At 44.3% G+C, this 256,976-nt stretch overlaps 6 protein-coding genes, 1 long non-coding RNA gene and 1 other non-coding gene across 25 annotated transcripts; 2 read left to right on the top strand and 6 right to left on the bottom strand.

The window, feature by feature from the left end:
• Positions 1-30,398: 30,398 nt before the first annotated feature.
• LOC117218794 (uncharacterized) lies at positions 30,399-31,609 on the bottom strand. Of its 9 annotated transcripts, none has more exons than XR_013033694.1 (5): positions 31,493-31,609; positions 31,312-31,434; positions 31,112-31,226; positions 30,990-31,038; positions 30,399-30,910 (listed from the first exon to the last, which is right to left on the bottom strand). It is a non-coding gene; the product is annotated as an uncharacterized LOC117218794 (long non-coding RNA). The 9 variants fall into 9 exon arrangements; XR_013033693.1 differs by having other exon boundaries at positions 31,112-31,248; XR_013033695.1 differs by having other exon boundaries at positions 31,308-31,434.
• Positions 31,610-32,954: 1,345 nt separating this feature from the next.
• Positions 32,955-186,177, bottom strand: LOC117218882 (dual specificity calcium/calmodulin-dependent 3',5'-cyclic nucleotide phosphodiesterase 1). Of its 7 annotated transcripts, none has more exons than XM_076522960.1 (13): positions 183,072-186,177; positions 52,907-53,062; positions 52,114-52,324; positions 51,626-51,739; positions 49,873-50,025; positions 47,576-47,629; positions 44,425-44,674; positions 42,842-43,099; positions 42,191-42,360; positions 41,351-41,596; positions 40,969-41,195; positions 40,791-40,886; positions 32,955-40,240 (listed from the first exon to the last, which is right to left on the bottom strand). In XM_076522960.1, exons 1-13 carry the CDS (start codon positions 183,094-183,096, stop codon positions 40,146-40,148), a joined length of 2,055 nt encoding a protein of 684 aa, XP_076379075.1. In that variant the 5' UTR covers positions 183,097-186,177; the 3' UTR covers positions 32,955-40,145. The 7 variants fall into 7 exon arrangements, with proteins under 7 accessions (XP_076379075.1, XP_076379074.1, XP_033323514.1 ...); XM_076522959.1 differs by lacking the exon at positions 183,072-186,177 and adding an exon at positions 172,106-172,187; XM_033467623.2 differs by lacking the exon at positions 183,072-186,177 and adding an exon at positions 138,618-138,888.
• TRNAT-CGU (transfer RNA threonine (anticodon CGU)) lies at positions 51,053-51,124 on the bottom strand. The gene has a single exon. It is a non-coding gene; the product is annotated as a tRNA-Thr (tRNA).
• On the top strand, positions 59,186-65,377 carry LOC117218929 (alpha-glucosidase). The gene is made up of 9 exons (XM_033467676.2): positions 59,186-59,305; positions 59,912-60,064; positions 60,464-60,801; positions 61,844-61,969; positions 62,806-63,216; positions 63,571-63,826; positions 64,255-64,453; positions 64,872-65,012; positions 65,175-65,377. The coding sequence occupies exons 2-9, from the start codon at positions 59,917-59,919 to the stop codon at positions 65,239-65,241; spliced, it is 1,686 nt and encodes a 561-aa protein (XP_033323567.1). The 5' UTR covers positions 59,186-59,305; positions 59,912-59,916; the 3' UTR covers positions 65,242-65,377.
• On the top strand, positions 70,260-86,037 carry LOC117228353 (alpha-glucosidase-like). Its single transcript, XM_076522620.1, has 16 exons — positions 70,260-70,315; positions 70,718-70,876; positions 72,477-72,814; positions 73,075-73,200; positions 76,040-76,450; positions 76,572-76,827; positions 77,055-77,250; positions 78,213-78,353; positions 80,535-80,725; positions 82,265-82,452; positions 82,543-82,791; positions 83,028-83,267; positions 83,651-83,836; positions 84,318-84,522; positions 84,721-85,051; positions 85,455-86,037. The coding sequence occupies exons 2-16, from the start codon at positions 70,723-70,725 to the stop codon at positions 85,588-85,590; spliced, it is 3,348 nt and encodes a 1,115-aa protein (XP_076378735.1). The 5' UTR covers positions 70,260-70,315; positions 70,718-70,722; the 3' UTR covers positions 85,591-86,037.
• A 16,821-nt stretch (positions 186,178-202,998) lies between the features above and the next one.
• On the bottom strand, positions 202,999-206,243 carry Zip88E (Zinc/iron regulated transporter-related protein 88E). Of its 2 annotated transcripts, XM_033467074.2 has the most exons (5): positions 206,003-206,243; positions 205,504-205,929; positions 203,870-204,212; positions 203,533-203,700; positions 202,999-203,324 (listed from the first exon to the last, which is right to left on the bottom strand). In XM_033467074.2, the coding sequence occupies exons 2-5, from the start codon at positions 205,848-205,850 to the stop codon at positions 203,115-203,117; spliced, it is 1,068 nt and encodes a 355-aa protein (XP_033322965.1). In that variant the 5' UTR covers positions 205,851-205,929; positions 206,003-206,243; the 3' UTR covers positions 202,999-203,114. The 2 variants fall into 2 exon arrangements, with proteins under 2 accessions (XP_033322965.1, XP_033322958.1); XM_033467067.2 differs by having other exon boundaries at positions 205,504-206,243.
• A 619-nt stretch (positions 206,244-206,862) lies between these two features.
• Positions 206,863-209,343, bottom strand: LOC117218647 (uncharacterized). Its single transcript, XM_033467197.2, has 5 exons — positions 208,949-209,343; positions 208,763-208,883; positions 208,490-208,641; positions 208,291-208,428; positions 206,863-208,149 (listed from the first exon to the last, which is right to left on the bottom strand). The coding sequence occupies exons 1-5, from the start codon at positions 209,153-209,155 to the stop codon at positions 206,941-206,943; spliced, it is 1,827 nt and encodes a 608-aa protein (XP_033323088.2). The 5' UTR covers positions 209,156-209,343; the 3' UTR covers positions 206,863-206,940.
• Positions 209,344-210,671: 1,328 nt separating this feature from the next.
• Positions 210,672-255,327, bottom strand: LOC117218480 (LON peptidase N-terminal domain and RING finger protein 3). Of its 3 annotated transcripts, XR_004489776.2 has the most exons (10): positions 253,004-255,325; positions 221,039-221,157; positions 220,805-220,927; positions 217,671-217,865; positions 215,753-215,849; positions 215,396-215,595; positions 214,403-214,704; positions 214,108-214,315; positions 213,334-213,798; positions 210,672-211,489 (listed from the first exon to the last, which is right to left on the bottom strand). XR_004489776.2 is itself a non-coding variant. In XM_033466906.2 (9 exons), exons 1-9 carry the CDS (start codon positions 253,572-253,574, stop codon positions 213,436-213,438), a joined length of 2,178 nt encoding a protein of 725 aa, XP_033322797.2. In that variant the 5' UTR covers positions 253,575-255,326; the 3' UTR covers positions 211,869-213,435. The 3 variants fall into 3 exon arrangements, 2 of the variants coding, with proteins under 2 accessions (XP_033322797.2, XP_076379435.1); XM_033466906.2 differs by lacking the exon at positions 210,672-211,489 and having other exon boundaries at positions 211,869-213,798; positions 253,004-255,326; XM_076523320.1 differs by lacking the exons at positions 210,672-211,489; positions 217,671-217,865 and having other exon boundaries at positions 211,869-213,798; positions 253,004-255,327.
• Between the last annotated feature and the right edge of the window lie 1,649 nt (positions 255,328-256,976).

A 256,976-nucleotide genomic window follows, 5' to 3' on the forward strand; every position in this document is an offset into this window, starting at 1 on the left:
CATAACCTTGACATAACCTTGACATAACCTTGACATAACCTTGACATAACCTTGACATAACCTTGACATAACCTTGACATAACCTTGACATAACCTTGACATAACCTTGACATAACCTTGACATAACCTTGACATAACCTTGACATAACCTTGACATAACCTTGACATAACCTTGACATAACCTTGACATAACCTTGACATAACCTTGACATAACCTTGACATAACCTTGACATAACCTTGACATAACCTTGACATAACCTTGACATAACCTTGACATAACCTTGACATAACCTTGACATAACCTTGACATAACCTTGACATAACCTTGACATAACCTTGACATAACCTTGACATAACCTTGACATAACCTTGACATAACCTTGACATAACCTTGACATAACCTTGACATAACCTTGACATAACCTTGACATAACCTTGACATAACCTTGACATAACCTTGACATAACCTTGACATAACCTTGACATAACCTTGACATAACCTTGACATAACCTTGACATAACCTTGACATAACCTTGACATAACCTTGACATAACCTTGACATAACCTTGACATAACCTTGACATAACCTTGACATAACCTTGACATAACCTTGACATAACCTTGACATAACCTTGACATAACCTTGACATAACCTTGACATAACCTTGACATAACCTTGACATAACCTTGACATAACCTTGACATAACCTTGACATAACCTTGACATAACCTTGACATAACCTTGACATAACCTTGACATAACCTTGACATAACCTTGACATAACCTTGACATAACCTTGACATAACCTTGACATAACCTTGACATAACCTTGACATAACCTTGACATAACCTTGACATAACCTTGACATAACCTTGACATAACCTTGACATAACCTTGACATAACCTTGACATAACCTTGACATAACCTTGACATAACCTTGACATAACCTTGACATAACCTTGACATAACCTTGACATAACCTTGACATAACCTTGACATAACCTTGACATAACCTTGACATAACCTTGACATAACCTTGACATAACCTTGACATAACCTTGACATAACCTTGACATAACCTTGACATAACCTTGACATAACCTTGACATAACCTTGACATAACCTTGACATAACCTTGACATAACCTTGACATAACCTTGACATAACCTTGACATAACCTTGACATAACCTTGACATAACCTTGACATAACCTTGACATAACCTTGACATAACCTTGACATAACCTTGACATAACCTTGACATAACCTTGACATAACCTTGACATAACCTTGACATAACCTTGACATAACCTTGACATAACCTTGACATAACCTTGACATAACCTTGACATAACCTTGACATAACCTTGACATAACCTTGACATAACCTTGACATAACCTTGACATAACCTTGACATAACCTTGACATAACCTTGACATAACCTTGACATAACCTTGACATAACCTTGACATAACCTTGACATAACCTTGACATAACCTTGACATAACCTTGACATAACCTTGACATAACCTTGACATAACCTTGACATAACCTTGACATAACCTTGACATAACCTTGACATAACCTTGACATAACCTTGACATAACCTTGACATAACCTTGACATAACCTTGACATAACCTTGACATAACCTTGACATAACCTTGACATAACCTTGACATAACATAACCTTGACATAACCTTGACATAACCTTGACATAACCTTGACATAACCTTGACATAACCTTGACATAACCTTGACATAACCTTGACATAACCTTGACATAACCTTGACATAACCTTGACATAACCTTGACATAACCTTGACATAACCTTGACATAACCTTGACATAACCTTGACATAACCTTGACATAACCTTGACATAACCTTGACATAACCTTGACATAACCTTGACATAACCTTGACATAACCTTGACATAACCTTGACATAACCTTGACATAACCTTGACATAACCTTGACATAACCTTGACATAACCTTGACATAACCTTGACATAACCTTGACATAACCTTGACATAACCTTGACATAACCTTGACATAACCTTGACATAACCTTGACATAACCTTGACATAACCTTGACATAACCTTGACATAACCTTGACATAACCTTGACATAACCTTGACATAACCTTGACATAACCTTGACATAACCTTGACATAACCTTGACATAACCTTGACATAACCTTGACATAACCTTGACATAACCTTGACATAACCTTGACATAACCTTGACATAACCTTGACATAACCTTGACATAACCTTGACATAACCTTGACATAACCTTGACATAACCTTGACATAACCTTGACATAACCTTGACATAACCTTGACATAACCTTGACATAACCTTGACATAACCTTGACATAACCTTGACATAACCTTGACATAACCTTGACATAACCTTGACATAACCTTGACATAACCTTGACATAACCTTGACATAACCTTGACATAACCTTGACATAACCTTGACATAACCTTGACATAACCTTGACATAACCTTGACATAACCTTGACATAACCTTGACATAACCTTGACATAACCTTGACATAACCTTGACATAACCTTGACATAACCTTGACATAACCTTGACATAACCTTGACATAACCTTGACATAACCTTGACATAACCTTGACATAACCTTGACATAACCTTGACATAACCTTGACATAACCTTGACATAACCTTGACATAACCTTGACATAACCTTGACATAACCTTGACATAACCTTGACATAACCTTGACATAACCTTGACATAACCTTGACATAACCTTGACATAACCTTGACATAACCTTGACATAACCTTGACATAACCTTGACATAACCTTGACATAACCTTGACATAACCTTGACATAACCTTGACATAACCTTGACATAACCTTGACATAACCTTGACATAACCTTGACATAACCTTGACATAACCTTGACATAACCTTGACATAACCTTGACATAACCTTGACATAACCTTGACATAACCTTGACATAACCTTGACATAACCTTGACATAACCTTGACATAACCTTGACATAACCTTGACATAACCTTGACATAACCTTGACATAACCTTGACATAACCTTGACATAACCTTGACATAACCTTGACATAACCTTGACATAACCTTGACATAACCTTGACATAACCTTGACATAACCTTGACATTTTTTTTTTTTTTTTTTTTTTTTTTTTTTTTCAGGAGGAGGGGAATGCTTTGCGCACGCCGCCCCTGGATGTTGGTGGGCGGGAGTGTGGGACTCCCTGGCGAAAAAGGTGCAATGCCTGGTATACCCACTAAACCCCTCCTCAGGCTTCAGCCTTTGCGCAGAACACCCACCGCGGCGTCCCCTCTCGGGATTCCTGCACGGTGGGTGTCTGGATCAAGAGTCAAAAACCGTTTAACTAAGGCCACGGTAAGCCTATACTACACCTAGAGTCAAAAAGCAGGGTCAAGAATTAAACCTAGAATAAAAATAATAATAATAATAAGCAATTTAAAATAAAATAAATAAAATATAAACGCCTAGCCTAAAGGCTGAGGCTTGCGTCTCTGTCTGGTGCTTTGCATCCTACGGTGCCGTCGCTTTTCTATCCGGTCAAGCTCTTCTCGTTGCTTGGCAACACCGGTGATGTAGCGAACGAGAGTTGTCCTGGTGGTGTCGTTTTTTAAAAGCGCCATAAAATTGCCGAGGCCGATAGTTGTTCCCATCGAACCCTCGGCGGCGCCCCTCTCGGCAGCAAAACGCCCGCACTCCAAGAACGCATGAACGGGGCCATCAGGCCCACGCCCACATGCCAGGCAGAGATCACTCGACAAAAAGCCCATCCTCGACCGATACTCAGAGAAGCATCCGTGCCCGGTGATAAACTGGGTCAGGTGAAAACTGAGAATTTTAGGGCCCCACTGGACCCACTCGCTGATAACGGGAATCAAGCGGTGGGTCCAGCGTCCATGCTTTGCAGCATCCCATCTGTCTTGCCAACGCTGTAACGTGACAAGCCTTTCCTCAGCCTTAACCCGCCCAGCCTCCGACACGAAGCCCTCCGAGCCCCGGTCGAGGGTGGACAGCCTGCGAAAAATGCGAAGCCTTTCCTCCGCCACCAACACCAGAGGCGGCACGCCCGCCAGAACACAAACGGCGTCGAGGGACACGGTCCTGTACGACCTGGCCACTCGGGCCAGGATCGAACGCTGGACCGCGTTAATGGCCTTATCGTTGCCGCACCTCGACGCCACGTGCGCCCAAGCAGGGGCCGCGTAGAGGACCACCGACTCGACCACCCTATAATAGAGCAGCCGAGCCCAGTAGCCCCCGCCCCGGATATTGGGAAGGATTCGGGCTAGCAGGCCCGCGTACTTGGCTGCCTTCTCGCAGCTTCGCCTGACATGTGCACGAAAACACTGATTTCCCTCGATCAGCAGTCCAAGGTAGCGCACGCATCCGCCGCCTCGAAGGGACGCCGAACCGAGGGCCAGCCGGAGGGGCCCCGGAGCCTTCCTGCTGGTCAGGTGCAGGACCTCGGTCTTCTCCTCCGCCAGCTCTAGATGGTTGTCCCCGAACCACGCGCGGATGCGGGCGAGCGTTTGCTCGGCCAACGCAACCACGCGATCGGCACTGCGCGCGCCGACGAGCAGGGCGACGTCGTCCGCAAATCCTATTAGACTACAGTGCCTGGGAAGAGGCATCTCGAGGAGGCCATCGTATTGGGCGTTCCAGAACCAGGGGCCGAGAACGGAGCCCTGAGGCACCCCGGCATGAACTGGAAAACGCTCAGGTCCTGACGGGGTCGTCGCCTCCACCACGCGCCCGCTGAGATAGCTACTCAGCACGCGCAACAGCGGAGCCGAGACCCCTTTCCCCGCCAAGGCGCCCAAAATACCGTCCCACCTTACGGTGTTAAAGGCATTCCTGACGTCCAAGGCAACCATTACGCAATGCAATCCTGTACGCTTGGCAGCGTCCCATGTGTCGATGAGGCGACACATGGCATCGACCGTGCTTTTGCGCTTGACAAAGCCAAATTGATTGCCTGCGAAGGCCACCACGGACGCCAGGCGCTCCTTGAGACAATACTCAAACGCCTTGGAGAAGTTCGAGAGAAGGCAAAGCGGGCGCCACGACACCACGCCCCCGGGTCCAGGCTTCTTAGGGATCAACACCAGCCGGCCCACCTTCCACGCCTCCGGGAAATATCCCAATTCGAGGCATGTGTTGAAAAGGTGGGCGACGTGGCTGAGCGCCTCTCTCCCAAGAGCCCAGACCACGGAGGACGCTATGCCGTCGACGCCGGCCGCCTTCCTCTTGACCTTTTTGATGGCCGCCTCGACCTCGTCCTCTGTAAAAAACTGCCTAGAAGAGGCAGGGCACTCTGGTATAAACTCCTCAATTCGAGGGAAAGGAGCCCCACTAGGAGGCTCCGTTACAAAAAGCTTGCGGACGACGTCCGCCACCTCGCCGGCACTAAGGGATGCTGGCGGAGAGCGTCCCTTGACCCTGCCGCTGACCCACAGGTACGGCCGGCCCCACACATCAGCCTCCACGCTATCCGTAAACTTTTTCCACGCGGCGGACTTGGCAATCGCTATAGAGCGTGCCAGGTCCTTTTTAAGGACTTTATACGCCGAGATACGAACTTCCAGGGCCCCGGCGTCCCGACCGCGCCTGGCCCTCTGCAGGCTTCGCCTGGCCTTGCAAACCATTTTCCTGGCCGTCGCGATCTCGCTACTCCACCACCACACGGGACGCTTATCGCGCAGCCCGGGGTGGAGGGTGCGAGACGCTCGTCCGGCCAGGTCGACAATCATGTCTATGTACGCGTCCACGTCCTCAACAGTAACAATACTGAGAGGGTTAGCTTCATGCGCATACCTGCAATATAATTCCAAGAATTTCCTGGTGTCGATGCTCCGGCGCGGTGGGCCGAGATGCGGTCCCCGCCCGGCCGCGCACCCACCAAACTTGTGTAGAATGTACCGGTGGTCGGAGGCAGTCTCAATGTCGAGGATCCTGCTCTCCATCAACCTGGCATAGGCGCCGCCGCCACAGAACATAAAATCGATGAGGGAGCGCTGGCTCCCCCTCTCAAAAGTGAAAGACCCGGTACTCTTTACCGGGACGAGGCCCATCTTATTTATGAGCTCGAGGACGGCGTGCCCCCTTGCATCGGAGCAGACCGATCCCCAGGCCGGGGACTTCGCGTTGAAGTCCCCGCCCACCGCAATCTGGCCCAGAGGGATATTTCCAATTAGAGCCTCAAGATCACAGAGAAGGGCACCGAATTCAGAGAGAGGAATATTCGGGGAGAAATAGCAGCCAACGAGGGTGAGGTCACCCACGCCGACCGCCACCGCCCCCCGAACGGCCCCCACGGGCCTAACCCCCGCCCCCGCAGCGCCCCTCCCCGTGACCCAGACGGCCGCCTTTCCGGTTTCATCCCTGTGCCAGTCACCTGGAACGGTCCAGGGCTCCGACACGAGGACAACGTCGACCTCGAGCTCACGCACAGCCTGCTGCAGCAAATCGTGGGCTAGCCGACACCTATGCAGGTTTATCTGGAGAACATTGAGACCCCCCAGCCGGATACTCTGTAAACTGGCCATATTAGCCATTGCGCCGCACTAGTAAAACGTCTCGTGAAAATCGAAAATTGAGAGTAAATATGGGATTTACCGTCGGCGAGATGTTTGCGCTCTGCTAAAATCGAAGCGAAGGTATTCCGGTGACCAAACAGTAAATTCCGTGCAGCAGTGTTAAGCTCAGCGTTGCCGTTACACCCACACACTGCACTTCACTAACAAAATTAATTAAATTAAATTTCAAAACTTATCGGTTAACGACCGATAAGCTAACGTTATAACAAAAGAAAAGAACTGTAAGAAAAGAAAAAGTTTAAGAAGTAGGCCGACAAGAAATGTACCTCGCACAAAAACTCTTGCACAAAAAACCGTGCGTGTCAGTCGCGTATCGAAACAGACGTTACGTGACGTCAGCCTTACTTTCTATATTTTGACGGAGAGGGCCGTCCCTCTCCGCACGTCCCTGCTCCGCAGTGCTTGTTGAGCCGCTCGGCTCCTGTCGTATAATTTCGCCCAGCTCGGCCGCGCCTGCGCCGCCGCCTGCGCGTTCCGTGCTGCGCGGACGCAAGACGACGTCATTCGGACTCGTCAGCCCGTCTCCCCCCGCGCGTCCCTGAGCCGGCGCTCTCTTCAGCCTGAGCTTCGGCTCTTTCCGGCACGGCTCGCGGCGAAGGGCCGAGTCTGCGCACTGGTCTGCGCAGACATCGCTGCGCGTTGGCGACGCGCTACTTGGCACAGGGGGTACCCCCCCGGCCGATGCACCGCGCGGTGCAGGCTGCGGACATCCACCCGCGCGCGTACCACCGCCCCCAGAACTAATGCCTGCTTCATTCCGACGAGCAGACTGCTCAGGTGTTATATTATGATTACGCACCGCGGACGAGCCAATCCCCTTTTCAACCGAAGGGGGAGAGGCTCGCGCTCGCGGCGTTATTTTCGGACGTCGTTCGATAGAAGGAGGCTTCCCCCCCTTGCTCCTGGCCTCTTCAAGGGCCCTGCGGTAGGCAGGACATCTGAGACCCCCGTCCCGGTGCCCGTCCTGGTCGCAGACCACGCACCTCTCGCGCCCCCTACACTCGCCCGCCCGGTGATCATCAGCGCCGCATTTGCGGCAGACCTTTGTACGGTCTGGCCCTTTACAATCAGCGGCCCGATGTCCGTATCCCCGGCACCTGAAGCACTGGAGGATTTCCTCGCGCTCAGTTACCAGACAGCAGCTCCAGCCCACGCGTAGCGGGCTGAGGGCGAGGATACGCGCCGCCACCGACGCGGGAGCCAGAATAGATGCATTCTGCCTCCCAGCAAACGCCGGCCGGAGAGCGCGTATCTTGTAGCTGTCAGATGGAAATTCGGGCAGCCTCCTGTGAATAGCCGCCTTTATGTCGTCGACGGTCGCGTCGCCTTCGACACGGCGGAGGTGCAAGGTGCGGAGAGGGCCCCTTCCCACCCCGACCGTCGCCCTAAGCCCTTGTACCTTTTCGTTAACCAGGGAGCTGAGGGCCCTGGCCTTCGCCCCGTCGCCCCTCACTTGTATGAGCATATGTCCATCCCTACTGGTCCTGACGTCGGAGACGAGAATCCCCGCGCCGTCGATGTCGACCTTATCCTTTACGGCCCGAAGCATCTGAGCGTACGTGAGGTTCTCGCCCCTCACCAGTACCGTGTCGGAGGGCTGCTCGGGGGGGCGACGCATTTGGCCGGCTGGGATCCCCCAGATCTTGATTGCAACCCCGGTTCCCGAAAAAACCGCCTCCAGCATCTTTCGGAAAGGCTCCGAAGGAATGTCGGGGTGGGAGGCAATGGCTATGCACTTGCATGCCATCTTGACTCCCAGTTCCCTTAAGTGCGCGAGTGCCCTGTACGCGTTTTCCGCCGCGAAGGTGCTGGACCCGGTTGCCCTGTCAGCCGCGAAAAATATTCTTTTCTCGCGGATTCTGGGGGGGGCATCGCGGCGCGGAATGGATGTCCTGAGGGTGAGAAATGTGGACTCACCAACCGATGGAGGGTCCGTCCTCAGGTCAGCAACCCCCGGTATCCGGTCTAGAAGGAAGCGGGCAGGGCCCGTTCCCACCTCGAGGTCAGCTGGGGCGAAGCACGCCAGATCGTCGTCCGGACAGCCAACGAGGGGGTTACCCTCGACAATTGTCGTGTTCACGAACGACGATTCCGCCCACCTCCTGTCCACCAGTGCTCGGAGGGATGGCCAGTCCCTGGCCCCGCGCGTCCAGTCCGCAACGTCATGATCGTCCACCTCCTGCGGGTCGCAGGTCTGAGTGCCACAAGACCTGGTCCTCGGCGGGGCGATGCACTCGGTGTCCATCCTCTCCGTCGCAGGCTCGGTCTGCGTGCCCGTATTAACCCCGCGACCTCCAGGCTTCGCGTCCGGAGCTGGGGAGCTCCGTGTTGGAGGGCGGTGGGCTGGAGTTAAGGTTGAAGGGGCACGCTCGTTCCTCCTCATAGCCTTGACCGCGTGTTGCACTTCGTTGAGACTCCTGATGATAGTGTTGAAAAGCTTACGCGTGCCCTCCTCTTGCTCGGCTGAGGCGCCTAGCTTTTTGGCGAGAGCTCGCGTACCGGCAACCGCCTTCTTAACTTGAGTCTCCAAGCAGGGCAGGGGACTCACAAGACCACTGGCCGACGTCGATTCGTCCGACGTGCATTCATGTGCTTCTTCGGGCGACGAAAAAGCGGTCCTCTTCCTCTTGATCTTCCCCCTCCCCGCTGACCCCTTTCCGGAGCCAAGGGTGGGGGAAGAAGGGAAGGTAAAGAGGGAGGAAGGAGGGAGAGGGGAGAAGAAGGGAGGGGAGGGGGGATTGGGCACCGGAGAGGAGGCCGTAACGGCCTCCGTCCGGGGACTCTCGTCTCCGGTCTCGCGAACGGGATCGCGGGATCCCGACGGCGGAGATCGTGCCAGGCTTTTCCTGGGCAGGAAAGGAGAACCCTCCTGCTCGGCGTCGCGGCGTTGGCCTCGTTGGCTTCCAGTAGCCGTCACTTCCAAGTCGGCCTGGTTGCCTACCGACTTGGAGGAATTGCGGGTGCCGGGACACACCCTTATCTCGGCACGGCCGAGAGATGCAGGCGGCACTGTAGGTACCTGCTTATTTTTTGTATCTCTATTCATATTTAAAAAAAATGGAGTTAAACAAAAAGGGACAAAAACAGTGTAAAAGAGTGTAGGTGTGTAATATGGTCAGGAGGATCGCCGGGAGAAGGGGCACCGGCAGCCCGTCCTGGACCCCCCCGATGTCCGAGCGTCCCTACAATCCGGTGGCCTCGTCGGTTCCCCCCCCGCTCCCCGCAGCAGGGTACCCGTCCGGACGCCACTCGGCACTACTACGAGAAGCGGGATTTAGCGTAATCGCCCTACCACTGTGCAGGGCTGCCTCCCAACTGGCTGGGCTGGGTTCGGGCCCCCCTACTAATGGCGGCCCGGCAGTGCCCACCGGTGTTAACCGCTGTACCCTCCAGATAGGGGGCGCACACGGACACGAGGAAGTCCCCTCAGGACCCCCGATCATTCCCACCCCCGACGATCACTGCACCGTACTCCCAGACAGCGACCCCTCGAACTCGGAGACTCATTCATATTCCGGTGTACCTATTGACCAGGTACCCGGACCATTCATAACCCGCCAGGGCATTCCCGTTTATAGGTAGGCCCCCTTCATTCACGAGTGAACCCGTTTATAGAGTTACTCAATTCATCCACTGGCTCCCCGGAAAAAGGGGAAGGCCTCTCTTACACTCTCCCCGAGACAAAGGGTGCCCGGAAGCACGCGTAGAAACGTGTGTGTACATGAAAGTGAGTGGTTGTGCCCGTCGACAGCTACCACTGTTGCTGCGTCATTCGAGAGCCTGAACCCCTTCGGCGAGAACAGCCGGTACCACGTGAAGGTGGGGAAGACTTGGACTGCAGAGGCTATGGCCAGAAGGCCTTAGTTACGCATGACAGTCCCTTATCCGACCGACATAACCTTGACATAACCTTGACATAACCTTGACATAACCTTGACATAACCTTGACATAACCTTGACATAACCTTGACATAACCTTGACATAACCTTGACATAACCTTGACATAACCTTGACATAACCTTGACATAACCTTGACATAACCTTGACATAACCTTGACATAACCTTGACATAACCTTGACATAACCTTGACATAACCTTGACATAACCTTGACATAACCTTGACATAACCTTGACATAACCTTGACATAACCTTGACATAACCTTGACATAACCTTGACATAACCTTGACATAACCTTGACATAACCTTGACATAACCTTGACATAACCTTGACATAACCTTGACATAACCTTGACATAACCTTGACATAACCTTGACATAACCTTGACATAACCTTGACATAACCTTGACATAACCTTGACATAACCTTGACATAACCTTGACATAACCTTGACATAACCTTGACATAACCTTGACATAACCTTGACATAACCTTGACATAACCTTGACATAACCTTGACATAACCTTGACATAACCTTGACATAACCTTGACATAACCTTGACATAACCTTGACATAACCTTGACATAACCTTGACATAACCTTGACATAACCTTGACATAACCTTGACATAACCTTGACATAACCTTGACATAACCTTGACATAACCTTGACATAACCTTGACATAACCTTGACATAACCTTGACATAACCTTGACATAACCTTGACATAACCTTGACATAACCTTGACATAACCTTGACATAACCTTGACATAACCTTGACATAACCTTGACATAACCTTGACATAACCTTGACATAACCTTGACATAACCTTGACATAACCTTGACATAACCTTGACATAACCTTGACATAACCTTGACATAACCTTGACATAACCTTGACATAACCTTGACATAACCTTGACATAACCTTGACATAACCTTGACATAACCTTGACATAACCTTGACATAACCTTGACATAACCTTGACATAACATAACCTTGACATAACCTTGACATAACCTTGACATAACCTTGACATAACCTTGACATAACCTTGACATAACCTTGACATAACCTTGACATAACCTTGACATAACCTTGACATAACCTTGACATAACCTTGACATAACCTTGACATAACCTTGACATAACCTTGACATAACCTTGACATAACCTTGACATAACCTTGACATAACCTTGACATAACCTTGACATAACCTTGACATAACCTTGACATAACCTTGACATAACCTTGACATAACCTTGACATAACCTTGACATAACCTTGACATAACCTTGACATAACCTTGACATAACCTTGACATAACCTTGACATAACCTTGACATAACCTTGACATAACCTTGACATAACCTTGACATAACCTTGACATAACCTTGACATAACCTTGACATAACCTTGACATAACCTTGACATAACCTTGACATAACCTTGACATAACCTTGACATAACCTTGACATAACCTTGACATAACCTTGACATAACCTTGACATAACCTTGACATAACCTTGACATAACCTTGACATAACCTTGACATAACCTTGACATAACCTTGACATAACCTTGACATAACCTTGACATAACCTTGACATAACCTTGACATAACCTTGACATAACCTTGACATAACCTTGACATAACCTTGACATAACCTTGACATAACCTTGACATAACCTTGACATAACCTTGACATAACCTTGACATAACCTTGACATAACCTTGACATAACCTTGACATAACCTTGACATAACCTTGACATAACCTTGACATAACCTTGACATAACCTTGACATAACCTTGACATAACCTTGACATAACCTTGACATAACCTTGACATAACCTTGACATAACCTTGACATAACCTTGACATAACCTTGACATAACCTTGACATAACCTTGACATAACCTTGACATAACCTTGACATAACCTTGACATAACCTTGACATAACCTTGACATAACCTTGACATAACCTTGACATAACCTTGACATAACCTTGACATAACCTTGACATAACCTTGACATAACCTTGACATAACCTTGACATAACCTTGACATAACCTTGACATAACCTTGACATAACCTTGACATAACCTTGACATAACCTTGACATAACCTTGACATAACCTTGACATAACCTTGACATAACCTTGACATAACCTTGACATAACCTTGACATAACCTTGACATAACCTTGACATAACCTTGACATAACCTTGACATAACCTTGACATAACCTTGACATAACCTTGACATAACCTTGACATAACCTTGACATAACCTTGACATAACCTTGACATAACCTTGACATAACCTTGACATAACCTTGACATAACCTTGACATAACCTTGACATAACCTTGACATAACCTTGACATAACCTTGACATAACCTTGACATAACCTTGACATAACCTTGACATAACCTTGACATAACCTTGACATAACCTTGACATAACCTTGACATAACCTTGACATAACCTTGACATAACCTTGACATAACCTTGACATAACCTTGACATAACCTTGACATAACCTTGACATAACCTTGACATAACCTTGACATAACCTTGACATAACCTTGACATAACCTTGACATAACCTTGACATAACCTTGACATAACCTTGACATAACCTTGACATAACCTTGACATAACCTTGACATAACCTTGACATAACCTTGACATAACCTTGACATAACCTTGACATAACCTTGACATAACCTTGACATAACCTTGACATAACCTTGACATAACCTTGACATAACCTTGACATAACCTTGACATAACCTTGACATAACCTTGACATAACCTTGACATAACCTTGACATAACCTTGACATAACCTTGACATAACCTTGACATAACCTTGACATAACCTTGACATAACCTTGACATAACCTTGACATAACCTTGACATAACCTTGACATAACCTTGACATAACCTTGACATAACCTTGACATAACCTTGACATAACCTTGACATAACCTTGACATAACCTTGACATAACCTTGACATAACCTTGACATAACCTTGACATAACCTTGACATAACCTTGACATAACCTTGACATAACCTTGACATAACCTTGACATAACCTTGACATAACCTTGACATAACCTTGACATAACCTTGACATAACCTTGACATAACCTTGACATAACCTTGACATAACCTTGACATAACCTTGACATAACCTTGACATAACCTTGACATAACCTTGACATAACCTTGACATAACCTTGACATAACCTTGACATAACCTTGACATAACCTTGACATAACCTTGACATAACCTTGACATAACCTTGACATAACCTTGACATAACCTTGACATAACCTTGACATAACCTTGACATAACCTTGACATAACCTTGACATAACCTTGACATAACCTTGACATAACCTTGACATAACCTTGACATAACCTTGACATAACCTTGACATAACCTTGACATAACCTTGACATAACCTTGACATAACCTTGACATAACCTTGACATAACCTTGACATAACCTTGACATAACCTTGACATAACCTTGACATAACCTTGACATAACCTTGACATAACCTTGACATAACCTTGACATAACCTTGACATAACCTTGACATAACCTTGACATAACCTTGACATAACCTTGACATAACCTTGACATAACCTTGACATAACCTTGACATAACCTTGACATAACCTTGACATAACCTTGACATAACCTTGACATAACCTTGACATAACCTTGACATAACCTTGACATAACCTTGACATAACCTTGACATAACCTTGACATAACCTTGACATAACCTTGACATAACCTTGACATAACCTTGACATAACCTTGACATAACCTTGACATAACCTTGACATAACCTTGACATAACCTTGACATAACCTTGACATAACCTTGACATAACCTTGACATAACCTTGACATAACCTTGACATAACCTTGACATAACCTTGACATAACCTTGACATAACCTTGACATAACCTTGACATAACCTTGACATAACCTTGACATAACCTTGACATAACCTTGACATAACCTTGACATAACCTTGACATAACCTTGACATAACCTTGACATAACCTTGACATAACCTTGACATAACCTTGACATAACCTTGACATAACCTTGACATAACCTTGACATAACCTTGACATAACCTTGACATAACCTTGACATAACCTTGACATAACCTTGACATAACCTTGACATAACCTTGACATAACCTTGACATAACCTTGACATAACCTTGACATAACCTTGACATAACCTTGACATAACCTTGACATAACCTTGACATAACCTTGACATAACCTTGACATAACCTTGACATAACCTTGACATAACCTTGACATAACCTTGACATAACCTTGACATAACCTTGACATAACCTTGACATAACCTTGACATAACCTTGACATAACCTTGACATAACCTTGACATAACCTTGACATAACCTTGACATAACCTTGACATAACCTTGACATAACCTTGACATAACCTTGACATAACCTTGACATAACCTTGACATAACCTTGACATAACCTTGACATAACCTTGACATAACCTTGACATAACCTTGACATAACCTTGACATAACCTTGACATAACCTTGACATAACCTTGACATAACCTTGACATAACCTTGACATAACCTTGACATAACCTTGACATAACCTTGACATAACCTTGACATAACCTTGACATAACCTTGACATAACCTTGACATAACCTTGACATAACCTTGACATAACCTTGACATAACCTTGACATAACCTTGACATAACCTTGACATAACCTTGACATAACCTTGACATAACCTTGACATAACCTTGACATAACCTTGACATAACCTTGACATAACCTTGACATAACCTTGACATAACCTTGACATAACCTTGACATAACCTTGACATAACCTTGACATAACCTTGACATAACCTTGACATAACCTTGACATAACCTTGACATAACCTTGACATAACCTTGACATAACCTTGACATAACCTTGACATAACCTTGACATAACCTTGACATAACCTTGACATAACCTTGACATAACCTTGACATAACCTTGACATAACCTTGACATAACCTTGACATAACCTTGACATAACCTTGACATAACCTTGACATAACCTTGACATTTTTTTTTTTTTTTTTTTTTTTTTTTTTTTTTTTTTTTTACATGGAGGTAATCCCTTTACGGATATCCCGCCCCCTCGTGGGAGAGGCAGCGGGATTATGCGAGACTCCGTCGAACTGTTCGACCCCAAAAGGGGGGACGACCAGCCCGACGACTACCCGCCAATTCCTCCATGTCCATCTCGCGGGTTTTGCGGGTGAGTCTGGGATCCGCGCCGGCATGCCTACCAGACTCCCCCACCCGTCTTCATACACCCCGGGGTGCTGAAGGCACCCCCAATACCTCGTTATCCGAAGATGCTCGGCGATGGAAGGCAGAGCATCTTTTCCCCTCTAGTTGAGCCGCCCGTTGAGCTAACGAATCCCATTCGCTTCGCTCGACGGCTCACCGGAGACCACCCTACAGGCGGTTGACCAAAGTTCCTGGGGGAACCATGATGTCACATCCGCTGCGGGATGGCCTCCGCTACGCGTTAGCGGGTACCCAACGGGAGTGCGCGGTCCGCACGCACCCTGGGTCTCCGCAGCCCCCTCCTTCTATTTGGGTCGCAGGTTCGCCTGCGACGCCTTTCAGCTTCCTCCTTCTGGAGCATTACGGACTCGCAGAAGGAGGTGAATGCCTTCCACGACCCCGCGCTTGCAACCGACTCGTGTACGATGGTTTCAAGCGCGAGGTCTCCTCCTACGGCCATCCTCAGGCCTCGGCGCTGTGGAGCCCACGCCGGACATTCCTCCAGCGTATGTTGCGCCGTGTCCGAAGGATCACCGCAGTGGTGACACCTAGTGTCCACCTCCTTTCCGATGCGACAAAGGTAACTGCCGAAGCATCCGTGCCCCGTCAGCACCTGCGTCGCTCGGTATGTGGTCCTCCCCCCGAGTCCAGCACGCCGCCATTCTCGGAACGCAGGGAGGATCGCTTTCGCCGCTCTATTAATGTTACTACCCCTCGCGACCTCTGATGTGAGGCGTTGCCGCCAGGCTTCTACGGCGCGTTGCCTGGCGGCCTCCCTTTCAGCCGCCACCTGGAGACTCCTCTGTTCCGGGGCCACCCCAGCCAGCCGAAGGCCGCGATCCCGGATGTAAACATCCGCAAGACACACGGCCTCCAGGTCCAGCGGGAGCAGACCCGAAGTTGCCATCGCTGATGCGTGAGATATGGTGCGGTACCCCCGCACGACCCTAATCGCCAGCCTGCGCTCCAGACGACGCAGTATGGCCAGAGGCCCACCGCGCCGGCCGACAATAATGTCGCGCGCCCATACAGGGGCCCCATAAAGGGATAATCCCCGCACCATTCCCGCAAACAATCGACGGACCCGTCCCTCGGGTGCCCCCAGGTTAGGAAGTATGCGACCGAGCGCAGCGATCGCACCCTCCACCCGGGGAGCCAGGAGCTCGAAGTGCCGGCCGAACGTCCAGGCACCGTCGAGCGCGATCCCGAGGTACCTAAACCCCTCCCCGACAGCGATTCGTCCCACCCCCACGTCCATCCCGCAGAGGGGAGGTGCCCGCGAGCGGCCTTTGCCATGAAACCACATGGCTTCGGTCTTACTCGCCGACACCTCTAGGCCCAATGCCCGGATGGCTTTAACTACTCTAATTGTCCCCAGTTCACCGCGAAGCAGGGCTTCCCTCCATGTCCTGCCGGCGGACACAATCAGCGTATCATCTGCGTAGCAGATGATGTTCGCACCGGCAGGCATTTTCCCCCCCTCGCGCAGTACTCGGTCATACGCGATGTTCCACAGCAGGGGACCTAAAACGGACCCCTGCGGGACACCGCGCACGACTCGCCGGCTCGCCATCCCCGCGGCGACAGGATATTCCACCCACCTGTCGGAGAGGTAGCTCCCTATTATCCGCTGTAAGTACTGCGGCACCCGCTGGTACCGCAACTCTTCTAAAATACACGCCCAGGGAACGGAGTTGAAGGCATTGGCAATGTCAAGTGACACCGCCAGTGCAACACCGCCCCCCTGTGTCGCGGTGTCCGAGAGCGCCCTCAGCCTGCGGACAGCGTCCACAGTAGAGAAGCCCTCCCGGAAGCCGTACTGGGCACTACTAAGTCCGGGAGCCGCCTCGCTCGCCAGGTGAGCCACAAGTCTGCGCGCCAAAATTCTCTCGAATAGCTTCGCCTCTTCGTTTAAGAGGCAAAGCGGTCGCCACGCAGATGGCGAGCCCGCGTCTCTCCCCTTTTTGGGGATTAGTACTAACATTCCTTTCCGCCACGGTGACGGAAAGGTTCCCTCCCTGAGACAGCTGTCAAACAGCTGCCTTATGTCAGAGCCAAGCGCCGACAGGGCCAAGGCCAGCACCCGACCATGGACGCCGTCCAGGCCGGGCGTCCTACTCCCTATCCGACTCGCGGCTTGGCGGAGCTCGTCCTCCGTTACCGCCAGCCCCTCGTTCCACGCAGCGTCTGCCCCCGCTCGATGTTCTTCCGCGAGGCCTGTTACGGCCTCCTCAGGATCTACCTCGGAGGGAAAGAGACCCCCAATTACTCTGTCCAGGAGCTGGGGCTTTAACGCCGCTGTAGCTGGAGGGGCCCGCGCACGAAGCCTGCCCATAACTATTTTGTAGGGCCTCCCCCAGGGATCCGCGTCTAATGTTTCGACGAGCTCTCGCCATGCCTGATCCTTGGCCCTGGCGATCTCCTTTCGGAGCTCCGACAACGCGTCGCGGTACTCGCGATAGCACTCAAGCACGGTTGCCCGAGTGCTCGATGCCCGCCGGCGCGCTCGCGTGTACTTTCTGCGGGCTGCGTGTCCCGCAGCACGCAGCCTGGCTATTTCAGCCGACCACCAGTATACGGGTGCCATCCGGTTGGCGTCGCTACTGCGGGGCATTGCAGTGTCAGAAATTGACCACAACGCCTTCCGCAGCAGTTCGGCCCCCCGTTCAGGATGCACCTGCCCACCCTCTGAAAATCCGCGCCCTCCCCACGATGCTGCTAATGCTGCAGCTTTTAGCAAGTCAGTGTTTAACTGCTTGATACCCCACCGAGGTCGCCGTCGTCGGCCGGCCTGACGCGTCACAGGACCCCGCGCGTCGTTGGGGGCAGCCCCCACGTCCATGATGATGGGGATGTGGTCCGAGGCTAGCTCCAGTTCCTCAGCCACCCTCCATCCTGTGACCCGAGGCACGACGGCAGGCGTCGCAAAGGTCAAATCCACGACGGAGACCCCCTGCCGCCGCACGCACGTCGGCCGGGACCCCCGGTTTAGTAACCGGAGGTCCAGACTCGCCGCCCAAGCCAGCACAGTCTCCCCTCGCGTGTTCGTCCTGCGGGATCCCCACGCCGTTGAGTGTGCATTGAAATCCCCCAGAACGAGGACCCGGCGAGATGTGTATCTTGTTAGACACACATGTAGCCCGTCCAGGAACCCCCGGAACTCACCGAGGACACAGTTTGGGGAGATGTACACACCGACGAGTATGATGTCCCCCCATTCTACCGCGACGTATCCCCTTCCCCTCTCCAGGAGTGCGATGGTCAGGGACCCCGGCTCGCCGCATGATGCGGCGATCACCACGGACCCCATCTCATCGCCCACCCAAAGAGGATTATCGGGGATACGGTATGGCTCCGCCATTACCCCGACGCCCGATCCCATCTCGCGTAAGGCCTGGACAAACAGGTCCTGGGCCCCGCGCGAGTGGTTCAGGTTACCCTGCAGGACCCGCATACCCGTGGTTAAGGCTGAGTTGTGCTACCGCTCGGGACGACTTCCATCGCCGTCCCATTTTCCCCACTATTGCTGCTTTCCATGTGCTCGGCGGGTGCATTCGCGGTTGCCGCCCCCGCAGTGTCCCAGGCTGGCTGCCCCACTATTACAGAGGGAGGTTTCCCCATCTTCCCCCGCATCGTTCGCTGGGCGCATGTCGCTGCCCCCAGACGGTGCCCGTGTGCCCGACCTAGGTCAGTACACAGCGGGCATCTCGGGTTGGCGACACATTGCGCAGCCCTGTGACCCTCTCCCCCACAGCGGAAGCACCTCGTGCTTCTATCTGCGTTGTTCGGGCAGGTGGCCCGAACATGACCCAGCTGCAGACATTTGAAGCACTGCAGTGGCTTCTCTCCCAGCGGGACAATCAACGCGCTGGACCACCCTACCAGTACGCGGCCCACCCCGATGACTTTCTTCATTGCATCAATCGGTCCGCGCGCCCAGCAGGCGCCCATTGCGCCCGGTACCGACTGTCTGATTTCCCCCGTTTTTATTTCTTCGATAGTGCACCCGCCAAGCCCAGCGAGCGCGCCCCTTACCTCGTCTTTGGTGACCGAGTAGTCCAGGCCAGCCACCCGGATGTCCAGCTGCTTGACGGGCCGGATTACACGCGCGCCGGTACCGTCAAGGAGGGCAGACAATTTCTCCGCCAGTTTCTGTGCCTGCGTCTGGCACTCGGGTCCCCTCATCTCCAGAAGTAGGCTGCCGGTCCTGGAGTGCCTGGTCCGCACCCCCGAGATCCCCAGCCCTTCCAGCGAAACATGCTGGCGCGCCCTCTGCATTACCTCGGTGTAGGAGAGTTTCCCCTCCGGGGCCAAGGCAATGGAGACGGCGGCCGTTGGTTGAGCGCGGACCAGGTCCGCGCACTCCCTGTGTGCTTGTTTCTCCCTCCGTGTTGGTGGTGGTGGCCTTGCACCGAGTACGCGTGGGCACTTTCCTCCTTGTTTTCTCCTCTGCGCATTTGTCGTTGCCGGTCCGGTTGCTGCAAGTGTTGCGGCCCGTGCCGCAGCCTTCTTCGCTCCCTTCGATTGGACAACGGTCCATGCGTATGTCCCTGGTTGCTGAGGTTGTGGGCCCGCAGCCGCGCGTTTAGTGGGAACTGTTCCTGTGACCTCTTTGTCCAGGTTCTTTGTTTCCGCGACCTGGCGTCTGGCTCTCTCCACCCTAGCTGCCACTGGTGGACGCAGGGTTGCCGCTGCCACCTCGTTTGCCCGTCCCAGACTGATTTCCATTCTCCGCTCCAGGGCGTCTATTCGACGGACGATCCCAGTCACGGCGTGGAGCACTTCGTTGCTGGTTTCCACAGGGGCAGGTCGGTCCTCCGTGGTCTCTCGGGTCCTCCCTGTTTTTTCGGCAGACATTGCGGCTCTGGTCGCAGCAAGTTCGGCCTCCAGCTCACGATTTCTTTGTCGGAGTCGGCCATTTTCCTCCTCTACATCGCGGTTTTCCCCGGTGTAGGTCCTCTTTGTTAGCACCGCAGAGCCGGCTTTGAATGTGAGGGCTGCATCTCTCAGGGCTTTTGCTAGGGTGCCCTTGAGACCTTTGGACACCGTTGAGACTCGCTCGACTTCCTCAGCTGCCTGTATGATTTCCTCTGCGACCTCCGCTGTTAAGAGGCCGACCATCTCCCTCTCCCGTGCTTGGATCTGGGCCAGGTCTGTTTTCCTCTCTTTAAGCCTGGGCTCTGTATCCTGTTCTTCCGCACCATGACCGTCTCTCTTGTATTTGTCCTTTGGGCTCTTCTTCGCTGAGACGGCCCTCTCGTTTTCCTCCGCCTCCGAGTCCGAGTCCGAGACCGTTGGTTTCCACTTCGGTCTCCAGAATTTGTTCGCTCCCTTCTGAGGTCCGTCACTCCCTCCTTCGGAGCCAGTATCCTCGTCTCTCGGGCGCTTTTGGCCAGCCCCCGACACGTCCATTGCGCTCTCTTCGGCTGTTGCCTCGTTGACACGCTTAGTTGTTTTTATTGTTTTATTTGTTTTTTGTGTTTTGTAGTTCTCCATATTTGTCCCACGATTGGGGTCGGACGATTACTCAAGGTCCACCCAGGCAGAGCCGCCCTTGCCTGGGTAAGGCTAATACACAACGGGTGCCGCCACCTCCCGTCGGTTGAGACGCTCAAGACCAGCGCACCCGCTGGCCACCTCCGTGTGCGCGACCCGGAGGCGTCCCCTCGCCGCGCCTCGAAGCTTAGGACTGGGATTTATTATAGAGGTCTTTCTCCTCGCAGCCCAGCCGGTTAAGGCAAGGCTCCCGTTCTGGTAAAACATGACCACCAGTTTACGGTTTAGGGATCCTGGTTTCCCAGGACCACCCCTCACTCCGTTAGCTACTACCCGCAGGCAGCACCCAGGAGCCACCACGTGGAGGTGTAGTGAGAGGATTTAGGCATGTGACTGTACCTCAGATAGAGATGACAAACCCCTCAGCAACTATGTCTTGCTGCTGAGAAGGCCACACACCCTAGGCTCCCGACATAACCTTGACATAACCTTGACATAACCTTGACATAACCTTGACATAACCTTGACATAACCTTGACATAACCTTGACATAACCTTGACATAACCTTGACATAACCTTGACATAACCTTGACATAACCTTGACATAACCTTGACATAACCTTGACATAACCTTGACATAACCGGAGCGGGGTTCCTTGACATAACCGGGATTTCCTTGACATAACCGCGGGGGGGGGTTCCTTGACATAACCGGGTTCCTTGACATTTTGGGGGGGGGGGGGTAAATCCGCTGGTCAGACACCCCCGTCCAGCCCGAAGGGTGGGACGGGGGTAGTGCGGGGTTTGACCCGCTAAAACCGGCGGCCTAGGGCGCTGGCGATTAGCGGGGGAGCCACGGGAACTCTCAAAGAACACAACCGCGGCTCCCCCTCACCTGGCCGGCCACCAGGATGGAATGGCGGTGGCCGACCGCGTCCCAGGGGCGGGTGAATTATACTCCCCCCATGAATCATCTTGCTTCGGCGTTGCGGGGGACCGCACCCCACACCGCCTCGTCACTCCTCACTCTATGGGGAGGACATCTTCAGTTGGCGGGTGGCGGGCTATTAAACCAGTAATCTGGTACACCCGCCCGCCTATTCTCATCTGCTCGGGGGGGGGGGGGGCTCTAGGCGTGGCCGCACACGCCGCACCCCCCGCTCACGGCGACCCCACTCGGCAGCCTCCTTCTGCAGCATCACCTCTTCGCAGAAGGCGATGGCTGCCGCCCATTTTCTCGGACTCTCCAGCATGGCCCCAACTAAGCTGGAGAGAGCGAGGTCGCGACCAACTTCCCTTCTTAGGACTCGGCGCAGCACTGAAAAGGCGGGGCATACCTCCAGTGTATTAAGTCTTGAGTGATTTAACGTGCGGCACCTGCCCAAAGGCTTATCCACACGGCCCCCATGGGCGCGGAATTGAGATACGCACAATAGGCGCGCTCACACATGTCAAGCCATACAGGAGCTACCAGTTACTACGAGGACGCGGACTCTCGTCAGCAGACAACTGGTGGTGCCGAGCCCTTTCTATGCTCTACCGGTTCAGCAGGTCGGTTCCCGAGCTGAATACCGCAGCTCACCCGTCGAGGCCCCCAACAACCAAAGGGTGGGACAGAACGAGGAAGGAGGGAAGAGGTAAGGAGAGGAAGGGAAGGAGCCTCTGGCCAACTTTAGCCGTTTACCACTGCCCCCTCGATGGACCTACCCACTGCCGGCCCGAGGTATCCTGGGCCAGATGGCCGGGACCTCGTGGGCACACCGACACCCGAGGTACCAGTATTTAGAAGGCCGACTGGTAGGACCTGTCGTAGCAAAGCTACTACCATGTTTGAAGACACCGCATCTCCAGCACTGGTCGGCTAGCGCTTCGGGATCGTGTACTCGCTACTCTACAACGCCTAGCACTTAGGAATCAGCAGAATAGGACCCGGCAAGCCGTATCCTACCCGCCTTTCTGCCTGTGTTCAGCGCCCTGCGCCACCTCCAGTGTATGCTGCGCCGAGTCCTCCTCCGCGCCACAGTGGTGGCACACCGTCGTCGCTTCCCGACCGATGCGACACAGGTAGACACCGAAGCAGCCATGCCCGGTGAATACCTGCGTCGCACGGTAGGAGAGCCTGCCATAACCGCCTCTCCCGCCGCGAGGTGAAGTGCGGCAGGAGAGCCCCAGGGACGTGCTCGCTGGCATGGGAACAAAGCCCCGCATGCCATCTGGCGAGCGCAAGTCCCCGGGCCTGGAGTTCGAAGCACTGGACCGCCTCCTGCTCCGGCGGGTCCCCCCGAGCCCGGCCAGCGATGCATATGCGCCTATAAACATAGGCGCGCATCGCCGCCTGCAGCTCGAAGGGAATTTCTCCCGCCAGAGCAAGCGCCGCCACGGTAGACGTGGTGCGGTAACCTCGTATGAGGCGAAGGGCCATTTGCCTCTGAAGCCGGCGCAACAACAAGGTGATGCGCCGGCTTGCCCTCGCGGACGGCGCCCAGATCGCGGCGCCGTATGACATTGCCTTGCCTTGCCTTCGTAACAAATGACTCTCGTTTCTCCCTCTTTCTCGCTCTCATTCGCTGTCTCACTCCCTCTCGCGTTCTTAACCCTTAAATGCATGAATTAATGAATTTTATTTAAAAAAAAAAAAAAAAAAAAAAAAAAAAATTAATAAGTCATATCTTATAGGGTTTTTATTGAAAAATATTAATGATTCATTTTGGTACTTTGTCGCAGGGGTTACTGCGACGGTTTGTATAAAATAATCCGAGAGTTTTTTGGTTTTTAAATAACGAGAACTTTAATATAACTTGTAACAAAGGCGATGAGATACAATGTGTAGAAGGTAAAGGTAAACGAGTGACGGATGATACAGAAATATGGACACGTTGAGAGTCGGAGGAAAACTTGCTAACTGACTTCTCTCGGTCGAGAGGTCCTCGTATTTATTGGTAGGGAAAGTCCTTGAAATTGGTAAGGGAAAGTCCTCGGGAAGGGCGAAGGCCTTTCCCGAAGATTTTCCGACCGGAGTGGTCCGGGACCTATGGTCCGAAGCTGTGTCCCAACGTTTTTATTGTTTTATTGCGGGGTGTACGCCTTGCGTCGGGAAAACCCGAAAAAGGCATGTGTACACCCCGTTTTTGAAGGACGTGTCTTTTTGTGTCTGGTCCGCCACAGTACACTATGCAAAATAGACATAAAAATTCTTTAGTTAGTATGACATATCTATAACAAAATTATAAACCACGCATACCACACCAAAACAAAACCAACAAACCAATAAAGGAAGCATAGTACTAAATACATGTCGTAATTATTACCATTAGTGCATGTTGTCCCATTTTTGCATCAACACGAAATAAGCCCTCCATACACATGATAGTTACGGAATATAGACAAAAGTACTAGCAAATTAATAAATAAGAGCCTTACCTTTAGAAAATATTGTTTGTTTAACGAATACACCAAAATATTTCTAAATAATCCACTTCCAAAAGTACGTAAATGAACCCGCTATCAAAAATGCGCGCCAATTGGTATAACGTCAGAAAGATACAAATATTGAAGTCAAATGTCATTATTTTAGTTAATTTTTGATAAGTCAATGGACAAAGGAATCACTGCCATTCAGCCAAATGTATCGATATCAAAACTGTTGTCGGGTATCCGCGCAAAAAGTTATTGATTAATTTTTGGGACTCTATGCATTTATGGGTTAATTTCGGACAATGTCAGGCGGCTCGAGGAGTTCTGCGAAACCTAAACGAAACACTGCCCCCCGTATCGTGTTCCACTCTGCGGACATTCTTACCCTCCTCTTTCCGAAAATTACGACGCACATTTATTCCCGGAATATGTAACCTTTCAATATTGTAACATTAACGCTACACATCCGTCGTCGTTTATCCAAATATTATCAGCATCTTGAAAAAAAAAAAAAAAAAAAAAAAAGAAAACCCCCTTCGCCAGGGTTCTCATAAATTAACTTCACATTACTTGAAGAAATAAATTGTACTATACAGGGTGTTCCACAATTACTTTAACAACTGAAAATGAGAGGTAGCTGAGGTCATTTGAAGTAACTTTTTCCTTTGCGAAAATGCAATCCGTGGCTTTGTTTACGAGTTATTAACGAAAAACACTAACCAATGAGAGGTGACGGTGCGAGAGAGAGAGTCCGCGAAAGAGTACGCAGCACGAGGCTTTGACAGATGGTCGGGACGGACTCGAGCCGCGTTCGAAGTATTGAACAAATCACGAAGCGAAAACTTTCAGGATTATTTTTACTACGTAACAGTGATATTTTTCAGAAAGACGCTGTTCACCTTTCCTTTAGAACGTGTGAAGAATATTTGGAAATTTGTCGGACCCGAAATAATAAAGAATTTAACCGTGACGTCCGTTTTAATTTTCTAGTGTGCATGACACCTCGTGTGTAACATGTGAATTTGTTTTTAAGCAAGGTGGACAGTGAAGATTAGCAAAGTACGTAAATTATATTTACGTACTTTGTACGTAAAAATATTTGCGTACTTTGTTAATCTTCACTGTCCACCTTGCTTAAAAACAAATTCACATGTTACACACGAGGTGTCATGCACACTAGAAAATTAAAACGGACGTCACGGTTAAATTCTTTATTATTTCGGGTCCGACAAATTTCCAAATATTCTTCAGACGTTCTAAGGTAGATTTATTTGGACAAATTGTAGCGTCGCATCCCTCTACCTGAGCGCGGCCGCTAGCAATAAAACAAGTACCGTTCCTAATGCTCAAAATTCCCTAAAAATCACGCACCCCTAATAAAGCAATTCTCCTCACATCTGGACACCTCGACCCGCACGGGACTTTCCCAACTTTCTCCTTTCCTACGAAAGCCCATCTATTCTTTTCTTCTCTTCCAGTATAAAAGAGACAAACGCGCAACTCCAAAAGCTCAGTCTGTCCTAAGTTGCTAGTCCTACGACACCACGCTAGTCGCGCCCGCGCTCATCGATAACAATTCAATAAACTGCATTAATAGTAACCTCAAACACGCTCTCCGATTCGCTAACCTTCCCTTCAGTGCTAAAAAATTTTAAGGGGATTATTATTTTCATTACTTCTCGGTAAAAAAAAAAAAAAAAAAAAAAAAAAACGCACCCCACTCCGATCACCACGCGGTCCCAAAAAAAAAAGGACGCGCTCAGGGCGTAAGGGACAACGCGGTGAGAAGGAGATGGACAACGCTGATTGGGAAAACCCATTCGCGGGTCAACCAATCAGGGGTGTCCAGAGCCCTTGCCGGGGGCAAACAGGATAATATAAAAAGAGCAGCAGTGAGACGCTCGTTCTCATACCTCTGATACTCCTCATACCTCTCGTACCTCTGAAACTCCTCATACCTCTCATGCTACGACGTCACGCTACCCGAAAGTGATTCTACGCAACTTATCCAATAAAGTTAGTAATTACATCGCACGCACCAGTTATTTACAAGAACACAACTCATAACTAAAAATATTTGTTTTTCCGCGTATTTGATATTCGCGGTTCCCTACGACTCTTCAAGATGCTAGGGATAATAATAAGCTGAGTTTCTTTTCTTTAACTTGGAATATATTTGAACATTCAACTTCACATCGATACAGAGTTTAATTTTTAGAGAGTAGACTATTCCGTGTTCGGGTTGATGGTAGAATGACTGTTGTGTGTTGTGTGTTCTCGGAGGTAAATTCGGTGTGGGTGTGTTCTAAATTTGAGACAGTCGGATTCGTGGATTGTTCAATTCTTGCGAGGAGTGAGGGAAACAGTCGCCCTGACTGATTGGATTGCAAAATTAGGAAAGTGACCGCCCCAAACTATGGGTCACCCGCAGGTAGTGCTCGTGCCCTCGGGTGACGCCCGCGAAGGAATCCGAGTGTCCCAAGGATAAGCCGTAGCAAACAATGATCCGGAAAATGCCTCTTCTCGGTGGAACATGCATATCGTAAAAAAAAAAAAAAAACGACTAGGAATGACATTTGGTGACCAACTGTGGATCATAAAAGAAATACTTGAATAGAAGACGGAAATGGCTTTCAACGAAATTGCTTACTACGGGTGTTCTGGCATTTCGATTGCTTCGTCCAAAATACGCTATTTCCTAGGGCCTTCGGTCCCTGGGTTATCCACATCTGGCAATTTTCCTCTTCCCAGGGACGAACGTGGATGGTAAATAATGTTTGACTCGAGGACAACATTTTTTCTCGCTTGATTTATAGGGGTTCCGTCATACAACGAAACAATATTTATGTATCGATAGTCGGAAGTCCTTCTGTACTGTCTATCCTCCCTGTTGGGATTATGGAATGAAAATGAATATGATTCTAATTCTTTTCTTAAAAAGACTTTATTTTTTTATTCCTTTATTGAGAGAAGGTATATGGGCGAAAACGATCGAGCAACCAAACTCTACTGAGAGTCCGGTAAGAAAAAAAAGACGCTTCTTTTATATCCTTCTTGGGTTCGTCTTATCCACCAATCAGAGACGTTTATTTGTCGCGTTTCACATTGTATACGTGACGCTGGGATCCCCAAACAGTCAGGGCACGATGTGTATCTAATGGTACCGGTGATGATGTCTCGCGGTATCTATTATATACAGTTTACATCACCGTCGTTGCCCGCTGACGGAACCGACGAAAAAATGTAAACCGATATCTTAGTATCTTAGTATTAAGTAAACTATAGATTAATTTTTGTTCGAGGCTAAAATTTCCTTTTTTTTCAACACTCCCTAATATTATTATTGTCTGTTCGACCTAATATAACAAGTATACCTGTAAATAGGATAACTGTTTAGAATTACGTCCTCTTTACCAACTTTACTTTTTTTTTTTTCTTAACGTCTTTGCTGTATTATATAGTTATTATTATTAATTAATCGCCGTAATTAATGTTTTTGAATTATCCTGCAGTGCACGCTGCATGTGGCGCCTCTGTCGAAGAAAAGATGAAGCTCCGTTCCGATATCCGTACAGCGCCAATCGATGCAGTGACAAAAGGCTCAAACTGTTAGCCAAATTATCGGCGATAGATTTTGGCTACCGGTTTCTGCGTTTTTCCGCTAGATGGGGGGCAAACACCGTCTGTTGTGGCGTACGCTCGTACAAGCGGCACACAGCGGCACCTACAACTTAGTAACTAGCTGTTGCTACGCAAACCACTGGACTCTCTCACAGTCTAATAGCAACCTCCCAAGAGTGTAGACGTACAGTCTAATAGCAACCTCCCGAGAGTACAGACGTACAGTCTAATAGCAACCTCCCGAGAGTAAAGACGTACAAACAGTCTAAAGACGTACGCATAAAGTTAAATAAAACACGTTACAAGTTAGCCAAATTAACTGTTTCCTTTATTACCGAAAAGCCATCGTCCCCAGTTCTCAGAGAATCCAATTTAAGAGAACATAATACCAAGCAAACCGCCACACTGTCGAGTAAATAAAGTTCTCCTTGTACAGATCAACACCTCGAATTCATTTTGCAAACTCGCATACTCGAAACATCCGATACGTTTTACGTTCGTTTCGCATCTGTTAGTGCACAGCACTAATGTCTTTATGACACGGACGTGCCTAGCCGGCTATTTTTTGAGTTTAGGTTTTTGGGACTTCGCTTCTCTCGGCCTCGATGGCCGGGACGAGTCATAAAGAAGGAAAAGTTCCAAAGGGTCAGCCTGACATTGTATTATGACGGTAATGCCTGGAGGAACTTTCCTGCCTTTGCCGGGGCGATGCGGACGTGTGCTTTGGAACGGACTCACTGATTGACTATTGCCCCAAAAATATCGGGCAGGGCCAATCGTCGAATATTGGAGGTGCGTTGGAGGGAGATGGCAGTCTTTATTTTATACCGTCCACATATATAGCGTCATAATTCGTCGCTATTACTGACGACGCTGTGACGTCCCAACAGCATCGATAACGATTATTTCAAACGAATGTAGAGAATTATGAACTTGACACAAGTAACATAAGGCCGGTAAAAGAAATTGCGTAACCATTGATTATGAAAGTGGTACAATTCCAATTTCCATAGACAGGTGGCGGGTTAGTGGCCACCGGTGGCTTCACAATTGTTACTATTTTAGGTTACTTATTTTATTTTCCTCCAACAATGGATAATTTCATATTCACATCGGATAGTGATATAGGTAAGAAGAAATAGTAAATCAATGTTATGACAATTGAGAATATTTATTTTATTTTCAATAAATTTACATAGAAATAAGACCCATGAATATAAACAAAAGAATAACGAACTGTGATATAGAAGAATCAAGGAGTGCATTTTGCGCGCGTTTCTCCCCACCCCACGACCCTCGCGCGTTTCTCTCCGCCCCACGAGCCTCGCGCGGCGCGCCCCCCCTCCCCCTCGCCATTTCGCGCGGCGCGCCCCCCATTCCCCTTGCCTTTCGCGCGGCGCGCCCCCCATTCCCCTCGCCTTTGCGCGGCGCGCCCCCCCATGCCCCTTGCGGCGCCCCCCCAGCGCGCGTTTTTCGCGTGAAACCCCCCCCACAACGCCGCATGCGCGGCGACCCCCCCCCCCCCCTCCCCCTCGCTCGGCAACCCCCCCTCCCCCGCGCCTTGTGACACCCCCCCCCCCCCCCCTCCCTTAAATCTTGTCATTGCGCGGCTTGAGATGACGTTTGGGAGGAGGTATTAATGATAATACTAATTAGCTATTAAACTATATAATAATCAAATGTGTGTGCATCATATCAAATACATCAATTATATCCTCTTACAATTTATACAAACACGTATCTAGAATCGGAGATATAGTCAAACTAGGAATTTTCAATTCAAAGTAACCCATTATAACCTAGCAATACAAATTTATTAAGTCAACCGAAAAGTCCTAGCAATACAAATTTATTAAGTCAACCGAAAAGTAATCAAAATCTTTCCTTGTCTTTCTTCCAAAAAAAATACATTTATTTATTAAACAAATCATACATTTTAATCAACTAAATACTGTACACCATTTTTCAAACACCTTTTACCACCATAGAAGCAGTTCTTGGATTCTTGGATTCTTCGACATATCATATGTCCGACTATTGGGGACGACGTCCAGACAATCTGGACGCCAACACTGGTCACGTCCGTGTCATAACTGCTCGCAAAAACTCCACGTGTTTCTTCCTTCCCGATGGAACAACATCTGCCAACATTCAATTTTATCCAAACCAAACAAACTGGACTTGCACCGCTTTCAAAACAAACGCTCCATATTTATTCTTACAGAAACTAGCTCCACTGTCTTCTTCCCTACCAGTCTCCCCGATACATCTTTTTCTTTTTCTTTTTCTTATTTATGCAAAGTCTTCCCTACTTTCTTCCCATCTTTCAACTTTCAACCATAAATCTTCCTTCGCATCATCCACTTCACAGCATCTAATTGCCGAGAGTCCACTGCGGAATTCAGAAAACTGTAATCATACCATACCTTTCAAATCACATTTATATTCACAAACATTTATCATACGCATACTTATTCTTCTTTAGGAATAGTTCATCAAAACTATCTTCATTTCACCAATCTGTAATAGAAAACAACCTTCACCATTCATCTATTCGATTAAACTCATCTTAATATTAATCATTGCAACATACCTGGCTAATGCATTTCCTAAACTGTCTGCATTTTTATTCATCTAAACTTCTTCTTGGTTCGTCCAACGCGAAAATTCCGTAATCTTTACAAAAAAAGTCTCCGCTATGGCAAGTCCTGTAATTATAGAAGCTAGAACCTGAAATTAGCATTCTAGAAATCAACCAATTTACTGTTTTCTGCTTAACGATACTTTACCCACCGTCCATGGTTTACTTTAAATTCATAGTTTTATTACGTCTCTCATCATAGATTTCGGTACAAAAATTAAACAATAATATTTATGTATCGATAGTCGGAAGTCCTTCTGTACTGTCTGTTCGACCTAATATAACAAGTATACCTGTAAATAGGATAACTGTTTAGAATTACGTCCACTTTACCTGCATTTTTTAACGTCTTTGCTATATTATATCCTTATTATTAATGAATCGCCATAATTAATGTTTTTTGGTTATCCTGCCGTACACGCTGCATATGGCGCCTCTGTCGAAGAAAAGATGAAGCTCCGTTCCGATATCCGTACAGCGCCAATCGATGCAGTGACAAAAGGCTCAAACTGTTAGCCAAATTATCGGCGATAGATTTTGGCTACCGGTTTCTGCGTTTTTCCGCTAGATGGGGGGCAAACACCGTCTGTCGAGTAAATAAAGTTCTCCTTGTACAGATCAACACCTCGAATTCATTTTGCAAACTCGCATACTCGAAACCCCCGATACGTTCAACGTTCAACGTTTCGCATCGATAACGGTTATTTCAAACGAAATTTCAAGGGCATCCTCGGTTCTTAGTTCGCGATGCTGTTCGTGTTCTCGCCAGTTCCCACGATGCTCGGACGGACCTCTCTCAACGCATCGGGACGTCCCAATCGAAATTCCGTAATCTCCTTCGGATAATAATAACTGCGTACCTACGAAACGAATCGTGAAACCGAGCGAACGGTACGGACGCCATTGTTTCCACGGATACCACCGTCTCTCTTTCAATTCCGATTCTTCTGACTCGAACCCGAATGAAACGAAGAGAGCGTGTTGTAGCGGATCCGCAACATAATGTAAAAGAATTTTCGGACGCGAAAATTCCAACCTTCCCATGTGCGTGCTGTACGCAGCCAGGTCTCAAGGAGACCTGGACAAAGTCCAGGTGTTTGAGAGAGAGAGAGAGAGAGAGAGAGGGAGAGCCCTAGTTGTTTCAGAGTCCTCGCAGGCGACGACTTTTTTCGAAATTGTTCGTTTTCGTGTCAAACACGACACACGCAGCAGACGTATCGCCGCGACATTTTCTTTCGTTGGGAATTATTATCGTTGTCGTTTCGTTATTGCTATCTTCTTTCGTTACCGTTGCTTATATGCTGATTGCAGGTTCGCCTAAAAATATTCATTATAGGAAAATCAGGGTTTGAAAAAGTAAACCAAGGGCACACAGGACTGTTCACGATAAAGTGCTGCATCGATGTCGTGTGAAAAAACGAATGACAACATTGCGATACGTAGTTAATTGCTGTTTGAAATTTGATCGTATTACGTATTATGTTAACTAATTATATTTTGGTTCGTGTGTCGTTTGATTTTGTTACACGATACGCACCCGTGCAACAGATCCTTCTGAACAGTTCCGTGTCCTTGGTTTAGTTTTTTTTATGGACCAATATTGTCGTAATTAACGTATTGGGCGAGCATCGAGGCCAACGCGAAAAAATAAACAACAAGCCACATACCCGAATGAAAATAAACAATAACCAACGATAGAACGATAAACGAATATGTATAGGTACACGAGAAATAACTTTGACAACGCGCTTTGTATGCGATAGGTAGGTACAAACAAATAACGAACAACAATAACTAATCGAGTATCTTTTTTATTTCTCGTTAAATTTATGCAGAATACAGTACTAATTATACACGAGGTGTATTTATACTTTGTGTTTATACTTTGTATTAATATATTCTCCCGTTTTGTTTTACGTCTTGGTTTAATTACATCACATCAAACGGACACGGTGCTGAAAGTTGTTGATTATGTACACATCTTTTTGCAATAAATTGTGCTGGCAAGAATAGTATTATGTACCAGGAATTTCGAAGAAACGAATCAAAGATAACCAAACGGAAATGCATCGGTCATTCGGTTTCTCTGTATACACAGTTTTGTGGTACATACTTATTCGGTGATTCATGACGACGATTACGATCAGCTGGACTCGTTATTAAGTAATATTTATGTCCATGTACGCAACGAATGAATGGTGAACGTGTACTTTTTGGGACGCGAGAAGTATTTTTTAGCATCGTGTTTCTTCCTTGCACGCGCGCGCGCGCGCGTGTGTGTGCGTGTGTTCCGCACGTTCCATTCCGAGTTACTTATCTTACGAATTACGATTATTGGTCGAGTATTCTTATCCGAAGCCTTTTTATCGTATTACATTAACTCAATCGAGTCATCGTGTCATCTTCACGACATTATTCCTCTCGAACGATACTTTCGAAGAGGAAATATCGAGGACGTGCTACACGTTTCCCTGATTCAAGTACGATCACGGACTCGATTCGTAGTCGTTCGATCTACAAGGAAAGGCCAGTGTTTGTCCAAAGAGACTTCTAGACGGTTAAAGTGACGGTGTGCGCGACGCGAGCGAAGACGGCCAGGTTACGAGATACAAAGAATTACAAGCCGGACAGTGAGAAAGTTCGATCCGAAGACTACACCGTGTTTTGTGCAAACGCAACTTGTTCGCCCTTCCTTGAAGCACAATGCTCGTCGTACCATTTCTGAAAGTAATCGATGGTGAACAATTTTTAGGGTGTCATTGGTTGCACTCACGAATCAACTCTGCCCGTTCTTTCCGAAAGCTTCTACGTTCTTTCGAGTGTATAATCGAGCGTATAATATCCAAATGAGAAAACAGAAGGTGTACTTGTAAAACGCTTACTTCCAGTTTTGGCAACATAGAAACGGATTATAAATTAAACGAATTACATTACACCGATCGATACCGATCGATCGCTTGCTCTTATCGATAGGCAAGATCCAAAAACGTTCAAGAATAGAATAGAAGTATGACTTGCGAGTTGTTTTCTTCGTATCGGTATTGCAAACGTATACGTATACTTGTTGAAAAATAGGCACGTTACTGGGGGGGGGGGGGGGGGGGATTTAAATGGCTTTAAAATGGCCGCGGAACACAGTTTTCTTATATAATATTTTAACATTTGCTTGGCACAATATCGATTTCAGAACTTGCGATCGCGATCTACCCGTGGTTCTAACGAATTAAATATTATCTATATATTTAGAGTTTCGTTAGCGAATATTACAAAATTGAGGGATGAAAAAAAGTCGAGGTCGGTTTGTAAAGATCCGAACATGTTCGAATAAGGTATATAAGCTGGTTCTTGTTTAGAATATACGTACAAACTGGCTCTTGCTTCCTAAACATTTTAACAGACTATACGAAACGAATCGAAATTGATATTACCCACAATTTCTCTCAGGATTTTACACAAAAGTGAACACAGACAATGAATTCGTTCGTTCGCTGGATCACCGTGATAATATAAATACGGTAGTATAACTGATACAAATGATATTACCAAAAAAAAAGAAAGAAAAAGAAAAGAAAAGAAAAAAAAGGAAATGAAAACAAATACGATATAAAAGAAACGATAAAGGTAATAGTTTTTCTACCGTTCCAATAAAATGACCGTATTATCAAAAGTTAAGGCCACTCTTAAGATCCGTGATTCAATTATATTGAAACGCGTGGAATCGAAATATGTACGTATGTAGATCTGAAACGAAATGGTGCGCGTTTTGTTCATAGTGGCATATGGTAATACGGAATAATCGTACGTCGATTTGCCCGGTGACAACGTTTTATATTCTTCTTTCTCCTACGTAAGAAGATTGCGAGAGAGGAAGATTATTCCATGTTTGGTCCGGTAACACGCGATCGGGCGATCCTGCTGCCCCTGTCGATCGATCCCAGTGACCGAGAAATTTCTTGTCGACCGTTGAACGGTACGTTATAGTATTATACATATATAATCGCAACGCGTCGTCTTCGCTCGCGCATATTCTATCGAAAAATGTTCTTCTAACGCGACCATGGTTTCAATGTAAATTCTATCGCGCGTTTGGCCCCTCGTCCGCTGCAGAAAGTAAAACGAATTCGTGCCGAGCACGCGAACGCGAAAACAACCGTGAAAGGTGTTGCCGCCAACGACGACGCGACGTTTCTTTTGCGTAGGCAATGGTCGCGCAAAATCAATCGAAAAATCACGAAAACGGCCGACTGATTCGAACAATTCGCGGAAACACCGTCGCAACGAATCCGAACCTTGTGCACACAGTCTTATATCGCGGAGCACGATGTCACAAAATACACGAACGTTTTGTAGCAAGCAGGCGATCGATCCCGTCCGCCGAGAGACTCGTACGTTCGTATGTACAATCAATTTACTCGTATAGAAACAAGATCCGTTAGTTCCGCGACGCTAAATAGGTGCGCGCCCTAGGTATCGTAATGCATCGAGAGTTTGAACTTTTCGACAAGCACGGATAGACGGCCCGAATATAGAGGGAGAAGTAACGGATAGAAAATCTAATCTCCATAGCGGAAAACGAATAGAACGTTGCTTCGAAGCACTGTGTTTTGTACGACAAGCTTCGTCGATCGAATTAAATAGGATAGAGCGACGCACCCGCGGCCCGACGACTTCCAACCGGTTGCCAATTGTGACCGAATGAGAATTATGTAAATTCTCGTTGTATCTCGTGTACGAACGGTTGTTTCGGGTTATATTCAGACCGGTCAACTTCGCGAGCTTGCCGTGTCGGAAAAGTCGTCTAGAAATTGTAAAAGGCCAGATTAAATAGAATTTAATAGAGCTTCGCTTTACGGTTACACGTATATATGTCGTTGAAGGCGTTAACGTCGTCGATGGAAACAGACTGTCTTTTTGATTTCTCGTACACGTTGCCACAAATTGATTCGCGAGAACGCGAACCGCCGATTCTCGCGAGATCTCGACCGTGTGCAACCGGTCTGTAGTAGCATCCGTAATATTACTTTACGCTCCGCGCTTTTCCTCCGATCTGTCGTGTTGCGTGAAACCGTTTCGAAGAAAACTGCGGGAACAGATGCGCGAGCGTTCCTTCCGTGTCGTCGACGTTCGCGAGCGTCGACGCGGCAACGTGTGCACGAATTAAATCCGAAAGAGGAAAACGAAATAAATATAGGACGGATATGTTTAACTTGAAAGTTGGATAGACGCGTTAGATCCTATACGTCCTCTACGACGATAAAATATCTTTCTCTTTCTCCCGATGGCGCCCGCGCGTTAAATGCTTCGGCGTCTAATAGTTGTGTCGTGCGCGCACGAATGGAATATTCGTAACGAAGACAGTGGAGATCCTAGATTTTGAAGGTTTCACGGAACGCCGGTCAAAGTCCAGGAAGGATGTTGCACAGGTTCGGTTTCCTCTTGTTTCCTCTCGATCGACGCGACGGATATACCGTGCGAAATAATGCGACCCTTGGATATGTTCGAACCGGTGTAGACAGTGGCGAGTCCCCCCCCCCCCCTCCCCCATTCGAGGCGTTGTCTTCGCGTTACCCCAGGGCATTGATTTCAACGCGACGATCCTCTTTCCCCACCGTATTCGTATATTCATATATCTACGCGAAACGTAGCGTACGCCGAGTAAACATTTGTGTGATATCTCCGTTAAACGTTACATTTACATACATTAAAGCTGCATCTTCGTGTGTATACTAATACACGTTTAAAGTAAGTATGTACAGTGACGTTGGAATCCCGAGGATTTAATCCATCATGGTGGTTGGTTAGGCCCGACTTCTCCCGATCCGACGCGTTCGTTCCTCTCGTAAAACTTGAAACGGTTCCGAAACATAACCGTTCGACTGCGGATTTTTATGCACTTGTACGTATACCGTATGCAAATTTACGACATATTTACAACGTTTCCATTTGATTTTCAACGGAAGGAAATTTTTAATAACGAAATCAATGTTTTCTTTATTTTAGGCATTGAAAAATAATCCCCAAAGATTAGGTGAGTTATTTACTTAAAGATTCGCAGTCTAGAGATTACGGTTTACTCTCGATCTCGTTGTAACTACAAAAAGTGAAATAAGGAAAAAGATTTTTCGGTGATGGAGAGAATTTTGTCATCGGGAACGATAGTTTCGCGCTGTTTTGGCTGAATCGATGTATGCGCGCGATTCGGCTAGTTCGTGTATGGAAATTTCTCCGAATATACATATGTACTTGTAAAAAATTTTAGTACTTTTTCGTAGCAAAACTTACGAATAGAAACCGAACAGAATTAATCGCGGTTACGTTAACGCGGCAACGATCGGACGATTTTAAAGGAACGATCAAATATGAATAGTATGCTTTTATTGTTTTCTCATTGCGTAAAGATATTTGTTTGTCATTGTAAAAATAACGTTTACGATATTCGCTTGGTCTAGTACTTTGATTATTATACAAAGACCAGCAAGTATGTATTCTCAAGTTTTTCTCTGTTTTCGATTTCGTATTGGTAATTTTTTCAAAGAAGAGTAATAAAACGGTATTATACGGAAAAATAAAAGAGAAATTGTATCGAGAGAATTGCTAATTGGAAATATTGCAATACGTTCCACGAGATTACTTTCGTATACGATACCATAATTCGCGTTTACCTTCGCGCTTGTTGTTTGTTACGATTCACGAGTTTTCTTGGATCATCGGAAAAGATTTGCATTCGTGAATCGACGCGAAGCAACAAAATATTGCAATTTTCTGCAGCAGCTTCGAGGGCGAAGCTCGCAATTGGTAGACGAATCGTATCGGAGAAATCGGACCTTGAAAAAGAAGCGATTTTTGGTCTTTCATCTAAGTTCCTAGCTGGTCGAAATTTCGAGGAAGCGAACGGAAGCTTCAGCTTGCGCCGAAATCCGCTTCCATCGGGCGTGCGCGTTAAGAATAGAACTAGGTGTTACGAAGACTTTCAAAATCTTTAGAGTAATGTTTTGAAACACGTGATCGCACGATTCGATTCAAAATCATCATTGTACTCTAATAATTGTTTAACAATCGAGAGTATTTAATAAATATCAGAGTTCTTCTAATAAAATCAGTTCATCGAACTAACAACGTTTGGCGTGTTTGTAATACGTACAATATGTAATAGCCATCGGGACAAGGAAATTCGATGTTACCTCCGTTGCAAGAAATGTGCTCGTAGTCGTGTAAGATCGCGTTATAAAAATTTTTAAACGATCGACGAAAAGACAACAATGAAATGTATTTGATGCTGTTGCTGAAACAAATGTCAGGAGACTTCTAACGGAAGCATGAAACTGTTACGAATCGATAACCGAATTGGCTGGATAAAATACAAATACTCTCTCATTGTACATATGTTACGGCTTTGGAACCAATTTTTGCGTCCGATACGAGTCGAACTTTTCTTCAATTTGTGAAACGTCAATGTTACTTTGAATACACGTTCTTGCAAATCGAAAGCCTTCGCTATTATGGAAAAATGTAAGTTCGCAATTACACACTAATTGTAAGAAAAACAGGTACGGATAAAGACAGCGTTCCAATGGTAGAACACTATGGTAATCTTTGTCAACGATCGCATAGTGTTCTTTCACTCGCTAGCACTTGATCGAGAATGGACAATTGTGCTCTCTAAGTACGTTCATTTTTCTCTTCTCTTCATTATTCTCTTGTCTTCATTATTCTCTTCTCTTCTCTTCTCTTCTCTTCTCTTCTCTTCTCTTCTCTTCTCTTCTCTTCTCTTCTCTTCTCTTCTCTTCTCTTCTCTTCTCTTCTCTTCTCTTCTGTTGTTCTGTCTACAGTAGACTGGTAACTTTAGGCTACGGTTACGTTTAGGAGTCCGGCAAACTATTTTTCTATCTTTTGATAATAGTTATGTACGCAGTAACATGTAGCTATTCGAAATGCTGAAATAAGCTAACAACGAGAAATCAACGTCTCTGCGACCAACATTTTTTCCCCGAACAGCTTTAACCGTTTCAGTATTTTACGTAATAGTAAGCAGTTCCAACCGAGTAATTATACTATTTTATCCATTGCTTTCGCGTGAAAGTGAAAACAGCTCTCGAGACATTTATTGAAAAATTAAAGTCGGAGGTAATTATTTATTCGCATTTAGTGTGCCCTATTTAGTTCTAACACACACACACGCACACATACACACGACAGCATTCTGACTCGTTGATATTTAACTGTCGGAAATGTGGTGGATAGTAATCGCGAGATACACATATTTTCGAAAAGGAGGCTGTAACTAAGGAAGAAGAAAAATGCACGAGGTCAACGAGCTTGTTCTAAAAAAATTGTAAATCTTACGATTTGCATCGAATATCGGTGGACGCGAACGCTATGGCGATTAACAAGCTATTGCCATTAGCACGAGTTCTGGACGAAATGTTTGCGTCGCAGCGAAGGCATTGATTTCGTAGCGGATTAGAAATGAACGCGCCTATTTCGTCAACGAAGCGTAAGAAAAACCGGAAAGCCTATATGTATGTACAAATCCGCAAAAGCATTGCGCGATCGCGGAAAGTGAAGCATCGGAAATTACGATGCTGTCGTGCGCATCGGTTTGCTAATTTTGCTAATCGTCGAGGAACGTTTTCGTCTATGAGAGTTACCGATCGGACACGCGAAGATACATAGTACATACATCGGTTTCGAACGAGTTCGAGCGATGAAAAAGTTGGGCGCAATTACAATAGCGAGATCGATGGAACGATACACGGTGAAACAGGATAGTGGTAAACAAAGAGTATAAATAAGTCGTGGTCGGATTCTTAATCGTACGCTCGATCTTCGACGTTCGCTCGAGCATCGGGAAAGAGATCGCGGTATCCTTTTGAGACACGCGATACGGCTACTTCGTGTTACCGAATTACTTCCTGCGTGATCACGAACCGCTTCGTAGCCTAAAATTACATATGTTCTTGAAAAACTGAACGGCTCGCCGGATTTTTCATTCCTCAGGCGCTGTTTGCTGAGCCGTGTCACCGTCCTCGCGGTTGTCATTCGCTTTCTGTTCTTGTTCTTTCTGTGCTCTCGCTTCGGCATCTGTGGACACATCGATAAAACGCTCATTATTATCGCTTCCTCCGATGGAAAGAGGCTGGATTTCGTATAAACGGAGAATTAGTAAATTGTGTAATAAATGGGAACAGTTCGTATGTAACACCACGGTCGATACATAATTGAATAAAGAGATTTTTTTATATAAAAAAAAAAATGCTTCGTATTTACACACTTGTTAAATAACCGCACGAACTTTCTGACCTACCCGATTCGAAAACAATACTTTCCATACACGCGTATGGAAAACGAAACAAATTGACAACGCAAAGTTGCCTCCTTAGTTACAGTTACGCATTTCTCTTTCTCTCTCTCTCTCTCTCGCTCTCTCTCTCTCTCTCTCTCTCTCTCTCTCTCTCTCTCTCTCTCTACAATAAAATACACTCGCAAGGATAGTACATGTACGGGAATTGTACCGTTTGGTAAATACATGTATCGATAACCGTATTAAAAACGTGTTATTTGATTTCGATTGAAAAACGAATAGAACTTTCCGGTATACTCGATAAAAAGAAAAGTATATATTATATTTTACCCCGGACAGCTTGCTCCTTCCAAATTCTCTTGTTCTCTGCTAGACAAGGAATCCAAGGCTTTCCAACCTTGAATCGTCTGGCTTCTGGGTTCGATCCTGCAAATCGTTTGTCATTTGAACACGATCGCGAATACGAGTCTCATTTTACTACGAGTCCGTGAGCGCGACGCCGGCTTACCGTTATTAGCTTCGTCCACGCTCTCCTTGGCGCTCAACGGTGCGAGAACCGTCTCCAACATGTCGCTGCACACCTGCATACTGGGTTCGACGATAAACTCGATGAATCCTATTTGCGATTCTGCAACCAGAGTATTGTTACGATCGCACAGCGGTGAAAATGGCAATCCTAGCGCCCGTTCCTTGTCGCCTTGACGGAAGAACTCTTCCAAGAGCTGCATAGTCCATCTGCGTATCGGACGAAATTCAAACGAATGAAATTCTTACGAATGAAATGGATATAGAATAGGAGAACATATCCGCGTGTAACGATGCGTCGCGTCATTTACGAGAGAGAATCGGGAATACGATCTTCGTACAACATTATTATTTTAGTGCCTTACCTATGGTGAAGGTCCCATCTTTTGGCTGGATGCGAGATGTCGCAACAATGGAGGACGAGGCTGACCGCTTTGCTTTTGTCGACGCTAGGTTCCGCCAGGCTTAGAATATTCTTCATATTCTTTAATTGTTGGAAATGAAAACTCATGTCGGTTGCAAGAACCATGTCGATGACGAGCGAACGAAATTCTCTGAACTCTTCCCTCGACAAATTCTGTAATATGTTGCATTCGTCTTCTTTCAATATCCTGGAAAATTTCAAGGAAAATTTCAACCTGCAACATTTACAACTCTGAACGTAAGAATTATTTTGAAAAATGATATAGCAAGAGCACAATACCGATCCGTATTGTACACTCGAACTTTTTCGTTGTCCCGATTTATATAGAACAGTTTGAATATCTGTGTTTCATATTCGGTGTCTCCATCTTGGAACGGGCATTCTTTTTTTAGAGATATTTAAAAAATGAAAGAAATCCATTTTTAAACACGACGGGACTTACTCGTGTCGTACTTTATCGAAATTAAATAAATATTTCAAAGTTTAGCGCGTTATCTAGGAACATCGATCCAGCGAACAATAGTATAAATACGTTAACGCTTTCAAGTTGTAATAGGATCGACGATAATCTTGTACCTTTTGGAAAGCGCTCCGCGTAAAAGGTACTTTTACCTTATTAGAGGTACCGAATCGCATCGTGCACCGATGGAAACGTGCTAGGTAATTCGCGATTAACAGCGGACAAATTGAAACGAAAATGCCCGATAATTGTGCAGGCTAGCAGCATCGGTGCACCATCAGCTTTCCATATGCACGACCTTTCCGATCCGTTCGTACGTACCGGAAGCTTGCGGAGATGTGGTGATTTTCCAGTACAGCCCGGTCATTGTAGAGGAGCGCTGTATCGCTGCCGGACATTACGTGGAAATTGTTTGTGGTCCCAGTGTGCTCGTAATCGTGAATAAGCGCCGCCACCAGGGTAGCGAAAATCTCCAAGTCGGTCAGCCAATTCTGCGAACAAGCGAATGCCGGATACATTCTGTGCATTATTCACGCGAAACAAGCAGTTTTCGACGGAGGCAGGCGGTGTAGCAGCGGTGGCCGCGGTGGCGCGACGCGCGTGGTGGGGTGGCCACGCATACGTACGGATGTATGAACATACATAGAAAACACCCGGGATTAACCGAAACTTATTCCTAGCTTCCGATCCCCATAGGGGTGTCGCTCGATTCCACGGGATATTCGAACGGGATACGTTCGGCGCGAGACGAAGAACGCGTAGCTACGATCAGAACTTTAAAGCGAAAAAGTTACGAGTCGCGATGTTTTCTTTTTGGTGCACGAGAATTGCCAAAACTATGTGGACACTTTCTTCATTGTAATTACCTAAAGAGAGTTAGGGTATAATTAATGAACGTTGCCGTATCGGCAACTCCGCCGCTATACCAATAATTAACTGAAATATTTCACCGACCTTTGTTTCCGAACTTACCATGAGACCTGTTTGACACAAGATGTAATGCATCGTCTGGGCGACGTCTGCAGCATGGAGATTATTGTGGTACGGGTTCCGGTGCCTGCAATAACCCTCTTCGACTCTTCCCAAAAAGCATTCCAACACCGCGGGCGGCACTTTGAATTTGTGGATCATACCGTATCGATTGAGTAGATCATAGCCGAGATACTTCACCGGAGCTCCCATCGCGGCTTCGCTCAAGGAAAACACGTCGAAGGACCAGTCGTCCAGAGTCTTAAACAAATACATGTATGTACGTTTGAATAGGGGTTCCAAGCGCCGTTCCAAAAATGTCAAGTCGCGTCGAATTTCGCCGCGATCGAAGCAGAAAGCTATTTCGGATATCGAAACTCCCGGGATTCTCGAGAATTTCGAGAACCTGAAGCACGTTTCGGGGCCATATACACACATATACGTATATAGTAGTATTCGCCAACATTGCGATGTCAGTTGTGACTGGAATTCCAAACTTTTCTTTTACGAAATAACTATTCGTTTCTTTTAGATCTCCCCCCACCCCCACCCCCCACCCCCCCACCGCGCCATTTTTGAGTTCAATAGCGAACAAAGGAACGCTATCTTTTCTGGATCCCTTCGTATATACTGGCATTACACTTAATGAAAAAGCAAATGCTCGAGCCAATGAAACGGCTTTTCCGCGTGTTTCCTCTACTCCGATGCACAGCAACGCGTATGCTGCTAATAATCCCGGTAGGGGTTTCATAGGGATTTTAATGAAAAGAAAAGTATGTAAGATCTCGAAAAAATTGTAGATATCGAAGCTCGAGTTATCTAGAGAAAGATAGGCCGCGTATTTCTCGCATACCTAAGCTTTTGTGTTTAAGTTAGTGTGTAGAATTTTAGTATTTTCGACCACGTTAGAGAACTATGAAATGATTCACGAGTGGCAGAGTTTTAGAAGAGATCCGAGATTACCGAGGTTTAAGGGTTCACACGGTACATACTCGCAAAGTTTCAGAAGGATCTACATATGTATAATGTCTAAGTATACCGATGGGGCAACCGAGGGTACAACTGCGCAAATCTCTCGAGATCCATAACTTCCTCGAATCTCCCGAGACTTCGAAGATCGTGAACCTCTTTCTCGCTAAGAAACCCCCTTCCATCTATTAGATCCGTTAGGATTCTTTGCAGTTTGCAGTCGGTACTATTGCACAATCTTTGGATTATAATTTGCTCTCTTGAAATTTTTCATACATCTACCGGTTGTTCTGGTTGTTTGCCAATTAAATGTTAGAACTACATTTGTATCTTTTTATTTCAAGATTCGTTTCCTCTTTCTTTTCTCTGGTCTTCAACTTCGCAATATACGTACAATAATGTATAAGCGTTGCCTACGGCAAGCAATAAGTAGCGTGTATTCCAAACCTAACTAGAATTGACTTCGTTAGTATGAAAATCGAACGTATGCTATCGAACGATACAACCTGACGTTACAATCCGGTATTAGTTTCGATGAAATCGACTTTTCACTAGCTAGAGAGGGCAAATATGTATGTATGGTACGTATGTATTCCGTTGTGCGGCGAACGATCTACCTTAAGTACTTTAACCACTTCCTGCGGGAACTGCATCATCGCGGTGCTGGTTACCCGCCTGTAAATCCGATCGACGAAAATCCCAGCCCTGATAGCGTGTGCCACCGAACGGAACTTGGGCTTCTCGTCGGCCTTCCGTCTGGTGGTCGCGAGCTGCCTCGTGAAGGTCGAGGCGAGCCATTCCCGCACTTCCGGGGGCACCGCGTCTGGTTGAACTTCGGACAGTTCATCGTCTTCGTCGGCCAGCCGTCTAAGAAAAATGTTGCTCGTTATTGACGCGTTGATCGACGCGGCCGAGTTAGCGCGCGAACAGTCGAATCACGACGAACATTCCTATCTTCGCTACACTTTAAAAGGACAGAGTCGGGTTACTTCCGTTAATCGTTTGTCACCCTTTCTGTTTTTTGAATTTCAAATCGAACACAACAGAAAAACACGCATCATGGATCCCTAGGGGCTACGCGTACACTACCCTTATCTTTGGATGGAAATCGAACGGGTTGCGAGTGAAACAGCGATTTGTCTTTGATTTGCTCGTTGCGAATTTTGCCTATCAATTTCATGGTTATCGCATTCCAAGTTGTTTCGTACGCATCGTATCGGAAACACGCATGTATATGCATATCGGAGTTCTCTATACAAACTGTGCCGGTAAAATGCAATTTATTTTTCTTTGACGTTTCACCGTTCACGGTTATGAGAAAATCAATTTTTTATTCACGATGCTTTCACGTCATAAATATAAATATTCTGTTTGTCGTTTTTCTCAATCGTGTTGGGCTTCTACTTTTTCTTCCCCCGCTCGACTTTGATTTCCAGGGATGTGCAGCGTATGTGTAATCCATTTGTGAAATTGCACATCGGTTTGATGCCGCTTTTCGTTTCGATCTAGTCGCGTACGATAAAATCTGATCGGTTTCGTGGTTATTAAAGAATCGAAGAAGCCTGTGTGCGCGATGTATCGGTCTTGTCGACGACAAATTGTCGCACTTCGGCAAAAGAATTCGCATTCACCGTATACGCCGAAGAAGGTGTACATAATTTGAATTTTATAGAAACGTACAAACGTTCGTTACGAATAATATCGTAGAAAACTGTGTAACGTGAAATGTATAGATGCCTCGAGTGCGAACGTGTTTTAATGATGCGGTAAAGAAAAGAGATTGGTGCCGAAGCGATGTACAGTAAATTCTCACCAATTGTTCCTCAGCTTGTAAACAAAAATGAAGAATTTGGGAAGAGGAGACACGATTATTCGAGCCTCGTGGCTCGTTTATTTATAGTTGTTGACGATCGATCTGTGACCCGCAAATAGTGTGTCAATATCAATTTTTCTTCCAATAATCGGCAAGTTTTCTTCAATGTCAAAACTGATAGACGTAGCAACGGGCATAAGGGGTTTCAACACACACACACATTATATATATATATATATATATTATTGCATTTATATTTGTGGAAGTTTAATGTATCCAAATTTCAAAGTGCAATTAACGTGGAGTTCACAGGATGAGTGCTGAAATTTTACACAAATGGAACGCTGACTACAGAGAAAATTAGTTTGATCTTAACGTGTACTACCAACTTTGCATACTATAATAGTAGTGTTACAAATATTTCTGTACGTTGTTGACGTTACGTTGGTAAATCGATACAAGATATTGGCTAGGTCCTCGCGAGGTACCTCCGGGGTTGAGTCAGAGTGCTACGAAAGAAATCTACGATTGCAGATGCATGCGCGCGCGTGTGTGTGTGTGTGAATTCTACCGCGCCGTACAATAGATATTACACGCTGTCGACCTAGCAAGCGAATGCCTTTGAATTCAGCGTTTCATTTTGTGGAGTGCTGATTGCTATTGCTCGTGAATCTAATTGGTAGAAAATTTCAAAGTCGGAGACGATACGGATGGCAATGAATCATTTTTCTTGTTGCTACGGGCATCGTGAAAGTTCAGGTAGCGTGAACTGGTCTATACGGATGTATACATATATCGTGACATATATACACAAATAACAAAGGATATATCCTAATTACCTCGAGTACACACTTTACATTATTGATACACACTTGCAACGCTTTGGTTATCAAATGAATATACACGATTGGGCGATACGATCGAAATCTATGTTATTCGATAGAATTTTGCACACCTTGTGATATCGTTACAATCGAGTGAAACGTACATGCGTGATCGATTAAAGAGTGTAACAAAAAAATCCGAAACATGGTTAGCAACATCGATACGACGTCTCTCTGTGTACTTACATGCGTTGTCGTATGGTTTTCGTATGTATCTTTATGGAAAGTTTAAAATATATAAATACGGATGATGTTTGTTCAGCGGTGATTAATGTTTTATACGCGAATATAATTACGATGCGTAAATTTGTTTCGGTAAGCAACGCGAGACTGTAAACACTCGAGCTCTAGAAATTTCATTGAATTTATTGACTTTGTTCGAACGCTACCGCATACATCGAGTGCTTCCAATTTTTTCGAGTTAAAGATCGCATCGAGATCGCGTCGTCGTGATCGTCGTATCGGAACACGTTTCAATGTCGACTATAGCATACAAGGATATATTAATATACACGGTATACGCTTGTAGGCAGAAACGAATGGTGATTTTGAAAACTTTCGAAACGATACGATCATGGGAAGAATATACTTTATACGGTTCTATCGGGGTTCGTGCAGTGCGGTATGGTAATTTCCAATTAAAAATCAACGTGTACATCGTTTTCGTGAATATGAGGAAAACAGGTAAACAGAAAAACAGATCTTACGTTTGTTTCGTTAAGGTTGAAACGATCGATTTGCTGTAAGCATTTCAACGACTAGATTTTATCTTTTATCGAATAAATCGGTCGAACTGCCGGAAAACCGTCGAAAAATCCAGTCCTCCTGTCTCCTATCGTTTAGAAAAACAGTCTCGCGTTGCGTTGCGGCTGTGATTTGTCATCCGAGCCGTGAATTTAAAACGCGATCGTTTCGTGGCGGCGCAGCTCGAGCCACAAACGGGAAACCAAAAAGAAACCAAAAGAAAAAAAAAGAAAATGGGAAAATAGGAAACGGTGAAATAGTGCCAGAACGATGGACGTTGAACGTGAATGATATTTGCAATGTAGTTATTCAAACATTGGAACGAACCTACGGCGTACACCCTGTCGGCAAGTAGCAGCTGACTCCGCACGCTCGGTGTCTCTATAATTTCAAACATCAAGAAAAAGGTGTGTCACATTAACGATAGAACACATCGAGGACGGTGCTGTATCTAAAGCAAGAAAGGTCTGCCCGCGTGTCAAATGTTCTCGGGCTACTCGAAGTTGTAAATGTTCTTCTCTATGTATCGTACAACACAAAAATATACAAGAAACCCGTTATGTTTCGTTCTGTTCCGGTTTTGCGGATTCGGTTTTGGTTCGAGTCACCGTATCGCGCGTTAGCGGTCTCTCACGGTTTTGCGATATCACTCGTCGGGACAGAATCGTAACGTTAGCGATGCTTAAGCATTCCATGTAACACCTCGTTCCGAAACAATGCGACTTTTCAGCGTACACCTTATACGCATGCACTTGGTAGATAGAGACACGGACGCAGGAAACACAGACAATAGAAGGAAGTCGACTCTTAAGAAGATGCATTCAGCTCGTAAACAGGCAGTCATCCAAGAAGTGAACAGGTTACACACCTAGAATGATCTAAAAAGAGACTAGAGTAGAGAGGAAGAGAGAGAGAGAGAGAGAGAGAGAGAGAGAGAGAGAGAGAAAGAGAGAGACAGGCCAGGCAGGTCAAGATAGTCGGCATGCTGTGTCTGGATGTGTTCGGCTAACGGTAGACCCTTTTCGATTGTCCTTTGTATTATATGTACGATACGCATGCGCGTTGCGCTTTTTTTCCCCCGGTATATTTCAATTCGGATCGCGGATTATATAATTCTGTATTATTTGTTCGCTTCCTTCTGTAAATTATATGTATATTGTCGTTCGATGCGATTTAACGTTAGAATCTTAAGCTGTTAACGTACGTGGTACACGTCTCAAGTATTACGTTACGCGCATAGAATGACACTGGTAAATATCTGTAGTATTACTCTCGTCTTTGTTTTCCGATTATCATAGTTTGCGATCATGGTGGTTGTTAATGTCACTGTACACGCTCTTGCCTGTAGTCTTGGAGTTACATATTGTTATATTGGTAATGATCGTGCACTATAATCGTGTGCAAATTACTGGGAAAGGCAAAAGTCTCGAAGTTACTCTATACATATATGTATACGTAGAGCTTGCTAACGATCGCGTTATACATACATACAGCGTGTTGTACTACATGACGTATTAATTCCTGTGCATAAGGTCTACGCTACGCATGGTAGAACGCTAAAACTAGGATATTGACAAGAAGAAAACGTATTGCAACGTTACGACGAATTTGAATCTGCAGTTGGCATTTACGTTGGGAGAGCGAAAACGTCGTTTTCGTTGTTTTGCAGTGAAAATCACGTTTATCACGAAAATGATTGGTTCCGTTACAGTTTTCTATATTATTACGATACATTTCGATCCATTTAACAGTTGCCATGTTCGCGCTATTAACGAATTGTTAAAAATATATCTCCGATATTCGTGCAATACCCATCCGTTTAGATCGATCGTTTAATTATTCTGTTAGGCGAACATCGTGCCAAGATAATTAACACTTTGTAACAAGTGGCGCGAAAACAACAAATAATTGATAAACGATAATCTTGAAACAATCAATTTCTAATATTTTATATCTAGATACAGAAGAATGGAAAAGCGTGTGCTTATATTTAGAGCGCGGAAGAGAATCTTAATTTTGTCAAAATATCGACTCGCTTTTTGAATCGACCTCTAAACAAAGTTTGGACTTGTTTTCAAGATAGGTGAATTTCGTTTAGAAAAGGGTCAAGTTGATTCGAAAAGGGGGTAATTTGGTTTTAAAATAGATGGCTACGATCTACAAAAGGGTCGGTTTAATTTGAAAAAGAATCGCTAATACATAATTTGCAAAAGAATGAATTTTTAATGGAAAATCTGCATAAAACTAGCCTTGGTGACAGATTTTCGCTCTCCTCCCCCCGCCCCCTCCCAACATTTTTCACGTCTCGTTATCAATGTGGAATGTGGTTGGTCGAACGAACTGTATGCTTGAAATTGAACCCTGACCGTCGTCGATTCTTTCCGAGCTCTGGGCGAACGTTGACTAGTTCGTCGACCAGAAGAAAGTTCGATTCCCCGATAATAATGATTGAGCAAACGACGCATGATCGTGAGCCTAGCCAGACGATGATCGCGGTAAAGATGTATCGAACAAGGGACGACGTGTACTTGGATCGGAGCAGATGTTGGGTTCGGATAAATCTGATCGTTGGGTGAGAACGAGAACAGTCGCGCGTAAGGTCGGAAATATGAATATTTCGCAACCTTGCCCATACGGGGGTGCGAAGCTTCCGTTTCTGGGTTACCACCGCATGGCCCTGTGGTCCGTCCGAGTCCAAGGCGCTTCCAAGGGATGCAGATGACAGGCCCGCATCCCTACGCGATGACCGAGAGCACTCAACCCCGCCTGAATTCACCCTGTGGTACTGCTTGTTAGTGCACGTGTCAAGTAGAGAACAGAACAGTAGATCATTACAGTTTTCCTTATCATTATCATTAAGCATTATCGTGTCAACATAGAAATTCGATATTTCGGCCGACTGGTCTCTCGGTCTCGAGTCTGCTTCAACCCTGTGTCTCGGGTAAATCAACTTAACTTAAGAAATTAAGAGTCTTAGCACGTTTCGCACTGGAAAATGTCGTTTACACCTAGAGACAGCTTAAATAAATCGCTTTAGATACTCTGTAATCGTGTTCGAGTGGACACGCTTCCGGAATTTTCCTGAAAAGTCTGAATAAATTGTAGCCAAAGGTACGTCACGTGCGTAGAAGTCGCTTAAAATATATATATATGTGTGTAATAGATATGTACGCGATATCTGTTGCTATCGTGGTGGCAGTTGATCGTGGCTCTGAAGAATTGGTACATGTTAGTTATTCAACAAGTTTAAACAATTTTAGAATTATGTTGCTCGTTACGATTATGAAATACCGCGAACGACACCCGCTTCGTAGAAAATGTGAAAGTAATTGCGTTTACGTCGAATCTATCGAAATGTTCTGGGCATACACGGTGGTTTCTCGTTGATTCGCTTCGGTTCGCTCTCGCTTTGTCGATCTTAACGAACAAATTGGGACAGCTTGCGAGAGAATTTTGAACGAAATCTGTGAACGAAGTATATATGTACCGCGATCTGTCGTCTTATCGTTTGAAAAAATATAACTTTGACGAAACACACGATTTACCAGATAAGATAATTTCACTCTGTCGGAAAATTAAATAATTATTTATTTGAAAAAAGATCTTCAGGAACCGCGATGTGCACGCGCCTAGCATTAAGTTGCGTCGAACGACGATTATATTTTTTTATATTTTTTTATATTTATATTAAATAATTGTACAAGGAATTTCAGACGTTCGTAATTCCCCGAGGCACATACCACATTTACAAAATAGAAATGTATTCGAAATAAAAAAGAAAAAGAATGAAGAAAAAAACTCAATTGCCTCCTGTGAGGATTGAACTCACGACCCCTGGTTTACGAGACCAGTGCTCTACCACTGAGCTAAAGAGGCGCTCTTGAGATACGTACGGTTCGAATTGGAGGTCATAATAAATCCAGAGATCAACTTCGTAATGCTTCTTGGAAATTAATTAATTGCGAACGTTTCGTACAACAATTGTATCGTACAAACATTTTCACAAAATATAAAATATAATTCGAATCTTGTGGTATCCGTTCGTGTTTCCAAGAGTCGTGAGCCTTGTACAAAATTACCGTTAGTAACATATTAGTATTACTTAATTAACAAGAAAAATTATAACAATATTTATAATAATTATGTTACTTTCACAGATCGTAACGTGTGTATTATTTGTTGGAAATCTTTGATTTAACCGTGTCTAGAGATAGTGGTCACAAACCATTGAGTGTAATCATTTTTACAATATAATGGATAATCGATATTGCATATCCTAGAGAAGCGGTTATCGGCTCTCTGTGAATGACTATAATATAGAAATGTTATTTAATAAACTAAACATTTATGGTAATTTATATTTCGGGAAAAACTTACTTGGTTTCATCGAGAAAGACAGCTTCGAGCACGCGTGCTGCATAGTGTAAGTTTCGTTGAAGTAATTCTGCTGATATTTCACCGTGTTGAAGCTGCCTCAGTAAGCACCTCAATCTGCGATAGAAACGACTCCAAGTAACTGAATTTCTTTTTTTCTAATAGACTAGAATTTTTCTAATATGAAATTGAATATGAAATGAATTTTCCCTATGATCAATTTTCACTTTCTAGCTTCGGTTTTGATACTTGAATGAATGAATGAATGAATGAAATTTCATACGGAATTTTTACAATCAATCGATTAACTTTCTTTAATTATTCGACGGTTAATGTGTCGACAACAAAGATCTACTTTCGAGACAAACCGACTCGAACGATGCGCGAGATTTGGGAACAAATATAATAAAGAGTAGCAGATAATATTGACTTGTCTAAATTTTCATATTAAAATATCCGCTTGATTTGAAAATAAATCGTCGTGATTGTACCTGAGGGCAGCTTTGTCGCAAGCATCGGGGGTGTCAACGGCAGGAAGCGTGTCTGTCGTTAAATCGACATTATCAAGAATCTCATCGAGATCGACGGACTGGCTGGACGAAAGAGTGTCAGGGCTGAGCGGTGGCGGAGATCCTTCGAAACTTCCGCCGATATTTTTATTCTTGCCAGAACTTCGGCGTACTATCGTTAGCGTGCCTTGTTCTGCAACGCAAACAAGAGAGAACGTTAAACTGGCGCCCTATTTAACACGGAAACAAGAAAATTTCTCATCGCTGCACAATCTTGATAACGCGTGAGATTAATCAACTTTTCAAACTTCATCGACGCGATGTCGGAACGTTTTCTTCGCAGCCATCAAAATATTCTTGCGTGATTATTTTTTACACTAGCGGCACCCCTTTGTGGTACGCGTCTGTTACGTGTTCGTTCTATGTACATACATATGTAAGTTGGTTTTATGCAATGCCATTGTCTACCGAGAGATAAGGAAATGTTACCGCTACCCGAGCTCGGCACAGTCGCTAATAGAAGAAAAAGGGGATGGGTCGTCCAAGTTTGAGCGTAACAGATTTCTAAGATATAAGTGCGCATTGCTATGCATAGTTTTTCCTTCGCGTTTCATAATTTTATAGTACGTAAATTCTATACTCTGCGGCTCGATTAATGCATAAATTAACATTTTTTGAAAAAAAAAAAAAGAAATCGTTATGTACGTGCGACAACTTTTTTTTACAGCCACAGACTTATCCGTTGAATTCCACGGTTAATACATATTATACGTACTTGGTAGTTGGCCATTGCGACCAGGCGAGGAGGGATTGTGCGATCGAGGGGATGCTGTACCAGTGCAGCTCGTAGTGGCGTTAACGTTCGGAGATGCACCGGGCGAGGACACTGCGATATCATCTTTCGTAACTCTGCGATCCGGCGGAGATGCAACTGGAATCGATAAAAAGAAGTAACTTAGTCGTTTAAATCGTTGAAGCAGTCAAGAAAAATATATGTACACATTTGTAATAATCCTTTGACATTCCCATTGTTATCTCGAAGCTACAATTAGCGACCGCAACTGTTCAAGCTAAAATCTCAGGGATCTTACCGATTTCATTTCTTACAATTACAATAGTTTGTTTCAGAGATCGAATACATATATAGAGTATAGAACTTATCGTTATCTTTTATTTCAAACACGAACCGTACAACTTATTTAACACGTCGTGTGTGAATCGTTTCCGCGTATATTTAAATATATTTATATTCTGAAATAACTTCTGAAACAATTGATTTACTATTTTCTTATTATTTACAAATTGGAATTACAGAATTTTTCACTTTATTCGACAATGAAAATGTAGTTTATTTATTAATAAACGTTCGTTATGTAAAGAATATAAATTAAATTCGTAATTGCAAGTTACTATTATAATTCAATTAGATGCCTAGAATACATTCCGAAAGTGAGATGTTTAATAAATAGAGTTACATACACGGGTGAGGAATGGGGAGGGGGGGGGGCAGTGAATTTCAGTTAACGGTGTGATATATTCGAATCGCATAAAATTTGCATGAATTCACGACGGTCACCTACCACACGCGTGCAACGGAAATACAATTAAGTGAGATATCGTTAATTGCAGATTATGGTTCTATTTGAGATGGTCTAAATAAATAGAGCTGTGTGTGTAACCGATCCTTCGACGTTGCAATTTTCATAAGTATACGACGAGTTTCTTTACGTATTTACGTAAAACCTGAAGATCGAGTCACGTAATTAATTACAACGGTAGACACAATATTATTTTTAGTCCGTCGTTTACACTTTTATCCGTTCCATGGGAAACTGTTAGAAATGCGTCTGTGTATCAAACTTTGGACATCGTCCAGATCAATCTTGTACAATTGTATTATATCATGAATGTGGTACACGAATGTATTTGTAATTTCCGTTTGAAGAATTATAAGAATCAATTTGTTTCTCCATAGTTTCCAGTTAATGTAATTACAAGATTCATCATTCTATTCTGCTGAAAGCTAGTTCAATCTTTTTCGTATGCATAATTCTCATTAAATTTCTATCACCCGTCTGCAAATGTCATTGTCGATACTAAAGAACGCGAGGGACGTGCCTTTGAGGTTCCAGCATTCTATGAGAATGAATTCATTATTAAATTTCCACGCAGCTGGGAAAATTGAATTTTTCGAAGTGCGAGCTCGCAGGAATCTCATTAAAGGCGGACTTTGAATGTGTGTAGCGATCCACGGTGAAATAATTATTAGTATTTGTAAACACTGATTTTTCAATGAAGTTCAAGAAACTTCGTTAACTACTCCGAATAATTAAGAAGCAGACCGACAACATTATCTTGTCCCCTTATTAAACCTGGTACAACGTTGTATGCTTAATAAGCATTAATTTTTCTAATAATGTTCTTTTCGAAACGTTTTGTTTTTCATTCTTGCATTAATAGCTACCTAAATCTATTATTTAACGGTATTGTATAAATAAATGCATCTCGAACAAAAAAAGGAACACTTATGTTCGGAGAAAACAAAATTGAAAATCGTTATTGTACAATTATTCTTTTGTCATTCCACTCGATTGCAACGTTTGCATTGTCTAGCAAGTTAGCGCCTCCTATCGTTTAAAAAAAATCCAACCGATTTCATCTAATTTTAGAGAAGTTATTCCGTTTTAAAAGGCGTCCACGTATACATACATACATACATAATACATATTTGGCCAGGACTGTATCGATAAAATAAGACAATGTTAAAAATCTTTATTGCGCACAGCAAGTGGAAGAGATATGCATACGATAATTTGTGCGCATAAACGCGTGCAGTCTATTAATACGACTTCGTATGTAGAACGATAAATCTTTGAGGACAACAGCGGTTCGCGTTCCCTTCGTTTACCGTCGATACTGACATAAACTGGGTACTCGATTTCTGTCGAGCAATTGTAATCCAGTTTACGATTCGCAAATCGTATGCGAAACCATAGATCACCACCGGCTGGCTAAATGCAAGCTACGAGTGTCGTCCATACGATGACAATGGTCAGCTTTTCAGAGACCTTGCTAAGCCGCACAGGTTCCGTGTCGGTGAATGTTCGATCACGGCTACGTCCCAACGCGGTCTACTCGGGAACTCGAGTAATATAAATTGTAATCAGATAGTTGACTCGATGAGAGAGAAAAGTTAAAATACGAAATTTCATTCGAAACCACGAAAGTCCAGAAAGTTGTTCTAAAATTCTGAAGAACCTACAAAGTATTTCGCGACGCTTTTGGAAGCTTCGTAACAGTTTCTCGGCTGTTTGGTCATAAAACGATTCATTATGAAATTTTACAAACCGAACTGTTATTAGACCGCGGAAGTTTACTAGTTTTAGTTTTCGATCAAATATATCAAAATATGCAACTGACTTATGTCAAATATGTATCGATAATATGCCAATACACATACAATGTACGTATACGAGAATATAACATAATAATAATAATAATAATAATAACAACAACAACAACAACAACAACAATATATGTTACTCTTACTCGGATAAACCGAAATAAAGGTCTAAAGGTATGCTAGTTTAGTAAGCGGCGTCCACGATGTTGAATCGTTAGTTCTGCTTATTAATTCAAGCGCCAGCAGGTTTTGCCGTTGTTCATTTATGAAATTCATAAAGAATGCTGCGGGACCTCAGGCTTCGTCTATATTTACCTCGGAGCTTTTGAGCTTTAAGGTATTTAACTTTCATACGGTAAGACTGCACGGAGCCCTTTTTGCACCGATGACTTTGTTAAAAATAGTTGGAGAAGAGCGACCGTGCCCCGTGTAATTTTAAATTGCAAATAAATATCGTCCTCTCGTAGAGGCGGTTTCATCGGTCGATGAACACGAGATTAATCGTTGCTGTTACAATATGTATCTACATCGTGCATTCTACATATAATACACACACACGCGCGCGCGCACGCACAAAATATATACAATATACAGGGTGTTCCACAATTACTTTAACAGCCGAAAATGAGGGGTAGCTGAGGTCATTTGAAGTAACTTTTTCCTTTGCGAAAATGGGTGAGTTTCTTATTGATAATATTCTTCATATTTCTCTAACAAACATATCCCTTACGTTCTTTAATACGATTATTATTTATTAAATTAGCTTTGCGAATCATTCGTCGAACTGTGTTCGGACACGGAATTATTTAAATTAAAATATCATTTACGTACTTTGTTAATCTTCACTGTACACCTTGCCTAAAAATTTCACATGTTACACACGAGGTGTCATGCACACTAGAAAATTAAAACAGCCGTCACGGTTAAATTACTTATTATTTCGGGTCCGAAAAATTGGTAAATATTCTTCAGACGCTCTAAAGTAAAGGTGAACAGCGTTTTTCTTAAAAACATCACTGTTACGTAGTAAAAAATAATCCGGAAAGTTCTCGCTTCGTGATTTGTTCAATACTTCGAACGCGGCTCGAGTCCGTTCCGACCATCTGTCAAAGCCTCGTGCTGCGGACTCTCTCGCGGACTCTCTCTCTCTCTCTCTCTCTCTCTCTCTCTCTCTCTCTCTCTCGCACCGTCACCTCTCATTGGCCAGTGTTTTTCGTTAATAACTCGTAAACAAGGCCGCGGATTGCATTTTCGCAAAGGAAAAAGTTACTTCAAATGACCTCAGCTACCCCTCATTTTCGGCTGTTAAAGTAATTGTGGAACACCCTGTATATATACGTATTGCATAACCTGCAACGCGCAAGCAATTGTTTAAAATCAAACTTATAATATTTATTAAGCTATTAGCAAACTAATTTGTAACCAATTTGTATATTCGTTTTACAATTTCATTTTCATACTTACCATACATCTACTATAGAAATGTATGCTTTAAGCTTGCTGCTTGAAAGAATACGAACGACTAAAGTTCCTTTTTTAATGATTTCGTTTACGCTAGGAGAATCGTTCGTCATCCGTTTGTTAACCTTGACATGACCATAGCGATGGCGTGTAGAGTACGGTTTGCGTAGTCGTGGACGCGTAGAGAAGAACGACGTTTAGTCGAATTAATAAATTATTTGTGAAGCGAAAACGGGAAAGTAATACTAAATGCATCGAAATCCGTTATCACGAACGATTGGCAAGTTATCGGAATGCTATGGTGTTATAGACTCGAATTCCGTCCCATGGAGTGAAAAGATAAAATTTGTTCGTAACACCATTGTATTCTATTTCATCGTGATATTATATTGTATTTCAAAACCATCTACACAAGTATATCAGAATAATGAAGAGGATCTTACGTAGAAAAGGTCTTCCGAGATGAGAACGTTTTGAAATGTAATTTTGCTGCGAGTGACAACTCAAGGAACGATACGACGTGTATTTAAAGTGGATAATCCGCGGGACGTCGATGCAAGATAAACGTAAAGAAAATCTTCTTCCAGTAGCTTTGTTCGAATTAACGTTTCAATCGATTTCAATTTTAGTTTTCAAGAAAGCAGCAAATTACTATTCACCGGACATATATATTTACAAGCTCCTTCATGTGTTAGTTAAAAAACTCATTTTTCATTTTTCTATTTATCTAATTTCGACAACAGTTCACTATTCATAATATTTCGTAACATAGGTTCCGGTAAAACTACAATTATTCAAATCGATAAAAGCTACCGTAGAGAGAATAGAACGTAGAACATCGTAACAAGTTTGTTGTTGTAAGCAGAAGAACGGAAAGTTTTCATCTTTTATCTCCTGTATATGTATAGTTTCCGTTAGGTTTTACAATTATTTTCTGCATATATTAAGTGCAGTTATAAAGACAGAAAATAGGTATTCATTGCAATGGTCGGTGAATAATTATCGGCCGATCAGCTGATCGATAAAAACAGAAAAGTTTAAACTCGATAGAATAGTTCTGTAACATTATTGGTGTTGTTGCGTGACATTTTGAAATTAAAAACAGGTTTTATCTACGGTTTTAAAAAAAGTTATTGCGTTTTAAAAGGTGTCCGAATATCAATGACCAGGTGTAACTGTAGCAGAAGACCGTGTCGGTAAACGTTATTTTATAATATGCGAAGTTTAAAAGACGAATTATATTTTTGTGAAAGTAATTCAAGCCAACATGCGCAAATAAACGAGCGAAGGAACGAATGAAACAGTATTATCAAATGACGATTTCGACACTTGTACATACTTATTTATGCTATTACTACTACTACTACTACTACTACTACTACTACTACTACTACTACTACTACTACTACTACTACTACTACTACTACTACTACTACTACTACTACTACTACTACTACTATCAGTAGTAATATACTTGCTACTATTTATATGTTATAAATGTATGCGGTATGAATATTTGATCTTAAACATTTGGAACTGTCCGATCTTAACTTGAATGTTTAATCGTAAATCGTAACACTGACAATATGAATGCGATATTAGTACAAACAATATATGTACATGTCATTAATATAAGCTTCCATGTGTGTATATGTATTTATTTTCCCGTTTCGCTAGGCACCGAACGCGTTTATAGGTTATCATATTTTAATTCATTAATTCATTTACGAAGTTGTGTTTTATTCGGCGGTTAAATATTAATTATTACGGTGTAAGCAACGAAAAATTCATTATTTTAACCACCGATTGAAAAACATTTGGTGGCATTTAAAAAATAATTATGATTCACGCGTGTTTTGGACTAATAAACTTGCTGCAATGGGTTATTTAATACCAACAAAATGTTTGAATTATTTCAGAATATTATAATAAATTCTACATTTTTCATTGTTAATCTGAAACATTTCACTCGCATGATACGTATGCAAGAAATGATATTGATCGTGCAAATTCGAGACAGCGTTTGCAAAGTTTGTAAAAGAAAACAAGTTCGGAAATTCGTTAGCGAACAATTCTGAAATTTCTTTATGGCCTGTCGGTTATTCCGCATACCAAATTACTGGTTATGTTTGCGGAAGCACATTTATCACCTGTCACAGAATATTGTCGCTTAACCCAAACCCGATTTCGCTTCAGCAACACGATGCGAGTATAAAAAGGGATAGTATCGTTAGCGTTCGCACAGAAGTGGTTGTTACAACGTTGGTGTCGGTTGCAGTTCGAACTACATAATTGGGCTGCGAACGCACGGTAATCGATAGGCACTTTCGAGTTCACCTACGGTCACGATTATTGTGCGCATCGATGCAAGATTGCGAGAGTTTGTTGTTTTCGCGAAGGATATAATCTCACCTCTACTCCTTTCTGTTACGATACAAAAAAAGCAATTGAAAAATTGAAAAATTCATTCGTTTGTTGTTTCATTCGCGACAATGTGCACGACACACACGTAACATAACCGATGTATATCCGCGACTGTATACTTTAATCGAGCCGTATAGTATAAGATCGTTGTCTCAAGCATTGCCAATATAAAGAATCAGCGATCAGAATTTTAACGCGTTAAGTGCCGAAAATCAGCCCTTAAAATTCTGAAACTATAAAGATAAAATGTATCGTAGTACATAGATGGTATTTTAATTTCTTTGTATTCTAAACATCCTAGTAAACGTTTTAAGAAGTATGTAGTAGTTGAACATTAGTGTCGCTCGTACATATGTATGTGACCGATGCGACGCGTCGAAAGTGAAAACATGTGACATGCGCGCGGCATTGTTCCTTCCAACCACGGATACGAGTTCAAAGTTTAAAAGGACTCGTTGACTTTTAGCTGATTCGCTTCTTTCGTGTGTTTAGGAAACATGAAGGCGATATTACTACTTTGTGTAACGACATTGCACGCCGTTGTCGGCAGCAGCGGCCACGAATGGTGGCGGACAATGTCGCTCTATCAGGTCTATCCCAGGAGTTATAAAGACAGCAATGGGGATGGGCTAGGTGATATAAAAGGTAAGCGTACACATTTCTCTGTGATTTTGTTTTTCTTCCTTCGACCACGTGATTTTCTACCGTTTACTGTTCAACAGAATACCACGTGTACATATACCTAAACTCATAATTAGATCGCGAATTTTATGCATTCGTGTGGGAAAACTGATTGTGGCAATAGCATAAAATAGTATAAAGATCGAAGGAACTTTAGAATGTCGATCTATTATCTATTAACTATCTATTAACTTATCATCTATTATCCATTAACTCTATACATTCGGCCGTAATCTGTGTAAAAATTGCCAAACAATTTCTTATTAACCGACGTTGAAAGTGCAAAAAGCCCAAAGTTTATTTATCACGGAAATGACAGAATATTAGATCCCCCTTTTCGACGAACGCTTTCTCCGATTACAGGTATCATAAGCAAGTTGGACCATATGACAGAATCGCACATCGACGCTTTCTGGGTGTCTCCCTTCTACTCAAGCCCTATGGTCGATTTTGGTTACGATATTTCCGACTACCGCAGCATTTTCCCCGCCTTTGGTACAATGAAAGATTTCGAGGATATGGTGAAAGCCGCCCATAGCAAAAATTTGAAGGTGGTCATAGATTTCGTACCGAATCATACTTCGGATCAGCACGAATGGTTTCAGAAAAGTTTGAAGAATATCAAACCCTACAGCGATTACTACGTCTGGCACGAGGGCCGAAAACTTGAAAACGGCACCAGGGCGCCACCGAACAATTGGGTAAATCCCACGATCGTTTACCATGAACAACCTACCATAATCTTCTGATCTCTTGCTGACATTCCAGACAATATTATCTCGGCTTTCCGAGAACTTATATTACGCGATCAAAGATGCTCCTCGTATCCACAGAAATTCGTTGTGGTAGATAGCGGGGATCATTCTTTGTTAACTTCACTCGTTCGTTGTATAACGCGTGCAACGTTAAAGTAGATTTTAGTTGATAAAGATATTTTGCAGGACAGTGCAAAAGACGAGTCGCTATAAAATCACGCGTTCTTATATCTAATCGAAGAGAATAGGAAAAAGTACTGTTTACCAGAAGAAAAACGAAGGAAGTCGTTATTTCGGTCAGGTTTAACTTTATTGGAACGCCGTTCGACCACGTTTCACGCTCATTTCGACGATTTACGTGAAACTTTTTGCATATGTGCATTTCGTTCGTAATTTCCATACGTATTTCGCGAGAAGAATGATCCTGAATTTTATACAGATTCGCCTGAAAAATTCCAACGAATGGATATTAAAACGCATGTTCGGGGTAGAATTTATGTTTCAACGCTGTGTATGGAAATGTAGAAACGAATTTACTCGAACGATATCCCTCGTTACTCTCCTCGCTGTATCGTTGTCCATAAGAGATTATTAACAATCGGTATTGGATCGGTATCGTGTCATTCTGCCTCCGCGGCAACCATACTTTTCCCGCGCTGTCGAATGTACCCCAATGATTGGATTGTACATACATATATGCATGTATAGAGATGCACAGGTAAGTACATAGGCCTTCGTACAAATTAAAAGTGTTTTGCATGAATTACAAGAAACGGAAGCTTTTTTAAACAATATCTTTCTTTCCTTCGTTAACGATTTTATCGAGCTGAAAATAACACGACGATGTTATTCGCAAAATAAACATTGAAAGATGATAAGAACGACAACGAAGTAGAAACAAAAGGATCGTAACGATGGAAATTGGTAGAAAAGTCAATGTGTGATATTACTTACTTACTTACTTAGGAATTGTATTGTTCGCGCGTAGATCAGTATATTCGGTGGATCAGCGTGGACGTGGCGACCGGAACGCAACGCGTATTATTACCATCAGTATACAAAGGAGCAACCGGATGTTAACTACTTCAACGAAGATTTAGTACAGGAGATGAAGGTAGGTGTACGATTGGAATCATGATAATAATAATAATAATAATAATAATAATAATAATAATAATAATAATAATAATAATCATAATAATAATAATAAAAAGAAAAATCACTGGGGCAACTGAGTGACCTCTCGTTTATAATAGGTACACTTGCATCGAGTAACGCGTTGATCCTCGATCGGTGACCATTGTTTTAATATCTCTAGTAGCAACGTGACGTCAAATTGACTCTCTGTCTCTCTGTATCGGTAACGGTGACTCGACGTCGAATAAACTGACTCCGCGTATCGATAACGGTGACTCGATGTCAAAGTGATTCCGTATCAATAGCGATACCGCTTGCGATACGGAGTCAATTTGACATCGAGTCACTATTATCGTAGCGATACGCGGAGTCAATTTGACGCGCGTTATTATTCTAAAGTTAATATTTTAAAACGCGATAACTTCTTTAAAATTGTACGAAATGACTTCAATTTTGTCGAATTGTTAACGTTTTCGAAGTGTTGCCGACTCGTTTACCAAACGATGAGAAAGCAGCTTCGAACGTCGTGAACGAATTAAAAACAGTCGAAATCGCACAGTTTTCTACGACCCTCCACCGACAACTAAGAGAAATCTTGAAATTTTTACATCTTCCAATGTATACGTTACATATGTTATACGTAAATATATGTCGTACAATTTTAAAAAGGTTATTACGTTTCAAGAGATGTCCGAATACTATTGTTACTCCCTGCAAATAACATGCGACACGTGGCTTGGAGATCATTTTGAATCCGGTTTCAGATTATACTTTTGGTCGACGCTATAATCGGTCGGTAATGCAATTTTTCAGGATATTCTCAAATTTTGGTTGGATAAAGGCATAGACGGAATTAGAGTGGACGCCGCTGCTCGTCTTTGCGAGAATCAAACGTTTGCGGACGAACCACTGTCAGGACTCACCAACGACCCAAATAATTTTGCGTATACGGTGAAAATCTACACCAGAGACCACCCTCGAAATTATGAGATAGTGAGAGGATGGAGCAAGGTCCTTGCTCAATACGAGGGCGATAAAGTCATGATGATCGAAGCGTACACAGATTTAAATCACACGATGGAGTTTTACGATGCTGGTGCCAGTTACCCCTTTAACTTTGCAATGGTCATAAATTTGAATTCCAATTCAACGGCGAAGGATTGGAAATTCATAGTTGATCGGTGGATCGACAACATGCCAAAGGGTGCTACACCTAATTGGGTGGTAAGTATTATATGTATGTGCAAAAAAAGACTTGACAGAACATTATTTCAAATTGTTTCTTATTTCACGAGGAACGTAAGAAACTTGGAATGGAATTTATGAAGATAATATAACGAACGATGCTCAGGATCGTTCGTAATTTTATTCATTAATTTGTTCTTTTCTTCGGCTGTTTTGTCTCATCTTTATTATACATTTATGTTACGTATTTTTTTCATAGCGCAAAATCAAATTATTAATACGACGTTGATTCGTGTAGTTGTAGAATGTAATACTAGTTTAACGAGTAGTAAATATTACAGAAGGAGATCGATAAAAATCAATAACTCTCAACAATAAAAACTCTCCGTACAGGCTGGAAATCACGATAATTCGAGGTTGGTGACTCGGTTGGGGCCCGATCGTGCACGAGCGATAACTGCGATGACTTTCATATTACCCGGTGTCACTGTCACGTACAACGGCGACGAGATCGGCATGGAGGATACATGGGTTTCCTATAAAAACACCCAAGACCCGCACGGATGTAACGAGGGTCCGGAAGGATACGAAAAAACGTCCAGGGATCCTGTTAGATCGCCGTTCCAATGGGACGCTACCACTTCCGCCGGTAAGCTCTGGATATCCATAAGGGTTTCTAGGTCGGTTCTGAGAGAGACGAATAGAATATAGAGACGGTCGAATATTTTCATTATCATCCACGTATGAAACGCGTCGCGCGGCGCGCCAGAAACGTTGAAAAGTTGAACATTATTCATCCGTACGCTGCTGCGGGTTCGATGCAAGTTGAAACGGTAAAAAGATTAAAAGAATTCAAGAATTTCGATAAGAATTTCTGTGCATTCGATGCGAAATTGATTTCGATTTTGATTTTGATTTTGTGCAAGGGTGTGCACAGTCTAGCGATAAAATGTGTCTGTCACCACCGATTAATTACTACGCGAAGTTGTCATACGTTTATTAAGTTATTTCTTTTTATACAGTTAAAATGTTCATAACCGCAAACTGAAGGTTTAAATGAAAACAACTTTTGTGCAGGATTTTCTACGAACGCGAAAACTTGGATTCCAGTTAACGACGACTACAAAACCGTGAATCTAGCATCGGAGAAGAAGGATAAAGACTCTTTCTATAATTTCTATAACTCCCTTGCGATTCTGAAGAAAGTGAATCCGGCTGTCCGGAAAGGAAACCTAACCGACAAACTGCTGACCGACAATGTTCTCTACATCGCTAGGTAAACGAAGAAAATTGTTATTAGTTACGATTAGTTATCGTCCATAAGCAATCGCTGTAACATTGAATTTCCTTCGGTCATTCGTGTTCTTTCAGAAACATTTCTGAATCGATGTTCGAACAGCGCATTACATACGTACATATACGTGGAGGAAAATTACAATCGATGCTTCGTTGTAAACCCTCGAAAGAGATGATTCACGAGGTGATTCGAAGTAATTTTTTCCTTAGCGATTACGTTCTTCGTGACTTTGTTAATGAGTTGTTAACGAAAAAGATGGACGTTTTCGGTAAGGAAAAAGTTACTTCTAATAATCTCTCACAGTATCGCGTTCCTTACAATATGGCTTACAATACTTTTTACACGATATTCTATTCTTTTCTTTCTCTTTCTCTCTCACTCTCTTCTGTTTTTATAGAGAGACCGTATCACAGGGAGCTGTATACGCGATATTGAACGTCGCAAACTCGACGGAGGTTGTGGATTTGTCAGAAATCCAGAAACCAAAGTGCAAGTTGAGAGTGTACTACGCATCGGCCGGTTTTGGTCTAAAGAAAGGGTACGTATATGCGCACGCTTCTCTTTTTCATAAACCGACCATGATAATATCATTCTTCTTGTCTAATGTGATAAGGAAACATATTATCGAATTAGACAAGTCGATTTTCAGAATACTTAAAAACCTTTGTAATAATATTTTCGATTCTATTCGCAAATCTAGGGCTCTTCTCTGTAACGAGAGTGTAAAAGTGCCTCCGTACGGTACATTGGTTCTAACCAGACATTAGAACGAAGAATGGAAAGCATTATACCATCGTATTACTGCTACTATTTAATACTTTTAAAAACTATATTTATTGAAACAATGTAATTATATATGTACGCACTGGAACTTAAATAAAAATGCAATGCAAATATTGTTAACGCTTCTATTATATTTCTTTAACATGTAACATACACATCCGCGTCTCTGAACGAAGGGGGGGGGCTGTATTCGATTCTTTACAGAACTTTTAATTCCGATCTGCTCTTTTGGTTTCCAATTATTTGTTGTCGGTTCAATTTCTGATTCTGGAGAACAAAAAATTAATGCATACATATTTTTAACCCACACTCTCCAGTTTCCAAGAAAATATTTGTTTGGAATTTTTACACTTTAAAACTGTTAAAAATAATGTGCGACCAATGCTTCGCTAAGAACCGTCTCTCGCACGAATTTCATAGAAATCAGGCATGTTTTTTTATACTGTAGCGACCAGTCATGCGCACAATAGGAACTTCGGTCCTTCTCCTTCGAAGAAGTTATTTTTGAGATGATAAGTCCCAAACCTTGACAGCGCATGTCCGCAATAGAGTTTTTTTAGAGATACCTCAATAGCTAACAGAGACCGTCATAAATTAGGAGAGTTTCCGAAGGATACTCGAAGCGGACCCAGCGACCCAAGGGCCATGTGGTCCGACGCGGGTGACCCGGAGGAAAAGTTCCACACGTTGTCACGTACAGCTCATTATCACCTCCGATTACCACGCCGTCCCGAAAATACGCAAAGAGCGTAAGGGACAGGCGGTAAAAAGGGCAAAATGAACAACGCTGATTGGAAAGGCCCAACGCGTGGGGTTAACCAATCGGGGTTGTTCAAGAATTTTACCAGGGCAAACGGCGAAGGAAAACAGAAAACTCGGTCACTGCACCGCGACTCGTCAAGAGACAAAGTCCGCGCGAACGAATAAACAAAGTTTTCCAGCGCACACAAGTGTACAAGTCATTTCGAATCATCCTACCCAAAACACGTTTGCAATAAAAAAAAATGATTTTATCGTGTCAAATTCGCATCGTCTCGAGTGAAAACTGTAAACCGGTAGACAAATTCCGCTATATGCATGTAAAAAGAATTCCTAACGTCATTGTGAAATTATACCGCAGTTACTTAATGCATACTTTGGGTAATATGTATATATATATACATATAATAGTGGTCGTGCGCCATCAAGAAAATGAGATTCTAGAACTGTTTGTAGTCAATATAGGGTGCATTAGAAGTTTTATTTAGCCACGTTTGCACTCTGTTACGTGTACCACACTGAACAAGTAATCAACCTAAGTGTTGCTATTTTAAAACGGTCATACTGTCAGGATATACATACATACATACATACGTTCGTGTAGCATCAACTGTATTCCAGATTAAGGTCAATTATTCTCAAAAATCCACTTTTGTTGATGCAACTTGCTCCTACTCGTATTTATTATACAATACTTTACAAAGTAAACGCAGAAATACGATATCCAGTGCAAAATAATGAAACGCGGGGCTGCTATATATATGACCACGATGATTTCAATATCGGTAATGTAATTTGTAATTTCAAAGTAATTTCCACCAACGAGATTCCACAATGAACACAGTTGCAATATTTGCAAAAAATATTTTACTCATTGTCCAGTAAACTAGTTGATCTAACGATTAATTAATAAATGGTTCGATTCGTTTGGTTGAATTTCGAAAAAGTTACTACATTCGTTCTAAAAGGTGTTCGAATAATTTCACGAACCACTCTCCGGCAGGTTGTGAGCCACGATAGATTTGGCTGGTTTCGATGCTACTATAACCGTTGAAGAGGGTTCAAATCTGCTAGAATTACAAGCGATAAGCTTATTTCAGGCGGCAACTATATGTATATGTACATGTATGTATGTGTATGTATGTATGTATATGTATATATGTAGATAGGTAGAGTTCAGCTGTCAACTGCCAAGAGACTTTGTTGAACCTGGACGGTTTGCTCGAACCGGTGCTGTTCAATATGTAGTCCTACAATGTAAACGGGTACATTCAGGCAAGCCCCGCGACATCCGCCGATTCCCGCAGGCAGAGCCGAGGGCGAAGCCTGGTTATGTCGCAGGCTAGTAACGTCGATTACATTAGAATGAAACCGTTGTTCGGAAACGTCGATTCGTTTACGTTTACACCCGAGGAGAGTAATGTGTATGTATGCACATTAGGAGCAAGCCGAAGAAATGCGTCAACACTCGTCGCTGTACTATCCCCGTCACCGGAGTTCGATCTGAAAATTGTGATCGAGGAGAAGATTGTTAAGATTGTTGATCGATGTGCTAGGTTAAGGCGCGGAGTCCAGGGGTTTGGCGTGCCATATGTTCCCGGTCGGACTACGCTATCAGATTCGATGTAGCGACTTGATTCGATTCGCAAATTAAAGAAGAATGTCCGAATTTCTCGATGTTGCGAACGGTAAACTTTTCCCATTTTTTCGATACATCAGGAACATACCCTCGGATTTAGGATACTATGCGCAGTCACGGGGATGCAAGATATTAACAATTTCAATATTATATCGTAAAGTAAAGATTTCAAGCTTTAATTGATAACGAAAGAAGACGAAGAAAAAACGTCATAATTTTGCGATAGCTTTTGTGTTAAGGAGTTACGGTTGTTTAATGGCAACGACAATTTGTCGGTGAAAAATTAGTGTTTCAATTTTTGCTCTCGAGCGTATTTAATAAGAGTTACTTACCACATTTCGTTATACGTATGTATATAGTTTCATAATAAGAAAATAGAATTACGGACGAGTGTTTTGGAAATATTACATACGTATGTGCCAAATACGTATGTGCTGAGAATTCATCGGAAATAGAGAGAGAGAGAGAGCATTTCGACTCGGCTCGGCTCGACTCGACTCTCTGAAATTCTCTTAAAACGTTTTTTGTGTAGCGAATCCCGCCAGTAGGTTTTATCTTCCTGCTCTCCACTTTTCCATATTGCGCGGGATATCGTGTCGCGCTTTCGCGTAGAAATCTTGCGGTAGCATCTCTTCGGTGGTCGATTTTGTAGCGTTATATGTATTTTTATCTTCTTGATCGTCTATGCGGATAGCGGTTACACGTATTGCCACACCAAATCGAAACTATTTATTTTTCTATTATTAGTATACGGAAATACGTGTAAGAAAAACGCGGCGTCGGAGGTCGTTCAAAGTTATTTAAAATTAGGGAGAATAATAGAGCAATATCACACACTAATTAATCTGTGTCCATTGAATCAGAGAGTTCGATAAGTATCACAGAACTTTTCCAGATTACTTTACAATTGGTATACAATTTTATTCTCGAGAATAAAAGGCCCGTAACGTCGGCAGATTGATGAAAGACAGATTTTCTTTGTTGTTAACTTTGTCTTTGCGTGTTCGATGTATTCGAATTCCAACATTTTTAACACATTAGAAACGGAAATATTGTAACGATATTTTTCATACCGACCGACATAAGCAATCGATAACTCCTCACCGAATGCGAGTATACGTATAAATACGTATAGTACAAGCAGAAAAGTACGGGAACAAAATTGAGAGCTTCGTCATAATTGCACCCCTGTGGAATACGAGGAATCGTACGTACAACGGTATCGCGTTGTTAAAGATTTAAGTGGCCCCTCGAGAGTCATGGCGAACGGGGAGTTACACCGGTTGTTGTTTCCTGAACATTTCTCTACATTTAGTTGCTGAAAGTTACAAAGTTGCAAATTTAGCTGATTCGTAGCGATATACGTACATAGCTTACGGTTCGAAAATTGGCGAGAACTGCTTCCAGATGTCGATGTTAAGGCGAAAATGAAGGAACTTCCTTTGATTTCCTCAAAGCGATCGCGCAACAATACACATGGACGGTTCAGAAGCGAATCCGTGTCGAAATCTAATTTTCTTTGACAATTGGTTACGCGGTGCAAATATGTATGTACATACATCTTTGTCGTGAGATCTTTCGGTCGATAAATCGATATGGTCGAGTTCTTTATAAACAAACAATGGACAAAAGCTATCGTTTTAAAAGTTATTCATCGTAAACTTAATAATACTTAAACCTTGATAATATTTAAAAAGTTGTCCAACAATATGTAACAGTAAACTATATTACCGCATATTATTACATAACATTACCAGAAACAGTTTAATCGAGTATTCTACATTTCCTTTTGCTTGAAAGTAACCAATATATCTTGTTGGAGAGAACGAAACGCATCGTTTACATTACGGGATACACGAAATAGAGAATTTCACACGTTTCGAAGAATATGTATTTTCGGAGATGCCCGATTTTGATGTTCGTTAGTTGAACGATTAAGGTGACCACACGATAGATTATGATACGAGATTAACATGGAAGATAGGTAAAAATGAAATCGTCGAAATTTTTCCATGGTGCAACTTGTCAGATACCGAATCCATCCAATTAATCGTTAATCGTAAAACGCTAATCTTAAAGGATCTTGAATGGAATACACGATGATAACGCCTACATATGTACTATCGAATGAAAGCAAAACTTATCATCTTTTAACCGTATTTATCTTACGATTAAGTGGCTAATTCGACCGGTAATAAATTATTGTACTATTATATCACAATGTTCGGTATATTTCAAATAATTTTTTATTTTATTTAGTTTTTATTGGTAAAATAAACATTTTGTTTCTTTTAAATTAGTAGAACGGCATACGTAAATAGATCAGAAAATATTTACAAAGTACAGAAATTTGTTGACGATCTAATCAAATTCTTCAATTCCTCCACATGATCTGCTGGTTTCTTTGTACATACAATATCAAATTACTGGTCATCTCTGCCGGGTGCCGGGTGCCGGGTGCCGGGTGCCGGGTGCCGGGTGCCGGGTGCCGGATGCCGGACGAAACATTCGTCACCTCTGTCGGTATATGTAAGAAACTTTAGACCCTACTCCGCTTGAATTACACAATGCGGGTATAAAAGGGGGCCGATGTCATTAGATTTCGCTGTAGTTGTTGTTATAACGTTGGTGCCGGTGGCTAATTAGGCTGCGTACACACGGTAATAAAGGACACATCGAGTTCATCTACGATCGCTGATGCGCATTGCGCACACGCGTATATACGTCGTTTGAAGTATTCGTTAACTAAGATTTTGAGAACTAAAAGTTCTCGTTAAGAACTATATCTTTCTTCGCGTTTTTCTGCCGATATACGGTTATATTGTTCTTTCTGTTGCTTAAATTTTCTTAGCGTTATGTCAAGGTTCGTGGTGAAATTGTAATTGGTCGCGTTGAATTCGTCTCGACACCAGCTAGGCGCTATGGCGCATTATGGCAGGTTTTAGCATCGTATAACATAGTATCCGTAACATGGTACATCATGTCACATCTATAAATCTAAGATCACGCATTTAATTAGCCGGTCGAATCTGTGTGCAAACGCGTGTGCTTTATGCGTTTAGGAAACATGAAGGCAACGATATTATTTTGTCTGATGTCATTGTACGCGGTTGCTGGTTGCCATCAAGGCGGCCAAGAATGGTGGCGGACAATGTCGCTTTATCAGATTTATCCCAGGAGCTTTAAAGACAGCGACGGGGATGGCGTGGGCGATTTGAAAGGTAAGCGTTCCACGTTTTTCCGGGTCATATTTTTGCCGTCTACGACGTTTGGCCTCCTCTCGGTTGCAAAGAAAAGATCTAAGGAACACCGATAGAGTCGTAACAGCTGTGCGTCCAATCACGGACATACATACGTGCAATTCTCGCACGCTAAGCTATGTTCATTTCGAAACCTAAAAGTTCGATTCGAACCAGAAGATTTTATAACCGAGAAAAAAAATGGAATTAATCGCATTTACCCGTAGCACGCTCGAATTGCTCGCTATTTATTTAACGCTATGACCGTTGAACATGCACACTTTCACGAAACAACGATAGTTCACTGTGATTAAAAACTATTTAATCACTGATTAATTGCTCCATTAATATTTCGTATTCTTTCAAATCTTAATTCGTTTTGCATGGCCAAATGTTAAGGTGAACAGATCAAGAATATACGAGTCAAATATATCGGATGACAATTATGTGTGCATCTAATCACGTATTCTGAATCATCGACTGAATTATTACAACTAATTAGCACCACAGCACTGAAAAATAAAGTGAAATAATTAGGCTTAAATTCTGCAATTACGTGGAAATTACTTAAAATAAAAAAAAGAAGAAAAAACAAAAGAATTTGTCACTGCTTAAGCGGTCGTTACATTCGGATCGTAAAACGTCACAGGCGTAATATGTATTGTTTTCTCGAGCACTGGGGCGCACCATTCAGAATTCGAATCGGCTGTAATGCGTAATTACACCGAAAAAGCTAAATATAACTGTTTGTCAAGTTGTATGTTGTAATCACGTTTCCTCTTATTCTCGTCTCGACACATTTTGATTTGTTTACGTGATTTATTATGTAATTTGGTACGATGACACAAACGATGTAGTCGGTGTGGTGTTGCGGATGCAATTAACAGAAGAGCCAAAGCGTGCGACGTTAACCGAGGAAAAAAGTAAAGCGGGAACGCAGGAAACCCAGCAAATATAAATTGACGTCGTCGCGCGGCCGCTTGAATGCGACAACGTAAACTCTGATCCACGCCATATTGAAATAATGTGCGACCAAAGCGAGGATTATTGAAATATAGCGTTTTAAATAGAGAATCGTTTAAAGAATGAACAGCAATATATCGGTTTAATATTCGATACGCACAATTTCTATTTATCGTTGACACGAATTAACGTATTAAAAAATTTACCAATATCGTAAAATACTTTGATCGTATAACAGTTTAGAACGAAAAACAAAAGGCAAAAGACATGGATAAATTCGGTGGAAAATCATAAGAAAAATGAAGAACACGCTGCTTGTAATGATATCTTATCGGAAGACTGATACGCGCGCGCGAATAGTTCGATATTTTATTTTGGAAATATGTACATATTATGTATCTGCGGTGTTTTTCGATATTTTTCCTTTTGCTTTTGGTTTCTGTGCAACAGTTTCAAACATTGTGTCATTTAGTTGGTACGAATGCGCGTCGATCTCCTTCGAACGTTGAACAAAAATATAGAGGAATTTGGACAGGAATTAACGCTCGGAGAATCGGCTTCGCTTATTTTTTTGTCGAACAATTTTGTGCACATCGATAAATGATTTTGTTGTTCTCAGGTATTATAAGCAAGTTAGACCATCTGGTCGAATCGCACGTCGATGCTTTCTGGGTGTCACCTATTTATCCTAGTCCAATGGTCGATTTCGGCTACGATATTTCCGACTACCGCAACATCGATCCCATTTTTGGAACAATGAAGGATTTTGAGGATTTGCTGGATGCCGCTCACAGCAAATCCTTGAAAGTGATCATGGACTTTGTGCCTAATCATACATCGGATAAACACGAATGGTTCCAAAAAAGTTTGCAGAATATAAAACCGTACAGCGATTTCTACGTCTGGCACGAAGGCCGAAAACTTGAAAATGGCACCATGGCGCCACCAAATAATTGGGTCAGTTTAAACGAACTTCCTGCAAACGAATCGTTCATTCTTTGCACTGGGAGCGATAGTGATTCTGAATATTATTGGTACATGTATCGTTACCAAAGTTTTTCTTTAAATAAGAAGACACAATTTCGTATGCACAAGATGCACCTAACTGGAAGTAAAACTATTTTTTATTTAAAGTGAAATGATTTCGAGTGCAAAAGGTCAAAACGTTACTCGTTTTTTAGTTTTGCGAGAACTTTGAAATTATTCTTTGCACGCAGGTGAGTATGTTCGGTGGATCCGCGTGGAGGTGGCGACCGGAACGACAGTCGTATTATTTGCATCAATTTGCACCGGAACAACCGGATCTCAACTACAATAACGAAGATTTGATGAACGAAATCCAGGTATGTGCAGTCAGAATATATATATATATATATATATATATATATATATATATATATATATATATATAAATAATCGAAAAATTCACGGGTTAAAGCAGACGATTCTATGGTAAGCAATAGATGGGGAAGAGTAGGAAAAACGGTTGAACGCGGTGATCGGCGGTGGGTACTACGACGGTCCTGTTCGATGTTGTATACAGTCTCTCTAAGCTTCGCGACGTATTTCATTTTCGGATTTAATTTTCGGATTTAATTTTCGGATTTAATTTTCGCCGAGCCGTTTGGTCGAAAAACTTTTTCGAAAAGTTGTACCGTTTTAAAAAATGTCCGAATATTTTCGTCACAAACCGTACACACATACGTATCTATATGTATACAAATGTATACTGAAAATTCTGCTTCGTTGCGTGAGTTTATTAGTACTTCCAATCAGGCCGCATCATCGGCATAGAGAATTTTCTCGAGAATCGAATTACCTTCGACCTAGCAATGAAACCCTAATTTAACTCGAGGTTCCGCAAACCGAAAATTAAGTGGTGAAGAGATATCATCGCATCGTATCATTTTGGCAAGTAACGCCACCCCTTGGCATCGGGTTATCATCGAGAACAGCAACAACATCGAATCTGATTTTCGACCGGTGCCGATATCCCCGCAAAATTCGCGATATCTCCAACTATTTTATCACGATACTTGAATCAATGCCAACAGATTCCACTGAATATCGAAACAATGAATGCGCATCGATAGAGCAAATTTTTGTCGAGATAATTGTTATCTGACATGTGAAAGGTGTTCGCCAAGTTTTCTGAGAAGCTGTCCTTAAGAATGCGTTCAATTTCGCAATTTTATACGATAAATTACTCGTTGAACGCGATCCGAGTCACGCTATTACATTTTCTTTTCATCTATTCTCGCTCTTGCGAAGATGCTTGCACGGAGATGCTGGATCAATTTCGTGGGATCGTTACCAGGCTGGAAATAAATCCTGTCTTTACATACATACCGTGCATACGTATGTATGTACACATTAGGCCGCATCGGAGCCCTTTTCGTTCCCCTGGCTACTGAAACGATGCTCGCATAGGTGAAGTGTGGAAATCCAACACGGTTGGCCTGTCGCTTTTTCCTCGGGCAAAAGAAGCCTGCAATTTTTTTCTTTTTTTTTTGTGAAATATCGCTCATCGGCATGCACCGTATATCTGCGTACATAGATGCGCGCCAATTGCCAGTTTTCCCGATAATATTACCGAAGAACGTGTAATTAACGGTGAACGACAAGAGGGAAAATACTTTGCCCATCCATCGTCGATACACGGTATCTCGCAACGGTATTCGGACACCTTTTAACTTTTTAACTCCTTCGCAACTCTGGACGAGATATCCGACGCGACCCGGTATATACATATATACATACATACATACACACATACATACATACATACATACCAGCCGATCAACGTTTTCGACGAGACGTCGAACATTAATTTGAAAAATGTAAACATTGATATTTTTCTCGCTCGTATTTAACTTTGTCGAGTGAAAATTTTCATACTACATCGTTTAGATCGTATTGAATTATTTCCAAATGAAATTATCCCCTTTGCAAAGAAAAGAAATTTGTTTTGCACAAGGATGAATAAAACTTGCAAAAACGTTAATAATAAATAAAATGATGAATTTGGAATGCAAGAAGGTGAACATGATATACGAAAGGATTAAGTTTAAGTTGAAAAAAACGTTTCGAGAAAAGCAAAAAAGCTCATATTTCGTGTGATATTTTAGGACAAAGTTAAACATTTTCTCAAGTATAAAAACAATTTTATACTTGCGGGGGTGTGTTTTTATATCGTCATCGTGATATTCTGTCGATAACACTTAATAATACGTTACTTTGAGCCGAAACGAAAGATAACAATCGATTGTAAAAATAGTAATTGTCTCCGCGAGTTGGTTGCTGTTTCAACGTGACTTCGATACGACCGTGTTTTCTTATCGAGCAGCATTTACGTTACGGTGTGAATCGCTGGTTGTCGGCGTTCAGCAATTTCCGCGACAAGAAAAGTTGTGTGGAAAGTTTTTCGAATTCTAGGCTGCTTGGCAATTCTTCTGGGAAACACAACTTTTTTTTTCACAGAATCATGAATATAACATGCTGTCGAATATTCGTTGTATAATATCATCTTGCAACGGTGGAATAACCAATGCATGTATATGTATAGTGCGTTGCCGGGTGCTAGACTACGAATTAGAAAGTGTCCTTTGAATCGTTTCTAAATGAGAAGACGTATGAAACTCCGAGATGTACGATGGTTCGCTGTTTCATCGTTTCCTCCGCCATTTTTCTATCCAGCAAATTCGTTAAAAAAACTTGGGAAGCATCCATATTTACACCTGTCCGATTAGGAAATTAAATTAAAATTTCAGCCATGAAGTAATTAAAAGATCGTCGAAGAAAAATGATTATACGTACGTGTATCGATGAATTTTAACGATATGTATTCCGCACGTATGTATGTCGTCGCGCACGAAGAATTCGCTGTTCGTTTAACAAAAATATATCTATAGGTGCTTCCGAATCGTACTTTTATACGATAATGTTTTCATACGAGCAACAATTAATATAATTATTTAATTACACAATGAACTACGGGCACACGTATGATCAAAGATCGATACTTTGCTGCGGTTTAACAAATTGTTGAACGCTCCAAGAGCCAAGAAAACAGAAAGCCGCTCTGAACACCAAATCCGTGATTCGAGAGTTTTCGAAGTAACAATAAAATATGATCGAATAACCGAGCTCAGCTTTGAATTTCGGCTGACTATCGTTTTACAGGACGTACTCAGGTTTTGGTTAAACAAGGGCGTAGATGGCTTCAGGGTGGACGCGATACCTTTTCTTTGCGAGGATTCTAGATTTTTGGACGAACCGTTGTCAGGAACTACCGATAATCCAAATAAGAACGGTTACACGATCAAGAAATATACCCAGAACCAACCCCGCACCTACGAGATCGTGAAGGGCTGGAGCAAGGTCCTGAAGGAGTACAAAGGAGACAGAGCTATGATGATGGAGGTGTACGCGGATATACCGAACACGATGAAGTATTTCCCCAGCGGTGCCAGTTTTCCCTTCAACTTTTTAATGATCACGGATCTGAATATAAATTCAACGGTGGCGGATTACAAGGATCTGATCGACAGATGGATGAAAAACATGCCACGCGGCAGCACAGCTAATTGGGTGGTAAGTACTAAAGGGAAAACAAGCTTCTCGATAGCGCAAACATTCATTTTGTTTGAATTCGTTCCTACCGTTATCTTATTACCGACGAATAATTACCGGCTCGTAAAAATTCTTTGCGCAGGCAGGAAATCACGATCAATCGAGATTGGCGACTCGATTTGGGCCTGAACGAGCTCGAGTGGTCACCTTGATGACGCTTTTATTGCCCGGTGTCAGCGTGACGTACAACGGCGATGAAATCGGCATGGTGGACACTTGGATTTCGTGGAAGGACACCAAGGATCCGCAGGGATGCAACGCCGGTGAAGATGAATACGAAACGATGTCCAGGGACCCTGCTAGATCGCCGTTCCAGTGGGACAATACCACTTCCGCCGGTAAGCTCTTAAAGGTATCTTAAAGGCTTTTCTCTGGGTCGCGCTTGCGACACGAATAAGAGAAGGTGTGTGGTGACGCGACCTACCTTCGTAGATTTTCATCGCGATGAAATCCAAATGTACATTTCGGATCGCGCGTTGTTCGAAATGTTGCGGCGGTGTTGCGATTTCTAGGACACGTTGATTCGACTAATTTCTTATTATTTGTAATCTCATCATTTTTCCAGGATTTTCCACGAACTCGACAACTTGGCTTCCAGTCAATGAAAACTACCAGACTGTGAATTTGGAAACGGAGAAAGCAACGATGGACTCTTACTATCATTTCTACAATAGCATCGCGTGGCTGAGGAAAGCGCCGTTCGTCAGAAAAGGAAATCTAATTACAAACCTCTTGACTAAAAATGTTTTACTGATCTCTAGGTAAGAAAGAAAGTTTTTGTCCGATATGCGCCGAGAGCGTGACAAATTGACGCGCGTCGCCAAAATTTACTTGAAAATCATTTATTATTTGATACGTTATCGTAGGGAAAAATTCGTTCGAAACGAAACACGTTGTTTAGAATTTAGCAGAGCCTTCGATGCAATAATTCGTTTCGTGATATAATTCTTCGCGAGCCTTCTCACCGCGACGCGATACGTTTGATTTCTCGAGTTTTGCTTAGTATCTCGGTGCAAAAATATTTCGTCACGCAACAGGTAGTCACCGAGCTAAATGTGATAAAGTCAAGATAGTTTCGTACGAATCTAAGAAATGGATATACGTATGTACACCGACTTAATTTCGTTAACAAATTACAATTATTATATCCACGTATGTATTATGTATATCCGTCTGCGCGTAAAATAATAGACAGATTAATTCGATAATATTATATTTTAGAACGGTATGCAGCTCGAATCTTTAATATTGCTATACAAATCTATTTAACTCGAAATCAGCAAATATCTCGATCTCTAGGTATAAATTACTAACGAATTCGCGATTTAAGCGAATATTAGATTTTAAGTAAAACGCGCGAAATAAGAAACGAACAACGGTTCGAAATACATACGTACTTTTGTGTCGCGTTATAGCTAAAAGTGAAATTAGTCTGAAAACCATAATAAATTGTCAAACGGATAAGTTATTAGTTGTACTATCTAGAGCTAAAAATTAGCTCTGTCAATACTTGCGTTCGTCACTGTATAAACAGTTACTACTGTTGCTACTAAATTCAATTTTTGTTCCTGACATTCTTCCGTCACGAATGTAGAAGAGAGGGTGACGTTGTTGATTCTCGAACAACGATACGTTTCTGTTTGAATCGTAATCGATATACGTACTTTGAACCTTGGAATTATGCAGGCGCTATACTACACGATATAGAGCATTCTTTTTGCAGGGAGACTCCGGAGGACGGGTCTGTTTACGCAATAGTAAACCTCGGTAACTCGCAAGAAACTGTCGACTTATCGGTGCTCGATAACGTATCGTGCCGTTTGAACGTGTATTATGCGACGATTAACTTTGATTTAACGTTAGGGTAAGTATATACGTGTTTCTTTCGGTAGAACGCTCGTTGTATTTCGCTTGTAATTCGGAGATTATTATTCTTGAAATCGTATTTAGATCGATCAAAGTTACGAAACCGTATAATATGTCACAATTATAATATAAACAAAGATGTTTAATAATAACTTTTGTTCTTCTTTCGCAAATCTAGGTCCGCCTTCTGCCGCATCAGGAATGTAAACGTGCCCCCGCATGGAATACTGGTTTTCCTCAAATATTAGCACGAACAACTGTACGAAAGCATCGCACCGTCGCGAAGCTCTTACCACATTTAGAACCAACCTCTGCGTATCGCCAAATTTATTGCAATCTAGTTAATAGCTTTTATTGCGCCATTGGTAAAAAGTGCATGTGGTGTGGAATTTGTTTATGGAACATGAAAACCGAACCGATCTCCTCGAGAACTAAATGCGTATGCAGAGAGACACGCATACTCGGAAGCTTGTATATGAAAATAAAATAAAATAAAATTATTTATATTATTCCTCGAGTTTGTATTTATTAAAATAGAGATTCGAAAATGCGATATCCCGAAAGTTTATGTTGAAAGCTACGATCTTTTTTAGAACAATTGGAACAAAATAATATAAAATTTACGTACGAATACCTAGAAAGTCATTTTTATATGTTTCTCCTCGTAGTGGACAAATGGGACATTTTGTAGACGCGAAATCATATTTTTCTGTAATCGGAAAAATATGTACACTATATTTTCCACGACCGAAGCACGTTTAGATTCTAGTGCAAGTCCGATCGAACACGTGCTACGTATTATTGATGTGTAGCTAACGTGGAATGGTACAATGAATTTGAAAATTACAGTTTCTTAATGTTCTTTTCAGACTTTTCAAGCGACGTGTACATATTAGACAACCGCTTCTTCGAACACGATCGATTTTTACTTCCCTATTATCATCTTACTGTAATTTCAAAACGTTCGAACATTTAAAAAATTATGAAATCAGATGTTCCATGTTACCGATCTTCGTATTATTATTTGCAATACATGTGTATTAAAAAATATGTCATTTTGCTGTTTGACCTGTATACACAGTTTGTCCAAAAGAACGTATCTTCTTGCAAGGATCGAAAGCTTCTCAAATATGTATAATAACGCGATACAGTAATTTTTCCTTCGAAACGATGTCGCTGTAGCTAGTGACAATTTTGGTCGAGTCTCTCCACCAATTAAGTTCACTATTAATTACGAGTATACATTTCGGATCGTATCGACCCGAATATTTTACAGAGAGACGAAAGTAATATAGAGACAAAAGGAATAATCGATTTGTTGGTTTCATGTCGTGTTCGTCTAAATTTGAAAGAGGACCGGGCGCCGCGCCGCGAATCGCTTGAAAATTCATGGTACATACGATTCTGGACCGATGCGCGCGCGCGGCATTCGATTACAACCTTTCACTTCTCTCGAAGGCCTTAAGAGTGTGCCCTATCGATGGGAGCTGTTTCGGCCACGCGATGGCCACGTCGATCCGCTTGTCAATTACAAGTGGTAATCGCTGCAGAATCTCGGACGTTCGCAACGAATTTCCTGTGTCAGCGAAGCAATACAGTTGCCGGCAGCTGCGAATTTCATTCGTTCACGTTCCCAAAGACTTTTTCGTGGAATTTTGTTCACGGACGGACACCGATCGTCGTTAACGTTCCTCCCGGATCGCTACGGATCAGTTTGTAAAAGATACGGATAAACAAACGATGGAATTGGAACGACAATGTCGCCTGGAACGTGTCCAAGTTTGACCCAACTCTTCGTTTAGCTTGACCGCGCCGCCATTATTTCATCAAATTCAAGCGTTTCTTTTGATCGAACTAAAATTGAAAAGTGAAAAACTATATAACGCATCGATTACCTTTCCATTGATCTAATATTCTGCGAATCTTATTGTTATAATACGCGAGTTTGATAAAGTAACATGAAACAGTCGATTGTAGTGCACCGTCAATTGTCAATTGTACCGTGCTCTACCGGTATTGTCGCGTCAGCGATATACGCTTCGAAATTGCGACACTTTTCACAAAGTAGATTTCGCACAATATGGCGCGTCAGCATCGTCGCGAACTTATTCTCCGCTCGAATGATAAGGACACGCGAGTGTCTATTCTTTTTTACTGCGAAACACCGCTTATAAACGAGCCGCGTGATTCCATCTCGCACAATACGAACCATGAAGAGCACCGGTTGCATCGCGATAGTATTTTTTGCGGCGCTAGTCCTAGCGTCCGCCGAAATCAAGAACAAGGGATGGTGGAAACACGCAGTTTTCTATCAAGTATATCCGAAAAGTTTCATGGATTCCAACAGCGATGGCATCGGAGATTTAAAAGGTACGAAATTAAAGTGCACACCGGAGGTCGAGGAACGTTTCGTCGAGCGTGAATCTCCGGTCTCACGGTTTTCGCGGGCGACCTCGGAGGAGGCAACGACGGCAACGACGGCAACTACACGATTTATAGAAGTCTCGAATAAAAAATTGAAACGTTTGCCATAGTAGTTGTTCGGTTCACCGCGCGAAAGATTTCGCTTATTATTATTAATTTATTTTCAATAGTTTTAATAGTTTATCGAAAACTGTGTACATTTCAATCGTATCCTTTATTAATCTGCACGGTATGCGATAGACGAGCGAACAAGTCCAACTTGTGTTGCGTTATTCACAATTTTATATACACGTATAATCGACTGTTTCGTCGGATCGAACGATAAACGTCGAAAAGTAACTTCGTCTTAATTATGCAACGCGATTAAGACTAAGAAACTTATCCCTCGAGATCTGTATTAAATACCACCATGGAAATAGCTTCCGATGCAATTTTATTTATATACGCGTATGTAGAAAACTACATAGTCGATGTTTAGTCTGATATTTAGCAGAGGCGCGACGAAGTTGGTATTACGTGGAAAAAGCGACGAAGCTAATGGTCTAACAACGCGTAATTACTCCACCGCGACATCCTGCTTCTTTTCTTCGATGCGGATGATATAACGTATTATTGTATACAATGTGTCGAAAGAATGTGATCGTTGTTGCTTGTTCCCGATTCTCGGAACAAGTTGACCGTACGTTGTTTGTCACGATTATTTACAGAATATAACTAGACAGCGGAACAGTTGAGAACGATCGAAAGTCTTTGTTGATTCGACGCGTCGTGTATTCTCTATCTCTTTTCGATGATCGATGATTAATTTTACGAATAATCGTTTGCGTCGACAGACGTAGCTGGTTCTTGAAATGGTCGACTCTCGTGTAACGAAAGAACGCGTACACGTTGAATCCGATACTTTTACTTAGATTCGGCTTCTTACAATCGGATGCGTGTGTACGGTCGGTCCTAAAAATATCAGGACACTTTTTTAAATGATAATCTTTAAATAGAAGATGAAATATTAGAGATTAAAAAGAGAAATATAAGAAATAAAAGAGCGTGTAACTTTGATAAAACTGAACGAAGCAATTTGAATTATTTAAAAAAAAAAAATGACATTTGTTCAACTTCTTTATACGAGCCTATAACGAGAATGGAAGAAAAAAGGAAAAATGCGTTTCATAAGTCTCGGTAACTCGCATGCGTGTTGAAATCTGGATCTCATCGAGATCGATTAACGTTGTTACGAGCTACAAACTATCGATTAAAGATAGCGATAATCGCAGTTTTTCCGATAACTTTCGACCGATAACTGCAAGAAATCTTCAGATTTTTACTTAATACTCGATGAAACTTTCAGCAGATCTACGATACAGATTTTTAAGATTTTGCCGCAACCTTGACAATGAATATTACCTAGATGTTTCAAATGTATTATTACTTACTATCTGTGAGTATAATTTGTTTTCACTTATTTAAAAGAAATGAAATTTGTAACAGGTATACAGGAGAAATTACAGCATTTCGTAGACATCGGCATAACGGGAATTTGGCTGTCACCGATTAATAAAAGTCCCGATAAGGATAATGGTTACGACATAAGCGATTTCAGAGACATACAGCCAGCGTTCGGTACTTTGCAAGATTTTGAGAACCTTGTGAAGGAGGCAAAAACGCTCGGCTTAAAGGTAAGAAGTGTACCGAACAAAATCATTCGCGCTATTAGTATACATATGTAACTCGCGAAGCACAGGAATAATATTCTTTCTTGTTTTCAGGTTATTTTGGATCTCGTTCCGAATCATACTTCCGATAAACATCAATGGTTTGTTGAAAGCGAGAAAAATAATGAAACGTATAGGGATTATTATATTTGGATGGATAATATACCTAATAATTGGGTCAGCGTATTCAATGGTTCCGCTTGGAAATACAATGTTCAACGAAAGCAATATTATTATCATCAATTCTATTGGCAACAACCTGACTTAAATTACAATAATACAGCTGTACAAAACGAAATGAAGGTACACAGGCATACCTTTACTTTTTAATTTCATTTAATTTTACTTGCTAGAGAAGTTCTCCGTTCTCGAGATGTCTATTTAAGAAAAGGTCGTATTGTAAAAGTTATACGTATACATAGATGCTTTTTACGGGATTCCAATTTTTTAACACTCCCAAATGAAACGACATACGTATATTTTGTTATAACATTATAAACATATAGATCTGTTATGTATGAAATTTAACCATGTTCTAGGAAATAATGCAGTTTTGGCTGGATAAGGGATTAGATGGATTCCGTATCGATGCTGTACCCCACATATATGAAAGCAATATAACGCAAAACGAAACATTATTTTCTAAAGATCTTAACGAAACTTTGCACGCCTCTTATAATCATACTCTGACCAAGGATCAACCAAAAACTTATGACTTGATACAGAGCTGGCGAGAATTTGTCGACCAATATGCGAATGAGAAAAACCGGGATGAAGTCGTAAGCTGAAAAATATACGTGGCTACTGTCGTCCGTTTGAGACACGCGTATCAGAGCTACGAACGAGACGTCTCGTGTTCGATCGTGTGTCTTTGCTAAACCGAATCAATCTTTACAAAAGAGAATTACGAATTGGAAAATTCTCCCGAAATCTTTTCGAGATGAGAACGCGGTTCAGGGGGTTTCTCTTGTTCGATAGTTTGTCAAAATTGTAATTGTAATCTTGCATTTCTCTCTCGTTTTAATATCTTTCAAACATATATTAGCAAAGAATTACACTCAAAAGTTGAACGTTTCGTAATGCTGGAAGAAACGAATGGTATTTTTAATATATACATATTAAACAATATACGTATTAAGATGATGCTCGTTTGACAATGCAGGTGTTAATGACAGAGGCGTATACCAGTCTGGATAATACGATCAAATATTATAATTTTGGGTCTCAAGTTCCGTTCAATTTCAAGTACATAACTGACGCGAACGTCGGCTCCAGCGCCACCAATTTTAAGAACATTGCGGATAATTGGATAAGTCGAATCCCGCTTGACGGTGTAGCGAATTGGGTGGTAAGTAAATTTGCATCGAACAAATTGTTACATTCGAGAGAGATTCAATTGCTTACTTCACGCAACGAATCTATTATACGTATGTGTAATACTTATCGGAGAAATCGCTCGAGATACGAAATAAGATACAATTAGAAATTAGTTTTCATTTTTCATTCATTTCTTTTATTGAAAGAAATTTCAAATGAAATTGCGTTTGATCACTTTTCTAATATAATAATCGCTAGTTATATACATATAATAGTACGTCTACAGCACGAGGAACGATATGTAAAAATGAGACGTTTCAAACTTGTTCGAACTAACGTGATAGAACCGATATATCGATCCGTTGTAATAGACTTCTAGCGAGAATCAGAGAATCACAGTATATTTATCGAATAGAAAACCGATCGAGATTGTTACGTTTCAAAAATTCACTTTGCGCATCATCATTTTTATCCTGTAAATCGTATCGGCATAAATACGATCGTTTCCTTAGATGGGCAATCATGACAGAAATCGCGTATCGTCTCGTTATCCTGGAAGAGGAGATCAAATGATAATGCTGGAAATGATTTTACCTGGCGTAGCTGTAACGTACTACGGCGAAGAAATAGGCATGGTAGACAATACCGACTTTGAGTTTAGTGATTTTCGTGACGGTTGCCGAACACCGATGCAATGGAACAGCGATGCATACGCAGGTGAGCAGAGGCGATGTTCAAAAATCTTTGATCTCGTCGAACTAACAATATTTTGATTTGCAATCTACGTTTATCAAGCTCGTGCCTGGAGCTCGGAGCACTTTATAATTCATAATATGATCATTCGATTACACGTTGCTTTTTGTCGAATGCATAAGAATAGTTTCAATAATTTTTCATTATGCTTTACGTCGATAGGTTTCACGAAGGGAAATAAGACATGGCTCCCCGTTCACAAAAATTATAAGATTTTAAACGTGGCCGCGGAGAAGAATGACTCTAACTCCGTCTACAATATGTATAAAAATTTAACCACACTACGAAAATCAGCAATTCTCCGATACGGTGCTGTGGATACGCGTGTAGTGCAAGATAACGTACTCGTTGTCAGAAGACGCTATGACAGCGAAGTGCTTGCACTGTTGATAAACTTCAGCAATGATAAGAACTATACCGTCGATTTAGTAGACATAATGGAAAAGAAACCGTCTGTAGTGAAATTAAGCGACACGATCTCAAAGTTGCCAAGGTAAGTAAACAGAATGAAGTTTTATCTTCTTTTTTTTTTCTTTTCGTTCGAGATAGATTTTTACCTTCAAATCCAATATTCAACTATTAAATAGTTTATAATGGAAAGATATTACGGTAGAGAGATGTAGCACGTCGACGCAGCGAATATGCCGATACGACATAATCTCGTGAAACTCGTAAAACGTTTCTATATTTTATAAACGAATCCTGACTTCTAATCCTTCCGCATTCTTAATTTTTGAAATACGACAGATTTCTAAGTCACGTTCTGCCTTGAACTTTTTTTAGACCATTTATTTACGTACTATCAAAATATGCACGTACGTATGCCTAACACTCGAGTCATCGAGGTGTGCGGTTACCGACTATTTTCAACAATGTTTTAACGTCTATTTTTTCAGAACTGACGTGGACTTGAACGCTTTCTCCATACCTGCGAAAGCATCTGTCGTTTTGGTTGGTAATCTGGCAAATACAGCTGGCATCTCTCTCGTGTCTGTACTCTTAGCAGCGATTGTTTCATTGTACCGATCGTAAAGCTTCGACAACTAAAATGTTTTCGTCGCGAATAGTTCTTTCTGATAAACAAAGGTAACTTGTATTGATTATGTGTTCGCATTTAAGCCAGTAGTTAAATAGAAACGATTACGATGAAAAAGAATTCAATAATGTCCGTATACGATACGTCGAGTGTCATTCGATATCGTTGAATTCTTTTGTATCGTTTAGCGCATTTTAATGTTGCGACTATGCGCGTATAGATGACAAATTTGGCGGGTAAAGTAATATCGAAGCGGTAAATATCAATGTGAAAAGTAACGCGATAGAATCGCGGTCTTCTCTCGTTTATACGATTATCGTAGCAGCATCGATTAATTATTTTTAACGATAAGCTTCGAAGGAGATCCGATATGGACAAGGTGAATCTGTAATTATTTGCAACACGACAATATGTACAGAGATAATAAATTATATTATACGTAACATCGCCGCTATCCTCTACTTTTGTTATCACCTTTATCTACGCTCTTCAAGATTGTAAATCACAAGTTACGCGATTCCCTGTTTAACAAGTTGTTTATTACTTACTACTTAGAAAAAGGGAAGTTAGTTTGAAACTAAACAATTGTAATACTTGGATGTTCCATTTAATAGTTATCGGATAATGTACCATTTGGGAGATTTTATCTTAAAAACGTATCTCTCTGTCAAACTAATTTTCTTCCAATAACTTTGCTTATTACCGTAGTTTCGAAATCCTTTTGGTAATCCTTTGGTAAATCCTCCCTATATTTATGTTTAACGACTGAAAGCAAATGTATAAACATTATTACAAACGCGACCATACGGCGATGAGATTTTTACTCTCTCTCTCTCTCTCTCTCTCTCTCTCTCTCTCTGTGTGTGTGTGTGTGTGTGTGTGTGTGTGTGTGTGTTTGGTAATTGGGAAATAATATAATCTTGAAAGACTAAGGCTATTATATCTTGAACGGAGTTCATGAATCTTTCGGTTGAAGAAACTTTTGAATTATCGCCGTAGGAATTGTTCGCACCGAAAACTAGTGCCGACAGTGATTCGAAGGATTTAGGAACGATTGATAAAAGCAAGACAATGCACGTTCAGTTCTGTCGAGTCGCTCGTCCTCTGTGCCATTTTCCAAGCATGAATTATGCATTCTCTTTGAAGCATCGACGCCGCGCCGTTTGAATAGGGGGCGTTTGGTGCGTATCATTGCGATAAATCAGGGATTTATCGCTGGCGATCCTGGATGCATAATTTCATCGTATGCCATGAAAATTCTACAAAGGTTTGTTTCACCGATACTTCAACGCGAACGAAGGTAAACGAAGACAGGATCTTTCGATACGTTAATAGCGGCTATAAAATTGTCGCTTATTCATCACCGATTACTATATCGTAGCTTGTGCTGTCGTGCATCTTTTGCGGGGACGATTCGTTGAGGATCGAGCGAAAGCAAGAGACCGAAGGAGGTAATCTTCTCCGTGGCCGTGGATAAAAGGAAGAAGTCGGTTACGGCAGCGTCTCCGCGGTTCCATCGAATTACTACGCGGCAACCAACTGTATTCCTGCGGTCCTCCGTATTTCTTTGCTCTCGTGTCCGCGAAAGTAGGAGCATTTGATCGAAAACCAATTTCTCTTACCGCGTCAGAGTTTTTCCCTCTTGGATTAATAGAAAAAGACCAACGACCGCGTATCGAGCACTCTCTCGGTGGTGGTCCCCAAATGTCGGAATTTCCTCATCGATCAAAATCATAGAGATTCCGACACGATTCTCCTTCTCCCCCTTCTCCTCCGCCGCCGAGTTCCCCCACTGTACACGCGCTTCGTTCGATATTACGTTGATCCGAATTCATTTGTCCTCCTCGGTACCACCCTCCCCGACGGATTAGACTCGTCGAGCGTGCGTTGCAACTCGATCAGCGAATCTCCGCATAGATCCACATTTGCATCGATTATAAAAGTTTCTATGAAGCAGAACGAATCATTTCTGAAACGACGCCCTAAAAACCTCCAAAATCGTGTACCTGCTTCTGTCGGACAAAGTTCACCCCGCGTCGTTTAAGGAACCCGCTATTTTATTCCTTACACGGATTAATCTGTATAACTTAACGGAACGACGAAAATCGTAAAAATTCGAATTTATGGGGATGTAAAATTTCATGCGGACAAAAACTTTCCGTGCAGACGACGCGTCGTTTGCATTCGCGCTTATGCAGCTCCATAAATCAACAATCACGAAAGGCTCGCGACGTCGTCGTCGCTGTCGCGACGTAATTATTTAAGCCCGCGATACAGAGCTGAAAGTTCAGCGAAATCTGGCCGAGAATCGTGCGTTTCAAGCAAAAACAAAAGCGAAATGGAAACAGTTTAGTCCGGCCATTATGCTTATTGGCACGACTACTCCAGAAAAATGTCTACGCGTTCATTAACACCGTCCCATTTTTCTAGAAAGCTACCAACCAACGAGCAAACGTAACGGGTAACGGATGAGAAAAAGTTTTGCCGGTATAACACGGTTGTTGGATTTTACGGTTTTAAAGAGCTCCCGGTCTAATCTGTAATATACGTATGTATGTAGCATGTAGTATATGATAGTATAGCGAGCTTATTTTTTGTTATGAGCATGAAAATGGAAAATACCATTCGAACGTAGAAATAAACTGAAGTAGCTAGAGCTGTATCTTATGTCCTATACTCTATTGTATCGCTGGATGAGTCGAGAAATGGGATAGCGTGATAGCGTGAATAGGATACTTGAACATGGTGAGAGAATAATTTAATTTGGGATTGGTAAAAGGATCGCGCGACGTATCGATGGTCTATCGATACTTTCTGCTTTGCAGTCACGTTCCGTCGTACAGAAACGCAAATCATGCGTGTTACCGACACAACTAACTGGACCGTGTATGGATTCGATGACGCGGAATTAGGTCGATCAGTGGAGCGATCCGATCGCGTTCAAAGGAAACATCCGAATCAGATTCTGACCAGACGGGTAAAACATAATTAATCATGTTGCGAGAACGATACTTTCTTCGATGATTATCTCACGTGCGAAATATCTAGAGAGGGAAGCTTAGAATTTCCACGTTCGAAAATACTTCCCTCCACGCACACACGCGCGCGCGCGCGCGCGCGTTGCGGGTCCGCTACAGAATTAATAATTTTCTAAAACGACAAATGCATGGATTTCTGCGGATTTTATGCAAAATGAAAATTGTTCAAGCCGATCGTAAGAGACGATAGTCGTATGAAAATGTCTTTTCGCTTTCTACTATTTTAACGAGCTTTAAATAATATAGAAATTATCGTGACTTAACAATTTTCTTTGCAATCATAATCATCATAAATCGATGACTTATTATCTTTTTTTTCATTGTAAAACACGGCAATACCATTTTTGAACATTAAACATTGAGCAGTGAGCATTGAACGTTGAAGGTTACACACGGAACTTTGAGCTTCGAGCTTGCGAGCTTTCGACACTAAAACTTGAGCTTTCCGAGCTTTCCGAGCTTTCGACATCAAACTTTGAGCTTTCGAGCTTTGAGCATTAAAGTCAGCGAAGAATTTTGTCATCGATCGAAAATTCTTTCCGATATTACGTGATTACGTATAAGAAATGCAAGTTACAACGAATATTTATTTAGTTTAAGGGTCGTTCTTGTATCTTATCAAATACATATACATATAGGATTCTGTAGCTTCTCTCAAGGGTCATGCAACGATCCTATATCTGCTAAATCATCCATCTGGCTTAAGAACGAACGAGTAAATAAATTACGCAGGTTTTGTCGTATTTGCAGAATGTTCGATCGAACATCCGACACATGGACGATCGAGGTAAACGTAGCTGTATATTTCACGTCGATGGTATTACGAGTAGTCTTTCGAGGCATCGGAGGGAAAAGAAGAGTCGCGCATCGTTGTACCAAAGGACTCGTTGACGGAAGAAATTCGAGTTGCACGGCTGAACGCGATGGGAACAATGCGGCGCACGTAGAACTCTGTTCCAAGTTTAGTCGTCCGTCGTCGACGCATTCGTTTTGCCGGCCAATACTGGTTCAAAGTTCCCGCGGTTGGCTTAACTACCCGGCAAAATCTCCGCCGCGTTGGATACGGATTTCTGAACGAGCACGAGCGACGACAGCTCCCGAATAATACGTATTTCTGTTCCACGCTCGAGAAAACTGGTGCGCGGCTGATATCGTTTGTCTTTCGCGATGCTAGCGCGGAGTAAAGCGGATGTAACTTGCACGCGACAGCACCGCTTCCACTCTGGATCGATCGAAACACGTTGTCGTCAACCTCTCCGCTAGAATTTCGATCGACCAGTTAAATTCACAGCAATAATCGTGGGTGTGTTATAATGCAAAATGGCGGACGCGATTAGCTTCGTCGAGGCGATCACGAGACACAGGGCTGTCTTCGTACGACGATAGCCGCGTACGGTGAGACGGCCGAAGTCCGCCATTAGCCATTAGCGTGGTCTTTATTATTATTTATATTTGATTATTTTTACCGTACAACGCGTTTAAGCGTCTCCCGCTGTCCACCGGCACGGTATGAAGAAAAGACGCGTTCAAGCGTTAATTTCGATTAATCGACTTTCCCGAACAGTTCTTTACAGAGATATTTAATAACGAACGGATTTTTTTAATCATTCCCTCTCGAATATTACGCTTTTATCGGTTCTCTTTTTCGATCAACTAGATGTAACATGCGCGGTGTATGCAATCCTTTGTACGCAGCATACATTGCTATTAATTTCCAATAGACCGGATAATATAATTACGTTTAATTAAATTATTTCAACGTTTAAGGTCGAGTTATTCGTCGCTCTGCCGTAAATGTTTATTTTTTACGTTCCGTCGAAGAATCCGTACGTCACGAGCTTGAAACTGTTTTGCCGTTAACGAGGAGCACTTTTCGGTCGGCCGAGTACTCGAACAAGACCGATCGCACGTGGAATTCAACGAGCGACCACGGAAAAATCGTTGAAACACGGAACGTTGTTGTACCAGCAGAATATCGATTAATTAGAAAGAATTTCAAGCGTCGTTGCTGTAATTCGATTATCGCAACGGTATAAATTCGGCTGTTCTCTTTTCGCTTCCTCCGCTTATTTCGCTTCCTTCACCGAGAAACTCCATTTTTAGAGATCGCACAGATTTCCTCTCGCGTTCCGAATGGATTAGGTATACGGTCGCGTAGTATACTGTATACAGTTTTCCGATTTCACCGCGCGCGCGCCAGGAGACACACGAACGATTTGCTCGTGCAGCTGTTCGAGAACGCTTTGCATTCGATTTTCCTTGAGAAGCGATGAAACGGGGAAAACGTCTATGAAAATTCTTTCGCCTTTAATATACCGTGTTCCCTTCGTATTTTCCGTGAACGATGGAACGCCGACTGGGTATTAGGGACACAAAACATTCTCGTAAACGGCACAGTTCGAGCATACATATTAGATCCGACTATTTTCGCGCGGACTGGCTTTATTGTTTGGAATCGATCGTTGACGGTGTCAACACTCGTGCTCCATGCGAAAGTATACCATCGTACTACGCAAAAATACGATCTCGTACACTCTGTGCGTGTGTGTGTGTGTGTGTGTGTGTGTGCGTGCGCGCGCGCGTGCGTGCGTGCGTGCGTGCGCGTTGTATTAGCGTTAGTACGTTGTTTTACTCGTCGCGGCATGTATTTTCCGTACGTGAGAGATAGAGGGAGAGATTTATTTTACAACATCACCCGATTACTCGACCGATTAAACAATTTATATCCGATGCCGATCATTTAATTGCGAGCCTCGAGCGGTCATTGGCCATCACCGCGTACGTCGGCGCGTTGATAAGTAATAATTAATTACAGATCCAGATACGAGAGAAGATTAACGTTGTAAATTGAGTCGAAGGTTAACGGAATGCGGTGCGCGAACCCTTGCCGCATCGTTCAATATTGTCCAATTAACGATCGGGAACGGGTGGAAGCGCGGTTGCTATCTCATCGAAATGGGTATTGCTAAATTGGCGACGACGTTGTTTCGCTAATAATAAAAAGCCATCGGGCCGAGACCAGATGCACACGCGGTCGGCGTACCTCTGGCTCCAAACGAATCGAGTTCGATTTAAATCGGGTCGGACGATCGCCGGTCGCGTCTCGTCCGACTAGAGATACATACTTAGGAGTTATTTTCGATCTATGAATACGTAGGTAACAACGAACGGTGCACCATGGCGCGAGACGATTGTTCGTATCGGCCCGGACGCGATTCTTGCCCGTCGTCGACCGTCGATCGATTTATCGGATAAATGTTGGACGCGGATACGGTGATTGCGCGAACGACCATTTTTCCTCGAAACCTGCAACGCTTTGGGACAACGGCGCCGGCGACGTCGTCGACGCAACATCCGAGAACCGACGCGAGAATAAAAATCGGTCGAACCGTTCGTACGTACGAGCACCAGGCACTGTCGAAATTATTGCACTTGGCGCATCGCACGAATTCGCAATGCCCCGGAATGCCGACCGACATCGAGTCGGAGTCGAGTTTGCTACAATTGCGAGCAGATCTTTGCTTCTCCACTTGGATTATTTGACCCGTGTGCGGATTTTCGGTCTTCCCGCGCGTCGCTCGCGCTAGCGGCGATTTCCTACACGCGCCAGAATCGATCCGGGCCCGATGTCCTGGCCCCGCTGCGATACAATTCGATCACGATAATCCGCGATCGTCTTACGATACCGATTCCCTGGATTCGCGACGGCCGAAGATCGCGGACCGAGCCACCGAAATTACGTTAAAAAGAAGAGTGCTCGATAGAACTCACCAGCAGCAGAACCACGATTTCCCTGGATCTCGCGAATCGTCGGCCCCTGGCCGTAAGGGTGTTCCGTCCTTCCGATCTCCTCGAAAGGTGTCCCCTAGACCGTGTTTCACGACGCTTCTCGTTCGATTCTGCCTCGGCTAATTTCGCTTGCCCAAAAGCTTTGCACGCACTCCGCGACCAGTCTTTACCGCGACCTACGCAACAGTGAAAATCGATCTTCGGCGGCTCGATCGTCCGGAAGCGAGGCATCATCCTCCACCCCCGGTACTACCCTCGGCTCGGCACGCCACGCCACGCGTATCCTGCTTAGGGATACGTAGCACCCTCCTATCGATCTCGATCCGATATCGCGTCCCCTCGGAGTCGGAATCATCCCTGAGACGACTTCGACGGTACGAATTTGAACTTTACGTACTACCACCGTACTACTACGCAATGGCAGGGACGGTGGAAAACGGACGAACGCAACGATACAACGATGCTCGAGATGCGGTCTACCCAGCGAATATTAGAGTAGTTTATCGTTCCTGAAAAGTTTCTAAAAATGTTCGTTGCCCGGTCGATAGGTGCGCCCATTTCGTCTCGCGTCTGTCCAATTTGATACGATAACGTAAGAAAGATCGCTTGTCGTAGTGGCTGTACCCCGAGTGTCTCGGATAGAAAATTTTAAAAGGCTTCCCCCGTGTGTGTTGCCAGACGCGAAACATGCGATTAGCATGCGTAGGATTCGAAGCATTTCCGAGCGAACGATTCGATGGACGAAAATTGCAGGATGAAGTTATCGTCGGTACAATTATGATAGAATAGTATGTCCGAGCGAACCGATGAGCAGAATCGTTGGAACGCGCATTTCCCAACAACGCGATGGCTCTGCATCGATACGATTCGATTAAAATAAATCCGAACCGGTCGCGTCGACGCTCGTCGTAATAGAAAATAAAAAGTTAAAGAAATATGAAAAGATTCGAAAAAAAGTAAAAATGTATCGAATAATGCAATGCGGAGGAAATGCAGGAAATACGTATTAAATGAATTAGTAAGCGAACGAGGTGAAATGAAATAGTGAAAATGCGGCTCGAGCAGACGATGTTCAGCGCGCGCGCGCGCGCGCGCGAATAAACGTTGTTATTAAATCTAACCCCCCTAGAATATTATACCGGTAAAATCCGGATCCGGAGGTGAGCGCTCTATACGTACCGTAGACCATATATAGGTCTACCACTCCTCTCGAGTTAAATGTAATTACCGCTTCTCCCTTTCAGTCCTCGTCGAATAATTAACAAATACCGTTGATTCTTTTGCGATGTCGCTTTATTTCTTCGTCCACGCCGCGTTCTCGTTGGTTGCGAATATTCCACTTCTTTTTTTGAATATTTCTAAATAAAAGATTAAATTCATTTACGAGCGATCGATGTTGCGCGGTCGCTTCGTGGTTTGGGAATAAGGAGTGACATATGTCGCGCGTTCGACTGTCCGAGCGGAACGAGTTCGAGCGCCTCTTCAATCAGAAAATTCAATTGAACCGATTGGCTCGAATCGGACCGACCGATTCGAATGGGACCGATCGTTCGATCGTTCAAGGGGACCGCGATCTCTTTTCGACTTGCGTATTTACTAATCCGGTCGAATCGAACTTGGAGCCGATCGAGTTTATCGAAACTTCTACCGCAGTATCCCCCGCAACGATACCAATCGATAGAAAATATAATCTGCGCCGATCGTTGAAGCGCGCCGTAGTTGCGAATCTTGTTTAAAACGAGTGCCGCTGCACGCGGATTTCGATATTTCTATGCTAAAATAAGGAACGGTCTTGTAACGCGCTTCTCGCTAAACGGTTCGTTGTAAGCTAACGCGATGAACCACGTTGGGTATCGTCGGGCCAGAGACAAAAAAAGAAAAGAAAAAAAAAAAACAATCGTGTCCCGTTCTCTCAAATGTCGCAGCCATATGTTACAGATCGGGAAAGTGAAATATGCTTTTGTTCGTTCCAAAGTGAAACCAACCGAACGAATAAGTAACGCTGATACGATACGCGTCTAACCGAAATGAAAATTCGTCGACTTAAATTTATTAGCGTTACCGTATATTCGTAACGAACTATGCGAAACGTTTGCGAATCGATATCAGATTCCTGAAATTGTCGTTGAACAGGTTTTCGGACAGAGAGGCCTATGCCGATATCGCGTTTGTCGCGTTGCCAGGAAATGAAACGATAGGGCGCTCGCGCGCGTCCATGCTCCGGAGTGTCGTTCAATCATGGATACATGGAATTTCCAATTTAATCTCGAACCTAATATCTTCGCGCGACTAATTGATTGGCGCCCTTGGACTCTCGTGGAGCAAACGTTGGAACGTTCGAGACGGAAACGAGAAGACCGAAGCTCGTCGTGCCTTTACGGAATACGTACCTTTAAAAAAGTATTCGTGCACCCCGTTGAAACGAGGTGTTAAATTTTTTTAACATTCGACCAAACGACTTCGATCGTTTCGCATCGTTGAAGGGACCGTCTGTTGCTAGAGAATGGCTAAACGAGTTTTTTGAATAACGGACAAATTCTTTTTCTTTTTTCTTCTCTTTTTTTTTAATATTCATTTCTCAACTCGTTCATCCGAGCTTGGAATAGCAAGTTAAACGATATGCTTAACCAATTTATTTGTCTGTTACTCGTTTATTAATTCGGTGGAAAATCGGATAAAAACAGCGTGTACTCGTTCGAAAGAAAGAGTATCGATTATCAAGCAACGATATACTGTAACGTTACGATACAATATATGTATACGTATAAGCTCGAAGCGTGAAACTGTTTTCAAATAATTTGCACCTTCTTGTTTGATATTATGCGAATGCTAGAATTTGAGAAACGATACGTGCGAGATAATTGATCGAATCACGTGTACTTACGGTAATGGAAACCATATTCTTGCGACAAACATTATCGGAACTCCAGGATTTTCAAAACATTTTCATTCCAAACACTTTTCCATCCTACTACACTTTGCCAAGGGATCGCGTTTAGATAGCTTGTGTGCACAGCTGTTAGGTGGTAGATTCCTTTTGTTTGAAAATTTCACAACGGCTTCCTCTCTAGTCGCATATTTTGAAATACGATAGCGGTTGTGTGGTCGATGACACAAATCTAACCTAAAAGATTAAAACTTAAAAATTATTCGATATTCCCGTTTCTCTCTCGTATATCGATATGTTTTTTTTTTCTCAACTGTCTTTCCAACGTTCGGTTATTCGTTATTTCTGTCATTTTCATTTGAAATGTAAAGGGAATCGATTTTGGTGTACGTATACAGAATTTTCCTGTAACAAAATATCTTCTGCTCTCGGGCCACAACCGAACTCGAACAAAATAATACGTACACCGTGGACCAACGGTCTCTACATTCGTGCCGGAATAGTTTCAGTCGAGTGCATCAACTCCCTAAATTGAATTCGACGATCTGGTCTGGGGTTAAGACAACGGGGTCGCGGGCAGCAAGCAGTACGTACCTCTAATTTAATCCAACGTCCGCAGTCGTTGTTTAGTAAATTGAGCAGTGGCCTTGAAACGTCCACGAGAAAATTAATAGAACGATACGCGAGCAGCACCGCGTGGACAACGGTTTATAGTACGATAAACACGATAGAAAAATAACACCGCTGTCTTCCGTGTAAACTTTTAGCATAATGTGGTAGTCCGTGACAGAAACCTATCAGGTTAGATGTCCCGATTACCGTCCGCTGGTATACACACATATAATATTAGCGAATAGCATCGACGAACGATCAAAATGTATGGCATTCCTTGTTAAGGATGACACGGAATACCGACCACGTCGAAGGTGGTAACAGGAGAAAAAACCTTGTACCGGAATAAATGTTAACGAAATCTTCCTATTACCAAAGAGACGCGTGCGTTAACGGTGTACGCTAAAAACCTAGCTCGGCTCGATACATACGTACCTCGATACGTGGATTTACGTCATGATTTTTCAAACCATTAAGTCTGTGAATTCGTGCGAAAGACTGAAAGGTATTACGAAGCAGATCGAACAAAAACACAAGCGCGCTGTACCAACGGCGATCGTTTAATGCCGAAGCGTACAATCGAAATGGTGCTGACCGAATAAACCAAATAAACGCTTCCAACGAACAACAGGAATTGAAACTTGAATCTCTCTCTTTCGTGTGTAAAAAAAAGCAACCGTATTCTTTTTTATTATCTGGTAGACATATTCGTTCGAAACTGCTGTTGAAAATTACTGTTTAATTCGAATTTTAGTATCGTCCGTGCGTATTGTAAAACGCGAGAAATCGTGATTTTCATTTTTTTCTTTTCGACGAACCTCGATACGCGTGCCAGTAAATCCTGATACTCTTTTATGATTTAGCGGAGGGCTTTGCGATGAATTATAAATTGTTTCCCTTCGTAACTTTTGCAACGCTGTTAGCGCGCGTCAGCTTGTAAACTTTATGCTTCGCGAACCACTCAAAAATACCTATCTACATACATATGTATGCTACAATGTATCTAACCGATATAGAATCGTATATTAAAAATTATATATATATATATATATATATATATATATATATATATATATATATATATATTATAAAAATTAAATAGGATACATGATATCGACCGCGAGTAAACAACCGAGCAAAAGTTACGTCTGGATTCTTCGATCAGCTACGATTTATACGTATGCGTGCACGTGATTTTTGTAGTACATATATGTAACGTGTGGTCGACAAAGTGCTCGTACCTCGAGGACAAAATCAAAAGCACGATTTCGTCGATGTTTCATCTTGCCTCGACATTTATTGCCTCGTAAAAGAGTGGCCACCTGTAGTCGGATACTCTCTAGTTTGCACGAATGGGAAGTTGGTACGATGTTGCGTCGAACGTACACGGTATATTCGGTCTCCGCGGTCGATTCCTAGTCCATCGAATCGTGGGTTCGTCGCGGAAATAGGTTTCGCATCTTCGAAATATGTACTCCGTATATTTCTAGCCGGACGAGAAACCGACTTCGGTCATTTCGATAATGTCCCTTGGAAATTCAATGGTATTCTATCCGCACGGGTATCGCGCGCGCACAGGTGTTCCACTTTGTCGCGGGAAATCCTTTTGTAAGGCTGCGCTAACTGGATTTCTTATACCTAATATCGGACGGCAAAGGAAGAGACGATATGTATTGGCCCGAAGCAAACCGAAATATGTAACCACGGGAACCGAAATATAAACGGACGGGAGAAATAGGACATGTTAGATTTTCTTTGTTTAAGCTCGATTAATGATTTATTTGTTAAAATTCAACGCGTAGAAGGCGAAAGTTCTTAAAATACAACAAAAATTCTTTCGATCATTTGATACCGGATTCATGGAATTTTCTGTAAAGTTGACGCGACGATAAAGACGATGAGAAACGGAAATACAAATTTAAAAGTGACGACAATTTCTTTATAAATAATAAAAACTCGCCGAACTCGCTCGCTTTCGTCGCGCAAGCTGTTTCCCCTTTCTCGTTGCACGATCTGTTCTTCCCTGCGATTTGCCCGATTAAAATGAGTACGAACATTGCGTAAATCGGATTATTTTACGTTAGAACGATCGCGTTTATAAAACTGGTCGGATTTATGTCGCGTAGAATAAATTCTGAAAGAATCGAATCTATCGATTGACAATTATTAGCATTCCTTTTACAACTTTTCCTTCTCCTTTCGTCGACGGAGTACGAACACTGTTGGACGCCTCCGCTAACCACGAAAGCTGAACCCGTTGCTATTCCGAGCAGTTTCTGGGATATCGGTGTTTCGATCGACGATAAAACTTGACATTTGCTCGAGCGTTCTTTAAGGGTCTCTAACGAGAGAACAAGTTGCGCGAACTTGTTTCGTTGAAAATGGTAATCGACGTCTTTCTCGAGAAGAGACTTGGTCGAGCTTTCGGGTTGAATCGATGGAAAATGTTTTCGCAAAGTGGTCGATCTCGTTGATCGCACGCGCGCGATCGACCGCGTAATCTTAAGAATTCGGACGTAAGGCGTTATCCGTAGACGTATTTTGAAATCCGTATTCTTTAAGAAAGTGTAAAAGAAAATATCGAGCTTTTCAAAGATTCGCGCTAGAATATCCCATTAAATAAATAGAGATCGTAGAGATCGAAGAGGAAAACAGGTAGCATCTGTTTCTAAATAATTATCGAAATTTGGTATTCAACGTTCGTAGTTCTTTTCTTTTCTTTTTTTTTAACGATTGTTGCAATTGTTTGTTTTTATTTAGTTTGCGAGTTCTTCGGCGCAAAAGGTTCAAATGGAACTGATATTAGAAGTCCGAAACTTGAAATGTTCCGTCGGCGAAGTCTTCGACGAGCGTGTAAACGCTTTAACGTCCAAGTTTCGTGCATCTAGCTTCGACGATACGATGAAAATCGCACGATGCGCGTCAAGAATACCGTGCCTCTAGAAGTTTAATCGAGGAAGATCTCGGCCGAACCGAAAAATCTGTCTGTACCGGAAGTTTCGATTTTAATTCGCCACCCTTTTCCGTTCCGAAACGGTATTTGCCGAACAAAGACTATTTCGAACGGAACAACGCTTTCGCGTTGGTACGATTTAATTGAAAATAAGAGCGAAGCGCACGCTACCAAGCTGTGTTTCAGATTCGACGATAAGATGTTAACGAATCCTGTAATTAAACCGAGATACGCTTCGCAGCAACGGAAACAGTTACCTGTAACGAACTTGCTTGCTTCTTAAACAACGCGACGTCGCTAATTATTAAAATGTTACGTAACGACGAACGAATTGCGTAGAACCGTTTCGTAGTCGTGTTCAAAGATCTTCTTCCCGTTTAAAAGTCTTACGAAACTCGACGGAAAAAGAATTGAGTTTTTCTTCTGACACAGTGCTACGCTGTTGCACGCGAGACGCGAACACGACGATTTCCTATCGTTAGTTTCTTTCTTTGGTTAACCAGCACAAGCAATCCTCGGGATCGTCGGGCAATGGACCGTGAGTTACGCGAGTCGCGCGGTGTTACGTCGCGCGTCGCGTCGATAGGTCTTAAATAGATTTGCTTCGAACAAAGTTCAATGTAAATGAACTCTAAACGAGTTAAAAGCGTAACAACGAACCTGTGTTGCTCTCCAATGTGCTGGTCGCAAAGAGAATACGCGAGTCTCCCAGAAACTGGGACGTTTCATTTTTAAAAATATTCTACGTGTCCTTTATTATCTGATAGAAAAGCTTTAGGAATTTTAGGACGAAGGTTCTGTGGTAAGTGCCGAGCGGTCGATCATAGTCCTCTTACCAAAAGGCATCGCCTTTCCCGATCCGTGGCCAGTTCCTTCGAGAACATGGTTGGATAACAAATTAATCCTTTTACAAGCTTTGAAATTGATATATTTGTAATTATTTGTAATAAAATTCAATTCACAGGTTTTGCACTACAGATTAAACCTTTCGCAGGTTATAATCACCTTGGCGAAAAAATAAAGAAAAATGTCTCGAAAACAATAGATTTTCCGGAAAAATGTTAAGTTGATTTAACATTGAGGGTGTGTGTGTGTGTGTGTGTGTGTGTGTGTGTGTGTGTGTGTGTGTGTGTGAGAGAGAGAGAGAGAGAGAGAGAGAGAAGTAATGGGATAGGATGTACCACTATATTTCTTGTGTTTGGGATATCTTATAAATTGATCCATTAGCGTAGTTCTGGCAAAATACGACCGCGTATAAATCGCCAGCGCGTCACATTAGACAGCGCACTCGACATGTGTCAAGTTTATAGTATGCTTTCCCGATATAAAAGCTGTCAGATTCTGCGAGTTATGATAAGCCAAGGGGTGTTAGACTCGGCGTGTCGAAGTGGAGGCTGCGCGAGGGAGAATTGTCTTCGAGGTACGCGGCGCAAGAGCCAAAGCCATAAAAGAGTGGGATCCGTGAGGATAAGAGGGCGAGACTCGCGGGGAAGAGGTGTCCGATCGAGTAGAACCGCGTTCGCAATAATGTCTCGCGCCTCGCACACAAATTACCCCACCGCGAAGGTCTGCTCTTGGTAAGCGTGGTCTGGCTTATCGTTGGCGCGTTGCTCTTGGTCATCTACTCGTTCAAATTGTCTCGTACAAACACCGGCTGCACCCCTTTCGAAAATTACAAGCTACTGAAAATTAAAAAGGGGTCCTCGCTTTTCGCTCGTGGAAGCGATACAGTAAAGTTTACGTTTCATCATATAATTACTCTTTTATATACATAGATGTATTATCTCCGAATAGTTCTCTCAGCGATGCATCGAATTTCCGCACTTCGTAGACTTTGCTGAATAGCTTAATAGTAGAAATTGATTTTACAGAGAAAAAGTTAATTTCAGAGTCTACGTGGATACGATAATTTTGACTGCTGTCGGAGAATAGCGTTGCAAGTCCTTCGTGTTTTGGATACCTCTTTCAACAGCCTGTATACGGGGTGCACGGCTCGCAGAAAGTTAGGGGACCGCATCCGCGAACCCGAAAAATGGTGTCAAAGTTCTAATGGTTACAACTCCGACGAAAATGGTCGTATCGATATCGTGGAAACATCGCTTCAAAGTGTGGAATCTCCACTCTCCGCATACTTGTACGCATAAATACATATTCGTGTACAATGTGCATACTTTTCACACATATTAAGACTGAATAACCTCGTTGAGCGATACGTTCGATAAATGCCACGAATAATTTAAAATTCATTCGCATCATTTTCAAATTGTTAAGAAGGTATTTTCAAAAATCTCGCGATCGGTGCACCGTGTTTTGCTCGAGTAATCGGCATATATTTTGCCTGTATAACATTAATTCTATATTAATACGCGACTTCGCGAAGTTGCACGGGGCTGCGGAGAGATAATTGTGGAAGGGGAAGCAAAGGAATCACATCGTAGAATGCTCGATGAAAAAGCAAGAGAAAGGTCGATCCTTCTTTTTTTAAGACATTTTTTGCTTCTACAAACGAGACAAACGAGGCGAAATTTTTGTTTAAAGTTCGTTTTATCTACCGACGATTTATGGCGACGGGTCTTTCGGATAGAACGTTTCGTAGCTGTAGGTTATTTCGATGGATATTTAAGCGATATTAGCAGCGATACGAAATAGCAGAAAAATTGGCCACTGGTATTCGGAAGCTTGATAAAAATTCAAACTATATTTCATCGCGGTACCGGATATCCTTTGAACATAAATATTTTATTCTACTCTCGTTTGGTCGATGCGCGTAAAACTACCTCCGTTCCGTTTTTTGTGCCGCGATCTCGATTTCATTTATATTATCCTCTCAACGTTTGGATTTCCAAATACGGATACTCGGACTTGTTTCTTATCGCTTCCGGTCGTGTTGGGCATCGTTTAAAATAAGCAGATATACGCGTGTCGCGTCGTTCTCGTTTCTTCCTAAGAAATGTAATTTCGTTCGACTCGGCGAGCGTACGTACAATCTCTTGGAGATACGTTTTGCCCGCGAGTTACGTATCCCTTTTTTGATTTTTTTTCTATGAAATATAAACGAAAAGGTGTCGAGTCGCGCAAGGTTCGCTGCAATCGTGGTACGTTGAACGTGTAAAAAAAATATTATACCGCTTCGACCAGAGGACGGTGGTTTTATCATCGCGGAACCATGTGCTCGATTTGCTGAAAAAGAACGAAGAGGAAACTTTGAAAACGGAGAAATTATAGAAAAAGACGTCTACGAGTGTTCCAAGAAAGAATCGCGGAGAAAAGTGTAAGGAAGAAACTCTGAAAACAAGGAAACTGTGGAAAAATAGGTCGACGAGTTTATTAAGGAAAAGAATACGATTAAGGTTGAATTCCAACGGCGCAATTGTTTTCGAATGAAACAGAATTGCGATTAATTATTAAAATGATATACGAATTAGATCGTACGCGACGGTTCTGTGACATCGAGCGGACTAAATGTTTGAAAAAAATTAAAAAACCAAATGTGCAATGTCAGGACACTCGTTTCACCGTTCCATCGCGTTGCGAACGATGAATTCCTTCGAACAACTTCGACGTTCGTACATCTTACTAATTTTTTTGAAAATTTTAGGCACGCAACCTTAAAATATCGATCGAACGGCGATGTTATAATATTTCCATATACATACATGTATGTATGTTCGATAGCTCGTTATACAAGCTTGGCGCTAGAACGAAACGTTGTTACAAAATTCTAACAACTTGGAATATTCGAACTTGTTTTTCCTAAAATTGTAAGCTTTTTTTAACGATGCGATCGTAGCAACGAATAAGCGATGCATCGTTGGAAATATTAAAAAATAATAATTCTCTTTTGAGGAGCGCGGAACATTTAAAGACGCTATTTCAACTTTCCCATCGTTGTCTGGATCACCATCTTATCGTATGAAAAATTCATTTCACAACTCCTTACCCTTCGAAGTACCGAACACCATCTTTTATTACACTATAAAATTTATTTCTCCTAGTATAAAAAATCAGGAGCAGCACTAGGGGTCCATAAAAGTACAGTTTCAAATATTATTACGACACTTCGATGTCGACCTCGTTTCAACAATGGGAAATCCATTTGCACTGGCATAAAGATACTAAACATTTTACGATCGAAAGACAACGTTGTTAACACGTGACCGATATAACATTGGTACTCCCTGACGGAGCAAAATGACTTGGTTAAGATTTTGTATTTTACAATGAATAAAGTTATTCGACAGATTTTTGACTCGCACAGGGCGATTGGCGAATGGCGAATGACGAAAATGGCGAAGACGGTGGAGACGGTGGAGACGCGATGACACGCGTATAAATGAAACTGTTATACGTATAAACTGTATCGCCGGAAGATCCGTGGGAATAGATTTCGTACTCGAGTTTCGCCTCGATGCCAGAGCGTTCGACACTCTGGGAAATTTGTGTCCTACTCTTAAACGAATTTATGACCTGAACTCAAGGTGGTAGAACACCCTGGTTTTCCGGTGTCGTATATCGAAATGTCTGAGATAACAATTAGCAGATTCCCTGAGAGTCGCCGAAATGGATTTCGTTCGCCTTGGATTGCTCGTCCGTCGCACAGCGAGACGGTCCGATCGCGTTAAGAAGACGGACGAGGGAACGTACGAATCGACGACAACAATTTTGTCGCTGTTCCATTGGGACACGGTATAAGACGCGAAAAGCCATTCGCTCGACGCTCGATGCTTTTAATGTTATGTGTCTCTCTCTCTCTCTCTCTCGACAAGATTATTATTCGAACTTGGATCGTCGAGTTCCAATCCGCGAGCGTGAGACGACGTTGAGCATGATAAAGGAAGTCTTAAAAAGGAGAGTTGCGTTCGATGGAAGTTCAAAGCTACCGTCGCGTAATTTCGATCGGAATACCGAGGCTCGAATACGGAGGCTCCTGCCGAATCGGTCGACGAATAGCAAGCGAAAAAAGAGCAGGAAGAGAAGAGAAGAGAAGAGACGGTCGACTCGATGGAGTCGAGCGATGCAAGAACGATAATACTTTGCACGCGCCTCGTCGCGTCGTCGCGTCGCGTCGCGTCGCGTCGCGTCGTCGGAACGTCGCGAGGGCGGAATATAAGAAGTCTCTCGACTCGCTAGGCATCTCCGCTATTCGTTCGATCCCCACCACCTTCCGCAGCAGATTGTCCGATCGGAGTCCAACCCCCTTATCGTGGTTCGGTACTCACCGATCACGTAGCTATAGCCGTCCAAGGTGAGAACACACTTGCGTGTGTTGGAGGAGCTCGGAATGCCTGGTACAAGTCTGCGGGAAATTCGCTTACCAGGGCTGCAAGGAGTACCGGCGGTACTTACAGCACCTGGGTCCGAGTGGCACTTCTGCACGGGGTCTTTGCTTTGTCTAGACATCATCGTTCTCTTCTGCGCCACTTGTACGCCACTTCTCCGGCAAAAGCAGGAAGAAAGGAAACCTACTTCCGCACCATTCCCAAGCCAGTCCGTGTCTACTTATCCACGCGACGATTCCCGAAACACTGTCGCGATCGTCTTTATCGCAGGCATCGCGGATCCGACGCTCGTTATCGTCCGCCTTCGGCACCACCCGCACAGTCATTCGACGGGGTGCTCGATTCTCGAGCGTTTCGTACCGTTTATCCTCGCTGCTGGCCCTGCCGTCATCTTTCTTTCGCGCGACGCCAGCCTCCGAGATCGGCAAGTTCTCGCGATCGGATCGACGAACGGGTCTCTCGCGTCTCGATACGACGACACCTCGAAACGTCGTCCACCGTCTCGATCTCCCGATTCTCGATTCTCGATTCTCGATTCTCGATTCTCGATTCTCGATTCTCGAGCCGGCAGCAATGGCTCGACGAACGAACGTACACGCGTACACGGATAAATAGCGATCTTAGCGTAATCGCGTCCGTCCGTCTATCGTCCGTTTCGTTCGGCCGACTAAATTGCGAGCGATCTCAAGTTGTTTCCCCGACGAAGGATTAGCCGGCCGTGGACGAAGGCGGATCCTACGGATTTTGATCGCGACACGATCGCAATGTTTATGCGCGTGTATTCGACGGAGCGTCTCCCATTCTCCCTTTCCTCCTTTGCTCTTGCTTCGAGCTGCGCGTACGGTAATTCGTTCGACGCGCCCGAAAGCCCGGAGAAGGCTCCTCGTGGTACGCTTCGACGTCGTCGAGGCGTGTCCCCTCGGTTCGAAGGAATTATGCGATTTGCCGGAGTCGACCGACTCCCTTAAATTTCACGACGAAAGCAGCAAAGCGAAACTCGTTCGTCGCAGCAACGGCCCATCGTTGTGTTCCGTGCAACCGATTACATTCGAAACGAGTTTGTCTCGTAATACCAACTTCTAAGCACATTCTAGCTTCGATCGACTGCAGCGACAAGCGTTACTCGGTGAACTTGTTTATCCGCGGGAATCGCTTTCGAGCATGCCGAGATTCCCAGTTAACGGTCTCGAATCGCCAAGATCGATTCAAGAAAATATCCTCCGTTCGGACCGGGTTTAGCTCGGCCAATTCTTTCGCGCGTTCCAATCAGCGTTGCGCACCAGGGAACGCGGCGAACAGAGAGAGAGAGAGAGAGAGCCTCTCGAATCGCGATGTTCTTTCGCGACAGTTCAGCCAACGATCCCTCGAATGAATTTTCATCGCCTCGACGCGGTTCGATCGCGTTTCGTTTGCTCGGCTCGACCTCGCCGGAAGATTCTGTCGCGTCCCGCGAGTTCGTTGATCCCTAATCTACCGACCTGTGGATTTCCAACCGTTCCGGCAGACGTTCTCGTCACCGCTGGCACGGGGATTCCACGTTTAATCACCTTTCGCGGAAACGAAAGGCTGCCGATAGGTGGTTATAAATACATCGGTGGCTCGAACCACCCGAGCAAATAGATCGGGGACTCGTTGTTCCCTTCTTTCCTTCTTCCCTCTATCTCTGCGCACTCGAGACTGCGGTATTAGCCGATAAGGCTTCCGTAAAATTTCTGCCGCGATCACCGACCTCTTCGCGCCGATTACTACGACGATCGGCGAACGAGGAACGGCGCGCCGTTCTTCGCGTGTGTCACGTATGGCCGCGAAATTAGTTCGAAAGACCGCGCGGCGTGCTCGGAATATTTTGGTCGTCCATCGTCTTCGAGAAATTTCTGCCGCAACGACGAGTCGACGCTGACAACGAAAAAGGGCTGGTTGTTTCGGTGCGCTCTACGCTCCGGCGACTCTTTCCGTCGATTGATCGACGCCGAACGGGCGTCGACGAGTTGGCACGTGTTCGACGCTGGTATCGTCGGGGCTCGGCTCGATGCAAACGACGCGGCCACGGGCACAGCCGGCGCTCTTCATTTCCTTTGCTCGGCCGTCTTCGAAGGGGCAAACGAGATCGTCGATCGCGACACGGTGGATCGCCACGGCCGACCGGCGAAAAGCACGCACGGGAAATTCCGCGCGAACGAGCCCCGAGGGTCGTTCCTTCCTTCCTCGGCGTGAACGGACCACGAGCAATGAAATTCGCGGGATAGTTTCGCGCGGGTATCCCCGTAACCGGGCCGGACCAGATTTTATCCGATGGTTCGATCACCTTCTTCCGCGGAGCGTTTACGATAGTCGTTACGTACGTGTGCACGGTCACGGAAAGCCACGATGGACGTAGCGCGGCAGGTACATTCCGCGATCGATTCGCGTTACCATAACGTTAAATTCAGTTTGCCCGCTCGTGCACCGGCGCGCCGGCACTCTATCGCGAAGCCGGCGGCACGCGCACCACAGCCGCGTTATCGTTCGTCGATCGATTCTTCCGCGATATCCGTTGATCATCGAGGCCTCGAACGCTCGCTCGTCGATCCCCGCTCCGTTTCTTCGCGTATCACCGTCTCTCCGTCTCTCCGTCTCTCTGTTTCACCGATTCGGCCGTCGATGTACAACAACGCGGCGATATCCGCAGTTCCTCGGAGGATCAAGCGCGTCCCGTCATTTTATCGATGTTTATTAATATCTCGCCGCGGATCGTCGTACTTCCTCTTCGACGGCGCTATTTGCGTTTCGATCGAAGCTACCCTTCCGCCGTGACACTGTCACCTTTCCCGGTATTCCCAGTATTCGATTCACTCGCTGAGAACGCCGAGCATCGCGTATATCTAATAATCGTGGGACTATATCCGTCGACCAGTCTCTCGCTGCCCGAAAGATGACGGAGAGGCGTTGCAGAGGGCCGGTTCTTGCGAAACGTATCCAAAAGTATCCGTCGCTGAAACGCGCCAAGGGCCTAACTCGTCTCGGATGAACCGCTGGTTTCGGGTGAATTCTGCATCGCGTTCGGAACCAAGGAAACCACGGTGAACCAAACCTTGGGGTGCCCGGTTCGGAAACGCGGCGCGTCGCGCTAGTAGAAGAACCGCGTGTTTGGTCGGACCTTCGGCCGCGGTGTTTCGTGCTCGTAGAAGCTGCAGGCAGCGGTTGAGGGGGCAGTGCGTGGTTTAGGTGACGGCGAAGCGAGAGAGAGAGAGAGAGAGAGAGAAAGAGAGTATTTTATAATGGGAGTGCTTGAATAGCGACACGCGAACCATGCGAACCACACGAAAAACGGAGACACGCGTGCGACCTGAGCCGCGGTACCGCTACAACTGAACCATTTGGAACCTCCACCTCTCTCCGAGCTTCCTCCTCTCATTCTCCTCTCCGCTCGAAACCCTCCTGCCTACCCGCCGCGTCGCCCTCTCACTCTTTCGTTCTCCGTCCACCGTCCTGACAGTGGATCATCATTCTTTCTCTCCCTCTCCCTCCCTCCTTCCATCGCGCACTTCCTCTCGCACTCTCTCTCTCTCTCTCTCTCTCTCCCTTTCTCTCGTTTTCATCGCGTCCCCTCATTCGTCTCTCTTACGGTATCCTTTCGCTCGTTCCCTCTCCGGTGTTCGTTCCGTGTGAGATCGGTTCCCCCCTTGGTTTATTCTGCTTCGCCCGGTCGGGTCCCTCTTCGGTCGCCGTGTTCCTCTACCCTCGTGGACCGGCAGAGTCCCCATCGGGTAAGCATCTGGGACACTTTCCTTGCGCTCCGACGAGGATGATCGGCCTTCCGGCTAGCAGTGGTCCGGATCGAAGAATTTAGCGCCATTTTGCTTTCGAAAGTTCGACGCACCTCGAAAATCAACCGATCGATCCAATCGAATGAATCGTTGCTAAAAAAACTAGTGCTGAACTACGAATCAAAGTCCAATATTATTTTCTAGGGTAACGAACGTCGAAGAATAAATAATATAACTATTAACCAAAAACAAAGTATATAATTACATTGTATTAAAGTTTCGGGGCGGTTGTTTTTAATATATTTGTCGACAAAAATTAATTTATATTTCCTGTAGTTTGTACTTTCGAAGAGGATTAGTTCGAGGCAGATCCAGCGGTTGTATCGTTTCGTGGGCGTGATCGTGGCAACGGAAATGCCTCGAAGTAAATTTGCGAATGTGTTGACAAGGACGATTAAGTGTTGGCTGGGGAGTTTTGCGGTTCGTTCGACGTGCGACGTGGACGAACCGATCGCGTAGGTATTTGGTATTCGGTCGAGTTTTTACCGTCGATGTGGTCGAAACGCTATTCAGTTTGTTACGGAATATCATTAGTTGTTGCAAAACTGATTAGAAACTAGGTTAGGTCCGGAAGCCGTTTATTTGGAGTAATCGACTTCCGATCCCACCGATGGTGTTGCAACGATACGCGACTAATTTCAGCGATATCGTCGAGTATCGGTGCAAGCGGTATATTTTCTTGAAAACTCGTATCGAGTGAAAACAGCGAAACAGCTTCTTAACGTTGCGTTCAAGATTGTTCGAGGTTATGTCAACCCCGTGCAAAGTTCTTGAAAAAAGTAAATAAAATCCTGCAGACTCTATTCTTGTTCGGACATTTAAACGATCCATTGTATTCTTCCCTCTATTTTCTTCTCGTTCTCGCCGCCTACGGCCTACATATCCCTCGAGTACATTCTGTTTCCGTCATTTCGACCCTATCGTACCGGATAAATTCTTCCAGCGACTCCATCGTCCAGCTTAGTCTTTTCGATCTCTCGGACATTCGGATTTTCTTAAACTGTTTTCCCCGAAGTTCGTACCGGGGAGAAACGTAGAGTGGCAAAAGATAGAATCGTTGCCTCTCTGCTTCGCCCCATCCCCCTCCCCAACCACCGCCATCGCGACAAGCGAAAGAGTCGTTGCAACGGAGTATAGCAATAATTAGGAATAGGAACGCGTCGCAAATGATGCGGATGGCCTGATTCGAACTCCAAAGAAATATGATCGTTTAAACCGTTAGGCTGGCATATCTCCCTTAATGTCCGAGTTAACGCTTTGGGATTCGGTGTTGTCCCATAGTTAGAGAGTTAAGGTTGTTACGCACACAGGTTGACAGAGTTTTCTTGTTACGCTTGCTAGGGTTTCGTTTTCGAGAAAAATGAGTTTGGGATCCATCGGGTTCGCGTGCCTTCGTTGATATTCAGAAACGGTAGAACCGCGGTAGATCACGAACAGACGTGTCGGCCGAATCTGATCGATATCGTGCGCGCTCGCGAAATTTTCAAACTCGTTTCCGAAGAAAACGAAGCTTCGATCGGAGAAGAATTTTCCACCCGCAACGACCGAGAGAATATATAATATTTGAAAAGAGACTGCCAGTCTTTAACCAAAATAACAATTCTTTGCAACGATCGCGACAGAGCAGAAGTTATCCAGATAACTGTTCACCTTTATGCGGTCAAGACGATTCTTGAATTTTGCTCCGCGGTAATTTCGAGTCGATGGAAACCATACCGTGAGAGAGAAGCCTTCGCCAAAAATGTCTCGCAGGCACATTTCGAAGACGACAAATTAAATTCGAACGCGAACAAATAAGTAGTTGTGTTTTATTTACAAATTCTTGGTATTTTTACATAATGCGGTACCTTGACGGAATGTTGTTAACCTCGATCGAAACGAAGCGGAGTCCCTCTAACCCCGAGTTAACGAAAGTCACTTTATTTTGCGAAGAATTTGAGAGCAGCGTCAATTTTATTTTCGTCCAATCGATGTTCTACGATGTACCTACGTGCATGCATATACACGTGCATACATACGTACGTACATATGCACTCGTGGGCTATATAACAGAACCCGCCAACTATTAATAATACGTTGACGGCGGGGTGGTAGTATGTTTTCCTTGTCCCCGTGTTTTCTCGTACACCAGCCCTTCGGAGTCTACTTGGATAAACTAGTTAGTTATACTGGAATTTATTTTGGCAAACGATAATTGTTTGCGTGGGACACGGTCACGGTGGGACGATCCTATAGCAATGTTCAACGTTATCGTTGTATTTCTGTGCGAATATTTGTATAACTCAAAAAATGCCTGTGACATCGTTCAACATATTAATATTATACCATCGAGTTTCGTTAAGTCGAGTTATACGTATTGTACATGTTTCTAAAATATAACGGACACTCTTATCGGAAGGGATATATTTTGGTTTTAATATAACCTTGATAACTACCGAATATCCGAAGATATGGGTCGTTAAATATCTTCGCGTTCGAATATTTTCCTGCAAGAGGAAAATTGTCAAGATAAAAACTCTAGCCTGTTACGAAGAATTTGAATTCGAATTCCCGAACCGCTCGAATTTAAGCGAGCATTACTGTATTTATACGCGAACTTTTCAATTATACGAACGGCCAATCGTCCTATACGCTCGCCCCACGAAACGCAAAATTTAATTCCCAAACGAACGGAAACGGAAAACCCGTAGTCGCGCACGAATAATTGGAGGACTTTCCGTTTTTCTCCCGGCCACCTTATTATATGTTTGCGACAAGCTGTTCCACCGGATCTCTTTTCCTGCTCGGTGCACGTACACTCTCTCTCATTATCGTACATTTCCGGGAATTCCCGGTCGCCCTTCGACTCGCCATTTCCGTCGTCGCATTTCTCCTCTATGCCCTTTGATGTTTGCAGCGTTCGTCGCGATTCGAAACGCCGTCGCCTCGCGCCTGTTTAATACTCTGCATTATTTTGTTTTCCTTCGGGACTCGACCTCGCTGCTCGATCGGTATCGATATCGCGGTTGCATTGTGTCGCGCAAATTTGTAATTTTTAAACTACCGTTCTCTGCTTCGATCACCTCGTGTCAAAATGTTTACACTGCTCCGAGTGGAGCTATCGTTGGTCGGTTTCGATCGTGTCGGTTTTAATTGGGACTAACGGTCCACCGATTGCCCGTTCTGCAACGTCGCGCAACAATTGTGAACCAAACGAATTTTATGAGAGAAAATTGGACTTTGATAGCGTCAAAGTCAGCCGTGCCGATCGTGTTCGATCGTTTCTCTTCTTGAGAAACTCGTTGTGAAAATTGAAACTTCCACGACATTCGCACGACACGTTTATTTATATATATGCAAGAAAAACAAAAACGTGTCGTGCGAATGTCGTGGAAGTTTCAATTTTCACAACGAGTTTCTCAAGAAGAGAAACAAATATATATATGTACGTATGTATGTATGTATACGTTTTCTACCCGCGCAGATAGCCTGGCCCTGCATAAGTCAAATTCATTGGATTATGTATTTTTAATATATGTTTATCCAGTGCCTCCGACAGGTTCGCGCGAGCTTTTGCGAATTATGCATCGCGAACGAAGCAGCGACAGACTCGGGACAATCTAGTTTCGATCGGAATAAAAAATAGACGTATCCCTTGTAAATCGGATAAGGATACATTTTTTTTCTGCTGATAAGATAATCGAAAGTAACGAGGAGGGTGGTGCGTTATGCGAGGATCGGGAGCAACTTTTCGGACAGACGAATACGCGAGTATCCCTAATTCGGATCCTGCGTCGCGGATGTAGATTAACGCCTCGATGTATCCTAATATTATACATGGCGCAAGCGCGTAATCCTACATTTCTCGCGAAAGATATCGCGTGATACGGTCCGCGAGCCGGCAGTGCGAACGCATCAAATATATTTCGCTATATATTCGCGATACGGAGCACGGTTCGTAGTTCGGAATGCGGCGATGCTGATAGATAAATGCACGCGTCAGAGTCAATTGGATCTAGGTCAAATACGGGTTATAACTACCGAGCTACACGGTTCCTTCCGCGTCGCTATCAACGATCCGAACCCAACGTCGATCCAAATGTCTCCGAATCGTTGCGTTCCGATCCATCTACACGGTGTCCCAAAAATGTCGGACCTTTTGGAACGTGCAATATTCGTGGCTCGAGGTAAAAATGTCTCGGCGATTGGACGATCGAGGCAAGTATATTTCCGTTACGAGTCATTTGTTATCGGTCCGATCGTTTCGGTTGTCAAAACTTTAAGTTAACATTCATCATATTTCCGAAGTTATACGTATCGACTACAAAAGATCGCGTGTCCCGAGAGGGGATACACGTATTCCATAGACTATTCCGAAGGCGAAAGGCAGAAAGATCCAGCCGAAGTTCGGCCAGTTCTAACAGGTGGTTGAGATGAAACGCGACAGCGATCGAAACATTACCGTAAGTAGCTTGAACGATACGCAAACTTCTGTCTTATAGAGTTGAGCGGCGTTGATCGAACTCACGACGGATCTAATCTTAGATGTACGCGACGCGTATCCGAAGATTTGTTTTTGAAAAGCGCTAATATATGGGACCTCGTTACAAGGATCTCGCGCAATGCCTACTTTTCGCAAGAAGCTGCTCAAAGTCGTAGCAGCTGTCCTCTCTATCGTCGCGTTGCGAGCCCGAAGCTGCTTCGGCTATTTTCTTACGAAGAAGAGACTACAGGATTTATGTCGAAGTAGCCTGAAGTTTTGATAACATCTCGATCAAATATTTCAAATACTCGAAGTACGCGTTACCTTCGAGGCGGGAGCATTTCAAATTCAAACGCGCAACACGGATACGCTACATCTGTTTTACATGGGAGCGCTACGCGTGCGGAAACCTCGGGTTCGAGAGGGGTTTATCGAGTCTCATCGTATCCACCGAGCTGTCCCTCCAACCCTCGTCGACACGGATTTCCACCTCCACCGCGCTATATTATAGAGTCTATCCCTATAGACCCTTGTTCCGTCGTGCCTCACCACCGATCTTATCGTTGGTATCTATGGTTCGTCTCTCTTTCCCTCTTTCCCTCTTTCCCTCTCTCTCTCTCTCTCTCTCTCCTCTTACCCTCTTTACCCTCTTCGCCCGTGTGAAACATATTGGGCACACCTCTATTCTGAAATGTCCATAAAGTCCGGTCGAAAGGGTAGTAAATTAGTCACGAAGGCTCGCTCCTCGCAGGACAAACTCGTGGTTCGCGCGGTTTTCCTCGGCTAATGGCCAATCCGACTGCGACAGCGTATTTATAGAACCGGAACAAGAAGGACATCGCCGTCAAGGAGATCCGGAAATGCGCGAAGAGGATGCGCCAGTTTTTCGCGCGGCAAAATCGCTGGAGTAGCTCGTGACAGTGATGCGCGGCGGCGGTGGGTTTCTCGCTTCGCTTAACCCCGATTCGATACGCTTTACTTTTTCGAAGCTTTTCACGCGTGTTTTTTGATATTCCGACGCGCGTTAAACGTTCCCGCGTTACGACACCGTGACGCCGATATTCCTCTTTGTCAAGATCAACGGCAAGCATCGAAAGTATTACGTCGAGAGAGAGAGAGAGAGAGAGAGAGCATCGCTTTTTACGCCCTTGAAATATTTTAACGCCACGATACGTTCGCTATTACCGAGTCTCGCACGAAGGAAAGTTGGATTCGATTTATCGCGAGATATTTGTTCGTGCCGACGATACGATTCGTTGAACGGACTTTAGGCGTCTAGATACGTATGGGCAGCGCGGTGTACATTGTCGCGAGCGACCGAGTATGCCAACAGTTTTTTTATGAAATATCCACTGCATCGAATCCATCGGGGAAGCTTGGTAAATCTTCGTGTAAAAATAGTTTGCTCGCTTCAACGGAATAACGTCGTTTATATGGAAAGAAATCGTAGTTCGTTGTTCCAGGAAAACATGAATTTTAACGAGTGTTCGCAGTCTACCGGTAATTGAAATTTATTCGTTCTGAAACTGAAATACGAATTGTACGCGCAAACGTTGAAGCAGATCGAACGTTATTGCTCGATTCGTTTTAATTTCCTTCGAAATAAAATCCACAAAGACGTAGCTTACGCTACGTCGCGTTACAGGAATCGTATTCGGCAACCGACGCGTCGCGTCGCGACGCGTTACGGTCACCGGTCCGCGCGCAGTCGAACGACGAATATTTTCCACTGTACGCGTCCAGATTACTTTCTCCCGATCCGATGACCGTTCAACGACGTCCCGCGCGCGTCCACGATTTACATTCGACAGACCTTTTACCGGACGGACGGCTCTTTTCTAGGCACGTTCGACCAGCTAATATTTCGAAGGCGGTCGCTTCGTTCCGCGTCATTATCGTAAGAAAGTTGAGCCACTTTTTGCTTCAGCTGGATGGGATCCATAGAAATCCTCGAGCAGATAACCGTCGGAAGGAATCTCGAAGGAGGCGAACCACCGCGCGCGCGCGCGGTACGTTCCCTGAACGATTTATCGCAATGTCGGTAGCGAATTCCTAGGTGATGGATAAGAAGTTATCCGGCTTGAATATGGAGTCTAGAAAAATGAGATCGCTAACGCTCCGCGATACAGCTACGGAGTTCCCTCGGGGAAGGAATAACGTCGACGCGATCCGTTCTTTCTTCGAATTAAACGCGTCCCTTGGAACTTGTTAAAAAATTTATAACTCGATCGTGGCCAGAGTAGATCGAAGCATGCGCGAAACAGAAAGAAAAAATGTGAGAGACGGATGTGATCCAAGTTAAATAAATCGATGTGGAACGTTGCGTTAATGTGCACCTCTTCGGTACCGTGTAATTCGCATTTTGTAATTTGCATCGAAACCAAACTATGGAATCCTTGTTTCAGGAGCATGTGGAACGTGTAAGATTCTTACCACGTTTTCGTCGATCGCCGATGCAGATATGTCGGAAGGAAAAATGAGATTACCTGCAAAAACAAATATTTCGATTAGCATGTGCGATCGAATGAAATAGGAAACGATAAAGATTTGCTCGAACGTTGAACTTTTGCGTATGAATCGTTCGACCAACGGTTCCGGAGACGAACACCATAATCCTTGTAGTAACCGCGAGAAAGAGAAGACTAAAATCGAGATTGGAAGGTGAGCTTGCAAAGATTGAACAGGATTACTTTCCGTTTAACACGCGCGGAAGCCAGGCTCCCGGGAAAACGGAATATTTTAAGGACCAGGTCGCGCGCGCGAATTATATTCGCGTGGAAAGTTCTTTCTTGCTAACGGTCTAAAAGTAAACTCCGCAAACTCCGTGCGAGCCGAGAAAAAAAAGATTCGATTATACGAGTCCGTGTATTATTCCTGTAAACCGGGGGGAAATGTCGCCTGTAAAGCTGCGACTTTATTTATAAAAAAGAAAAGGAAGAAAAGAAACGTAATTTTCTCCCGCAGAAAATTCAGCGACGGCAACGGTTTAACGAATATAAAATACGGTCAGCGTAGAATCTATTCGTCTACCTTTTGAAACGAAACGTAACTTCTTTGTAATCGGGCCAAGCGATCTGAATTTTATTCGGATGAAATTCGTTTGAAAAATTGCAATTATTTGGGGCGATAGCAGCATACGTATATAGCAGCGGCAACATGGTTCTTAGTCGGGAAGGCAACCGAATGGAGTAATTAATCTTGAAATACTCGTACGCGAATATGTAGATATTCGGAGGAAATTCTGCAAACGCATTCTCGTTCGAATAACGAATTATTTGCATGAATTTTGTATTTCGATGAATTTTGATTCGAATAAAATTTTTTTTTCGGATAAATTGTTATCTGGATAAATGTTGCCCGACTCTGCACCGTACATTGTATTTGGACGCGAGGTAGAAACAATTAAAAAGAGGATGGTCGTTAAATGGAAAAAGGAATTTGTGTTTATCGAATGGCGCGAATACCATTCTCCGCTCGTTACAACACCGTTGGAGCTTCGAAACCGCGAACCGCGAACGATCGTAATTCGTTGCGCGGCGCGGCGCGGCGCGGCGATGTAACATCCGTCCGACGACGCGGTGGCGACGAGAATGTTTTCATGCCCGCGGTAAAAGATACGCTCGTGAATTCTGCATCGTTTCTCCATTTATCACGAGCCGCGCTTAATGGAAAGTATTGTAGCCGCTATGTACCCATCGATTAATGCGTGTTTACTCGTTAAACAAGCGGAGGTGTAACGCAACGATCCGGATTAAACGCGGCCGGTCGAAGGCTGTCATTTACTCCCATACACGAGCGCGTAAACAGACTATGTAATTCGCTCCTCGCGCCTGTTGGGGGATGCGTTATTACGGTTAATATATTCTGCAGTTGCAACGCGAAACAAGCTACATTTTAAAGAAACATCGGTCGACCGTCCGATCGCACGGGATACGCATATACGTATAGAAATTACATGCGTCGCGACCACCGTAGCCCGATTCGACGCCTCTGGATAACCATGGAAATCAAGATCAAAGGATGAAACTTTTTTATCGGAACGTATCGTAATCGTCGAGAGAGGATCGAAGGACCGAAAGGGCTGTGTTCAGGAACCGCCGCGAACACACCTTTCTATTATTTATATATAATATAATAACAGACGAAAAGACTCTCGACGAATAACGTTGATCGCACGAGCAATATCGAGTAACGACGCGAGAAGAAAAATGTGAAATACGAATAGTATCTTGGGAATTTCATCTAAACTCCACGACGCGTTGCTTCGAAATAGGAAATCGGCACAAAAACGATCGCAAAAATGTGGACCCATAGGTAATCGTTCGTTTCGCTCGGAAAATTATTCAGCCTGTGTCTGTCTTTTTCAAATGATAATTTTGCTGATTTCTTCCGTTAGAATAGCAACTATGATCGGACCACGCATCCTTTCGTTCACGCGTAATACATACTTTTCCTATTAACGTTAAACAAATTTCATGCACGATAGCGGATATCCCGATTATCCAGGCTAAGATACAATTTATTACAATGCCAGATTTTGTGTAGGTCGACTCGTACGGTAAATCGTTTTACGTACGAATTGCCTAGGATATTTAACCTTGAATCCAATGGAGCTAATTACGCGTGAACCGTACTTGAACTATAGGAAAATTGCGATATCAAGGGCTGGATGGATAATCGAGGTTCTACCGTATAATATTATATGTATAAAGCGTGTTCTCGTTTGATTCGTATTAGTTTTTATTCGCATTAAATAAATATTTCAAAATTCATTACGCGTTATCTGGAAACGTCGATCGACGGTCAAAATGGCCGGTGTGTCGCATTTTTCAGTTTACAATTATTGAGATAACGGAGAGTTTTTTATCGGAGAAGATTCAAAGAAAAACACGGTCTTGCCGTTTGTTAGGAAGCCAACACGCGTCAACTACATTTAGTTCTTGGTCGGTTTAGCGTTAAACTCGTGTTCCGTCGTTTCGCAAAGGCATTCGAGTACCGGCATTTGATCATTTTCAAAGAGAATGCCTAAAAGTGGACGCATAAAATTTGATTAATTCCGTGAGAGGAATATTCAAAACTAAAAGATACGCGAGACACGAGAACTACCTTCGTATTAAGATTTTATGCGGCTACGCTGCAGCGTTGCTCGCGTATACTAAAGGAAGTTACAAATCCGGCCCGAGGCACGCGGGACTGTCGATTGAAAAAAATTTCTTTACGTTGTTTTACATCTTTGGAGTACGGATCCGTCGGAAAATACAAAAAGACGATTAAATGATCTATTCGAGGGATTTCTCAATTACCTCATGTTCGCGGTGTTGTTTTTTCATCGAGCGACGACATTGTGTACGCGTATTCGGTTATTTGATTGAAAATTGTGAGTTCGATTTAAAGCCACGCATCGCCGCGTTAAGTATATCGTAATAAACGTTTAAACGCGCTCGTGGACTTGGGTAAAAAATTTGGCGGAGTTTATCGATGAATGCGGTATCAACTATAGACATTTTATTCGTTGGATTATCGATGCGCTAACCGGTTTTACGATTTTTCCATTGAAAATCATTGAAAAGCCGTACACGTATTTCGATCAATGCGAAAACAACGCTCTTTTCGTTCGATTTTGTTTTCGATCGGCCAGCATGGAAGGGTGATCGAAATGTCACAATATTGTCATTTACATGTACCATGCATACGAAAAAAAAAATCCGCTTTTCCCGTAGGAATAACGAAATTTTTAGTTCCGAACTATAGAGAATAGTACGAAATTGTATTGTGCACGAAGCGATGGATTCTCACAAAGCATTCGCTTTATACGATCTGAAAGAAACGGTACGGTTATATTTTACAAAGCGACGGGCATGCGGTTTCCGAGCGTACTTTTCGCTCGATCTTGTTAGTTAGACGCGAAATCGGTCGACCGAACTGTTATACTCGCGCACGCTTTTATTCGATACGAACGAGGTGTCGTTTCTATAATCGCGAACGATACGTAAACGAACTAATTAAGCGGTGTCCTCGTGCCGGGTCGGGAGAAAAAAGGAGAAGCGCTACGACGACATAGAATGCAATCAAAGGATCTGTAAAAGGTGAAAAAAGTGTCATACGGTAGAGCGCACTCGTGCTGCGACCGGCAGCATATTCTGCTCGATAAAAGTAAGTTTCCGTTTGAACGCGCATGCGACAGAAATATACGTATAGGTACGCTTGCCCGATGCAGCATATTAATGTTATATTCGGAGTCGTACAAATTGAAATAAATCAAGTACAGACATTTGTTTAGTCTGTACACGATATAACGCGCAATCGATATATATAATGTTACTACATTTAAATATCGACAAATTTGTTAACGAGTTATTATTATTCGCGTTATATATATATATATATATATATATATATATATATATATATATATATATATATATATAATAACGGCATATAAATGCGGAACATGTAAGAAAGAAATATTTAAAGAGTGTTGTGCGAATCATTGATCGATCGGTCGATCGTACCTGTCTGGAACTAGACATTTTTGAACATTTTCATTTTCAAGATCTGTTATGTAACCTTGACATAACCCGTAAATATAAAAAATGGTAGTCCGAACCTATAGGAAATACAAATCTCGATGTAACAATAACGAATTTACAATTTCTGGAATAGGTCAATTTACGTTCGTGCGCGTGCATGGTAATACTTAAAAATTGCGACGCACAGCCTCCTCGAGTCTATACGGAAGAAAAACAAAATGGAATGGAATTACAAAAATGAAACGGTGTATGTGTATGTGATTTCGAAAAGTCACAGTTAACCGTAGAAGGTCGATCCGGCGAATATTTTCATCCGCGTATCAACAATTCTTATTTTCGAGGTACATAATTATACGAATGCGTGCAACTTTGGACGCACGATCGAAACGGCGAGATAATTAATTCGTGTTTTGAAAATTCGCTAGCTATTCTTAAAGAGATAATTTCGTTCGAAAATCTAAAGTGGATTCGTCCGTCTCGAGTATCGTCGAGATTTCACGTGCGTCAACATGCAAATCTGTAAATATTGTGAGTGCATCGTCGAAAGTAGAATATGTATGTACACGTGTTTATGTCGACTCGTCGCGCGCATGCTAATCGTATATAGGGCGCTTGTTTTACCCGGATATCCAGAATATCTCGGAAACTACGAAAGATGGTGAAAAAAAATGTTCTTACAATGGTCGTTTGATTGCACGGTGCAGATCGCGCGCGCGGTTCTAATAGTTTTTTCGTGGATGGAATGCTGGCAGAGATTTCAAAGTCGAATCGAGATTATTTTTAATGGACGGATACTGTTCTATTAAACGAAACAAAAAAGAAACAGAGAAAGAGAAAGAAAAAGGAAAAGAAAAAAAATAACCTTGACCCAGAAATCTCTGGCACCGCTATACTCGTGTAAAAAATTTGGAAACCACGCGTAATCCGTCGCACGAGATCGAATAATTTTTCCAAGAACATTTTCGCAGTGTCCTAGACATTCTGGATTTCCGGATAAAACGGACACCCTGCGTATACCTATTCTAAAACTCGAGCATTTGCGAACACGTCTCCGCAGAGCGATATTTACAGTTACATTAAACACGGGTACATGCTCGACGTAATGAAATTGGATCAAGGTGTACGTAGTTATCGTTTGTTTGACTATTACATGGAACCTCGATTCTATGTAGGAAGTAATTACGGAGCAAAATGTTCGGTCTCGCTGTATGCTGTGCTTAAACGGTATTTCTCGCGGATGGAAGACATCAATTATTCGCGAATACTTCGTCGTCGTGTAGGATAAAGAAAAGATTCGTCGACGACGATCGCGAATAATTTATCGATCGATGACAATGAGATTTCGATTCGTTGCTCTATCGATAGCCGTTTACGTTATTCGCAAAATATCGTCTCGACGCGAGATATTTCTTTCGATTTTCTACGCAATTTCAATGTATCGCGAACCGTTCGGAAAGTACTTTAGTTTTTGAACAAAAATTTTCGTTTCGTCAATATTTTGCCTATAAAAAAGATCGAATTTCTACAAGCACAAGCATATCGAAACTAGCCGAGAAACGTCGGAAACTTTTCCTCTTTTGCTCTAAATATTAACAAATCTGTTTCTCATTTTCTCGCGAAAGAACGAAACATCTTTTCGGACGATCCGATAAATAGACTCGAGAAATATTCAAGTTTTGTCATAGTCGATCACGTCTGTTCGCTATCAATTTGTTATTCGATATTACGCGAAAGTGACATGAAATGGTTTTGTGGAGGGCATACGAATCCGTAACCGTTGACCGACAGCGATCGTCCTCGTTCCCATGAATCAGAGATTATAGCAATTTATTAGAGGAAGGAATGTTGAGCAGAGTCAGCGATTCCATCGTAAACGAAACTATTCCTTTAATAATGTCGCACGGCCTACGCGACTTTCGTTTTCACGACAATGCAACGACGAGAATACTTTCTCGTTTAATTTTTTTGTTTTATTTTATTTACTATATATCGATTATATATCGGGTACAATCGATACGTTAACAGCACTAAATTGTTTAAATTAGTGGCTAACTTTTCCTATCCGTGGAACTACGAGCACGCATGAACTGGACACCGTGCTCGTATTATATCGACGCGAAGCGCATCTAATTCCACCTTCTCTCGTTGCTCAACGCGAACTCTCAAAGTGAACGTGTCACTTTTCGGCAACGAGTTGTATCGTGTCGTATCGATCGGTTTTCGATAAATAAATATGAAAATACAACGATATAATTTATCGATAAGCGTAAGACATGGAATTTTCTGTAATTTTCTGTAATTTTCTGTAATTTTCTGTAATACAGTTTGTTACGTGATTTTCGTTTCGAGATCATCGTTAATCGTAGTATTTGCAAGCTTATTCTTGTTAACTGTTAACGCTAACTAACCGTACCATCGCCGGTTAAACGATCGGTTCGACAATTCCTATTCTACAATTATCGAAACATTGAAACATTGAAACATTTGGTAGTTTCGTTATAATTGTTAATACAATTTGTTTCAAAGTTAATCGTGTGATTTGTAATTCGTAATTCGTAATCCGTAATTCCCAATTCGCGATTCGTAATTCGTAATTCGTAATTCGTAATTCGTACACCGGTCAAAGAATTATCAACAATTCCGTGCAGTTCCCTGTCGTACCATTGTGCATATTCCTACGGGGTTCCAGCTAGAACCGCGATTGAAACTGAAAGCACGATCAATCTCGACGTATTATCTGTTTTACCGACATCCAGCGGAAATTGCCGCAGACTCCGACATTTCCGGTTAATCTGACCCCATTAACCGAAAGGAAATTAAACCTCGACGGAATTAAAAGATGATATATTTCCTCGAATGAACAATTTTTAATGGCTTCTTATGATTTCACCGATGTTTCGATTCTCTGTGCGCTATCTTATGGAAGAGAACGTGTTTAATCTTAAATTATAAACAAAACTGTTTCTTCGTTTCCTTCTTTTTATCGTAGAAAAGACGAATAACGATAGTATGAAATTGAAACTTTTTCAAACGGAATAACTTTTTTCATTGTCAGCATCATTTTTTAATTTCTTTTATTTATTATCTCAACCAATCGCAGGCATTCTTGGCAGGATCGATGTAAATTTTATTATCAATTTTACAACCACGGTCAGATTTTAATGAATTATTTCTGGATTTCATCTCGCACCGTAACGTATGTAGACGCGTTCGAATATCGTATATCGTCGGCATCTCGTTAAAAATACGGGACGATTCGTGTAATCGGTACACGTTCGTCGAAGCACAACTTTATTCGTACACCGGTAATATTCTAATGAAAATAATACAATTTTTGTACCGTGTCGCGCGGCTGCAGTAGAATAGTCTCTAAAATATTCGTAGCTATCTATCGTGTTGTTGATGCGACTTTATCAACGTTACGCGTTCCTATAATTGAACACGGCTCTATTAACTTTTTTTTAAAAATTTGAGAAAATCTAAATAGTTGCTCGGAATGCACCGAAGCTAATAATCGATACTAATAAAACGACGTACGACGCGTAGCGATCGGTGATCGATTTTATCGCATATAACCGCCTTTATTCCACGATACGTCGTTTGTGCAAAGTTTTAAGCGGAGGGACGCGATTAACGAAGCTTTAGTCGCGACAGTAAACAAAAACAACGGCTCGCGCGTGCAGAATACACGCGGATAGATGTATTTTTATACGACCGATAAATTACTTTTCAAAGATTAAGTTGTTGGAAAGTAATTTCGTTTTCTTTTTATCAAGAAATTTCGCCGGTTTTTAACCAGCCACAATTTCATTCTACAGCGTATTCGAGGCTTATTTGCGAACGATTTTCTTTGATTCTGTTCGAGCAAGAAAAGAATAGTGCGACGAGCGTATACGGGGACCGGTAAACCGTCGGCAAACACCGCCGCGTTGAAACGACAGAAATTATTCGTACAACTTGTGGCGTTGATATTTAAAAAGTAGCGAATTCGACGTTAGCGACGGGAACCGTGCACTCGATTGCCTCGAAATGGGTCAATGAACGAATTGGCTCGAAAATAAAGGATTCTTTCGACGAGGAATCCATTCGCGTTGCTTGAAAAATGGAGAAGCGTCTCGTAGTAGAAAGCGGAAAGAAGAAAAATCCAATATTTCGATTGTAAAGTATCGCATCGATTCAACGTGCGAAATAAAGTTGAAAACGATAGGACCTATCAAAAAACATATAATATCGTAGGTTAGGAATATAAGAGTGGTCGTGTAACGTGAAAAGCGTCGAGCGGTCCGAACGCTGCTTATCGGTAACGTCGCTAACATTTCAGCAGTGTTTTATGCGAAATCCATTTATATGCATACCGAGATTTCCTATCGGAACTGCTATTCTTCGCAGCGCAGAATTTATACGGTTGCCCCGAGCCAGCGTGATAAATGTACGAGGAAAAATAGAGATGCAACGAGTTTCGCTGTTGTACCGGATAAACGTTTAAAGGGGAAAATAACTGTTTATCGTTCTAGCGTTATCGCATTTCCGAATAACGTTGTCGAGTTGCCGCGAGATTCGATTCGATCGATTTTACAATTTCGTAAAAACGCGTTGGAAAGAGCTGAAGCGATCGTCCTTTCCTCGTTTGTAACTCGATCGTTGATCGTTGCTTTCCAAGATCGTACCAATTTGGTACAATCGATAATTCTTTATCGAAATTTCACGATGCCCCGTGAAAAGCTCCACGTTCGTTTTAAGATCGCGTTCATTCTCAGCCGCCGATACGAACGATACACGCGTCCAAAGAGAAGCGAAATCTCTGTTATTAACGGCTCGACTATGCATCGACGCTACGCTATGCGGAACCATTATCCCGAAGAGAAGGAGGGATCGGCGGCATGCAGACTGTGTGCTGCGTGGTATCGATTGGATCGCGACGGGGTTAGGAGAAAGCCAGCTTTGGTTAGCGAAAGGCCAACCCCCCCGTCTATCGTGTCTGAACTTTGACAACCTAAGCCTAAACGCAAGCATCGTCGTCCTTCCCTCTATGCGACACACTCGTCTTCTACGAGACGCTTTCGGTTTCCGCAAAAACTTTTCCGTTTACCCATTCGTTTCGAAGCGTGTTATCCATCCTGGCGGAACGGCATACACGCGGTGCACACGCGTCGTGCTTATCGACACGCTTTCGTTTCACCGCATTCTTCCAGAATACTATACGGAATCGGCTTATCGAATTGGATCGTTCGCGTTCTTATACGGACGCGTTTTCTCGCTGCTTGCTACGTTCGAACAAAGAGTTTTTTCGAACTCGCGTGTTCCATTTTTCTTGCTATTGCGAAATATGGACGCTTTTTTGTACTTAATAAACAATTAAGAACAGAATGTTAAAAATAGCGAACGCTTTCCGATAAGCGCAGAACATTATATCGTCGCGGTATACGTATAATCTCAAAGAAACCCATTCGTTGCTGGATTCCTTGTTATCGCTCTCTATGTTCGCAGTGCTTTGTAACGCTTGAAAAGATGTACGATGAATTAGAGGAATAAATTTCAGCAAATCCACCGCGTCCTTCTTTTCAGCTTCGGAAACGAGAATTTACTTAATAAGGTTATCGTGTAAGAGCGTCGTTCGGTCGAGTACAACAACAGCGGTGTAAATCTATTTGTTGCGTGGAATAACGAAGTAAGTTTAAGTAGTTGGACTCGAACCGCTATTCCAGATAATGTTACGGTCGCTATATTTACCAAGAAAAACTCACCCTCGTTTAATGTCAGCATGAAAGAAATACTCCAGAAAAATGAAAATTTGCATACTAGAATAATTGTGGAAGCTTTCCGGTGAAATTTAATGTTAACAAATTGCTTCGTAAGAATATAGATTCGCATAGAAATCGGTTGCACGGTAATGCTTGGAAAATGTCTGCTGGTATAGCGATATCGATGTACCGGAGGATCGTATGTGGCTGAAAAGAAATGTTGATACATGGACCAATATTCTGGAGAACGTGGTACATCGGTGAAGGTGGAGAAGGTGGCGCATCGTACGGCCTGCTCTTTAGGTAAGTCTCACAATTTTCAAATAAATTTAATAGACTGCGAATCGTACTCGTTTACGATCAAAATCGCTCGGCGTCACATTTCAAACAGGAAAAGATTAAAAGCTTTTAAGAGCATCGATATATTTCACTCGTCTTACTTGAATCATTGTAGTAAGAAAGAAAGAAAGAAAGAAAGAAAGGAAAGAAAGAAAGAAAGAAGGAAAGAACAAAATTTCCATGCGACTCCTATTTCTTGCAACCAATGGAGACAATTTTTATTTTGCCTAAAAATTTACACACCGCTGCTGGACAAATACGTTTTTTCTTAATTTTACTCTCGCAAATATAGCCATTTTATAACGGCTTATAATTATATCTACGGTGCGATCGAGTCGTCGAGAATACAGACGAATACGGAGCACTGAAACGAAATATCCTTCCGACCAACAACATTTGCAACCAATTAAAAGTATCGTTCGATAACACATCGTGCGCGTAAGGTTAATTAATTCCCGGACGATCCGCTGCTTTCGGCCGGTAGCGTACGTCGGGCAAGTGACACGGAACGAATGGAACCACTCTGCGAAATGTTCTCCTCGATACAGCTTTAAGTAGAGTTTATACATTACACTAATTAGCCTGCCAACAAAAGCCCGTTGAATGTAACCGGTCCCGAATACTCCGATAATTAGACACAACCGCGCAGTCCTATCGAATTGTTGTTAGCTGCGCGTAACAACATCCATCTCGCGTACTCGCGACTTCGACCGAGTCCTATCGGATGGAAGCTTCGGAAACGCGTGTACACAGGGTTATATTGTACGTTAGGAAATCGATAAACTTCGCGCAAGTTTCGAATTCGTCGAGATCTCTGATAGCGCTTGTTTCGCGACCGTTGAGAAAACGTTTCGGCTCCTTGGTATTTTCATTTTAAAACAGCGTGTATTCGTAATTATAATCGTCCGGTTAAATCTGGTAAATATCGATTACGTTTGAAATTTTGTTTCCAAAATACAAACGATCCGGTATGTCGCGGATCTTCAACAACCCAATTCCATTTCGAGGGAAACAATTACCGCGGTGTTCTCGTGCCACGATCCGCGCGTTACACGAACGCAATCTGGCTGTTGGATGGAATCGTTGTATCTATTGTTACAACCGACAGAGTCCCAGGAAGTTGTTGCTACGAAATTTGTCAAATTTGGAAAGGACGATTTATTCGAATGGTAACGTAGATTTGAAAAGAGTAGAAAATTTGTAAATCGTCCAACCCCGATATTATTACACGCGAAGTTATTGCACGATGGTATAAAGTGTAGAAACCGAAGCACGATATCGGTGGCACGCTTCGGATACCGTAGCCTTCGCGGGTACACTCTTGGTAGAAGGTAAAATATGCGTGTATCGCAACTCTGTCGAAAGCAAAGAATCGTTGTTGAAATTAACGAGATGGAATAGAAAATTGGCGAGGAAGAAATCTGGAACGAAAGCTAAACGCGCGTTTCCCTCTATGGATGAAAATGGTGCAGAGTCGCCGCCAACGCGATAAGTGGAAGAAACGAGTGGACGGTGGTGTGTACTTGGAGCGAGCATAGTTGTAAAAATAAGATTGCGAGCAGAAAGTTTGACGCGCAAAGTTAAGAAGAGAAAAGCGTCGATAGGAGAATAAGAAGGAAAAGTTTTCCCTTCGAGGCGCGGTGCTCGACATTTTGGTTTCGTCGTGGAAAAAGTTTACCTCGAACGTTATCGTTCGGGATATAGTACAGGTTTTCGGGTGCTCGAAGAAGCTACGTATCGTCGTGTACCGTATTCCAAGAAAATGTTTACGCTCGCGTTTGAAAATAATTTGGTGGAAAATACCGACGTTCGACGCTCCTTCCCTTTAATTAAGAACGCGTTTGCTACGGAATATTACGAAAATTCTACGATACGGGTATACGGTGAGTTTACGTTGTTGCGTAAAAAAAATGTAAACAACACGCGACCGATATTAATGTTCCGTTATCGCGCGTGTTTGTTGGCGCGCGCCAATATTCATCGAATTTACGCGGCGGTGCTGTTATATTTCTTCGATATCGTCCTCGATCCGACTTGATTAGGCCATTGAAATTTTAACGTTGTTAAGTTTGCGAGCCATCGATATGGCTATATATTATATCTTTCGCCGAGGTAAAAGCCAACTCTGCGCGGCCCCGTCAAATTTCCTGGCATTTCCAAATTGTCGTAACGAGGAAATTATGGTCCTCGAAATTGTTTCGACTCCCCGGTCGACGGACGGTTCGTAACTCGATTAAGGAGCCAGTTAAGTTACTACCTACGAATACTTGGAAGTTTCTCGGGGAGACTCGCGGCCAAACCGATGCGACATTCGTCCGCTGACTTTACAATCTCGTTGATATTATACAAGATACCATTGTGAAATAGCAATTTGATAGAACGTCGTTGTCGCGCAAAGACGAATAAACATTTTTAGATGAAATATTCTCCGTTCGAATTCTTTAATTGTACCTACGCTCGGCCTAAATATAGGCCGATAGATATAGATAGATAATTATCGCATAATGATCGCTTGTAATCGTATTACTTTCGAATCGTTTCGATTCGATTTCGTATTTTCCGAATTTTCGTATTTGGATTTCGGCAGGTAACGGGTTAACAGGCTGCAAAATTTAGCAACAGAGATCGTTGATAGAACGATGTCGGGCGTGCAGGCGTGCGACGTTTTAACGATCGATTCGCCGAGGATTATCGAACGTTGGAAAGAAAACTCGATTAAAATTTCGATAAACATCGAAAAGAGGGGGTAGAATTAAAACGTGGGAAACGCGAGTGAAAACGTGCTCGGTGTCGTTGAATGCTGGCACCGATCCGTCCCGTACCGTGAACGAGAAAGCGCGGAATTAATTGAAATTCGCTTATGTAAAATCCATCACGGGCAGAAGCGTTCGGAGTGGATGACGTCAGTTGTCGTACGTAGTACCATTCGTCTTATCGGAGAACCTCTATTTGCTCTTGATTTCTAGCCAAGCCACTTCCATGATATTTCACCGAATTTATGCATGGTTCCCGGTAGTAACGCGGCGTTCGAGTTATTCGCGACGAACGTGTCGCAAATAAGAAATGAAAAAAAGATTACGTTTTCTCGAAGGTCGAATCCTTGTTTTGCATCCTATTAGCGTCGCAATAATATCTGAAAAACATGTTTCTTCGAAATCTACTCAACATTTTGTCTCGGACCTGTTCGAAAGAAATATCGATTTCCTCGAATCGACGTTGAACAACGTGATCGCGGCTATCTATGATAGAATCGTGTCCATCCGTTGACACTAACAACTCGAACGAGGCCTTGTCCTCTCTGTTCTATTCCTCGGAGGAGAAGGACTCGGCGAACTATCGCGAGTTCGGAATAACTCTGCGCGTATTAGAGAATTGATCTTGCGTCTAGAATAGCACGACGAGAGTCCTGTCGTGTCCCGTCGTGTCCTGTCGTGCCCCCTATCGTGTACCGTTGCGGCCATAAATTATTTAGCCGTTTATTTAGCGATATTCGAGTTACCGTTAACACTTGGTTCCATTTTTAATCAAAATTCTGACGGTCGATAACCGCTATAATCGGTATGAAAAAGTTCGTTGCACGACAATTATTATTTCGATTCGATCGTATTTAGTTATAAATAGACGAAATTTGTGTTACGTTGCGTATATCGATCGTTATCGATGAGGGAGTTTCGTTCGGGTTCGTCGCCGCTTCGGACCAACTGCTTGTTAGAAACCCTTATGATTATCGTTTGCTTTATCTGGATACAGAGTTCCCCGACTGCAACTGAAATGGGAGCAGTTGCTCATTTCGGTTGCTCGTGCCGCTTTGTTAGAGAATCGCAACCAGCGTATCGACTGTCGCAGACGTATAATGACCTAGCGGTAACCTAGAAGCAATCGGTTGTGAATCCATGCCTTTATTTCAGATTCGAATCGCTGTTCGAATCCTCCCGAGTAAATCGTTTCCATTCGAGGTTCCATTAAAAACATTTTAATCCTTTCTAATCCTAAATTCTTGTCGTTACCGTCTCGTTACGATAACAATGATATTTTTCAAATGATAATCGATAACACTGATTCATAATAATGATAATAGTAATAATAATAATAATAATAATAGAGACGATTGATATATTAATAGGAATAATAATAATAATGATTGCTACAAATCACTCGCCAAGTTCGATAGCATTCGAATAATTTCTCAGTCTTTACGCAGTCGTTATTATCATCCGATATAAGCTAACAACATATATAATTTGTTATCCACGGCATGAAAGCGCCAGTTTCGCAGCATCATTATATAATAATGCCATCGTTGTACACCGTATACTATACACGTGTAGTTATTCTGCCGAGCTATGTATCAGGTGACCTAATTTTTCGAGTACTTTCACTCATAAAAATAATGTTGAAGAGATACCTTTCGCTTATACGCGGTGATCGAAAATCTTCGCGTTGAGTACGCGCTTCCGTGTAAATCATTGTGGAACGTATAAGAACGTGGATAAAACTACCAGAGAACGAGTAACGCGCGAGACGAATTTGAATCGTTTAATTTAAATGGCCGTAGCACCGACGAGTAAAACGATTCCTCGCCGAAACGGAATTGTACAAGAAAATTTCATCGTTTTTCTGAAAAGTTTTAACACCTTCGGATATCTGTGAAAATTATTTAGATATTAGCAGCAATCCATAGAATATGTGGTATACAAAAATATTCCAACAGCTTTTAAAACGAGAGATCATCGTGGAAACCTGTCTCTATCGAATATTCGAATCGAGAAGGTTTTCGAGCGTGTCTCGATACATCGAGCACGTATCTTCGGGGTAATCTTAACGCGTCGCATTAATTATCGACGTCAGCGATACCGTCGAGCGCAACATCCCCCTGAGCCGTCTTATTATTAAAAAGTTATCGGCCCGACCCTCGTCGATAAGTTCCCTAACTCGCATTTAATCCCCTCCAGATGCACCATCCTCTATTACCTTTCCTAATTAATCTCTCGCGAAATTAGATTCGTTATAGTAGTCGTTATCGAGGTGTATGAATTTCATAGTTGTACTCTCGGTTACACTCCTTACCAATAGATGTTGCGTGAAAGTTCGCTCGTTATAGCCGGCGCCGTGCAATGAAAATTTCATAGTACGTTATCGCATCGCGATATCCTATTAGTTTGCGATACTCCATAAACCTCGCGTTTCATAGGGAATCATTGAATCGTAAATTATACGAGACACGAAATGAAAATTTCAGAATCCCGACGGTAACGCTTTGCGATCGCTAAGGCGCACCTACCGGAGTGGACGTACCTACCGCGCGCCAAACGCGATCAAAAACATTTCACGTCCGAAATCATGTGTGTCCAACAGATTGTACAGTGACATTTTTTCATTCTTTCTATCTCTCTACTATTTTTAATCGAAACTACTCATTTTTTTTCTTCTCGTGTCGATTTCAGTTTCGGTTCCTCGGAATTAGCATTACGTCGTATCGGTGTATTTTACGCGACAAATTCACCGTATCTTCTTTAGCAAGTATTATCCTATCGCAAATATATAGATTCTATATTTGAGTTGAAAATGCTGGTGTTTTTGTCTACGTTGCAGAACCGAAATAATATCGGTTCCGAAGAATTCTGAGATATTAAAAATTCAATGTTCAACTTTCGGAGCGTGTGCTGTTTAAACCCGTCAGCTGTGCGCTCGTCCACATTTACGCGGGAGCACACAGTCGAAACCAAAGGGCAACGATCCCGGCCCGGGGTTCTCCATTGACCGCCCTACTAAAATTTTTCTACAACTTTTAACCGTCTGCGTTCGTGCCTAATAACGTTCCATGCAATTCGCGTTCGATTGGTCCTGTCAGTTGTTGATTACACAATTTCATTTCATCGAGCGATACCTTATACCGGAGATGCGTTCGGTGTTATGACGCATTTTAACAAATATATAATTTTGGATACTTTATTTGCTCTCGAAAGGTTAAATGCGGCATATTGATGAGAGCGAGAGAGAGAGAGAGAGAGAGAGAGAGAGAGAGAGAGAGGGAGAGTTCAAGTATTCGTATACTCGTTCGAGAAAGATGAAAACAACTTGGTTAAATTAGCGAAACAAACTCTTTCATTATCGTACTACTAAAAACTTATATCGCGTGGCACGGCACGGAAATTATAACGTGATATATTTTTAAACCTTAAGAATAGCACGTCGCTGGTAAGAGGCATTGGAAATCAATATTTAAGCCCATTCTGAAGGTGACGTGACTAGGTTGGATTTGCGTGCGGAAAGAGATAGATAGCAAGAATTGTATTCCGGAATAATGCTTTCTATGTGTATGGTGGGCATATTTAAGGACACGCTATCTATAATCTGCTTTCGAGCAGAATCCTCTCTCGTTCGATATTCCACGGGCCGTCTGGTAATCTTATTGTATAGGATTTAACGGTGGTACGCGAGAGCCAAACGATGCTAATCGTATAAATAAAGAAGAAACGACGGCGCGAATGTAACGTCAATTTTTGTTTTGCTGCAACTTTTCACGTATATTTGAAGAAAAATTGTGATTCGAACGCGTCCGTGTGCTCTACTATCGTAAAGTGCACCAGTTCGGTCCATCAATTGGGCAAATGGTCTTTCCTTTTATCGCATCGCGACGTCTATTCGATACCGTCGAGGTAAAAAAGTGTAAAAATGTAAGTTCGTGGAATTTCATCGAATTTGTTCGCGATGCGATACAAAATCCTCAAAATTGTTTAGAACATCGATCGAAGTATTCGAACCAACAAGCATCTAAACATATTTTTCGGATATTTAATTTGGATCGTCTCAAAAATTATACGCAACGTTAATTTCGCTCGCGCGATATTTATTATAAAAGATCATGATTTTTATGTAGGTGGTAAACGGGGGTTCGAACCGTTAAAATCTCTGCGTTACCGAAGCTTTTCTTTCGCGTGTATCGATCAACGTCGCGGGTAGAATACACGGAACGGTGTAACCACGTTGCCCGACCAACTTCCTGGGTGACTACTGCGCCCCGCGCCTCTTCCACGTGTAACGAATACGTCCGTTTTACAGTAGAACTTTGATAGTTGTACGAAAACGGAACTCTCTCTCTCTCTCTCTCTCTCTCTCTCTGGGAATGCGCATGTACACGAGTACCAAAGTTCGCGCAATCAACGAACCATCCGATAAAACATTTCCGTTTCGTTTTCAAATTATTGGAAATGGGTAGATAAATAAAAGTAAAACGCAGTGAATTAAACTTATCCCTTTTAGTTTATTAATTTGATGTACGAGGAAGGACCGTCTTTACTCTCCCGATTGCTCCAGGAGACTGAAGACTATTCACAAAGACGAAACCAAAAACGTCACCTAAAGACAAAGAGCACTCTGTTCTATATACATATGAAATCATTGTTTATCTAATGGTACTCTGGCGAGACTCTCGGCGTCGATTCGTTTTTGTAACTTATATGCTAGAAGGAAAAACTTCTGAGTATTCAAAAGAGAGAAAATAATCCAATACAAATCGATGAGATACAAATCAAAGTTGAATGTTTTATAACTTGATTTCAGATTCATAAAACAAGCAATTTCGACGATACGATGCACAAATTACTCGTACGAACGTTCGTAAAAATGTTCATCGAGAAAGCTGTGCTATTCTACGTCGATACATATCAAACAATTTGCTCGTACGAAGTTTATCCAGTCCCGACGGATACCATCTTTCGCTACGACCGATAATTTCCAAAATATTCGACCAAACCTATTTACATTTCGTCCTCGATGCGAGGGGGAGCTATTTTCATTTCTTCGCAGATACCAAAGTTGCACCGAGTACTATAGAAACTCGCATCGAAATCATCGGCTTTTATCGTTAGGTTGTCTAGCCCCGATTATCCTTTCGCGCCTAGGTAGAGTATAATGGGCGCGGATCGTTTGCAAAGTTGTCAAAAGTTGTTCGTGCCAATATCGGAATCAAAGTTTCATACTTTCGTTGTTAGTTGTTGCATACGCAGAGAAAAGCCTGGTAAATCCGTGGATGCTTAAAGTTCATGAGTTTGAAACCTCCGGAGCTCAACGCCCCGATCATTAGACGTCTCGCGCGTACCGAAAAAGGGGATCGTGATTTATGGCTCGATTTCCGAAATCTGGGGGTGTTCTATCCGCAACGCCTATCGAAATCGCTCGTAGGTTGACGCAGCGAATCGCCCTAAAATCATTATTGGCTTTCCCAACGGGGTCCACCGGCAACCTCCTTCTTCCAGTAGCTTCATCTTCCGATGCTCCCGTAGGTTATCCTTCGGAAAAATAGCGTCCTCGGCGATCGTCGAACGTAACGCGTAGCTTGTGAGAAACGCGTGTGTCGTACTCGGTCGCTCGGATTCGTCGACGCTCGAAAACCCAGCAAATATCATCGAGACCGAAAATTTGGAGAACGTAATCTTGAACAATCTGGAACGTCGGTTCCTTTATTAGATCTCGATATCTTACTTCCGAATTTATATAATTAATTGTTAAATTTAGTCTTCTCGCGACGATATCGCTTTCTTCGAATAAAAGTGTGGGACATTTTGAGGAGAAACGGTGCGCGCGACAGCAGAATAATCAACGATAATACACATTTAGGGGGTTGATATACGAACTTATCGTGCAACGTATCATCCGAAAGCTTAAATGCGAAAGCAAATGCGTTCGTTCGATTCGAGCGTAACGTCGTCGTTGTCGTCGCGTAACAAATATTTACACGTTATGGAAACTCGGGAAGCTCGTATTAAAGTTACATCGACGATAACCTTACTCTCCTTTCTTAGGAAATCTCTGTGAAACCAATTAAACCGAGTCCAATTAAAAGTTGGTTCGATGAATTTCATTGAACAGAATTAATTACGGTTGGATGGACAATCTGGGCAGATATAAACGAGTTTCTTATACCGCGGAAGCCTGCGAATGCCTTTTCGATCAAATGTTTATAACTACCGAGAGAAACCGCTAACTCTGCCACGGGAATTTGAGAGTGTCGGGCACGCCGAAAACTTTCTACTTGCACGTCCGACTTGAAGCTGCGTCGGAAGATAGTACCCCGACCTTTACGATACCCACGCAACGCTAATTACCACGGTTCGACTCAACGTCGAATCTCGTTCCCGGCACGTCGAATATCTATCGAGAAACTTCTCGAAAAGATTTTGATTTAACCTTTACTTCGTCCTTACCGTGTTACTCTATACTCTTGCTTACTTTTATCTTCGATAAAATGCTCGAACATTATTATTTCATGATAAATTAGGAGAAACGGTCGAACGAGGTACGATCGCTGTAAACACGATACCGCTGTAATCGGCACGTTCGCCCTACCAGCGGCGCGGAGCAGTTCGCTTTTAATCTTTCGAAAAAAATGTTCTGTACAATTTTTTAAACGAATCGGGCTCTTCGAAAGAACTTCGCGATGGCCGAATTGAACGGAAATAAAAGCAAATAAGTTTTTATCGCGTAGGAGAATCACGTTTAAATTGCTTTCGGAAAGGTGCACGAGCCAATAATCGCATTCGATAGTTTGCATAGAATAAATTCGCTTAACTTTGCCGATATAAGAGAGACCGGTGTTAGAATTTCGCAATGAAAGCTGCGCATCGATTTGCGAAACGTTTTCCCCGTTGAGCACATAATTTCGTACGCAGAGCCAACGTTTCATCGATTTCTTTCTATTCCTTTGCAAACTTTTCTCTCTCACGATTCCCATAATTGCATTTCTATAATTCTATTCCTAAAGTTACGGAGAACTTTTTCCATTTATCTTGGAAACCTCTCGTTTTAAATAGTATTAAATACAGATTAATTATATACGGTAAGAGATGTTCGAAGGAACGTATCTTCGCGTTATCACCATAATATGTGGCAACCACGATGATTGGACAAATATATATATATATATTATTTTCATTAATTCGGTTCGTTCAATTATTACGATCTATTATTTTAATCGAACGAACTAAATTTATGTACGTATATATATATATATATATATATATTCGTATTTGGTACAAATAACTTTGCTCGGGATAAAAAGTAGAGACTCTTCGGCAAGAAACACGCGAAGAAACGCGCGACGTTGCTTCGCTAGTTGTTACAGAGAACGTACAGCGAACTCGCGACGATGTAATAAACGGCACGCGATCCTAGCAGTATAAACGTACCTGTCCGTACGACCGTTACGTTCATCAAAATCTCGAAGATTCATCAAAATCTCAACTATATCGTAAATGTCATTTTTTCATCGAAAAGATGATAAAGTTTCCATTGAAAAACAAATTAGATCAGAAATTACTTTCCTTACCGCAGAGATTATCGATGTTTATCGCGCGCGTACAATACGTTCGAACGGGTGAACAAGAAATAACGTCGAATCAACGCGAGGAAGGGATAAGGGTTAATAACGAAAGATTACGAATTTCTGGCTCCATTTTGTATCGGAGAGGAGCCTGCGAGTACGATTCGAGAACGTCGAAAATCACCGTCCTGCACCGGAGAACGAAAGCTGAACAAAAGATAAATTAAGGAACAATTTGTGGGCGTTTCTGTCTTAGAAATCTCAGATACGGTCGTCGGCTCCCGTGTAACGTCTCTGTCCGCAAAAAGCTGTCGAGTGGGTCTGTCTCTCGTACAAAGAACCGTTTCAGCTATTGTCTCACGCTTATTAGCTCGCGTAATTGCAGCCGTTCCGCTCGCGTCGTATCGGTAGCAAAAGGAACAAAGGAAAGAGACACGTGTTTCTTCAGGGTTGACACAACGACCGAGTTATGGACGGAAGAAATTGCATTGGACGCGTTTACAAGGATGGCGATTCGCAAGCGTGCTCTACGCTTGACCTCGAATCTTCTTACGAGCTGGGTCGCTTCTTCAAATTCAAGTACAGATCGTTATGCGCGAGAACGCGCGTCAAATGCGCCGTTTGGCACGACGTAATTAATTAAGATATTAGGATGGAATCTTCCTCTCCATGATCCGACGATCGCGTTCCAACAGGCGACGCGAACGATTCGCGATGCGGAACGATGAAAAGAGGAAACGTTGATTAATTTACGCGGCAATTATTGAAATTACTTGGCCGCGTTCTTTGCTCGGTCTCAAACTCGGACACGTCGTCGAACAGATTCCGTCGTTCGCGCTCGTAGCAAACAGACTCGTACCGCGTTGCTTGCGTTCGCGTTTCCGACGTTCGTTGCTAGTTTGTCCGCATTTAAAAAGAGCTGTTTTCGCTCGACATTTGGTACAAGACTGCGCCGGTTTCGCGGACAGTGTCGTCGGCGATCGTTAGGACACTCGCAAAAAGTAAAGTCAACCTCGAAAGCATCCGTTCGTACATATCCCGAGAGGACGGTGTTTTATTTCCTCGTTATTATATAAAAGTACAATATTTTGCACATTATCGTACACAGGTAGGATTTCTTAATAAAGCTACGAACACGTTTAAATGTTTGTAACGTTACAAAGGGGCAGAAAAAGTGTTTCGAATCGAAAAATTGACCGTATTTACGAAATTTCGATTCTGGTAGGCTCGGCGCGTTAAAACGCGTTTATCGCGTGAAATCGATCACAGAGGCGTTTCGTTCCTACGGCTAATCGGTAAATTCGTTCGTCGCTCGGCGAACGAGCATTTACGATAACACGTCGCTGACAGCGCGAAGCTGGCCAGAAAGAAAATCCATTCGGCGACGAACGAATCGGAGCCTTTGACAACGTAACTCATTGTCCGAAATACGTGACTGGAATCGTGTTGACGAACGAGAAGCCGCGGCGTCAGGCGCGCGCGACCCGTGCCACGAAAATTCTATCGAGATATACGTACATGGATACGGATGCCTTCCGCGCTCTCTTCCTCTTCCACGCGTTTCTACCGACAGCGGTGGTGTAGGCGCTTGGCAAGGACAGACAGGACGATGTTGCGAGCCGTGTTCATGGATCGATGAACGTGGCGAATCTTGTGTACGGGGCGCGACGACGTGCAGCAGATGCACGCGCGTTCGATCGGAACAATTTCTTCGGAAGTGATCTTCTATAGGTTTTCGATAGCAGAGTTACACGGGAAATTTCATTTTCAGAAGGAAGGGTCAAAGTTTGAACTTTAAGAGTTTGTTTCACCGTCGAGCAACGTACATTTTGGAGCGCGAAAGGAGCTCGCCGAACAATCGCGTATCCCCCAACGAACAATTTCTAATCGTTCGCATAAATTCAGAGAAATTCAGAAACTACCCCGTCGAGCGATGCTACTGTTGCACTATGACGCATGACCACATTTGGCAAAGTACCCGAGGAAGTTGTACATATTTCTCGAGCTGGAAAGTTTCCTCTTGTACAGCTTTGTGTTTCGATCTCTTCCATTCTCGGTTGTGCGATATACATTTTAAAATACTCGAGAGGAGATTCGTAGCTAACTATGCATAATGTTTCCGATAGCGAAGACGAACGCGGTTGGAAGATTTGGTCCGGCATCCGCGATCGTTATCCTTGTTTATTTATCGATTCGTCGATATCGTTGACCCTGCTTATATCGCGTCGTCGTTTGCGACACAGCCTCTTTTTACAGTCTTATCGCGTATCGCCGGCGCCATATTTTCACTTTTTCAAAATTCTGTATTTTTGTCATTTATTTCGAGTTTCGAGTTTGTACGAGTACGAGTACGATTATAAAGCGAGTCTTTCCATTTTCTTAATTACAGGATTAGACGCTGCTTCGCTTTGAAGCGGTATAACGCCTACGGTTCTAGGACCAACTTCTGTCACGACATCTTAACAGGTTTCTATCGTCCCGGGATACCATGCGATCGATTAATAACAGTCAACGCTAACGTTTCGCTAATCTATATTTACCGTGCTATTACGGGCGTTGTACCGTTTCAACTATTCCTCTCCGCTACGTTGTTCTATTAATAACTAATTTTATACAAATAAATATATTCAGACTAATATATGTGTTATGGTTTCGAAGTCGTACAACCGATACTACTATTTTCGTAATTCCAACGCTGCGATGAAACGATAGAAAATAATGTGTGCGAAACGTGTGCACGTACGTGATGTACGCTCGAACGTACGACGCGACGAAGGACGGGTGCTCCAAATGTTTTGTTCGGTCGTTAATATTCGTCGACGTTTCGTTCACGATTTCCTCCGTCAATATTTTTCCGTATTATACCGTATTTTATATTAAACGTCGTTTATAAAACTCTACATCGATCGAGCCTTAGCACGAATCCTTACGAATCCTTACGAATCCTTGCGAATCCTTGCGAATCCTTGCGAATCCTTGCGAATACTTGCATTAAATTCGAATGCAAAGACTTTCCTTAATAATATTAAAATTGAAAGCAAATCGTTGATCTGGTAAAAATTTGTTCTCGGATGAAATTCATCCGTTTGTATCGTTTATTCGTCGTCGAACGATGCAGTTGCATGCATGCGTAACGTGGAAATTCGTGTCGAAGAGGTACACCGGATACGAATGCGATACAGTGCGGACAGAGTTAGCGAATGTTACAAATAGAAAAGTGGCGAGACGAATATTTTCTGAAAGCAGGCATTATTTGAAACAATTACCTATGGTATACGTTGCGCCATCCAGTTGGAAAGTTGCACTCTTGCACTTCTTGAAGAGCTTTTGATGCGGATAGGGCGGTGGAAGTGGCGGAGGCGGTGGCCCCTTTGATTCCTGTTTACTCATGATGTCCTTCGCTCCCGTTTATTTCTTGGTCATGAATTAATCGGACTCGATGTTACCAACGTTTCACTCCCGAATCGATTACGTAACACGACGATTATATTGTCTCGCCAGCGGTTAGAAGCATAATTTCATTATCGAATAGATTTATCGCTAAAAACAAAACAGCGATCGTTTGTACGCAAAAGTTTGATCATTCGTTCGTATATGAAAATATATGCGTTCGTAGGTTCCTACTTGTCCTGTCGAGAGAGAAAAAGGTGTTACCCCTCCCGATGCGACGATTTCAACGAAATACATGGAAAGCGTGGTAACCGCAAAGGTTATAGAACATTTCATTCCGATTTTATTCGATAGAAACTGCTCGTGTCGCAGCGAACGTCGGTGTACGGTGGCAAGAAAGCGTGTTCGGTTTAGTCGAAACGAATCGAAATGGCCAAAGAATTTAACGATTCTGTATTAATATAATAGAAGAGAAAACACGACGCGATATTACCTTTTAGAATTAGCAGATGCCGTCGAGTCGAACGGAGAACCGTGTCTAGGTTAAAATTTCACGGGTCGCTGAACCGCGATATTAATGAGATTGAAATTCGTTTGCGACGAAAGAGCATCTGTCGTAGACAGCTCGATGAAAAAGCTTTCACCAAGAGCCAACGGAAATCCTGTTGCAGCATTGTTTTCATAAAGAGTGTCGCAAAAAAGTTCCTCCGAATGGCGCGAAAATTGCTCCCGTCCTATGAACTTTAATAAAAGGTTTAACGTTTAGCGACTAGCGTCTCCGCATAAATGAGAAATTCGCGTTCCAGGTGCCCATAAACTTTTCTTTCGGCTTTAAGATGGTCGGAAGACGCGCTGACGAAGGGAAAGAATTTCATCAAATACGCGAAGATGGTTGCAGACTTTGAAACATCAATTTTCTCCAGCGTTTTAATATCTTTTTTTCCAGCACGGGGTACATCTTTTTATTCTGACCGACATATATCGCCGTAAAGATTCGCCAATTATCGAAACGTTTGCTTTTCGTTTCGTCTATTTCTTATTACGAAAACCGAGAAAGTTTTCGATAGATGCGTTTGAAATTTCATAACCGTTTTACAAATTCCATGGTGCGACGGTAAACGCGTTTCCTTCTATTCGCAGATTCTCGCACGCCGTTTCTAAAGTCTGCAATCTCGAGGGAAATAACTTCCGTGTTTAACGTCGCTTTTCGGGATTAAATGGCATCCGAAGGCTGTGTCGTTCGACACGTTTGAATACATTCGAGGAAAATATTATATATATATATATATATATATATATATATATATATATATATATATATATATATATATAGCATATAGCATGCGAGTTATTTTCCGATCGATTCTGTTCAATTATAGAACCGTTCGAACGAATTTATTTCATATTTATACCGACAGTGGACCGTGTCAATTGCTCTCTCGTAAAGTGATTTTTGAGGGAAAATAATTGTTTGTTATACGAGATCGAAGCAAAATAAGTAATCGTACGAGCGTCGAATACAAACCAGTTTTACTTAACGATTATATATCAATGCATTTTCATGTATTTTCCTCCTTTCTTTTGTTCACTCTTCTCTTACGCTATCTTCGATATTAGTCCGTTTTCGTATCTACGATATTACCACCGCGCTCCATGATAAACAAATAAATAAATGGTTCGCTATTTTCTCGTATTTATAACACGCGTTCCAAGAAATGACCCGCCGTTGATTTCTTCCGTTGGCGAATCGCGTCGAACAAGGTCCGAAAAATAAATGAAAAATTCCGAGTGCTCCGGTAAAACTTTCGAAGCAGTAAATTTTCTCCGACGATCGTCTCGCGCGTTCCGTTTCGTGTTGCGCGAAAAACCGGGCCACCGTGCAGCCGCAGTAAAAATCTCACGAGCAACCACCGCGTAACGCTTTATCACGAGTCCTCCGGGATAGGAGGCGAGTTTGTTTCGTTCGGCGGCGTTGGTTTGCCAAAAGCGGCAAAGGGTAAAGTTCGATTCCACTTGGTAGACCACCCGTCGCGATGAAAGTCCATCGAATAACACGGCCGGTGAATTAGCGCCACGACATCGTGGCTGGCTGCGCGAAGCGTGAGGTACGAGGCGTGAACCGTGAACCGTGAACCGTGAACCGTGAACAGTACAACGTGCAGCGTGGACGCGTATGCACGGACGCGAGCGCGCGCGTGCTCTTGCAATTCTGCCGAAACTCTTCGATTTCTGCGAAACTCTTGTTACTTCCATATGCTGTGTCATCGTCGACGATTTCACGCGCAACGTTATGCCAATGGAAATTATTGCTCCTCGACCCTTACCGTTATCTAAAAAAAAAAAAAAAGAGGCGTACATTTGGATCGTATAGACCGAATTTACCCGCAAGGGTTAAAACGGTTTCGACGCGACTTGAAATGATTGGAAATTGGATAAATATCGAGTTGAAAAAGTTGACCAACCGACAGAATATCACAGAATTCCTTGACCGATGCCATTATGCGCGTCCTAATTTTTCTTACGATTCGATCCGCTTTCTATCGGCGTCTCCGCGTCTCTGCATTTTTCCTACGATTTTTCGATTACCTCTCGCTTTCCATTTTGCCACGTCCACGCGTTTACATCTTGGACTTTGATCTCGAGCCATCACTTTCTTTTCATTTTCTTATCTTAGAACTCCTTTCTCCGCCCATAAGGTCGATCGTAATTGGATTTCGGCAGCCTTTAATTCGCCTTTAATTCCCCCTCCCAAACCATCATGGATGAACCAACTTTTCCCCTATGTCCTTTGCTAACTCTTTTCACCGATACGGTTTCCTCGCTTAATTTACATTCAGCCGGCATTTTCTAAAGGTCTTCGGCCGCTTCTGTTTTTCCTTTTCTTCCTTTTATTATACATTGGAGGCTTTTTTATACGGCTTCTAGATCTCTGTGCTTCCTCCTCCTCCTCCTCCTCCTCCTCTATTCTTTCGTTATTAATTAGACAATTCGGAGATAATTGTACGGAATTATGACTGTTACGATGACTTTGATATACGTATACGCTGTATCGATGATTTAAATCGCGCATCAATATGTTTGGGATCGCTATTTTGTACGCATCTACCAGACTTCTGGCAGGGCATGTTTCGTATTTACATGTTAAAACGTTCGAGTGTTCGGAGGATATTTCTAAACAATTTTCCACCAAAGAGTCGACCATTAACAACCTTAAGCGACCTTCGTATCGGTCATTGTATTTGTCTCGAACCATTCCTTTCGCAACGATACCCATGACTATGAAATATCTGAAAAATAACTTGGCAAGGAAAAAATAACTTTATCGTCGCACGTAGCATTCGAGGCTTCTGTCTCGATGACTCTTTCGATGAAACCGCGAATACGGAGAATATTCGAATGTTCCTTAAATTGGCATCTCTTTACGAGTCTCCGTTTATTTGGCAGCGCGTCTCTTGTATGAAGTACGAGGTAGAAAAATATTCGAATATATAGTTTCCTTAAATTCGTGGTTGAACGAAGAGAGAAACGAATTGTGTCGCGTGAAAATGTTACGAACGAAAGTTGCATTTTATCGTATGTTTTCGATTAGCTTCGACACACACGTAGGACCTCTGCCATTTCCGTTGCAGCACAGATTGCGTCCCATTCCGCATACCATTTAAGGCTTCATTTCCGAAGTATTAGCAACTGGAAATTGAAGATCCGAATTCTAAACGCAGAATTTGAACTGCGAACTCGGCTGAACCGTTGACACGTTCGCGCTGTAGATTGGTTCGGGAATATTTCTGTGTGCTGGTGCATACAATATATTATACGTATATTATACTTTCGATAAAACTTTTGTAACAGCGAATCGACGGTAATTGACCGGTAAAAAATAAACAAACTGCAACGATATTCTAGCCGTTTGTTCTTACACAACTAAAACTATTTCATTCGATAATTTATTTTATAAATAATCCCATCGACGAGAGGGAAAAGTGTCGCCAGCAGGAGCGTGGATCCAGTTTGTGGAGCAGAAACCTCTCGAAATCTATTTCACCGATATATTCGTCGCGCCGCCGGACCGGGCCGTTCGCTTCCGAAGGTATTCGAGATGCCCGGCCGAACGAACGTCGCGACCGTGGAAGAGAGTATTCGGTGCCGCGGAATCTGTCGTCGACGGTTTTACGATATGGGTAATTTTTGCGAAGGCTCGCCGGACGCGACGGAAAAAGGTGAGAAAGCAAGCCCTCGCTCGATGCGACGACGCGTTGCCCTTCGACGATGGGGATACGTCACGATCGAGGAAGTGCACTCGACGCGGCTACTCGCTTCGGGAGTCACGTATACCGCGCGAACTATTAATTCACCGAGGCCTCTTAAATGTTGGCGACGGGGCAAGGAACGGAGGACAGAGAATGGGAACAGAGGGAGCGAGGGAAATGCTAATAAGGGGAAAGATAAAAGGGAACGATCGCGGCGAGAGCCGGTAAAATCTGAAATTGGAGTTGCAATCTTTCTCCTCCGGCCGCATCGTTTCGATACGAGAGGCGAACCTTTCGAGTGCTGCGGTAACGCGCGGCGCGATCTTCCAACATAATTTGTTAAATAGGATAGAGCAGTCGATTGGCGCGTTTCAAAGTTTCTTCGATCGATATAAATTCTCTCGTGACAGAAATACGAAATGTTTTAGTTCTGGAGCCAGTTACACGGTGTGCACGGAAGAATTTCACGCGACAATTCGAAAGAAAACTAAATCTTGGATAAAATCTGTCGAACCTATTTTGATAAAACTAACAATCGATAAGCTTACGAATCGATCTACGGTGCTCGAAGACGCGGAGACAGTCGGATCGTTGGAACGCGATGTAATGATACGACTCCGGAAACCCTTCGAGTTACTCGCTCTCATTGATTGCCGACGCACTTGTATCGAATGCAACGGAAAGCGTTTCAAGCACTACTTAAATTAAAAATCAATCGAAGAATACCCGAGTGATCGTTAACTTTTAATCTCGTATACCTTAATAGCTTTTTACTCGGCATTCGCTATTGGTACGAATTGCAAAATCAAATAGAACTCGTTATAATGAAAAAACACAAGATCATCTTCGTATTCCGATAGAGAGAAGCGAAATATTGGACAACTAATTGTTATAATCGAACGATTGGTTCGGTATCGAGTAACTTCGATAGAAACCACTGTGTGCTTGGCGCAACAAATAATCAATTTGGATGAAAAGCTGTCGACGCGTTACAAATATGTTTGCTTTCCTAATAAATCCGTGCAATCGCCTATTTATTATGACAACGTATTCGAATAAATAATCCAAGAAGCGAAATTTAAAGAAACGGTAGAAGATAAACGACGACCGACCAATGAATTCATTTTTGTCGTACGCGATGTACGAGCCTCGGAAAACGAATACATTTGTACCGATCGTGGAAACGTATCGACTCGTACGCGTTAAAAATGATTAGCTCGTTACGTAAAAGTAAATTTAAACTTGGAAGCTGAAAGAAAAAGAAAGAAAACGTTGACGAAGAGTCATTTTAGAATGAATAACGGCCAACACGTGTGCTCTAATAGGAGACACATTAATTCAGAGATACATCGCGACCAGTTCGGAAAATTGAAGGAAAGAATGGCCGTAAAACAGTCTGGGTCTGCTAAATTGGAAAAAAGTGATTTCTCTCCGCGTCGTGAAAAAAATGCACGGCAGTATCGCGCGAATACGGATGGATAATTTGAGAACGCGAGCAATTCGCTTCGACATAATTTTTCTGGTTATAATAATATCTATCGATATGGGAAAAATAGTAGTAGCGAATAGAACCAAAGGAGAAATTTGTCCCAATGCGGTGGTTGAATTTTTCACAGCGCTGTAATCATTTCGATCGAATGTGCGAATAATTCAGCGATATTAGAACGGTTTTATGCGTCACTGCTCGCTACTTTAATAACCGCGTAATGCAGCTGTTTCGGTTTATAAGGTCGATACGGTAACCGACCCAAAATTAAGGACAGAATTTCGCATATGTGGATGCGATGCGGGGCAGGTATGCGCTGATTTGTTCGCCAATCGGTCTCGAACGTTGAACAGAAACGTTCGATGCAACCTTGATACATCTTAATTGTACAGTTTGATCGCGGCCATTGCTTGTATCGAGAAGATGCTCGACAAGGATTACGCGATACGACGGTTTCGATCGTATTTTATGCGGAAGAAACGATCGTGTACGCTCGTACCTATGCCAAAATCGGATGCGAACGTTATTGCCTATAGTTTGAAATGATATAAAGCGTATTTAAACATCTTAACCTTGTTCGTCTTTTGTAAACATAACCGACGCTTCCTGGACCGAATGAAAAATGTACGACCGATCTAACACCGTCGACGAAAAAATGCGCTTTCAAAAGATCCGTCGAAAGGAAATTAAGATTTTTCGGTTGCGGATAGAAGAGCATACGAGCGGGTTAGAATCACGGTGGCGTGATTCGATTTTCTTTTTTTTTCGCATTTTCGAAAATGTTGATTTATGTCTAAAAATGTAATTTATACGTGCGAAAATATCAAACAAAATATCATCTCAACGATAAATTCGATCGGTAGACGATACACGCGTTAGCAAACGATAACGCTCCTTGTTTCCCGCAACGAGGAAAATGCGACTTACGCCGCTACGATTCGAATCCGCGCGTACGTTGTTGCTGCTCGAGCTATTTAACCAAGGACAAGTACAACTCGTTGTCGCATCGTCGATAGAAAATCAGTTCCGTCGCTCAACTTTTCCCGATCCGTTTAACAACGATCCTGCTGTTGTGTACAGTTCGGGGAATAGACTTGATTTTACCGACCTACATTTTCTCCGCCAGAATTAAATCAAATTCCGGATCCACTTTAAGCGAAATCTGTCTGCCGTGGTTGAAAGGGGTAATGGGTATCTTTCCTCGCCCAAGGACACGCGGAGATAATATTTGCACGATTTTTCTACCGTCTTTGTCGAAGTAGAATTCAATTCAATTAACGACACTCGTTTGTAAGAAATCGTTTGTCCATTTAGTTTGAAACATATATTTCTGTTTGTATTCGACAGCAACCGACTAAAAAGGTCGTGCGCAACGATAATAACCTCGTGAAAATGATAAATACGTGTAACGATAATTTATATTGTAATAATAATAATAATAATAATAATAATAATAATAATAATAATAATAATAATAATAATTCGTACAAACAAAATGCAAAAAGCGCGCGACGAAAGAAATATTCGACCGTATTAATGGTCGCAATCAATTTTTGTCACTTTGCGTATATTAATATTTCCTTCTACAGAAAACCGAGTATTCGCATTATCGTTGTTTCTCGTAATTTGATCAACATTTCTGTTATAGGAGATGCACGAGCAGTATCTCATAAACGAAAATACGAAAATACGCAAATACGTAAACGAAAAATACTAGTAAATATAAAATATAATTTCTCAAACTCGTCGGTGCCACGAACAAGTTGTAATAAAATATGAACGATAGAAACGATCGGCCTAGACTTGTACTTCGTTATAAATTTGTTCGAATGGTTACCGTGCAAAATTTGTTGAGAAAACGTTACTGTATTCTTGTACACGGAACAAGCTTCCATATAATTCGACCGAATTCGGTAAAAGCTAAAAATTTGGATAGAATATTCTTTCGAAAGAATCGTATGCTGATTTTCGTTTCACAACGGAAGAAGGCAGTCGATAAGGCGCGAAGAACGAGAACGAGAACGAGAACGTACGGGTCGGGTATACGAAACCGCACAACTTGGCGCAAAGTCGGACATCCATTTCGCGTCTTCACCGTTTAAGCACTCACATTAATCGACGGGCTAAATCGTGTCCCGTTTAAATTGAATTCGCGATAGGTTACGATCGGACGGGCCGAACGATACGCATGATTTCGCGGGGCGACCACAAGCTCGCCGTCGACAACGCGGAACCGCGACCGGCACTGAGAGCAGCAGTTACGGGCCGCGCGACGAGCTTTCGAACGCGAAGACGATTTCGGCGCGACCAGCCGCGCGCACGTAAAACGCGAAACTTCCTCGGCGGAGGAATAGACGACTCCACGTGTCTCGGCTCGCGGTGCGACTCGAAAGCTCAAAAGCTCGCCTTGAAAGCCGCGCAAGCGTGCCACCGGACGAGTTGGCGGAAGCCAATCCGTGAAAGCCTCTCTATCAGCTCCAGCTGAGAATCAAGAGGGAAACGCTCGCGGAACGACGCACACCCTTCCGCCACCGAAATTTAGTCGTTCATTTCCTAAAAAAGTTACAAGTCCTCGCGATGGTAATTTCTTTTTTCGCGACACAAGGACCCAGCGTAACAACTATATTTCAACGTTTCAATAGAGAATATTTATAATACTCGTAGACACACACCGTAAGGGATACGTACATTAACGCTGGAACGAGCGAGCCCCAGACGCGGCTAGCGTATACTAAATTATTCGTTTAACGGATATTTGTGGTAAATTAAAATGAAAATACCTGCCGACAAAAACCGACAACTTTTCGGCGTACAGCGGCGGTCGCCACTTATTTAATTTCTCATATTCGGTTCAGTTTTATTTAGCGTATCTCACCGAATCGTATCGTGAACGAAAGAAACATGGAATATTTAAAGTAATATATAAAGTATGCCGTATAATAATTATTTATAACGGGGGATCCGAAAATGATTTCGATCGGTTTCAATTTTTAATTGGAATTGGAGTAAACACAGGAGACGATCAAAAATATCTCAAACGAAGTGAAAATTTTAGTTCTCGCAAGAAACTCGTTGGTTCTTTGACTGGTGAAAATCGAGTTTCGCAGATATCGAGCATTTTTCTAGGTCAGACAAAAATGGGGCATTCGTCGAAGGTGTTTGCCAACTAGAAACTAAATCGGAAGATATAGATTTGTTCGTAAGATATAGCGGACGATTCAGCAAAACATCGTTTCTCATCTCCTCCAAAATATATCGTTTCTGTTCTAGAGAAGATCTTTTCACCGCTATTTCCATGAACGATGATAATTAGATCGCGGATCTCTTTATGCAAAAATAAAACTTCGATCTCCGTCGATTGAAACGTGGACGAGGTCCGATACAAATTTCTTTCTATCTTCGGTAACTCGACCGAGTTGAAAACAATACACATGGACGTCCTTAAATTATTATCGATCAACTGAAATTTCACTTACCCGTATCTATCGTATAAATTATAATTTTATTCTAAATTCGAAAGCAACGAATAATTTTCTCTGGCGTGTGAAAAATTGAAAATTACGATGCGCGTCCTTCCGAATTTCAAGGGAGAAACAGCAGGGCGAGGTATTTTTGCGATACCGTTGCCAAAAATAAAATTCGAGATAAATGTATAACGAGTCGTCGGTATTGTGGAGTTCGAAGTTGTGTCAATTGAATTTTCTTACAATTAAAACTTTATTAAGTAAGTTTGAACGTTCTCGTTTCCAACGTTTCCAACGTTTCCAACGTTTCCAAATCGAGATGAGAACGTTGGGCCACGGTTTCATTCGAGCAAGAGTTGTTTGTCTATAATATTCTGAGAGCACGTTTTCGACTTACAAAAATTGTATCTAAGAAAATACAAGAAACAGATACATATTCGATCTTTTGAAGCGGCCAACCAAAGTAGGGAGACCCCAGGGATCCCACACACGGTTTCCATCTCTGTCGAGCGTGTTTGTGTTTTCATGTGGTCGGATCGCGCTTGCTGCACTTCGGAGGCGAGGACATTGATCGAACGGGGTATGCGTTTTGGTTTTGGCCCACTTTGGTGGCTGCTTCCGTTCCATCCAACGAGTACGGAAAAATCAGCGTCGTTAACGTATCGTTGACAGAATTTTTCAGACGCGCGCAAATTGGGTCGGTAACACGCACGCGTGTATTGGCTGTTTTCATCGTTATCGAGCAATACGCGTCGCGTCGGTTCGGATTCGCGTTGGAAATCGAATCGGCGAACATTAAACACAGATAAGAGCTATTTATTGAACTTTTCGCTATTTATAAGGTCGCAGCGGGCGCTTCCTTTCTCGGACGAAACGGAAGCAACTAATTGGTCGGTGACACTTTTATTATTAACGACTGGACTGCGGATCTTTGTGCGACGAAAGAAATTGCCTGCACGAATCGCGCAAGAAACGGGAAGAGGCGAGGAGTGTATTTCTCCTTTTAGCGAGTTTACCGAATTAAAAATAACGGAACCATATTCTGAAATTCTTCCGATCTGTCCCGATTTTCTTATCAATTTCTGCTAGTCGATATTCGTGAAAACGAGGTGGAAAAATTCGCTCGTAGATCAAAATGCGTTTAGACGGTAGAAATGGAAAATGTTCGCTCTCTAAACTTCTTCTATCGCTGTTACGATGCAGTCGAGTGACCCGCTATAACAGCTGTCATCGGCGTCCACAGAGAACATTTGCACGAGTTAACCGAAAGCGTCGATGTAATCTCCCAAAAGTTTACCTATTCGCCGAGCGCGTTTATAAGGAAAACTTTGGATGTACAACGTCTTACCGAGAGCAGCGCGGCTACACAATGCACCGCTGCGCTCTCTCGAGTAATCTGCTATTACCAATTCAAATGGGACCTGCCATAGGATTCTATTAGAAACCGTTGCAAGTGCTATTGTTGCCAAAATATCCCACAGGCTTTAATGCAAACGATCGGTTACAGGATGTTGCGGAAGATCCTACTACGCGAGACATCGAGCTCGTAAGTAGGTGATCGACGAGCTCGCTTTATCAAGAATGTTACCACACGATAGAAAAGGATGTACCGGGTTGGTAAAAATATAGAAATATAAACGGTGCTTCGCGGGTTACGAATAATTTTTCTAAAATATCGTTATTGCTTGTCGCGCGTTCAAATTGCTTAAAATTCTTCTATTAAAAAAGCCTGACGCGATTTAGAGAAAAAAACAACAATAAAAAAATCTACCGAGCAGGTCGCAACGATTGTCACGCGATAAAGGCAATAGATATCGACGCTACGAATTTCTCCGCGCGAATTCACCGTAAAACGAATGTTACACGTATTTGTTGTGTCAGCGATCTGCCTACAACGATAAGCCAATAAGCAGTCGCGACACGAATAAAGATAGAACGCAACGGTTAAAATGCCAAAATGCTCGAGCCGCGCTTTTACAACGCGCGTTACGATTATACTAAATGCAGAAATTATAGCGCGTGAAATTATTACCCAGAATTACTAATCGTTAAACGTTACTTTATTAGAATTTTAATGGTTGGTTATATATGTGTGCAAAGAAACGTTTCGATAACAAAGCGTTCGCGTTGTAACAAGCTTTCGAATCGATAAAATACGGTTTAACATATTTTACGTACGTACGATGATATAGCATGTGAAAGGTATCTTCTTCGAAAGTCGGATCTTATGATTTTTCTGGATATTTTTATCGAAGCTACGAACAATGGTTTCACGATGTTGTTATACTTCCGGTTAGCGTCGTAATAAATATCGCAACACGATGTTACATTCGGAGTAAACGGCGCGGTTTCGTATCGCGTTTGCAATTTACGTATAGCAGTTCCGAATTCGATATTTTCTTACGAATATCCTTTCCACGCCTCGAAACGCGTTTCATAATCGACGCGTTTCACCGCGTCGGAGAGAACGATAACGCGTACCTGAAAATACCACAAAATAGACGTTTTAAATAACTTTGAAATCGTATCGATACGAATCGATGCAAATATTCTCGACATCGATATTAAATTCGCTGTTACAAAAATGTAGTCGTAAAACGACGATTAGCCGTGTTTTCGTCGCGCAACGTCCGACACGAGTACACAAAACTCTTTAAGTATACCGACAGCAGCTGGTGACCGATCAAACGCGACAGAATCTACGACGCGCGCTACGACGATGCACCGAACAACGTACCGCGTGGAACAAGAGCCAAGTATTTGTGTATTCGTCTCGATGTTCACCCATTGTATCAGCGCCAAGAAAAGCGACCGGGAAATAAATACAGCTTCGAAACATATTAACGAGAAACGCGTAGCATTTTTATAGAGAGGGAACGATCTCAAATTTCAAAGCGAATTTTCAATTCCGAGGTGGAAAACGAATCGAACGTCGATACAGATTTGTATTTGTTCGAGTCATCCCCGCGATCATTTATTTCGTTAACGATACTTTACGAGCTGCCACCGTCTTGGAAATGTATTTGCCGCGAATTAGTTTCTACAAAATTAACGCGAAAATGAAAATAGCATATATGCAGCGAGTCATCGACCGCAATATCGAAACGCGCGTGTTCTCGCGTTCGCAAGAAACCGCGACAATGACGATGACGATGACAATGACACGGTCAGCGCTTGAAAAAACAGTTAAAACCGTGTAACCGAAATACCGTAAATCGGACTACGCTAATTCGCAGTTTCTCGAATCGATATCGTCGCTCGAAGCGATACGATCGCTTCGGCGGACAAATCTGATCGGTCTTTTCTAAATTTTGCCGCTTTAGCGAATTAGGTTCGAGTTGGTAGGTCCCTTTGTGCGCCTTCGGCCTCTGCCGTTATCGATCCGTCGCTGCACGAAATGCGCCACTTAAACAACTCGACTAGTAAATTTAGGTATCGCTGCCGGTGCATGTGGTCGCGAAAAGGGCAAAGTCCTCGGGGAGAGTTGATCTTTCGTGTTTCGAGGAACGGCAATAAGGAAATTTACAGAGGAAGTTCTCTCTCTCTCTCTCTCTCTCTCTCTCTCTCTCTCTCTCTTTCTCTCCCTGTGTGTGTGTGTGTGTGTGTGTGTGTGTGTGTGTCTCATCGTGTTCTCAACACGATGACAAAGCTGAAACAAAGTTGATCGCGCAAGGTTCGGTGTACGTGACGTTAGAATTTATGCGGTAACGTATCATGTTCCATATATGTAGTACGACACCGTACGCGCTGAAGAATGTAATCGGAAGTCGGAAGAATAACGCATCGATCACTCTCATCGATCATAGGGAAATATTTACGTTGTTGGTACAACCGCGTCGAGACTTTATCGCAACGCGGTAACGAGCAGGAGAATTTTTATCAGATGCTGTTATTTATGTTTTCGCTATAAATAGAAAATAAACGATACGTGTGTAATATTTGTCGATCGATTAAAAACAAAACGACTCGTTTCACTGAAATACCGAAACCAAAAATATTTTGCCTCTCGTTTACCGGTGACAGTTGTACGATCGTATAACCTTTGATTTTCCAGTTTCAGGAATCCATTTACCGAAATGCTAGCAATGGGATGTTTAAAATGATTATTTTGCAAGGTGAGATCGCGTAAAGTGCGTAAATAGAAACACAAAATCTCTTTCACTTATCGATTCCTATAAAATTTCACATCAATTTTGTATCGCGTCGCGCCGGTCGAACTCGCCTCTCGTCGGTCGGTGTTCACCGTTGATAACTTGCAAACGAAGTCGCGAATCGCATTCGCGTCGAGGAAAAACTTGCTTCGAACGACTTTAGGAACCTCTCGTTTAGAAGTAACAAAATTTTGGAACACCCTGTACAAGCGATCGAATCTACATGAATTAAAACAGGAAGAATTCGTCGCCTTTCCGTAGGATGGTTTAAGTTCGTAAAAGGTAACGGCGAGCGCCTCGATCGAAAAACTTGCTTTATTTCGTTAGAACACGATCCTCGGAGTTTCGCTGGAGAAATTGATTCGCTTATTTCCGCACCTAATACGTTCGTAGATGTACACGTGGACGAATACGATCGCGGATCGTCGCTAACGTGGCGTAAAATCGATGGAAGATTTTCCAGCTGGATACGCTCGAGGAAAAACGTATTGTTTTATAGACGAGCGCGATGCTACGACGATCTCTGTCGCTTTTCGAAGAAAAGTAGTTGGTTCCGTCGGACCGAAAGTGATACGGCAACGCGAAACCTGGAATTACGGAAACTTGAAAATTTCAAACGCGCTCGTTGGCCGGTCGTTCCGGCATTCGTTCGCTCGCGTTCTGCTCGAAGCAGATTCGTTCGAAAATAATATCTCGATCGCGAACTCGCGCGTTTTACATTTTAAATATAAATTTTACGAACCAGAGACGCGTTCGTACCGTTCCGTTAAATATTAGCAACAGCGGTTACCAATAACGATTACGCGAGTAAAATGGGAACACGGCGATTTCGTATGCGCTACGTAGACAGGTATATCGATATAGCAATTTTCCTCCAGCATCTCCGCCCATTTTCAAGTCCTAACTGCGTCTCGATCTTCGTCGGCTCGGTATTGCCTCGGCCCGCTCGGTATACTCATTTTCGTGCTCCTGTATCTATCTCTACCTATCCGACTCTCGAATTAAATTACACCCGAGGAGCCGGAGACTCGAAACCGTAACCGGACCAAGGGGCGACCACAACGGGGCCGTCGTCGTGTCAATTCGTTTCGTTTCGTTTCGTTCCGTTCCGTTTCATTCTGCCTCCGCGTCGTGTTTCGCTCTTCTATTCGTTTATCGTGTTTTTTTTTTCAAATTCTTGTATCGACGATTCTTGCCTCGACGAGGCCTCGTGGCCGACTATTTTGTAACGAGGATCGACCGATCTCGAACCCTATTCTCGAGAATTGATTTCGATTCGCGAGGGCTGTCCTTCGTTATTCCCGTTATTCCCTCTATCCAGCGAAAATCGGAGACTCGAAATCGGTTGGATAATCGTCGCGTTTCGCGTTGCACCCTTCCGGTGCCTGCCCGCTCGAACAAATCTTGTCGCGTTCCGCGCCCGATTCTAGAACATCGCGCCGTTTTTACGGCGGAAAAGGGACGACGTCGCAATTTATACGCGATGTCGCGCATCCAGAATCCAGATGCGCGCACGTATACGCGTATGCTGTACACGGAGCTAGGAGTCCGTGGTGCGTGCTGTGTACGTGTCGCTAAATCCGGAATCTATGAGCGAGCGTTGGAACAGAGACGGTGCACCCGCCGCGAACGTAACCCGCTCCTCTCTGGTTCGCGTACCGTCCCTCTATTCCCAAGTACGCGTTTCCGGCCCACACCGATATTCTACTCCTCACTCTTGCTCGCCGCGATTCCGGCACATCGGACGACGGATTAATTCGCTAAATATAAATAAGGCTCGATTCGCTAAATTCAAGTAATTTAACCGTGCGAAACGATTTTCGGTCATGGTATGGCAATTGTTGGCGATGTCTCGGAGTATCCGTTCGAACGTCGAGAGTTGGACGATACCGTGGTTATTTCCTCGAACGTTGTTTCCTCGCAGCAAGCATTTTCGAAACCCGTCTTGTGTAGGATAAGTTCGATGTTTCCGTAGGCCAGAAGCGGAAGGGTGAGACGAGAAATCGTGCACGAAGCTGTCTAGGGTTAACTAAACGGGTATCGACGAAAAACAAGAAACGAGTCGCTCGGATACTTTGGTGCCGCGTCGAAGCAAAGTGGGTGGGTCGAATAAAAGAGCGCCCGGAGGCTTGCAAACCTCGTGACGAGATCCCAGATCTATCTTCCACAGGGTACATACACGTACGAATACCGAACCAAACGTTTCGAAGAATTAGATATTTTCTTACGCAAAAAATATATCGAACGAAATCGGCGCGTCTGCGAAAACTCTTCGAGGATTTGTCAATTCCGTTTTCAATTCTAAGATGCACAAATATTTGAAACCGAACAACTTTATAGTCGACAAATATTTCACGCGACCAACGAAATAACTCGATGGAAACACCCCAAAGAACGGTACAGCATTTATCCGATCTAACAAAATGACTAATTTTCTCGACGATTCGGATGTCGAGGATCTGCCTCGGAAACCATCTCTATTAAACGTCGTCGTTTAGAACCCTAAGGGGAGGATTTACTTTGCTCGCTGACTAAACGGTCGAATCGAGGCATCGGATTGCTTACCGCTTCGAGCGGGTAGAGAGACGAACGTATCGACGCGACGAGTAAAATGTTAAAATTCTCTGATAAACGAATCGATCGAATTACCAATCGTCGATATACTCGACACGGAGTATATGGGATTTTTTCACAAAATAAATTACGTTTGCGCGTATATTCTTCGAGTCGAGTAATCGCGCGTGTGTTTTAGAGAATACTATCGGACGGGACAATTGTAGCGCGCGATAAATATTGATATTTGCCGACGGGACGATCGCGGTACATAATGAACATTGAGATCTGCAACGGAATCGGAAACGGAAACGGAAACGGAAACGGAAACGGAACAATCTCGGTGCGTAATAAACGTTGATCTTGGCGAGCAATAAATATTGACATTCGCCGACGAGACACGATCGAACCGTACAACGCGCAGTCTCGCGCAGACACGGGGTTCGCGGCGCGTTTGGTGCGAGCGCGCGCAAAGGATTTTTTTCTTTACGCGTTAATCTTTTATCCGCAGCTGTGAATCGAAACGAGTTTGCGCAGCCATTAAGAACGGTCGACGATATTCGATCGTCGACCGCCACGACGAAAAAATCGAAGATCACACCCTAAGGCGACGCGTGAACTCCTTTTATAGTCCTCGAGTCCCTTGCGCTGTTCGTTTGCTCAACGAAAAGAGATTTACGTCATGGGCTTCGATAAGAGGGCGACGGCAGCCGAAAGGAAAAACTAACCACGATTCCACGTACCATCGTTCGTTCGCGATGAATCGATACTCGAGATATACTATCTCGTATCGTTCGTTCGAACCGCGACAATCGCCGTTCCGCCGACATTCGTCTCGCTCGACGATAATGAAACGATCTTCCGGTTGACGTTCCTTTTCTTTTTTTTTTTTGTTGCAGCGTGTATACATATATATATATATATATATATATATATATATCGAACGATTCGGCTCGAATACAAATAATAACGCGTCGAAGCACTTTACTTTATCCGTATTACAATTTCACACGACGAAGGCCCCCTTTTCATCGGTACACGGTCGTTTTTGTTCCAATTCTTGGCTGCGGAGGATCGGTGGGTGGTCCGTGATTCGAAATGGATCGTTTTCGTTACGCGCAACCCCGCGTGCAAGCAGTTTTTGCGTTTGCGACGAATCCTCGGCCAGTAGTCTCTACAAATCATCGTTGTCGCGCTTTCGCGGACCTCCCGCGTCTCGTTGATCCGACCGAAATTGCTGCTTTTAAATCGAAACGCGTACGCGTCGTACGACGCAACGGCTACACCGAGAAAACGAGAAATCGATTCGCGCGTCTTCTCAGCTTTTGAAAAAAGGAAAAAAGTATCAGAACTTTTTCCATCCTTGGTTCAAAGTGTTCGAATTGGACGAGATGCCCGGCATTTGGAACAACCGAGACCTAAATCTACGATCGGGGCCTCCGGACGGAGAGTGCGCGCGCGATTCGTTACGCGAAGAGAAAATAGATCGTTCGACCGTTCTGGCCGCAGAAAATTTTTCTCTCGAACCCTGCTCGGTTAAATGCATTATCCGGAACCATCGGCGGGACTTTCCCGTTCGGCGGGTCTACCTGTTCCGCCACGCGAAGCAATCGATGCGACCAGAGAGACAGCCCTTTTCCTGCCCGGGGAAATTTAGCTAGGTTATCTTTCGCCACGGCGTGCGGCGGTCGCGTTGCGCCGCGCCAAACGCGGTTGTCCCGTCGCAAAGTGCAACCCCTCTTCCACCACGCGCGGTTTTTTCGTCGCCGAGCGTGCGACGCTCTAGCAGGGAACCCGACTCCTCGCTTTCGCCTACCAGCGTTCGTTCTACCCTTGATTTTTCCACTTGCCGCGCGATACGTCGCGAAGCGCCGATTCTACGTTGAAACGACGTTAACCGGTCGACCGAAACTCTATAGGTATTTGCGCGTATTCGATAGACGGATGTACATTTACATTTTCACACTCCTTCGCATCGGCCGAGCGCCAAAACGAATCTCGGTTTACGATTCTTATGCTCGAACGATTTGTCTTCCTTGCGTGCGTCATCGTCGGACGTCGGATTTTTCTGTACTTCCTGCATGGCCTCGATTCCTTCGTCGCGAATTCTAACATCCCGCCCGATTCGAAACGTTGCCGACAGTTCGATGCGCATTGTTTTCTGCTCATTATTTTCGAGAACGTACGAATGCCGAGCATACGCGTAAAACGATCTTAATTACGTATAGCTTTAGCCCTAAACTTTTAGCCCTCTTCCATCTATTCTTTCGAGACACGAAAATCTGCTCGTACCATCGGAGCAAATAGATCGGCGGAAGATCCGCTGTTAACATCGCCATCTGCAACTTGTGACCTAAAAACGGGATATACTTAAAGTAGATGCGCCTCGTTGGCTGTAAAAGGAACGAAGTAGGTATTCGAATGGCGCACGGTTCTCCTAGGTTCGCGAGGGATTCTCTTGCCTCGAGACGTCTTTTCGCGCGCGCGCGCGCGCGCGTTAAAGTGGCCTCGTAAACGGAAAAACATCCGGTTGCGACGAGCAACTCGATATCGTTTAGCAAGCCTCGCGTCGTTCGCTGTATACGATTTTAGCAAGTAATCGATGGCAACGTCGCGCGCGACTCCTGTATCCCCGGATACGAAGGTACGAGCGATCGGAGATTCTGCAATTTTGCGCCCCGACCGTCGATTCGTCGGTATTCCGATGACTCGCAGGATTTGTTCGGTAGCGGCAGTGTTCTAGATTTCTCTTGTAAAATATCGTCGGTTTCGTTAATTGGTGAAACCGAAGGAAACAAAGCGTACCGATCCCGAACACGCACTGGCAACCTTTGAAAACGACGGTACTACAATTTAACACGAATATTTGTGTAACGCGGACGTTTTTTCAACGTATCCAATAATTATTTTCCGCGTCCAACTAAAATTTGATACAGTTAATACGAACGTATTTCCTCGCGTATAACGCGTAACCCCGATCGATATAGCATCGAATCGCACACGATATCGATTATAATGATCCGACCGCGGATTTTTTACGATATTTATCGAATAGGAAAATTTTACTAAAATTATTGGCAACGATTATAGAGTCACCGCGATGCACACGGTACGCGAAAACGCGTCGAAGAAATTTCCATTACCGCCCGCATCGTGGTCGTTTATCGCAACGAGCTGCGAAGCAGCAGGATCAATTTTCAGCGACAAAGAAGTTTAAGGAAGACCCATCGAATCGTTTGAACGGAGGAGAGATATCGGTCGGCCTCGATACCGCAAAAAAATTTCGTGCGTGGACAATCGCGATTCCATTTCGAGAACCGATGGTATTCCGCGTCCGTAATTCCAGCGTCCCGCGATTGGAATCTTTAATGAGATTCGATGGTACCGGGCCGTTAACGAAAGTAATTACCGGCTATTTTCTGCGTCCCACGCGTCGCCGCTACTGCCATTTGACATTTCGTAGAAAATATCAGCAAACGGTTTTCGAGGCTCCACCGTTTCCTGGACCGCGCGCGCGACTCTTCGACCCGTTAAATTCCTGCTAGCCGCTTTAATTAATTCCAAATCTCGTTTCAGGAAACGTTCAGCCGGCCGATCTCGCTTCCGTGCCGTTTTTCCGGGCGAGGCGTGGTCCAAAACATCGGACCACAGCTTTGGTATTATCGCGAGCGAAAGCACCATCGTTGCGGCGAGCAAACGGAGGGGTTCGCTAATCCTGCGAAAGTCCTAGCGATTCGCCGAGTTGCAGCGAATCTCGAAGATAGGGTCGAATATATTTGGACTCCGTTTTTAAGAGATGCGTGGTACGCTGGTACGATCGGCCACAGAATTTTAGTTTCCGTTGCTGAGACGGACGCTCTATACTATATTTAAGAACCTACTCGATAAAATATCGTATTTGTATATTTGTATATTTGTATATTAGAAAGGATAAAAAAAGAATAGAATTCTGTCAAATTTTCGTTTAGACGTTGGTAACAATGTAAAAGTTACTTCGAGTCTATAATTAGGCGCTCCGCTGTACGCATATCTCGCGCGCGTATAATATCGTATAATATCTTATTAAGATCGGACAAGCTTCGGAGGAGATCGACTCCGTAAGAATCGAACCAACGAAAGTGCCAATACCGAAATAACATTTTTTAAACGAATCCTTGTGCCGCAGTCCTTCGAAGTTGGCGCGCGCAGCGTTGGCCCGAACCAATTTGTCGTTCTAAAAAGTGGGTCACGCTATCGAAAAGTTTGAGAAACTCTAACCTATGCTACAAACAAGCGTAATTTGCGTTGGTCGCGCGAAATAATTCACCATCGAACGAAGAGAATTTACGTAAATTGACCGAAATTGATTGATAATTGAATGGGACACACCATAAATAGAACTTCGGTATCAAACTAATTAAGCGAAGTAATTAACTTCTTTAATAGAACGGGGCCGATTTCGCTAATTAAACTCTATGCGAGTGGTACATTACACGGAGTGCGACTCTGTGCGTAATTATTCAAACATTTTACCGTGTCCGTGCGCCGTTGTAACATGCTGCGCTAAAATATATTTAATTCTCTTGCGATAAGTTAATTCCAAATTGGACAGTACACGCGACAGGATCCGCCGAGCTCGCGATACGGTTCAATATACCAGCGTTTCTATAGTTTGCGACTCGTTGATCGTAATTACAGACCGCGTCGGCATTCTAAATGTAGCGAATAATTTAGAATCGATGGATTGCGAATATTTCAACGAATTATGTAAAATAAAATTAGTCGCATCCGAAATATTTGCTTCGCGCGATAATTCGTGTGCGAGCAAAAAATTAAAATTTTTTAAATTAACGCGAAAGTATCTGACAAGGGGAAGTTTCGCGTGTGAGCGAATTTTTGAAATAAGTTAAACCCCTTAAATTTTGTACGAACAATTCGCCGAACGACGATATTCTACTACGCCAACGACGATGCGCCCGCTTCCTCGCGGAAACCAATATAGAAATACGAAAGTTTAGCGAATAACGTAAACTACGCGAAATTCTCGAACGATAGCGTACATATAAATGCTTGTTACTCGAAAACTATAATAATTGGAAAACCTGCTTCTGTGCAGGATTAAGCGAGACGAAGCATAGTGTGTGCGAGCGCAATTTCGCTAAGTGGAAGCGTTGCGGTTATATCTAGATCGGTTGGTTTTTTTTAATTAGCAGTTGGTACGATTTCAAATTTAAATAAGCAAGAACCTTGTATCGACCCTTGATTAATCCGCGCGGATCAATCTCGGAGACAGATTGGCCCAATATCGGTTTCTACTTCTCGAAAATCTCTGATCCCGAATCTACTCGTTCTAATATGTTCTCCGATCGATACGGCGGAATCACGATTCTCTCTCTCTCTCTCTCTCTCTCTCTCTCTCTCTCGAAGCATATTACGATGTCGTTGTTTTGCGAGCAACGTCGATGTCGCGATACGCAAAGCTATTTTAATTAACGACAAAATTTGTGTCGTTACAGATGCAACCGAGGTTTTGCGTTTTTCAACAAATTCATTGGTTCGTCGGTGAAAATTTCAGGAATAAATAATCGTTATTAGAATAAAATATTAGACCGAAAAGTATTTTTTCGTCGAAATCTACGTGGATAAGTGCATGAAAAGGTGGAAAGGCAAAGTGGTAATCGGAAGCTGGATAAGGCAGTTTACCAAGGAACTATGGTACAGGGAGTGCGGCGAGTTTTAGAAAACTTCAAGGACTTTTCAAGGTAACCCGTTAATCGCACTCGAAGTTTCTCCATTGCCGAGGATGATATCCATTAAGCCGGCGTTGTTTACGCAACAATCGCATCTTCGTTTCACTTTCCTTTCTTAAAGAGGAACGACGCTGATAAGGAAGCGAGAAATATGCTGATCGGGTGTCATAAAAGCGCTTAGTTTATTCGATCGATATCTTTCTCGCGATACGATCCCAACTTATTCCGGTTGAAATCAATTTAACCTGCATTACGATAAAGCGGAACTCTGTTTTCGGCATCTTCCGATAGAATGTTAAAGAATACGTACACATATTTTAGTTCTAAACGCTTGTCCACTTTTAACCTTTTAGGCACGACGCGCCACTATAGTGGCTTTCGCGGATGTCGTCTCTCCGAACGGATGCGCCGCTATAGCGGCTTGCTCTAGTAGCTCACTCGGTCATCGAATTAAATAATCGTCTTCGTATGCATCGTTTCACACTTCTTTTGTCTTCGCATCGATTTACAACAGTCTTAACGATATACAGACACTCTGTACAGTACATATCAGACTCTGCCGTCCAGAAAGTATCTTTGATCGAAAACGATGCGATCGACCCTGTCGATTCGCTTCACAGTTTTCTAGCGTTCGAAATTGCAGCCGGTGATTTTTCCCATAAATTTCTCATCGAATCCGCGATCTAAAATAACGTCGACGCGAAGCTTCGAAGGAATTTCGGACAGCGACGCGACAACTTCGCAAATTTCGGATACACCGCTGCCTATTTCTTCCCCCGACGCGTAATCTAGACTAGAACCCAACCTGTGACCGGTGACTTTTCAATTTTGCTACATTCCGCGTGTTCCGTGTCGTTCGGCGAAGGCCCCGTAAGTAATACCGTTCCACCGGATTAAACTCGATAAACCCTAGCCCGAGGTGAGAGGTCGGAACGAGGTCGGTTGTTCGAAGAAAACGCGGTGTTGTAATCCACCTTCGTCGAGGATGATGCTTTTCTATTACTCCGGAACGCGTTCGTGCTTCCGAGAGAACGCGAGACCCCGGATTGATCCGTAACTCGTAACTCGCAACTCGCAAACAAACCTGCGCGACTCCACCATTGTCTTTGACCGAGCAAATATGTGCGGCCTATAATGGGCGAGCCGTGGAACGGATATCGCACGGACGTCGCACCAGACATCTGCAATTAATATCATAGTAGGCGAACGTTCGTAGCGGGTCGCTTAACTCCCAACCGCGCGACACGCTCGTCGAGGCTCGCGTAACCCCGGTATCGGCGGTCTCGCGAACCTTATTAAACATAAAACGAATCGTATTCGATGTAAAAATCGTTCGTTCCTATTTCGCGCATCGACGACGAAGAGGTCCGAGTCCGATCGACTAGAATACCTCCTCGAGTATGCAAATAATATTTCAAATTCTGGATCACCGCTTATCGATAAAATCGAAAGGGAATTATAGGAATATTCTCGGGTAATATTGTTAGACACCGCACTCGATATAGCCCGACTTGTTCCGCCTTTGTGTATGCACGTGGGTGTTCCTCGAGCGGTGACAGGAACCCTCTCAAGAATCTGATTATTGCAGCCTTGATGGTCGCGAAGGTTCGACCGACAACCGGGGCCGAATACTTCAAAAGTTTAAGCCGCAAATGAAATCCACCGATAACCGTGTCGGTGTAAGGCTTCTATTAAAATTTCGACACGATCGTCGCTCTCGACATTTTCTCGAAAACAATTCTCATCTATGAGAATACTTGCCCCCTCCGCGTCGTCTTCCTTTAATTGTCGAATTTAACGCGCTTTTTGTTCGATTTTTAGCAGTCGACGCCGAACGAACTCCCATTTTCGTAGATCATTTCCCGAGGACCGTAACAACGCGAATATTAGCGTCACCGAATCGAAAACCTTTTGCGATAAATATCATATAAATCACGATACACGGATCTTTATAAAGCCTCCTTACATATATTTATTACGCGCACATATTTACGTGTTCGTTGTAATTGCGAAATATATTTACGCGTTGATAACGATACGTCGTCGTTCGTAACGTGTTTCCATTACGAATAATGAAAACGTTGACGTACGACGTCTCAAATAAGATATTAAAATAAAAATATTAAAATATTTCCTTTTTATTTACGGATTACGACGCGTTCGCGATGCTCGTTCGTGTACGATGTTGATAAAAAAACATGTCGAATACATTTAAAATATTGTATTCCGTTTTCAAAATTTTACTAAAATACGAACCAGAGTTTCTGGGGCAAGTGCTGTGTGCACACCGACAGAATTTCCTGATAAAAAGGCACATTTACGTTGCTCCTTCCGTAACTAGATCAGCCAGGAACTTTACTGTACCATCGCCTTTAAGGCAACGCAACGTCGTGCTGCTCTCGCTGTTCTTAATTTTCAGTAACCGCGCTATCCGATAAATATCGCTGCGACGATTAATTTTCTGTTACGTCGCAAAAATGATTTCACGCCTATGCCTATGGAAAGTTGCTCGAACGTTAAACGTAGAACAAACGACAACGAGTTACCGTTTCACTTTTCCGACGAGAATGCTCCGACGAGAAAGATCGATTTGTTCGAACGTCGTAGTTAAAGGTGACAAATATTTCATTCGCGTATAAAATATTTGAAAATTCTTTTTACGCTCGGAACTCGAGCGTAAATTACTCTGTGAAACGAGCGATCGCCTATATGGATCGATATTTGGTACGCGGTACTCGCGATGTTTGTGCCGCGCGTGAAATTGATATTAAAACGGTTCGATGAAACTTATCGGTAGAATTAGACGTAACGCGGTTTAAACATCCAGCTGCTGATAATTTACCGACGTGTACCACGCTATCGGGAACCCCTAGCCACGGAAACTTTCGAAGGAGAACTGGCGCCAACTAGGTAGTCGAGAACGGAAGCTTAAAGAAAATTATTGATTTTTCTTTGCCAGGAACCGCGCGTCTTTGGCTAAAGATAACGATGCTACGAAATCTTACCCAATTACGATAAAGAGCGAACCGAGAAGAAATGTAGGAACTTTGTCGAACGCATTCTATATTTTCGCACGCGAGGACGCGCTTCGATAAATGTCGGTTAAATAGTTACTAGTTGCGAGCAACGTTCGAATAGATAACCAGGAATATCTGTAAACTTACCGTTTAAGCAAAAACACATCGTATATGTTACGTTTCAAGTTTAATAATATTCTTCTCTCTCGAAGAATGTTTGAAAAAAAAAGAAATTAATTTTTGAGCGCACGATATAAAACAAATTATTTTCTTCGTCTTCGACGTACCGTTGATTCCGCGTTGCTGTTCTTAACGTCTCGTTTATGTGTATAATATTAGATAATATCCGTTGTTCGAATTGTATCGAATAAAAATTTATTATTACAGTTGCTAACCGGATTTCATTTCTGTCACGAGTAAGGTATATTTTTGGAGTCTGTAAATATCAAGAAATATATTTTCGAGACGAAAATGATTTCTAAAAGTTTGATATCAGCGTTAAAATTGTATAGTACCGTTTTCGAATCGTACGAAAACACAAGGATCGCAAGATTCCAAATACTGGTCGGGGGGAAAATGTTGATTTCATCGTTAGCTACGCGGTGACACGCGGTATCTGTTAAGGATTTGACAGGCTGTTCGACAGGCGGGAAACTCGAGTTCGGCAAGCGTCGAAACCATGCGAGAGATCGAACCGTTTCGACGCGTGTACCTACTATAAAACGCGCGAGCAACGCTAGGCGGTCACCTTCGAACGGGAACGCGTAGACGAAAGCACGGATTCGAGATTTCCATTTGCCGCTTTGTAAGAAGGTACGAAACGCGCGTTTCCTCGGACACGACAGATGTTCGATGAATCCCTTTGTATCGGAGAGAGGCACCCTATTTCTTCTTTATGACTTTTTGGCACAGCTATTGTCACGGCTGTCGTCGACTATGGAAGAAGCCGAGATTTCAAAACGATTCTCCCCTCTATCGATGCTCGAGATATTGAAAACAAACAATTTGGAATTGATCGTATTCGCTGAGAATTGTTACGATTTCAAAATGCGGAAAGATAGAACGGGGACAACTTTTTCTGTTACAACGCATTCGTAAATCCATTTTTAATATTCCACGCTCGCAACTTACTCCATCCCGGTATAAATATAAATTGAAAATCTGGAACGACGAGGAAAGCCGGATAAGGGGATAAAATGTGGCATCGAGCCGAATTTAACCTTTCTCGCGATCGGAAAGGTAGTTGGTTACTGGAAAAAATCGGACGACCCGTTTTTCATCCATCTTTCCCATCCAAATCGCATCGAAAAATTTCGACAAAATCTGGCACACGCGTCGTTACAATTTCCTATCGGTTCCTCGAATTGATTTCATTTTCTGCGAGCGTTCCGATACGTTTCGTCGCGAGGGGATTTCCACCGCGAAGAAAAAAGTCTCCGTTGCGAAACGCGAGACGAACGAAAGTTAATTCCCCGGTTAACGGGTTAACGGTTCAACGTATAGGCGAATAGCCTTTCGTATCGGTTTTCAAATCGTTTCGACTTCCTTTGCAGGAAAATATCTAACGCGAGATATCGCGACGACGATCGATAGCTGTAGGCCGGATCGTTGTAACTTGGCCTTGTTCCTAGCCCGGTCAGCCATAATAAGCGACCCAAAATGTCGTTCGCGTGTCGTGGCAATGCCATTTGTTCGACGTTCCGAATTATTTTCTCTTTCCGTCGCGCAACGAATTACCCTGCAATCTCGTCGTAGCTGTCTGGAACGCGTTATAAGTTGATCCTTTCAACAACCGAGTTAGGCAAGATAATTATCCGGACGTCTCGTTTTTCGATCCTGCGAGCAATATTATCGCGAGCGAGTTGTTTTACCAGAGAGTTCGCGCATCCTTGAACACGATTCTGGCATCTTTTCAAAATATAAAATAAGCAAAGGAAATCTAGATTAAGATTTCTAGCGAGAACGAACGATGGTATTTCAGCGAACGAATGGCACGGTATTTTTTAAGGAAACGCGATTTTCAAATTACTTATTCGCCTCGCTCGATCAATTGGGGCAACTGAGACGATCGGTGCGGACAAACGAATACTTTGTTAAATTCTCGACGCAAATGTACTTCTGTATTTAAAAAATCAGGATAATTTAAAATAGTAGGGAGGAATTTTGAAACGTTTTACCAAAAGTTGCTGTATCGTTGGTTGTTGAAATATTTCAAAATATACGCGCGTCTCTCGACAAAGATCGCGATGGCACGAACAAAAATCGAGGTGAAATTAAAATATCTATCGCACGATCTCTACACAAAACCGCGAGAAAGTACTTTCAGAATTTATCAATACCGTTAAGCCGACTGCAACCGACACGTTTTATCAGCCATGCTTTCACGCGATGTAGAATGCAGGAGACCTCGGCTTTTTCTGTTCTCGACGCAGGCGACGTTGATCGCTGATGGAGATGAAGTTTTCGTGGCATCCTCGAGCCCTTCGCGCCTTCGGTATGCAGACGCGTGCTTACAGCTCCGTGGATGTTTCTCTCGCGGATGCATTTTCATTCTTTTTAAGAATTCGAGGCGTAATATTTCCACTCTCTCTCTCTCTCTCTCTCTCTCTCTCTCTCTCTCTCTCTCTCTCTCTCTCTCGTGAAAAATATAACGACTGCCAAAGTATCGCAGCAACGCGAATAATTATCGGTATGAAGTCATTTCAACGATGGATAGTGTTGAAAAAGAAACTTTAGCCTCGGACACACACACAAAAATTAATCTATAGTTTACTTTGGACTGTGATTCGAAAATATCAGATTATACGTATACGATTTTATTATTATTATTTATTTTATACGTATATATACGATTTTCAATTGCCGGTCTCTCGGTTGAATTTGGTTGCTCAGTCATCTTCGTATATTGTATACCTTCTCTCAAATGAAAGTAAAATAAAGCTTTTTTTACTTGATATATATATATATATATATAGAAAGAATCCAAGCCATAATCCCAATAGATAGGATAGAAACACGACGTACAAGAGAATTATTTTCACCGATTATAAATTACGCAGAGTATTCTAGAACGTAATCGATTGTTTAGCAGGAAACGATCCCATTTAGCTGCAAACGAATATACGGAAAGTTCGATCGCCATGATTTAAAAACGACAGATTGCGAATCGCGTTGTTCCGCTGGAGATAGAGAGCGGATAATGATCGCTGCGCGAGTCGCTAATTGTTGCGAGACGTCCGTTATTCTAACCATCCTCTTGGTTCTCTCGGTTTTCACCGATTATTCGATAACGACCGTGCCAGTTGTCGCGTCCGTTGGGAAACGATGGAAGGTTGACGCGTAAACGACTTCGCTTGGGCAGAAAATAACCAACTTCTATTAAATTTACAAAAGCAATTTGTGAACCGAACGATGCACGCGACAACGCATCTTACGGCTAACGCGGGATTGCCGCGCTGGGAACCTCGTTCCGATCGTTGCGACTTTGGCAACGTATGTTTTTTAATGGAACATGCGGCGTTACACGCGTAATCGTTACCCGAGTCTCGATTCTAAATCTAGCGAAAATCTTATCGACCGTTTTTCGCGTTCCTCTTTCCATCTTATTCGCTTTCGACTCGATATCAAAGGGCACGCCGAACCGTAGAAACGAGGAACGGACGAGAATTATAAATAATAATATATAACAAAGATTTCGAAAGAAATAGATTAAACGACAGAGACGCGCCAGCGACGGCGAATAAGATAACTGGGATGAGACATGGGAGAAGAGCGCGCGGTCGTGGTCGGACTGCCTCTCGGAAACCGAATCGGGGTAATGGACATCGTCGATGTATTCGATTGGATAACGGGAGAAGGGGCAACCGGTGATACAACGATCGTGAACCGGAGGACGGCGTTCGATACGGTGGACGGAGGGATTTTAGGGTGGGCTCGGGGATTAGCAGGAGACCGAGACACGGGATAATAGAAACGTATAAAGAAAGGAAGGCTTGAATGGGAACCAAGGGAAAACGCGGTAAGCGCGAACTTTTAGACGGAAATAAAGGGTGCCACCCGGATAATATGGCCGCGATGCTAGAGAAGGACGAGGCGACGAGCAGGGAACGGAAGACAGCGAGGAGGTACAAGGAAATAACGAAGGAGGATATCTCTCGATTGTTCCAACTCGAGGAATTTATTTCTTTTAACGGTTTTCGAACGCTTCAAATTTAAACTCGCGAAAAAATTAACATCCTTACCGTCGAGACTCTCGGACACGAACCGTGTCCCGGCGGGATTATTTCCTCTCGACGTTTCGCAAGCATCGCGGCTAGCTTCGTCGAGAGGGCTCCAAGACGCGTCGATGCTGCCGCGTGTGTCCGCTGGTGCTCCACTCGATGCAGCGAAGCCTGTTCGCGTTCCGGTTCGTTGCTTGCCAAAACAGTTTGGTAAACTCTTCCTGCATAATATGGTGAGAAATTTTGGGACACGCCTCGGAGAGTATCGTATAATATGTTTCTCTCTTCGCCGTTTTATCGTAGATTAAATGAATAACAAAGAAAAGGAAAGAAAAGAAAAGTAATCGGCACAGCTGTACAACGTATATCGAATATCGCGCGCTCCGAATATTTATAGTTGGTGTTATCGGCGAGTTCTCCCAAAGATATTATACGTATATCGTATCGTTCGCGTTCTCTCTTATATATCAAATTCGTTCTATCAAATTTCTGCTGCTTACACCCGCAACACCTTGTCGGAGCGTTATTCCATCGCTACCCCATCGTTGTATCGTGATCGGATCGCGTTGTTCGCGTACGTTATAGAAACGTCGTTCCAAAGTCCACGAAACGCATCTTCCAGTGCATTCGATGCGTTTGGAGCTTGCGCGATCGACGCACCGGTGCGTCGCGGACCGAAATACGACGCGATGGATAACGTACACTTGTAAAAAACACCCGCCAACTTATACTACGCGCGTAATACGAAGACGCTAACGCGCGTAGTAATCGCAAATCACCCGGAATACCGAGCAACCTCGTTACGGTATACGTCGTCGAGTCGCTTCGATGCTGGCGGCGGCACAATTTTCTTCGAACAGCGACAAAATGCCAAAGAAATTGTACGCCTCTTGGAATCGTTGTAAAGCGGAGCCTTTGCTCTTTGTACAAAGGTACGCGGAAACCATTTCCAAAGACAATGTATTTTAAATTCTTTGTAAAAATTCACAGACGGAGAAAGTACTTCGAGTTTTAATAAAACCTGCAATAAACGATGCAAAAATGTAATCGAAAGAACGAACGGAGGAATACAAAGCGAAGAAACTTGTTCGGTTTTGGAACGAGTTCGGGACAGCTGTCGCAAAATTTTCTTCGCTTCGCGACGGTTCGAATATTGGTAAAAGCATCGCCCGGCCGATCCGATCCAGACCCATCGAAGTCTAACAACGTGCGACAGATGCATTCTCGAATTCGAGACGATAAAAAAAAGCCTTTCTCGTTCGCGATACGCGATTTTCGCGGAAAGTCAAAGTCCTTCGGGCCTTTTTGCGTTGTTCTTGCGGAGTACCGCTCCGGGTACTTTTATCGAAAAGCAACGGCGAAGCGTGTCTATAAATCTCGCGATCGCGTCCTTAACGGAACACGCGAACGACTATCGGACATCCAACGGTTTGTATAAAGTGGCTCGCCTCGCGAAGAGATTCGCTCTAACGAGCATTTTCCGCTCTTGTCTCGACCGGAGGCGTTCCTTCGGTTTCACCGTTCCAGATCCATTCGTACGACACCGCTCTCGATTGCGGTTAATTTACGATGTCCCGATTCTTTTTAAATGAAATTCGTGCGTCCGCGGCAGACTTCGGCATTATTTCGCTCGTTGTTCCGAATTAGCGCTTCTACGTAGCGGCAACGTTCTTGTTACGCGAACGTGGGAAGTTTCAACTACGAGGGTAACGGATTCGTTGGCAACCGTTGCGGCGAAACCGTGGTCGAAACATCGGTTACTCTCTCGAGCACCGTCGAGTCGAGTAACGCGATCGTTCTATCGCGCGAACATCTACCCGTGGCCGTTCGAACGGAATCTCCTTGCTCGTATGCAAGATCGAGAATCGTAGTTCGCATTTATTATCGGACCGCGGACTCGTACGTGAAATAAAAATTCTCTCCGTCGATCGCGCGATACAGGGGCTAACGATCGTTAGCGAATCGAAACTGATGCGACAACGTTTTCCGATACCTCGAGCGTTGCGCGAATTTTTCTCATAAACGCTTCGACGCGAGCGATTATATTTCATATAACCGGACCATTTAGCGCGATACCTATTCGGGGTCTTCGAGAAAGGCGCCGGCTGAATTCTTTATGTTACCCGATAAAAAAAGGCACAAAGAATTCTGAAAAGAAGCGCTGACCTGGATTCTCGGGTCGTCTACCGGTAGGTTCGGCCGGCCTACTCGTAGGTAGGTCCGTTTCTCAAAGAATACGGATCGAGTGCCGATATTTTTATATCTCTCCGCGAGAAACGTTTGACATTCAAACCACGACCGCTGTTAAACGGCATCTCTTTAATGTTCGAATCGACTTCGTTCCGGATGAATCTACTTCCTGCTTCGTTTCGATACGGTTGCATATTAACGACGACGCGAGAAAAGAAAGAAACAACGCTCGATCGATACTCCGGAGTTACGTTTCTTTGCGCGCGGGACCTCGCTCTCTCGGTATTATTCGATTCAACGTTTACGGTATTATTTGCATGCTTGCCGTTCGCGTTTGTAACCGAACCGCGGATCTTCGCGCAAAATAAACGACGTATGCGCGACTCTCGCGAGAGTAGGAACCGCGTATATACGTTTATTTCGGCCGGACCTGAACGCGAGGCAAAGGAGGATCTCGTTTTTATATCCTCCGAACGATTTTGCCGCTTCTCGCTCGTTCGAAAACGACGTTTCGCGCGAAAAAATCCTCGGTCGTGTTTCTAATATCTCGTTGGTACGCGCGGTCGGTACTCGGTACATATATATATATAATAGCTAGGCGTGTTTCGCGAAGAAGCAAATTTAATTGTGCAGACTGCTGTTACGGAGCTCTCGTGCAATATTAATTCTCTGTTGCTGCGAGCGTACCACGTTTCTTCTAGTACTAATTGCTTCGTTAACCAGTTCGCCATAACAGACTGTGCATTACCAATCTCATTATATAATTTGCCGAACTTAATAGCACAACCCTGGTCTGTGGTCGACGGAGCGACAACGCGATACAGTTATTACAGCTAACAGGGACCACGGTATACTAAACTCTCCGTGCGCATCGGGTTCCGATTATGACGCAATATCGGTTGCGACCATTGGTTACGACCACCGTTTACGATATCTAATTTATATCAACGAAACGGTACCACTTCGTACCCGCGTACAAAATAATCGCCCATTTTCTGCCACAGATACGACGAAAAACACTTTTTTCCGTGGTCGCGCTGTGCACGTCGAGGAAGGTAAACGAGCATGCGCGTAGTTGGAAAATTACGCGTTTTTTTTGTTTTTTTTTTTAAATAAATCTTAAGGCAATAACGGTTAACTTTTAAACAGTTTTTGAACGGCGGTTGTGTTCGAGAACCGAACCGTGTCCGAGCGAGATCCGGTCCGACGTACGTGCAACCCGTAGGAATCGTTACGGCGGAGGGTTAACGAGAAGTGGAAAATAATATTAGAAACCCAACGATTTCCCATGTCGCGAGTAGTCGTAGCATTAGCGGTTCGTCGCGAGATAGCGAGCGAGTATAAACCGACGACTAGGGGAGCAACTCGACGCGTAATCGGCCGTCTTCGAATGCGAGTACCGCGAGTCACAAACCAAAGTACATGGAACAAATAATCCAATAATCGCGAAACGAAGCCCTCTAAGAAGCTTAGTTTTTACACGGGGGTGCTTCCATCTCGGTAACCTGTGCGCGATTAATTGGTTTTTTGCTGGTACGTTTATAAAAAGGCCGTCGGAGCGTCGCAGCGTCGTTTATTTAAAAGCCGGATCGAGCGATCGACGCGACGTTACAAAATTTACTGACGCGTCGTGCTCGCGAGCGACGATGACGCGAGCGAGCAACGCGCTATTCGTTGCATCGAAATATTTGCACGAATTCGTGGAAAGTACGTTGACATCGTTCCGAACGAAATTGGTACGCTCGCTGTCCGGTACACCGATTGGTCCAACATTAAAAAATTCAAGTCGTTCGGTCCAATTTCGTAAAAGTTATTTCGTTCGATGAGACAATTTATTAATTAATTTGTAGAGTATCGATTTAAAAATGGGATCCGTGGAAACTCGATCGGTTATGCGGACAGCGAGTACCAATTGTTTAGGCATTTTTGCCAGTTGCAAATTCTTTTCTTCGTTGCGAGGAAACGTAGGAATCGTTTGGTATCAGTTTATCGCGATCGATATCGATATTTGGTACCCCGTAAGATTATTTTTATCAAAGAGATAAGAAACAGATACCTTTTAAAATTTTAGTTTTAAATTATTTTTCAAGTTCGATCGAACTCGAAATTAATTCGATTCGATACAACTTTTCAGCTCTTTTCGCAACGCGATTACAGAATTATAATAATTCGGTAAAAGATCGGCGAAAATAACGTTGAATACGCTTTTCGAAACTGGAAGATGGTTTCCACGAAGAAACCGTGTACGGAAACGATTTAGAAACGAACTGAAAAAAATCTACTCCCATAGAAGCACCGTAATCTTACCTTGTGCCTGTGACCGGTGTTTTTTGCTACCCAACTTTGGCACATTCGTATCCGGATTAATTTTCATTCGAAACAACGATAAAATTCACAAATAACGAAAGTACGAAATATACGTGTTAAAAAAAGTGTAGGAAATTGTATCGAGAGCAGAAGCACGGGCGGAAGAAAACGAAACCTCGCGACGAACGTAAAGATATTGTTACGAAAGAAGCGTAAAGAAAGGACGTCGATATATTCGGACGGCACGGGTACCGCAATTAAGTCTATTAATAATTCAACGAGGAATGCAGGGATGTTCGCAAGCGACTGACCACTTTCCGCGAGCATCTGGAAGACCGTGCCGCGGTGAACTTTCTCCGAGCGGCGGGGATATAAATCGTGTTGGATAAGGAGAAACTCGTTCAAAATTTATACAGGGTGTCCCAACGATACAGCGAATTTGATAAAATTCGATGAAAAGTTGCTGCTCGACCCGTTTGCATTTGCGATCCGCGAGCGGAATAATCCGCGGCCAATGATCGTCGGCTGTACGCCCTACGCAGCTTTTTGTTTGCAGGGGTTCGGAATAGACGATGGAACAGAGGAAGCGGTTTCATTCGAGGCTGGCCGTCGGCGCGAATCGATCCTGATTCCGGAAACGAATTTCGTTCACAGATTCCCAGGCACGGGTGCAGCGTTCGCGTTGGTCGTTGATTCGCGTTTATCGAGTCGCGCTAAAAACGCCGACTACCCGATAAATTCCTAAGCGCACCTCCCAAGCTGTCCTCTCGCTCCCCTCGTCTGCAAGTCCGAAACCTTTGCGAATCTAATGGACGCGACACTCGACGATTTTCAATCGTATCGAAACGCGGGAATCGATCGTTGGACAAACGGGGGTCGTGAAACACACGGCGCGCAGCGAGAAAGAAATAATCCACTGACGCGCGTCGACGATAAAACGACCGTGTCGCTGAAAGATGTCTAAAAAAAGGTGCTTTCGAAACTTGTAATTTTGTAATTTTATCAAGGCCTTTTTTTCTCGCCCCTTCGAATCGTATATCGACGAACGTTCCTCGAGTTCCTGGTTGAAAGGACGAGGGCGTTATCCGTGTAGATGCGAAATCTTCGATAAACCCGGCAACATTGGGATTTCCTTCCATCGAGGCGAGCAATCCTTGATCGACTCGACTGCCGTTATCCGCTTCGGTTAACTCTTCGGAATTGCCGTGTTTATGACGCGTCGCGGCTATATCGAAGCGGTCGAAACGATGAATTTTGGGGACAGCGGATACGTCGTCGAACGTTCCACGAACCGGCTTGATCTCAGAAATGGCGTTTTCGTCGCGAACACGCGATAAACCTTGTCGGCAAAAACGGTACGTGCTACGTGTTTCGACGCGATGGACGAGCGATACCGTATTCGTCGATTTGTTCTGGAAACGACAAACAAAATATTTCCTTTTTTTCATTCCAAATGTTCCTCGTCCTATCGTCGTACCACTCTTCTTTCGTGTATCTTATCTGAATCCGTTCCAAGCTATCCGTTTAAGCACCCCTTAATTTATTCGATCTGTCATCTTCGAGGGAAACGATGAACAAGAATTCTTGACCAAGAGTTCGGTCTGTTGCGTCTAAATGTTGCGTAACGCGAGAGTGGGATCCTATAGGGTGGTTCCTAATTTTCCGGCGATTTCGGAAATTGGCCAATAATTCCGTGTAATCGATGCGTTCGAATCCGTACAGCGTACGCGCGTTCGTGTCCTAAAATAAAATGTTTCGTACCGCGCGACGAAAACGAGCATTTCCTGGCTGATTCGACGCCTACAGGCGAAAATCCGGCCGATTTATCTTCCCTTGGCATTCGATCGATCCGACGCGACTCGATTTCAACCGTTCCATATGGCCCCTGTCTTGTATTAAGAATCCGTTATCTACGCGGACTCGAGTGGTTGGCACTTTCAGCTTTTAATAAAATCTGCGGGTTTCAAGTTATCGCGTTTAATCTATGTACGCGGAGTCTTCCTCGACGGGGTGTACGTTTTCGTTTTTCTCGATAGCCGTGGCCTGTCGTAAACTCGGCGCTTCCGAAGGGTCTACCCGATAACGTAGCACCATTCGAGGCTACCGACTACGTCGACCCCCGGAGGATGCTCGCAACGAAGCCAAAGTTTTCGAAGATTCGACGACCATGCAGGTATCGCTCCTACCCTTTGCAAAAGTAGGCGCGCTCCGGACGTACGATAGTCGAAGGACGCGCTAATTGGAAAATTGTATCTTCTTGGCGAGGACCGATCCGAGCGATTCTCTTGTAAATTATTGAAATGGAATACCGTTCTCTGGAAACGTATCGACGCTTTCTCCATCTGTGATAACGAGAAACGGCATTGCGCGATAGAACGGTATCGTAAAACATTAAAATCGCGAAGAAATCGACGAGTACAAGTTTCGAAAAGTAGATTAAAAATAGAAAATATAATGAAACGTTGCGTTTTTCCATACACCTCGTCACTCTCTCCATCGCCATTACGCAACTTCTTTGTCGCGATAAAATATCAAGCGGTTTTCTACTCTGCTACTCCCAATGAAACGTTAAATTTCTCTTCTCGTCCGAAACTTCTCTTTTCGTTTTACCCGCGCCCATGACGTGCCCGGACATTAAAATGATTCTATAATGTTGGGCGTGGCCATTTTCCCTGTCCGAAAGGAAAGCCCCTCCATTGCCTAACGAACGTAATGAGATTAGCTTAATGGAACTTTAGTCCGATAAAATGCAGTAAATGCGGTGTGAATCCGGTATATATTTAACGGATGAAAAATCCAACTAAAACCGTTGAGTATAAGAATAATGGCTCGCGATTTCGAAGAAAAAGTTTGCGTCAATTTAAAATTACGTTCCCGTGAATCTTTTTCAATATAATTATGCTTGTATTATAGCCGAAAGAGTCTACTTTAAGATAGGGTAGATTAGAAGAAAAAAGAATCGGGACGTCGCTTCCGAGACACAACGAATCTCGACCGTTGAGTATAAGAATAATGGCTCGATTTCGAAGGGAAAATTTGAGTCAATCTCAAATTACGTTCTCGTGAATCTTTTTCAATATAATTACGCTTATATTAAAGCTAAAAGTGTCTACTTTAATTTCGTCGAAGCTCTGGCAGCATTTAATTCGTAGGGGAAAAAAGAAGGTCGTTGCTTCGAGCAGCAGTTGAGACAAAGTTTCCATTTCTAGGTAGTCGGGGTCATGTGTTCTTTCGCTTTTCCCAAAGGCGACAGAAAATTAGTTTCCAGGAAAAAAGTTCAGCCCGAAAGTTCTCGGGCAGTCCGAGTCTCTGGAATATCGAAAGTTTATAAATGATCGTCAACGTGTCTTTACGCGGCGGCATTCGCGCGAGCAATGAAATCACAGGATCGAGTTTCAGAGGCTATTCGATTGGAAGTAGGCTCGATTTATCGAGCCCGTCTCTCATTTACAATCGAATCCCGGCATAAGTCGCAATTTACCAAATGTGTTCGTACCAATTTAAGAATAGGACCGACGAGCGTTCGAGATCGAAAAGAAGTACGCGATTAATTGAAATAATTATCCGTCCATTATTATCGTAATCTAAAAAGAACGAATTACAATTAAACGCTTTAAACGGGTGTTTATAGTTGCGCCGCTGTATTTCTGCATAATGTCCTTTGGAAATGAGTAAACGGGGTAATTCGTTGCACTTTTCGGGTTCTTTTAGGGCGGTAGAAGCAGTAATTTGTAAGGATTATATTGCCGAGGGAACGCGCGCGCGCGCGCGGCGAACGTAGAAATGAAAAAGTTTCAACCGTCGCGAAAGTCGGAAATATAAAAGTAGTAAGATGCGATAATAATATAAAACGATGCGGCATTGTTGCCGCGTGCATGTAACAAAGATTATACGTATGTATACCGGAGATCGTAAATTGAATATTCGAACGTTCGTTCCAAGCTCTCGATTGAAGCAGGGAATTGATTTTCTAACGCTGCACGGCATTCGGTGTACAGATTGCAACGAGTTAAACTCTTAGTCTAATGAATTGGACCTCGGCTATTAAATCTTGGGTTGATGGGACAAACTTGTTATTGCGCCGAAATTAATGTCGAGCTGCAACTTCGAGACTAAATGGGTTCAGAAATGTTACCGTTAGCCAATTCGGTCGCCGTTCTTATTAGGTAACGCGCTTCTACTCTTGTTAACTAGTTTCCGTCTCGATTTCCTTCTTTATCCGTTCCCCTCGCGTTTATACCGCCCAGACACACGACCAAAAAATTAACCCTTCGCGCTATTTTAAGAAGCTGTTTCTCCACGTCTTTCCAATATCTTATCGTTGCCCAGCTGTTTCGAACAAAAATGGTAGACAACGTACCAACGTATATAAATTATTACGGTTTACCGTTTGATCTATTTTATTACAATTAAATTATCCACCTTAGTACGGTTAAGGTTAAATTTTATTCGAGCTACCTATACAATTGTTTATTCGATAATTCAACGATACTAAAAATATATGCAAATTTGTTTCTTTCCACGAATCTAATCGAATTCTGCGAGTAAATGCTCGAGCAACCTTGACGATTCTCGATTAACAATATTGGCGAAACTTGTAAACTATACACACCTCTCCCGTGTTTCTAAAGCTGTTTCGCGGAACGTGTTTGACTAAAATAAGAAGTTTCGAAAGTCTTAAATAACGTATTACATTGTACATTCTCGAGGATCTAAAAGGGGCTGAAAGTATAAACTTTCACCCGAAAGTTTGTGCTTTAGGAAGAAAACGAAAAGTTCCCGATGGCTCTTAGCTTTCGTATATTGTTACGAACCGAGTACACTTAAATTGTTATTTACGATATATTTTGAATCGATTTTCTGTTCGTTCTTAAACTCGAATCTTACGTTTCTTCTTAGTAATTGCGAACGATGAATAACGCGTTAATTGCTGTAACCGTATAAGGAATCCCAGCGCGGGAATAAAAGAAAATGGCGGAATTCTTCATATTCTATTTAGTTGCTTCTTTTTGGACCAGCTCTTATCATTATTTTTGCAATAATCGTTGAAATCGTGCGAAATAAAACCTATGAAACGCGTACATTCGATTGTTTGGCACGATACAGCGCGAGACAGGTTCATCGCGATGCGATCGAAATTTATTTATCGTACGAATCACGTCGAACAGAATCCGATAAGAAGAATTTATTCGATAGCGTATCGAACTTGATTCGTGTCGCACCGACGCGTGTGGCCAGATCGTTCGAGATGATCGATCGTTCGAGAGCCGAAAAGCAGGCGGAAACGAAAAAACGATGGACGAGGTTCGCGGCAATGAGACGGCAATTATCCGCAGAAAATCATGCATCGCGAGGATTCGGGGTCAACGGTTAACCCGGAGCTCCCGTTCAACCGAATTAGCGCTTTTAAGCGAAAGAGGTTTCCCCCGATGTCTGCGGAAGAAAGTGGAGCAGACGAAGAAAATAGATACGCCTGCGGAAAAGAGGTTTCCCGTGGAATAAAAGAGACGGCGCGCGCGAATTTCACTCGAGTGAAACGAATGCTACGAAATTATTACTTAACGAGAAATGAAATACGACGGGGTTGCATCGTCTTCGTTCCGCGAAACCGGCGCTCTTTAAGCCCGAGGAATTCCCTGTGAACTGTGCCGTTTCTCACGCGAACGGTACACCGTTCGAACTCGAAGGTAAGATTTCTCGATAAAAGCGAACAGAACCGTTTTTAACCGTCGAACGTCCATCGAACCGTTACTCGCTTCCGATCGCGCGCGCAACACCTTCCACGGACCTCCGATTATCGATTCACGGATCCGTTTCTACGTTCTTTCGTAGGGTTTCCCTCGCTTCGAGGGGTTACGCACGGTCAGAAATCTTGAAAAAAATCAAAACTCTTCCAGTACTTGCCAACTGCGACGGTCAACGATCTACGATCTACGATCTTCGGGAAGGGGTTTCGGAATCGACGAACAACCTCGCCATTTTCTACGATTTGTACTTTTGAGAAAATCGTACAAGCATTATACTTCCAGTTCTAGACAAGCGGATAATAAAAAGCGGGCACATTGTAAACAGACCGCGGAGTTGTAAGCGGATTACAAATTTTCTGTACCAATTGCTACCGCGTTACGTTTCTCCTACACTACATTTTTTGTCGTAAAATCCAGAATCCAGTTATGAGAATTAAATGTATCCGCAAAAAAAGGGAGTACGAAACCTTTGACACAGAGAAACGATTTAAATCCCTATTTTAGTATAAATTTCAAGAGGAGACGGTATTCGGTCTCGGAACCACAAATTTTTACGAAATGTTTTCGGTTCGGAAATGATTAATTTTAATACCGAATTATATTACAGATAAAAGATACTCGTACGATACGAACCGCTCCGCAAAATATCTACCACGCAACTATATCGGGGTTTATTGTGTTCTCGTTAAGCGTGTCGAGTTTATTTCGAGTTTCCATACGAGATCAAAATTATTATTATTATTATTATTATAGGTTCTTCGCTTCGAGAACAAACATATCGCAGGGTTTATTTTAAGAAATCCTACGAGGCTCCGTGGTAAAACGATCGACGAACAACGAACGCGACTTAAATAACAATTTCTCGCGAATAACAACTTTGACAACTTACACGTTTGTCGTATAGGCTGTATCGTCCGCGTATTCGGTACACCTTTATATAAACTCTCCCCTGCTATAAACTCCGAGTGGTCCGAATAAAAACCGATCGTTCGAAGATTAAATATTTAATGAAATTAAATCGTCGGTACGTTACTTATTTATATCGCATCTATCGCATTTCGAGCTCGAGTTGAATTTCGCGAGCGCAATTACCGCAATTTACCCGGTTCCCGAGATTCGATGTACGCGTGTACGAACTTGGCATCTCTTTGATCAAGATGATAACTTTATTAATTAATTCAAACTTGCAGCTATTCGATGCGAGAATGTCCGAAATATATTATACTCGAACGATTAAATGTAACTCGAGCGAGACGAAGTACGAACGTGTTTGTATTTAAAATTGGACCGACGCTAACGTCGTTCGCGATGGACGTGTTCTCGGTTCATTAGTTTATGGCGGTTAACGTTTGCTTTTGCTCGAGAACCATCGTACGGAGGTGGGTTAAATGGAAAGTTACGAATTCGAATACTACCGTATGCGTGAAAATATCCGTTCCGGTATATTACGTTGTAATCAAAATAGGGGACAATCTAAATAGAAGACTTACGATTCTTACTAAAAATAACGCGCGTTGGCCATTTTTAGCGCTCCACGGGTATAGCGTTCGATCGAGAGACGAGACGGGGGCGATGCGTTGTACTATGTAGAATCTGGTATTCGACTGTTTCTGGAAACCGTGCGCGGTTTTAAACGTCTCGAACACGATGGCGCTAATAAAAAGTACACGTATAAGATAGAGCCATAAAGCGTTTAAATCACCCTGCGGAATATCGTAAATCGTAAAACGCTACCAGCCGCGGAATGTAACGAAACACACGCGTGACACGACTCGCCGACTCGCCGACGAATTCACCGGCGAACGGGCAGCGAGCACCGAGAACCACCGAGTAATCGACGCTTTTACGATACCGCGTGGACAGACTGTAACGGCCGTCGGCGAACGACGAATAAAGCAGCCTTGCTTCCTTGCTTCGCAAGGAAAGAGAACGGTTCGACATTTTTCCGAGTTTCCATATTCGTCGAATCCAGCTAATCTTGTTGTATCGTTATTTCGAAGATCACCGATACTCTATCGCGGCGATACATCGTCGTTCCCTTCGTTTCTTCGTCCACGCTTTCGTTCGACTTTTCTATCGCGGCGCGCGTGGTTCGGTATCGAGCTGGCATCGTGTCTGGTCTAGGCTAGTTAAATGATCGGACTTTCGCGCGGGTTAAGAGGCCATCCGACATCTTTCGCGGAGATACTTTCGAATGCGCGAGATTAAAACTCGGCCTGTAAATAGTCGAACCCTGTAAATAGCCGCGCCGAAGAAACCAAACCTTGCATTTACCTTAAATTTTAAACAACTTCTGGTTTATTTGGTCAACCATCGGCACGCTACATTGTTCGTGGTGCGAACAATTCGAGCACCGCTATATGCATACGCGTATCGTTGTTGAAAAGTTTCATATTGCTCGCAACATCCTCTAACTCGTGACAGAAACAAACGACACAGGCAGCGAATGTTCGTGCTTCGTACGTTTCAAGATTTGACATTTGCCTTCAAACTTGAACATTCATTTCCGACCCGTTGAATTTGCCGCAGAATCGTAAGAAACGGTCCACAGGCTCGACCAACAATTTCTTGGTTATCGATGTTCGCGAGAAAAATCGCAGTTTTTGCCGGCTTTGCTCGACGAATCGGTAACGAGCACGACGAATATTCTAATAGCATCGATATCGATTAACGTTTTCGAATAATAATTAAGAGCGATCGAGAACGCGTTCAACCGCGATTGATACAGCTCGTACTCGAATGCCCAGCTATTAATCGGGTCGCCAATCCCGCGAACCCTTTAAGCTCGATCCTCTGCTGGCTTTCCCACATGCGGTATTTTCTATAGCGGATTTCACCCTCTCCCGTGCAGTAGAACGGACGACGGACGTAACCCCGAGAAACGCGACCGTCCCACCAAATATACCACGGCGATCGAACCGCTGGACACGTCGACGCGCGGTCTAGGATTATTTTATTTCCCGATGTTTGCGCATCGTTTCGATTATTTTATCGATCGGTGCACCGAAATTCACGATATCACGCTGAAACGACTCTGGCAGAGAAAGAAAAGAATTCTATTCGAATACGAATTTGGTCGATCGTTCGGAGGGTATATCGATTCGCATAAACGACCGCGCTCAATTAGTATCGGCATGCTCCGTGTACAAGAAGGTTAACAGACCCGCCATCGAATATAATCAGTCCCATTATCTCGCATACGCGTGTGCCATAAATAATCGACCGTGTTAATTTTCGTATGAATATTCATTCTACGCGACGATTCGAGGTTTCATCCAGAGGATCAACGGGTCTTTTATATTCACCGAATTACTTTATAACGCGCGTCGGCCACCGTGCGTCGCTCGTATTCGAGCGTCAGAATTATTAGCTTTAACACTTAGCCGTTGGTGCAGCGATAAATACGAAATGAAAAATAACCTTAACAAACATCGGTGTGACTCGTTTAGCGTGCAGGATTTATCGCTGGAAATGCAAATTTCGGTAACGGATATTTAGCCCGCGCTACATCGTAATATCGTGTAACGAGAGAATATTGCTCTCCGCACTCGAACGTCCTCCCGTTTACATATTAATTCGTCAATTTACATTTTTGCATAGCCGATCGCAGCCACCGACAAAAAGGATGTTCAACGGTCGCGCGTCCCCTAAAACCGTTCGAATTTCGTTCGAAGATATTCGACCGGCTCGATTTAAACGGGTCGTCCTGTGTGTACGTGTACACGGTGTAGCAAGATACGCGATTTAAACGTATAGCCGATCGTGTACGTGTAGGAGAAAATAATTTGTCAATCGAATCCTTGTTTTCGAGGAACACCGGTTTGGAAAATCGTCCGTCGCGCGCGTGGCTTGCCCTAAATAAATGTTAGCCTTTGTTTATTCGATGGCATGCGCGATTCGGGGACTTCCAAATACCGTTATTCTCCGAAACAAGATCGAACGCCTAAGATCAACGATGGAATTTGTCTTTTCGAGAATAAAGCCACGCGCAAATTTCATTTTCGATAGTTTTGGAAAAAATTGCTGTATTTCGCGACTCGGCGGAAAACCTTTTTAATTTTAGCCCCTCGATGAAACGAAACGTCCAAATACGAGGTCGGTCGAAGATCGTGCTATTCTATATATCGTTAAATTTGTTTCGTATCCGGTGTTGTGCATCGATGTCGGAAATACGCGGCGCCATTTAAAAAGTTTCGTCGACCCTGAAAAGAGGAAATATCGAAAAACCTATCGGAGCAAATATTTACGAAGACGGAATCACACATCCCCAATGTCTATAAGGTTTCGATAATAGGTCCAAGAGGCGACCACGTTCTTCGAAATATTTTTCCTCCGCTTCGAACATTGTACACGCGTACGCACGATGGAATGTATTTAACCGACGATATCGCGAGTTTTTGGTTCCTATAATTATTCGTATAAATACAAATATATTGCAACGCGATAGCACACGTTGTGCGTAAAGAAAAGCTGTTTCGACGACAATTTAACCTCGACGATAAATGGTAATGTTTGCGTCGCGACAAGTAACGATTTCTATCGCGCTACCTTTCCAACTATTCCTCCGTTTAAAGCTGAGAAGAAGGAACGAAATGGTACAGTCGATCCTTCTGTAACATAATTCGCTCCGCGTTCTATCAAAACCGTGTTAAGAGAAACCTAGAGCTAATACGAATCAGGGTAATCCGTTCCGTGTATATCGAAACCGTATCAACGGATTATATCGAAATCGTGTTAGAAGAAACCTATTTATAGAAACAATATACTAGAGGGCAACGAATATGTTCGAACGCCTTTTAAAACGGAATCCTAACCGAGATACATTTGGGTTTGGAAAGTCTCCGCGCATTTTTGTTGCGGCAGAGTAACTTCTTCAAAAGCGATTCGAGCGAGCTTTCTCGAGACGCCGAAAGGATCTCGGGGGGTTGCTAACCGCGGTATCGGCTGCCTCGATCGGTTACCGATCCGCGCGTGTCGCGCGCGCGCGCGCGCTATCCTCGACCTTCTCCTCGCGACAGACTCGCGTCCAACGAGAGACGGAACCGGCTAGAGAGACGGCTGCTTCTCCCCGACAGGCCTAGGAGAAAATTTTCGGAAATCGTCCGTCGAACGCGCGTTACCGTTACCGCGGATACGCGACAGGACTCCGACCGATCGCAGGGGACCGAACCGCGACACGGTTACGGTTGGACGTAGAAATCGATGAGTATCGAACTTACCTTGTGCATGCCTGTCCTTGTCCATTTCTCAGCGGTGCGAGTCGAAAGTCGGCGCGTAACGATCACCTCGGATCACTGCATCGCGAAACTTTCCAACTGCGATCGATCCCTGATCTCGCACGTTCGAGCTCGCACGAATTATTCCCAAATGTTGTGCGCATCTGTTGCGGAGAGGCGGGCTCGGGTGGGGATTCGCGTAAATTTTTATGCGTTTACCACAGAGAGACCTGTATGTGCAAAAAAAGGTGGCGGAGCGGCACCTTTGACAAGCAGCGCAGAAAATGATGCAGATCAGTCGGCGGACATCCTGCGGTATTTATATCTAATCCAATTAATCAACCGGGGCTGCGAGACGGCGGTTCGCTGCGACGGACGATGCGGCGGTTTTTATCATCGAAATTCCCTGTGGCCGGCGCTCGTTACCGCTCGTTACCGCTCGTTACCGCCCCGTTACCGCCCCGTACCGTTGCCTTTCCTCGTTCTGATCAACAAAAAATGTTTCGGTTATTGCACGGAAGCGTCGAGAGACGGTGTGTATCGTTCGACTCGAGATCGGACGACGCGCGCGCATCTGTAAAAGTAGTTCGTTCTTCGGATAGCAGGTTGGGGGGTCCCAGCGTTCACCGGTCGTCGCGAAACCATCCGGCGAAGCTACGTCTGGCAAACGAGAAGCGAGAAGAGAGCTAGAAACGTTAGTGACAGAGAAATGACAGATAATTGCGTGGCCTCCGTCCGCCGCGCCTCGCGCCCCGCGACCCGCGCGACGTCTACCGCCAGAACACACTTTCGCCGTCCTGAAAAGTACAATTAAATCGAGCGATTGATTTTCCGCTCCTCGTCCGCGGATTAAACCGTCCGGACCATTATCGCACGATCGAGCCGTCGGCGATGATATACGATTTCGGTACCGACGACGCGATTAACCGCGGACACCTTCGAATCGTTCTCCACCCTTGCGAACCTTGCTATAAATCATACTTTCGCCGTACTCTGGAATCGTTGGTCGGTGACATTCGTGTTACGAAACTCGCGGAGACGCGTCGCGGAGCGAATGAAAATCGCATCGCGAAGAATTAAGTAAACTCGGCGTAGTTCGCGGACCGACGTCGATATCGTAACGCGACAACGGGCGATAGATTCGTTCTTTACGGTAACAACCCCTTCCGCTACGACTTCGTAGACCGAGTCTGACGCGTTGTTACGGTGCACAGGGGTTAAGAAAACGTTCAAGGTTTCCGCGCAAGATGGCAGCGAAGAGCGAATTAAAAAGTTCGAAGATGGGACGACGCGAGACAGGAGCCAAGTTCCATTGGATTTTCTAAGGTATCCTGCTCCGAATAAACGGATACCGATGAATTTCTTGCACTCGAAAGTTTGCTGCGTACACCGGCAAGATATCGGCATGAAATTCGGGAGAAGAAAGAGAGCTCTCGAATTTTTTTTTTATCCAGCCATTCCATGATAACGAACTCGAGGAAGAAAGGAACTCCGAGTTAAGGCGAATCCACCGATCGCCAATTTCTTCGAGGATCTTTACGGGAAGCTGCCGCGAATGCTTCGCATTCGAAGTCTTCGATTTACTCGCGTGCAGACGCGGAACGCTTCGATGATCTGGGAAAGAAGCGCCTTCGCCGTATCGAATGGACGATAAGACCGCGTCGAATTTCTTGTTCTTTTTCTCTCCACTTTCGACCGATCTTTTATAAAATCGAACGAAAATATTGGCTCGTTATACCCTAATCGTATCGCGGCGTTGATAATTTTTCAAAATTATACGTAACAAAGAGTTTGCGGGGGTTTTGTACCATCTTGTGGAATATAGATCGGTTCCGGTACATTTCCCGTATTTCTCCGTGCTTCTCGTGTTCGAAATTGCGTTCGAACGAAACATGGAAATCGTTCGACGCGATAAAGTCGAACAAGTTGCGAGAAATGTTGCGCGTCTCTCCTCGCGACGTTCGAACGTTCGAAAGTATCTTTTAAACGTACAATTTCGAAATATTACTTTCTAGGAAATATAAGTAATCGTTCGAGTATTTGAAATATATCGCAAAGCATCGTTTAAAATCAAATACGCGGACGATCGGGGACACTTTTGTGTATTATTCCGCATTCTAAACGGACGAGATAAAACACGAGAAGAATCGAACGGACTCGAGATCATTCTTCGGTAGACCCGCCGTTTAAAAAGCGATCGCGGAGTGGTTATAAATTTCTTTGTTCCATCGGGGTCCCCTTTGCGTTCGCTAAGTCGTCCATTGTCGGGTACCGTCGATGTCCGACTCGGCGAGAGTTCGTTAGGAATCCCAGATAGGAGCCGAAGATGCTCCTTTTCACCGGGAGAGAAGAGAACGGAATTGCGGATAAAGTTGGCCACGACCGGGAGCCGGGTGTCGCCAACGTCTGTTCGTCCGTTCGGCGGTCGGAGATAAGGGTTACCGTCCCGACCAAGTCCAAGCACGCCGGGAACAATAGCGAAGCTGTGCGAGAGTCGATCAACGTCACCTTCCGATATAGTCGCGATCCGTGTTCCAGCCGACGCAACGACCGTTCCGAAAACACGAGCGCACCGAGAGGAAGGGGTGGGTCGAGCGAAAGCGTTCACCGTCGAGAAACGAACGGCGACGCGTTTCCTCCGCCTCGCGCGCGTTGCTTTTCCGATATCGATTTCGAAAAACTAATCCCCGAAAACACCGACGATCGAAGAGTACGGTACGTCGAAACGAAGGTGTTCGCGACAGGGGGGGACACGATTACGGCAGGTTGCAACATCACAGGCGGTGGAAGCGACTCGAGAGTGTCGTTACCAAATGCACATGGACCGCGCGCAGGAACCGATCGCCGACGATCCGACGACGACGACGACGACGACGACGACGACGTCCGTTGGCGGTGGGCAGAGGGCGAGAGGGAGGAACGAGGACGATGGAGAAATCGGAGGCAGCCTGGAAACAGGGTACACTCGAGAGATGCGCGGGAAAGTTTCGTTTGGTCCGTGTTTGATTCGCGCGCTGTGGCCTCGCTCGGGCGGCAGAGTATAGCGTGCTGCTCCGCGGGCTAGGTGCAGCTCGACGGAATGACAGTGGCCTACTGAGGGGACGACGCGCGGAACAGAACGCGGCTCGAGTCTGGAACCCCGCGAAAATCGGATATGCGTGCGCAACGCGCGCCGACTACCGAGCCAGCCAGTCGACGATAAAGTCGCGTTCACACCTAGCCTCCGCAGGATTACGGTGATTTATTGTTCCGAAACGCAACGAAATGCGTTCGGCCGTTACCAATACGGTGTAAACGCCGGGCAAAACGCGGCGGGAGATCCGCTATCTATCGCGGTAACCAGGATTATACCGCAGATCCTCGAGAGAGAGAGAGAGACAGAGAGATTCTTTTTTCGCGAAAGTAGCCACTTTTCTTTTCGCTGCTAACGAAAGTATCGGATGCTCGCGTAAACAGAGAGAACTTGGCAAATTCGGAATACGATAGAATTCCGCTTATCCGAACTATGCTCGCGCTCCTCCGACGATTTTTGATTTTCACGTTGACGAATCGCTCGTTTCGTGCCCATATTTTTGGATTTTAGAACGAGTCGAACGATTTTCCGCTGGCACGGAACGGTCGGACGGTGTATCGCGCGAATACAGAGAAAACCAACAAACGGACCACATCCTAGTAGACGCTTTCCGGACAGAAAAACGTCGGTATTTTCGCCGTATTCGCGATTTCGATGTCGCTAAAACTCTCTCCAACAACGATACCGAAACGACGAATACATATCGAAACGGTAAACATATCGATTTACGTAGCTCGAAAGCGTCGGCTGGAAAGTAGCCAGCGCGCGAAGTTGTCCTTAACCCGGCGGTACACGCGCGAACTTTTCGAACAAAAAGCTCGTGATTCGTTCGAATAAATCGCTCGGGCATCCGGGCCGATCGAAGCTGATCGTTTAGCGAAAAGTGTCGGTTTCACGGATTCGCGAACGTCTTGCGCGATCGAAAAGAAAAAATCATATTCGTATTAAATTTGAAATCAAAGATCGTCGACGTACGACGCGCGACAGGGCGTTCGCAAAATATTATATTTTATCGAAACTCGAATAGTTTTCGGGCGTATTTCCGTGGAAATGGAACGGACGAAACGAGACACCCTGTACGCCGTCCATTACGCAACATTAAGAACAAATAGAAGCAGAGAGACTGTCGCGCGGTGTGTCGCGTATCTGACCCTCTTACCAGTGGAGTACTACTTTACTTACCAGCAAAGAGAGGAAAAGTGTCGACCTTGCAGGCGCCACTGACATTCTTTTGTTCTCCGATTCAGCCGTCGCAGACAACGCGGTAATGCTGACTATGAAAGAATTAACTTGGACGATCGAGGAAGCAACAAGGTATGTTTGCTGGGATGCTGCTACCATTGTTAGGTTTCTATCGAAATCCCAAAGGAAACAGCCACTCGCGCGAAGAGTCGGCCGCAAAGTAATCCGGTTAACGATCGACGAATAGAGCTCGATAGTTTTAGTCGCAATAATTTCTAACGAGTAACCGAACTCGTAATTTTCCCGAAACGCGATCGGTTTAAAAATTGTTTCGAGCAAATCTAGCTTGTTCGGGATAATATTTGGATGAAATTTCTCATTCGTTCGTAATTGGAGCGAGCTCGAAGCGGTACGAATCGACAGAGTCGATCCACACCGACGGAACACGCCGAAGCAAAGTCGCAAAAATTTCAATAAACGAGTCCGAGAAGCTGCCAAATGTCTCCGTAAACGGATTCGTTGGAGCGTCGATCTCCGTCGAGATTCTAAACATTCTCGACCGTTTATTCTCGTAACGAATTTAATTCGTCGTACTTGCAAACTTCGCGGAACGAACGATACTTTTTATAATCGATACCGTTCGGTGAAAGGGGCTTCGTAATTTTACAGGCCACCGATCTTTCAAGGACGAACGCTTCTACCGCGTCACCTGTAATAAGAAAGCGATCAACTTTACGAGATGGAAAAAGATACGACGACACAATTTTTCTAGTTTCCGTGTCTCTCGTTACCGATCGCTCGAAAAATACCAGCCTAGGTCCACCTTTCAAGATCTTTTAAGGACCCAATATTACATTATATATATATATATATCTCATCGTCGGAGAAACGGTCGTTGTATGATATTTATAATGATGCGCGGACGTTGCTGTGATCGCTGCACGATCGACAATTATCGTATTAATTTTAGACGCGTTCGTCCGAAATTAACATTTCGAGGGATATGTTGATGTTGCGGACGGTATTGGATCACTTTGCTCTTTGAACGGTGGTTAATAATTAGCATCCGCTACCGAACAACGGTCTACCCGCTGAAACGTTCGATGTATTTCGATGAAAGGGTTTCGTCGAATCGGCGAGTTTTCTCGTCGAACGAATCCGAAAAACTCGCCGAATTTCCAGGGACACGATCGTTCAACGGAGAGAGGAGCACCCCGATTCGTTCGCATCGACGAGGGTAGGGGGAGCTATCCTCTGGGACAAAGTACACGCGACAAATAATTAAACGCGACGATTTAGGCTCGACTTAACCACGCGTCGAGTTTGCTCTCGCGTCTCTCGACGATAAGGGGGCTTTGCGACCATATTGTTCCGCAAATCGGAGTAGGAACCGGCGGCGCTGCGTCGCGTACCATGTAGATTTCGGATCAATAGCCCCGAATGCCAGTGTTTATTATCGACAGGCTGCTACGCGAGACGCCTAATCTTCGAATAACTTGGATTTCAAAAGCGATCGTTGTTGGTTCAACGAAAATGATCGTGAAAATATATTCTCCCGACGAATGCGAATCTAAAGAGGACAAAACGTTGCGCCCGATGTCGGATACTCTACCCAGCCTTTTTTTTATAGGTAATTGAAATAGGAATGGTTCTACTCGTTCGTGTAAATTTATGTAAATCGTTGATGCAAATTAACGCAACGAAAATAGTTTGCAAAAGCCTGAATGCTTTTATTTTATTTTATTTCCAGTTTATCGGACGATAAGTTTATTAGAAGCGTTCTTCGCAGAGTTTCGAACGACGCGCGATCATCGAATCGCTCAAGTTTATATTTGCAACGGTTGTAAATACTTTTATACGAACGTTCTTCCCGTCGATCGTTATTTCGGTAGATAAAAAATACCATAGATGGGATATTCGATAGAATTTTTAATACTCCGGCACGAAACGAATTCGATAAATTGTATTTCGCTCGTCCGACTTCGAATAAACGTTTCGCAGAGGAGAAGAGACATTCTTATCTCGGTTTTGCAGCGCGAGGCCGCTATTCGGGGAATACGTATTCGATCGCTCTACGTTCGTCCCAGGTTGAATTTGGCATGTAATTATACGGTAGTTACCAACGCCGGTCATAATATATCAATCGTATGAATCCTAAATGAAGCACATTTAACCGGATAGCGGGTCAATTGTATGCTAACGCTAATACGTATTAACTGTTGTACCAAATTGTATTCGGTGACAGCGGTTTGCTTAGCCTAAACCTAAAATGACGCGCGTTCAACCGAGAGACGTTATTAATTATTAGACTATACATCGTTACGGACCGTCTAAATTTGCCGGGTCGGTTGTGGATAGGAGCCGCGATAAATAGATCCGAACTTCTAATCGATTCAATTCGGTACTCGCCTTTTTCCCGACTACCGGGTGCACGCGATCACGTAATCGTATCGCGTATTATATCATTATATCGTATCGGTAGTCGAACGCGAAACACTCGCCTGCTGTATTCGTCCGTGTCGCTTACCGGTTGTACGTACGTACGATACTTGGCTTCGACGACGACGGGGCGAAGGTATCGCAAACGATTAGGAATTCGAGCGTCGATTCCACCAATGGGAATAAAATTTCGAGGTCACGGCCATTTGCCACCCCCGATGTATACAAAGCCCCCTGAGAAACGGTGTTTCGCAACGTCGAAGATTCTTGAACGTCAGAAGCATACCCCCGCCGTGGAAAAAGAATGTAAGGGACGTTGGGAAGAGGAAGGGAGAGGATGCCAGCCATGGGCCCTAGATATTAATACGTACACGACGCCGTTCGCTTTGTCGAGCAACGGCGTGTAAGATCGGCTCTCTACACCCTCCGACACGTACACACGCGCACACTCGCGCACACCGACGGAACTTTGTCCCTGTTGCAAGGTGAAATGCTACCTAAAGGGGATGTTTTAATGGCAAAGATAATAATATGCTGCGATGCCGATAGCTATTCCTAGCCGCCTGTGTCGGTCGACCGACCGGCCGGCCGGCCAGCCAGCGAAATGCTGGTTGGACGACGTCGGACCGACTCCGCCCGAAGCTTTCGGCTGTCCCCCGAGGAGCGACTCGCGAGAGCATCGGCGCGATCGAAACGAAAGCACGCGTCGGCTCTCGATCCCGTGTACTCTTCCTTCGATGTTATTTCGATCGCGATCGGCTTATTTCGCGCAGCAAACCGTGAAACGACCATTGGCGGCGGCCGGTTGCATAAAATCCGGCTCAATGAGTTTCCAAGAAGGGCGCCGCAATTAACCTCGCTCTCGTACCGTGCTGCCGCGATCTATCGAAAAAACTGACGGCTAAAACGAGAGCCGTACCGTCGAAACTAACCGAAGCGGATTCACGCGGCTACGATTCGACGACCGGAGATCCTCTGGGAGATCCTTTGTAACGCGATGTACCGCGTTTAGGGTGCTGTTGTACGGTAAGACAAAGCGGAAGAACTTTCTTGTCTTCTTCGCGCGGTTTCCTCTCCAGAGACGAATGCCAACTTTCGCCTTTCGACCGTTTCGCGCGCGAACATCGTTCTTCGGTTACGCCAGCCGACCGACGACGACGCGTTTGCCATAAAAAACGGTCCATCGAATTGTTCCGTTACGAACCGTATATTTTTCATTTTCGTCGACAAAAATAGCACGATCGCTCTTTCGATAGAGATACAACGTAAAGAATTACCACCGACTCGTCCATTTAACTTTCTCTCGACTTCATTTTCGCACAGCGGCCACGCAAGACACCGCCGTACGTACGATTCTTTCCAAAAAGAACGAATCGAACTCGACGATCGATTTTTATAATAATCCATCGAGTAAATCGTAGATTTACTCGTAAACGTTTTATTCGATCTTCTTTGATAAACCGTGCTCCGTAGTCTCCGACAGAGAAGAGTACACCCGGTTCTATAAATAGTTGACGCGCGAAACTATTATTTACCGTTCGCCAAAATCGACAACGTTCGTCTCACGAGCGATCGAATGTACAAACGTAAAACCCGGGTCAACCGAACAACCAAGTTTCACGTTCGGTCGAACGCGATGTGTCCGCCTTTGAATACGAATCCAGCGTTCCTTTGCGCGAAATTTCCAACTAGCCCCGGCATGAAATATCCCCGGTGCCATAGTAATCTACGGAAACGACGGTGCGTTCGTTCGAGGGAAAAGTCCTGCGGAGGATTTTGTGCATGCCTGTTCGAGAGAACGCGCGGCGAAGTTGGAATTGGCCGCACGCAATCCCGATTTCATCGCGACAGCTCCGCATACGGAGAAAAAAAAAGCGGAACACGGATGGGAGATGCGGGTACGCGGGACAGGAGGGAAAACGAAGCGCAAAATAGAGAAGGAAAGGTAGCTCGCAAAACGTTCGTACTTCCATTCAAGACCGTCGTATATAAAAGTGCTCTCATTCATGCGTTCCGACCGACCTCCAGTGGCGGTATTAACGCTAAAAATGGACGCGGCGAATATGACGCTTTTAAAATCGTATCGCGTTCCCCTTCGTACACCGCTACTCTCGAACGAAACCCTCGAAAAGATCCAGCGGAATCCAAAAAGCGAATTACCTTGATCCGTGAAAACCCATTTGGAAAATAGGCCTCGTGGCTATAGCGGGTCGCGTCGGGTCGAGAACAATTCGGACGAAATTAATCCGAGACTGCTCTCGGCAACGATGCCCCTCGTTCTTCCCAGTGGTGGAAAAGTCGTCCGGAAACGTTGCGAGCCGAAAGAACGGACCCGCGGCTTCTAAATTGTAGACTTTTTCTATCGAAGGAGGCGGATGGTTGATAAACAAAATTTTGAAACAATTTATTATTTCTACGAAGATACGTAACCGAAAGCACAAAATATTCGGGCACCGCCAAAGTTTTACTTTGTTTCTAAATATTGGAAAAAACTGTATCGATGTTATAATATATTACCGTTGATCCAGTATTTGGAAAACTTTCTGACAATGTCAAAAACCATCGAATTGCGTTAAACATTTGTTAACCGAGTTTCTGTGTGCACAAACTGTTTTAGTCCAAATAACTTTCCTTTTACTGCTGCATGATTACGTATAAAAAAAGGATTTTCCGTTTATGCAGGATAATGTATGCAAAATGAGGCCATTAACTCGTGCCTCAAAGGAGCAGGTATATGACATACGCATACATATATCATCGATGAGAGAGAGAGAGAGAGAGAGAGAGAGAGAGAGAGGGAGAGAGTAAAAGCACCGGGAAAAGAGAAGCAAAATGCGTCGTTGAAGAATTTTTAAGTAAATGGGTTGATGGTACGATGAATTTACCAAAGTAAAACAAGTTCAAAGAATTCTGTCACAAAATGATGTCGTAGGTAAAACTGTCGGACTGAAATTCATAATTAATTAATATATAATATTTCACATAACCGAGCTCCTGCGACCAGAGACTCGTTCGTGTAGAGGGTCTAATCGCGACCCACGGTTCCTTCCATATTTTTGTTCCTCTCGAAGAGGAATCATACGTTGCGATAAAAAATTTTGATCTTGATTCACAATTCGAAGCAAGCAATTGCTAAAATGATTTCAAAAGCCTGTGACGCGATTGCGAAGATGCTGGGTGAATCTGTGCGAGAACTCGTTTTAAAAAGTTATTAGAAGAATGCAAACTAAATGTACAGGAAAATGGATTCCTTCCAGAGCGCGATCGGGCGGATAGCTGTGTGTTTTTAAGAGACGGTGCTTTTTCATCGAGCACGGTTCTATTAAAACCTTATTTAAGAGTTTCAACAAAAGGTTCGCCGCGCAACGAATATATCCACGTGAAAGAAAATGTTATCGGATATCTTTCGAAAGAAAGGAAATTCCCCCTCGAGAAGAGAAAGGGCGACTCTCGCGATGCTCTTTGGCCGCACTGAATTTTTTCTTAAGCACGGCTCACGGTTAAATAGATTGTCCGGACCCATCGACGAGATTTACCCGCGTCGCATGTATTATGGAAGAAACGGTAAACGGACTGGTCCGGCCGATGGCTGCGGATGATCCGTTTAGATAAGAAATAACCCAGGAGCGAAATTCCTGGCAGCAAGAGAGTCGGTCGAATCCTTTAAACCCTAATTTTGTGGAAGCCGTTGGATTAGACACGCGACAAATTGCACCCCGACATCTGGGAGTCCGGATAGAAGCCTCGATGTCTCGTCGAGTCGCTTATATAATAATTCCAGATACTCGAACAACGATACACTCCTGCAGGGACAGCTTGCTTCTGCAAAAATAGATAGATCGATGCCATTTCTTTGCGACAGAATTGGCATTTATTTGTAAATATTACATGAAAAATTGAACGTTCAAAAATGTTTTGCTATTTCTTATACGCCGACCAAACGTAAATCCGATACGACTGGAATATTTCTAAAAATTAGTCGCGAGCATCTTGATAAACGTATACAAGGAGACCGATAAATAATGGATAATACTGTGCGCGCGAGTATGAGATTATTTTTATTAGTTAAAGTGTCCGAGGGTGAGATTATTTTTATTGGTTAAGTTTTTCAATGGTATGCGATCGTTATAAATAAAAGTCAATAAAAACAAGGGGACGAGCGTGGGGTTATTTTGATTAAATTGATACAATTCGATGATCGAATGATGTAAGAGAAGCGAGAATCGTTGAATAACGAACGAGAAGCGAGCGGTGATAGAGATGAAAATTTAATTTTCTATTTAAGATCGCCGATCGAGTTCGACCGTGGAGGAGGTGAGATTCGACGCGAAAAAGAACAAGTCGAAAATATACGATATTACAAATTGTTTTATTCGAGGCTTTGTTTTCGAGAAAATTCGGTGACTACGCGTGCTATCGACTAGGAATCGGCCCCGACGCGTCTCTTCACGATCGACCGGTTCTACTTAGAAATACTGGACGCCTAAACACCTTAATCGTACACATTTTTCTAAACGATTGCTCGATAATTATTATCAACTGGTAAAAAACGAACAAAATATTACAAAAACAAAGGCTCGTCCACGTTACCGTTAACCGGTTAACGTAATTCGAAAGGCGTAAACCGTGCAAAGTGCGGTTGAAACAAACGATGGAACGTTCGCGGGAAGGGGCTCGTAAGTTGGTCGGAGACTGGTACGTACAAAGTGGTGGTAATTGAAGTGGTCGCCCGGAGGACTTTCTAGAATAACAGATTCAATTGGTTCCTGTACTCCCTGCTACCTTCGGCAACACTTTCATGCTCGACCATCCCACCGAGGGATCCAACCACGTGTATCCGTATAATCTCCTTCGATCGATTTACACGCGTGCACGAGCGCGCGCGCGAGCGCGCACACATACGCGACCGACAGGTGAAACTTCGACGTCTCGCGTTCGTGCTTCTCTTTACCGTTATTCCTTTACAACTCGGATCCACCGGAAGCGACGTTGAAACGCGGATAAAAACACAGCGACGCGCGGTATTAGGTCCAGAAACTGGCAACGATAACTTTGCTTATTTCTGCAACACGCTCGAAGAGATTCCTACCGGACCGCGCAACCGTTGATGCGTCATCCGCGATAAACGATCGGCCGACAATCTCCGAGACGAATTACCGTGTCATAACCCGGTCTTATATCGAAGATTCCACAAGTCCGATTACCAAATGCCTTCCATCGAAGCTCCGATGCTGCCCCTCCTTTGCCAACGTTTTCAATCCTCCTATCCTTCGCGCTGTTCCAGCTGTCCCTCTTTTCATCGTCTTTCGTTCCTTCGTCCCTTCGCGGTGGCTGTTCCATGTCGCGATATTGGAGTTTAGCTAACCGGGGAGAGCGCCGATCGAACGGCACCGTTGGAATCCCGGACGGCGAGGCGAGGAGGAAGGACATCGGGATAACGTCGTTTAAAGGCACAGGCTCGCTCCATTAAAATGCCAGTCGTTCTCGGTAAAGCTCGTCGCCTCTTCATTTTCAATCTCGCGTAAGCGCAGCCTGTGTCCAGTCCACGGTAACTAATCGTTCGCTCGTATCCGAAGCAGAATTCCGGGATGTTTGATCATCGTTCGATGGTCGCCGAACGTTCGATCTCGTCCCGTTCGAACACGCGACAAGATGCGGCGCGTCGAGAGGCACGGAATACGCCGACTTTGCGGCCCGGTGCTCGAAAATTATGGGAACGATCGCGCTTACCCCTATCGTGTACTCGTATCAACCTTCTAACCGAGCGTTTCGACCGAGCGTAAGCGGAACGCTCTTGTTCGTTTTATTAGAATCGATTCGAACGAGCGATTTTAATTACATTCGTTCGAGCAACGCGCCTCGTCGTTGCGTCTGCTGGCAACGATCGTTCAGGGTTTGCGAAAATTTCTTTAAAAGTAGACGAATGTTCTTCCAGCTCGTAGATCGTTACCGCAAATCCGAGGTGAACGTCCAAATGTCTGGAATCATAGTACTCCGAGCGAATCGTTCTACTTCGACCGATCGAATTTCGCGACGCAACTGCGACACGCTCGAAAGGAACATTATTTCGACCCGAGCCGAACTGGACTAAATCGCCTCAGAAACTGCTTCCTATCGAATAACCCCGAATCGACGATCCAATATGAGTATGCTGCGAACAGAAATATATAATAATACGTGTACGTACGCGTACGATAGTATTCGAAGTATGCCTAAATGTGCAAAATGTGCAAAATGTGCAAAATGTGCAAAATGAAAACTACATATTTGTTTAATCCTGCAACGACGGAACGATCTCATCGATTTACCTATACTCCTAAGATCCACGCGTTCGCGCAAAGATCCGCCGTCCACCGATAAGGTGCTCCCGATGTTCCGGTTTATTCGTGCGTTGGAAGCGCTATTTCCGTTTACTGATAAATCAAATAAAATATAAAGGACGCGAGAATGGAACAAGAGCTCGGAATAGAACCCAGCTGGAAGTAGGGAATGAAAACCGATGGGGACAAAGTAAGATAGATAGAAACGGCGAGATATAGAGATATACAGGGGATGCGCATACATCTCTCGAGACGTGAGAAAATTCGTGGGGCGCGTTCGTCGCTTTCGTTCGCCGATGAACGCCCATAAATATTTCCCGATATTGCGAATAATGAAAGGCCGGTGCGCGACGGTCGCGCGACCCGAATTGGTCTAATGAAAAAATTTTTTGCCCGCCGCTTCGCTGCGACCGATGAAATAACCTTCCCGTTTCTCATCGCGAAAGCCTATCGAGGGAAATCGAAACAACTTCGATCTCCATCGCTCTTTAAAACGGCAGCAATGAACCGAAACGAGATTTTGTTTCGAAAGAAACGTTTATCGACGCTTTGGCTGCCGCGTGAAAATTTTATCAAATCGAAGTTTTTTATATTTCGTCGAATTTTTTTCAATCGAAACGTTAAGCTGTACGACGCGAATTACATTTTCAACATTTTTACGTTTTCTGGATCTCGACAACGTTGGGAAGGTACAATGGATCGCGGAATGTAAATTAATTTTCGAATCGGACCACGTAATGTTGTCGCCCACGCATGGGTGGCACGGCCGATCGAAGTACAACGGAAAACGTTCGCAGTTATTTCGCAAGAATAATTATTAGTTATTCGCGCGATATCATCGAACGTATCCTTTCCAAAGCAAATGTTCGGTCATAGTTGTTGCGAAACCGAAGAAACGACCGCGTATTAACCGCGTCGAGCAGGTTCGTCCGGTGATATTTAACATAGGACGAAACAAAATCGAACGATTAATAAACATCCGGGCAACCGACTGTAAAACGTGAAAACTGCTGTCGCGCGAGCAAAAATAAATCACTTTTCCAATTTCCGGTGTAGCACGGTGGATAATTTACAAGCGAGATTCGATGGTTCGTTGCGTCGGTCTCGCGCGTATCGATATCGATATCGAGAAGGGTGATTCGATTCGTTTGCAGTTTACGAAACGCGTCGTAGCTCGAGCGGACCGCAGAGACGCGTTTCTCCTAGCCGTGTTCCTACGTTGATCGAATCGAATACTAATCTTGCTAAGGAGACGCCAACAACTTGACGCTAACGAAGGTGATGGTAAATGGTCGCTGTAACATGGACCACGAGTACCCGAACAGACGACACGAGTAGCGAGTTGATCAACGACGCGAAACTCGTGGTAATTTAAACCTATCGCGACAGTTAATTATCCTATATCGTAGTTGGACAAATTTTATTCGGACTACGGATCGGTTCGACGGCGATCGTTTCGTTGTTCATTTTATTTTCCAACGATTTATTTCGTTTAAAAGTTTAAAAAATACCAGAAAAAAATGCTTCTACAGATACGCTTTTCTCTCAATTTGGCACCGCATAGTTTTTAACCCGAAACCGGCGAAACTTTTAGCACGAGTAAAAAATTCAAGCGATGTTTTAAGAGGGGAAAGCGACGGTAAAATGATGTATGAAGCGCGAATCTAACGAAGATTTAATTCGCGGATAGAACTGCGCTTCAAATATAAACGACGGCGCTTGCGCGACGAATCAATATTTTGCGACGCGATAGCAACAATCGATGTGCACAATTTTTTTCGGGTTACGATACGAAATACCCCGATATATTCCAGGATTTTTAACGTTGCACCGGACGTGTTACGAATTTTTGCAATTGACAGAACGCGTCGATCAAAATGATGTTTGCGTCGATATTATCGGACTCGCGCTATATTATTTACGCGCGATCCCGGTCCAGAATATCGATGCGTGTATCTCCTAAGTGGGACCGTTGCCGACGCTATCGCTGGTCAATTAAGGACAACTTATCCCCATTGTCGATTAATACCGACGTGGAAATTATATTCGAGCAATCTCGATGAAAATATTGATCGCGCGCGGCACGCAACGTCGATCAAATATTATTATTTATCTGCACGATCCCTCGCACGGTTTGTCCAACACCGACGATCGAACGAATCGTTAAAAATTTTGCAAGATTTGCAACGAAGCCGTGCGAACCATGGTATGGTATCACATATTTGGCGATTTTGCTCTAAAAATTTTGGTATCGAGACCTTATCTTTCGTTTCCTCGCATCCTACAGATATATCGATCAACGTATCCGAACAGCTCGTTAACGTTACAAGTAAACGTCTAAAAATATGTAGAGTCGATACCTGAGAATATAGACATTTGTACCGACTCGTTCAGCAGGTTCTACCCGCGCGCATTACGAACAATCGACGGAAGAACAATACCCGGCTACGCTTCTTGCTTCGGCAATTTCTGTCGCATTGTTCTCGAAAAATTCAGTCGACGAATTCATTGTACCGGTTCTCTTAAGTAATGTAATGCAATGTAACGTAATGTATCGGGTAAAGTCGAATCTCGTTAAACTTAACTCTATTATCGCGTAGCCTTTACATAATCATCTAGACTACCATTGTGCATCGAACCGCTATTTCGAACAATATACTGCTATCAGATTCAACGGTTGTATGCGTTGTGTCGCAGAGATCACAGAACCGGATCCCTGTGGGTCGAAATACTCCGAAGAACTTTCCTCGAAGCGAACAGTGTCGATACGAACCGTGTAGCATGAATAAACTTGTCGCTTTAACGTTCTTTACAATAGATACAACGGATAGATTCGTGTACGCAATACGTTGCGGTACATGCTGCGCACAGGCTGATTAATAACAGGTATAACCAAAGTTATATATCGCGGATTTTTGTAGAAAATAATAAGCGTAAGTAATACGAGATACCGGTGGAATTCCATATAAAACAGTTTTCGCGACACCGCTATCGGAGGAGATATTTCGGTGGCCCGTTGTAAATGCCTCGCCTCCGTATATAACGAGATAAGTCGTCCGTCGCTTTATTAGATTGCGAGGTCCCGATTGCGTTTTCAGCGACGATCTTGTCTACTTCGAAAACGACGAAGAAACGGTGAAGATATTTGAAGAATTTCCCAGAAATTCCATAAGGTCCTTTATGTAGGTCATGCGAGAACACGCGAATGTCCTATCGACTTTAAACTTCCTAATAAGGGAACGAGACACGGTTTCGCTACGTAATAGGGCACTTTGAATACCATGCGGTAACAATATACGTAAGACAGCACCGAACTTGTTCCGATCCGATACGATCGCGTATCGAGAGGGCGTGCTTATCTGTCGCGCCGCGCCGCGCCGCGCCGGTACTCTACAAGTTTTCGGCTTTGTAATATCGGCAGGGAAAAGAATCGATGATCGCCGATGCCAGAGGGGTAGAGCGTCTCGATAGAAATACCGTACCCGGCAGAATCTCGGGAATCGCTCGACTCGAGCATCGAACGACTAGCAATTAGACGGATATGAAATTTCGATGCCATTATTGCTACCGAATTACTGGAATTCAGTTTCGCGCCCCTGTTCCGAATCCTTGATCGAATTCGTTCGTTTCTCCGTGTCGAAGATCGAATAATAACGATACTGCTCGCAAAAAGTATTCCAACAACTTTTAAAACGCGATAATTTGTTTGAAACCGAACCAAATTATTCGAATTGCTTTTAGACGACGAAGCGACCAGTTTACTATACAACGAATGAAATTCTGTCCATTGATTTTTTGTTGTTGCTTTTGTTGTTGCTCGTTTCACGTTTTTTTAATCGAACGTGGAACGAACGTTCGAAATTCGAACTCGAATTCCTACGGGTTAGGCTGGTACGGCTTCCGAGAACCGTCTCTAAATTCAGAGAACACATTTGGAACTTAGACTTTACTAGATAGGTTCCTTGGAACCCGGCAAATTAAAGCGAGACTCGACGAAGATCGAACCCTGCTAAATCGATGAAACACGAGTGCTCTGTGTAGCTACACGTTGGCTGCAGGTCGGCCAGTCAAGGAACCCGAAAATTACTCCATGCCGAAAGCGCTAAAGAAACGAGTGATACGCTTAACGCGTGTGCGACTCTGTTTATAGTTGGACAATTTTTGTAATATGTAATAAATCGTTGAATTCGAGGTAGAAACATTTTCGACCCGCTTTGCATCTTCGACGAAGAACAATTGGTACGATTTAAAACGATCGTCTCGCCTTTAAACGAAACGAGATAAATTCGAGCTCTCGGATACCGCGAGCGCGATTTCGGACGAGGCGTGCGATAAAACAAAAGGATCTTAAATGTGTTTCGAGCCGCCGCGCCGAGCTGCGCCGGATTTAAAGTTAGCCTTTAATGGATTGAATTCTTGGCTTAGTCGCGTCTAAACAACCGTACCGTGAACAATTTTCGTGGGAAGAACAGGGTAGCCAGCCGGTCGTGAAAAAAACCGTTAAAACTGACTCTATAATCGTGCTGCAATTACCGTTGGATCGCGGAGTAGAAGTGTTTTTTCGTGAAAGAGAACTCGTGAAAAGACAGCTCCCGCCTCCATTTAGTAAATTGCACGCGCCGCGCCGTAGACGAAAAACTCCGCGCCTCGAACGCTAACGAATAATTAAGCTTTATTCGAAACGACTGCGGTAGAAAGTATGTAAAATCTGGTATGCGCGTTGACTATTTTAGAAGCTGTCCACGACGATTCGTTTTAGGTAATAATAAGAAAACGTCGCGCGATCGATATACATATGTCGTAGCGAATCGTTTCATCTCGAAGTAACAATTCCGTGTGACAAAGTATGCGATCGACGAAATAATTTCCGTGTCGTGTGCGACGCGTTATTATTGAAGTTCGAAGCGTCGTAGTTTGCTCGCTGTTGTTTCATTCATCACGTTTTTCAATAACGGCCACGCGACGAGTTCTCGATCGTGTACCTACCTAGGCTACGGAAATATCGTTTATCGATAAAGGGATCAAAAAGCGCGAGAAAAAGTTCGATCGAAATAGTTCCGACGAACTATAAATATCGCGGTCGTATTAGAAACACGCGTTAAGAAAATGTACGTTCGAAACTCGATAATCGTAAATATTGCATCGTTCTCCGCGATTGAGCGCAACTATGAAGAAGAATTCTATCGGCTAGCACCGAACCCTATAAATCGTATCGCGCGAGCAAGCGATAACTCTCCGAGTATACGCTTTCGTTCGAACCGAGCTATTTTTCAAATCTGCACGATCGTATGCGTACAAACTATTCGTCCACGAAGAACGTTTCTTCGAGAACTTTCAATGTACCATCGATCGTACGAAAGTTTGCAAATTTTTGCTACATTCGTTGTCGAGCGCTTTAAATCGTTGAAAATTTATTTTTTAACGAGGCGTCGAAATTTGTACAAAGTTCTTTCTTCGTGGTAATTGTTCAGGCATTTTGAAACGAACTACGACCACATTTCATAATTGTAAGAAACCGCGCTCGAAAATCAATATTTATTTTTCGCTTCAACAACCGGACCGTGCAACGTTTCGTAACGCGAGTAAAACCTTGTCCAACGTATATCGCCTTCGTTATACTTTTCGTCTTACATTTTTATTTCGACGTTTCAACAACGAACGTTTACGTACTCGCGTGTAAACAATTTGAACTGGACGCGTTCGCTAAGCGCGCGGTAGCGAAGAATTTCATAAATTCGAAAAGTACCATTCCATGAAATCGTACCGGAAGGGGATTGAAAAGTTTTGCTACGCGATTCGATTATCGTCACCTGGTAGAACCGCTGTCCGAGCAATGATAGATCTTCGCCTATCGCGAGTCATTTTTCATCGAACCATTTCCATCGTTGAACCTTGGCAAATTAATCATCGCTTCCGCAAAAGGCTTATGGAGATTCGATGCTCTATCGGCTGTATATTAAACGCGATATCGGTTGAAAAGCGTTTTACAAATGTTAAGGTAGATAGCAAACAACTTTTTAATTATTCGCGTCGATCGAAAAAAAATTCCGGGATCGCGATACGCGATACCATGCTATAAGATATTATAATAATTGCTACATTCGGCGATACGATCGATGGTTGGCCAGTGGCAACGATAAGAACGTAAAGGTAAGTTCCCTGTCGATAGTCAAGGTTTCCCGAAGTTCGCGAGTACACGAACCTAAAAGTCTTCGTCTCGTTAGAAGTTGGCGCGGTAAGATATCGCATCGTATAGCGCGCACTGCGAAACGAGTTCTCGAGAAGCAAACAATTTTGATTTTCAACTTCTTCGGTGGTACGCGTCCTCGCCTATTTCCGCGCGGTTGTTCGATACTTGGCGCGGAGTGGGTAAAACAGAAACCAACTGTTAACGCCGGTTACCATTTATACGTACGATTACGAACTGAAAAATTACGTGGGAAAGGAACGATCATGGATCGGAACTAGAACGTTTTATCGATTTCGTTCCAGTATTCTATTTCCATGCAATCTTTAGAGAACGTATTTTCCTCCATTCAACCCTTCTCTTATTCCGACACGACTCTCCCAATAGCGTTACACGTACGCGCGCTTATATTTATACATAAACAAGAATAGCTCCCCGAGGAAATTTATTTCAGACATTCTCTCCGCAATTTCCCTTCGTTTCTGCGCGATATCGTTTCAATTTATTGGGACTTATTTCGCGCGGACTGCCTCGTTGTTTTATTCGATCGAACGCTTGATACATCGATGATCACGAGTGTCTCGTTGTCCGATAAAAACAATAGGGCTGCTCTTGTTGCGATTTCGTGGAAATTCTATCGTACCCGAGTCGATAAATTGACTCGATAATTTCTCGTCGAAGCATCCGCACGTAACTTCGATAGTTGTGAAATAAAAAAATCTTAAATCGTTCGTTTCGATCGATCCGATAGTTTCGGCGTCGAATTACATTTTCTTTTATTCCTCGTAGTTGCGTACACCAATGTTTAAAAAGCGAACGATTCTATCTCGCTGGCATATTAAATATCACCCGCCTACATAGTTATTTATCACGTATATAATGACGAAGCCGAGAACCACGGAAAAGAACTGTACAATTCCAGCGGAACGCCGTGAACTCTTGTGCCATCTTGCCCTTTCTCTGGGAAGAATTTCGCTAACCGTCACGAACAGCAACGATCCTCCGGCTAGACCTTGTAGAATCGGCAGACAAACCGTTAGCCACTCGTGCTTCATCTGAAACAATTACATCGATACGTCCGTATGAAAAGAGAGATCACCGTTATATCTTGAACGGAAGCCCCGATAATGATAATCGGATAATTTTCAAACGCTCTTCTGAAATGCTTCGAAGAAGAAATTTTCTTCGGTAAAAATGTTAGCTTCGCGATCGTACGACCGTTGTTCCGACAAGATATTATACTCGAAGCGCGTATATACGTACCCGAAGCATCAACATTCCAGTTCCGATGCCAACCGCGGACCCTGCGGAGAAGGTAAATATTGCCAGTACGAGCCTAAAGACGGAACTGCTTGCGCCAGCTAGCTCCAAGCCTAAACAAAAGCCGACGACAAACTTGTGCGAGGCCACTGCACCGACCAAGAGCAACACCTATAATTACAAGACACGGACGTAGCTCGAATCTTGACGCAGTTTTTAAAAAATGCGATCACGCGATTGCATAGAGATCGGCTGTCCGGAGATAACATTTCGAAATAGAACACGGTGGTGTTCGCGTTCGAACAGCCTTCCTCGAATTGGTATATTTTAAATCGCCTACCTCGGACGTTGTTTTCTGCAAACCGATCGCTTGTCCCTCGAGCAACGAGTGCACGGTGAGCGCCAACAAAAGGCCCACGAGACTGGTGTTCGAATTCGGGCAGGGTTCGGAGTGATTACCGTGGCACAACAACGTCTCCTCCTCGTGAAAACACGACGCAGGGGCAGTTGCCGGATATTGCAGCGCTCCGTAAGTGCTGTTTTTCCAGCTGTTGCTCGCTCCGTTCCCGTAAATATTCGTCTGATAAATCGATTTCGAATTAACCTCCGGCGAGTAAATGTCTCTGACAGATTGCGTGGGCGCGGAATAGTTCGTTTGGTGCGAGTGAGTTCTGCAATGGTCTCTGCAATCGAAAAATGCATTTCACGATCGACGTCGGGACGAAACTGTAATTAGGAGATTACTACCCCTGGCGAACGAATACCGGGGACGGTTCTTGTTTTTCGACTTTCGATTTTTTTCTGGTCCGAACCAGAGTCGGGGCAAAAAATTTATTCGGACGTCGGACAAGAGACGAACACCCGTAACTGTTCGCCCAAATAACAATTTATTCGGATAAGATTTCATCGAAATAACAAGTTACCGGCTATTGTATTAATTGCTACGATTATTTCTTTTTCCTTTTCAAAGGTTTCATCGCCAAGTTTTTGTTATTTTCGAACAAATTGATCGTCGACGCGTAACTAAATAATCTTTCTACGGGGGTAGAGGTAACCATCGCGCAAATTCGACGATTCGTGTTTACAACGCGTGCGTCTGTTTGATCGGTGTCGTCAACAGAATAGTGGAAATTGAAATGGTTCGGAACGTATTTATGTATTTAACGGAATGTATTCGTGCGCGAATATATTCTTGCAAAATTACGTAAAAATAAAAAAAGTCAACGATTGTTTGCGCTATCGTCCGAATAAATTTGCAATCTCTATTCTTCGAACAACTTATTCGAACAAGGAAGGAAGAAAATTAAATAGGAATGGTATGGACAGCTTCGCGATTACGATCGCGTTTAAAGCGTTTCATTTCTGGAACCATAAAATTAATTGGTTACGTATTTAATTGTTTGTATAGTCGAACAATCGTTAAAAACACACGCGACGTACACGATTGATATTATAATAGCAATTTGCAGTTGCGAACCGGTAAATCGTTTTTAGAAAATGAAAAAAAAACTTAAAAATCCCAGAAACGTCGGACCATGCCCGACCGTTGCTGTATTTATTTAAAAAATAAATCGATCTTCCCGACCCAACGAAATAACTTTCATTCGGTTGTTAGCGACGTGGGCCGGATAAAAAAGACAACACGATTAGTGGGAACAAGCAATAGCTTCTACCGTGTGTCTTATTCGCCTTCCATTATCAGAGGTTTACCAAAGACTTCGGTCGTATTATCGAGTGGTTTAGAGTGCGAGGCGATGAAATTCCTGCACCGACGTATATTTCCACCGAACGATCGACGCTTTGATACAGAAATCTTTCTTGAGAAGCGTTGAGAACAAAGTTTGTTAATATCACAGTGGACGTCGACGCAATATATATATACACGGCGACTCGACAAAAGAAAAAAAATATCTTAAAATTAACAACGAGCATAGAAACGCCCATATCGAAGAGAATTGTTGCATGTACACGTACACCTTATTCCCAGGACATCGATATTCGACCGCTTCGGGATTGTGATCGATCGCGCTGCCCCAAACATAGTGAATGGTTTCATCGACGAGGTACAACAAAAGAAAGCCGCAAGCAAACACCAGTTCCGCGTAATTGGGCATCAGTTCGCGCGATTCCGGCAGCATGTGGAGAATGCATGTCGCCAAGAGAACGCCCCCGCCGAAACAGAGCGTGCAAGAGAGCAGCAATCTCTGCTGAAGTTCTCGGACCCGCGAGACGAAGCAAACCGGGGCGATTCCGACGACGAAGCTGCCGACCCCGATGGCAATCATCGAGGCGAGTTTCGCCTGGACCACGGTGATCGTCATTATTACGGAGAACGTCCGGCTATGCGTGCACGGTACACCGACACTGGCAGGAACACTGATTCGAACGATCGACGCTAATCTAGAAACAGCGATAAGGTGGATCGGCTCGAGAGACGCGACCGCGACCGCGATCTCGCTCGAAAATCGATTACCAGGGAAATCCGACGGGCAACGCGTCCGAACACGACCACCGTGTCGAATCCGGTGATCGCATTATCATCTGTCACCGACTGCAACACGGTTGCCGCCCGCACCAAGATTTTCGGCAGCGCCGCGCGGATCGGAGAATAGCGCGTGCCGCGGTACGAAGAAAGAGCTAAACTGGCAGGAAACGTTCGAAACGAGCGCAAACGCTTCGAGAGCTTCGCTCGATACCGATAAGACGCTACGATAACGCGATCTGACGTCGTTCGTCGCCTTGGACTTACCTATTGTGGTCAGCTCGTTGTAAATCGGCACGTTGAGACGGATACGCGATTGCGTGGATCGCGCGGATATTGTTTATTGGATTCGCAACGGAGATATTGTACGCGTTGTTAACCCTGGAGAGGTCGCGATCCGAAAAATTCGTAACTAGGTTGTTCAGCGTTTCGTCGATGCGCGCGAAGCTGATCGGTTACGTTTTAACCTCTGTTATCTCAGCTTTGAAAACTCTTGTCGCGGAACAAACCGAGACCGATGTGCCACAGAATTGAATTGTAATCGTAGCGACTCGAGCACAAATGATTCCGATCTCGCCATCGAACGCTCGCTCGCGTTAGAGAGACGCGGATAGCCAATTATAGTTTCCGCGTGTTCCCGACTAATACGATCATCGATGACCGCGATTTCGTCGCGAGTTGGCCGAAACGATTCTATTTCAATCGGCAACGTCGAACGGTCATAAATTCCGCATCCGATATACGTATGTGTATCTTTTTGTTTTTATCGCAGCATCGTATCGAATTTGCTTAAATCGTACCAAACCAAAGTACGGAGTTGCGCACGCTTCTCTCAAAATATTAGCAATTACGACGGTTGACTCCAAATGTTTATTAATCGCAACGCAACTTGTAATTACGACCGTTTACCTCGTTCGACCGACGCGTTTTCAGCGTTTGTTAAGATTGCTTATGCGCTTTCGATATTCGTACGTATACGCGGTAGGAAGACTATCGTTTCCAGCCAATCTACCGCAACTGCTGGTCGATCCCAAAGAACGCAACACGCTCGTTTTGTCGAACAGTTTCTTGCGATCCAGCGTTCGTCGATCGTCGATGTCGACGCTTGGCACGGGATCCTTGTAAATCCCGTACCGCTCGAAATATTCCGATCTGTCTTTATCACGCTCCGTCTTCGGTCGATTCTTATTCGTTCGCGCGACGTCTTTAACCTTTCCTTTCGCCATTTTCGAGTTGCTCGAACGTCCGGAGCAGGCGGAGACGTTGGACCTGACCGATTCAGCGGTTAAGGGTTCCGATTTTTCCGACAACCGATCCAGAGTCTTCCCGATGCGGTCGTTTTTCAATATTCGGTGTTCCATGATCTTCCGAAACTCTTCTTTCCCTTTCCGATCGCCGCTGTACGATTTCGGTCTTTCTATACCGCCAGGGTTGTAATCGAACAAGCTGGCCTCGATCGAATCGGCGAAATCGAAGCCGTCGTCGACGGCGGTGCATCGATCGCTAACGAGAGACTCGTTCGCGTTCAAATTCGTCGATTTACTCTGTCCGATCCTTTTCGTTTTTACGTTTCTCTTTGGTCTGGTCGACGCTGATCGCATCGAGTCCGATTTTTCGATTGCCGCGGAGCTCGCGCGAATCGAGCGTTTCGGTTTATCGGAGCCAGGTCGTTCCTCCATCGTTCCGACGTTGGTGTTACCAACTTTCGTCTCCGGTCCGCGCACCCTGTTCCGGCTTTTATCAGATTTCGACTCGACGGCTTTATCGGTGACCATCGATTTGTTAGCTTCGCGATTAATTCCAGATTTCGGTAACAGTTTTGTCCGACTCTCGGTCGTTTTTACAATTTTACGAACGTCCATTTGCTGCGACTCGATCAGCGGGACTTTCTTTTCAGGCTTGGGATGGTTTTCGATCGTCGATGTCCCTAAACGATGATCCGATGGTTTTTTTGTAACGGTGTTTCGAACGGTTCTTTTACGAACATCCTCGGATGATTTTTTCGCCGTTTGGTTCGTGGATGAAACCGATTTCGCTAATCCTTTCGATGGGACGTTCGAGACCTTCGACGCGTTTTCGAGCTTCGTGCTAGATTTTGTGGTTAACGTCTGTCCGGATGGCGGATGAGATCGAGTTTCCTGCAGAACAAAAAATGTCCCATTAACCGGCTGATAGATTTTCCAGCGAAAGAATGTAAATTAAGATCGAAACGAATGCGTTGTTTTCGTTCGTTTAATTTTTTGTCGTATGTTCTAGTTGCGATCGAACGATCGTCGTACCTTGCGTTCCTTCATTAGTCCTTGCGATTGCGCCAGTCGAAACAGTTGTTTCCAATCGGTGGACGATCTGTCGTTCTTCTTCGTTAACAACGTGTATCTTTTACACAATATTTCCCAGACAAAATTCTCATCGAAGATCTAAATGTTCAAAGCACAAATGGGGAAATTTGTCGCATAGGATTTGTTCGTTCTCCGTTACCTCTTTAGCGACGTGCGACAGCGTCGTCAGGTTCGCGATATCGCGCACCGTTAGATGGTCGACTAATTTTGCGATCACGGTCTTAGGCAATGTGAGAAGAGTCGCGCTCTTTCTGGAAGCGATGTTCCTCGCGTGCCTCGATAAATATTTACCTAACGAACGTATCGTACAGTTATCGTGTAACCTAGGTCGCGCGAAACAAATTCGACAAAGTACGGGCAAGGGGTTGTGAGCAAAGAACGTTTAAGAATTCAGCCGGTTGTCGCTGCTTACCGAAAACTCGTTGGATTTCTTCTTGCAGCTGTTTGTCGTATTCGAAATCGACGAAACTGGAGGTTCGCACGAGCGGGCTCTTATGAGGACCGTGCGAGATCTTCCATACGTACAATATCACCTAAGAGGCCGATTCGAAGGGGAGATACGTGTAAAATTTGTCGGTTGAAATTCCATTGTCGATACCTTGTCGCGGATTACTCTGAGTCCGTAATAGTCTCTGCTGGGCGAAGGTGCGACCGAATACTTCTCCAGATACTCGATCTCACCGCTCATACTCGACGCATCGGGATCGGTCAGATTCCCGCGTTGCGTCTGAAGTTGATTCGTTAACGACGGATCGACGTGAACAGAGTTAGAACGGTTTGCGAACATTGTAGGTTGTAATAACATATGAAATATCTAATCTGTAGCGGCAATTTTGAAACTGCTAAAAAATGTTTTGCTATCCGTCCTGTCGAAGAATGGAAACGAGCACCCCGATACGATCTACAGATTTTATCGAATCGGATACGAGTTTGTCGATATCCCGTTCGTATAGAAATTCGACGAGGAATCGCGTGAAACGAGAACTAGAAATAGAAACGTTACCTTTTTAAATTTAACCGTTTCACGTTCGTCGTACACGCATAAAATCCGCAGTACCGTATACGGATTTCCAAGTAGCCGATAATAAAATAACGCTGGATAGAATGGCAGAGTTTGTAATTCTTAGCCGCGAGGCTGGCCGAATAATCGAACGACGATACGATAATTGGTGGGCGAGATGCTCGAGTTCGGTTAGTCGGGTTCGGTTGGTTGGAAAAATACGTGTGTTGGTGCCAAGTAAATGTACAAAACTCCGAGACATTCGATTTCGTGACATTTTTATTACAATAATTCCATATGAAGAGATGAAGATAAATATAGAAATGTTGAAGTAAAAATGGAAAGTTGTGTGACATTACATACTATTTTGTAATGTATATTATAACAATATAGAATAGGTAGGCTATACGGTAATATCACAATGCATGATTCACAACTTCGTAAAAGTCTAGAGAGGAGAATATAAATTCTAGATCGGGGTCGCTCTCGGTCCGCCGTTCCGATCCTCGACGACGACGCGAAACGGCGAAACGGCGAAACGGCGAGACCGACGCGCGCCCCTTTGTTTTATCGGTTAGAAAACGCGATGAAAAATGTGGTTTCCGTGGATTGTTTTCAATTTTTCTCTCGTTTGCTAGACATTTTTGAAAACCGGAAATATTTACGCGTACAATCGAGCAATGCCAATTCGTAAACCGTCGCCGTTGCTCGTTCGATAATATTGGGAGCATCGACGACGCTAGAAGCTAATAGTGGTTGTAGACGGTACCTGTTTACAGCGACGCGGTACTCTCTTCTTAACCGTAATAGTAATAAGAATAGTAATAATAACAAGAGCAACGATCGTAATAATCGCGACAACGGACACATATTATTTCCTTTTCATTTTATGTATGTAGGTTTGATTGCATGATTGATATGACGTTCCTAACGTTTCGAACAACCGCTACGTCTCGGATGATACTTAAAAAACCGCATGAAAATAAATTACTATACGCTACCATAGTCGAAAAAGTCTTATGAGCGACGGAATAAACTTAAAGGCTCGTATTCATAACACCGTATTATCACTAAACGATACACCTTTGTTTCTTCGAACGGTTCGGTGTGAAAGTTTAATCTCAAACATCGATAACAGGATTTCGTTGGATCGGACGGAAATCCGATCCGGACGATCGATGAGAAGTGGTACAACGAATAAGCGGTGTATTTGTCACGCTTATGCGACTAGACAATTATATTTTAACGAGTCGACATCCCACCCCCCCCCCCGCCCCACCCCACCCCACCCCACCCCACCCCACCCCACCCCACCCCCCTCAACCCGCCCGGTCTCATACTTTCTATCGTTATTTAGAATAACAACGATTCCGAATTCGTTCGTAATCTTATCGATTAGTCGAAATTTCTTATCTCGATAGAAATATTGCCAATTTCTGATAAATGTAAGAAGTTATCGATTACGTTACGATTATAATTTTGATTATAAATATAGTTCATTTGGGGCGATTGTCTATGTAGTCGAACGCGAATCTTCTTAGAATCTTAGAATGTTTAATGAATTTTGTAACGCGAATCGTGTTGCGCGCGTCAACGAGTAGATATATGTATACGCGCACGTATACCTCTGTTAATCGTCTAAGGAGAGACAACGGCTCGTCGTCGGTTTCCTTTCGTTGATAAATGTAAAAAGGAGTATGGTTTGTTCTACTAGAGCGTTTTGAATACAGGCCGCGAACAGTATAAAAAATTGAGTTTCATGTCATTGCAAAAGCGTTTCGCCACACGAACTGGTCGTTGTTGGAAATTACATTCCGACAAATATGTATGGCCAACTGTGAGTAACCGAGAGGAAATAAAGCGCGTGTTGCTCGGGAAATTCGATTTCTCTCGTCTCTCCTGGTTACACCGGTGTTCGGTTCGTCTTCTCGCTCTTTTCGATCCGTTCAATTTTGAACCGCTGCGAAGTTTTATCGAACTCGACGATCATCGTAAAAGCGTTTTTATATCGTATCTTTGCGATCGCACAACATTCCGAAAAAGTTTTCTTTTCGCTTCTTCGAACAATTTTCGCTCTGTCGTCGTCATTTTATATCGCATTTGTTCCAACCATCGATTCTCGCGCGAAGAACGTCGATCCTGAAAGAGATCGTACTTATAAATATTATATTTAACGATAAGCACAACGTTAGAGAAGAAAAAAATCGAAGGAATTTCTCTCGTCGCGACTCGAAGAACGCGCGCGCACGTCCGATGAAATTTCTCTAGTCCAAGCGCGATAAACGCTTTCGTCCTTTTTACGAACGTTTCGTTCTCAGCGTACTCACTATAAATACAACACCCTCGCTCGTTGTATCTACAAAGTGTTCCGTTTAAACCGCGGTAACGCGTATCTTGTAAACCATACGAGATACGAACAAACTTGTTCGAACAGTTGTTGTTCGGTGCAGATGGAGACATTGTGCGATGCGAATAAACGACCGCCGTCGCGGTCTATCATTGAAAACGGTCGAAGGGAAATGTTTCCAGCAATTTTATACGTATAAAAAGATGTCTCTACTACGATGTATACAATGAATCCGTTCACACGATTCGTCGCTTAAAATAACAAATCGTTCGCGTCTTCGATCGTTTACGAGATACTTTTGTTTTCTCTACTTGAACAGGACACCCTGCGTACGAGTATATGTATATCCACGCGATTCGTTAGAAGGTACAAAATTTCAAGTCGGGGTACGATCGAAACGTAAGCGTGAAACGACGCGCGTACCTCTGATTGCAACGTGTCGTATTACATGCTCGTAGGTACATGTATACGTAAACGTGTGTATATACATATTGATATATGTATATAGATTATTTTGGAAGAACAGATTTGCGTATTGCAACAGCGCATAGAGAATCGCGACGCCTTACCGAGGCGAACGATAACTTTCGTACGGGATATGTGACTTTTTGGAACGGGACAAATTTCTGATCGAATAATCGCCGATTATCCGACGTATGCGGGGCCCCGTGCTACACTATTATATTCTCTACCTACGGTTGGAGCTTTCGAATGCGAGATACGTACACGAAACGTGTGATTTTATTGGTCGAAACAGAGTACGCTCGAGCAGCAAGATACTTCGACTCGAAGATTCGCAGAAACATCGTGTCGATTCGGCGCGATGAATCTATGAAACTTACAGGTTCGCTGCGATCGTTATAGTCTGTAGGGAGTTTGAGCAACGACGAGCGTGAATTTCTACGTCGAGAAATGCGATGCAGGATTAAATAAATGGTTGTTGCTCGAGTTATCTCAATTCGTATAGATAATTCATAGGTAAACGTAGATTTCAAGACCAAAGTGTACACATACGCGTAATAACGTTCATTTTTCAATAGACGGTAGCATAAATTTAAACGTCGCGATTCTTCGGGAGTTTTACGCGGAGAGTCCGAGATCTCGTCGCTGTTCGCATCCGGAAGTTCCAACCATTGTCCTCTCGAAGATCGTGGCGTACTTTAAAACGCGAACGCGCGGAAGTTGTTTCAAATAGGCGTGGAAGGAATTAAGTTTTGTGAAAATTATAAAAAAATTATTAAGAAGCAGAAACGAATGAAATCGAGAGAGCAAAGAGAAATATTTGTGAAACGATTTAGCGGATCCGTCGGACGAGCCACGATCTCCGCGAGGTGGAAACGAATCGCGAATCGCGAATCGTGAATCGCGACGAACGCGATCCGGTGCCCCGTAAAACCCGCGTGCCCCGCCTTTCGTAATCGCGTTATCGTTCCGTCGATAAGGCGCTTGGATGCATAAGTTTAGCGAGTACCGAGCGCACTCGAATTAAAACGTAATCAACGGGATTAAGTGTAAGAAGAAAGACCGGAGGTCGACGAGGACCGGAAACCCGACCGATCGCGAGCCGCGGAGCCCCCGTCGCCCCGCTTCCGGACATTAAATATCGAGTAAAAAGTGGCAATCTTCGATAACCTACGTCACAAGTACTTTGTACATCGAGTGAAAGTCGAATCCCCTTTGTTCGCCGCGGCGTAACGATCTCTGAACGATGTGTCCCCGAGGAACATGATTTTTCGTCTTAGGACTGCTGTATGACGGAGACCGTCGTCTCCGCGATACCACCCCCGTCTCGGCATATACTGGAGGAAGTGGTCGTTTCCTCCGATGGCGCCGGAGCAACCGTCAACTGCCTCTGCTCCATGTGATCCAGGGTCTTCTCGATGGCCCTCAATCGCTTTTCCAGGCTGGTCGTCCCGAGAATCCCTACCTGCAGCTGCGGCCCCAACGGTAAAATCGCCAGCAACCACCACGTCCAGGACGGCCCGTCCGGTAAACGAGGCCAATCCTCTTCGGTGTCCGGCATCCGACCGAAAACCCGTTGAATCTCGGATTGCTGCGACGACGACACCGTGTCCCACCATCGCCTGCCCTTCGCTCGCACCTGAAACGAACACGTCCTCTATTTAACAAATACGTACGTTTGAATCGTAGAACACGGTCGCTGCTACGGTTAACCTTTCGTTTCTTTCGAGCAATTATCGTTGCTTCGCGCAACGCTTGTTACTCGACGCAACGGTCTCCGATATCAACGACGAACCGTGGATGGATTTTACGCGCAGCGTAAAACAGATTCGGAGAAGATTAATTCGAGTTGGAACACATTCGAATGACGCGAATGCAAGCGTTGGCGAACGCGATACGGTAGTAATTAGAGTTGTATTTTAGCAAAGACTTACTGTAAATGTCCTACCTTATCGTGTAGCTCCAAGAGGCTCAACAGTTGGTCCTCCTGTACCATCGCGTCCCTCAAGAATTCCACTTGAGCGGTATCGTAGCCGTCCCTTTCACCCCCGGAGATAACCCTGAATCTCCTTCCGCCGACTGTACTGAGGATACTGCAACCGTCTTTCAACAGAACCCTGTCCCGAATCTCGAGCATGGTGCCGTATTCCGCGTATCTGAAAGATTCGTAAATATCGAATCGCGTCCGACGTCGAATAATCGTCGCGTTCAAAAACAAATATTAATATAGAACGATCGCGTACCTCTTTGTTCCCGTCGCTTCCCTGTTCAGACACGCCGCGATGCCAAATTGACGAACGCCGCTTTCCACGCATCTCCTGACCATCAGCCTGTATCTGGGCTCGTAGACGAAGAGAGGACACGCGACGCAAGGGAACGCGGTGGTACAAACGAACACTGCGATCTGTTCGCTGTCCAAAAGGCCGAGTCCCTGCGCGAGCTCCAATCGGTGGCTGGTCGCCCTCGACGCGTACTCCGCCGGTGCCACGGTCTTCAAAGCTCTCTCCACAAAGTCCGTAACCGTCTTTTGGCTGCTGGCCAAGTACTGCGAGTTAAAGGACACTCCGGTTAGTCGAGCAGAAGTCTCGTCCTCGAGAAAAGCTTTCGCTCGAAAAGATTTCGACGACAGGATTCGTGACTTCTTTGCGAAACGGGACCGTTTCGCCTCCCCTGGCTCTCGCCTTTTCGGACGGGACACGCTCGGACCGCTCTGTACGCGCCTAGAACCGATTCGCTGCGTTCGCTTTGAAATTACGCGTGTTTCTTTTTCACGAGGAAACGGTTGCGACTCGTTGACGAAACGTAAGATCGTACGCCGCAAAAATGTCTTCAACGTCTCGCCGATAAAGACGCTCGCCGAGAGCAATTGGTAATGTCGCCGCGAACACGGAAGTTACCGACAACAGCTGTGTCGACCGCGAACAATAATATAATCGTTGTAATCCGCAAAATCGTTAACCGCTAGGAAGCGATACAGCTGTTTTATGGACAAGCGTTGCCCGCCGTTCCACGTCTTTCGGGATTAGCGAATCGTGACTAACGCGAGTCACGTTTCCGAGGCCGAGTCACGAATTAACGCGTAAAATTCTAACAGATCTTGAAACCGAGAGAGAAACGTTGACCCGAGGTTGGGATTCTAGGAGGAACCTAAAGTTAACCTGAACGCGGTTAACGAATCGAACGCGAGGAACGAACGTTTAACGCAACTATCGCTAACGGATACGAATGTTACTTACATCGGCGAGAGACGTGACGCATAAAGGACAAACCGACGAGTAGTCCAAGCATCGATCCAGACACATCCAACAATACGTGTGCCCGCAGGGCGTCGTTACGGGTTTCCATAATAATCGACAGCAGAGAATGCAATCCAACTCGCCAGCAGTGCCGCAAGAAAGGGGCGGTAGAAGAATTTCGGCGGGCCTTGTTTCGAGTCCTGCAAAATGGAAGGTATCGTTCGCGCGGTTATACATTGTCCGTTAGCATCTTTCCGATAATAATAATAATGTTTGCAATATTATCGCTTATTCGGAGCAAAACGAAATATCCGAAATATTGCAAATAATTTGCTACGCGTTCCACGTACGACTCACTTTTCAGTTTTTCTATATCTTGGTACACGCGATCCAGGCCAGCCTGCAGCTTGCCGTTGTGTGGCGCTGCGGTCGACAAGAGTCTCCTGCTAACCGTCTGCAATGAATCAACAAGCATAATTGGATTAGGCGCGAACTTTGATCTGAAATTATTGGGATTGACACGAGTAGAGATCCTATTCTTTGAAATACAATTCGTTTTTATCCGCCACGGCACGCCGAGAGATTGTGCAAGATTTAATGGATCGCGTTACGCAATCTAGAAATCTTGTACAAACCTAATTTCTCGATACGCCGTTTGCTCCCTCGACGCTCGTGCCATCGAGCCTCTTTCAATTTTTCCATTCTCGTACCATTTCCAACGCTGTTACAACACTTTCCCGTACACAGGCGATTATCGATATCTTATTGTTCGAACTAGTTTCGACGACACATGGAAAGACGCAAAGTCGTAAACTTAATATCCGATCGTAAATACACGAGTTTCGAATAATTCGGATTCGCGCGAGCAACGCGAAAATTGAAATTAACTATAAATCTTCGCGAAACGTGTACAAAATTTACGCGAACCGCCGACGATCGGATAGTCGAATAACGTCCGAGTGTCGATCGCATCACCGAAAAGACTCGCGCTACTCGATAGGTTTACGAAAACTCGAGATCGAGTAATCCGCTCGAACCGTTTTGTTCTCGCTGCTACGATCGAGCAGGAAGCAAAACTCCGCCGTAATCGACAACGACGACTGCATCTATATACGAAATCTAGACAATTGGAAAACCTATTAACGCGTTGATTTATCATTAAACGCGGAGAACAATTATTGAAACGGTTGTCGAGCGATAAAAAACGGTTAATACCAGCCATGAGATCCGCGATGATTGAAATACCGGATTTATATAAGTTCCGCCGTGGCGAGCGCTTATTATTACTACGGATTCTACGTTATCCCCACTCCGTCGATCCATAATAATTGCAAATTGCTTGTTAATTACGCGCGCGTATCCGTGACAAGAAGTCTCGTGTCGTAATAATACGATTACTCTGTAGCAAGTGCACTGCTCTCTCGTCGGTAGAAATAAATCAATCGATCCGAAGTATCGAACGCGCGATCGCGACGATCGTTACGATGTAATTAAAATACTGTATCCTATTGCACGAGTTAACTGCAAGAATATACGATTGCTTTATTTCCCGCATCTTCTTACCGTCGACGTTTCGAGCACGCTTTTCGGTACACCGATCGGCGAAATCGGGAGAGTCTTGGAATTTTTCAATCGTGCCACGCTGCATGTTTTTGCAAGTCCGTTGTTCTTTTCTTAATTTACCGAAACTTCGATAAACTCGACGACAAAATAACCTAAGACTTCGTTCTTTACCGCCTTACTCCGTGTCGCAAGGAAGACTGTGTAAAGCATTTTCCTTACTTAGTTACATAGTTTCTATCGTATTCGATTCTATTTTTAAACCGTCCACCGTGAACGATACAAAGGCGAGGTGTAAAAATAGACCAAACTCGTTATGGACTTTTCTGGCCGAAGTTCTTACTGCCTTACCGACCTAGAAAATTGAAGACTGACCGGAGCGCCCTCTTCTCGCGACAGTTCTCCCACTAATTACGTACTATTCGTTATTCGCTATTCGCTATTCGCTATTCGCTGTTCGCTATTCACCGAAGCAAAATAGGACAGACGTTGTCAAAGTGTCCAGCTTATTATTGGTACTCGCGCGAAGTTCTGCCAATCGACTGTTCGCACGCGCGCTCTCCAATAAGATTTCGTTTGCTTTTTCGCATACAAATTTCTTCGAATCTGAATTATTTTCTCGCACCATCGCGTACGACCAGTTTTCTCTCGTTTCTATGTTTGTCTAAAAAAATTGTAAAAAAAATATCGTGAATTTAGAAAGACGATCGAATACCTGCGTGAATTCTTCCTCGCCGCCGCTGCTATTGTCCTCGCAGTCGGAACCTTGAATAACTGCGCGACGATTTCTTTTCGGGTTCATCAATTGATGCCGACTTCTCGTGCGCGACGCACCCTCCGACAAATTATATGGAGCCCGGGACGACGCATTGTAACGACGATGCCCGACCGACAGCACTTTGTACAGCACCTGAAAACAACACGGAACCACGTCTTTTGTAATTCTAATGCATTCGCGAGGAGAAAGCCACTGTCCCGTATTGTCGACGATTTGCACGTCCATTCGCGAATATTGTTAACACCATAAACTCGTACTGCTCGATTGCTCAATGATGTCCATGTAAATGCGATGTCGTTGGAATTTACATCCGCCGTGGGTATAAAGGGAAATTGCCGACTGTGCACGCGGCGAGATTGTAATCTACCGTATATTTTAAACGCGTATCGATCGTGTCTTCGCGAAGAATGCGACGCAGCTTCGAAAATCCGAGTTTTCGGTTACCGCTGTTAAAATCTTGCGGAGACACTCCTCGATCGAGTATGGAAAATTCATTTTTCTTATTCTTTTTTCACATTATAATTTTGCCATAGTATCGGTTGTGCCTTGAAAGTAATATTCTTTTTTACTCGATAAATTTCGTCGAACCGTTCGAAGCGTTTATTTACTTCGCGAACGCGAATTTTGCGTCCCATCGATATTCGACCGGCGTAAAATTCTTATCATCCTACGTAACTTCGTAACACGTTTCGTTCGAAACAAAGGGATATTTTAATAGGAAGAAAGCGACAAACGTTATTTTCCCCATAGCTCGAACGTTACGCCAAAAGAATGATTCCTCGATCTTACATAACTACCGGTGCAACTTGCGTCAATGATTCCAGCAGGCTCTCTGTTACATAATGAACGTTCGGAATTAAATTATCTTCGTGGCTCGTTTCGCCATTAAATATTGTCTTACTCGTTCGTCCTCTATTAACTCTCCCCCCCCCCCCCACCCTACAGAATTTAGTATTTCTCGGAATTGTAATAAACGATACAATCGAAACTGAAAAGTCGAAATCTACGTTTCGTAATCGCGGCGATCTCGATATCTCTTTTCAACGTTAACATATAAAAATAACGAACTTCGCTTCGAAGGGTGCGTTTTCTAGATCGCTCTCGAAAGCGTAACACAAATATCGATATTTAATTTATTCGAAAATATCTTTGTACACGAAACTCGAACAATTGTTCACACGCTACCGATTTAATACAGTTTGCAAATACGATGTTTATTCGCTGCACGAGTTACAAAATTAGAAATGTTCCCAACAGGCGTCCGACAAATACGGTCGACGCATGTATACGTTCGATATTAAAAAACGTTTATCCGTATTTTATCGCTTCCAAATGTTCTAAACGTTGAACGGACAATAAAGAAAGCTGCTAGAAACGATGACTATTAATTTCGTATAAATTATTATATCGGATAAGTTTAATATATCGGTAAAGATAAAATCGAAACTTGTAACGGATCGATCTTTAAATATTCATTCGGTATTTTGTACTTTTTACATTCGTTTGATTTTCGTTTTGGATACTACGAAGCGTTCGTGTCGCACGCATACGAAATTTGTTATGCAAAACTCAACCTTCGAGCCAAGATTTATAAAACGAAGGTAAAATGGCGTTTTATTTCCTCGATCGATATTCCGAGCTAATTACGCGTAACGTAAAAGACGCGATCCTCCTTTCAGGGTTCTCCGTAAGCTGCAAATTTGATATAAAAATAGCGAGTATCGTGGCAGCGGTATCCGATAGCCGATTTTCTTACAATAGCTTCGGCCTTAACATTAAAATCGAAACACGGCAAGCAAAGCAAAACATTTGTTACGCGTTATCGAAGAGCGCGATCGATATGTTTTGCGACCACTTCTCGCATAGAGTTGCGCTAAATTCAATTGTCCGAAGACGCGCGTTCCTTCGACGAACTATAATCGTAAGGCAAGGGGTAGAAGGATCGAACGTATAGAGTTGCGAGTAATTGCCGCTGGCCTTGCGTTAAGCGTAGACCAGCTTTGGGTCACTCACCTGGAGTCTTATTGGAACGCGCGATCGTCGCATCGATCGAAACACCGCGACAGAGCCCAACGGGGAAATAAATTCCCTCGATATTTTTGTCCCATTCCGACCGTTATTTGTTCGTTCTCGGGATGCTGGCCCCGGCAACGTAGCGGCTTTATTATATTATATAATACATACAACGTGGTATCGAATCGCCGCGCCGCCGGGTTGCTCCGATGCTTCCTGTCATTCGTGAAAATCAATCGCGGACTATTTATTCCCGTCTTACGTCCATTCGTATTCCGCCTATGCCGACGGCTCGTCGAAACCGCGAGAATAGCCGTCCAGAATTCGTAACACCCAATTAATTCGTAATTCGTTAAATCGTTCGTAAAAGATTCTGTTTTCACCGTGAAAACGAGTCCAGAAAATGAGACAGAGGGGCGCGAGTATCGCGTAACGGACGCTACGCCGTCTTCGAAGAACGTATCTATGCACTCGCGAGTGGCTATCATTGCTCCGGCATGGGTCACTCACCTGACGACTATCATGCCGCGTCATTAAGCTATACCAGCAGCACCGGTACCGGAAATGCCATCGTTCACAGACGTCTACTTCTTTTATGCACGTTTTCTGTTCGGTGCACGTTCGTGACTCTGCACCGTGCTATATCTCGACGCGTTTCTATCTTTCTCTTTCGCTCGTTTCTACCGTTCGGTTACGAAAGTTTGTGCAACGCTCGAGACGATAACAGAATTAGAATAAATGTTCGCAGTCTCTCTCGTGCAACGATCTTTACGTTATCGGATACAAATCGGCGAGTTACTTTTTCGAAAACATAGATCGAACTCGTTCGTTTTTTTTCATTACTATAAGAATTTCAAGTAGTTTCGAAACGATTAAGATTCGAGTTATCGAACAACCGTAGAATCGGTAGACAACGTAAAGGGTATCCGATGGACTCCGATCGTCTCTCTTCGTGCAACAACGTTCCATTTATCTCGGCGATTCTTGCAAAGAGGCAAAAACGCGATCGTTGTTTGTACGATGCTCGAATATTTACGTCTACGTAGAAATTAGTATACCTTGATCAATTCGTGGCGTACAGCTTGGGGATTCCTATCGATGGCAACGCTGATGCAAAAGGCGAACAGCGCTTCTTCGTGCCTACCCAGTGCCGACAAAGCTACTCCTCTTCTGTAGTGGCCCTGTAGACGACGAAACAAAAATTAGGATATGGACATCGATGGACCAAATGGATGGACATTCTTCCGGACAAAGGAAGAAGGCCCGTATTACGCGAAAGTGGATGTTCTCACCTTGCCCCAATCCGGTCGTAGCCTAACCGCATGATCGGCATCGGTGAGCGACGCTTGAGGCCTATTCAGCAAAAGCAATACGTGAGCCCTGTTGCTAAGATGGAGTGGGCTGTTTGGCGCTGAAACAGGAAGAAACACGATCGTAAAGCACCGGTGGAATACTGCCTCCAGCGAGCGCAGGGGGTGCGGAAGAGAGTTTAGTTGGCAAGAAAACTGTCCCTCGTATTTTAGCGAAAAGCCTTTCCTCTCTGATTAAATCGAGGGAAAGGTTTCGCGCTTTGATACGTTCCACGCGTTCCCAAGAATTTTCCAAACCTTTTAGGAAAATTACTATATACGAACGATGTTCCTTTATTTTTCTTCTTCAAAAATATACGCATACCGGAGATAAAAAGTACGAAGCACCTGTGGCTTTTAAGATCGGTGAAATCCGTGTACGAGCTTTTAATTTATTCAAAGTACTATCACACCCTCCGTCGTATTTATCCAACCGAAGAGGAACGAAAGACATTTTAACGCTAAACTACCGAGCAACGCGTGTTGTTTCATAAAAATGATTCGTTTAGATCTTTCGCCGTTTTCGACTATATCGCACGCTCGTCGTACACACGTCGTCGATCTCGTTGAATTTATTCCAAAAGCGTGTCGCATGCTAAATAATTTTCCCTTTCGTAGGTTCGACCTTCGATGGTGCTCGGTGCGTGTACATGGAATATCGAATGTCCTTCGAATCGAATCGAATCGTTCGAGCGACATGCCTAATCGAGAAACACGAGAGACGATCTCCCCGAGCGAAAGCATGCAATTAGTACGGTCAAATTAAACCGGAGAAATTAATTGGCTTATATAAAGCACCAGCGAGTGGAATTAAACGACCATCGTTCTCGATGCGCATCCACTTCGGTAATGCCGGGATACTCGAACGAATGGTTTTCTGCGATTCTGCGTAACAATGGACGACGGTAAAAAAGTTCGCTGGTTTCTTTTACGCGAGCGCTTTTGAATCGGTTCGATCGGAAACAATATTTTCGGTACAAATTTTACGATATATCCGAAAGAGAAAAAGATATCGGTACGCGCGCGCGCGTGGTCGATGTTACGCGACTCGGCAATTACTCGTATAATTGCAATATTATATCACGCGTCTCGTCCAACGCTACAGCGAGCGAATAATTTGTTCAACATCGATCCGAAGGACCGGAATATTTTTGAAATATTGGACTGGCAAGTTGGTTGGTTGGTAACTCTCGATCGACTTTCGATGCACCAAATTTTTAAACCGTGAACAGAATTAATATTGCGTCACGGTTCCGAGAGATGTTATTCTAGGTGAAAATCGGTCGTCGCGCAGCATGGCGTAAAATAAAATGCGCTGCTACCAGAAACTCGTCTTTACAGAATGCCTGTAATCGTTCTGGAGGTCTTGTAACTTTCTCAAAATAGGCTGTACGCGGTCGCAATTTCGATGGCATCCATTCCCCTTCACAGTAATGTGCACACGGGTGCAGCAGCGAGCATGCTTTCTCGCGTTCTCGATTGATCAAAAATGACTTTATCAAAACTGATTCTCTTCCCGAGCGAATGCAATTATCGGGCCGCGGATTTTACGAATTTATGAGAAAAACGAACAGATCGAATGCAAAAATAGCGGAAACATTTATACAATTCGAAAATATGATCGTATTATCGTCGACTCGTTGGAACGATTCGGAAAAGAGATGTTTATTTTTATTTTGCAGAAATATCCGCGGTAATTGGAGCATGTGTGCGCGCACGAAGGGTGTACGCGTGTTCGGAACACGAAGTCCACGAATTTCGTGCCAAGAAATTCTGAAAAATCGGGTCGTTTATAGATCGTTAACCGGGTACGACCCCACGATCGAACTTTACGCGAACTTTACGCCCGCCGAAGGACAGTCGTTGCAACTTAACAGTTGCTACGAACACGCATCGCGTCGTCGCATGGTTCGGTCGGCGCAGTTTGGACGGTGCAACCAGAGGCGACGGCATTAGCCGATGCAGGCAGGCGGGACTGCATCGCGGCATTGCGAGCAATGTCATTGCCTTCACGGATAGAAGCCCTTGCTTGGTCGAGGACGAATTTCCGGCACGCGCGATCACCGCCGATGCCAAGTCGAACCGATTCATCGAACTCTGTTCGTCGATGCTAACCACGAGAACGGTTTCGTTTATAATTCTTTCGTAATTGACGCGAGTATAAAAGGCGAATACATGCTTGTTCGAATCGTCGCGCGAATATCTCGTAGCAAAGGATTGAAAATAGTGCAACGCGCGTGGCAGCGAAGGCGTTCGCGATATCACGTTTTAAACGATCGATTCGGTCCAAATAACCAACATATGGAAATAAAACGTTTCACGGATCTTTTGAGAGAAACGATAAGTTTATTTAGCTCGCACGCCCGGATTCCAACATTGTACGTAACTAGAAAATTAGAATGCGGAACGGTGCAAGACCGTGCGGTGGAAGAAGTCGTTAGAATCAAGGACAAACTGCATATGGTACAGTGACTCGCGAAAGCGTTCGAACGCCTTTTGAAACGGAATAACTTTTTCCACGTTGAACCCAGCGACTGGAATTTGTACGAGATGCGCGAGGGACTGCTTTGTGTCTAAAAATATTTTTTCAACGATTGAAATTAGTTGAAACGACAAAATAAAAAGAAAAAGAAAAATCTCGCGTTCCAAAACTTGTTTCGTTAAAGAAAGTCTCGAACGATTTAGATTTGAAATATGCGGATACACGCGTAACTACGCAGTTACTACGCGTTACCCCGAAACAAAGAAGCACGAGACGAGCCTTGTCGGCGTGCTGTGCGAGAGCACGAGACGTCGAATGCGATCGATGCAACTTCGTTTCATGAACGAACGCTGCGGTATTCTGTTGCAGATTCGTACAGTTGTAGAATAATCTGCCGATACCGTAGACGCGCGTCTACCTCGTTTCGATCTGCTCGGATCTACTTGGATCGTTCAGGAAACCCTGATCAACGTCTAACCGCGGATCGCATGCGATCCACGCGACGCGTCGTTATCGAAGCGTTTAAAATCATAATTGCCGACGCGTAAAACAAATTCGCTTCTGTTCAACGTTGTTCGTAGAAAGCCTAATTAGAGGGAACGGATACGCGACGCGTAAAAATCTCTGTTCGTACAAAGGTTCGCACAGCGCAGTTATCGGCTTTTAGAGTTATCCTCGCGGAGCGGTCAACCATCGTAGCCGATAGCAGTCTGTCAATTGTTTTCGTTCGAAAAATATAACGGATATGCCGTAACCATCGTTGCGTTCGAAATCAATGATTAGTCTTGGATAATTAATCTTTGACACGGAGCTCGAACGACGATCGACGCCGAGACCGATCTTTTCCCTCGAAGATTCGGAACGTACGACCGACTGACAAAATCCAGATGTCCGTCGGATCGACCCGATCGACGCGTTGCCGTAAAAATACCAGCGGAATTCCGAGATACTCGTTCGCGACAGAGCTTTTATCCGTTACGCGCGTACGCGAATGGAAATATACGAAATCTGTGCGTAAAGAGATTGCAACAGCTAACTGGTCAACGACGGCAACGATGTCGACTAAATATAAAGATATAATATTTCGCAAGAATAATTGAAAACGGACAGGACTTTGAATTTACGGGAGCTATAAGAGGAAAGTATACCTTTTTTTCATTTTAAACGTTTCAACGATCCCTTCGGTTTTTGTAATTCTCCCTGCAGATTTTTTCGGCCAGGAAGCTCGACGAACGCGAGGTGCCGATTCCGATAAAAACGAAGGTCTCGCATCGATGTTGCCCATCTTTTTCGTCGACTCGAAGATTTTGGAGAAGCGTGCGACGCGTCGCGGCAGCGTCTTCGCGTTGCCTCCCGACACGTTGCAGCTGCATCGGGCGACACATTGCCGTTGGATCGAATGGACGTCGGCCGTTCCGGCACAAACAGCCAAGCGTTACGTAAAGGTCGGTCACCCGGCCGTGTACTTCATCGGCGCGGAGTGCTGTCGTTGCTGGTGTCGGTGCTGCTGTTGCTCCGCCGGCTGAGATACAGGGTTATCCACCGGAACACGAGCGGGCGGGCACCGTCGAGCGCGCGCGCGAGCGCGCACACGCTCGCACGCTCGGACCGCTACGCGTCGGATTCGACGACACGACTCCGAGACCTTCGGCGGAAATTTTCGATTTATGCCAATGTTAACATTTTGACGGCCGCGTCGGTCGCGCGCGAGCGACGACGTTCTTTGTCCAGATTGAAACTGCGAAAGCGCAGCGACATCTCGGACGATCTATTATTGGCGTAGCATATTTCCGATAGATTCGATCGCGAAGCTATTTTCAGTTTTCGTCGCATCGATTATCGTATCGAAATACCAGCTGTGGACATTCGTTTGGTAACTTGCTATCGCATCGATCGTCGGTTTCGAGATTTCGAACCTTTCGGTGTGGACCATCGATTCGGCGACTTTTTCAAATTATCCGACTATCAACGATCTTGTTCGATTGTTCGAGCGATCGATCGATTTGTAAGAAAGTATAGTTTTTGCAACTGTTCGAAGTCTACATCGGGAACGGTCGATAAATTGTTTCGTACGTTTTTAATTTTCACGCCGACTCCCGATTCGATGTAAATTTATGATAGGCGGTACGATGATCGCGCGAAGTTAACGAAGGATTTAGTCAACCAGCCCGAAACTTCTCCGCCTTGGGTCCTCCTTTCTTCGAATTTCATTTGCCGGCATACGCTACGAAAGGTGGAAGGCGGGCATCGGTAGGTTGATGCCATCGGAAGAGCACGCGTACAACGTATCAACAGCGTACGCATATACCATCGTTTATATTCTCTCTCCTTCTATTCTGGCAACGATCGATAATGCTCCACGTGTCACCCGATGGAACGTGCGCCGGGACATGCCCCTCGGCGTAACACTTGCCAAGGTATTCTCGCGTATTTCTTTCCCTGCGCGGCTGTTTGCATCATCCTCGGAAATCGGGTGGCGCGTCCGCGCGCCGTTTTACATAGGACATAGGACACAGGACACGATGCTCCGCGCGTTCTAACGCGCACCGCTATCGAGTCTCTTGGCCAATTTGCTAACCGGTTGCGCTTCCTGCTGTGTTACAGAAGAATGTCTGTCGCGTCGTCGTTCGCCGGACGCTTTCGCGGGAAACCGACTACGGGCCAAAATAATTGCGACGCTTATGGCGTCGCTTCGCGTCGCTGCGAACCGCCGCCTTATGCAACTCCGTCTCGCGCATCGCCACCGGTAGAAAAGGATCAACGACGAATTTCGCTGCGTCGACCCTTGCAAATTCCCTTGGAAATGTTAAATATCGAAAAATCGCTCGTCTTTTGAATATATTTCGACGCGTATCGATCGGTCTTGCGTCGCCACGATTCTACCCCACTCGATTCGAAAAGAATATTAGTTTGTACAGAGTCGGATCTGGCTCGTCGATGAGTCATTTTTCCGTCGATTTCATTTGAAATGTAGAAATCGTTTTTTCCTTGTAATCTCTATTAACATAAAAATCTGCATACGCAATCGTTAATGCAACTCCTAGTAAAAAGCTTCCGATCGAATTCAATGGTACAGCATCGTCTTCGAACACGAATGTTTTGTAGTTGCGAAATATTATTTCACGATGTTGAAACTGGTGGTAGAGCGAAGGAGACTCGTGTTACCGACAAGCAGACCGTGGATCTTCGTGCGAAATAAAAATATTACGATCACCTGCAAATTATAAATGCCAAGTACAATTTGATTTCTATGTGTAATAATTTTAACAAGTTAACGTCGCTGGTTTAAATTTTACGCAACTATTTTTTTACTTATTATTAGGAAATTATTGGGGAAAAAAGATATATATATATTTTTAACGTTGTATTATATTTCCTCGCGTTTCAAACGAAAAGTGGGCCACCGGAATTGGAATCGGCGCACACGCGCTACAGACACGCGTACGCTAAACATGCACCAAATGCGCGCGAAACTCGGACAAAGCACGCGTATTACACGTACACACGGTCCATGGACGAGGTACAAGTCCGACCGTGCAATCTTTTCGCGGTATGTACTCCTTGGACGATTCCAACGTCGGCGGCCCACTTTTCGTTTAAAGCGCGATAAAATAGGAAACGAAGATCGTGCGTCGATACTCGGGAGTCGTAAAGGAAAGACTTTCCTGTACGCGTCGGTCGCGCTTGGCTTCCGGTAGTCGGATGTAAATGAACAACTAAATAAACAACGATGCTTCCAGGCACATACGTGTACACATATTCCGTACTACCGACGATACGGGTGACCATATTATCCGCGGTTGCGAAGCCGCTCGTGTCGTATAAACGGACGAGCACGATGCGAGATGTACGCGGGGATAATGAAGCGCGTAGAAAGTCTCGATAGCAATAAAGAACTGTACGACCGTACACACAATTCCTCGAACCAGAGCGCGGAAATCATTGTTTATCGCCAGCTGACACGTTTCACCGGCGTGTCGTGCTCGTTGTAAACGATAACATTATGTAACGACACTTTACAGGTACAATAAGCGATACGTTGGCTGGCCACGATTGGATGTCTTCTAATCGTTTTACAAATTGAATCTCATTTTCCATCGTTAAAGTCACCACCGTGATAACCCGACACTTGCGTAACCGGGAAGCCCTTTGCTTCCACGTAACGTCTCGGTCATCTCGAAAATTGGAAACGATTAAGCTCTTTTTTTGCCCCGAAACTTTCGAGCGCAACTTTTTTCTTACCGCTAGCAACTTCCTCGCTGTTCGACTCTCTCTCTCTCTCTCTCTCTCTCTCTCTCTGTCTTTAAAAATGACGGAAATGGACCGGATCTCTTTTCTCGATCCCATATTCGAGTAAAAACTGCGCGTGGTCCGAGGAAATGCGACCACACAATTATTGTTTAGACGGTAACGCGTCGAAAGAGGAATCAGTTTTAAGGACAGGCTCGGAGAAAGTTACTCGATCTACTCGATCGTACAACGGATCGAGTAGAAATTAGACGACGCGAGAAATTTTCCGCTTATCTATGATCAGGGACGAAAAGATAAAAACACCCTTGGACGAGTAAACTAAAATATCGATGTTCGATGCGATTTTATCTGGAAAAAGCGTAAAAATTGAATAGAATTAACGGGAATTGCAATACGAATTTACGCGGTTTCGATCAGCGTTCGATGCTTTACAGAGCCGCCTTTGTTTCTTACGACGGCGATCGTTCGTCTCGGCAATTTTCAACAACTTGTCGTGGCCTAACAAATTCGGAGGGTGACTCGTGCCAACGGCCGATAACGCTGCAAAATTTCTTCCTCGACGCGGACAACGTCTACGAATCGTATTACGCGACGCCTTTGTTTGCTTCGACGCTGGTCGCTGCTGAACGCGTTTTAACGCGGATTAGAAGGTGAAGAGATAGAGGCAGCTTTCTCCGAGCCAGGAAAGCAGCGATCACCGTTGGCTGGCCTCTCCGCGCGAACACATGGCCATTTTTCACGGTCAAGTACCGGCCCGCCGATGCTTTCGTTCGATCGAGTTTCCTGGCTGTCTCTGACCTACTCTGCCGGCCTCCTTGACGCTACGCCCCACTTCGGGTGTAGTGTTCTCCACTTCTCGGGAGCAATCGATGTCTGGAAAGTGGGAGGAAAATGCAAATGCGATAACCCCGGTGTTTCGGGGCCGAATTTTTCGCAAAACGCAGGATTTCGGAGGGCTTGTCCGCCGTGGACGAGCCACGTTGAAACCGCTGCGGAAGGCGAACGGCTCCTGGTTACAACCATGTGGCGGAATAATGCCAGTCTCGCCTTAAACTCGCGTAATTCCTTCGCGTTACCGCGTATCCATAACGACTTCCTGAAGCGTGGACTTCCAACGGCAGTTTGGTAACTCGTGATTCGATATTGTAGGCGTTATTTAAGTAATTGACATTTAGACTGCATTTACATAAAGGATACGGAGCTCGAGGAAGCGAGTTTCTTACGCGTATTTCGAACGGAATGAACGGCTCGAAACGCGTCCGGCTATAGTGAATTATTTTGTTTTCCCGTGTTTTATCCCCAAGATGATTTATATAACGTAAAGGTAACCAGGATTTCCTACAAACATCGTCGAGGTTCGACGACGAAGTAGCAAACAAATTGGTAGAGCCTGTGCTTCGAATATCGCACGAGTCGACGATAACGAAGACTCGTTGAAGTAATAATTCATTTGTATCCACGCGGACGATGAACCAGCATAATCGTCGTACGATCCACCAACATTTTTGGCGCATTTTCGTTTATTTATTTATCGTAACCTTCGTTTAAATAAATAAATGCGCGCAGCGCGCGACGATATCGTTTGGTCGCTTTATATAATATTGTACCATAGCGTTCGAAGTTGCAAAAAATGCAATCGTCCTTGCAAATTTAAAACGCCATATGTTGGTCTCGTCTATTGAGAAGTCGGGGCAAGCATGCCCAGACATATTAATCTTAGTTACACGTTCCTCCTTGATTTCACTTCGACTATAAATTGTTCTTAATTCCACGGTCTACCATTATTTCGTACTCCGTTCCCTACATCTCCGCTAATTTCCATTCAAGAGCTGCACAATAAATTCTCGACGTATCAATTTCGTAACCTATAATCTTCCAATCATCTTCTAAAATCGCGAATCTTCGCGTATACCGTATCTTTGCAAATAATTTCCAAACGACGTCGTCGAGATATTCGGAAACAATTACGAAGCGATGTAACATCGATTCGCTGAACGAGTAAATAAAACAAAAAAGTAGTTGTCATTTGATTTTCTTCCAAACGAATGATTCGTCGAACAAGGATGTTTATTTTAAATGTTGTTGGAACGATTACATATCGAAAGATCCTATAAAGATAAAAGCATTTGTAATCTATCAACGAGAGAGAAAGGTAGACATTCTATGTCTAATTAGGCATAGACATCTCGTTGATAGATAGCAGATCCGCGATAAAATCGTTCGACCAGACTTCCGAAATCGAAGTAGACCTCCTCGTTAATTATCTCCCAACGTTCCTCGTACAGCCGAACCAGCAAAGGGCCCTGTGATTTCGCACAACGGTTTATAAATCGAACGATTAAACGTTCTCCATCGATCCGTGGATAAATTCCCTGCGGGGACGATCGCTTCCTATTCCCAATAGGAATATTAACCAAGCGATACAAATTGGATCAACTTTTCGAAAGAGCTACTCGAGTTAGCCAAACCCGATGACAGCGTATTCTAGTTACCGTGCTCGTAAAGCAACGTACAGCAATTTATTAGATTATACGTACATACATGCTTCGAAAGGACGATGCAGCGTCTGGTCCCGCGAGGCAGCTCTATCGCACGATCGTGTTCGACGCTGATAATTATCGAATTAAGGCGGTCGATTTAAAAATATTCGAGTCTTTCTGTAGCAAGATAAGAGACAGAGGAAATTCATTCGTACGATGGATACTCTATAAAGTATGTAATAATAATTGTACCAACGCGCCGAGTCGTCGACGATTCGAGGTGTATCGAAGGTTCTATTCGCGATCAAAGTTGACTGGCGTGTTTCAAATAAATTTTGCAAGTATATAAATTCGAATTAAATACAAAAATTCACTCGAATCGTAAAAAGGTAAATAGAACTTGCGAAAGATCAATTTGGAGGGCAAAAATATGAATGCTCGATATTTCAGGAAATTCTCTCGATTATTTCCGATCCTTTGAAAAGTTTCGTCTAGTTCGCGAGCGAACGGACGAACGAATAACGTAACACCCTGTACGGAGCAGGCACGAACGCGTAACACGTGTTTTGTCCTAGAGTTAGACACCGGTTGCGATCCCCGGTCTCGTTCCCAGGTCTCCAGTGCGCTGACGTGCTCGTGTGTCTTGTCTCGCTGTGTATCCGTCGCTCTAATTGTAAGATCGAACTGATTAATTTCGTTCCGCCGCCGCCGCCGCTGCCGTTGAACACCAGCCACGTTTATGCGTGTACCGCTCGTCCTTACATAACGGTTTTTATTATGTAATTGACAGAAACGTCGACCCTGCGCGCCTGCGTACCGCCGGGCGAAAGTGTCGCGCATGCAGACAACCTGACGAAATCATGCGTTTTCCAGCCGATCGATCCTCGCTCGGCGTCCCGCTTCTTTTCCAGCAATGGGGACGCCCCGGAAACCGACAACGCGACGCCGACGCCGACGCCGACGCCGACGCCGACGTGGACGCCGACGTGGACGCCGACGCGGACGCCGACGCCGACGCTGACGCCAACGCCGATGTCGACGCCTTCGTTTCGCGCGCACCAAAAATGAAAATCCACGGCGCGTCCGAGTCGAGGGGAAGCACATCGACGGATCGTCGCGATACATAGTTCCATCGATCGGCGAAACGATGCATCATCGACCGTGTATACGTATATATCCGTGTATGCATACATATGTACCTACGAACGCCGCTCCTCGTCTCCTCGTTAGATAATATAACGATGGCCGAAGCAGCTACGGCCGGGGCTCTGGTGTCAACGTAACCATTTATATAAATCTATCGTTACGTAATCAGTCGGCCGATCTCTACAACCAAATAGATTCGGCCCGTGCTGCCGTTACGCGACGCGCATCGGCTACCTACGTGTTCTACCACTGCTATTGTTGTTCTCGTCTGATCCTTCGAGTTTTCGTTCGGTCGTTTCGCTGTTCGCGCGATTCTTTCCTTCGTGGCACGTACCGGGTGTCTCGAGACATTTTAAACGCCTGCCCGTTGGTAAAAAGAAGACCGCCGAGAACAGCGGAAACCGATATAGACACCGATCATCGATGAAACCGACCTATCCAAGGATTTGGTCGTACGTATTTCGTTCGTGCCTTGCTTCGATCCTTTTAGCGCCGATCGGAAGAGTCGCGTACACCTCGGCAACGAATATCGAACCTATTCGATGTGTACACGGTTCGGTAAAGCTTCTCGAGCGAGCGTCGTCGCGACGCGATATATCGTCGTTCGACGATAAAAAGGATTCTGTACGAACCGACTCTCCCGCGTAAAATATTATAAACAGCAAACGACAGAAGCTGTCGAAAAATAGTTCAAAGTCTTGCATAACTCTCTGCGAAAGAAATGTATGTAGGTCAATGTTACGCCATCGGGTCGTTTAGAAATTACAATAATAAGAAACTAGCAACTAGGAATTGATATATATATATATAGAATGTTAAAGAAACGAAATAAAAGACAGGGGAGTATTTGTATCGCGAGTAAGGAAGGAAATATCGCGTATATAATATACTCGAATTGATGCAATATATCGAAGAATGCTAACGCGTTCCAACGATTATTATTAACGTAGCAGATAATTGCGTAACACGCGATAATTATAATTCGAAGAAATTACTTTAAAACGACATGTTGCAATCGTATGTAAAACGATTCGGAATGTAAAGTCTGATAAAAAGAAAAAACGGGAGAAGGACAAAATAGCTGAACAGAGTGAAACGATAGAAACCGTAAAGGTGCTTCTCGTCGCTGCAATTGACCGAGCGCATAATTCGTTCTACGTTCCAGCAAGGCATAGGAAGAGCCAAGAGCCCGCGCAGGCCTCCGTCGGTCGACTCAACGACTTAAAATTGATCGTTCGAAAATGAATCCTTTTATTACGCGCGCCATCTGCGAAGACGCGTTACGAAACGGGCCGGCGATCGATAACCGCGACAAAAGTTTTACCGAATATGTACGATATTACGGGGAGAGGAGTCGGGGAGGATAGAGGACACGATTTTTCTACAGCGCCCCGACCTGTTACAGGTGTTTACGTGGGCGATCAACTTGGCAACAAGTACGCGAGAGCGTGCCGAATACGTACGTGAAACGATTTAATCTCGTTAACTCCAGATTTAACGTGGAAACGAATAGGAGGCGATCGCGTTCGATGCGCTCGAAAATTGACAGAGGCCGTGCGCGCGCGTTTACCAGAAAATTGTTTACCAGAAAATTCGCGCGGAAAGTTTCGCGGCTCGAAACACGGAAAACCGCGAATAAACCGAAAGGGGAGCGTCGTCGGCGCGGTGTAATATCGCTCGCCGGTCCTTTGTTTCAAACGAGAATCTCGAGTCTTCCGCTCGCGCTCCGAGCAGATATCTGCGCGTAAATTTTTCCCTCTGGCCGTGTTCCAAGATCTCCTTCGATGGAATTTATGTATGTTCCTCTCTTCGACGGTGACGCAACGATTCTCGATCTTACTCGCGCGACGATTCCAACGTTTCCGATTCTCTGGCCCTTTTAACACCGCACGCCCGTGACGCACGCTGTACACCGTCGTCCACGATAAGTATCGCGTACTCGGGGACACCACCGGTGTTCCGATCGATGCGAAAAAGGACGTTGCGTAACGATTATCGATTCGATTTCGGTTACTCTTGCGAACGAAACTTAAGAACACGTTTTAAAATGGGATAACATTTTGAAAACGATTCGAACGATCGATCGCAAATGAATGCAGACGACATCGGCGACAGTTTTTGATCGTTATTTCGGAATCTAAGGCCGAGAGCGGCGACAACGCGTACAAAAAAAAAATTGGTCGGAACGGTGACATCGACGAAATATATATATATATATATATATATATATATTACTCTGGAGCAAAATTCATTGAAACGCCGACTTTCGAGCTCTCCGTTTGAACCGTTGAAATCGTACACGTGTCTCGGTACAGCTGTAACTCGTTGGTAAACATTTATGGACGTACGGTTGCACGACGATTGTTTATCGAACGACTCATCGGCAAAATGTGGTCGAACAATGTAAAAATTGCTCGCGCGGACTTTACGTAACCGAAACGCTCGTAAAAAAAGAAAAAAAAGAAAAAGAAGAAAAAAAAGAAAAAACGAAACTACAAAGAGGGAAACGAATACTTTTTATCGGTCACAACGGGTGGATGATCGGCAATGTGGTTCCGGTTTCGCCAGGAAAGACCGCAGATATGTAAACGCGACCGCGCGATATTCTTTTCCGGCCGACGCCACGATAAAGGGAAACTGTTGTTCGCGTCGGATATTGCGGCTGGCCGATACACGCCCCCGAATACTGGATGCTGCCAGAAAAAACTCTTCCGTTTGTTTCACCGTTGCGTGGCCCTGTCGCGTGTCGAAACTTCGCATCGGATGCGTTAATACGTGTCGCGACGCGGCTGGAACACTATCGGTGTTCTATATTACAGCGAGTCGCGAACGGACCATGGATCGCAAAACATAAAAATCATGAAAAATACCGTCGCATTATTTCCAAGTCGTCGAAACTATCGAAGAACCGAATCAACGTCTACGCGGTAGACTCGTAGTTAGCGTGTACAATTTTTATTTTGCATAAAAATCCAGAGCCTTGTCACGAGCATCGTGACCGGCAAATGCCTTTATATTTCCAACGCTAACGATATAGCGCGCGTAAACGTACGTATCGTTTCGATCCGATTGCTGACAAGCTCGGCTACCGCCTCTACCGCCTCGACCCTAAACTCGCGCCGAAAAAGAAACGCGAAGAAAGGTGAAACGATCCGAACGAAAGTTGGACGAGCGTGTAAAATTCATAAATGGCCGGGCACCGTTACAGGAAACTGATTTCCTTCGGCCTGGATGCAACGATAAGAGAGTAGCAGTATCCACGACGCGTGCAAGCGCCGCCAAAAATAAATCGGAGTCCCCGATGCCGTGGACCCACGGCCGCGGATAAATGGCAAATCGCCAGGAAAGCGCGAAGTTTACATAACAGAGAAGTTTGACAGCACGATGAGCACGTGACCGCGTCCGGCCTCTATCTTATCTCGGCAAATATGCCTCCTCGGCATGTACACGGCTCTTATTATTCCCTTTTACGTAACTGGCCCGCGCGCGTATCGACCGGTCACGATTCTATCCCAGATGGTTCGCCGCCACTTTGGGCGTTTCCCGCCAACTACCAATGTTTCCACTCTTTCTATCAAAAATCGTCTCGTCGGTTGAACGCCGAGCATCGGGAAATCCCGTACCCCGCGTAATATAACCCGCGTAATCGTATTTAGCAAAATTATGTAAACATTCGTAAGTGTGTGTGTGTGCTCTCGAAACTAGCTGCTATTTTAGGTTTCGTTCGTTCGCTATCGATGTTTTACCATCGCTTTCGCAGATATGCATTCCTTTGCCGATAAGCCGGTAGTAGGATCGGATAGCGGAGTTTTTATACCAAACGTATTTAATACCACGTGTAAACGTGCGAGCGGTACAATGCCGCGATGGAGAGAACACATCGAATGGAGAAAATGCGATGCGCGAATCGCACCGATGTATCTTCGTTTCGCTTCGTTTTCACATTATAAGAAAAACTGCGAGCAAAATGAACATTTGTTGCGTGGCTGCGACCAACAGGAGTTGGTTTTTAGAAATACAAACGAAACGAAAGTATTTTCAAGTTCTTGAAATATTGAAATTACGATCGCCGATAAGAATACGTTGGAATACGTAAGAATAATTCCTTCGAGGTTAGATTCGTTCGTATATTGCTCCGCGAAAGGAGCCTGTGCTTCTCCAAAGAAATTCGTTTCGTTTTCGAGTCATGGAAAAACAATTGAAACGAGTTTTCGTTTAAATATCGCTAATGTTGAGAACGTTACCACGGAGCTATAGTTATTCGCACTACACGTTAGCGACGAGTACTTTTTCGAAGATAGATGTTTCAAGATCCCCTCGATCGCCGTTAACGTTTGCTCATCTTCTCGAGTGAATTTATATTTATACGAATGCTTTCTTAAATATTGCGGACATAGCGTATCACGATTATCGTAACCAAATAAAAGATACGGTATGTCAACGAAGTATCTATATAATTACATAACGTCAATATTATAAGATTCTTCGGCAATTATCGTCGTCCAACCGTAGCTCCGAGCGTATTTTTACTTTGAACGTCGTTTTAAAGATTAGAAAAGCAATTGTACAATCATTGTGACGTAACGCGAAAAAAATCTTACATAATTTCATTATTCCGAGCTTCTGTGCGTCGTTTTTTTCATTTACCACCGTCACCGATTCTCTGCTTCGACCGTCTTTTCCGAACGTTACAACCGCTGAACGAAATTACGAACCGTAAGTAATAAATCATTCGTGATCGCGATATTCGATATTACTATACTCGATGCAAATTATAATATAGAAAGATTATAATTTGCACTGCGAATACATCGATGTAAAATATTTGTTAAGATATCTCTAACATACTTAACAAAGAACGTTATGCCTATCGCGCGCGCGCGCGCGCGATTCCGGATCCGTCACGATCGAGTCGCGCTTGTATCGGCATATTTCAATTTTCAACTTTGCCTTCGATCGAGATTTCACATTTTCGTTTCGTACGTTTTACCAAGTTTCAGGTAGTAGCTGAAAAGTTGAACGCTTCGTCGCGAGCGTCTAACGGACGGTTTACGTAATGACTGTTTCGGCACTCTGGGCGTTTCCCATCGCTGGTCGTAACTTCGTTAATTTTATATCACAGTTTTCCCTGTGTATTTGAAACAGCTGTTGCAGCAGAGTTCAAGAATACGATATTAGTTTGCCTTACGGCATTTTGGTACGATCGAGATGTTTCGAGCACATTTTCTAGCCTCGAGTCGACCAATTTCTTAAATTCACCGAAACGTTCCGAAGTCGAAAGTGTCTCGCGTACGTTTGCAACGGTCGAAGAGCGATCTCTTCGCGCGTAGCCATTTTTATTATAAATTTGTGCGCGTAGATTTCTACGCGAAGCGGGTTTAAAGAGTACATTTTCGTTGGTAAAAGTGAAATTACGTGGACCAACGAAATCTATTTTTCCATGTGTAACCAGCTGATTCGTTGCTCTCGAATTAATCGTCGAAGATTGTTAACGGCTCTCGATTCGGTCTGATTCAGCAATGGGTGTCAGTCCGAGATATCGATTGCCGTCGTATTTATTACCGATTACGTAAAGCCAACGGCCAGCTTTCCTGTTCTTCGGGTCGCGCGAAGGAATATCGTGTGTAACATTGAGCGAAACCCTTTTATCCCACGTTTGTTGACCGAACACGACATCGAAACGATAACGCCGAGTACGTATTTCTAATCTGTTACGTAGGCTTGTACCTAAAACACGATCGGACGACATTTTCCTTGGAAAACCAATAATAAGTAATAATAAGTTTGCGATCTCAGAGCGGAGATATCGGTATAAAAATCCAAACGTTTTTCCAGCGCTTACACGGCAGATAACGGTAGAAAACTAAGTAAGATTTATCGGGGGGAAACGAAAGAAGAACAAAGATAGATATTATGGTAAAAGTCGTGCAGCAAATCGCGGAGAAGCGAAAACGTTGAACTTAATAATTTTGCTCGGAGATTGAGAAGCGATCGTTTGACCGCGCTCCGGTAGATTTAGTGTGTCGAACAATAATAGAAATTATCGGTTATCGAAGGGATATCGGAATCTTTCATCGGACGATCTCTACTTTGAAGTAGAAATCCGTATCTCGATGTAATTAATCACAGCGATAACGTCTGCATTCTAAGATACGGTAAATTTGATTTTCTGCACAATGTCAAGTGTTTAAAGGTTAAACAGATTGGTCGAAACCGTGTGACAAGTTTCAAACGAACGAGATGCCAGCAAAATAATAAACCGTCCACTATCGCGATCGCGTTCGGTTTGTCGTAACGCTCGCACTTATCTCGAATGAAAACGATTTTCATTTCCCAGCGATGCGAATTATACTGTACCAAACGCGATCGACGCGATCTCGGTACATAAAACTAATCGTCGATTAAAAATTAGGAACCGCCGATAGTATAAAAAATATCGTTCGAAATATCTTACAATTATATATATATTCTGAAAACGATGAAACCGTTCGTTCGTTTCGTGGTTCGTTCTACGTTCGCATGCGCTGCAAAAACATGGACTGTCGCACACAGTCCGGTTATATGATTCAATAAACCTTTATTTGACCTACGGTTATATAATACTTTCTTCTATCTATACTTATAGCCCGCGTCGACACAATTTTCATGTAACCGTTGGCCGACGAAGATGGGCTTATTTTGACCCGAATTGTTTACGTGACTCGAAGCGTTTCTTACCGCTTCTGAAAAAGCGGTAATTTATTGCAAAAACGCGATTTTTAGATTTTCATGTTTCCACCAATCGTTGTTTTCTCGAATAAGAACCCTTTGGAACCTCGAAATTCAAAATAGTGGAGCCGGTTACTGCGAAATAATGTCTTAATAGATGAAAAGGTAGAACATTTGCTATCTTATTGGATGCTTGCATCGGAAGCTTACGTTAAAGCGTAACGATATTATTGCTTCGACTTAAAACCATAGATATAAATCGTTAAATTTTATTTAGGGTTAAACACGACTCGACTTCTGCGATTGTCCGACCACACGTTAAAATTGAAATACCTTCCGCGTATCCGCAACGCGACGCAAGGACCCGTGTGTTCCGGTTACGTAACAAAAAAACACGCGTGCTCCAGTTCCAGGCTAACCGTGTCAACGAAACGTCACCTCTAATCGCGATTTGTACGCGATATTTCACCGCGCGTTGAATATTCCGCTGACCGGGGGCAGATTAGAAAGTCTCTCGCTTCCTCGAACCGTGCCGCCGAAAAAATCGCTGGCTCTCGTTGCACGTAATTACGCTCTCCAACCTCGATTTTAAATATCGTACTCGATAACGAGTACGCGATTCTCAACAGCGCATCCATATTGCAATTCGAGCCTTTACAGACCAAAGTTTTACCAGCGAACGTCGCGCGACTGTGTGCAAAAGACGTTATAGTTCCTTTGCAAATCGATTACATAGAAAGTTGTACGAAAACGCGATCTAGGCTGGAACGTCCCTTTGGCACACGCGTGTACCCACTTGTTGACCACCGTGTTTCGATCCTTTTGGCTGCGAGCACGACAACGTTGCCCGAAATCTTTCCGCGCTCGTCGCGAAAGCTTCTATCACGGTCCAGTGACTCGAGCGAGAAAACCAAGAGTTTCGAAGATGCGAAATTGTTTGCTGTTTCGAAGCGAGCGTCGATGTTTCGGAAGGAAGCGCCATCGGTGTTCCTTATCCTAAATCCGTGATCATAAAATTCGGCACGAATCTGCGATTTCGATCGAAAAAAGTGCTTCCTGCTCCACGATGCGCGCCGCTACGGCAACGCGACACATTCCCGCGTTGCGACACGTTGCCTCATCGTATCGCCAAAAACCGTGGAAAACTGGGTTAGACGCGGTTCGCTACGGCGCGATGGCGTCACGTGCGCCGGGACGCGTTAAACCGGTGTCCATAGCTGGAAGAAAAAACTTTAACGATCCTTTAGAAGCGCGTTAAAGTCAACCGTGTGTTCGCGCGCAACGGGCTCTACACGGCGAACGCGATCGAACGGACCGAAACGGGGCAGACGAAGAAGAAGAGAAAAAAAGGAAAGATCGAATCGGCGACCGCGATGCCCCAGTTCACGATCCACGAATGAAAATCGCGATCGGCACCGGTTGCTCTATTTGGACAGTTCTCGCCTGCGGGATCGATCGATCGGACGTGGCAGGCGAGCGTGGTCTTTCGAAATCGCAAGTGCTGATCAAACTTGGACGGTTAATTGGTCACCGAGAGAGAACTCGAGTCATCAGGTTTCATTTCTAGTGTTTTAGGTTTCCTCGACGAATGCCCGTTCCACCAATTTCTCTAATTACCAAGGTAGCGATGTTAAGAAATCTCTTTTTCCGTTATACGTTGCACATATCGCATCGGACGGGAGAAATATGCATATTAGGCAACCAAGAAAGTTCGTGCCATTTTAATCGTTTGTTATTCGTTGGTTCGTTATTTTATTACTTGTACGGATCTAAATCGATTATTTCCTTATTTATAAATAGAATTTCAATTGCTTGTTACTTATTCGACGCAACGCGTCGAGGTATAAAATGGAAGATAACTCGTATATTATTGCAAAATACATCGATCGAATATCATAATCGAAAATATTTCTACGTTCACGAATCCCAGCAGCTTCGTACAGATTAAAAATTACAGATTTTGACAGAAGATTGGACAGAAGTATCGAGCAATCTAGCAAAAGACCGGCGGGATTTCGACAAATTGTGATATCGAATTCTCGTGAAAGCGAATCGTTGTACAGGAAACGATTTTTCACGTTTCTACGTTGTTTTAGCATGCGTCGGCGCCCTCTCCAGTTACATTGCCCCATTGTCTGCGAAGCACGCCGAACGACCAGTATTCTTCGCGCGAAGCTTCGCTCGAACGAAGGCTAAATTAGTTGGTATCGCCTTCGAGCTCGTCGAGACGATAGAAGCGTACGAGAGAAGCTTGGAACGAACGGTATAACCGTGGACGATGCGAATCGCGTCGCGTCCCGAAGATTAGCAGAATCGTTGGCGGTCGGTGTTCCTTTCGAAATAACGCGCGCGTCGTTGTTCGGCGCATGAAAGAAGTTGGTCGATTTACCGGATTAAACGATGAATCATGCGTCAACGAGCACATTTTGCGACCCGACACGACGAACGAGTAAGAACTTCGACGGACCCCTTACGTAACGTGATTTTGCGGCGACGAGTGGGCGACACACGTGCACACGCTGTCGAACCGGACGCATCCGAATCCGGTTCGACTTCTATTCGAAGAAATTTTCGAGACGATACCGTGTCGCTCGCCTTTGTCTTTTCCACGTTATCGCGACTATTCGTTCCGGCCGAAGGTTGGTAGATTTATTCGTTCGTCGAAACGTTCGTTGTAACATCGATTACAATAGCGATCAACGCGCGTGAATTTTCGGATAGGAAGCACGGACGTTCGTATTTACAGCAAATGTTAACCCGAATTGTATCTCGGCATGCGTACACATTCCTCGTTGGAGGTTACAATCGAAGCAGAATTCGAGCGGTCGTCGGCTAACAAATGATCCCCCTCGGATATCCGTGTACAAACCACCCGTATGTAACCTATACAATCCACGGCAACGAATCCCTCGACCAACGCGGACCTTCGACCACGAGACGCGATTCAACGTAGAATATCGATTCGCGTGTAGCAGATTCCGCAATCCGAATCGTTGCTACGCGTACGTACATATTACGTAAACGATAGCTCTTCAGCTTTTAAGTTCCAAGCAACAAAGTTACTTTACTAATTCCGATGGATCGTATTTACGAGCGAGATAGCAATATATTTATAACGAAATTCCGTTTACGATGCGAAAGGATTCTTCCTCGAAAAGTTCGGCAGAAAAGCGCGCGTATATAATAATAAACGACAGAAACGGATATCAAGTTGGAGGAAAAGTTATTTCGAATAAATTACGAATGTAACGAAAGAATGCGAAGAAAAGCGATGCGAACGTCCAACCAAGCCAATACACGCTTATTCCAAATAACGCGAAACCAGAGAAGATAGTACGTTATTTGAAACGTATCGCAGAATTTGTAACGTTTCGAATATTTGAATCGGATCGCGCCCCAACCTGGTCTCGTTGCAACGATCGGCGGAGCTTCGGCGTTGAAATTATACCGCGTCCTATCTTCGATCGTCTCGGAATAAATCGGTCCGTTGGAACCGATCTCTCCCACGGCCTGTTTTCCACGCGATCATGGAAAGCGTCGCGCGTCGGTCCCCGTCGATTCGATAAGCTCGCGTCGCTCGGTTGGAGCCGCGGTATCATAAATCCGCAAGAGAGCGTTTCGATTATATAATTACACCGAGCGAAATTAATCCATCGTGGCGCACACGATTCGTGTCAAGGCGAGAGAGTAGCTGCCGCGATGCTTTCCCGATGCTCCCGAGGTGCCGCGTTCGCGAAAGCGTCGAGAAAATTGACGCCACGCGGCCGCAACGCGGCGCTCTGTTCCGGCAATTAGCCGCGAAAGCACCGATCTCGAAGGAGTCCGAGTGCTCGAAACGTCCGGCCAACGCGATACACTCCATCGAAAGGATAACTACGGTGACCGAGAAATAATGACAGGTTCGTCGTCTCATTTTGGCGATACAACGACGCGTTTTACGTAACATTTCTGTTTTTCTCTTATTACACGAGCGATAGTTTGCAACGCATTCGGCGAAACACGTAAATATTTAAACGATACAATTTTGATCGATACGGTTATCGTATCGATCGCGATATTAGACAATTTCTGCGAAACAAAATACAGGCTCGCGAGGGTTGAAAAGGTGGAAAGTAGCCTCGCGACCGATGTCAACGATATTTCCCTCGGCATTGCACCCACTACCACGTTTCTCTGTGACTCATTTTGTTTTCTCAATAAAGTCACGACGCGACGCTAGAAATAGCGTTATGTAAACACGTAGCGCGATGTCGCATACGATATTTCAACGTGCGAATCACACGCCTTCGCGTAACGTCGTGCATCACCCTGGCTCGCGTCGAGCGTGGCCCGACTCTCGTTCAATTTCGCCGATCGCGCGCGTTCGATTATAATTACCGATCGGAGCGCTATCGGCTAGCGGAAAATCGCGTGAAAATCGGCGCGATTCGCCGATATTTCACGAGCGATTCCATTCTACCACGAATTTCAGTGGTCGCGAATCGCGGCGGACAACGCGAGCGATCGAAGGAAAGAGATTCGAGGCTCGATGCATCGTTGAGATTCCATCGCTGGAAGTAGGTCACGACCTCGATTCTGCTCCGATGGTACCCATCCGTCGATCGAAACTCGACCTGTCCTCCTCCCTCTCTCGTGTCGCTGCGATTAAACTGTCTCCGACACACGGTTCTCCATATTTATTTTTATATCGTTTGGGCGCGGTTCGGTGACCGATAAATCTCGAAACAAACGAGGAGAATCGCGGGAGTTGAAAACCGAATTTTGTAAAAGAGTGAAGGGAAAGGGGAAATGTGTACACGCGCGCGCGCACGATAATGCGAAACAATTATTCTCGTAACAACGGATACGGATACGAATACGGTGATAAGAAAATCGATAGACGGTAACGGTGACCCGCGATACGCCCAAGAAAATTATAAACGCGAAAAATCATTTGCATATCGTTGCCACCGCGTTCGAAGCGACAACGATTCGAAATTAGTCTCGTTCGAATCAGGAATTATACGGTTTCCGCGAAAGAAAAATAGTTTGGCGGTGTCGTTTCATGGAGATATATTTTCATTCCGCAGGTAGTCCCGGAACACCGTCTCCGTGCGATTTCAAACTTCTTTCGATCGAACCGGAATAAACTCTGTACGTCGATCCGACGATCGACGCTCCGACGCGAGGGATTAATATTTCTAGATGTGGGAAGACGTTCGCGAAAACCACGAGTCCACGTTTCCAATCGGTCGGCCTCTGGCCGATCGTGGCCCTGACACGATGTCGTTTCCCGTTGCTCTCTTTGCGAATCGCTCGAACACCACGGATGCGTCCTTGGTCCCTGATGCTCTTTAGAATTCACGGCCACGTCCTCCCGCCGCCGGCTTTCCGTTCGAGATAAAGGTAAGAAGGAATAGAGCAAGCGTGCCTAGTTTGGCAGCGATCCATATACGTGCGTCGAACCCGAGAAAGTAGCCGAAGACGAGTCGCGGAAAATTTTCGGCGGGACTTACCGAACGCGTGAGTCGAACGTTTCTGGAAAACACCGTCGCGAGACAACGTATTCTCCGGGTAGCTCCGGTAAATACCGTTGATCGTATCGTTTTAACCGTTTCTATATCGAAGTCGGGCTCAACGTGCGCGCTATTTTCTTTAATATTGAAATCTCGTACGAGATTTATCAACCCTTTGCACCGGAGCAGCGACCCTAAGGCGATATTAAACATCGTGTTGTATCGCGTTTCAAAATAATTTTAAAGAAAGAGATTTTGGTCCTTTTAATTGGATCGTGAACAACGTGTCCCAAAACGACGGTGGAGAGACTTTCTCGGTTATTTGCTAAATATTTTTAAAAATTCTATATCACCCGCTGCCCCCCTCCTCCATTAAGGTACCGATATGCAATTTGTCGATAGAGAAAACTGCTTCCGTAGGACACGTTTCGCGAACAATGTCGGTTAATGCGTGCTCGTGTTTATATTGTGTGTAACAAAGTCCGCGGGAGCGGCGTAATAATCCCTTGGCGCTTATCTCTCTCGTGTACGATAAGAAAGAAAGAAACCATGGGGAACCGAGACGGAGCTTGTACGTATGATAAACGGAACAAGAGACGTTCGATATTGTCGTTATATAACCTCGAATCAACATACCTTTGCGGCATTCTAAAGTTACAAGACTTACCGTAAGACCGATCGTAAAAATCTTTCCCGTTAAGGAATGTACATCCTATCGGAATAAAAGATGAACTTTTAATTCGTATCGCTCGATACGTTTCTTTGCTGGTAACGCATCGACTACCGCGTCGATCGCGTACAGCGAACGATCGTTGACTTTGGGGCAAATCGTATTCGTCGAACTGCTCCGATAATATGCAACGTCGCGGTCGTTAAATTCTTAAATCGTCGAGTCTGTAGCGACATGTTCGTAATACGTTTTATCGCTTAATATGCTTGTAATCGCCGATCGACTCGTACAATACAACGTCCAATCTTAATGGTCTATCTAATCGCGTAGACTATTATAATCGAATAATCATCGGCGCTTCTGTATCCGTATGTATCTGTTCGGTGTACACGTTTCATAAAATCTTATACCACGCTTCTTAAAGTAGCTATAATTATCGAAACGTGCTAGAAAAGCGTTCAGAGATGCGTGCACTTGCGATACGATCGAGCGATTCGAACAACGAACTGCGAATAATCGTTTTAACAACTGTAGGGTGCACGGCGAGTACACCCGATACTAAAAAAACTCCGCGATTACAAAATCTCTCTTGTAAGACCGATCACGCTAAGCGAAGGAATCGATTGGTATCGTTGTTCCTCTAATTAAAGATGAACAGCTGTTTTCATTTTGAAGAACGAATCGAAGCACCGTGAAGCAGTCGTAGTGCTGAATGCGGATATACATGTACCGCCGGGTGTAATTTGTAAAGGCCACGATGTACCGTCGTATTTTTTAATCGCATTCCTTGCTAGAAACATCGATATTAACAGCTGTTACACGTTACAGAATAAAAGTACGTACATATCTTGCACGAATATTACATCGTACACAAATCGACCAAAGCCATTTGTATCTTTTGTTCGTTTCGATCGTCGCGCACGACTACAAAATGTTGCCGAATCAATCGTATGCTGGATTACGTAACTTCGCGATATCGGTACAAGCGAATTAGGTAAAAAGAAATTTTTACTTTTCTATCCCACCCACAGTTTTGATTTTCTCCGAAAAATCGAACGGTACGCGACGATGCTCGATCGATGCACGATCGATGCACGGCTAGCCGCGATCGCGAAAGGAGGAAAACGGTGGAACCAAATTGTCTGGGAACTCGAAGAATGTCTCGCGCCGGGACGCGTTTCCCAAGAGCGCGAGCGCGACCATTGTCTTCCAAGTATTTTCAAATCGCGGTATCCCATTTCTGCAAAATGATCTATAATTACCGTTCGAGTGCAAGCTGTACTTTATATAGCACGTGCATGCGACGCGGCGCGTTCGATGACAGAAGCGAGTGCTGGGAAAACCGTCGGGCTCTCGCAACGCGAAAAACGTGTAATTCCGATGCGTGGGAAATGGGAGATGCTTAGAAATCGCGAAGCAACAAATACTAATCGTTGGGATCTCCTTACGAACGTGCAAGGTACGTATCGGGCAACAGGTGCCAGAAAAATATCTGTACCGAACCTGACATTTTTATACGCGTCGAAGGAAGCTGTACGCGTTTTCGTCGAAAAGATCCACCGTTCGAGCGTCGACGCTTCGTCTATCGGAATCGCCTATCGACAGAATTTTACCGCGGTATGCCAAGAGAAATCCGAACGATCCTTTTCTACACGCTGATCCAAAACGACATTATCGATATAACCCTCTTAGCGTCGATCGAGAGAGTCGCGCGTATTTTGTACTGTAGCGGTGCGTCGATGCGAGCACCTGATATCGCGTTATTCCGCGATATTAACTATCTATCGGGTTGTAAGTCCGACTACGCTGCGCGACGGAATAGGACGATATCGTTGTCCGTTTACTTAAAAATGAACAACTGTTTTACTTGATAGATCGTGAATCGATAGACTGAACGAAACGTAGACTAGAGCGACGAGCGACCTTGAACGATATGGACGAGGTTACGCAGGAATAAAAATGAATGAACTACGGTGGTGGAGAGTTCTCGTTCTTATATGCTTCTCGCCGAGAGAAAACTTCAAGATCATTGGTTCGTCGCGAGGTGGAAAGGGACCTCGGAAGTCCCTGTCGTACCCAGTGCGGAAATGAAGGAAATGTTGCCGACGAGGTGTGCGTTATCCGAAAGTGCAGAAATGACTTTATTGCCGGAAAGAAGACGGCTCGAAAGAATTATAAATTTAGAAACTGCAACGAGAAGGCGATGGCTTTACGAAATTGAAGGCCTAACGAACGCGACACCTTTGTCAATTGCACGTCGTTCGTTGAAGGACCGTCGATTTGCCTCGCTGAACCGAAGGTTCCCCGTAAATAAACTGTTTTTTAGGGATTGAAGAAAGGTGGTCCGTCCCGGAGAAAGTCAGGCGGACACAGCAGGAAAATTCCGTTGCAAGACGGAACAGTGCTTTACGGTTAAATTCGAGCCTCGCTATAAAATTAATAAAATGCATCTATCCGTTTCAAACTTAACGAAGATGCTGCAAAACTTTGTTACGCAAGAGAGCGAATAACCGCTTAGAACGAACAACAATTAGAACCGTGCGGAATCAAGCAAACGCCGACCTGGTAGAATTTATGGAACCGAAACGAAACGAATCGACCGCGTCGAGCGAACAGCGCGACGAAGGAAAGTTTAGCTCGACGCGCTGGTGCAGAGAAGAAATTAAAGTTACCGTAACCGGCTGAAAGACCCAGGTGGACGGCGCAGGTGCAACGGAGCAAAGAAGAGATCAGGGCTACGAGTCTCGCAGATGGCTCGTTCTCGAACTACGCGATTCGTTTTGCTTCTTTATAAATTTAGTTCCTGCGTTGCCGTGGCTTACGTAATTTTCATATTCCAACCGCATCGCGATACAGCGACTTCGATATACGGTCATACGATGCTCTCGGTTCGGCTGTGTCGGACACGCGTTCCGTGTCACGGGAATAAATTCGAATCGCCGTATATCGCGCGCGGCTCGATTCGTTCTACGGAAAATACAGGCTGAAAGCCCCTTTTATAGATAGCGGCACGCTTCTCGCGCGATACGCAACGTTGAAAATAATGTCCGCGTATTGTCGGAAATCTTTGCCACGCGCTCGAACGTCGCGCCGCTTCCAGTCCGTGGCGTACGCGGCGGTAACGGTGGTTGTGTAACTTTCGGAACAATTATATAAATGTATTTCGTTCTAGTTTGGCGAAGATCGACTCGTAAATTGCCGGTTACAATTTCGTGGCTATCGTTACGACCAATAACGTCAAAGGTAAACGCGCCGCTAAATTAGCACGGCTCGCTGCAACATAAATTCCCTCGGATTTCTGTACTCCCTATTTCTGTTCTCGACGCGGGGTAAGGTACACCGAAATCTTGCCTCGCCGGCTCTAACCACGTACCGACGGACGCTCGTCTTTTCTCACGGTGGCGGTCTCCGAGATCGCGGACACCGTCGCATCGTCGCGCCGTCTCTATCGGATACCGTTGCTAAACGATTACCAAGAACAATGACGCGTAGCCGCGATAACACGTAAGCCGTGCTTCGTGACTAATCGTCCTTGCCGGGATCGTCCTCGTTATCTTCGTCATCGGGAGATTACGTTTTACGGCGACGGTTCTACGGCTGGTTCGACCGTTCTTTCGTTGCGCGTTGCGCGTTGCCCATACGACTCGGCCGCGGTCGAGCAAACTGCGTGCAACAATTGAAAAATAGCCGTGACTCTGTTCGCGGAATTTAACCCTCGAACGTATCGACTCGAAACTATCTCCTTGAAAACGAGAAAACTGTAGAGTAGCGGAGCATTTATCGCGGGCCGATCGCGATTAACGCGCCTTTGGTTTGCTTCATATTTATTTATATTTGCTTTTATTTGCTTTATATTATTCGGTTCGTCCGCGCGAACCAGCAACATTCGACCGGCGTTGGTCTCGCTCGCGTGTGAGAAAGCATAATAAGGTGCACGCACCGCGCGTTTGCTCGAATTCGTGCTAGATTTTCCGTGACGGATGCGCGTATACGTGGCGCACACCAGGCAGTGAAGCAAGCCTTTGTGTTCTTGGTACGCGTACCGTGTCTCGTCCAATGGACTGGCGGCTCGAAACAATCTGGTCTCTCTACACTCTACACTCTACACTCTACACTCTCCTCGAACCTCTTTCTCTCCGTCTCTCGCAGCATTATATAAGAACCGCCTCAGACTGGCCGTGAACTTACCGACGTCGTCGTCTTCGTGTTCGTGTTCGAACGTAGCCGCCACCGTCGCCGTCGCCGTCACCGCCTCCCTTGCCTCCCCTTTTACCTCCTCCTTTACCTTCTTCTTTGCCTCGTCCCTTTACACGCGAGGAACCCGTCCCGCGTGCACTTTGCATGCACCAAACTGGGAGAAGGAATGCGATCGATTCGGTTATTCTTTCCAGTAGAATCGAGAGAATCGCTTTACCTGCCGGCTACAGTCTCGTCTTATCTCCTCACTCGGTAACCGGGTCCTCCGGACAACATTCTTTTCACCTTGGATCGCGTTGCGCGCATCTTCGGCCGAATTCGCATTTACGGGAACATCGATTTTCACCCTGTACAATATTCTTCGTTTCCGGTTAAATATTTCAATGTCCGACCAGATCGTCGCTATTTGGCACATTTCCTATCGATATCTGTTTCGAGCCTACGATTTTCTTATCGGAAAACTACCGAAATTGGACGATAAGATTCGATACGCGCTCGTTCGATAACCGGGGTGGTCCCCGCGAGTACCCTAGTAGAAGAGGATAGGGTGTGTAGGAAGAAGTAGAAGTTCTTCACGCTCGATGTTTAACAAAAATGACACTTTATTGCGGCAATAAATGTGAAATAAGTAAAAAAGAAAGTTTATATAATTACATAAAAGTTATATAAAACGGTAACGTAATATAGGAGCTCGTTGTAGGGGTACCCGAGTGTTCAAAGTCATTCGACACGATGGTGGTGCTCGATATGCGACGACAACGAGACGCGAGAACTGCGAATACGTATAATTTGATATAATTATAAGATTCTCGTTTCACCGAATATTGAAAATTGTACGCAGTTCGGATAACAAAACGTTCGGATATTAGGCTATTCCGCGCTTCGTTTGTACTTGGAAAAGTAAATAACGTCGATGCTCGTTCTTCGGTATTGTGCGATCGATGTTACGATATCGATCGAAGACCTTCGCAAATAAATATTAATGTCTAGCAAGATTTAAATCCAACCGCGGTACAGTACGTACAGCGCATCTTATATTGCCGGTCGTTCGCGTTGCCAATCCGCCGTCAAAATATTTTTCAATGGCATTTACTCGGTGATATTTGCACTGCTCGCGCCGCAGTTCCCATGAAGAATGTTTCAACAGAGGTTAGCGACTGGTTGCGTTAATGTGTATGTAGACAGTGAGAATACAGCTTTACAGAAATAGCGATGCTTCTCGGACGTTTACAAAAGAAGACACCGGTGAGCCGCGTTTATTAAATTATCTCGTTGATTAATCGACAGCTGGCGACGATGATTCGATGTTATATAGAGAATCGCTTCTCTCGATTACCTTAGAACGGCTTATGCACCGGTCGAAGTCACCGGGAGATTATACGATTGGATCGGAAATTCAAATAAGTTGTAATCGAGGTTACTTTCGTCGCGTAACGCGACTTTTTTGTTCGATCGATTAACGTTTCGTTTCAAGAACCGACCATTTTCGATCGCATCGCGGACACTTTTAGCATTTTTCGATGTTTCGATACCTCCGTCGTTGAACTCGAACGAACTCGTGTATTTTCAAGAGAATGTACAAATTGTGAATAACGGAACGTTGTTCTCGAGATTAAATTGCGTCGCGAACGCGAGCGACGAAACTCGTGCGTAAAAATATGAATATTTCGATGTGTCGGAGCTCGCGCAAAGTTGTTTGCAACGGAATAACAAATACGTCTCTTTTTTTTCTCTGCCAGAGATGGGTTTTAATCGCTCCGGCTCGAGCGGGGTCTGGTTGACGACCTCGTTGCAGTCGGACGACGAGCACTGGCTCCTTTGTCTGGATTCCCAGACGACGAAACGTCTGCTGGACCCGTTTCTATTTTTTAATCCATGACGCTATGCCGTGATTATCGGATGCCTGGACCTCGCGACGCGTTACGACCTCGAGAACGGAATTCCTCTGCAATGTCGTACTTTCGTCGGAATTCCGCAAAATTTATCGAAGAATTCGCGAACGCTATCGTTTCGACCGTTATTATGTAAGTTCACACGATCGTATGCAATATGTTTTTAACGATTCTCCGATATCCAACTATACGTGTACTATCGACCACAACGGCTTGCGAAAATATAAACGTTCTTCGTTATTTATTGAGCGGGCATTAATTTTTCAATCGGTTACCGATTCACGGTTAAAAGAATATCGTAGTTTTTTCTTCGTTACACGTATATCCGGTTGCGCGCGAGTTTCTTTACGTCGCGATAAAAGATTTGATCTTCGCGTTGCTTGCTCTCGTTGCATCCGTGCTTTGTTATCGAGCCGACGCGATAGTAAAATACAAATAAGATGGTACTATAGCCGCGCGATCGACTTACTAAATTCCTTCTTGGTGAAAGAAAAGCCTTTGGGGCGAGCTGGGTCTAGTTTGTCAGAGATTATTTACGTTAGCCCAGCGGAGGCTGTGTCATATTGACGCAAGCGACAGACGATCGACGACTCTGCAGACTTTGAATTAATTAATACCGCGATGAACGAATCAGGTTCACCGATGGGGAGAAAAAGTTTCGCAGCATCGCGTAAACGAGACAAAATATGTGTATCTTTCTACACGCGATATAAAGTATCATCGACCAACCGCATACCAATTAGCGCAGCGTACGTTATAAAAACGCGAATCATTGCATAAAGCGAATGACACTACGACTAGAATATTCCTACTCACGCTGAATATTTGAATGGAATACCTGTTTTTTCTCTGCACAGGCTAAAAACGGGCGCCTTATCATTCAGGCGGTTCGTTCACAGCGGCTTTGTTCTAAACATATACTCTTTCGTCTATGACCAACGAGATTAAATCGTTCTTATTCGGGATCCGTTTTTCTACCTTTGTAATCGATACATGCAAATTAATTCGATCTTCTGCGGTTCGTAACGTTATCCGGATTCGCTGTTTCGTAATGATCTTTATGTAACTGCATACTTTGTAATCCCTGGCAAGAATTTTAGTAGCTCGAGTGGAGTTTTCTGTTAAACGACTCGCGCGCGTTCGTTTAAATATCGTTTGAAACAGATGAACGACGAAAACAATGATGTAATCGATATTTCGTCGAGCATAACGTTTAATTTCACAACGATCTTCAACATTTTTCCTCCGAATAGAAAGCAGGAGTTTTCCAAGCAGATAAGAATTTTCATTTCAACGATTATTTCGTGTATAAATTTCGTGTCGCACGCTAAATTACACAGACACGTATGTATATTTCAACGTTTTTAGCAGAACGAACGCTTTTATTGGTTCGACCAGCGATGTAAATAGAAATTAAGTCACATTCGAATGCAACATGTACTTGTGTACACTTATGAAATCGGAACAGTCATTCGGTTGCTATAACTACAGAATTTTCGTAGTAAAACATTAAGCGACGCGAAGTCGCTCTATTTATACCCTTCGCGCGAGAAACCAATCGAATAAACTTCACATAATTAAATATCTTTATTTGCTACTTTCCATCTTCCTGTCCGTTATGTTCTCGTCGAATAGAGATGGTAGACATTAAATACAACGTATACGATTCTGATTAAGATTTCCACGACTCTGATATTTACTTTGTCTACGGTACAAAAATAAATAATATCGTAGAAGAACGCGTAAATTTATAGAACAATCGTGTCTCGTCGATGCGGCGAGTGTATACGTTGCGTTATTTTAAGCCGCGCAAAGTTAAAAGCTTATTGCAGCGATAACGGTACGTATAAACGTTATGAAATGAAAAATGAGAATAACATCCATGTTTGGTTCGCACAGACTCTCGTTTAATTAAATTTACTTTATTACGATAATTCGGAAAGCGGTATCTGCGATCGTTCTTTATGGAAACGACTGACCGTGCGTCGTTGATATAGCTTGTTTATATCCGCACGATCCAAGTCTTATCCTGGGTCAAGCACGCGAGGAAAGCCGATCGTTTATGTTGCTGTCGTTCGTTATTTTGATAACTATGCTTTTCTAAAAAAAGAAAAAGCGCATAGCACCGCGATTGGTCGAATCCTATTTTATTCTATCGAGGTATGTATTATGAACCATTCGTAATCGACGCGCCTCCTTCCCTCCAAAAAGTACGACTCGCTTCCACCGATCGGTGCCTGGATATTAATGGTTAACCAGTTACGCGGACCGTGGCTCTCTCGATGCTAGTAAAAATAAAGACAAAGACGAATAGAGAAAATTCCCTAGAGGCTTCTACGAGCCGAACCGAGACACGCCGATTCTTCTTTAATCGGCGCTCCGATATACGCGTAATTCGTTCGAAAGTCCTAGGAAATTCCAAGAAAATTGCCAGCGAAACAGCCGTTCAGACAGCACGTGGTCGATTAAGAAGAGATACCGATGCGCGACTCCGATAGCCTCTCTATGCTAGCATACCGGTAAATTCGCGACTCGCGGTCTCTCCTCCGGCGAGGCCCAAGAGTAATTCCAAAACACACTGACTCACCGAGATGAATCGCCAGGTTGTACCTCTCGAGAGCTTGACCCAAGTGTCCCTCTTTCGCGAAAGCGTCACCCTCGTGCCTTGCCCTGCTGGCCTCCGCCTCGCGGGGCCACCACTTTTCCACAAGCCTCTGCACAAGCACATTGGTCTCACCCACAGCGGCGATCTTCTGTCCGCACACGCGACAGTTTTTGCCAGGTTCCACGCAAGCCTTGCAGCAGGTATGGCCGCAGTTGGTGGTAACCGGCTGACACAAGGTCCCCTCGCAAAAGGGACACGCGAACGACGTCTCGACCTTCCTCCTGGAGCCGGCGATCGTCGTGGCGACGCCTGCCACCTCCTCCAGGAGGGCATTGGCCAGGTGTTTCAGCTTGTCCGCCGGGACGGATCCGACCGCCGAACACCTCGAGTAAACACCGATAGACTCCTTGATCCTCCCGCACTTGGCCAACGAATCCCCGTATCCGACCAGCATATCGAAGCTGGGGCTTTGCTGCTTCAAGCTCCGTTCGTACATTTCGACGGCGAGGCTGTAATTACGAGAAGCGAACGCTTCCTTCGCCAGCTCGGTCATCTCTCCTCGCGAACGCTTCCTCCAGGGACTGTCGGTGCTATCCTACCCCTGACGAACCCCCGGCGCGACGCGTTGTTGATGGTGTCAACGGTTCACGTGCGCGCGCCGGTCGCGGGGTCGGTCGCGCGGCAAAATCCCCTCGACGGGTCTACCAAAACGACGCACATTTTCCTTCCTCGGTCGATCGATCTCGGCGCAACTACACCTTTTCGTTCGAGCTCGAACAAATTCGGGTCGACCCCGTTTCTTCTCGGGTCTCGGCGAAAGGAATAACACTTCACTGCATCCCGACGAGATCGATCTTCGATATCGGATAACGCGGTACGCGCGAGAACCGGAAGCGGCTACCTCGTCGCCGACGATCGAACTCCGTGGATACGCGTTTGACAGCTGGCCGGCCACGCGGTCGAACCATTAAAGAGAAACGGCACGCGGACACCGTGCACGGCACGACGGCGCACTGACGACTGCTGGCTCCCTTGTCACCGCTCGCTCGGGCCACTGTCAGAATCGTAAACCAACCGGACAGCCAGCGAGAGGGGTGGTGGTCGCGACGGTGGTAGAAGTGGTGGCGGCGATGGTGGTGGTGGTGGTGGTGGTGCTGGTGGTGGTGGTGGTGGTGACGGCGTCGTCGTCGACGACGGCGAACGGCGTCGGTGCAACCGTGGTGGCAAGCCAACAGCGACGGCAGCGCCACGCGGCGGTTCATGCACCTCCGACCGACTGTTCGCTGCGTCTACCTCGAGCGACTATCCCGTGATTGCGCGCGGCAAGGCTCGGCTTGGCTCGGCTCGACTTGGCTCGGCACGGCTCGGCCCGGCTCAGCTCGACTCGAGCCGCATCGATGCTACACGGTTCTACGTTCCGCGTAGGCGTTCGCGAAGGTGTACGGCCACACCCCCACCGCAAACCGTTAACCGAAGCGTCATCCCGGTACCGTGTAAATCCTGCCTCGATGCCACATCGTCTCCGACTTGCAGCATAGCGTTCCGAAACCACCGCTTCTTCCCCAAAATTGTCCCCTCGCCGCAGGATCACGCCGTTCGATTTCGTTTTCCGTGAAATTTGCGAGAGCGTGACGGGTTGCTGTTACGGAATGCTCGCGATCCACGGTTCGAGATCGACCGATCTTGGGTGAGGATTATCATCCCCCGGTATCAACAGGCTCCGTCGAGGCGCGTTCCAATGGTACGGCAGTCGCTGTTATCGAACGGCATCGCGTCGCGTCCCGTTGTCGGCTGCTAACCCGCTCCTCCTCCTCGGTGAAAGCGGCGGAACGGTGGCACGGCGGGTCGGATCGGGTCGTGTCGGGTCGGGTCGGGTCGGGTCGAGTCGAGTCGAGTCGAAGCGGCCTTGAAATAAAAACGAAGCAGCAACGCCGGAAAGCGTCGCGCGTAAAGTTCCACGAAAATTACGGTAAAGAAGTTGGCGCGTGCCAAGCGAGGGCAGAAGCGGGGCGGAGAGAATCGTTTAACCAGGACACTTGTTGTTGCTCGTCGTTGTCTCGATCGTGGTCGGCCGGTCCGCGTTCCCCGTACGGTCGATGCGGCAAGGTGGTACTCCTTTTCTGTGAATCACGGCGCGGAACACACTGTTGGCCGCCTTATGGGAACTCGCGGATCGAGCGGCGAGATGCGCGCGACCTTAACGCGGGGAGCTTACATAAAGAGTGTCGCGTCGGTGCACAAAACGTGGCGGGAGCGAGCGGAGTTTCGATTGGATCAATTATTCCACGGGCGAGCCTCGGCTCTCCGGGCTCTAGGAATCTTACTGAGCATGAGCAGTAACGTTGCTCGGTCTACGCCGTGGTATTCGGCTTTACCCGGCTGCTAGACAGGGCCTGCGTGCGCTGCTCCCCACGATGCACCTCCCGTGCGTGAGCTGGTGCATGCACCGATGCGACGCACCACGCAGACGCGCTCGAAACGCACTCCGTGTACGCCGTCTACGTTCGGCTCGCGTAACGCAGTCGATGCACTCTCGCACGCACGCCCCGACGCGTACGCGCATCGTTGGCGGTGTACCCGTTCTTTCGTGCTGCGTATTATTGTCTAGAAAGGACGCGTTACGACGAACAACACCGGAGAGAGGCGCGAATCTGGCGACGCGACGCCTAATTATGAATCGACTTTGTCACTTTTCACGATAACGTTCCAAATATTTTGCTATCCGGTCACACGGTAGAACTCCGTTTCTATAGACAGCTGCGAGACAAAATATTTATATATACCGTATGAAACGCAGCATCGTAGAAAGTACAAAAAGTGATTTACGATATTACGACATTTATGTCCTCGCTTGTGGCATAATACGGAGCGCAACGGTTTCGCGTACAACGTGTTCATCTTCGTCGGCATTATCGGTAAACGTTTCGAACGTCGTTTCAACGTTGCGGTCCGATCCATCGTTCCACGGATACGAGACGCCCAACGGTCACGATTAAATATCGAACCGCATTCGCGCGTCTCACCGAATCTCGTTGTCGTTGCGCGAAATCCATGTAATGGCTGACAGCACGTGGTAATGTATCGCGATCTAGATTTGTCATTGTTCGAGCAACGAAACGTTGCGACACGGCACTCGTTGCCACATTCTTTACACGAATTACGTGTAATAGTAACGAGGTGTGGTAACATAACATAACTTACATGGAACGCACGTTCGCATGTAAGATTTATAGTCGAGGAAATTAGGTAGACGGATCGTGGAAATTGCATCGACGAGATTCGTCAAATTAATATCGCTGTCGCACGAGCTGGTTCTGTAGGAATTTATTTTCGAATACGAACAAACTAGCGTACCGTTGGAGTAAAAAAGTTTCCTACGATCTTAATGTTCGTTATCGGCAGTTGATGAGCGAACAATGGAAGCAACGGTAGGGGTTGCGCGAAGAAAAAACAAATCGATCGTGAATATACGATAATATAATCTGCATCCGTCTAACTTTCTCCGGGACGAACGACCTTTTCCTTTTATCCCTAAAAAAACCTTTATCAACGAGAAATCTTCGGCTCAGCGAGACACAAATTGACGATCCTTCAACGAACGACGTGCAGTCAACAAAGGGTCACGTTCGTTGGGCTTTCAATTTCGTAGAGCCATCGTCTTCTTCCTTACCGTTTCTAAATTTATGATTTCGAGCCATATTCTTTCCGGCACTAAAGCCATTTCTGCCTTTTTGAACAATGCACACCTTCGTCGGCAGCATTTTTTATGACAGGGTCGCTAGCACGCACCGCTTCGGTCGGCCGTCCGGGGTTCCTTGCTGCCTGCGGCACTGCGTGCTACGTCATTCTACATCCCCTTCCATCGCGTCACCGACCAACGAATTTCGAGCTTTCTATCCACGAAACTGTATAGAAACTCGAAACCGATTCTTCTCTAGATCGGTTGTCACTTGTC

This window comes from Megalopta genalis, chromosome 6 (assembly GCF_051020955.1).
Source record: "Megalopta genalis isolate 19385.01 chromosome 6, iyMegGena1_principal, whole genome shotgun sequence".
Lineage (NCBI taxonomy): Eukaryota > Metazoa > Arthropoda > Insecta > Hymenoptera > Halictidae > Megalopta > Megalopta genalis.

Excerpts from the sequence above, each read along its gene's own strand:
- LOC117218882 (XM_033467609.2), bottom strand. The coding sequence starts at position 104,276 with ATGATGTCTAGACAAAGCAAAGACCCCGTGCAGAAGTGCCACTCGGAC. Across the intron at positions 52,325-52,906 it reads TCGCAATGGCCAACTACCAA|AACAAGGCACGCTAACGATA; the intron begins GTACGTATAATA and ends TTTGCGTTGCAG. Across the intron at positions 47,630-49,872 it reads CGCACCCCCGTATGGGCAAG|AGACACCGAGCGTGCGGAGT; the intron begins GTTGCGAAATAT and ends TTGAAATTATAG.
- Zip88E (XM_033467074.2), bottom strand. The coding sequence starts at position 205,850 with ATGACGATCACCGTGGTCCAGGCGAAACTCGCCTCGATGATTGCCATC. Across the intron at positions 203,701-203,869 it reads TGCAGAAAACAACGTCCGAG|GTGTTGCTCTTGGTCGGTGC; the intron begins GTAGGCGATTTA and ends TTGTAATTATAG. Across the intron at positions 203,325-203,532 it reads CTGGAATGTTGATGCTTCGG|ATGAAGCACGAGTGGCTAAC; the intron begins GTACGTATATAC and ends TAATTGTTTCAG.
- LOC117218929 (XM_033467676.2), top strand. The coding sequence starts at position 59,917 with ATGAAGGCGATATTACTACTTTGTGTAACGACATTGCACGCCGTTGTC. Across the intron at positions 60,802-61,843 it reads GGGCGCCACCGAACAATTGG|ATCAGTATATTCGGTGGATC; the intron begins GTAAATCCCACG and ends GTTCGCGCGTAG. Across the intron at positions 63,217-63,570 it reads GTGCTACACCTAATTGGGTG|GCTGGAAATCACGATAATTC; the intron begins GTAAGTATTATA and ends CTCTCCGTACAG.
- LOC117218480 (XM_033466906.2), bottom strand. The coding sequence starts at position 253,574 with ATGACCGAGCTGGCGAAGGAAGCGTTCGCTTCTCGTAATTACAGCCTC. Across the intron at positions 215,596-215,752 it reads AGATATAGAAAAACTGAAAA|GACTCGAAACAAGGCCCGCC; the intron begins GTGAGTCGTACG and ends TCCATTTTGCAG. Across the intron at positions 214,316-214,402 it reads GAAGCGACGGGAACAAAGAG|ATACGCGGAATACGGCACCA; the intron begins GTACGCGATCGT and ends CGAATCTTTCAG.
- LOC117218647 (XM_033467197.2), bottom strand. The coding sequence starts at position 209,155 with ATGTTATTACAACCTACAATGTTCGCAAACCGTTCTAACTCTGTTCAC. Across the intron at positions 208,884-208,948 it reads TCAGAGTAATCCGCGACAAG|GTGATATTGTACGTATGGAA; the intron begins GTATCGACAATG and ends TCGGCCTCTTAG. Across the intron at positions 208,429-208,489 it reads TGTCGCACGTCGCTAAAGAG|ATCTTCGATGAGAATTTTGT; the intron begins GTAACGGAGAAC and ends TTGAACATTTAG.
- LOC117228353 (XM_076522620.1), top strand. The coding sequence starts at position 70,723 with ATGAAGGCAACGATATTATTTTGTCTGATGTCATTGTACGCGGTTGCT. Across the intron at positions 76,828-77,054 it reads GGACAATACCACTTCCGCCG|GATTTTCCACGAACTCGACA; the intron begins GTAAGCTCTTAA and ends TCATTTTTCCAG. Across the intron at positions 77,251-78,212 it reads AATGTTTTACTGATCTCTAG|GGAGACTCCGGAGGACGGGT; the intron begins GTAAGAAAGAAA and ends TTCTTTTTGCAG.